Raw genomic sequence first — 288,358 nt, forward strand, 5'->3', positions numbered from 1 at the left:
TCTCCTCCCTGCAGAATTAAGTCTTCTTAACTTATTCTGCTTCTACTGTACTATTTACATACCACTAGTTTCCTTACCTCGGTCAAATTATTAGAGATAATTTTTCTTTATCTTGCTCTAATTCTGGTTTACGTGCTGAAAGAAATCATTTAGTTTCAAACGAATACGACTCGATCGGAGGAGAACTGAAGGCAGTGCAAGAGAAGACGAAGCTCCGTTCGAGGGGTGTCAATAACCTCAGAGGCGGCTAACTGCACGTCAGACAATCATGTGACGCCGCCGCACCGATTTGCTTCCTGTACAGCCGAGATGAAACTTAAAAAATACTTGAAAGTTAACGACTTTATTTCCTACAAGCCTTTTACGCTATCTGCAAAATTTGTCTATCCTATCAGTGCGAATGTCGTGTTGACATAGAGAACAAAATTTTACTGACAAAATTATAGCGCTGGTGGAATATGCAAAAAAAAAAAAATAAATAAATAAATGTTAGAAATAAATTACCATAAATTATGAAGATGGATTTTCTAAATTCATTTTAATGACGTAACATTAGATATAAGCTTCTTTGAGACATCCACTTAAGCGTCGGTGAACATTACTTTCTAACAAATTATTTGTTGTTAGCTTACATTCTGATATTCAACGCCAAGGCGCACTTATCTCGTTCCTCTGGGCCTACTGCGGAATTGCTCTTTGCTGATCTAAGAAAACCGTTGAAAATCAACGTTAGAAACTGAACACACCGCCTGGTCAAGTATAAGTTTTTCAACGTTACTTAGGTGCATATTTTTTATATCTATATCTTCATTCAAATGGTTCAAATGGCTCTAAGCACTATGAGACTTAACATGTGAGGTCATCAGTCCCCTAGAACCTAGAAATACTTAAACCTAACTAACCTATGGACATCACACACATCCATGCCCGAGGCAGGATTCGAACCTGCGACCGCATATCTCTATTAGTTAGGGCGAAAATGATTCACAAGTACGAATTAACGAGACAATTGTGAAGATGAAACAATAAGTTCAGAAAAGTCAACGAAGAGAAGCGAAAACAAGTGGCGGTGAAAATGCATCGGAAATTGGGGGAAGTGTCATGTTTGTCACGTGATGTAAATCTAAACTATGCTTCCGCCAAATAAGTTCAACCACGTAATAAAATCTGAAGGTAGGATAATGTATGACATCCAAAAAGGGACAGATTGTGGAAAATATCTGTATTTAGGTTCCTCTGACTTGTGATTCAGCGAAGAGCTGCGCCCTTCGTCACACGTTTATTAGTCAGTACGGAAGCATTGCAGAAAGGCAGAAGGATGTTCTGGTGAAGGCGCTATTGTAAATACATAATATATCGAACGAAATCTCAGTCTGAAAATTTCAGTGGTTCTATTTTGAGTACGAGAGGTGAAATACATTACTACCCCGCATATTTATTCCCCAGAATGACTACAATAATAAATATAATACTATTTACGTTTAAATATGAATGTATCACAGTAGTTCCTCCGAAACAGCATTGAATGGAACGGGTACTGAATCATGCTGGTATACTGTGTACATCCCGTCACACGTCCTGCAACAGCTTGCAGGGTACAGACGTACAATCAGTACCAAAATCATACCTCAGCAAGATGTAGTAACAACATACATAAGCGTCACTAATATATACGTGTATAGTTCATGGGCGACTAAGACGAATTCAACGTCCAAAGTGTCCGAATCTGCTCCTGTTTGTCACAAACATAAGCTTGCTTTCATAATGGCAAGCAGTGAGTTGTCATTCCCTCATGTTTCTTCACGAGTGGCCTGTTACCTCTTTCCACAAGTTCTTTCCGCTGCAGAGGATACAGTGCAGACAATCAAAGGCCCTGGCTCACAACTATGCTTTTAGTGTACGCCGCAAAACAGCTGATGTGGCGTAGTAGGCTCCGGTTCCAAGAAATAAGAATGTATGCCAAATTTTTGGTTAATTACCTTAGCGAATGTACTAGTTTCTGCAACGTTTATCACACTGACTAAAAAATTTCGTTAGAAGTCCTCTGTTGATAAGGGGGAGGGGTTGGCGTGAGGACGTACGACATCGTGCCTCATTCCAGCCAAAACGACTTGGGGTTTTCGTGTATTCTCCAAATCACGGCAGTCGAATGGGGAGACGGGGTAAGAAGTTACGTAGTGCCGTCCACTTGCGTTTTTCTCTGTTCGTGTACGATACATGAACAAAATACTTGTCGGGGAATTTTTAAATATACATTTTTTTTAATTTACCCAGTTGTTTTAGGTTTTATGACGAATAGTGTGTTAAATCCGTCGTGCGAACATAGACATGATGCTTAGGTGCAGATGAATCTGTTATCACAATGTTAACTTAAGGGGGGTAGGACGTCAAACGGGCCGACTTGGAGCAGGAGAGGCACCACAGGACATTTTAATTTCCACTGTCTATACTTTTACTTTTGGAAGGTAGGAGACGAGATACTGGCAGAAGTACAGCTGTGAGTGCCGGGCGTGAGTCGTGCTTCGGTAGCTCAGATGGTAGAGCACTTGCCCGCGAAAGGCAAAGGTCCCGAGTTCGAGTCTCGGTCGGGCACACAGTTTTAATCTGCCAGGAAGTTTCAAATTCATAAAACTTTAACAGCATGACCAGGAAGGATTCAGGATTCATACTCATAGCAGTGGAAGCTCAAAAACTTTTTTTTACATGCGAAATTTCATCATTTTTTCAGTTACTATTGGCTGCATTTGTTGCTATAGGTACACTTTTCTTCCTAAGTAAGAGAGATTCTTTGATGACTTTTGCAGAACATACAAACCATAGTTATACGTGTATGAAACTCTAGAAGTTATTTAATTTATGAAAAAATGAATGAACTGTTACATTTTAAACTTCATGTTTAGAAAAAACTCAAGTTTTATAGTTAATTATCTCAATTTTTTCCACAGTTTTTTGATAGATTTGAAAAATTCTAGAGTTTCATACACCTGTAACTACTGTTCGTATGCTACGAAAAATTCATCGAAGAATCTCTCTTACTTAGGAAGAAAAGTGTACCTATAGCAACAAATGCAGTCAGTAATGAGTGAAAAAATGATGAAATTTCACATGTAAAAACAAAAAGGTATTTTGCTACGTTTTGAACTTCCACTGCAATGAGTGTGAGTCCTCAATCCTTCCTGGTCATGGTGACAAAGTTTCATGAATTTGTTTGTAAAAGTATAGACAGTAGAAATTAAAATGTGCTGTGTTGACTCTCTTGCTCCAAGTCGGCCCGTTTGACGTCCTACCCCCCTTAACATTCACATTCATTGGTTTCGCCAGCTCTTAATCAAATTGTCACCTTCCAACGTAACCTAAACATCGGACAACGCTAATCAGCCTCTCACCACAATCAAGATTTCAGGGGGACGGAGGAAGAGGGCCTGTCATACAGTAGCCGAGAGTGTACCTACTAAACAGCGGAGAACGAGGTCACGTGCCATCCTTCTGCACGGTAAGCTGATGAGCCATCTACAAACGCAAGCGGCGTTCATTTTCATGTCACTTGAAGTGAATCCGCGATATTATTTTTAAAAGTAAGATGTATTGCCACTTTCACATCCAACTGGGCTGGGCTGGGCTCTAACATCCACGCAGACGGGTCGTTACACACCAAATCCCCAACGACAGCACCAGGTACGTAGAACTCTTTCTTCAGAAAGCAGTAGAGCAGGCACCAACCCTACACCGGTACAATATCAACCTGTTCCACTGGTTGTCAGTCACGCCGAGTTCACGTGACAGTCGTATTGGAGAGAGTCCATCAGCGAAAGTCGTGGCGTCGCTTGAAGGGTGGACGCAGAGGAGGACAATGGGAGGCGCCTTACCTGCGGGAGGCGCCGAGCCAGGCAGTCACATGGCCAGCGGCAGCGTGCAGCGGGCAGCGCGAGGCGTCCGGGCGGCAGGTGCGAGCGGTCTGGTCTCGGCGCAGCGCTCGACCGCGCCCGGTGCACGTCCGTGGCGGACTGGCGCCGCCGCGGGCCTCCCTCGGCCGGCAGCAGGCGCGCGCAGCCCGCAACCCGCACCACAGCCGCAGCCGGCCAGCAGCCTCGCGCGTGACGTCACGCGGTCCACCGCGGCCGTGTCCACCACCGCCGTGCTGTCACCCACCGGTCACTGCTCCCCGGAGTCACCGTTTGCGAGTACCGTTTGGATTGGAGACCAACCGTCATCACTCTTCCTCTTTACACGTGTATACGTTGTCCTCGATGGTGAGTCTTCATCGGAGGTGAGGGTATCATCTGGAGTGGCCCAGGGAAGTGTGGTAGGTCCGCTGTTGTTTTCTATCTACGTAAATGATCTTCTGGATAGGGTGGATAGCAATGTGCGGCTGTTTGCTGATGATGCTGTGGTGTACAGGAAGGTGTCGTCGTTGAGTGACTGTAGGAGGATACAGGATGACTTGGACAGGATTTGTGATTGGTGTAAATAATGGCAGCTAACTCTAAATATAGATAAATGTAAATTAATGCAGATGAACAGGAAAAATAATCCCGTAATGTTTGAATACTCCATTAGTAGTGTAGCGCTTGACACAGTCACGTCCATTAAATATTTGGGCGTAACATTGCAGAGCGATATGAAGTGGGACAAGCAGTTGTGGGGAAGTCGGATAGTCGTCTTCGGTTCATTGGTAGAATTTTGGGTAGATGTGGTTCATCTGTAAAGGAGACCGCTTATAAAACACTAATACGACCTATTCTTGAGTACTGCTCGAGCGTTTGGGATCCCTATCAGGTCGGATTGAGGGAGGACATTGAAGCAATTCAGAGGCGGGCTTCTAGATTTGTTACTGGTCGGTCTGACCATCAAGCGAGTGTTATGGAAATGCTTCAGGAACTCGGGTGGGAGTCTCTAGAGGAAAGGAGGCGTTCTTTTCGTGAATCGCTACTGAGGAAATTTAGAGAACCAGCATTTGAGGCTGATTGCAGTACAGTTTTACTGCTGCCAACTTACATTTCGTGGAAAGACCACAAAGATAAGATAAGAGAGATTAGGGCTCGTACAGAGTCATATAGGCAGTCATTTTTCCCTCGTTCTGTTTGGGAGTGGAACAGGGAGAGAAGATGCTAGTTGTGGTACGAGGTACCCTCCGCCACGCACCGTATAATGGATTGCGGAGTATGTATGTAGATGTAGATATATAAACCCTCGTGTAATGGTGTCCCGTTATTCACATACCGGGTGATCAAAAAGTCAGTATAAATTTGAAAACTTAATAAACCACGGAATAGTGTAGATAGAGACGTAAAAATTGACACGCATGCTTGGAATGACATGGGGTTTTATTAGAACCAAAAAAAGTTCACAAACTGTCCGAGAGATGGCGCAGGACAGCAAAACGTCAGTGACTGCGCGTGACAATCGTGTATAAAAGGAGCTGTAATGAGAGAGAGAATCAGATGCGCCAGCAGTCGCAGCTTGTTGACGTTACCTGAAAAGGCGTTCTCAGTGAAGCTGTATTATCAGAATGGGGAATGTGCTAGTTCAGCGTTACGATCCTATCGCCATAGGAAAGGGATTCGAACGGGTAAAGGTCCGTTGACAAATGCAGCTGTGGCGAGAATGATTTCGAAGTTCGAAGCCACTGATTGTTTAGACGATAGACCCCGTAGTGGCCGACCGAACACAAGGCGTAATGCTGCTGAGACAGTTCAGGAAGAAATGGAGACTGTAGCGGGTTCGTCTATGCACGGGGAAGTCAGCGCTCGTGCGGTCGCACGTCGCACCGGCATTCCATACACTACTGTTTGGTTGGCACTGAGGCGTACCCTCCGATGCTATCCGTACAAAATACATCGGCATCATGAACTGTTACCTGGCGATTTAGTGAAACGGAGGGCATTTGCAGTGTGGGCGTTTCAAAAGATGGCGGAAGATGACGATTGGTTGTGTAACGTGTCTTGGACCTACGATGCTCATTTCACGCACCGATGGTCTGTCAACGCCCACAACTGCAGAATTTGGGCTACCGAATACCCTAGAACTGTCGTGGGAACTCCATCGCACGACGAGAAAGTGACGGTATGGGTTGGATTTACCACATATACCGGTATCGGGCCTTTTTTCTTCGAGGAAATGCGTAATTCTGGTTTTGTAAGTGCTACCCTGACGGGTGAGAGGTACGCCGATATGTTACAGAATCGCGTCGTCCCCAACCTGGCTGATAAACACCTGCTGGAACGTACGATGTTTATGCAGGGCGCCTATCCACCCCATATTGCTAGACGCGTGAAACATCACCCGGTATGGTGTAGATAGAGAGGTCCCAGGTCCCCAGACCTCAGTCCGTGCGATTATTGGCTTGCTTTGAGGTTACCTGAAGTCGCTAGTGTATCGTGATCGACCGACATCCCTAGGGATGATGAAAGACAACATCCGACACCGATGCCTCACCATAGCTCCGGACATGCTTTACAGTGCTGTTCACAACATTTTACCTCGACTACAGCTATTGTTAAGGAATGATGGTGGACCTATTGAGCATTTCCTGTAAAGAAAATCATCTTTGCTTTGTCTTACTTTGTTATGCTAATTATTGCTATTCTGATCACATGAAGCGCCATCTGTCAGACACTTTTTGATGTTTTGTGTTTTTTCGGTTCTAATAAAACCCCATGTCATTCCAAGCATGTGTGCCAATTTGTACCTCTCTATCTACATTATTCCGTGATGTATTCAGTTTTCTAATTTATACTGACTTTTTGATCACCCGGTATACGAGTTGTGCGTTGTGTCCATTAAGCCCTGCTATCATTTTAAAAAATCGTACCTTGGAAAACTCCCCCCGTGAACCATGGACCTTGCCGTTGGTGGGGAGGCTTGCGTGCCTCAACGATACAGATAGCCGTACCGTAGGTGCAACCACAACGGTGGGGTATCTGTTGAGACGCCAGACAAACGTGTGGTTCCTGAAGAGGGCCAGGAGCCTTTTCATTAGCTGCAGGTTGCAGGGGCAACAGTCTGGATGATTGACTGATCTGGCCTTGTAACACTAACCAAAATGGCCTTTGCTGTTCTGGTACTGCGAACGGCTGAAAGCACGGGGAAACTACAGCCGTAATTTTTCCCGAGGGCATGCAGCTTTACTGTGTGATTAAATGATGATGGCGTCCTCTTGGGTAAAATATTCTGGAGATAAAATAGTCCCCCATTCGGATCTCCGTGCGGGGACTACTCAAGAGGACGTCGTTATCAGGAGAAAGAAAACTGGCGTTCCATGGATCGGAGCCTGGAATGTCATATCCCTTAATCGGACAGGTAGGTTAGAAAATTTAAAAAGGGAAATGGACAGGTTAAAGTTAGATATAGTGGGAATTAGTGAAGTTCGGTGGCAGGAGGAACAAGACATTTTGGTCAGGTGAATACAGGGTTATAAATACAAAAGCACATAGGGGTAATGCAGGTGTAGGTTTAATAATGAATAAAAAAATAGGAGTGCGGGTAAGCTACTACAAACAGCATAGGGAACGCATTATTGTGGCCAAGATAGACACAAAGCCCACGCCTACTACAGAAGTACAAGATTATATGCCAACTAGCTCAGCAGATGACGAAGAAATTGATGAAATGTATGTTGAGATAAAAGTAATTATTCAGGTAGTGAAGGGAGACGAAAATTTAATAGTCACGGGTGACTGGAATTCGTCAGTAGGAAAAGAGGGAGAGAAGGAAACATAGTAGGTGAAAATGGATTGGGGCTAAGAAATGAAAGAGGAAGCCGTCTGGTAGAATTTTGCGCAGAGCATAACTTAATCATAGCTAACACTTGGTTCAAGAATCATGAAAGAAGGTTGTGTACATGGAAGAACCCTGAAGATACTAGAAGGTATCAGATAGATTATATAATGGTAAGACAGAGATTTAGGAACCAGGTTTTAAATTGTAAGACATTTCCAGAGGCAGATGTGGACTCTGACCACAATCTGTTGGTTTTGAACTGTAGATTAAAACTGAAGAAACTGCAAAAAGGTGGGAATTTAAGAAGACGGGACCTGGATAAACTGAAAGAACCAGGGGTTGTACATAGTTTCAGGGAGAGCATAAGGGAACAATTGACAGGAATGGGGGAAAGAAATACAGTAGAAGAAGAATGGGTAGCTTTTAGGGATGAAATAGTGAAGGCAGCAGAGGATCAAATAGGTAAAAAGACGAGGGCTAGTAGAAACCCTTGGGTAACAGAAGAAATATTGAATTTCATTGATGAAAGGAGAAAATATAAAAATGCAGTAAATGAAGCAGGCAAAAAGGAATACCAACGTCTCAAAAATGAGATCGACAGGAAGTGCAAAATGGCTAAGCAGGGATGGCTAGAGGACAAATGTAAGGATGTAGAGGCTTATCTCACTAGGGGTAAAATAGATACTGCTTGCAGGAAAATTAAAGAGACCTTTGGAGAAAAGAGAACCACTTGCATGAATATCAAGAGCTCAGATGGAAACCCAGTTCTAAGCAAAGAAGGGAAAGCAGAAAGGTGGAAGGAGTATATAGAGTGTCTATACAAGGGTGACGTACTTGATGACAATATTATGGAAATGGATGAAGATCAAATGGGAGATATGATACTGCGTAAAGAGTTTGACAGAGCACTGAAAGACCTGAGTCGAAACAAGGCCCCTGGAGTAGACAACATTCCATTAGAACTACTTACAGCATTGGGAGAGCCAGTCCTGACAAATCTCTACCATCTGCTGAGCAATATGTATGAGACAGGCGAAATACCCTCAGACTTCAAGAAGAATATAATAATTCTAATCCCAAAGAAAGCAGGTGTTGAGAGATGTGAAAATTACCGAACTATCAGTTTAATAAGTCACAGCTGCAAAATACTAACGCGAATTCTTTACAGACGAATGGAAAAACTGATAGAAGCCGACCTCGGGGAAGATCAGTTGGATTCCGTAGAAATGTTGGAACACATGAGGCAACACTGACCCTACGACTTATCTTAGAAGAAAGATTAAGGAAAGGCAAACCTACGTTTCTAGCATTTGTAGACTTAGAGAAAGCTTTTGACAATGTCGTTTGGAATACTCTATTTCAAATTCTGAAGGTGGCAGGGGTAAAATACAGGGAGCGAAAGGCTATTTACAATTTGTACAGAAAGCAAATGGCAGTTATAAGGGTCGAGGGGCATGAAAGGGAAGCAGTGGTTGGGAAGGGAGTGAGACAGGGTTTAGCCTATCCCCGATGTTATTCAATCTGTATATTGAGCAAGCAGTGAAGGAAACAAAAGAAGAATTCGGAGTAGGTATTAAAATCCATGGAGAAGAAATAAAAACTTTGAGGTTCGCCGATGACATTGTAATTCTGTCAGAGACAGCAAAGGACTTGGAAGAGCAGTTGAACGGAATGGACAGTGTCTTGAAAGGAGGGTATAAGATGAACATCAACAAAAGCAAAACGAGGATAATGGAATGTAGTCGAATTAAGTCAGGTGACGCTCAGGAAATTAGATTAGGAAATGAGACACTTAAAGTAGTAAAGGAGTTTTGCTATTTGGGGAGCAAAATAACTGACGATGGTCGAAGTAGAGAGGATATAAAATGTAGACTAGCAATGGCAAGGAAAGCGTTTCCGAAGAAGAAAAATTTGTTAACATCGAGTATAGATTTAAATGTCAGGAAGTCGTTTCTGAAAGTATTTGTATGGAGTGTAGCCATGTATGGAAGTGAAACGTGGACGATAAATAGTTTAGACAAGAAGAGAATAGAAGCTTTCGAAATGTGGTGCTACAGAAGAATGCTGAAGATTAGATGGGTAGATCACATAACTAATGAGGAGGTATTGAGTAGAATTGGGGAGAAGAGGAGCTTGTGGCCCAACTTGAGTAGAAGAAGGGATCGGTTGGTAGGACATGTTCTGAGACATCGAGGGATCACCAATTTAGTATTGGAGGGCAGTGTGGAGGGTAAAAATCGTAGAGGGAGACCAAGAGATGAATAAGCAGATTCAGAAGGATGTAGGCTGCAGTAGGTTCTGGGAGATGAAGAAGCTTACACGGGATAGAGTAGCATGGAGAGCTGCATCAAACCAGTCTCAGGACTGAAGACCACAACAACAACAACAACAACCACCTTGGAAAATATTACAAACGGAGAATCATGGCTTCTTGTACACTAGGGTGACGAAACGATTACGAGACGCTTACCTGGCGTAATGCGGCAGCTCGACGCAGTATGAACTCAACAAGTCGCTGGAACTCCCTTGCAGGAACACTGAGCCATGCTGTCTCTATAGCCGACCATAACTGCGAAAGTCCAAGATTTTGAGCATGCACTGACATCTCAGTTATGTCCCATAAATATTCGTTGGGATTCGTGTCGGGTGATCAGCATAGCCAAAAAAGTCGCTTGAGAATCTTCATATGAGTTGTGAACATGTGAGGATCAGTGACATGGCGCATTTACTTTACTTTACATGTGGCAATGGCCTTATCGACCAATACGCCTCCTCTATGAGCCTCTTCCACTTCTGCCTGTCCAATTCACTGTTTGTCCAGTTGCTGTTGCAGTTCATCCTACCTGTGTCCTCCCGAATGTTATCCCGCCATCTGATTCTGGGTCTCCCTCTTCCTCTCGTTCCATCTATTGTTCCGCTGAATGCTATTCTAGGTAGTCTATTCTCTGTCATTATTGCTATATGTGAAACGTCCCCTTTGAACAATTATATACGTGACTGGGCTTAACCTGACACACAATATTTTTAGCGCAACGCAATCTGACTTTCAAAAATCCCTACAAAAGAATGGCCCTGACTAACATTAACCTATACCTTTCACAAATCACTTACCTCACCAAAAATCTTCGTTACTCGAACTACTGCAAAACAGCGAGCGCCACTACTGCCAGCTAAATAAAAGAATCAAACTACGGAAGGCACTAACTACTGATAGGCATAGTTAGGAAATGAAAGATTTTAGTAGAGAAGAAACAATGTATTTACCTTAATAGTGTTGAAAAATCATAATATACATAACAGATCATGACATCCAGTCTTACAAATTTCCAAACTCCGCCATCTCTCTCCCCACATCCACCACTGCTGGCGGCTCACCTACAACTGCGCAACCCTACGCGCTGTTTACATCCAGCTGCCGCTGCCCAACACTATAATGGCAGCCAACAATGCAAACTAGCCACAGACTGCACACAGCACAGCCAGTGATTTTCATACAGAGCGCTACGTAACGTTGCCAATAAGAAAACAAAAAACAGCACAGCCAGTGATTTTGATACAGAGCGCTACGTAACGTTGCCAATAAGAAAACATAAACAGCCTACTTTCATAGCCCCCATGCTCCCCACAAAAAATTTTACAAATTGTTTTGGGCAGTGGCCAATAATGATTTGATAAAATTTTCATAATTACAATAACAAAGATATCAAATGCACACACTTATTGATACAATGTTGGTCAAAAGCTAAAATTTTCTCACAGCCCATAAAGACAGTCCTGATCGTTCATCACAGTAAAATAGCAGTGTTTTTCTCAAAGTCTGAGCAGTAAAAGAAAATGCACACAGAGGTAGTGGATTTCCTTGCTGTCTTGAAGAAGTAGTGTTGTCTTGAAGAAGTAGTGTTGTGTGCTGACTCTTGACATGCAGACAGGTAATGGGCCACAACAGAGCAAACCCACAGCAGAGTCAGTCGAAGTTTTGAAGAATATTGGTAGGTAGGTCATCACAGAGTGGACCCACTGTAGTCCTGGTAGAGAGTATGATATTGGTGGGCCACCAGAGGTGCAGACCCACTGTAGTCCTTGTAGAAATAATGGTATTTGTGAGTCATCAAAGTGTAGACCCACTGTAGTCCTTGTAGAAATAATGGTATTGGTGGGTCATCAAAGATGCAGACCCACTGTAGTCCTTGTAGAGATGGCCAGCAGCCATCTGTTGTGACTGTGCAGGTGCACAATCACCATTGAAGAGTCTTGCAGATAATATAGCAAGTCCATAACCACCCCTTGTGCACTCACAAAGTTTTTGGAATTGTCCTTAGAACCAGCAATGCTGTTATCCAGTCCCTTGCTGAGTTATTAACACACGTGCAAACACTAACAGTCCCTACTTCTCACATATTGTCCAAATACTATGACCAACAGAAACGTGTGCAGTGAAATGTAACTTAATTTGAAGAACTGGTGTCGATACAATTATAAATTTACAACATGAAAATACAATTACAAAGGTACAAAATACATCAATAAAGAACATAATAGTACAGATAACATTTGTAGTAATATGGGCTTTACAAAAGAATCGAAATAACATATACATCAGCTTTACAGGAATTATGACATAAGTACATATATAAAAGGACTGAATATCTTTCGAAACATCAACTTCACACGTGAGCATTAAAACAAAACAGAATAAATAATGTCTAAACATCTTTACAAAGTAAATAACATATTATTAGAAAAATTCTACAACATAACTCTTATTAGCTAAACACATAAAGACAGGAAAAAACAGAAATATACAAGAGTACACAAACACATAGGAGGATAACACAATGGAAAGGACAGGGTTCGTTTTCAGTGTAACATTTGGTACTGCAGTCCAACCCAAAACTTCATTCCATATCTTTCGTCTTATTTCAACATTTGTTTTCACCAAATAATCCTATCCAAGCATGGTTTCTGTATTTATATGTTCACATATTTCTTACCTCATTATTTATTTTCCATTAGCTTACATCATTTATTTCCAAGAAAATCCTACCTAAACTTGTGGTCTCTAAACCCTACTTTTTTGTTCATCTCCTCTTTCAAAATACTTTTTTTTGGCCAAACCATATTGTTATAGCTTCTCAATGCATTTCTTCCAATTCATCACAACTCATTCTCTTATATAGTCTACCCCCTCTTAAGCTAACTTAAATCTACTGAGCTCAGATGCTAAACTAAGGGACAAGGCAATCCAGCAGCACAAAACAATTAATACAAATAGCAATGACAAAAAAATACAAATGGGCAAAGTAATTGCAATATTACAACTAATATAAGACACTGTGCAACAAACAAGAAAAATAAATCAGTAGTAAAACTGGCTTAACAGAGTAATGTAAAGTGAAATTTAGTAGTACTATGCCTGACAAACAGCAGAGGCAAATGCAATAAATTATATCTAAACATGACAAAGCTCAACCAGAAAAATATTACAGTAAAGCCAACAATGCAGATAAGGGAAATGTCTATTCACATCTTAATATCTATGTCATTAAAGTGGTGCACCACAACTTATTCTACAAAATAAATTACCAAGTACTTGAAAAGAAAATTATGAATTCAGTTCCTGTGAAGGTAAATTTCTTTTTGTGCTCCCTCATTTTTTGAAAAAAACTATTGTTTACTTGATCAGTAGACAGAAAATATTTATATTAGTACATTTATAAAATTTTATTTTAACCAATGCTGCAGTGCAGCTAGAAACTAGATATTGAACGAAATGAGCAAATATATACATAAAGCAAGCCATATGGCATTTCTCCCAACTAGCAAGACAATAGTCGTGAAATGTTTCTCATCGTTTCATTAGGCATTTTAGTAAATATCATAAATTAAGAGCTCCACAGTATAATCATTTGTTTTCAAGTTCGACCGTGTCGTTTTTGCGATGCTTTCTACAAAGGAACGTCAATAGCGAGGATAATGGCCTCTTTTTTTTTTTTACCTGTGCCTCTGAAAGGCACTCACTAATGACTTCTTTCCAGGCGACTGTCGCCCATCTGGGTGCCCATGACACATTACGTGCAGGTGGTTACTTAACTTTCTTACAGAAATATTTGCGACAGCAGTTTCCGCTACAGTGACAGTCTCATATAAAAATATTTCACAGGTCAAGAATTTGCGTTACAAGTGTGTAGAAACAAAATCCTATTGATATAACAGAGGCCAAAAAATTTTCATCGGCATTGTAATACATTCACGCATTTACATACATTTCATAACTCTTAAAGTACGATTCCTGGTTTCCAACAACCTGTTTCAGAAACCAGAGTCCCTAACCACTACTCATTATTCCTTACCTTATTCGTCGACACTTCTTCAATATTTCATCATAACAGATACGTAGCATACTCAGATAACTCATATAGCATCAGCTTATTGATCATAAACATAACGCAACAGCATAATACACATAGTCATCGTAATAATAACATCATAACACCTCAGTCAACTCTCAAAATCGTTGTAACTTCCTCCAATAATTTCAAAACCTAAAAAAAATTCTCTGCTCATGTCAAAAGTGTAATCTGCCTCAAACGTACTTTAAAAATCGTGATCCCATACCAAATATATCATTCAAAGCTCTCATAGTATCACAATGGTTCCGAAAAAATATGAACAGTTCACAAAGTACAGACAAAATACAATTTCATAAGTGTGTAGTTATCCAACTGTGTAATTACGTAAACATGTGTCACTGATGTAGTAAAAAAAGTTTATCTCTCAGTTAAATGATCAGATAGCTGTGTAATTTGTGTGTTAGAGAAATATGGTACCGATGTGTAAAGAAGTATAAGCAAATACCATATTAGCTAGGGCTCGTTGTGCTTGCCAAACACATGGTACACAAAGTAAGCGTGTACCCCCCTGAGGATTAATGTAATTATACCCTCAGGTGTTACAGATTACAGCAATGGAATGAAATGTATCACGGAAAACCTTTGTATCATTGTACTTCAAATATCTTTAAAAATAAATGATTTAAGTACAAAATTAATCACTCAAATACGTGTCCTGTAGTGCTAAATGTGCGTCTTGCTGTAAGATAATCTCTGTGGAAGTGTCGTAGTTATCGTCCTCCGAAAGCTAAGTTCTGCAGAAGCCAATGTACTTACCTCATGATACACCAAATTTCAAGTAAACCAAAATGTTGCATTAAAATCTCATTAGCTGTACTGGTAAATGTTCTAAGTATGTGAGCCTTATAGTCGTTACGTAATCGTGCAACTAACAAGCAAGAATGTACAAATAACAACATTGTGTTGTCTGTTCACTATAACAATGCATTCATAATTTCTGTTGAAATAAGTTCTCTTGGTTCTTGACTGGATATTTAACTTCAAACATTGTTGCATATTAACAGATTCTAAGTCTGACAAAGCCTACTAGCAATGTAAAGTGAAAAGTTATATGGCAAAGACAAAGTTAAAAAGCAGATTATCTTTCAATAAACGGTTTTACATGTGAAATGTGATGTAAACCTTTACTCTTCCTAGTACGCAGCGTTTCAACCTCAACGCAATTATCATGTGGTATACGTCAGATTCTGTAAGGTCCATTGTAAACTAGAAAGAATTCGTGACTCAAGTGCTTCTTCTTATGTGACAATGAATGAGCTTTAATGAGAACTTTCTGACCAATATATAATTTCTTTGCATTTGCTTTACCGTGTAGTTTTCCCCTTTTGTCTGCTGCAGATTTTATATTTTTAATAGCCAAATCAATTATGTCTTTGTGTCGAAGTTTACGTGTATTCGGGAAAGGTACAAGCTTTCTGATTCTGTTCGGTGGTTCTTCATTCTTCAGTACAAGAGTAGGTGGTAAAGCAGTGGAGTCATGAGGCATTTCATTCAGCACGTTTTGAAATAAGTGTAAATATCTGTCCCAATGCTGATGCTTTCTATGACAATAAAGTCTGCAAAGCTTATTGATTTCTTTCATAATCCGTTCGGAGGGGTTACAATGTGGTGAGTACAATGAAATAAAAACAGGTTTGATTTTATGATTCCGAAGCATGCATGACCAAACAGCAGATCTGAATTGCGGTCCGTTATCTGAAATGACTTTACTAACGTGTCCAACTTCACGTAAGAAATTTTTAACAAAGGCGTTGGATACAGACCGTCCAGTGGCTTTACGTAACGGTGTGAAAGAAACAAATTTTGAAGTAAATTCAACAGCGAATAGAACGTACGAAAATCCATTAGATGTTCTGACAAGCGGTCCCAAGAGATCAACAGCAGCAAATTCTTTTAATTTAGAAGGAATGATAGGAAACAGCGGAGCACGATGGGAGATAGTAGATGGTTTCGCCTTTTGACAAAGTTTACAAATAGACAAGACTCTTCGAATTCTCTTTTCCATATTGTTAAAATAACAAGTCGTTCGAAGAATATGATAACATTTTAGTGGGCCAAAATGTGCATAGCTGAAATGAATGTACCAAATGAGCTTATTAACAAAATCGTCAGGAATGCAAAGTACCCATAGCTTGTCATCAACAGTGCAGCGTTTGAACAGTATGTTGTTTCTAACCAGATAATAATGCCGAATCTGTGTGTGTGTCTTTTCATGCCATTTGCTCTTGATGTCTTTCCAAATCGGATCTTTATCTTGTTCATGAGCAATGTCCTTTAAAGATGTGGTGATGAAGTTTTCAAAGGCGACTTTCTGAATGTAAAGAATACTGAAATTTTTCTCGAGGTTGCCTTCTGTGTTACTTTTCTCAAGCCCAGCCGGTGCGCGTGACAGTGCGTCCGCAACAATGTTCTCCTTGCCGGAAATGTAGACTATTATGAAGTGGAATTCTTGCAGAAACAATGCCCAACGTTTTAACCTGTCATGATTTAATTTTGAAGACATAAGAAATTGTAATGCACGATGATCACTGTATACTTTTACGTGCTTACCAGAAAGAAAGAAACGGAATTTGTTAAATGCCCAAACGATAGCTAAAGCTTCTAATTCAGTAACGGAATAATTTTTTTCAGATTTTGTTAGCACTCGGCTAGCAAAAGCAATGGTTTTCTGAATGGTAGTGTAGTTTTCTATGGCTTCTTGAAATAAATGGGCACCAAGACCGACTTAAGAAGAATCCATGCTAAGGCAGAAAACTTGTGACAGATCTGGATGAGCTAGTATTGGCGCGTTAAGTAGCGATTCTTTCAAAGAATTGAATTCCAACTGTGCTTGTTCGTCCCAGTTCCAAATAGTATTTTTTCCAGTGAGAGAACAAAGTTTTGGTGTAACAAGAATTTGCATATTCAGAAAACGACGATAAAAATTTACGAGACCTAGAAAACTGCGGACTTGTTTTTTTTTTGTCGATGGAACTGGAATGGCTCTGATTGCTTCTAACTTTTCATGATCCGTCTGAATGCCTTCAGAAGAAATAATATGTCCCAAAAACCTCACCTTTGACCTACCGAATTCAGACTTTTCCAAGTTAACTGTAATTCCAGATTCTACAAAAATACTTAACAAACTGTTGAGGATGCGATTATGTTGTTCCCATGAAGCTTCTGCTATTAGAATATCGTCCACATATAAGGTGATGTGAAGTTTTAAGAACTCAGGTAATATGGAATTTAGCCCGCAAATGAATGCTGCCGAAGAAACGTTCAAACCAAAAGTAAGTTTCCGAAACTGATAACAAACGCCGAAACAAAGGAAAGCTGTGTATTTTCTACATTCTGGATGAAGTTCGATCTGATAAAAGCTGGATCTGAGATCAATGGAAGACAACACTTTTACACCATTAAAATTTTGAAGAAGTTCTTCCAACGTTTGCGGCCTGTCTGTTTCAGGAATAATGATAGTATTGATTTGTCTCGAATCTAAGACAAGCCTGATCGATCCATTTTTCTTCTCAACAACATGTAATGGATTGTTGTATGAGCTTACTGCAGGCCCAATAATGCCCTCGTCAAGCATAGATTGTATTTCTGTTCTAACACGGTCCCTATAATGTATTGGAATTACGTATGGTCTAACACAAAATTTAGTATGCTCACGAACACGAAATTGGTATTGAAATCCCTTGAATGTTCCTGTTTTGTGAGTAAAAACTGTGGAATGTGCTTGTAAAATCTCAAAAAGATCCTGCCTATCAGTGTCATTACAATTCTCAATTGTTTGAATTTTATTCTGAATTAACTCATTAATTTCAAATATGCCGTCGATATCAGCCCTGTCAGTACTTGCAGAGTGATTGTTAGTGTCTAGTTCCGTAGAAAATTCCGAACTGTTGTCTAACAGAAGGTAAAGCCGATTAATTTCCTCGTCATGGTTTGAGAGCCAATCTTCAAATTTCAAAGCTATTGACTTACCTTCCTTCTCTAAACTTTTCAGCATCGTGAAAGTTTAAGATTGCTTTGTATTCATTCAAAAAGTCTACTCCCAACATAATTTCCGTCGACAATAATGGAACAATAAGAAAGTTCATAGAGAAGCTGTGGCTTTGGCAAAAGAATTCTAAATTGGTTTGTTGGCGTACATCTACACATTTTCCAAAGATTGCACCTTGTAATTTAATCTTACGTAACGGAAGTGTGGGGCAATCGTTCGATATGTTGCATTTTGTAAAAGCTGTTTCAGTAATTACTGAAATGGGACTGCCAGAGTCAAGTACTGCCGTAAATTTTACGTCATTTACAGTAATGTGAATCACAGGATATGCAATGTTGTTATTTTTTACGTCGTGTTCCTGGAGTAAGATGTCCCTAATGTCTTCCATTTTTGCGTAATTACTAGCTACGGCAGCTGCGTCGTTAGTTTCATACGTACGTTTTGTGGCTGCCCAGCGGTATGAGTCATTGCCTATTGTGTCTTTGTTGGCGCGCGTCGTTTTTGGGATTTGGAGACCTAACTTCTACAAATTCACCTTGTCGAGAGGGCCCTACCCTGTTTGAATCCCACCAGTTCTGATGCAATTCAGCTCTGTCGTTACGATCATATCGTCTGTCGTCATGTCGGTAGATTCCATAGTTTCTCTCTTGTCGGTCACGTGGTGGAGAATTTCTCCCTGGATCGTAACTGCGCGCTGGACCGTTGCATCTGAAGTTATTCTGTCTCCCTTGATAATAATTATTTTGGTTCCCATACTGCCTGTTTCTCTGATTGTCTCTGTGATAGTCATTACCGCGGAGAGGTGATCTTTCCCTGTAATTATTACTACTCTGCCGACGGTTGTCATACGGGTGGTGTCTGTTTCGTTCACGATTTACGTTGAAAGAATAGCCTTGTCGTATATTATTTCTGTCATCGCGGAATTGTGACGGATGTGATCTGTAATTGTTGTGCTCCTGTTTTCACGTTCCCCGATTGTCAGTGTCAATTTCCAGTTCTTGTAACAGTCCCTGAAAAGCTTCAATGTCTTCTTTGCAACGTCCTGCTAAAATAATATGTCGTAAATTTTCAGGCAGTTTGATTAAGCAAATGCGGATGAGTTCTGAGGGGCTGTATCGGTTTGACAGGTACTGATTCTTGTGCAACATGTCTTCAAAATATTTCATAATACTGGAAAATTCAGATTGTTCGAAATGTTTCATCATTATGATGCTATGTTTTACTCGGTCTTGTGTAGCTTGAGACCAATATGCTGAGAGGAAGTCATGATAAAAATCTCCTTCACTGTGACAATCGTGAATGACTGATCGCATTCTTACAGCTGGTTCATTCTCCAAGTAGCCACACATAAATTCTAACCTGTGCTCCAGTGACCAGTTGGGAGGAAAACAATGAGAGAATTGATGGAGCCACGCTTGTGGATGAATGTCGTTGGCAGAATTCTTAAACGTTTTGAATTTACGTGTAGTAATGAACAGCTTATAGTCAAAATCATCGCGTCGGCGAGTAGCATATCGGTCATTGTTACGTCGTGTCGGCGGTTCCATCTCAAAATTCGGTGCACCTTGCCAATTTCTTTCATAATTTCCGAAATGCCCTGTGTTATTATTTTGTGGCTTTTCCGTATTTCTAAGTTCCTCTTCCCGTGTTGGAGCGCAAGTGTCCTCTGAAATACGAAATTTTTGTATTTCTTGTGCCAACTGATCTTGTACTTCCCGGATTCCTCTTTTGTATTGCGTATTAATTTGATTCTGACTTTGTTTGAATTTCTTAATTTGTTCATACTCTTCTGTGTCAGTGATGGCTACAGGTCTTGTGTCATTCAGATCATCATCTACCTTTGCAGATAAGTTAGTGAACTGATTCGAAATTTCGGCTACTTTCTCCGATAGTGTACTTATTTCCTCAGTGTGTTTTTCTGAACCAAGTTCCAGAGTGTCCATTTGTGTTGAAATCGTATCTACTGTGTCCTTTACGTTTTCTTGAGTTTTTGCAAGTTGCGTAACCGAATCAGTAGATGCAACTGAGTCAACTTTAGCTTGCAAGGTGTCGTGATTTTCATGAATAATAGTTTGCAGTTCTTTTATGGCTGCTTCGTGATTCTGTAATGCATTTTCATGACGCGAAAAAATAGGTTGGAAATGCTCACAAATTTGTGTTTTTACGTCATTACAGACTTTTTGACATTTCGATTCGATGTTATGTAATTCAGTAGTTAAATCTTCACGTGTTTGTTCAAGCGTGGTGTCTAACTTTTGAAGATTTTGTTCCATTGTGTCTAACTTTTTAAGATTTTGTTCCACTGTGTCTAACTTGTGAAGATTTTGTTCCATTGTGTCTAACTGTTGCTGTGTTTATCTCTGGTGTTGTTCCATTGTTTCTAACTGTTGCTGTGTTTGTCTCTGGTGTTGTTCCATTGTGTCTAACGTTTGAAGCCTTTGTCCCATTTGTCTCTGATTTTGTTCCATTTGTTGCATTAATTGCAATAATAATGTATTAGTGTCTGGAATCTGTTTCCCTATGCTTTTTGGCAGTGCATTTTCACCGGCGAGATTCACATTTTGACAAGCAGAAAATGTGTCTTGACTGATTTGAGAAAACGGTGAGGACCCAAAACCTAATTCTACAGTATTTGCAATATTGTGTTCTGTCATTTCGGATTACTGAGGCGAGCTGTTGCCGACCGATCGATCGATAATGCTTCCTTGTTCACTACCTGTTTCACTGTCTACACCATTATTTGCCGCCCGCTCCATTTCCCTATGCACAATTACCAAATTACTACTTAGAATGTCTGTTAATTCACTACACAGTGGTGTTGATAAGCTACGCTCGTCGTCACTATTATTTCTCAGTTTACTTTGAAACCTAGTGTTACGTTTTCTCTCTCTCTCTCTCTCTCTCTCTCTCTCTTTTTTTTTTTTTTTTTTTTTTTTTTTTTTTTTTTTTTTTTTTTTGCCCGCATCTCGTGGTCGTGCGGTAGCGTTCTCGCTTCGCACGCCCGGGTTCCCGGGTTCGATTCCCGGCGGGGTCAGGGATTTTCTCTGCCTCGTGATGGCTGGGTGTTGTGTGCTGTCCTTAGGTTAGTTAGGTTTAAGTAGTTCTAAGTTCTAGGGGACTTATGACCACAGCAGTTGAGTCCCATAGTGCTCAGAGCCATTTGAACCATTTGTTACGTTTTTCACACGTCATTATTGTCACAATATTTCACACGATAACACAGAAAAGCACAATTTGAAGAGCAAAAATAAGAGAACACATTAACATAGCACTGAAAATAATATGTAGTTAATTGCAAGCGCAGCTGCGAAATACTTGGTGCAAATCTACATGCATGCCACAACTGTTTTACTGTACAACAATGAAAGACTGCAACTACAAAGGAGATTCTCTCTACAATTACGCGCTAGCAATAAACTATAGCTACACTAATTACACAAACTACAAGAAAAAAATCAGAAGATTCCAGTGAGGTATCCTCGGCTAAGAGTCGACATATGAAACGTCCCCTTTTGAAAAATTATACAGGACTGTGCTTAACCTGACACACAATATTTTTAGCGGAACGCAATCTGACTTTCAAAAATCCCTACAAAAGAATGGCCCTGACTAACATTAACCTATACCTTTCACAAATCACTTACCTCACCAAAAATCTTCGTTACTCGAACTACTGCAAAACAGCGAGCGCCACTACTGCCAGCTAAATAAAAGATTCAAACTACGGAAGGCACTAACTACTGATAGGCATAGTTAGGAAGTGAAAGATTTTAGTAGAGAAGAAACAATGTATTTACCTTAATAGTGTTGAAAAATCATAATATACATAACAGATCATGACATCCAGTCTTACAAATTTCCAAACTCCGCCATCTCTCTCCCCACATCCACCACTGCTGGCGGCTCACCTGCAACTGCGCAACGCTACGCGCTGTTCACATCCAGCTGCCGCTGCCCAACACTACAATGGCAGACAACAATGCAAACTAGCCACAGACTGCACACAGCACAGCCAGTGATTTTCATACAGAGCGCTACGTAACGTTGCCAATAAGAAAACATAAACAGCCTACTTACATATGGCCTGCCCAATTCCAACTTATCCACATGAGCACTTCAACGACGTTACGGTGTTTGTACATCCCTCTTAATTCTGCATTTCTTCTTATTCTCTATTCCATGTTATTTTCGTCGTATACAGGTCCAAAAATTTTCCTTGATACTTTTCTTTCCAAAATTAACAGTTTTTCTTCATCTTTCTTTCTAAATATTAATGTTTCAAATCCATATAGCATCACAGGTGTAATGGTCGATTGATATAAGCGGATTTTGAAGTTACTGCTAAGTGATCTTTTTCTTAGAATTTTGATGAAACTAAGAAGTGTCCTGTTTGCTTTTGATAAACGGTCATCTATTTCTATATCTGTTCTGTTGTTATTATGGCGCATTGTTCAAAAAATGGTTCAAATGGCTCTGAGCACTATGGGACTCAACTGCTGTGGTCATTAGTCCCCTAGAACTTAGAACTACTTAAACCTAACTAACCTAAGGACATCACACACATCCATGCCCGAGGCAGGATTCGAACCTGCGACCGTAGCAGTCGCACGGTTCCGTACTGCGCGCCTAGAACCGCGAGACCACCGCGGCCGGCATGGCGCATTGTCATTCATAAAATTTTCATCAGACAAACACAACCATTCCCAGTCAGTGATCAGCAATTGAACCAGAAGAGCCAGTCCATTCCACGTACACACAGACCACACCATTATGGAGCAACACCAACTTGCACAGTGCCTTGTTGACAATCGAGATACGTGGCTTCGTGGGATCTGAGCCATACCCGAACCCTGCCATCAGCTGTTAGCAACTGAAATCGGGCCCCATCTGACCCGGCTACGGTTTTTCCGTCGTGTGGGGTCCAAACTATACGGTCACGAACCCGGGGGAGACGCTGCTGGTGACGTCGTGCAGTTGGCAAAGGCCACGTTTTGCCGCACTGCCCTAACGGCTACGTTTGTCATACGTCCCACACTGATTTCTGTGGTTATTTCATCCAGTGTTGCTTGTCTGTTAGCAGTGACAATCTACACAAACGTCGCTGTTCTTGGTCGTTAAGTGAAGTTCGTCGACCACTGTGTAGTCTGGGGTAAGAGGTAATGCCTGAAATTGGGTGTGTTGTCGGTACACTCTTAACACTGTGGATTTCTGAATATTAAAATCCCAATCGATTTCGGAAATGGAACGTCGCATGCATCTAGCTCCAATTACCATTCCGCTGTGAAAGAAATACTTGCAGCCATAATAAGTACCTGAGAAGAAATGACAACTCCGCCAATGCACTGCCCATTCATTCCTTGTGTTCACGATATTACCGCCATCTGTATACGTGTTATCACCAAAGTGTAAGACGTTTAGCAGCTCTTCGTTCTGGCTTCAGGAAGAACATTCAGCCATATACTGTTCCCAATGTTACTTCTGCACATCTAACCATGCTGACATCGTAGCCGGCCGCGGTGGCCTAGCAGTTCTAGGCTCTTCAGTCTGGAACCACGCGGCTGCTGCAGTCACAGGTTCGAATCCTGCCTCGGGCATGGATGTGTGTGATGTCCTTAGGTTAGTTAGGTTTAAGTAGTTCTAAGTCTATAGGGGACTGATGACCTCAGATGTTAAGTCCCATAGTTCTTAGAGCCATTTGGTTTTTGACCCCGTAGTCGACTAGCAATGCAGCAAGGATGAAGGAGACGAAGAAGAAAGTTTTTATTTTGTTCTTCGTTGCAGATCAAAATGAAACAGACCAGGATAAGGCGCAATGTGTCAGTTGCTAAGCAGAATCCAAATCTATCGCAACGGTACTGCGAATCTATCGACAGCTGTGTGGAAGGGCCGCAGCGGCAAAAACAAATATAACAAGATACATGAAAAACACTGAAGAGACGGACAGTGTCAAAGAATTTCCTCGAAGTGGACGTTCCCCTGTGTCACTGACACATGTTGACGGAATATAAGCCCCAGCATGATGGTACACCCATCCCCCGCCCCCCGTCACAATGGAGCCTGAGTGTGTGAGATGTGCTGTGTGACACGTTTACTGAGAGGCTGATGGATCATGTTGGTTCCAAAGCATAGCCCACTCTCTTTCCCGATGTTACGCCAGTATCCTGGGTTACGTTGAGGATCGCGGACTTAGTTACAGTTCGTACACGAATCAATGAAGCAGTCATAATTTTTGATGCTACATTGCTTACCTGTACATGGGCTGAACACCAATACCGCGTTAACGTCCTACTTGGGACGAAATTCTAGCAAAGCAGAAAGAGATTTTGAGGGTATCTTAACGTTTTATAACAAACCACAGTGCTCTGTTTCTAACAGTTTCCAAACTACGATTTTTTAAAATAATAGCAGGACTTTATAAACACTCTGGGCAGGGTGAACCTGAACTTCACCGACAAAATTTCGTAGATTATATAGGCATATTTTAAGAGTATTTTGGTATGAGCATTCCATAATCTACCGTGGCTCGTTGCAAGGAAACTGCATTTCTTTTGACTTCTTACTTTTTTCACTGAGAATATCTACGAGATTGAATGCCAGCTGGCGGAGAATCAGACATGTGACGCCGTAAGGAAAGTATATAAGAGGAGCAGCGGTGAATGGCGAATCATTCCACCGACATAAGTGCCGAGAATATGGAATTTCGATGATGCAACTTTGACAGAGGGCAGATAGTTTAGTTTCGGCACAGGGAACGGACATATCGAAAACGGCAAAGATGGTCTGTTGCTCGCGTGGCTACTGTCGTGAGCGTCTGTGGAAAGTGAGTGAAGGTCTGTGAAACCACTAGTAACCGATAAGGTTTTGGTCGTCCACGCCTCAACACCGAACGTGGCGGTCGGAGTCTTGCCCGTTCCGTAAAGAAGCGTAGCGTGCGATCTGTGGTAAACGTGACAAGACAGTACAACACTGACGCAAGAGGTACAAGTGTATCGGGGAACACTGATCAGCACAGAATCAGCACAGACCGTTGAACCTGCGGCTCCGCAGCATACACATTATCAAGTACGACTGCGTTGAGATTCAACTGTGGATAATGCGGTTTGCAAGATGTCTTCGTCGATCGCACACTTCATGTCGCGCACCGGCCACATCTCCGCAGAAGAGACATTTAAATCGGCCATCGCGAACCGCTGTTGTAGAGCGCTCGCCAGACGCCGATAGGTGTCTCTACACACGCCACCAGAGCACGCCGAATTCACATCGCCACATTGCCTGCAAATGTGATTGGCCGCGTTTATTTTTAAGCCGGCACACTCAAAAAATGGTTCAAATGGCTCTGATCACTATGGGACTTAAGATCTGAGGTCATCAGTCCCCTAGAACTTAGAACTACTTAAACCTAACTAACATAAGGACATCACACACATCCATGCCCGAGGCAGGATTCGAACCTGCGACCGTTCCAGACTGTAGCGCCTAGAAGCGTTCGGCCACCTCGGCCAGCAACTACGCTAACGACCAGGGCAGGCCGCGCGGTTCCAGACTGAAGCGCCTAGAACCGCTCGGCCACATCGGCCGGCACGGCACACTCAAGAATTCTGCCTTACATTATCCTTAGATTACTTTCCGATCACGCCGAGCTTACGGTAGAGAGTGCAGGGCGAGTTAACAAACCTACATCGACGCCACTGCCATTCCCACTGGTTGTAGTTCAGCGCCGGCCGGAGTGGCCGTGTGGTTCTAGGCGCTATACTCTGGAACCGCGAGGCCGCTACGGTCGCAGGTTCGAATCCTGCCTCGGGCATGGATGTGTGTGATGTCCTTAGGTTAGTTTGGTTTAAGTAGTTCTAAGTTCTAGGGGACTGTTGACCTCAGAAGTTGAGTCCCATAGTGCTCAGAGCCATTTGAACCACTTTGTAATCCAGCACTAGTGGAACAGAGAAAGACAGACTGTAGTGAGACTCAAGGATAAAACGTTACCTATGATTAATACTGTATATATTGTAAATGAATGCATTCGGTAGTCTTTGATGTGTTCTGGAGTGTTCGTGCACCTCGTTACACCCACGGACATAACACATGGATGCAAACTTTTCGCCTGGTCAGATGAATAAGATTTATTGTTACAGCAGGGTAAAGCTCGTGTGCAGATACACCATCATCCAAGCGAACAGCTACACAAAACATGAGCCGCGTCACCGACACAGGCGGTTGAGGGCAGTATTATGCTACTAGGCTATTCACCTTATTCATGTGGCAATGGGAAGGATTTGAAGGATACCATTACAGGTGGGGACCGTGTGAAAATTATTGCGGGTCACCATCATCCCTTCATGTCTGTCTCCATCTTCCAGGAGGATAACTGTCTTTGTCACGAGGCCAGAATCATGCTACAATTTGAGATGCATAATCGTGAACTCTATCTTGAGAACAAAATTTGCCTAATTTGAACACTCCTGGTTGCTGGGGCGTCTCAAGGTACGTCTTCGTTGGTCATTGGGACTCAGTTCGAAGCAGGACTCATCTCTGAAGACAATTCTACTGCAGCCAATAAGATTCCAGGGAGAAGACGTCTGGGGACGACCTAGACAGAGGTGGCATAACAACCTGACTGTCGCCTGCCTCAAGGCCCGACAACCAGGAATGATGGGCCCCTTTGGTTATCATCCGCGTCAGCCTTACACCCTTAGAGAACAACGCTACGTCGACGTTATTCTACGCCCCGTTTTGTTGCTCTTTATTGCAAGCCATCCTGGGATTACATTTCAGCAAGATAATGCCCGCCCGTTTCTACTGTTTGTCTTCGTGCTTGCCAGGCCTGATCTCTCCCCAGATGATGGCATTTGGAGTACTATTCGCAGGCTTCTCCAACAATCTAGGACTTTAGCGATCCAACGCGCCAACTGGACGGAATTTGGCACGCTATCCCTCAGGAAGACATCCAATAAATCTGTCAGTCAATGCCAAGCCGAACAGCTGTTTGTATAGGGGCCAGAGGTGGACCACTGTTGTACTGAGTTGCTCAGTTTGTCCAACTCTTTCTCTTGAATAAATCATCCAGTTTTTCTGAAACTCTAATCATTTGTTTGCCTTTACATGTACATCACATCTACCGATTCCGTTCCATTCGGATAATTCCTTCGTGGTGCGTTATTTTTTTCTGGCTTAGGTTGTATTTATATTGACAGACCGTCTTACACAACATCCAGAAACAAAAATACAATGCTGCAAAATGTGCTCAGAGACGTCCACAGACGTGTCGGGTGTCTTCTTAGGGTGCAGCTCAAACATTGTTCTAATTGACTCTTCGTGACAGATTAAAGCTGGGAGCTGGACCAGAACATGTATTCGCGCTATGGTTTCTTCCAGAATAACAGGTACTGCAAGGTAAGCTTTTGTGAAGTTTGTAAAGCAGGAAACAGGATTTAACAGAATTTATGTTATGACGCCGGGTTCAGAGTCGCTACTGGTTAACTCAGTCGGTCGGTCTCTAAAGTTTGTTACGTGAGACACATTTCCTCTCAACTCTGTTTGAAATCTGGATTCGCAGACCAGAGCGGATCAGGTTGTGTTTGTGGAAAGGAGCCAAAATCAGTTACTGTTAGTTGCACAAAACACACGAACTCTATTTTCCTAAAGACACTTAATCACACATGCCCTTAAAATGATTCAAAAACAATGCGCCTATTGGCCTGAACACAAGTTATTAAAATTGCCTTAAGGAAAACACACGGCTGAAGGCCTTAGTTTGAAAAAAAAAAAAAAAAAAAAAAAACATTTTACATAAAAGCTCGGCTGAAGGCCACATACCGAACATTGACGAACTAAAGGCTTAAGGCATGAGTAAGAAAGATTTAAAATAGAGCAAAGTAAGTTGTAAACAATTGAATCCTGAAACCTTAATTTAAGTCGGCTGAAGGCCTTATTTTAAAATTGAAACAACTAAATTAATAGACGACTGAAGGCCTGGCACAGTACTTGAGACTAAAAGAAAATCAGAATCTATAAACAACAGAACAGTGGTGCTCAGAAGTGTTCCAAGGGTCGGCCTGGGGAGGAAACTCTAACATAAGTTTAGGTGAGACGGGCAGCCAAGCGTAATACTAAATAATCAGATGGGAACCCGACCTAGGGACGGCTGAAGAACCAACCAACAACCTAATCAATTCCCTTCCACCAGACAAACGACAGTACAACCGAAAGTAACAGCAGGGACGAAGATACCAGCAGCACTACGTCTTGACAATTGTCGTCTAAATACAGTCAAGGCACAATAATCACTCAAAAAATAAGCATAACACCGAGGCTTTCGAACTACACGCCGTGAAGGACAGCATCAACACGGCAAGGAAAACACACTGCCGGAAAACTACACTAATGAAAAAAATGGTTCAAATGGCTCTGAGCACTATGTGACTTAAATTCGGAGGTAATCAGTCCCCTAGAACTTAGAACTACTTAATCCTAACTAACCTAAGGACGTCAGACACATCCATGCCCGAGGCAGGATTCGAACCTGCGACCCTAGCGGTCACGAGGTTCCAGACTGTAGCGCCTAGAAGCGCTCGGCCACCCCGGCCAGCAACTACACTAACGACCAGGGCAGGTAACCGGAACGTTAACGGCCACAAGGCAGAAGATACCGCCAGTGCACTTTACTAGTAAGCTACAATAAATTCAATAGTTAAACACCATGCAAATTTTTGCCGACTCCAGCACACCATACGGTGCTGCTCGCGGGAACGGCCCAGGAAGCAACAACCGGCAATGAACGAAGAGATGTTACAGCAGTTGAGGTAACAGGTTAACTGATTACTCAACTCCAGTATCCAGGTTCGATGGAGACGAACTTTGCAACTCTCGCAGCTAGTGCCTCACAAATCCGACCACGGGTTCACGCCGCCAGCAGTCCCGGCCTGACCTGGCAACACGGAGACTTCCTCGCTGCTCTGCCGCAACCGACCGACAGCATCCAACACGCACACAGCGTTACAATAACGGGTCACTCGAAACCACAACCTAAACACGGTTCTGCGGAAAAACTTCCACTAACAACTCTAACGATGAAATGAAATGAAATGATCGTATGGCATTGTTGGCCGGGAGGTCCCTGCGGGTTCGGCCGCCGTATTGCAGATCCTCTTTAGTTCACGCCACTTCGGCGACTTGCGAGTCAATGAAGATGAAATGATTATGAAAGACACACAACACCCAGTCATCACGAGGCAGAGAAAATCCCTGATCCCGCCGGGAATCGAACCCGGAACTCCTTGCGCAGGAAGCGAGAACCCTACCGCAAGACCACGAGCTGCACCAATCATAATCCCATCCCACACCATCAAACCACGACGTCCATATAGGTCCCTTTCAAGGCCATTAAGAGGTTGATATCTGGTTCCTGATTCACGCCAGATGAAAACCCGGCGCGAATCACTGTTCAGACTTTACTTGGACTCCTCCGTGAACATAACCTGGGACCACTTTTCCAATGACCATGTACTGTATTCTTGACACCAGGCTTTACGGGCTCTCCTGCGGCCAGGGGTCAGTGGAAAGCATTTTGCAGGTCTCCGGGCGAATAAACCATGTCTGTAATCTGGAGACGACTGTTCCAGTTGCTGCAGTAAGGTCCCGAGCAAGGCTATGGTGCACGTACACCCCTGCATGTCTTTGACAGAGGAACTGTAACAGATGAGGTGTAGCGGGACGTCATTTTGAAACAGTATGTCCTCCTCCTTTTCAGGAGTACAAAGGGGGTCATCTTCCTCCTGATGGATGAAAACGCACGGCCCCACCGAGCTGCCATCGTGGCGGAATTCCTTGAAAGAGAAGATATCAGCCGAATGGAGTGGCCTGCCTGTTCTCCAGACCTAACCCCATCGAACACGTCTGGGATGCTCTCGGTCGAGGTATCGTGCACGTCTTCAAATCCCACTGAGGAACAACTAGGACAAATCACAGATCGACACTCACAGAGAACTCAGAAGCGTTCAGTGACCAAATACACGTCGTCCGATGAGACGACCGACCGAACGACGAACCAAGGTCGTCCCCACTCAAGTCATGTGTGCCGACAACGATGGGGAGAGTGATGGCTGTCCGGACCCCAGTGTTGGTCCGTCCCGACTGCCTTCGGACGCACGACGACCCGGAGACACTGGCTCGGACCCAACCATGCAGAGGTAACACTTGCCCATTGGCCACCTGACGTCTCTGCACAAGGAAGGAACCGACCCACGTCCGGCAAGATGACCAACTGACGAGGCCCAGAAACGGTCAAAAGAGCAAATACACGTCGCCCGATAAGACGACCGACCGAACGACCAACCAGCGGTCGTTCCCGCTGCAGTCTCCTTCCGTCGGTCAGTGCATGTGTGTCGCAAGCAGTCCGCGAGTACTGGCTGTCCGGGCTTCACTGGCGCTGCGTCCCGACCGAACTCCCGACACACGACGAACCGGAAATACTAGCGGTCGCTCCAAAGATAATACGACAGTGCTCAATAAACACTGCTGCTGCCACTCACGGGCAAGCAAGCCAGTACCTTAGTGACGCCAGTATATCGAACAAGAAACGAGGCTACAGAACGGTAAGACAAAATGACAAAGACGGCCGCTGTGGCCGAGCGGTTCTAGGCGCTACAGTCTGGAACCGTGCGACCGCTACGGTCGCAGGTTTGAATCCTGCCTCGGGCATGGATGTGAGTGATGTCCTTGGGTTAGTTAGGTTTAAGTAGTTCTAAGTTCTAGCGGACTGATGACCTCAGAAGTTAAGTCCCATAGTGCTCAGAGCCATTTGACTCATATCAGATGGCTACAGTCAACGCCAAATGTACTGTTTGTGGGGGATGGGGGGTGAAAGTGACTGCTAGTTACAGAACCTAGTGTTGATCTTGTACATGCCGAATCCGTTGATGCTGTTAACTTTTCTGCAGAGATTTTTAACTTGTGGACTCTAGAATATAATGAATGAACCTTTACAGATGCCTGAAAATGTAACCTTATGATTTCGAAATTCTCAAATCCAATAACGAAAGGAAAAGAAGGAAAGACTCCAAAATCGAAGTAACATCTAAATAAAAGGAGGTGAGAGGTACTTACATTGGCCATAATGCAAAATATTGTCCTTGTCGTCAAAATAAGTTGCAGGTAATGTAGACCGCGCAGGAAGCCGTTCCACGAGCTCACTGGCGAATAGGCCTGTCAACGTGCTGATCATTGAAGATGCCAAACAATTTGCAGATTGCAGTGGGTTACAAGAGATTGGTGTTCACGATGAAGATCCGAGCGGAAATCTCCTGACTTGGAAAGAATGACAACATTGTGAACTGAATGTTGTTCTGGATGTATTGAGCTCTGTTCACTACTGCTTCGACACACACTACACTTTGTCGGTCACTGTACGCTAGACCTTGATGGTTGCTGCCTGACAGACCCGTTGATTCCCATCTTCCACTCCTTTCTGGCAGGGAAACATCACTGGTTCCTACACGGACTCTGCTCTGATCATTAAACACAACTTTGTGGCAGTCAACCCTCCAGTTCCGAATTTCGCTGATGAGGAGTCATTCTGTTGTTAGTGCAAATTGCAACAAACGGTTCCTTATGATACTGACTGCCACTGTGTGTACATTACCAATAAAAAGTCGTCGGCTATTAACCTGCCGCAAAACCGATCTTAGGTGCTCGTTCCATTTCATGACGTTTCGTAACGCCACGCTTACGATTAGGTATTTAATCGACATTACTGAGTCACGTGACATACCGCATTCGAACGTTACGTACCTGTTGCTCTTACCCATCGTAATTAGCTAACATTTAGATAGATATAAAGCAAGTCAGCATTCACGGCACTGAATATTCATTCCGTACAAGTTATCATAATATCGCCTATAGTCAAGGAGGACAGTTTAGTGTACAGATAAGCGTTATCATTAAACACAGGCTACTGCCCACCTTATTAAGAACAGGAGTGGTCCTATGAGAATTTTCTGGCGAGCTATAAGTCATCTTTGTCTCTTATAAACACTCGCAGTTCAGGACGAAATACTGGATTACATCAATGAAATCATTTTTGTCAGTAGTATACCTGAGGTCCAAAATGTAACGAATTGCAAACCAGTTCCCTGGAGATCAGTCATTGTGTCCAATCTGAACTCGCTCCCTGATAATGTTCTGACGTTACAGGGCAGACTGATACTTGCCAGTTTCGCTGCATTTGACGCCTCATCTTTGACTTTGACGCAGTAGATCAACTCACATAGCGTGTACAAATGTGTTCTATCCTGGATACCATATGGAACAGATTACGTACATATCTGTAAGAACATATCTGCAACAACGAGCATTTCGCTGACTTTCGTATTTTCGTCTTTTCCTTATGCAACAACTTTCATTTGAACATCACAACTTTCATGCGTTCCAATTTTTGTGCACCTCCATCTCATGATTGTGGTAGTGTCTAGATTCCGGGTAAGATGAAATCTATTCGTTCGGAGCTTAAAAATCCGTCATACTAAGCTTTAGTAGCATCTTCACTGTGGAAGGAATTGCGAAGCAGATGTTGGTGGAAGACAGAAGGCACAAGAACAAGTAAAGATAAGTTGCAGAATCTCTTCCCACAGAAATTCCTACGCAGCTTCATTAGTCAATTAAGCGGTGCTAGAACCAGTACTTGTATTGTCATGTTGATGTTGCTCTTGAAGCATCCCTTTCCGTCGTTTTTGTTAAACACCTGTCTCGAGGCGCCTGTGGTGTTGGCAATAAATGCTAGAACGTGTAGTGGTATTCCTAGGAAGGAACTAATATACGACTCCTTTTACAACCAGTGAGGCGCAAACACTGTTTAATGTTCGCGGAGAGAACCGCTTTTCTTCTGTAGCACCACTTTTCATCATCATGACATTGAACAGGAGAGAGAACCGTTAAGTAAAGCCTATCTGGTGACAAACATGGATGCGAAACGATACATTGATTTTTCGGTTACCACTGAAAAGACACACTACCCTTAGACCGGTTTGTATTAATCTTTGGTGTCTGATGAAAAAATCGCTTGATAAGTAACTGATCACAGTTCATCATGCCTACGACTTTCCATTTAACTACCAGGTCACATCACGCATTTTTCGAAAAGAACTATCGCGTACTATACCTTTCTCCGTCTACAGAAACTACACAGAGACTCATACTGGATGACCAGACGGGAATTTGAACAGCTGTCCTGCCAAATACGAGTCCAGTCTCTTACTGCAGCAACCTGTCGCTCGGTCCAGTCCATTTACAATTAATTTGAACTTCTTTGATGCGGAGATTTTCATCGCCAGTCCACGTGGAGGACCTTCAAGGGCTTCAAATTCATCCACCAGGCCATCTCGAAGCGTGCCAGAATTATAGTCCACGAAAAGCAAGATAGGATATGTTGTGCAGTTCGAATCTCGCGGATACTGTTGCAGTATCTCATAAATGTACCTCTGCATGCAAAATTAAATGTTCAATCAGCCGCGAGACCGCTACGATCACAGGTTCGAATCCTGCCTCGGGCATGGATGTGTGTGATGTCCTTAGGTTAGTTAGGTTTAACTAGTTCTAAGTTGTAGGGGACTAATGACCGCAGAAGTTAAGTCCCATAGTGCTCAGAGCCATTTGAACCATTTTCTTGTTCAATCAGTAATCATGAATCACGCAGCGTGGTGCATTCGATTTGATGCCCCCACCCCTTCCTATATCAGAATCTATGTATTATGGCGTCTACACTGACATTCTTCTAATATTTAAGTGAAAGAAGAAACTTAAGAGACAGGATTTAACAGCTGATTGGAGTTAACATCATCACAAAGGAACAGTCTGTTCATTGGCAGCGTTGTAGATATACTGCATACATTGAATAAGTTGTTGTTTGTATTAGCCTATATTTATTATGTCATTGTATGATGGCTTTGTTGAGAATTCACGTTCTACAATGTTCCCTCAGACGTGAATATACACTCCTGGAAATTGAAATAAGAACACCGTGAATTCATTGTCCCAGGAAGGGGAAACTTTATTGACACATTCCTGGGGTCAGATACATCACATGATCACACTGACAGAACCACAGGCACATAGACACAGGCAACAGAGCATGTACAATGTCGGCACTAGTACAGTGTATATCCACCTTTCGCAGCAATGCAGGCTGCTATTGTCCCATGTAGGCGATCGTAGAGATGCTGGATGTAGTCCTGTGGAACGGCTTGCCATGCCATTTCCACCTGGCGCCTCAGTTGGACCAGCGTTCGTGCTGGACGTGCAGACCGCGTGAGACGACGCTTCATCCAGTCCCAAACATGCTCAATGGGGGACAGATCCGGAGATCTTGCTGGCCAGGGTAGTTGACTTACACCTTCTAGAGCACGTTGGGTGGCACGGGATACATGCGGACGTGCATTGTCCTGTTGGAACAGCAAGTTCTCTTGCCGGTCTAGGAATGGTAGAACGATGGGTTCGATGACGGTTTGGATGTACCGTGCACTATTCAGTGTCCCCTCGACGATCACCAGTGGTGTACGGCCAGTGTAGGAGATCGCTCCCCACACCATGATGCCGGGTGTTGGCCCTGTGTGCCTCGGTCGTATGCAGTCCTGATTGTTGCGCTCACCTGCACGGCGCCAAACACGCATACGACCATCATTGGCACCAAGGCAGAAGCGACTCTCATCGCTGAAGACGACACGTCTCCATTCGTCCCTCCATTCACGCCTGTCGCGACACCACTGGAGGCGGGCTGCACGATGTTGGGGCGTGAGCGGAAGACGGCCTAACGGTGTACGGTACCGTAGCCCAGCTTCATGGAGACGGTTGCGAATGGTCCTCGCCGATACCCCAGGAGCAAAAGTGTCCCTAATTTGCTGGGAAGTGGCGGTGCGGTCCCCTACGGCACTGCGTACGATCCTACGGTCTTGGCGTGCATCCGTGCGTCGCTGCGGTCCGGTCCCAGGTCGACGGGCACGTGCACCTTCCGCCGACCACTGGCGACAACATCGATGTACTGTGGAGACCTCACGCCCCACGTGTTGAGCAATTCGGCGGTACGTCCACCCGGCCTCCCGCATGCCCACTACACGCCCTCGCTCAAAGTCCGTCAACTGCACATACGATTCACGTCCATGCTGTCACGGCATGCTACCAGTGTTAAAGACTGCGATGGAGCTCCGTATGCCACGGCAAACTGGCTGACACAGACGGCGGCGGTGCACAAATGCTGCGCAGCTAGCGCCATTCGACGGCCAACACCGCGGTTCCTGGTGTGTCCGCTGTGCCGTGCGTGTGATCATTGCTTGTACAGCCCTCTCGCAGTGTCCAGAGCAAGTATGGTGGGTCTGACACACCGGTGTCAATGTGTTCGTTTTTCCATTTCCAGGAGTGTATGTGTGCAGGATTAAAATGTTCCTTTAGAAACGCATGCACGCAGAAGGAACGGGCAGTGCGTGACGATCCATTACATGCTCATTACATGTTATGAAATTTGATTCACAATGTTCCGAATCAAAATTCGTAATACTTATCGTATACGTATCTGACCAGAAATCCATATCCTCTTTCATTTCACTTCCCTAATCCTTACTGCGTCGAGATTAAGCCTTTGCCTTTCCATTTTTAGATTTTATGATTTTCTTATGAAGTTCAAACTTCTGACGTTCCACACGTCAACTCGTAGAACGTTACCCTTTCGTTGGTTATTCAGTCTCTTTCTCACGGTCATCTTCCACTTGGCAGCCCCCTACTGAATCTTTGGTCAATGGAGAGATCATCATGACACTTCTTCATGGAGACGGCACATCTCCTGTAGATATACATTACGTGTCTTTAATGCAGCGCTTTCCACTGCCGACTACCTTCTGCATCCTCCTGCCGTTGATCACTCATAAGTTTTCCACTTTTTATTGACAGTTTCCCATCCCAAACACAACACAGTGCCCTGAACCTCTGTTCGCTCCGGCGCCCTGTTTGATAAAGCCGTTGGCGAAACGAGGGCGACTTCTTTATGGAAGTCTTCGGCCGCCATTGCTGATTAATTTTATTCAGAATTTACAAAGTAGCTAGTTCGAACACAGGACCCACGACGTTTTGATTACTAGTCAAAGATACTCCCCTAGACCACAGGCACACCATACGTTTTCATATTTCTTTGTGTAGATTTCCAGAATATAACAAAAAATGGTTCCGCTTTTCCTTTGTGAACCAGTTTTTCGGCAAATTTCCCTTGACTGTAAGGAAATAAAGCAACTGCAAGTGCCCTCCCAGATACGCCTCCCAGACAGCTCACCTGGCATTTGATTAACAATTCTCCGACACAAGAAAGAGTGATTAGTCGAACAGCATGGTCTACGTCGTTAATGAAAGCTATTAAAGAGTATCACCACCAAACTTAGATCTTTCATCTATCTCTCAAGAACAGTACCGGTTATCTCCTATTTTAAAGGCGTCAAAAATAGTGCGGAATTAGTGAAGACAAAATTCCTCCATTCGTTCACGGTACCACGTAGCCGTTACCTCTGCCTCCAGCCCGATTAGGTAACTTCCGGCCCATGCATAGGCTGCCGATAAAACCAGTACACAAATGGCTGTGTTTGGACTGGCGTCTTGAATGAGAGGCACTGAATACTGATGAACAGAATCGCAAAATATTGTTTCATTCTTCTAATGTTTGAAGAGGCGCAGTGATGTTACATCTGGCTTCGTGTTGGGGGGAGCCATGGCTTATGACTTCAGGTCAGTGAACGAAGGATCTCTGATGGTTAACTGTATGTCACAGACATATTGCATCCTGGTGTGCTGTCCCTCATGTGATAGGTTGGTAGTGCCGTTTCTTTTCCGCACATGACGTTAGTCTCTGTGAAATGTCTGTATTACCATGGAGTACTCCCATGACAGCATAGAACATTTCTGTGGTACTAACACGGATGTCAACGCCGTCATAGAGCGAGCATCCTGGACATCAAGGACCAGTTACAACACCTGTGGACCAACTTGCTTCAGGAAAGGATGCAGTGGCTTTTTGACACACTTCCCAGGAATCAGTGGCATGCTTTCCGTTCTGAGATGGTCGAACGTCATACCTGTAAGTAGGCTCACCGCCTTCTTTGTAAATCTGACTCGATATTGTAATCACTGAAGTAAGATCACATACACTTTGAAACTCAAGAAGTTTCATTTCATTTCCTCGTCCTCTTATGGATGCCTGTCTTTTTGTGAGGCAAAGTACTCTGACGGAAAAAAATCAAAGAAGAAGTTGAGTGACATAAACGAAAGTTGGTTGGCGTGTATCCACATCTGAAAGACGATATCTATCCAGATTTCGCGCCAGTCTCATAAGACTGACGCTAGTACCGCCACCATGAGGACGCGAATCAGGTTTGCTTTAAAACAAGCTGTAACGGTCGTGATCGTTGGTTACCTTTTAGGTTGGGCGTGCAAAGCTGATGTTAGTCCAGAATTCCTTTAAGGCAACGAAGACGCCATTACAAACATCTCAGCGAGTTCGAACGAGGTCGTGTAATAGGGCTGACGCATGGTTCCTTCCTTTCGACACATCGAAATTAAACACGTAACAATTTTGTAGTTGCCATACACTTCTTTATTACAAACACAGACAGAGACCTTTGTAGGCGCGCAGTCCGGAACCGTGCGACTGCTACGGTCGCAGGTTCGAATCCTGTCTCGGGCATGGATGTGTGTGATGTCCTTAGGTTAGTTAGGTTTAAGTAGTTCTAAGTTTTAGGGGACTGATGACCACAGCAGTTGAGTCCCATAGTGCTCAGAGCCATTTTGAACCAAGAGACCTTTCAAAATTTTCTCAAGCAATTTTCACTAATCAGAACAATGTTCATAAAACGCCATTAATAAAATTTAACTGACATAACTGAATGCTTCAAGACTTACATGGGAACTGGCTTCCATATCAAATTCTAAAACTGCTTCCATGGACTGATTTTAATCAACTGTAACAAATTAAAGTATTATCAGATTAATGTACCCGACTAAGCTTCTATTTAGTATTACTGACATGTACGAGGATCAAATACATAATATTAGGCTATTAAATAGTCTTAGCATGGAGCCGTTACAATTTTTTTTTTACGTTGGAAATTAGTGATGGACGCGAGCAGACCGAAAGGTGCTACCAGATAGAGGAGATTCACGGATGAGAAGTTAAAATGGAGCTATACTCAACTTTAGGCTACAATTAAGCTTCCAGAAAACCACAACGCTCCACTGGAAAGATGGAAATGCAGGACACTAACTATAACACTTCCGTCTGCTACTGCTATACCATAACCTTAAAGTTGGAGGCAGGTTGTGAAATAAAACTATCTTATTAAAGAAATTACGGTATAACGCAACGGAGCAAGGTTATCCTCTGAGAGGAATTTTGTTATGTTGACCGTATTGTACCTAACGGAAGTGGCTCATCGGAAGTGAAAGTCAGAATTACGTAAACATTTAAACAGTAACAAATAATATTTTACTTAGCTATACTATTTAAAGAGTAAATAATTCGGTCGCCAGCGTAATTAGGCAAGAGAATGATTAACATTCTTGTTTAAGAAATTAGGTGTGAGTAACTTTAACGGATAACACAACCTATATTTTACCACACGCAAGTGCAATGAACTCTGACACCTGCATATGTTAACGTTAAGGTTGGAACTAATAGCTACAGCAGCACAAACTATTTGCGTAAATAGTACAAATAACGAAACACACTATTACTTCCAGTGCTTATTCAAACTGAATGGTCTTTATAACGTTATTATTACTATTCACTGCAGAATCATTAGTTGGACATAAGTTCAGTATTATTGTTCAAATGTTGTCCTAGCTGACATAAAATTATAAATGCAGTTCACTGTATTTTTATGAACTGGTTGTTGTGGATTGGCAGGAGAGCCAACCCTTATAGAGGAAGCCGAAAGGCACGCGTTTAAGCTCACGTAGGCTGGCGTGAGGTCTGGAACAGGACAAGGAGATTAGAACATAGAAAAACGGACGAAGATGGTGGAAATACTTAACTTTAATCCATTAATGTTGAACGTAGCTCTTGTCTGTACATTCTTTACAATATCAATAGCAACTGATAATGGCGCCTTGCTAGGTCGTAGCAAATGACGTAGCTGAAGGCTATGCTAACTATCGTCTCGGCAAATAACGTATTTTGTCAGTGAACCATCGCTAGCAAAGTCGGTTGTACAACTGGGGCGAGTGCTAGGAAGTCTCTCTAGACCTGCCGTGTGGCGGCGCTCGGTCTGCAATCACTGTTAGTGGCGACATGCGGGTCCGACGTATACTAATGGTACGCGGCCGATTTAAAGGCTACCACCTAGCAAGTGTGGTGTCTGGCGGTGACACCACATTCCTCCCCCGCAAATCGGCGTACGGTTGTGTTATAAGGCTACCGACCGCCGTGGGGAGGACCCCATGTTGACGTATGTGACGAGGTGGGGAGCCTAACAACAGGCGAGGCTGTGCCACCCGCACCCTGCCATTCGGTCCGAGGGGAGCTAGGAAACGCCTGAAAACCTGCTCCAGGGTGCACGCCAACATGCGATGTATGCGCCCGCAGAGAGACAGGAGGGGCCGAAGGGTCGACCTCCATCGGGACGGGGCACCCGACGGGCGAAGACGACATATGGTCCGGCGCGGGCAATAGTTCCATGTCGGAGGACATCCGGTCACGGGAAGCGATCGGCGGCGCGTGACCCAGGGAGGCGCCCGGCGGTTGCAGCAACGCGTCCACTGCGAGCGTCGCCGGCGGGAGAACAGGCGGCGGCGGCGGCGCGTCGCCATGGGGCAAAATGGAAGGCAGCGTCGGTAACACCTGGGGCTGAGGCGAGCCAGTAGATGGGTCCCCAGGGCGCTGACCGGACGGCACCGTCGCTGAAAGCAGACGGGGAGCGGCAGAACCCGTGCGACGACAGAGGCGCAGCTGATGGAGATGCCGACGCACCTCACCAGAGGCCCCCAAAACCAGATACAGAGCGCGTCCGAGGCAGCAAAGAATGCGCCCTTCAAGCCAACGCCGTGAACCTCGATAGTGACGATAGGAGACAACGTCGCCTGGAGCAGAAGCAGGTGTCTGCCGCTGCACAGGAACCTGATGCGGCGGATGTAGCAAAGACGTCAAGGTTCGATGAGGACGACCGTGGAGCAACTCAGCCGGCGAGCGACCATCTCGGGGCTGAGAGCGATACGAGGACAAAAAGAGCTACAACGCGTCCTCCCGAGAATGCGACTCTTTCAACTTCAACATCTGGGACTCGAAATTCCTGACCAATCGTTCAGCGGCACCGTTTGACTGAGGCGAAAACGGCGCGGCTGTCAGATGTTGAATACCATTGGCCTTGCAGAATGACTGAAATTCTGCGGACATGAATTGTGGGCCATTGTCGGAAACAATAGTCTGTGGAAGACCTTCAATGCAAAAGATAGCAGATAACGCTTGGGTGGTGGTAGATGCCGTCGTGGAAGACATCCGGAGAACAAAAGGAAAATTACTGAAAGCATCGACCACAACCAACCATCGAGCATTCCAGAATGAACCAGCAAAATCGATGTGTAAGCGTTGCCAAGGGGAAGTGGCTTTTGGCCATGCAAAGAATTTCCGCGGCGGAGCGGATTGTTGTTCGGCACACGCCATGCAAGAAGAGCACATATTCGTAATCGCAGCATCGATTCCGAACCAAGTACAGTGCAGACCAGCAAGTTGCTTCGTTCTGACTATACCCCAATGTCCTTGGTGGAGAAGCCGTAAGACAGAGGACTGTAACGAACTTGGGACCACGACCCTGGACTGATCATTATCAGAACGCAACAGCAAAACACCACGTCGTACAAAAAGTTTCTCCTTGTGAGCAAAAAATCGGCGAACCAACGGATCCTCGATCCGTGACTTTGACAAGGGCCATTGCGTGGCAACAAAACGCAGAACGGTAGCAAGGTCAGGGTCAGCAGCTTTGGCTGTAGGTACACGACGAAAATCAATCGGAAACTATTCGACCACGGCATCGGTTTCCGCATCAATGAACATGCAAGCAAGTTCGGAGGAATCGAATGCTCTATCCTCAGCAACAGGCAAACGGGACAACGCATCGGCGTTTCCGTGCTTAGCAGTGGACCGATATAAGATATCGCAGCGGTACTGCGAGAGGAAAATAGACCAGCGAATGAATTTCTGCGCTGTACGTGGAGGTACAGGCTCGTCCGGATGAAAAAGCGATGTCAAAGGTTTGTGGTCTGTGATGATGGTAAATTGACCACCATACAAGAAATCATGAAACTTTGTAGCACCAAAGACGAGAGCCAATGCTTTTTTCTCGATCTGTGAATAATTTCTTCGCGCAGACGAGAGCAATTTGGACGCAAAGGCAATAGGGCGATCATGCGATCCATCTTTGTGCGCAAGCACAGCACCGATCCCGAAATCCGATGCATCCACCATCAACGAAAGGGGTTTCTGGGGATCGAATGGCGTAAGGCAAGTATTGGAAAGCAACGCCGATTTCAACTGGCGAAAGGCGCGTTCGCATTCCGTCATCCAGACGAACGGAACACATTTACGGCGTAAGCGATGAAGCGGAGCTGAAATGGAAGAGGCGTGCGGCACATATTTGTTATGATAATTAATTTTTCCCAGTATACTCTGTAGCTGCTTCAAATTCTGCGGCGAAGGCAAGTCTTGTATGGCACGGAGGTGCTCGGGACTAGGATGTATGCCTTGGGCATTGAGTACATGTCGCTGGTAGCGTAAGTCACGAGCAAAAAACACACATTTGTCCTTCCGCAAGTGAAGATTATTTTGTCGCAAGACCTGAAATTATGTTCTGAGATTGGCTAAATGTTCTTCTTCCGTCTGTCCGGAGATCATAATATCGTCCAGATAGTTTGCTGCAGTAGGGACCGACGCACAAACAGTTTGTAGATATTGCTGAAACAATGCAGGGGCGGATGCACACCCGAATGGCAGTCGTTTGAATCGATACAAACCAAGATGCGTGTTAACCACCAAAACGCGCTGGGATTCGTCGTCCACCGGTATTTGCAAGTATGCATCTGCTAGGTCCAACTTCGAAAAATATTTGCCCGGGCACAGTTTGTCAAAAAGATCTTCCGGGCGGGGTAAAGGAAAAGTTGCAATCACTAGTTGTGGATTCACTGTTGCCTAGAAGTCCACACACTGTCTGAAGGCACAGTCTGTTTCGCTGATAGGACCTGATTGACTATAGACAAGTTAAACAACTGAAATAAATCGAAACCAAACAAGTTCACTGCAGAAGAAGAACGAAGGACGTACAATGACACAAGTTTTGTTTGTCCCTTGTATGTTGCAAGAAGGCTGCACTGTCCTAACACAGGGAGCCCGTGACCTGAATATGTAGTTAGCTTAACATTTGCGGCACGCAACGGAGGTGTGCCCAGCTGTTTGTACGTGTCTTGATTGATCAGTGAAACTACAGCTCCGGTATCGAGCTGGAATGGTATCGCTTTGCCGTTAATGTCCAAGTCTACAAAAAGTTTATTGTCCTGCTGACGACAAGAGTGACTTTCTCGTGCAACGTGAACTGACACTGGTACAAAATCACTTGTGACATGACGGGATTTCCGTCGATGTCGACGCACACTATTTGTGGGACGAACACAGTCACTGTTAGAGAGAGTGGCACTGGGCGGAGTGGAATGAACTACATGAATTTCCATGGGGGAAGTTTCACGAGCTGGAGTATCCTTGGTTAGAATTCGACGTGAAGCAAAGGTCCTGGAATGGTTGTGAGTGTCTGATCTGAGCTTTTTCTGGCAAACACTCAGAACATGTCCTTTATTATTACAGAAAAAGCAAATGGCCTGGCGTGATGGGCAATTCTCATGTGAATGTCTAGTAGCACACTGCGGGCATGATTTTAGCACCGCATTTCCTTGCCTGCATGGCACATGTGGCTGAGAGCCAGGTGGCAGCTGTGCGGACGGGCGCAAGGGCTGCTTACTGTTCCATGCAGCTCGCCCTGGGGGCCGGTTAATGTGACACACGGCTGGTGAAGTTTCAAATGATTCCTGAGCAAAGTGAAGTGTGTCCTGTCGATCCAATATGTCCATCACTTGTTGAAGGGAGGGATTGACTAGTTTCAAAATCTGTTCCCTTATACGAACATCAGAAACGTTCTGTGCAATTGCATCACTTACCATAGTATCTGAATAAGGGAGTCCACATTGACACTCAAAAGCACAATCCCTAGTAAGGCCTTGCAAAGTTGCAACCCACTCCCAATTAGTCTGACCGGCTGTACGTTTTGTACGAAAGAAGGTATACCTTTTTGCAACTACATTGACTGATTCTTTGAAATATGCATCTAATGCAGACAAAATTTCGTCGTAGGACAGAGTTGTGACGTCACGTCGGGGAGATAATTTGACTATCACACGGTACGTTTGGACGCCTACGGAGGAAAGGAGAAAAGGCTGCCGCTCATTACCTTGAATTCTGTAGGCGGCGAGATGGAGTCCAAATTGGTGTGACCACTCCGTCCAGCTTTCCAGTGCAGTATCAAAAGGTCCAAAAGTTGGTGCAACAGCGTGTTGAGGCTGCGTTAGCGGTGGAGCGGCGACTGCCGCATCGTTTTGCATTGCACGTTGACCCTGTATGAGCTGTCCAAGGGCCTGCGTCTGCTGATTCTGTAAGCGATAAAATTCGGACAGTACATGTGGAGATTGTGGCGAAGCCATTACACAAGTAAATCAGGGCAATATCGATACGAACGCGGTATGGCCTCGTCGCCAAAATGTTGTGGATTGGCAGGAGGGCCAACTCACTAATGTAAGAGGAAGCCGAAAGGCACGCGTTTTAGCTCACTCAGGCTGGCATGAGGTCTGGAACAGGACAAGGAAGTTAGACTACAAAAAAGGATGTAGCTGGTGGAATACTTTACTTTAATCCATTAATGTAGAACGTAGCTCTTGTCTGTACATTCTTTACAATATCAATAGCAACTGATAATGGCGCCTTGTAGGTCGTAGCAAATGACGTAGCTGAAGGCTATGCTAACTATCGTCTCAGCAAATGAGAACGTATTTTGTCAGTGAACCATCGCTAGCAAAGTCGGTTGTACAACTGGGGCGAGTGCTAGGAAGTCTCTCTAGACCTGCCGTGTGGCGGCGCTCGGTCTGCAATCACTGTTAGTGGCGACACGCGGGTCCGACGTATACTAATGGACCGCGACTGATTTAAAGGCTACCACCTAACAAGTGTGGTGTCTGGCGGTGACACCACACTGGTCACAGGTTAAATATTTCTGAACTAAATACTATTCTATTTAGAATGAAAGTTAAATGGAAATCACTAACAGGTTACTTCTCACTGTCTTTTGAATAAAGAAATTATGATTTTCATAAATAGTGGTCTTCCCGTTACTTGTTACCTAGCATTAGCACAATAGACAAACTGTGGATCCTGTTATACTATTAATATGCACTTGCAATACACAAGAGAGACAAACACTTAGCAATCATGAACATATAATTTTCTACTATTGCAGTTTTCCACTTTTACTACAGTGAAACACAATGTTGACAAAATTGCAAGAAACTGACTCACCTTTTAGAATTTACTACAGGCAGCAATGCGATCATTTACAAAGCAAAACTTTATAAGCCTCAGTTCTAAGAGCTTTTAATCTTTAAAAGAAACTGCAAAATGTCTTTATTACCACAGTCTTCTACTTGCAAGTAAATAATTAAATAGGAGACTTTGAAACTCCACAAAACTTTAAATTAGACTGTTTCCATCCCTGGTAGGCTTTCACAAGACTACATTTACTACCTCCCACAATTTCACTAAATCCACAGTAAATCTGAATACTCCCTTCTTACTAAAGATCAAACAACATTATTTAATGTTCTGAGGCTTTCATTATTTTTACAAACTAGGACACTTGGTAATCATAGTTCAAATGGAGAGGAACCTGAGAGGTGTTGTGATAGGGAAAAAATCAACGTAGGTACATAAATTCAGTTATAAGTTACCTTATATTTGTGCACACTAAAACATCCTATAAGCTGATCCTTCACTGTACATTATTGTAGCATTCCGATACAGCGATTGCGCAATGTGGTGTCAACTGCATGTTGGTAGGTGGATTTGCAGGCAGAATTGCTGGACTCTGTCCCTTCCTGGTGGCGATGATAGATATCAATTCCAGAATCGTTCTAACTATTTATCCATCCATCCGAGGCATTGGTAAGTGGCAGAAAAAGCCTCTCTCGGAACCAGCACAATATACTACTTTTACATGGCAGTCCACAGTTTGGTAGCTCGTCCCCGACTGACTCATGTTCCACCTTTTCTACCTAGGCCAACTACAACTTGCGCGCGCTACACATTTCCGTTCCCGAGGGGAACCATTACACCTTTTATATACTAAAGAACTAAGAATCCTACGTGAAGGTCAGCAGTTTACATAACAGCAAACAAATACATTAAATAAAACAGAACATTTGCACATATTGAAATTTCTACAAAAAATTATTCACACAGAAATCACAATTATATAGAATAAGTTTTGTTCCCTCCAAATGGGACAAATAATTTAAATGACAGATATACTACATTGCATAGAAGCAAATTATGTCATCAAAGTTTTTACCAAGAAAGGAGTAAACAATTTTCTGTTATGGATTCAATCAAACACATTTACAGAAGCTCAACAATTAAATAAATAATAATAATATTAAATAAAACAAAAGCAAAATAAATCAGTAGGGTATTAGAGATATGGTGTTACATAACAACGTAACCACAGACACCGGTCCAGATCCTTAAATTTCCCTCTTCCACCGTGATACCCCGATTGGAGTTTGCTCGCGTCGACCACTGCCAATTATCTGAAACATAAACACATTAGCGGCAGACAACATTCCGGCGCATCAGATTGACAAACATATCTGCCCAACTGGTTATAAGTAAACCTTTAATTATACACGGCACCAATCAACCCAAGTCTGACTCACCTAGATGAGCACTTGCCTAGCAACGGCTCTTAAAATTTGATTACTCAGTTCTCTAGAACAAAGAAATAAAATAATAACCCAGGAACAGGAAATAGGTAAATTATTTCGGCCCCCTCTTGAACGTCAGCCACAGATTTACATACTATCTGGCATGACCTCTAGCTATGAATTAAGCACAGCTTAATGTCTATTGGTTGTGCGTAGCTAGCACTCCCTTAAATACCATCAACATATCAGGCGCCCCGACCAAGTACAGTGAAAAATAACTGAAACAACCAAGATAGTTTTCAGTGCACTCGGGTATTCAATTAACGCGAACAGAACCCACCAAAGAACAAATCGATGACTCTAGTTCATTCACTTTGAGTAACATGTGACAGACACGAAGGAAATCTGTCACTCAAATCTCCAGGAAATCACAATCACCATCGGCAGCGGATCTGCTTTCAAACGGCGAAACACGCCGCAGCAGCTGCCACGCTCCTTCGTCGTACCGACTCGGTCACACGCCACCGCCACACGTCACTGTAGCTCACACAGCTGACACCCGAACGCGAGCCCCTGCAGAGCGCGCGCGCCGCAGTTAAATAGCCATCCTCCAAAGATGCGAAGAAAACAAGCAATCATCGAAAATCCACTCATAACGATCGGGATGACAATCCATGGAGACTGGCGCCAGCAGCGCACCAGCTCAAGGACTACGAGATGTTGGACGCTCGTTATGCGATATTGCCGAAAGACGTGGCAGCAATATAACCACCGTACGTGATTGTCACGTGAATGAACAGTCACAAGAAGACCGGGCACTGGACAGCCAAATGGTACTATCGAGAGGGAAGACCGTCGTGTTTGGCGTATAGCTCTAGCGCATCGTACTGCATCTTCAGCAGCACTTTTCAACAGCAGTTGGCACCAGACGCACTGTACGTACATAACTGGAGTTACGGTCTGGGGTGCGATTTCGTACAACAGCAGGAGCCAGTAGGAGCACTCTGTGGTTGTCCCACGCACCCTGTAGCTCAGTCTGGTGATTTGACCTGTTGTGGTGCCATTCATGTACAACATTACTGGGAGCGTTTTCGAACAGGATAACACTAGGTAAAATACCGCCGCTGTAATCCAACATACTCTACAGAGCTTTGACACGTTGCCTTGGCCGATCGCTAGATCTGTCTCCACTCGATCACGTGTGGCACATCATCGGACGACCACTCCAGCGTCATCCAGAAACAGTTTTAACCGTTCTTCTATCGATTGACCATGTGCAACGGACACGTAACTCAACTCAACAAACTGACACCCGGCACCTGTACAACACGATGCATGCACGTTTGCATGCTTGCATTCAACGTTCTGGCGGTTATAACGGTTATTATTGTCGCAGCATTTCACACTTGCAGTGGCTTATCTTGCGCTTACATAAATATGTGATCTTTGAATGTTAATCACTTAAGGGGGGACGTTGATGAAATTGACCAAGAATTTCAATTTTCGATTTATTTTTTATTTGTTGGTACAACTCATGGACAATAAATTCGCAAAGTTTCAATGTTGAAATCGCATCCAAAGTGCCTGAAAATTAATTAAGTGTGACGCGGCCTCCCTGCCACGCCCACGTTTTGAAGCAGCACTTCAATACCAGCTCAGTGGACAACGGTTCTGTGTATTACTTTCAACCAAACGTGTGCGGGATACATCTAGAAGGCCGTGATACATACTCTTTGAGTTTATAGATCATCTTTGACTCTGTTCCGTATCTTATAAACAATAAAAAACTAGCTGCATCGTTTATGACGAATCAATTCTTTTTTTGCCTTGTGATACTGACGGAGATTTGTACAAGTGTTCGATTCTTTCTTCATTCAATTATGCCACTATCCCAAAGAGTGTATAAAAAACTAGGTAAACGTCGGGAGGATGAAGGTATTAGAAAGAATGGGCTTCAAGATAGGAAATTTTACTCAAGACATCCTGAGAAAAACAGATTTACAGCGCGTCTCTGCAGCTGAAAAGTCAGTTGAAGGCCTGATAAAGGAAAGAAGACAGACAATAAGGAACCAGAAGAGAAGCCTTGAAGGGAAAGATGACCCAGAGTACAAATGTGTGCCTTCTGAAGAAGTGACAAGAAAAAAGTTTCCTGAAAAGTTTGTTTTTTAAAGTGTATGTACCTTTTCCTCAGATTTTATGAATGCTAGAATTATGCGATTTTGTACACATATTTCTGTAAACCTAATAAACGTTGTCTCAAGAGCAAATTTTGACATTCTGATTGCAAGCTGGGATATGGGGCAAAGTGCTTAGATTTTGCACGAATTTAAAATTTTACTTGTGGAATTACAATAAAAAGGTTATGAAAATTCTTCTATTTGACCTATTCCAAAACCCTCGTGAGAGAAGCTTACAACATATAAAGAGATGAAACAGAGAAATTTTTGTAGAAATCTCTTGAATACTTTCAGAGAAAAAGGAACTTACATTATTGTTTTGAAAATAAAACTTCAAATTTCATCGAAAAAAGTTTAATATATATAATCAAAGGATTTTATATGTAAATGTGTTAGTTTCATGTAAAGCGTGGTACAAAATTTCATTGCCATATTTCCAAAACTGGGGATTTGATGCATTTTTGAAATATTGTTGTTTTTCATCAATGTCCCCGCCCCCCCTTAAATATATTAGATAGACAAATGTATTCTCGAAGTTTCATTACTGTACAATAATTATTTTTTGGTGTTGCGATTTTTTTACCGTCAGTGTATATTAAACTCTCCTCCCCTATGTGGGTCACACTACATCACTACTCTCTTGAAGCCTGTCAGCTGAATATTCACAAATAGACGAGAGGAACCTGTCACTTAGAAATCAGTTTATTTACTGGGTGGAGCTCTCTGTGCTGCATCAGTGAATGTTGTCATGCACCAAGTAGCAACTGCTGTTGCAGCCAATTAGAAGTGAAGCGGACGTCTGACTAGTAGCTGCCTGTACGTCGCTGCTCCCGCACAGGTCCCCAGCGGCGGAGAAAGCGGACTTCTTATTTCCATGCGCAGCATCCACGTCGAGTCGCAAAAAAGGAGAGCTGCGGTCGGGTCCAGTTCAGCCCTCGCGCCTCCTCTCCCGTCGGCGGCACAAGTGTTTGGATTCGTGACGAACTCCAATTAGCCTCCAGCGACGGCGTCACGCATTCGCAAGGTCTGTGTGGAGGCCTCGACAGGCGCCCTGAGCCGCACGAAGCCTTCCTCAGGCGCCCAGCCCAGACCTCAGGAGCCACAAGAAGGCCGCGCGCTCGTTTCCGATGCTGCTTTATTAAAATAAATGACAGTCTGCCACTGGCCTACCATTCTCTCACAGCTTCTCTTTCCGCAACCTGTGATTACCATTAGCATTTCTCATAGTGCCGCTACAGTTTAATAATGAGCCGCTTTGAAATGCGTTCCCTCAATTATTAATTCTGCGTTTCGCATTTTGTACAGAAATACACTACTGGCCATTAAAATTCCTACACCACGAAGATGACGTGCTACAGACGCGAAATTTAACCGACAGGGAGAAGATGCTGTGATATGCAAATGGTTAGCTTTTCAGAGCATTCACACAAGGTTGCCACCGGTGACGATACCTACAACGTGCCGACATGAGGAAAGTTTCCAACCGATTTCTCATACACAAACAGCAGTTGACCGGCGTTGCCTGATGAAACGTTGTTGTGATGCCTCGTGTAAGGAGGAGAAATGCGTACCATCACGTTTCCGACTTTGATAAAGGTCGGATTGTAGCCTATCGCGATTGCGGTTTATCGTATCGCGACACTGTTGCTCGCGTTGGTCGAGATCGAATGACTGTTAGCAGAATGGAATAGGTGGGTTCAGGAGGGTAATACGGAACGCCGTGCTTGATCCCAACGGCCTCGTATCACATGGCTGTAACGGATAGTGCAGCCACGTCTCGATCCTTGAGTCAACAGATGGGGACGTTTGCAAGACAACAACCATCTTCACGAACAGTTCGACGACGTTTGCAGCAGCATGGACTATCATGGCTGCGGTTACCCTTGACGCTGCATCACAGACAGGAGCGTCTGAGCGTCTGCGATGGTGTACTCAACGACGAACCTGGGTGCACGAATGGCAAAACGTCATTTTTTCGGATGAATCCAGGTTCTGTTTACAGCATCATGATGGTCGCATCCGTGTTTGGCGACATCGCGGTGGACGGACATTTGACGCGTGTATTCGCCATCGTCATACTGCCGTATCACCCGGCGTGATAGTATGGAGTGCCATTGGTTACACGTCTCGTTCATCTCTTGTTCGCATTGACGTCACATTGAACAGTGGACGTTCCATTTCGGATGTGTTACGACCCGTGGCTCTACCATTCATTCGATCCCTGCGAAACACTATATTTCAGCAGGATAATGCGCGACCGCATGTTGCAGGTCCTGTACGGTCCTTTCTGGATACAGGAAATGTTCGACTGCTGCCCTGGCCAGCACATTCTCCAGATCTCTCACCAACTGAAAACGTCTGGTCAATGGTGGCCGAGCAACTGGCTCTTCACAATACGCCAGTCACTACTCTCGATGAACTGTGTTATCGTGTTGAAACTGCATGGGCAGCTGTACCTGTACACGCCATCCAAGCTCTGTTTGATTCAATGCCCAGGCGTATCAAGGCCATTATTACGGCCAGAGGTGGTTGTTCCGGGTACTGATTTCTCAGGATCTATACACCCAAATTGCGTGAAAATGTAATCGCACGTCGGTTCTAGTATAATATATTTGTCCAATGAATATCCGTTTAGGGGAAACCGGGGCACGTTGGCCATAGGGGCAGGATGGCCCAGCTGAGTTAGTTTATACAATAGACGCTAGATCGTGCTGGGAATCAATCCGCAGGTTGGTAGCACTGTCCCGCTCCCTCTACAGGAGCAATATGGCCGGCGGAGCAGTTTTGGACAAGTTGTGTTGATTAACTGTTTTTGTGCGAGTGTGAGTAAAATTTTACTCGTCGGTTAAATGTGTGTTATGTAAAGTTTGCTTACTTTAGGCGCAAGAGGTGAGTAGTATAATTAAACGTCGTAGTTTAAGTATTATTTCTATATGTCATACAATCTAAATTGCTTCATTGGGTTTTGTGACGAATAGAATTAATTGTAAAGATGGCGATGGGGCAGGTTGGCTCACAGACGACGGGCACAATGGCCGCCCAGGCCAACCTGCCCCGTCCTATATATTTTCTTAATCTCGATGAAAGATTTGTTATTTTTAATGATAATAATATTTACAATTCGTCGAGTTTATGAAACTATTAACATAATTTTCGAAGTTAGACATATTTTGATACGTATCAGAGGTCTAAAGATCGTCATATTCACGAGATAAAAAGCTTTTTAAAAAGAAAACACCAACCTGTAAATTTTGTTATAATCTTAAATAGCGATCTGAGCAGTCAGAATCTGGTTCATTTCTTTGTTTTTAGAACAGCAGAGTTACGGCGTTAGTTTAAACCATTTGTTTTATCTATAGGGACATAAAAATGGTGCGAAATTATAAAAGAAAAAGTGAAAGAGGAATGATTTCTGAAGATACGATGCTAAAAGCAGTTTTAGAAGTAAAAGAAAAGGGTAGATCTGTGAGGGCTACTAGCGAGGTACTTGGATTTCCAAGAAAAACTTTTTGGGGAGGTACTGTGCGAAGTAGAAACAGACCTCATGTCAGCCTACACAGACAATTGAACTTCAGGAAACTGAAACTGAACCTCAACCCATGCCAATGGACCCAAACCCTCAGCCTGGAGGAGTCCTACGAATACTTAATGACAAAAAGAAGCCTTGAGATAAATTTGGCTGCGATAAAAGATTTCAGGTATGAAATGTTGTTAACTAAAATTATTTTTATTTGCTAAGCTATTTTTCAATTTCTAATTTTTTCTCTATCCCTACCATTGTTATTGTGTCTATCTCTACGTCGTCTTGTGCACTGTGGGCCTACTGATTTCTCTCTCTCTCTCTCTCTCTCTCTCTCTCTCACACACACACACACACACACACACTTCACACACACACACACACAAACAAACACACACACACTCACACTTACACACACACACATGAAAAGAAAAACTGTGCTTCTATGGGTAACTTAACTAGAGTTGTTTATTTTCAGATATTTAATTATAAAGAAGAAGATATGCTTGAACAATACCTCATGTAGGCAAGTGACATATATTATAGTCGTTCCCCGAAAGAAGTCAGGCGGTTTGCGTATAGATATGCTACTGCATGCAACAATAAAATACCGCAAACGTGCACCGAGACCGAAATGGCGGGAAGTGACTGGCTCACAGGATTCTTGAAGAGGCATCCTCTACTCTCCATTCGGACTCCTCAAAAAATGGGTCAAATGGCTTTGAGCACTATGCGACTTAACTTCTGAGGTCATCAGTCGCCTAGAACTTAGAACTAATTAAACCTAACCTAACGACATCACACACATCCATGCCCGAGGCAGGATTCGAAGATGCGTCCGTAACGGTCGCTCGGCTCCAGACTGTAGCGCCTAGAACCGCACGGCCACTCCGGCGGCTCGGACTCCTCAAGCAACAAGTTTAGCCCGGTGCACCAGTTTCAACAAGCGTAATGTAGAACTGTTTTTTAATAATCTCGACATAGTTTTAAAAAGATTAAAAGTGACCCCTGCAGACATCTGGAACATTGACGAAACTGGAGTAACTACCGTCCAGCGTCCTGATCGTCTAGTCGCTCGAAGAGGTTTTCGCCAAATAGGGCGAGTGACATCGGCTGAGAGAGGGTCACTTGTTACGATCGTTTTTCCAGTTAGTGCGTTGGGTACTAGTGTGCCTCCATTCTTCATCTTCCAGAGGGTCAACTTCAAGCTTCATTTTATCCTTGACGGCCCGATTGGGTGTGATGGAGCAGCTCATACTTCGGGATGGATGACGGAGACAGACTTTGCAAAATATATGAAACATTTTGTTCTGCACGCTCGCTGCTCAAAAGAACGCCCTTGCGTAAAGATAATGGAATCACCTTTCTATCTTTTTCGGCGCATTGTAGCCACAAGATACAGCCTTTAGACAGAAGTGTCTATGGGCCTTTTAAAAAGTTCGTAAACTCAGCATGTGATGCATGGGTTACCAATAATAAACGGCCTATGACTATCTACGACATCCTGTCTATAGTGCGAATAGCACTTCCAAATGCTGCAACTCCCAATAACATAACCAGTGGATTCAAGGTAAGTGGGATCAATCCCTTTAACAAAAATATTTTTACTGACAGTGATTTTATGCCTTCCTACATTTCGGATAGGTTAGACCCAAACGCTGAAAACAGTCCATCAACTCGAGCTGGGATAAACGTAACACCGTTTCCAACTCCAGAAGAGGTCAGACCTTTTGAAAAAGCAGAGCCCAGGAAAGTATGGGAGCACGGAAAAGGAAAACAGTTTCTGCCATAGTGACAGACACTCCAGTAAAAAAAGCCCTCGAGGAACAACAAAAAGGTGCAAAAGAAAAGAAGGCGAAGGCATTGGAAAGAAACTTAAATCACAGGCTAAAAAAGCACTTTTTCAAAAATAGAGTAGTAGCAATGGTAGAATGAAATTAACTAAATCAACTGCAGTAGGCCTAAAACGCAAGAAGAAGCCACTGGAAGATGACGATGATAAAGATGATGATGACGATGAGGAAGATGAAGATTCACTGTGCCTAAGGTGTCTCAGGCCTTTTTCAAACAGTCAACCTTTAGCACAATGGATTCAGTGCGCAAACTGCAAGCGTTGGGCTCATCAGACATGCGTGAAAAGTGAAATCCGTGTACTGTTTTATGAGTGTTATAACTGTGCTGATCCTTTGGATGTGGACAGTGATTAAAGTTGATTGGTTTGTTTTAAGACACAATAATTCCTAATAATTATAAGTTTTCCCATTGTGATAATAAAATGTTAAGTTTTAACTCAATATTCAACCTGATTTGATGTAGATTAAAGTATGTTTCTTGATAACTATTAGTTTTATTTTGATACCCTAAAGTTATACTACTTTAACTTATCAACATATTACATGGATCAACGTGCCCCAGCCTCTGGGCCAACTTACCCCGAGGTAGGGGCAGATTGGCCCACTTGACATATTTCCAGTAATAAATGTTTTTAAAACTTTTCAACTCATATATTCAAGGTTAATAATTGTGATACAGATTCAGTAAGACTGCTCTAAATATTTAGCAATAATTTCATAAATTTAAATATGTAAAAAAAAGTTAATATAATTTTTTTTTAAATATGGCCAATGTGCCCCAGTCTCCCCTATCATCTGCATTTCTTCTTGGTGTAGCAATTTCAATGGCCAGTAGTGTATTATTGGCCAAAAGTAACAACAAATACCAGTAAATTTCAGTTATTTCTCTAGTGGGCTGTTAACTGGTGAGAGTGGACTGTAGCTGGGATAGTGCAAGAATGGACTCTAAATAAACTATAATTGAGCTTTATTAACAGTGTGAACCATACATCTACTGGAGCGCATGCACGGACAAGACAAATGAAATCAAGAAATTGTGCCCAATTTTCCAAATGATTTAACATCTGACACAATAATATAAAAATTCTCGAAAATAAGTAATAACAAAAATCTTAATGGGACACAAATTAATATACAATCCGTCAGTAAGACACTACAGTTTGGCCAACGCCTTAAGCAAACACGGACACCATACACAATCTACAACGACAGAATAAGAAACATACAACTATTATCTTGATATATAGAAGACCAACTAGAAGGACTATAAACATTTCCTAAAATTCGCTTCCTTGTACAATTCATTACTTTACGGTACTCAAGTCCCTAACGGCCTCACCGTGTTTCACCAAAATACATACACTTGTACAAGACACTGCTCCTCAAATACAGGCCCAGTAGAAGTTCCGTAATTTCATCAATTCAAAATCTTGGCAAAACCTCAGTGCCACGACAGTCTCAAAGGCCAGCAAAACGGTATGGCACAAGTCACCCTTCTTCACAGCCTTTCATTCTTAGTAACATAAATCTTTCTTCCCAGGTGCCGTATCCTTCGATCATTCAAGCTCCATCTGCTGTTCCAGCCGAATGATGCCCCACGTTAACAGCTGGTCACACCCGAAGTTGATGGTCTGCAGCACAACTGGCTTGGTGCCTTTACGCTATCTGCTTTGACTTCAGCTGATACTGCTGACTTTCCTCCAGGAAAGGTGGATTCCAATTACCACTCCATAGTGAATACGTCATCTGATGGCGGCGCGTCTGCACGACCTATGACCACCTGGAACTGCCGCCCTGGGCCAGTCATGCTGAGACAAGATCGGCTGGTGCGCCGGCATCGCATCGAACATTTTTCTGCTCCACGCCATGGACCATCATCGCTGGCTCCAAGATGTTGTTGATGTGGCCGACTTCAGATTACCTTTCGCTCTGCAGCAAAAACACAGCTAACCTCGATGTGGCGCTGTGTGTGCAAACTCCCTGATACCCGTCCACTCTAAGTGGAATACATGGTCTGTGCAGGCGCAAACTGGAGAATAAATGTATGCCATGAAATACGACTAGCTTATTCATCACAAATTTATCTCGCATTCATATTTTTAGCATCGTATTAATTTCTGTATTCTTCTGTCATTTTTTCTAGAAAAATTTCTTAATTAAGGTCGGAATACAATCAAACCGCGTTTCTGTTCTGCTTCTACACACAGCCAATAAAGGGAAAAATTTAGCCTATTAGCGAAAGGTAGGGAATGATGAGTTGAAAGCGGAATTTTTCAGGTAAAGAAATAAAAAATTTTTCTCCAAAGAACCTCAAGCTTACAATAAAAGACTTGTCATGCCAAAGAGACACCAACATACTATTACAACAGGCTGGATAATACATACAAACACGAGCCAGTCCTAGTCACCAGTACTGCATGTGCACTCTGTCCGTCTCCCTGATTAAATTTCTTGGTAACTGGTCATATTACAACATCCAATAAACAAGTAATTAAATTGTAGACACAAAAATTTTACACAAAATAAGAAAGAAGAACACCTTCATTGTTCTGGCGCCGGAATGAAGATGAAGAACGCAAGAGAAGAGACGGCGGTAAAACGACGTCGGCCAATGGTGCGCTGACTAGGACCGCACCACGACAGGAGAGGCCTCTACAGGAGGAAAATATAAGCGCAGCTCCTGCCAGCCTCTCTCAGTAGATGTTGTTGTGGTCTGCAGTCCAAAGACTGGTTTGATGCAGCTCTCCACGCTACTTTATCATATGCAAGCTTCTTCATCTCCCAGTACCTACTGCAACCTACATCTTTCTGAATCTGCTGAGTGTATTCATCTCTTGGTCTCCCTCTACGATTTTTACCCTCCACGCTGCCCTCCAACACTAAATTCGTGATCACTTGATACCTCAGAACATGTCCTACCAACCGGTCCCTTCTTCTAGTCAAGTTATACCAGAAAATCCTTTTCTCCCCAATTCTATTCAATAGCTACACATTAGTTATGTGGTCTACCTATCTAATCTTCAGCATTCTTCTGTAATATCACATTTCGAAAGCTTCTATTCTCTTCTTGTCCAAACTATTTATCGTCCATGTTTCACTTCCTTACATGGCTACACTCCACACAAATACTTTCAGAAACGACTTCCTGACATTTAAATCTATACTCGATGTTAACCAGTTTCTCTGCTTCAGAAACGCTTTCCTTGTCATAGCCAGTCTACATTTTGTATCCTCTCTACTTCTACCATCATCAGTTATTTCGTTCCGCAAATAGGAAAACTCATTTACTAGTTCAAGTGCCTCATTTCCTAATCTAATTACCTCAGCATCACACGATTTAACTCGACTACATTCCATTATCCTCGTTTTGATTTTTTGATGTTGATCTTATATCCTCCTTTCAGGACACTGGCCATTCCGTTCAACTGCTCTTCCAGGTTCTTTGCTGTTCAAATGGTTCAAATGGCTCTGAGCACTATGCGACTAAACTTCTGAGGTCGTCAGTCCCCTAGACTCAGAACTACTTAAACCTAACTAACCTAAGGACATCACACACATCCATGCCCGAGGCAGGATTCGAACCTTCGACCGTAGCGATCGTGCGGTTCCAGGCTGTAGCACCTAGAACCGCCCGGCCATCCCGGCCGGCTCCTTTGCTGTCTCTGACAGAATTACAATGTCACCACCCTCAGGATCCGACATTCATGTGCTGTTGAGCTCCAGATGTACCTAAAAATTGCTAAAACATCATTAAACATTAATAAAACTGCCTTATCTTAATTAATACACCAAATAGGGTGATTAACTTACGGAGACACCGAGCTAAATTAATTAGATTACAATTTTGAGCCTTAGAAAAAACGCAGATCTTATTGTTCCAGAACACCCAGCAACATTAATTAAATAAAAGTTTTGAACTTAACGAGAAACGCAAATAAAATTTAATCAGTTTGTCAGGCTCCAACAGCCACAATTAATCCAAGTTGACAGGGCCCTACTATAACCAGAAGCTAGGTAATTCCAGGCACTTAGCTCAATATCAGAAACAGTCGTTGCAGTAATTGACGAAGCTTCATAGCGCAAACCGATTAGTTCAAGATGAATATCAATAGGCGTGGTTTTCAGGAAGCAGAAATCTCGGAAGCAAATGTTCAGAAACGTGCTCACCAATTTTAATTCGCGCTGGTGGCCGGCGGTGCGTGTGACGTAGCAGCAGCGAGTTCCTCTTACCGTTCACCCTCTGCGTTCCACTAATCGGTGTCCTCAGAGTGCCACATATATTCGCATAAAAGACTCCAGCCAGCGCGTCTGCTTCCTCTTCCGAGTCTGCACAGGCCTGGTGCTCTGCCCTCGGCCGCCCGTCCCAGTCAGAACACCAAAACAGAATTAACAGCAGCCTGCTGGGCGAGCTCCGTAAAAGTCTCACTGGTGGACAGGTCACGCCCTCTCATGGATCGCGGCCCAGCCCATTGCGGGGCAACTAACACATATAATAGTTCGATGATGATGATGTTTGGTTTGTAGGGTGCTCAACTGCGTGGTCCTCAGTGCCCGTACCGAAGCCCAATTTTTACACAGTCCAACTTTTACACAATCCAATCTAGCCACTGTCACGGATGATGATGAAATGATGACAACAAAAACACCCAGTCCCCGGGCAGAGAAAATCCCCAACCTGGCCAGCTATCGAACCCAGGACCACGGGATCCTGAGACAGCAACGCTAGGCACTAGACCACGAGCTGCTGACACAGGTAATAGTGAACAATCACTATCAATACGGGCTCGCTTGGAATAATTACTTACTTAGGTGTGAACCTGTCTGGTTCTATGAGTGGACAGATTTTTAACCAAGAGGCTAACTGGGGTCAAACCCTAACGACCTTGCCAGGTCCCACGAAACATGGCAAAAAGTTACTGACTTCTGTACCTTACCAGGTCTCACGAAACGTGGCAATAACTCCCCAGAAATATTCTTGTATATTCTTAAACCCCTGGCCTTGCGCTCCAAAATTTCTGATAAAAGCTGCGTCCGTCACACACGCTTCCACTTCCTCCACATAATCTCTGAGCCTGTTCTGGGAGGGGAATATTAACGGACCATTGGCTGGACAGAGGACAGCGAAGAGAGTAAGCAGACATCAGAGTACCTAGGTACCAGTATTAAGAGCCAAATTTAATCACGAAATGAATTTGTGTCACTTAGTGTGAGTGTGAGAATGAAAAATAATGAGGTCAGTAACTGAGGTCCTAGGTAGGCCGAAAACAGAAAAAGAAAACTTTGGCAAAGTGCTGGTTAACCTGGCTGTCACTCTTCTAGGTACCAGCCACAGAAAATGAGAGAATGCATCAACAATCACAAGTAGGCACTCCTTGCCCTTTTAGGTACGAGGAAGAGCCTCCTAATACTCTACAAAAGCCTTATCCACGGCCTTCTCTTCATGGATAGAATGAAGAAGACCATGACGAGCATTCAGAATTGGGTTAGCGACCTTACAGGCCTCCCACTCACAAACATCTTCTTGACATCTTTCTGATATCTTTATTTAATTTAGGCCAGGTGAGTTGCTCTTTGATTTTTATTTTAGTTTTATGAATTCCCAAATGTTCCCAAAGCAACGATTCAAAATCGAAAAACAGCAGGAATAATTTCCTAGGGTAGATAAAATTTTAGCTTGTTATCATAAGAGGTGAGGTAACAAAAGTGCCCAAAGTTGGTAACGCGGCACTTGTTTCCCAGCGAAAAGCATCTGTTTAATTCCCTGTATGATGGGGTTCCGATCCAGTTTCACCTTTTAATCACCGAATAACGTAGGTGTCTCAGCCAGTACTGCCGATAACCAGTCCCCACACTCGGTATTATCAAAAATCTCAGCACCAGTATTATTGCCCTCAAACATGTGGCTGAACGTGAGATCATTATTGTTATGGAGTCGAATTAAATCAGATGACAATGAGGGGATTGGGTTATGAAATGAGACACTGAAAACACTGAATAACGTTTACTGATGATAATTGAAGTAGATAGGACAAAAACTAGAGATTCTCAATAGCGAAAAAGCATTTCTCGAAAGGAGGAATTTGTTAACATCTAACATAAGTTTACGTCTTAGAAGACCATTTTGAAATGTTATCTGGATTGTAGCTCTGTGCAAAGTATAACGATTAGTTCTTCAGACAAGTGGAGAATAACGTCTTTTAAAGTGTGCTACAGAAAAATTATAGATGGCTAGATAGAATAACTAACGAGGAGGTATTGAAATGAATTGGGCATAAAATAAATTTATGGTATATTTTGACCAAACGAAGGAATCAGTTGACAGAGAATAAAAGTAATCAGTTCGTTATTATGAGGGGTGAAAATTGCAGAGGGTCTGGAATGCAATAAGCATGGAAGGAAGAAATGGAGGAAGAGTCAAACTACCCGTCAACAGCACGGTCATTAGAGACTGGCCACAACCTCAGGTTACGAAGGGGTGGGATGGAAACTGGTCTTTCCATTTCAAAAGAACCACCCCGGAATTTTCTGGAGCAGTTTAGAGAAATTATGGAAAAACTAAATGTGAATGATCGTATTGGGATTGAATCGTCTGCTCCCGGATGCAAGTCCTAAATACTAACCACTGCGCCACTTCGCTCGGTGGGTATCGAATTACTCTTCTGATTGAAAACCACAACAACAGCAACAACAAAATAGCTTAGTTTCAGCAGTCATTAAGTGATAAAAAAGTTTTTATCAATTAACTAACTCAAGCCGCGACGACTTACCAGTTTCAAGACAATGGATGTGATAATTAGCACTTTTGGTTCATCTGGCGACCATTTATTTAATATGAAACGCAACTGTGATAGTTTTAGTGTTATTTATTTTGATTTGTGGCAGTCCGTTGTCAGTCGAGTCCTAAACCATAGTAGTAGCTCGTTGTAATACTCTACGTATCCTATGCGCAGGTCACCTCTGCCGAGATTCCTCAATGCTATTCCAATTACTCATATAAGCAGCAACTGATAGACAGTTTTGCTATATGTTCCCGGAGTGCTGGTCGAGCAAGGTATGTAGTAGGACTTCTGTTAAATTGGAAGGTAGGAGAAGTGTCACTGTCAGAAGTGAAGCTGTGAGGTCGGGTCGCGACCTATGCCTGGACATTTTCGTCAGTAAGAACATTGTTCTCCAAAGTTCTAGCTCCGACTTTCTGTCCAGCACACAGTTTTACTCTGCAGGGAAGCTTCATGAAGATTTGTGTTTGTCTTTCCTGAAACCCAAGCTGGCGTCTTTTCCTACTAGCATCTTTAATTATTATTTCTACGAATAAGTTTTTCGTCATGTCCTTGCTTAAGAATGTTTACAGGTGGTGAGGGAGCGGGTAGACTGAAACACTGATGAATCGAACATATGGCTTAGTAGCAAAAGCACAATTCAAAAACCTTCCAGCCAGCGTACTTGATCCTGGAGTATGTTCAAATGGATAGGGCTGCTTATAGTCATTCAGGTATAATATTTTTAGTATTGCGCTTTCTGTCAAGTAATGTCCTTACATGTATTAAACACTTTCGTTGAGACGGGGGAATGAGACAAAGGTATTTGCTGGCTGAAACAATAATTATTCTGGTGCTTAAGTGCTTATCAACGATGGTAAAATCACGTATCTGTTGGGCGCTCTATGAAACAGACTGTGTGATTCTTCTACGAAATGCTTCAGAGTAATTTGTGCTACAGCTGGATCAAAGGACGAAAAGCTAAATTTAGAAACAAAACACACGGTATTATTTGTTTAACGCTTGCTTATTGTTGACTGACAAGGTATCTGTAATAAACATCGTTAAATTACATCTGACAATCGTTTGTCATCAATTCAGTGATTACTTGTGTCCGATCTATATCATTAATCTGTAATCCAGCTTGAGACTTTATTATTAAAATAGCAGCAATTGGCTGTTTGTATAGCATGTTCAACAAACAGAGACTGGTTTGCAGTATTTAGTCTCGTGCACTTACTCAGAATTTTCTCCTTCATTAACATCAGAATTTCTTGCTCAACATTCACACCGCTGCGAGTCATCATGTTGCATCAATACCGCAAAAGCTTGCGATAACGTAAGCGTGGACATTTTGTCCTGACAACATTATCTTTGTTCCGTCTCTATGTCCTCAACTTTTTCTTCAATATCAAAACTTTTGTACATGCTAACATCAAACTGCTAGGTTTTGTTAAGCTGCAAAATGTTCGTCTTTTCATTCGCTACCTTACGTGAGCTTTATTCCTAGTGAGTAAAACGATCCACTCGCTAACGATGCCACAAAAACCGGATCCGTAATGGGCATCGACTTTCACCAACTGATCTGTATCATTTGATCACCCAGAAAGTGTTCCAAATATGGCAAGAAGACTGGAACGTATCTAATATATTCAGCTCGTTATCCCCCGCTGACCTTGGTTTCACGATTTTCGGAGGTCCAGGTGACCAAACTACTTTCCGTGTGATAACCTGTCACAGAATATTCGCGCCCCACTTTCACCGAATAATATTCAGTCCAACTCGGCGTAGTGTCCTCTTGTTCACTACAGAAGACCACATACGGTTTGCCATCTACACATTGCAAAACGAAAATGCAAACACTAGCCGAAATATTTGATGGTTCAAATGGCTCTGAGAAATATGGGACTTAACATCTGAGGTCATCAGTCCCCTAGAATTTAGAACTACTTAAACCTAACTAAGCTAAGGACATCACACAAATCGATGCCCGAGGCAGGATTCGAACTTGCGACCGTAACGGTAGCGCGGTTCCAGACTGAAGCGCCGGCCGAAACATTTGAAAAAATGTCCCTGATGACCCTTAGGAGAAACACCTTTCATTGGAACAGAATGTTGAACATTCTGAAATATTATCTACTACGGTTTCATTCAGTCTTTAACATTCAAAACGAGTAATTTGTGCAAGTAATATTTCTGTGATCATCACAGATCATTGTTCCTTATTCACACCAGTAGTATAAATGACCACACTGCATCGTCGTAATAGTTAATACTTAACGAAAGCTACATACACACCACAGTTAGTGACATAGGCTACGGAAGTCAATAGAGTCTGCTCTCCAAAACGTAAGAATCGCCAGGTTATTTAATGTATCAACATATACTTTCACAACGCAGCTACAGACTGCCTCGGCAGCTTAGAGGATTGCATGACTAACTGGCCCATATTCAATTCCCTACACTGGCAGATACTTTTTCTTCTACATCTACATCTACATGATTACTCTGCAATTCACATTTAAGCGCTTGGTAGAGGGTTCATCGAACCACAATCATACTATCTCCCTCTCATTCCACTCCCGAACAGCGCGCGGGAAAAACGAACGCCTAGACCTTTCTGTTCAAGCTCTGATTTCTCTTATTTTATTTTGATGATCATTCCTACCTATGTAGGTTGGGCTCAACAAAATATTTTCGCATTCGGAAGAGAAAGTTGGTGACTGAAATTTCGTAAATAGATCTCGCCGCGACGAAAAACGTCTTTGCTTTAATGACTTCCATCCCAACTCGCGTATCATATCTGCCACACTCTCTCCCCTATTACTTGATAATACAAAACGAGCTGCCCGTTTTTGCACCCTTTCGATGTCCTCCGTCAATCCCACACCACGCAGCAATATTCTAACAGAGGACGAACGAGTGTAGTGTAAGCTGTCTCTTTAGTGGACTTGTTGCATCTTGTAAGTGTCCTGCCAATGAAACGCAACCTTTGGCTCGCCTTCCCCAGAATATTATCTATGTGGTCTTTCCAAGTGAAGTTGTTCGTAATTTTAACACCCAGGTCCTTAGTTGAATTGACAGCCTTGAGAATTGTACTATTTATCGAGTAATCGAATTCCAACGGATTTCTTTTGGAACTTATGTGGGTCACCTCACACTTTACGTTATTTAGCGTCAACTGCCACCTGCCACACCATATAGCAATCTTTTCTAAATCGCTTTGCAACTGATACTGGTTTTCGGATGACCTTACTAGATGGTAAATTACAGCATCATCTGCGAACAGCCTAAGAGACCTGCTCACATTGTCACCCAGGTCATTTATATAGATCAGGAACAGCAGAGGTCCCAGGACGCTTCCCTGGGGAACACCTGATATCACTTCAGTTTTACTCGATGATTTGCCGTCTATTACTACGAACTGCGACCTTCCTGACAGGAAATCACTAATCCAGTCGCACAACTGAGACGATACCCCATAGGCCCGCAGCTTGATTAGAAGTCGCTTGTGAGGAACGGTGTCAAAAGCTTTCCGGAAATCTAGAAATACGGAATCAACTTGATATCCCCTGTCGATAGCGGCCGTTACTTCGTGCGAATAAAGAGCTAGCTGCGTTGCACAAGAACGATGTTTTCTGAAACTATGCTGATTACGTATCCATAGATCGTTCCCTTCGAGGTGATTTATAATGTTCGAATACAGTATATGCTCAAAAACCCTACTGCAAACGACGTCAATGATATAGGTGTGCAGTTCGGTGGATTACTCCTACTACCCTTCTTAAACACTGGTGCGACCTTCGCAATTTTCCAATCTGTAGGTACAGATCTATCGGTGAGCGAGCGGTTGTATATGATTGCTAAGTAGGGAGCTATTGCATCAGAGTAATCTGAAAGGAACCTAATTGGTATACAATCTGGACCTGAAGACTTGCTCGTATCAAGCGATTTGAGTTGCTTCGCAACCCCTAAGGTATCAACTTCTAAGAAACTCCTTGGTGCGTGCACTGGAACAAGGTGCCCTCAGTCTCATGATGACAGCTGAGGAGCTACTTGAACGAGAAACTGCGGTTCAAACGTCTAGAAAGCCGACAATGGCCGGGAGAGCGGTATACTGACCACACGCCCTTCCTTACCACATGTGAATGACGCTTTTGGCAGAAGATGACACGGTGACGCGTTCTCCTCTGTATCTGATCATGGAGTTTCATATTGAATTACTAGGACAGAACTTCACCACTCGGATTCGTTTTGTAGTAGGATAATCTACTTCATTACCATATTTGTTTCTTTCCCTATATTTTAGTCCCCTTTACTATTTTCTGTATCTTTTCGGGTCACTGCCTATTTTAAAGTGGCTACCCGACTATCTGCTAACTATTGTTTGCAAGTTAATTTCTTTTTTTCTTTTTGTCCTTCGCCGGTAGCTGAGTGGTCAGTGCGACGGAATGTCAATCCTAAAGTCCCGGGTTCGAATGCCGGCTGGGTCGGAGATTTTCTACAGTCAGGGACTGGGTGTTGTGTTTCATCCCCATCGACGCGCAAGTCGCCGAAGTGGCGTCAAATCGAATCACTTGCACAAGGCTAAAGGTCTACCCAACCGGAGGCCCTAGTCACACGATATTTACCTTTATTTTTTCTTCTTCTTCTTCTTCTTCTTCTTCTACCTCTTACTAAGCAAGGCTATTCGCAGCATTCTCCGGTTACTTACTTTCTCCCCCCCCCCTTTCCCCACTCTTCCTTTTTCCATTTAAACTTGGCGATGTTTGTAGGTTTGTGTATGGAAGTACGCTCTATCTGTTAGGACTAAAAAAATAGTGTGTTCATTAATGTTATCACAAATGACGCATACATATCCTGTAAACTGAATGTTACAAATAATTTTGATCAAAGAATCGTTCAAATGAAGAACATGTAGTTAACTATCTAACTAACTAATCTGTCACCCCTCACCACAGCATGAACCCCTATAGGTCGATAATGTCATCAGTCAGTCAAGCAACATCGAATACTAGATTGTACACTAATGTCGTTCGCAACGATTATACTTATATGTCACAAACTGTACTTCCCCCACCTTTTTCGAAGCGTGCTCTGAGTGCCCAAAAATATTCGTCTCAGTAATAAGTCGTGTACGAGTGCGGACTGAGAACGACAGTCTCCTGCCTCCATCGCTAGGGGTTCCATTTCATCTGGGCTATCAACCCTTCAACTGTGAAAACTGTAGATTCGCCACTAATGTACACTCATGTTCATAAATTAAGGATAATTGCAGAATGTGGTGCCACACAACGTGGCACTGCGCAAAAACTGGCGCTAATAGCGTAGGCACATAGGGAACACACACGACACAGATCTGTAAGTCCACGGTATTGGTGATAAGTTGAGAAAACCGTCCAGAAACATATCAGCTACAAAACACTGTTTCCTGCTCATGTACCCCGACATCAATATGGGATATGATGAGCATGCACACGTACACAGGCCGCACAACGGGTTGGCATACTCGGGATCAGGTGGTCGAGCAGCTGTTGGGGTATAGCCTCCCATTCTTGCACCAGTGCCTGTCGGAGCTCCTGAATTGTCGTAGGGGTTTGAAGACGTGCAGCGATACTTCGAGCGAGAGCAGATCAGACGTGCTCTATGGGGTCTAGGTCTGGAGATCAGGCAGGCCACCCCATACGCCTGATATCGTTTGTTTCAAGGTACTCCTCCACGATGGAAGCTCGGTGGTGCCGTGCGTTATCATCCATCAGGAGGAAGGTGAGACCCACTGCATCCCTGAAAAGGTGGACATACTGTGCAAAATGACGTCGCGATACACCTGACCTGTTACAGTTTCTCTGTCAAAGACATGCGGGGGTGTACGAGCAACAATCATAATCCCAACCAACCCATACCATCAAAGCACGACCTCCATACAGGTCCCCTTTAAAGACATTAAGGGGTTCGTATCTGGTTCCTGGTTCACGCCAGATGAAAACCCGGCGAGAATCGCTGTTCAGACTATACCTGGACTCGTCCGTGAACATAATTTGGGACCACTGTTCCAATGACCATGTACTGTATTCTTGACACCAGGCTTTACGGGTTCTCCTGTGACCGGGGGTCAGTGGAATGCATCTTGCGGGTCTCCGGGCCAATAAACCAAGTCTGTTCAGTCGTATGTAGTGTCTGGAGACAACTGTTCCAGTGACTGCGGTAAGGTCCCGAGCAAGGCTACCTGCAGTACTCCGTGGCCGTCTGCGGGTACTGATGGTGAGATATCGGTCTTCTCGTGGAGTTGTACACTGTGGACGTCCCGTACTGTAGCGCCAGGACACGTTTCCTGTCTGCTGGAATCGTTGTCATAATCTTGAGATCACAGTTTGTGGCACACGGAGGGCCCGTGCTACGACCTGCTGTGTTTGACCAGCTCCAGTCGCCCTTGTATTGTGCCCCTCATAACGTCATCAATATGTCTTCTTTGAGCCATTTTCAACCCACAGTCACCATAAGCACGTCTGACTACCTCTGCACACTTGCTCGCTGCACTGTACTGTGACATGTACCAACACAGCTCTGCGTATGTGGCCTGCTGCCAGCACCACCGTGGGACGACCGCAGGTCAAAGGCACCGCATGGCCATACCCCGATGTGATTTAAACCCACAAACCACCCATCAGAGCGTCGTTTCACCATGTATCAGTATTATCCTTAATTTATGAATATGAGTGTAGTTCGTTCGTTGAACACCCTGCTAAGTCTTATTCTAACATTAAAATGCTAGGATTTTCTTAACAAAGTAAGTCATTTATTGAGTTGGATTGCAATTTCGAAACGACCTAAGCCACTGCGTTCTCAATCCTATCCCCACAAATAGTTATGGTAGGGATGTCTTACCACAAGAGTCGTCAGACTCATTTTCTCCGGTGCTGCGGTAGACATTTGCAAAATCACTTTCCGATGCGCAAATGCAGTCACGCCAAAGAAATACTTTTCATGAGCTGATTCATTCGAGGCCCAGGATCTATTTTCATTTGATCGATTTCTTTCCTGCTATAAACAAAAATTATTTAAAGTTGAATTCTAAGCTCGACAGACAAAATATTATTCTCTTAAAACACCTTATTGGTTCCTTCAGAGGGCTGTAATTGGTGTATAGCTGGTACCAGGCGGTCAGCCTTCCACCGATGACGTCAGTCTTGGCCGTGGAATAGTGAATATGTGCCACACGGCTGTATGGAATAAATGCAGTAACATGGATCGACCTGGAGGCGTGAGAGAACGGCTGAAAGAAGTTATAGTATTTGGACGCGGCCACGACCATACCGTGAACAAAGTTGTTCGATATTCTGGTGTATCAACACGGTCCCTCCGGCATGTTTTCAATAACTGTTGTACCACTCGCAGCGCTACAAAGGTAGCAAAAACACAGACTAGGATGAGCGTTTGCAATTTATCCTTGCTTGATACCCGGTTATCAAAGAAAACTGCCCACTACTGTTCCAGCGACTGAGTAGCACTGTTGTGTTTCAGTAACAGATTTTCAGTGTGGACAACGCAGGGAAAAAATACGTGGCTAACAAATGTTTACCCTCTGCCAGACACTAACTGTGAATTGGAAAGTAGTCATGTAGATGTAGATTTGAAAATCTGCATGGCATGTGGCCTTTCTCTTTTCATATTTACTTAATATAATGAGATCGGAAAGCATCTTCATCATCGTCATCATCATTGACATCTCCTTGCAAGATTAGGTATTGTAATCACCTGTTCCGGTCTGCTAGTTCTCTCTTTTCAGCAGACCAATAATTCATTATCTTTTTTTGGCAATCTGTTTTCTGTCAACGTGATCCTTTTCATATATTCTTTTTTCTATATTTTTAATAACTGAAAAGATATTTAAATCTGATGTAATTGTTTCATTCCATTTTATTACAGCTTCTTACATATCTCATTAACTTCATCTCTGCTTAGGAAAACATTTTATTTCCAAGATTTTCCTCAAAAAGGGTTTTTTACCTTATCGATGGCTTTCTGAAAATCAATAAATGCTAATTGCATTTCTAAGCCAAATTACAATCGTTTTTGAGTAATATGTGTTATTATATTATCGTGGCCGAAAGGAGATTAATTAAAGGAAAGCTTTATTGGAATTGCAGTGGCTGGTCAGACTTATTAGCTTTTTTCTAATTAAAAGCGAAATAACTTGGAACTGTAACTTCTTCTGAATCTGGAAGCGACCCATGAGTTTCATGTCCGTGCTATGCACAACAGTTGGGAGGAAAAACCCCCAAGGCAACCCTTATAGAAATTGCAGCCCGGAGAGCACGGCAGTAACTGTTTCCGCCCGGATGCTGTATATTATAACTTGGGGCCATGACATAACTTTCGCTTCGGGGGACGAAATGGTAGTACGCGTGCTGCAAGTCGTCCAAGGTTTGTCAAATTTGCTCCTCTGATAAAATCTCCTGACACTCGGAATCCTTTCGAAAACGGCCAACACAGAGTAAGTGCTTGGGAGGGGCTGCGAGTGTAAAGAACTAGCTTCCCATCCAGCCCCTTCAGCTTTAACGAGGACTGTGTAGCGGTGCTAGCTATTGTATCAGCGGGGAGCAAATGCTGTAATTCTCTGTGGTGTCAGATGGATGTAGGAGATACTTTTAACATTACAACTGGCTCTCGTAACTGTAAGCGGAAAGTAACGGAAATACTGCTTTACAACGAGCTGGAAAGAACACTTGATTGTGGGGCACAACACAGATTTTTGCGAGGTGTCAAACACGACAAGTACATGGCTTCGTGATATGCAGCGCTGTTCAGCTACCAACCGAAGACTACGCTGGAAGGCCATCGTAAGTGCTTTACTGGTTCACAGATACTCAGCTCACGTTTCGGCGAACATTATGGTAAGCTAGAAGGCAGTATTAGAATGTTAGAGGCTGGCCGGTGTGGCCGAGCGGATCTAGGCACTTTAGTCTGGAACCACGCGACCGCTTCGGTCGCTCGTTCGAATCCTGCCTCGGGCATGGATGTGTGTGATGTCCTTAGATTAGTTAGGTTTAAGTAGTTATAAGTTCTAGAGGACTGATGACCTCAGAGCCATTTGAACCATTAGAATGTTAGAAAAGGTCGGTTAATAGAATCACATCAGTGCTTAGGATGCGAGTTGTCAGTCTATTAGCTTACGATAAAATCCATGGCTCTCTTTCTTTCTGACAAACCGTGAGCCACTGTAGTCAACATCTATGCAGGACTCACCTTCAGTATAGTTTCAGGAGCAAACGAGCAGCCAAATTGCTCTTGTAACTTTGCAATTCGTAACTTCTAGAAAGAGTTTATATTAATTATTGTAAGGTAACATTGCGAAAGTTATGAACATTTTTCAATAATTAATGTTAAGCAGTATTTTTAATTATAATAAAACAAGAAGTTAATCTGCATTTGATTCTTATTCAAACACTGAATAATTTCCTCATCATCTGAGATTAATATCGTAGTAAAATTGTGAATCCCGAACTTCGGCTTCAATGCTAGGGCCGCGCGCTTGTTTGCTTTTCAGTTACGTTACGCGTATTTTCGTCAGCATTATATCTTACTAAGGTTGACTGGGTTATGACTAGGTCTGATTCAGTGAACAGTTTGTAACGGAACATATTAAAGGCTTTACTTTACCGAAGTATGCGATACCCTCCAAATTCAACCAGTTTAACGAGTATTTATGATTATAGAAAAGTTATTGTGAATGTTAACAATGATTGCATAACATGTCTCCATAACAAGTCAACCCATTAAATTATACTGAATAACTGACCCACACAAAAGTTAATATCACTTGATCACTGATACAGCAAATGTCATCATGTAAAACAAGAAGTTCATCTTAAATAATTAATATGAAGTACGAAAAATAGTGGCCAACTTAGGTATTTTGGATCTCCTTAAATAAAAATCACCCAGTGAAACCTATTTGTTCACTAGGAGCGTTTTCACTCAGTATTCACGTAATCAATCATATTTTAGACGAAAACCAATGTAATTCTTAATAATTCATGTTATTTACTTATTTATGCAAATTAGAGAAGTCAATTGACAAACTTCTAAAAAACGGCCTTTTTGTACCAAAGAATTATTCTGTCAAGTCAACAAATCTGTCTGTCATTTTAATAACATGTTAAATTATGTCACTCAATGCAAATTAATAACTTATCTGCACAAATTATGATAACAGATGTACATGTGACTTATAAACTATTTCTCTTTTTAGTAGTTCTTTGACAATGTTATAAATACAAGCAGCAAGAACGGTCGAGGAGGCAGTCGGAATGTCACTTTGGTAAAGTGTGTTTCTGTGTTATTGTTTGAGGTGGATAAACAATGCAAAGAACATGTAAAGGAAGTACTACTTTGTGTTGTGTCATGGTCTTTGGTGGACAGTGGAATTAAGATGGCCACCAGAGTAATAAATATTTGATGTTTACATATTTGTTGGTTTCGCTCGTTCTTTATCATCAAAAGCACATAAAAAAACACGGGACCTCATGTTTTTACCCTAGACAACCAGATTTAGAGCCAGCATCAGCATCGAGACACAGCAGCGATCCAGCAAGTAGCAGCGATTACTACAACGCATTTTAACATCAAGTGCTAACAAGCTCCGTAAATTGGAGTGAAATAGTGCGATTATAGCAATTAGCAATATCTACGACTAGGCGACCATTACAAAAGTGGGGGCTCGTCCGGGATCTTTAAGTGCATCGATAATAATAGTGCAGCGATAAACTTCGTAAGTGCTTAGCACTCCAAAAAAGTTTATTTGTGCAGTGTGGCAACAGTGAAAATATGTCAAAGTGAAAAGAAAACAAAAAAAAGTGTGTATGTGCGACTACGAAAAACTATCATCACACCGCTCGGAAGATTAACGTCTGGATTATGTCAATGGAATTCATCAATCAAGACTTCAGCTTCGATAAAACCGAAAAGAAGTGAAGAAAACCAACAAGAACACCGACCACGACATCATAGCATAGCTACATAAAGCAAGGTATTTTGTTGTTGTTGTCATTAACAAAATTAATAGTGAACATGTCTCTACCTGAGAGTGATGAGGTCGTAGGAAATGTAAAGATCAAACCAGGGGATGGTGAACAATTAAACTTAACAGAGTGGCTAGCAGAGTTTGCAACTCAAATAAGCTCGCAACTTAAGCAATCGAGTGAACAAGTAAGCTTGAAACTTAAAGAAAACACAGATAGACTGGATAAGTTAAGTTTGAATTTTGATCTATTAAATACTCATCTCAATGAGAAGTGTGAGGAAATTAAAACTACCCTCAGTAAGGACACTAGAGAACAGTTGATACACTCCAGAAAAGAATTTCAAGTTAAAGTTGAAAGTTTAAATGCAAACATACAAGCTAACACAGACAGCATTGCTGTCATCTACAACAGAGTAGATACTGAAGTTGAAAGATTAGATCAGAGAATAGACAAAACATCAGAAAACCTTAAACAAGAATACAACCTGTATACCACTAATGTAGATACAAAAGTAGAAAATATACACACTAAATATACACAATTGGAAGATGCATTGATGTCAAAACAAATGTTTTACAATCAAAATACAATGTATGGGCACATCCAAGTGAAATGCTTTCCTGGTGAAAATCTGCACCCTATTGATTTTATTCACCAATGTAAGGATATGTTTGTTGTAGGAATGTCAGATAACATAAAAATTAAGTTAGTAAAACGGTTTCTAGAAGGGGAGGCCTTATCCTGGGCAAATGAGAATAATGATTCTTGGAATACTTTTGAAGAGTTTGAAGCTAAATTTATTTGTAAATTTTGGTCACAATCCATAAAAGCCAGATTAAAGTCAGAATTTCTAAATGGACCAGTGTATAGAGGGAAAGTAGGGAGAATGCAAAAATTTTGCAGAGATCAATTGAAAAAACTGGCTCATTTGAATAACTCTTTTGATATTATGACACAAATTGATGTTTTAAAAAGAAGGTTACCAGAGAGACTGCAGTGGGAATTGGTCCATGGACCAGACGATTCAATGGAAGAATTCCTGAAATTTGTAGATAGATTAGATAGGGCCTTGGAAAGGGAAAATAACCAAAGTTTTGGCTCTGGCAACAACCAGTGTGGGGGGTGGAACAGGAATATAAATAGAGATTATTATGGGAGGAGAGACTTTGAAAATTCTGGAAATAATGCTCCAAATAGGGGAGATAGGAGATATGAAAATGATTTCAGAAACAATACACAGGAGGGAGGATGGAGGAGAGATAACAGGAATGATAGAAATAGGTATTGGGGAAGAGAACAAGAGAGAAGGGGGTTTGTTGAAACTAGTGAACAAAACGACAACTACAAACGGACAGACCGAGGAAACCAGCCAGGAAACGGTGGACAGTCCCACTAGATGTCCGTAGTTTTGGGGCTAGACAATATTATGACAGGACAACACATAACCGAAACTGGAAAAGGAGAGGATACAATGCAAAGAGTAAGTACCATGAAAATACTGATGTTGTTAGAATGAATAAATTAGAATTTAATAAAAGGTTTTGGGATACTATGAGTAAAAGTGATACAGTTAATAAAAACAGTGTTCAAGCACAGGTAGTTAGTGAAAGTGCAGAAGTTGAAGGTATTGCAGAGTTCCATAGTTGGGCTGAAAAAGATACTGGTGTTAATAACAAGTCAGACACACCACAAATGGAATCTATTTTGGGGGGTTTATTTGATAAGAAGGGGGATGACGAAGTGTTTAATGGAGCCAAAGACTCAATTGCTGAGATTCAGATACATAGGGGGGAAACTGAAGAGCTGGCCGCAGTGGTCTCGCGGTTCTAGGCGCGCAGTCAGGAACCGTGCGACAGCTACGTTCGCAGGTTTGAATCCTGCCTCGGGCATGGATGTGTGTGATGTCCTTAGGTTAGTTAGGTTTAAGAAGTTCTAAGTTCTAGGGGACTGATGACCACAGCAGTTGAGTCCCATAGTGCTCAGAGCCATTTGAACCATTTTTTGAAACTGAAGATGGGGTTGTTGTGGAGGAGGAGGAAGAAGTAATAGAGGGACATTTAAATGATGATCCTAAATCAAGTGATGTTATTGATGAGAGTGTGGAGGAAGAAATAAAAGTATTTGTAGAATTGAAAAGTGATTATGTGGTAAAGGTATGTGACGTGACAAACATGGGTAATGATGAGGTTAACTTGAGTGAAATGCAGACTAGGGAATGTGTATCTGAGGACAAGCTATTGCCTATTAGGAACTATGAAACACTAATCTATGACAATGGTAATAATAATAATATTAAAGAAAATATAAAGGGATGGAATGTAAGTGTGTGTTTTCAAGAAGAAGGGGAAAAGTTTTTAGAAGTTTTGTGGAACAACTATGGAAACTGTATAAACAAAGATGCCTTTTGGAAAGAATTAGCAAAGGTAAGTGCAACCTTGTATCCTACATGGTGAACAAGAATCCGTAGTGGACTTCATAAAAAATGGGGTGAAAACAGTAATTTGTTAAGTGACAACACCGTGTTAAGAGGAACAGATGAAAACAAAGGTTTATGTTTAAATGTCAATGCTTTGCAAACAGAGAGGGATGTGTCTAAGTGTAGGAAAGAGACATTAGACTTAGAAACTAAAGAAATTTAAAATGATCTATTGTTTGAAAATACTGAAATAGACAAAGACGTTGAGCTAGGTTGTCCATATGTTAAAGTAAACATTGACAAGTGGGAAGGAAGAGTGTTAGTAGACACAGGAAGTCCTGTTTCTGCCATCACTTCTAGACTTAGAGATAAGCTCAGAAATTCTCAACATTTTCCTGAGATGCCAGTTGTTGGATTAAAAGTGAAAGGAGCTACAGGCAGAGCCAGTAAGGTAGTTAAGAAACAAGTGTTACTTACTTTTAAAATTGATAACCTAAATTTTGAACATGGATGCTTAGTAGTAGATGACCTGAATGAAAATTTCATTTTAGGTATGGATTGGATATTAAAAGTGAATGCTGGGTTTAATTTTACAGCAAAACAAATGTGTATTATAGAACTTGTTACGCAACAAAGCTGTGTAGTGAATTTGTTAATTTTAAACTGTGGTGACAGCTGTAACCACATTCAATCAGTGTATCATGAAAATGAGGATGTTTATTACCCGGATGAGAACTCAGAGGATGATGCAGAGCGTCAAGAGTTTGAGAAGTTAGTAGAGAAAAAACTGGGGGAAGCTGAAAGCCTAAATAGTACACAGAAGAAAAAATTAAAAGAGTTATTATGGGAATTCCAGGATGTGTTTGATAATAGACCTGACAGAGTGAAATATTATCAATGTAAATTACGGTTAAAACCTCATGAGCCTTTCTTTATAAAACCGTATGGAATACCATTTGCAAAAAGAGACGCTGTGGAAAAAGAAATACAAAAAATGGAAAATTGGGAAGTTATGGAAAGAAGTTGTAGTGCCTACAACAACTCGCTGGTCATTGTAAAAAAGGGAGACAATAGCGTTAGGATTTTATTAGACTCCAGACATCTCAACAAGTATCTCATCAGAGAAAACGACCAGCCAGAAAGTATAGATGAGCTGTTAGGTAAATTTGAGTGTCAAACATATGACAAGCCTAGATCTCACCGCTGGTTTTCATCAAGTTGAACTTAGTCCTGATTCGAGAAAATATACAGCCTTTTTATATAATGATAAATTTTATCAGTATACAGTCGTACCATTTGGTCTCAATGTATCAGTTGCGGAATTCATCAGAGCTTTAGATTTTGTACTTGGTCATGAAACTAGTTCAAAATTAACCATTTATGTAGATGAAATTTTAATCACTGGGAAAACTTGGGAAGAACACCTTGAACTATTAAGGGAGGTATTTATGAAACTCAGAAAGGGAGGAATGACATTAAAAATAGAAAAATATTAATTTGGGCTAGAGGAGTTAAAATTTTTGGGACACATAATTACAGAACAAGGGATTTTGCCAGACAAAGACAAAATAAAAGCCATAGAAAATTTTCCAACACCTAGAAACAAGAAACAACTTAAATCATTTTGCGGCTTCACAGGATTTTACAGAAAATTCATCAGTAATCAAGCATTAAATGCAGTTTGTTTGTATAACTTAATTAAGAAAAATGTAGTGTGGGATTGGACACCAGAATGTGAAGATACTTTTAACAAAATCAAAACGCAACTACGTAACAGCCAACTTCTGCATAGACCAGACATGTCAAGTCCTTTCTGGCTAGCTACTGACAGCAGCGATGCAGGGTTAGGAGTACATTTATTTCAAGAAAAGGAAGTAAATGGAAAAATGGAACACTGAACAATCGCATTTGCCAGCAGAATTCTTCAAAAACATGAAAAACACTACACAGTGACAGAAAAGGAATTACTAGCTATACATTGGGGTTTTACAAAATTTAGAAATTACCTCTTGGGACATAAAGTAATAGTACAGACAGACCACAAAGCATTAAGCTATCTCCAAGAGTGCAGGTTATACCATAACAGACTCACCAGATGGGCCATGTTTCTCCAGCAGTTTGATTACGAAGTGAAGTACATTCAGGGAAAACAAAATGTGGTAGCAGACGCTTTATCAAGACTACCTTTGGGAAGTGATTTGGAGGGAAGTAGTGGGGAGGATGAGAAACTTTTCAAAATTATGTATCTAAAGGGCATTAAAGAGGAAAAGGAAATACAAAAAATCTGTAACGACATTAGGAGGTTTCAGAACCACGATGAAAACTGGAAACTAGTCAAAAGTTACATAGGAAAAACTGGGGGAGAAAAGGTAGAAGCATACTATAAAGTACACAAGGGGATACTATTCAGAAGACCTAAACCCGATTTAGACTATTGGAAACTGTGTTGGCCTGAGCAACAAATAGATGTGCTCATTACTTATGTACATGAAAGCTTTGGCCACTGTGGCACCACTAAGTGTATTCAGAAAATACAGGAGAATATTTATTTTTACAACATTAGCAGAAGAGTAAAGAAAAAGTTATCAACATGTGACAGATGTCAGAGGGTAAACAACCAGGGGAATAATGCAGAACATATTACCCACAAATAAACTCGATCTCGTTGCAACTGACATCTACGGACCGTTACCCAAGACAAAGGGGGGTTACAGTTATATTTATGTCATGCTAGATATCTTCTCCAAATTTATAAAGCTTTATCCCTTAAGGAAAGCTACCAGCAAACAGATAGTTTCAAAAATTACAAGTAATTATTTCAACACTGTGGGAAAACCAAAGGCAATACTTTCAGACAATGGGTCTCAGTTCACCTCTAACTACTGGAAAGCTTTTATTGAAGACAAGGGAATTAAACATATTTTAATATCTGCTTACCACCCGTCAAGCAACCCGGCTGTGACATGCATGAGAGAGATTGGAAGACTGTGCAGAACCTACTGTAGCCAGAACCACACTAATTGGTTAGAGTACATAAATAGTTTTGAAGAAATAATGAACAGCTTACAGCACTCTTCCACTGGGTTTTCCCCACACGAAATAATGTACAACCAATACCCCGCTAGTTTCTTCACTGAAAACATAGAGTATCCACCTTGCAAAATTATGTCACCCCAAGAAAGAGAAGACTGTGTACGGGAAACCATGAAAAAACAAGGGGAATTGAGAAAAAGACGACATGCAGCCAAAGGAAAAGCTACACAGTTCAAACCAGAGGACCTTGTACTCGTTAAGACACAAGAGAAATCAAAATTATTGTCAGCCGAACTTAAAAAGTTTTTTGATATTTACATTGGTCCATTTGAAATAAAAGAAAGCCCACGTCCTAATGCGTATAGAATTATCTTTCCAAGATCAAGAAGGTTATTTGGATTAAGAAACATCACTGAATTGACACCATATAAACATGATTAAGCACATTTCCCTGTTTGAATACGGTTACTTACCCATTTTCCATAAAGCATGTTATCAGCAAAGATTTTTACTGGGTGTGTCAAATAGCAACTACCACTCATCCTACAGACCCTGGAAAAGTTCCAGATCTCTGAGAGAATGTTTTTATATTTGTGTTGTCACTATTGAATATTAAATATTCAGACATCTTCTTTACTTGCAACGGGCAAGAAGGTGACAAACATTTATAACTTTCTTTTTGTATTGTTGAATATGGGACATACTTGCACCAAATAAAAGACAATGTAAAAATTTTTGTGCAAGACCCATCATTTTGTTACTATTGTTTTCTTAGGCATAAGATTTGTGTACAATTTTCTACAGCTAATCAGATGTTCACCAAGCTTGATGTTTGTGTTATGTTGTGACCAATTTAAGTGTCCAATTTTAGTATTAATATGTTCTTGTACTATCTTGACCATGTGTCTCAATGGGAGACAAGTTTTTTAAATATTTTCTTTTTTTTTAAATGCATACTATATTCATACATGTGACTTCTCTAGTGTTTGTGTTTATATATCATGTCCATACTTATAATTATGTTCTTTGTTTTCATTTCCTTTATGTGGCTCAAAAAGAGCAGACAGTTGCAATATTTTCCTATGGACATATGACCTGTCCATCTATGTAATATATTTATGTTCCTTCTATTATCTTGATTAATCTGTGACTCAATGAGAACTGACTTTGAAATAATTTACATATATTTTTTATATATCTTAAAGTCGCATGTGATATATTTGTGTCTGTTTTTGATCATTTTCCATGTGGCTCACTGGGAGCAAAGATTAACATTTTTTTTTACTTTCATATATTGCTAAATATTTTTATCATGCTGTCATACTGAGAGCCATAACACAAAGTGCATTTGAAACAACACAACTAAAATATTTGCAGGGTAAAGTCATTTTGAAATGGTGTAACGGTCATTGTATACATACACATTATGCATAGTAAAACAAAAAAAATTATTAAAGTAGTACTTTCCCAAATTTTAACCATTTGACACATTTGTCCTAGTCGGCTAATATCATTAACGTTCTGTAAATGATATTAACCCAGGGGGGTATTGTAACGGAACATATTAAAGGCTTTACTTTACCGAAGTATGCGATACCCTCCAAATGGAAAAAAGAACACATTGACACCGGTGTGTCAGACCCACCATACTTGCTCCGGACACTGCGAGAGGGCTGTACAAGCAATGATCACACGCACGGCACAGCGGACACACCAGGAACCGCGGTGTTGGCCGTCGAATGGCGCTAGCTGCGCAGCATTTGTGCACCGCCGCCGTCAGTGTCAGCCAGTTTGCCGTGGCATACGGAGCTCCATCGCAGTCTTTAACACTGGTAGCATGCCGCGACAGCGTGGACGTGAACCGCATGTGCAGTTGACGGACTTTGAGCGAGGGCGTATAGTGGGCATGCGGGAGGCCGGGTGGACGTACCGCCGAATTGCTCAACACGTGGGGCGTGAGGTCTCCACAGTACATCGATGTTGTCGCCAGTGGTCGGCGGAAGGTGCACGTGCCCGTCGACCTGGGACCGGACCGCAGCGACGCACGGATGCACGCCAAGACCGTAGGATCCTACGCAGTGCCGTAGGGGACCGCACCGCCACTTCCCAGCAAATTAGGGACACTGTTGCTCCTGGGGTATCGGCGAGGACCATTCGCAACCGTTTCCATGAAGCTGGGCTAAGGTCCCGCACACCGTTAGGCCGTCTTCCGCTCACGCCCCAACATCGTGCAGCCCGCCTCCAGTGGTGTCGCGACAGGCGTGAATGGAGGGACGAATGGAGGCGTGTCGTCTTCAGCGATGAGAGTCGCTTCTGCCTTGGTGCCAATGATGGTCGTATGCATGTTTGGCGCCGTGCAGGTGAGCGCCACAATCAGGACTGCATACGACCGAGGCACACAGGGCCGACACCCGGCATCATGGTGTGGGGAGCGATCTCCTACACTGGCCGTACACCACTGGTGATCGTCGAGGGGACACTGAATAGTGCACGGTACATCCAAACCGTCATCGAACCCATCGTTCTACCATTCCTAGACCGGCAAGGGAACGTGCTGTTCCAACAGGACAATGCACGTCCGCATGTATCCCGTGCCACCCAACGTGCTCTAGAAGGTGTAAGTCAACTACCCTGGCCAGCAAGATCTCCGGATCTGTCCCCCATTGAGCATGTTTGGGACTGGATGAAGCGTCGTCTCACGCGGTCTGCACGTCCAGCACGAACGCTGGTCCAACTGAGGCGCCAGGTGGAAATGGCATGGCAAGCCGTTCCACAGGACTACATCCAGCATCTCTACGATCGTCTCCATGGGAGAATAGCAGCCTGCATTGCTGCGAAAGGTGGATATACACTGTACTAGTGCCGACATTGTGCATGCTCTGTTGCCTGTGTCTATGTGCCTGTGGTTCTGTCAGTGTGATCATGTGATGTATCTGACCCCAGGAATGTGTCAATAAAGTTTCCCCTGCCTGGGACAATGAATTCACGGTGTTCTTATTTCAATTTCCAGGAGTGTATTATACAATATATTGTTAGGGATGGAAAAATTGGAGAGAAGTCAATCTATCTCTTGGATATTATTAGCGCTCCAAAGCAAACGGTCCGCAGCTCGTAGTCTCGCGGTCGCGTTCTCGCTTCCCGAGCACGGGGTCCCGGGTTCGATTCCCGGTGGGGTCAGGGATTTTCACCTGCCTCGAGATGACTGGGTGTTTGTGCTGTCCTCATCGTTTCATCATCATCCATCAAGGTGGCGAGATTGGACTGAGCCAATACGGTTGGGAATTGGTACGGGCGCTGATAACCGCGCAGTTGAGCGCCCAGCGAACCAAACATCAGCATCATCATCATCAAAGAAAACGGACGCTTGGTGAACGTGTCAAGAGAAGGGTGGACGTTAAGTCTGTCGCTAGTCTTTGAACTGTTAACACCTGGGAGTGGGAAGCGAAGTTAAACCACCAGCAGTTTTACTAGAAATAAACCTCAACTGGACACGTAACAACTTACTGCAGCGCGGAGAGTTTGTGCGCTGCTCTGTAGTGTTTGGGTAGTGGAGCAAAGAAGTATATTAGGGAAATCCCTACATTGAACCATGCTTGCTCTGTGTTAGTCAACGCTGTCACAACCGCAGCTCAACACACCATCGCCTCCAGGCGATGTACTGTTCCATAACATTTATAGACGTGCTTGAATCAGTGTCTCCGTTGCTGTGACGTAATATATCTGTGGAATTTAATCTTCGTGTGTTCCGAAACAATTACTGCGTTGATTCACGTAACTTGTACTACGATCCTGTTCATAATCCTAAAAATTGTCTCAGTATTAGTAATGTTGAATCTAAATCATAAAAGGACTGTTTGGTTTTGTTAAAATCAATTAGAACTGAAGTAAAAATTCGAATAAAATTACTAGTAAATTTAAAGATTACGTAGACTGAATCGAAAATTTGCTTGTTGAAGGAAATAGTTCCATTCTGTTTTGAAGCCACTCTTAAATTAATAACTTATACAAAGTTTCAATACTATGTATAGCATATCTGCTTGAAAAGTGTTCGAAGCAAGAGTTTCCTTATATTATTGTATCGAGAGGGCCTCCATTTTCCTTACTGCTTGAGAGCAGATCGCTAGTTCCTGCTACTACTAAGGCGAGTACACCGTTCGCTTTTTACATAACTTTACGAGCATCAAACAGGAGCGCTTTATTTTCAGTTATCTGTGTAGTTCATAGTTTATTTTTGTAATTTCTTGCGTGTTCGAGTGCTTACTAGGCACAACCTTTTATTTCAATGACAGTGTAGTGTACAGTACCGCCGTTGCTATCGACCGTTGAATGCACTCTCGTATCGTGCAGGCTTTTGTTTGTTTGGTTAGACCAACTCAGTGTCAGTTACACCGTCAGCGAGAGCGCACCGCTAGTTCCTGCTACTACTAAGGCGAGTACACCGTTCGCTTGTTACATATTTTTACGAGCTTCAAACAGGAGGAGTGCAGTAATGGATAGGAACTGTGATTGTTGTGTACAGATGCGAGCTGAGCTGCCGACCCTTCGCTCACAGCTTCAGGCTGCGTTGGCCTCCGTCACACAGCTTGAGGCTGCTGCCAAGGGGCGTCACTGTGGGGATCGGACGCGGGGATGCGAGGGACGTCGAGCACGTCCCACGTGTCCTCCGATCGGTCCACTGCTGTGACCTCCCCAGGTACTGCCTGCACTGAGGTTGACCCCTCACCCGTGGTCGAGTGGGAGATCATTCCAAAGTTTAGCAGGCAGCAAAAAACTTTCCGTGGGGCCGATCGTAGGGCCTCCCTGGTTCGTTTGACGAACAGGTTTCGGGCGTTACCTGTGGCTGACGATGTCTCTGAGCCGGATACAGCCGTCCACCCCGTTCCAGAGGAAACTTCTCGGCCCGCAAGGTCTGGGCATTCACAGAGGGTGGGTTTGCTGGTAGTTGGGAGCTCCAACATTAGGCGCGTAACGGGGCCCCTTAGGAACATGGCTGCAAAGGGGGGGGGGGGGGGGGGAAGGAAGCCAGTGTGCACTATGTGTGCATTCCGGGGGCAGTCATTCCGGATGTGGAAAGGGTGCTTCAGGATGCCATGAAGAGTACAGGTTGCAGCCAACTGCAGGTGGTGGCTCATGTCGGTACCAATGACGTGTGTTGCTTTGGATCGGAGCAGATTCTGTCTAGTTTCGGGCGGCTAGTGGAAATGGTAAAGACTGTCAGTCTTGCTTCCGAGATTAAGGTGGAGCTCACCATCTGAAGCGTCGTCGATAGAACCGACTGTGGTCCTTTGGTGCAGAACCGAGTGGAGGGTCTGAATCAGAGGCTCAGGCGGTTCTGTGACCGTGTAGGCTGCAGATTCCTTGACTTGCGCCTTCGGGTGGTGGGTTTCCGGGTTTCTCTTAATAGGTCAGGAGCCCATTACACGCAGGAGGCGGCTACAGGGGAAGCGGGGGCTGTGTGGAAGGGACTGGGCGGTTTTTTAGGTTAGAGGGTCTTAGGGAACCACAGAAGGACCGTCCGTCAAAAGTGGGCGGGTAAAACACAGTAAGGTAGTTGTAGAAACGATTGGTATTGTAGTTGTAAATTGTCGTAGCTGTGTTGGAAAAGAACCAGAGCTCCAAGCCCTAATAGAAAGAACTGAAGCTCAAATAGTTGTAGGTACAGCCGAAATTTTTTCAAAAGATCTAACAGTGTTCAAAAAGGATAGATTAAATATAGTTGGTGGTGGAGTATTTATTGCTGTCAGAGGTAACATGCCTTTAGCGAAATTGAAGTAGATAGTTCGTGTGAAATAGTATGGGTAGAGGTTATACCTGACAATCGGACTAAACTATTAATAGGATCGTTTTACCGACCCCCGACTGAGAAGATATGGTTGCTGAACAGTTCAAAGAAAACTTGAGTCTCATTTCAAATAAGTACCCCGCTCATGCAATTACAGTCGGTGGTGACTTCAATCTACCCTCGATATGCTGGAAAAATTATACGTTTAAAGCCGGCGGCAGGCATAAAACATCATCCGAAATTATACTGAATGCTTTCCCAGAAAATTATTTTGAACAATTAGTTCATGAGCCCACTCGAAGCGTAAAGGTTTCGAAAGCATACTTGACCTTTTAGCAACAAATAATCCAGGACAAATAGTGAGTGTTGTGACGAATATAGGGATTAGAGACCATAAGGCAGTTGCTGTTAGGCTGAATACCGTAACACCTACAACCATCAAAAAGAAACGCAAAGTATATCTGTTTAAAAAAGCTGATAAAAATGCTCTTAACGCCTTTTTAAGAGACAGTCTTCACTCCTTCCGACCTGATCATGTAAGTGTAGAAAAGTTGTGGAAAGTTCTCAATGAGATAGTAGCAACAACAATTGAGAGATATAGAGCACATAAATTAATAAGCGATGATACTGATCCCCCATGGTACACAAAACGGGTCAGATCGTTTTTGCAGAAGCAACGAAAAAAGCATGCCAAATTTTAAAGAACGCAAAATCCTCAAGATTGGCAAAGTTTTACAGAAGTTCGAAATATGGCGCGTACTTCAATGCGAGACGCTTCTAATAATTTCCACGACGAAATTCTGCCTCGAAATCTAGCAGAAAACCCAAAGAGATTCTGGTCATACATAAAGCACACCAGTGGCAAAACACAATCAATACCTTTACTGCGCGATAACAAGGGTGAAGTCACTGATGACAGTGCCACTAAAGCAGAGTTATTAAACACGGTTTTCCGAAACTTCTTCACCAAAAAGACGAAGTAAATATTCCTGAATTCCAATGAAGAACAACTGCCAAGATGAGAAACATAGAAGTAGATATCCTCGGTGTAACAAAGCAGCTTAAATCACTTAATAAAGGCAAGGCCTCCGGTCCAGATTGTATACCAGTCATGTTCCTCTCAGAGTATGCTGATAAAACAACTCCATAATTAGCAATTATATACAACCACTCGCTCACAGAAAGATACGTACCTAAAGACTGGAAAATGGCTCAAGTTACACTAATACCCAAAAATGGAAGTAGGAGTAATCCACTAAATTACAGGCCTTTATCACCAGTGTCGATTTGCAGTAGGGTTTTAGAACATATACTGTATTCGACATTATGAAGAAGAAAAAGATTTATTGACATATAGTCAGCACGGATTCAGAAAAATATAGTTCTTGTGAAACAGAACTAGCTATTTATATTCATGAAGTAATAACTGTTATCGACAGGGGATGTCAAATTGATTCCATACTTTTAGATTTCCAGAAGACTTTCGACACCGTTCCTCACAAGCGTCTTCTAATCACACTGCGTGCCTACGGAGTATCGTCTCAGTTGTGCGACTGGATTGGTGATTTCCTGTCAGAGAGATCACAGTTCGTAGTAATAGACGGAAAGTCATCGAGTAAAACAGGAGTAATATAGATATCTGTATGGTGCGAAAAGTGGCAATTGACCCTGAATAAAGAAAAGTGCGAAGTTATTCACATGAGTACTAAAAGAAATCAGCTAAATTTCGATTACGCGATAAGTCACACAAATCTAAAGGGTGCAAATTCAACTAAATACTTAGGGATTACAATTACAAATAACCTATATTGGAACGATCACATAGATAATATTGTGGGTAAAGCAAACCAAAGACTGCGATTCATTGGCAGAACACTTAGAAGGTGCAACAGGTCTACCAAGGAGACTGCTTACACCACGTTTGTTCACCCTATTCTGGAGTACTGCTGTGCGATGTGGGATCCGCATCAGGTGGGACTGACGGATGACATCGAAAACGTACAAAGAAGGGCAGCTCGTCTTGTAATATCGCGAAATAGGGAGGATAGTGTCACAGACATGATACGTGAATTGGAGTGGCAATCATTAAAACAAAGACGTTTTTCGTTGCGACAGGATCTTCTCATGAAATTTCAATCATCAGTTTTCTCCTCCGATTGCGAAAACATTCTGCTGGCACCCACCTACATAGGGAGAAATGATCATCACGATAAAATAAGAGAAATCAGGGCTCGCACGGAAAAATTTAAGTGCTCGTTTTTCCCGCGTGCCGTTCGAGAGTGGAACGGTAGAAAGACAGCTTGAAGGTGGTTCATTGAACCCTCTGCCAGGCACTTTATTGTGAATAGCAGAGTAGTCACGTAGGTGTAGACGTAGACGTAGATACATCGTTAGAGGAACGCTAGACAGTTCAATCAGCAAACGCTATGTGAGGGAGAAATTTGTAATCCTGTTTATATCCAATTGTAGTGAGTTACACACTAAAGCGCCTGGTTTAGGCATGCATATTTGAATACAGATATATGTAAACAGGCAGAATATGGCGTTGTATTGGCCACGCCTAGATAAGATAAGAAGGATTTGACGCAGTTATTAGATCGGTTACTGCTGCTAAAATGGCAGATTATCAAGATTTGAATTCGAACGTGGTGTTATAGTCGGCGCACGAGCGATGGGACACGGCATCCCCGTGTTAGCGATGAAGTCGGGAGTTTCCCGTACGACCATTTCACGAGTGTACCGTGAACATCAGTAATCTGGTAAAACATCAAATCTCCGATATCGCTGCGGCCGGAAAAAGATCCTGCAAGAACGGGACCAACGACGACTGAAGAGAATCGTTCAACGTGACAGAAGTGCAACCCTTCCTCAAATTGAAGCAGATTTCAATTCTGGTCCATCAACAAGTGTCAGCGTGCGAACCATTCTACGCAACATCATCTATGTGGGCTTTCGGAGCCGAATTCCCACTTGTGTACCCTTGATGACAGCACGACACAAAGCCTTACGCCTCGCCTGGGCCCGTCAACACCGACATTGGACTATCGATGACTGGAAACATGTTGCCTCGTCGGACGATTCTCATTTCAAATTGTACCGAGCGGAGGAACGTGTACGAGCATGAAGACAACCTCATGAGTCCGTGGACTCGGCACGTCAGCCAGGGAAGCTGGTGGAGGCTCTGTAATGGTGTGAAGCTTGTGCAGTTGGAGTGAAATGGGACCCTGATACATCGAGATTCGACACCCCACAAGTCCATAGTTCCTACACATTGGCTCCAGGAACACCGTTGTGAGTTTAAACACATACGCTGATCGCCAGACTCCCCAGACATGAACATTAGTGAGCATATTTGGGTTGCCTTGCAACATGCTGTTCAGAAAAGATCTCTACCCTCTCGTACTCTTACGGATCTATCGACAGCTCTGCAGAATTTATGGTGTCATTTCCCTGCAGCACTATTTCAGACATTATTCGAGTCCATGCCACGTCGTGTTGTGGCACTTCTTCGTGCTTGCGGGGGCCCTACACGATGTTAGGCAGGTGCATCAGTTTATTTGGCTCTTCAGTGTGTAAGAGCTGTTTAATGTGTCTGATTCTGCTAAGTTCTAGAAGGTTAAATTTTATGTAATGAAACTCTGAAGTTTAAAATTATTAATATTTCAGAATTAAATGTCCGATTTGACCTGGCGACCGTATTTCTCCTAGGTTGGAAATAATGACAACTGGCAAACAAATATCTATTCAAATATTTCTGTCGATTCTATATTCTCCTGTATGTAATAATGTGTTTTGAAGACGAAACCAACAATCCAATTGCTTAAAATCCGTTAGATATACTAACTTGCTTTAATAGTAATACAGTGCTAGGAGTACATATATTCTTGGTGTTTTTGGTCCCCCACTACTACAAATCGTTTAACAAAATGTATCACCAGAGCATTTTTCGTTCGCTTTATTGAGTGGGTGCATAAGACTTCACTTTAAATATTTTGTTTGTATCGGAAACAAACCGACGTTTTCCTTCGACGCTATGCACTGCATTAAAGCTCCCTATCGGCAGTATTTGTTAGGGCCGTCTCCGATGTAGCTCTCTATCGAAACACCAGAGAAAATGCGCTGTATGATTCTTAGTATACCTAGGTACTTCAAAAAGTATGTTAACATTCCATCGAGGCTAAGACAAACGTGCAGCGAGAGTGGAGCATTGTCAAAAAAGAGCACATTTCCCGGGTTTCCGAGGTGGACAATGCTGCGGTAAACCGAGGCCCAAGAGAAGTACAGACGGTGGAGCATACGTCACACCACGTGACGCTGCACGTCTTACGAATGCCATCATTCGTCTTTGGAGGGGATTGAGGAAACTATTTCAGACGGGTTTGATCATTATTAACTGCGCGTTTAAACATTCAAGTTCTCGATAGCACGCTACAGAATCAAGACCTACAGTGGGCACCTTTTCAATGAAATATTGATATTCCGTGGACCATGCACGGAGCAGAGCTGTCACGATAAGGGATCCGCACATTCAGCCCTGTTGGTGTGTGGCTATTGGACAAAAAACGAAATCACTGTGCTGTCTCATCCTCCGTACTCTCCAGACCTGGTCCCTGCTGACTTTTTTTTTTAATTCTCCAAAGTTGAAAACCCCGTTGAAAGGATGAATATTTGCAACGATGGACAGGATAAAAGAAAACTCGCAGACGGCGCTCCCGCTATCCAAGACTGCTTAAGCATGCGGAAACGGTGTTGGAAGCGGTGCATCAATCGCGGAGGAGAGTATTTCGATGGAGACCAGACACAATAAGTAAAAGGGAGCCGTAGAAAATATGGTCAAATTTAGGGAATTTTCCGAGCAGACCTTGTATTTATGATTCAGTACGCAAGTTGTCGACGTGATACGTGAGTCATAGTAAAATAACATAAGGTAAAAGTAAGGATGCGCTAAAATTAATGCTCAGCGATCTAACAAACATTGTGTGGATTGTCAAAATTAACTGCAGAGCAACAATGTGTGAAATGACATCAGGACTCATCAAAATCACGCGTAGAGTTTTTGCAATTGCAGATCAGACCGAATTCCGAAGGCTGGAAAATTCGATCCTCGCCGACCGCAGAGCTAACGGAGACAGTGATACGTTGATGTACTTCACAGTTTTTCAGCAAGAGACTTGAGTATGACGCCAATAGAAATTTGGATGCTTTCCACTCCAATGTATCTGATTGCTTACTTACTACGATGAAGAGGGTCGAAGATTTATGAGTCCCAACGAACCTACATCTCTGCTCATTATGGACAACGATTATCTGAGAGGTTTACGTAACCAATTGCATCCACTGATACAGCCACTTCTTTCTTCACACTTTTCTTCTAGTATTGTAATGGAAAACACTTGAACTCAGTTTCACAAGAGGTTTTATGAAGAATGAATGTACTTATGTGTTTCCTGTTTCTCAGACGAAGAATCTAGTACAGATTTCTTCTCTCACCGTTCGAAAAAAAATGGTTCTTCGCTGCAACAGTATTTGTACAAATTTACGTTGCTAACCATTCATTAGCTGCGAACATTGAAGCTTTGAAGCTTTAGCTTGATCTGAATGTATGAAAGGCCAGTGATGACCAAAACGTGTGTTAATCAAATTCACTCAAGGTTATTATGTGCATAAATATACGCAAATTACATTCCCCACTTACATAATCACATTTAGGACCTAATGACTGTTCTTCACTATTATGAACAATAGCTTTTGTCGTAGTAATGTATGACAGGTTTTCATAAGAATGACAAAAAGAAAAACCTGGCATTTCAATGATAACCAAGTGGTTTTGGTTTGTCATATGGCGAAATTTATTGTACTAGTAGTATATACGGATGCTATCTTTTTATTCTACATCATAATAAAAATGTTGACTAAAATACTTACTTCTACGAGTTATAAGTAACAACATATAAAAAACGTCAACAACAATAATAGTAAAATTGGTTACAGCGAATCTGGTACAAAATTGTTTGCGTGTATGTTGAGATATTCTTTCTGAGTATAACTGTTTCCAGTAACTTAATAGACGATCCGTACGTAATTCGTGAAATAATATTGCAGATGCCACCAATGACCTTCAGTGGCTGGAAAATTAGAATATTGGAAGTTAAAAATTTCAAGAGAATAAGTCGCTAAGGTTGGTTTTTAGTAAGGATATTTTCTACAAATTAGTAAGGAATATTTTCTACAAACGAAATACAACTTTCTTTGCTTGGGCTGCTCATTCTTGAATGAAACAATGATGATGATGATGTAAGAAGCCTTTAACTCATTTTATGTTGCTTTATGATGTCACCAGCTTTCTCCATTTCCGCACTCTTGTACATAAAGACTTCATATTTCGTACATTTAATTCTAACATCCTTTCCCTAGCACTACATTTAAAACGATACCTATTTCTTCTTTTCCGACGGTAAATCTTATAAACTATGTAATCAAAAGTATCCAGACACCCCGAAAAACGTATGTTTTTCATATTAAGTGCATTTTGGTGCCACCTACTGCCAGGTGCTCCATATCAGCGACCTCAGTAGTCATTAAACATTGTGAGAGAGCACAATGGAGAATCGGGCGCTCCGCGAGACTCACGTACTTAGAACGTGGTGAGGTGATTGGGTGTCACTTGTGAGATACGTCTGTACGCGATATTTCCACACTCTTAAACATCCCAAGGTCCACTGTTTCCGATGTGATAGTGAAGTAGAGACGTGAAGGTACACGTACAGCGAAAGAGCGTACAGGCCGACCTCGTCTGTTGACTGACAGAGACCGCCGATAGTTGAAGACGGTCGTAATGTTTAACAGGCAGACATCTATCCAGACTATCACACATGAATTCCAAACTGCATCAGGATCCACTGTACGTACTATGACAATTGGGCGGGACGTGAGAAAACATAGATTTCATGGTCGAGCGGCTGCTCATAATCCACACATCACGCCGGCAAATGCAAAACGACGCCTCGCTTGGTGAAAGGAACGCGAACATTGGACTATTGAACAGTGGAGAAACGTTGTGTGGGGTGACGAATCACGGTACACAATGTGGCGATCCGATGACGGGTGTGGGTCTGGCGAATGCCCAGTGAACGTCATCCGCTAGCATGTGTAGTGCCAACAGTAAAATTCGGAGGCGGTGGTGTTATGGTGTGGTCGTGTTTCTCACGGAGGGGGCTTTCACCCCTTGTTGTTTTGCGTGGCACTATCACAATACAGGCCTACATTGATGATTTAAGCACCTTCTTGCTTCCCACTTTTGAAGAGCAATTCGCGGATGGCGACTGCATCTTTCAACACGATCGAGCACCTGTTCATAATGCGCGGCCTGTGGCGGAGTGGTTGCACAACAATAACATCCCTGTAATGGGCTGACCTTGCACACAATTTTGACCTGAATCCTACAGATCACCTCTGGGATGTTTTTTGAAAGCCGACTTCATGCCAGGCCTCACCGATCGACATCGATACCTGTCCTCAGTGCAGCCCTCCGTGAAGAATGGGCTGTAATTCCCCTAGAAACCTTCCAGCACCTGGTTGAACGTATGCCTGCGAGAGTGGAAGCTGTCATCAAGGCTAAGGCTGTGGCACCACCATACTGAATTCCAGCGTTACCGATGGAGGGCGCTACGAAGTTGTGGGTCATTTTCAGAGAGGTGTCCGGATACCTTTGCTCAAATAGTGTACATTCTGAATTTCGTTCCTCACACACTATCTACCGGTTTCTTCGCCTAAAAAGTCTGCAGTCCACACAGCTTAGGGGAGCGCGTGCGCCCCCCCCCCCCTCTCCCTCCCTGTCTGGCACATAGATAGCTAACACTTACCTATGAGAAAAGTCGCTGCAATTCTAGTGATCTCGATACGTTATTCTAGAAAAGTCGCGAATATTCTGCTGTTTTCTTGTACAGAGAGCCTTAGATACGTAGCGCTATAAATACGGACTATTCGCCGTATAGGAAGCTAGTTTACATTCAGAAGCAGGACTATTAAGACTGAAGAATGAATAAGCAAAAAGTCCTAATTGTAGCAAAGTGCAAGTGTGAAGATAAGTCAAAAGTGAGAATGATCAGTTTATTCTGATGTATTAATAACAGTAATGCCTAGTAACAAGACTCGTAACAATATTTTTACTAATATCGCAACAGTAGCTACCCATACCTAACTCGCAATATGAGTTAGGTATGGGAAACTATTGATGGGTGTATCTCCGGTAATAGTGACTTCGAGAAGATTCTTAAATACGCATTGTTACTAGACAGGCCCTGTATCGAATGCACTAGAAAGGAACGGAATCGACAATAAAACTTCCACGCTCATAAATTGCCTGATGACGTCATCATTGGAAGCTCGCCCTTATATTATACGTCGTAAGCACATATTGTCTTGTCGCTTTCACAGTAGGTATTTTTTCACACTGCATAAAAGTCTGGCCGTGTCACAGACTGCACGGCGCCTCCCGCCGGAGGTTCGAGTCCTTCCTCGGGCAAGGGCGTGTGTGTTGTCCTTAGCATAAGTTAGTTCAAGTTTTGTGTAACTCTAGGGACCGATGACCTCAGCAGTTTGGTTCCTTAGGAACACACACACATTTGAACATAAAAGTCTGGAAGCGAGCATTGTGGCAGTGAATGTTCTCGAAACAACCGACCCACATACATAAGGGAAGCAGGTCGCTGCCAGGTAGTCAGTGAAAGCTTCAATCGTCGCAATAACTTGGAAGTGATAAAAAGTGACCAACTGCGATTATTGGCTATTACCAACGACTTCATTCAGTGTTGTACTTAGTGATATTAGAAATACATGGAGTGTGACCATGTGTGTTTTAGTGCTAAATGTAGTAGTCTTGCATTTTTCAGTGCGAATAAAGCGTTTATTCGAGAACAATTGGCATCTAATTTACCTATGTCGTAACAGTATAATAAAATGGATCGTTATGTAATAAGAAAAAGAAAAGTAGAAACATCTGAAGATTCCGGTCACCATTCAGCGGCAAAAACACCATCAGATGTACTGGCAGAGTCCAGCACTTCATACAAACTTCCACAACAAAGTTCATCGTCGGATTCCTTTAATTCCACGGGTATTATCAATTATTTGGATATATTAGCGTCAGGAAATATTAGTGATGATGTAAAACACAAGCTTCTCCCAGATCCAAGGAAATTTGAAAAAGGCTATACCTTTCCTACTTCCGAGCACAACAAGAGGGGACGGGTTGAACGCAGACAAGTGCACGATAATCACTTTGAACAGCATCCATGGCTGGTGGTCTCACAAGTTGAAAGGAGACTCCTTTGCATTAACTGTTCAATTTTTGTAAATAATAAAATGGTTGGAGGAAAGAAATCCGTTATCGCTATGAAACTTGTGAGTGAACCACTAACAAAGTTTGCCAAGCTTTCTGGTAAAGATGGTGACCTTGAGACCCACTCTCAGCGCAAGTACCACGTTGAAGCGTCAACAGATGCAAAGCTATTTTTGGCAACACGAGACATCGGCGAACTTGAGGTCATAAATCAACTGTCAAGACAGAGAATGTCGCCAGCCGGAGTAGCCGAGCGGTTCTAGGCGCTAGTCAGGAATCGCGCGACCGCTACGGTCGCAGGTTCGTATCCTGCCTCGGCCATGGATGTGTGTGATGTCCGTAGGTTAGTTAGGTTTAAGTAGTTCTAAGTTCTAGGGGACTGATGACCTCAGACTTAAGTCCCATAGTGCCCAGAGCCATTTGAACCATTTGAACAGAGAATGTCAAGCATTAGGAAAAGCAGAGACCGTCTTGTACCTGTAATTAAAACAATCATATTTCATGGAAAGCAAAATATTCCCCTGCGGGGGCATAGAGATTATGGGAGTCTATTAGAAAACGAAAATGATCGTGAAAGTATAGTGAGTAACGAGGGAAACTTTAGAGCTCTTTTAAGATTTAGAATTGACGCTGGAGGCTTGCAACTAAAACATCGCCTTGGGACCACTAAAGCGAACGCCACTTACATAAGTAAAACAACAAGTAACGAACATATTTCATGCTGTGAAGCAGTGATGTTATCGAGAATACTGGAGTAAATCAATCATTCTAGTTATTACAGCATAATCTTCGATGAGACTACGGACATAGAGAACATCGCCCAACTGAGTTTAGCTGCAAGATATGTTGACGGTGACGGCAAATTACACGGAAGATTTTTGGGTTTCGTTGACATCCGTCAAGACAATGACGGTTGTGGAAACATCGACGACGAACCTAAAGAGAGTCAAGGTGTAGAGCGTAGCGTGACTGGTGAAGTATTAGGTACTACGATTCTAAGGAGAATGGAAAGCATTCCTCTGTCACTGGAGAACTGTGCGGGTATAGGCTGTGAAGGATGCTCAGTTAATATGTCAGAATTGAAAGTAGCACCGTGATGAAGTCATCAGCTCAACCTCGCTGTCTCTGGCAGTTGCAAAGTTACGAGTGTGCTGCAGTCGCATTCTCAAACGAGATGGGTTGAGCGACATGATGCTTTTATTCAGTTCGCAGCTGATCTGGGAAGAGTTTGCAAAGTTCTTAAAGAAGTACCGTGTTGTAGGGATAGAACAACAGCCGCCAAAGCCAATATTCTCCTTCAAGCTCTCTCTAATTGCGAGTTTATTATCACTTTGTTTACACTGAACGACATTACAAGCGTAACATATCCAGCCAGCAAAATCATAAAGACACTAGCCTGGACGTCGCAATGGCACAAGCAAAATTAGATTCGACGCTCAAGGTGTGCGATGGCATGAGAACTAATGCTGATAGTCACTTTGCTCGTATTGTTGAAGAGGCGAAGGCAGTTATGGAAGAGTTAGTCGTGGAGATGAGTATTCCTCGTCTTACAGGCAGACAAAGACACAGGGAAAACTGCGATCATCATGATGATGCCATGACATATTGGAAAAGAACTGTTTTTATTCCAACGGTGGACCATGTTACGACTGACATGAGAGAAAGTTTTGCTGAAGAAAATATTTATCATTCAAAATTCAGCATACTTTTGCCCTCACAATTACTGAAATATGACTGCCACATAAATTGAATCAGTGCTTAACTGAACTACCGTTCTTTGAAGGAGAATCACTCTTTTTGATTAAAAAGAGACTAATGGGACAGATTTTTCAATACAAGCAAACGAGTATAAACGCCCTTAATGATCGAACTTCTGTCATGCAAGCGTTATCTGTTCGTCCTAGATCTGACTATCCTACTCTGCACGCGCTGTACAGAATATTTGTTTGTCTACCTGCATCTATTGCTACAGTAGAAAGACGTTTTTCAACACTGTGACGTATAAAGACATGGCTGAGATCGACAATGAAGGAGGATCGACTTAATGGGTTAGTTCTGTGGAACACTCACCCTGACATTGACTGTCCTATTGACGATGTAGTTAACCAATTTGCCAGGAAGAATAGGTGAATAGAATTCATCATTTAAGGAACAGAACCACAATTGTAACATTTATATCATAATATGGCATTGTCTTGTATGTGTATATAACTAGTTTAAATAAAACTTTCTTAAACTTTGCATGTGACCTGATTATTTTTTATTACGGTAAAAGTAAAAGTAGCTGAAGATATCTTTAGCGCCCCCTCCTTCATGTTTTCCTGTATCCGCCACTGTCTCAGGTTCATTTTGAGTCGACTCCCTTTCTTCACAGAAGAGCTTTATCACAGATTCTGCTGTATTTTCGGCAATGTTAATTTTCAGTAACTTGTTTTCACTTCACTGTTATAGTCTGTTTCTACCGCAAAAATTATCGGTAAACAAAATTAATATGTATTGTACGCTACGCAGCCAGTCTGTAAGGTTCGATAACGATTTTTTTAAGCCATTGGACAGCATCATGTAAAAGTTAGTTCCGGCATTTACACTCTCCTTCCACATTTGCTCCCATTTTATCCTACTTTTAATATCAGTCTCTACTGAATTTTCCATTCATAGCTCACAGCTTTTGTAGTTCTTCAATAAATCGCCTCACTTTGCATTACATCTCTTCTTTCGTGAGAAATTCTTAGGTTAAATGAGATGTTGTATTAGATAATATCGCGATATGAGTTAGATTTCGGGTACAGTTTACGTTTGTTAATCTGATGCTGTGAATAGCTACAGTATAGATGTACTCATCGTTCCGGAGAGCGCTGTTGACTGTGATCCGGAAAAATTATTTCAAGCCATTTTGAGCGTTTCCCACTTTCATGTCATTACGTCAAAGGTTACACTTCATTGAAGTATTTGTATTCTCAAAATGAATGATTTTTTGAACTTTCTGAGTTGGTCAAGAGAATTTTCCTTAATGTCATTGGAAACTTTTCTGGTGAGTGTGAACAATGCGTCTTACCAGGAGGCAGAAGCAGGTAAATAACCGTGCTTCTCGGAAAAGAGATCAGTGTCAGTTCGTTATTGAGGGAAGATCCCGTCAATCTGTAACAACAGAACTCATTGAATGAATGCGTTGAAAATGCGTCATTAGCTGCTCTGGACTCGGAAAACCCAATTGTACAGTAAAGAAGCTCGAGTAAGAAATTTGAGAATTTGAATGTCCTGATGGGCGAGGAAGGACGGTTGTGTCTTTTTTGCATATACCAGTTTTCGAAGGTGAGTGCTGTACTCCATAGAAGATCGTGTGAGAAGGTGAGTGTTGTAGTACATAGAAGATCGTGTGAGTAAACTTCAGGTGAATATCTTTACAGTAGACACCCTCATCACAGGAGTTTGCTGTATAAGGGCGGACTGGTGAGTTTTGGTTGTATTTGAGATTGAAGCTGCATCAGTTTCCTGTCGTGCGCTTTGTTAGCAAATCACATAAATGGTAGCAAACTAGTTAAGGTATTGGCCACATTTAAGACTTAGCTCATTATTTGTGTAACTGTGGAACTTCCTCATTTTGCCTAGTGAAGTGGACCGATGGTCGAGGCAGTGAATTCTCTTTCGGATGAAATTCAGTTCAAATCCTCCCACAACTATCAGTTTGGATGATTTCTCTAAATCACTTTAGACGAATTCCAATTATTATTTACGTATAGGGCCGGTGTGGTAAAAACTTAATGCTAAAAACTGTATTATCAAAATTCTTCACTGTAAATACTGATCAGAACTGAATTTAACGTCTAATCGTATAGATCATCTGAATCCCATGGGGTAAGCAACCTGTCGTCTGGGCATGATCGCTGATGAAAACGTCAGAAATTTGGCTTACTTGGCATACTTCCATTAATGAACATAGCTTAGAATGATCTTCTAGGACAATTCCACTCTGTGGCACTTGAACTCATTGAAGAGAAACGTGCTGTAAGGTGTCTACACTTGAAAACTGTTATAGAGAATTCTTTTAAAGATGTGACATACTAAAAGCAGTCACGCAGTTCATTTGTTCTCTTGTGGAGTTTGTTGAGAAGAACCAGTCACGAATAATGATAGCATTCATAATCGTAATCGTGACGTAATAGGAAGTAGTAGATGGGTCAAATGGCTCTGAGCACTATGCGACTTAACATCTATGGTCATCAGTCCCCTAGAACTTAGAACTACTTAAACCTAACTAACCTAAGGACAGCACACAACACCCAGTCATCACGAGGCAGAGAAAATCCCTGACCCCGCCGGGAATCGAACCCGGGAACCCGGGCGTGGGAAGCGAGAATGCTACCGCACGACCACGAGCTGCGGACGAAGTAGTAGAGGTGAGTTGAACTATGAGATCATAGTCCTAAAAACTTTAATTTATTAGGATGAAAAATAGTTAATATTACAGTTAGTGTCCACGATTTAATGCGGAACTGTATCCAATTCCAATACACAGGGATATTACAAAAGAAATATTTCTCTAACACAGTAATAACCTATCACTCAGGCCACAATAACAAAGCGTTACAATAAATATTTAAGAAATCGGAAACATGTAATAGACCGCAAGGGTATCAAACGAAACATTAAAACACTGAAGTAATAAAATCACAGCACGGGTGCCAACCAAAATAAGTTCAATTAAAAAAAGTTTACAATGCATAGCAGACTCAAACTTACTATACCCGGGCCAGAGCACCACACAGAAGTTCGCTACAAGGGTGATAACTCTCACATGGAACAGATGGTTACAATGTCTGTATTTGTGGAGTGCCTGCGTCTCCACAATACAATCACCTTCAGACATGCATGCGCTGTGAAGATACAGTCACCTTATAAACACAGACATTGTAACAATCAGTTTCGTGTAAGAGTTTGCCACCCTGTATGAGAATCACAATTATGTGAGCGTAAGAGTTGCGATTAAGTGACATATGGTACTTTGGTTCGGTCTTGGGCGTGCTCGGATAGCCCAAGGCGACCGCTATTGATTAGTAGAAAATCCGTGTTGGAGTCGCGGTGCGGCAGAAATTTTCATCTGTCGCAAACAGCTGACGTCAATCTATTGTCACAGAATGCGAATCTGTTTCATAGGCTTACATGAAAGTATCGCGGACACAGTCTGGCATATGACAGTTGAAATCGATCGGAGATAAATATTCTCAGGCATAACAAATATTTTGACAATTCGAAATTACAAAAAAACGTCCAAATGCTTTCAAAAACGTCTCAAAACAGTTTCACCCTCGTATTGAAAGCGGATTTCCGGCAACAACTTCATCCAGAAAGCTAGGTTACCACACAATCATTGAGAAAGGAAACCAGACGGGTACCACTAGAACCCTAGAAGACGTACCAAGTGTTTGTTTTATTTATATGAAAAAACAGTTTCACCCTCGTATTGAAAGCGGATTTCCGGCAACAACTTCATCCAGAAAGCTAGGTTACCACACAATCATTGAGAAAGGAAACCAGACGGGTACCACTAGAGCCCTAGAAGACGTACCAAGTGTTTGTTTTATTTATATGTTCTCGCCTCATCTGGCAGCAGGTACAGGGTGGAGCGCTGTAAATTGCTGATTTGGGAATGACATGAAAAAGTAATGAATACTTAGAAACTCACATTTTTATTTTACTCATATTGGACGATAATGGAAGTTTCCGTGTACGAATGAGTCCGCTTGGGGGTGCTGCAAATCGCATTCAAAAAGAACGCTGCTATTGAATACAAAAACCAAAAGAACATACCTCACCCTATCTAGTACCATTACGTAACTCTTATTTACCAAAAACTACATCACAACTGCGAGAAAGAAGCTCTCTGCAACGAGGGGCTTACTGAGACGTTTTCGGGACCAAGAAGTCTGGTGCAGATTATAACTTCTGATTTCAGATTAACGACAAGAATAGACGTCGAGGACTATGTGGAAATTTCCCTCTTGTTAAAGAGCCACCAATGTAATGCATTTTGAAAACAGAAGTTTATTTAAGCGTTAAGGCGTTAACAATCAGCTTAAAAGTAATTAAGTGTTAGTGAGGATACAAGAAGATTAATTACATACAAGTTTGTGAAAAGGTGAACTATTTTTCATGTGCAAGGAACTTTACTGGAATGTGTAAGTGTTCTCACGTACGTGCATAGACAGCCGTCTCCCCTGGTGAACGAGGGGCGGTTCGAGCCTGCGCACGGTCCACCTTCAAGGGAAGAGGTCTCCTTCCATGGAAACAGATTTAATTTTTATCATTAACTCATGCCAGCATTCAAGAACCATCGGAGTGTACTACTGCACATACACTGTAGTCTGTCTGTAGTGGTTCAAATGGCTTTGAGCACCTTGGGACTTAACATCGCCGGCGGGGTGGCCGAGCGGTTCTAGGCGCTACAGTCTGGAATCGCGCGACCGCTACGGTCGTAGGTTCGAATCCTGCCTCGGGCATGGATGTGTGTGATGTCATTAGGTTAGTTAGGTTTAAGTATTTCTAAGTTCTAGGGGACTGATGACCACTGCAGTTAAGTCCCATAGTGCTCAGAGCCATTTGAACTTAACATCTGCGGTCATCAGTCCCCTAGAACTTAGAACTTTTTAAACCTAACTAACCTAAGGACATCACACACATCCATAACCGAGGCAGGATTCGAACCTGCGACCGTAGTGTACGCGTGGTTCCAGACTGAAGCGACTAGAAATGCTCGGCCACAGCGGCCGGCAAATGCACTGAATGAACATGACATATTCCGAAGCAGGTGTGATTTTTTTAACATACTTGACATGCACGCAATTATCCGTAGTAATGCTAGCACTGACCAGAAGCACATTCACACAGAAATAAATCTGCTCTCTCCTACGAGCACACTACCCATCATATCGGGGAGATAGTCAACAACAACTTGCAGTAAAAGTTTAGGGAAGTACTGTATAACAACACACTAACATTGTTCAAGATGCTGCCAAAAGGTATGCCTTCCAGGAAGCGACGGGTCTGGCAAATCTATGGGAAATAGAACGGACAGTGCAGTAATTCCACTACTCGGCCGGGGAGCACACAACGGGTATCCAGGCGTTCCATTATATCAATTCCGTTTGACGGTACTTCCTGCTTCCCTCTAATGTGCAGTCTTCTGCGGTGCTCCACGTTCGGCCTTGCAGCACTTGCCCGGCCTCTCCTCTTGTCAAGGGACGGCGCTGATGCAGCATCGCGCCGTCATTCAGCACCCTCGCGTGGCAGTGTTGGTACCACCACAGCTCAAGTGGCAGGGTCTTTGTACTTCCCGTGGCTGGTGACGTCTACTGACCGTACAATAACTAAAAAACTACGTCCGACAGGCCTCGCATGGCCCAATAGTACTGACAGTCCTACAAGTCATCCTCAGGCTAATAGTGACATCGGATACGGATATGGGGTGGCATGAGATCAACATATCGCTCTCTAGGCCGTTGTCAGGCTTAGTGACCTGGAGCCGCTACTACTCGGTCAACTAGCTGAGTGCACCCCGGCAGGTCAACAGCACATGGCAGCCGGGCTGGAGATCCATCCTAGTGCCAACCCCACCAGGGGGTGCTTAACTTCGGTGATCTGACGGAAATTGTTGTATCCACCGTTGCACTGCCGTTGACTCATAAATACACTCCTGGAAATTGAAATAAGAACACCGTGAATTCATTGTCCCAGGAAGGGGAAACTTTATTGACACATTCCTGGGGTCAGATACATCACATGATCACACTGACAGAACCACAGGCACATAGACACACGCAACAGAGCATGCACAATGTCGGCACTAGTACAGTGTATATCCACCTTTCGCAGCAATGCAGGCTGCTATTCTCCCATGGAGACGATCGTAGAGATGCTGGATGTAGTTCTGTGGAACGGCTTGCCATGCCATTTCCACCTGGCGCCTCAGTTGGACCAGCGTTCGTGCTGGACGTGCAGACCGCGTGAGACGACGCTTCATCCAGTCCCAAACATGCTCAATGGGGGACAGATCCGGAGATCTTGCTGGCCAGGGTAGTTGACTTACACCTTCTAGAGCACGTTGGGTGGCACGGGATACATGCAGACGTGCATTGTCCTGTTGGAACAGCAAGTTCCCTTGCCGGTCTAGGAATGGTAGAACGATGGGTTCGATGACGGTTTGGATGTACCGTGCACTATTCAGTGTCCCCTCGACGATCACCAGTGGTGTACGGCCAGTGTAGGAGATCGCTCCCCACACCATGATGCCGGGTGTTGGCCCTGTGTGCCTCGGTCGTATGCAGTCCTGATTGTGGCGCTCACCTGCACGGCGCCAAACACGCATACGACCATCATTGGCACCAAGGCAGAAGCGACTCTCATCGCTGAAGACGACACGTCTCCATTCGTCCCTCCATTCACGCCTGTCGCGACACCACTGGAGGCGGGCTGCACGATGTTGGGGCGTGAGCGGAAGACGGCCTAACAGTGGGCGGGACCGTAGCCCAGCTTCATGGAGACGGTTGCGAATGGTCCTCGCCGATACCCCAGGAGCAACAGTGTCCCTAATTTGCTGGGAAGTGGCGGTGCGGTCCCCTACGGCACTGCGTAGGATCCTACGGTCTTGGCGTGCATCCGTGCGTCGCTGCGGTCCGGTCCCAGGTCGACGGGCACGTGCACCTTCCGCCGACCACTGGCGACAACATCGATGTACTGTGGAGACCTCACGCCCCACGTGTTGAGCAATTCGGCGGTACGTCCACCCGGACTCCCACATGCCCACTATACGCCCTCGCTCAAAGTCCGTCAACTGCACATACGGTTCACGTCCACGCTGTCGCGGCATGCTACCAGTGTTAAAGACTGCGATGGAGCTCCGTATGCCACGGCAAACTGGCTGACACTGACGGCGGCGGTGCACAAATGCTGCGCAGCTAGCGCCATTCGACGGCCAACACCGCGGTTCCTGGTGTGTCCGCTGTGCCGTGCGTGTGATCATTGCTTGTACAGCCCTCTCGCAGTGTCCGGAGCAAGTATGGTGGGTCTGACACACCGGTGTCAATGTGTTCTTTTTTCCATTTCCAGGAGTGTATACTGAAAAACAAAAATTTGCTCACTACCGAAGACTTCTCTGTTTCAGAGTACATGCAGCCACAAAAGTATTTTTGAAATAAACAGTCTTAAAAGCAAATTACGATCATTCTTGCTTGACGAGTGATTATACTCCGCAGATTAATTTCTGAATAAATAATGTCAGTCTATGATTGGGTCACGCTTATTAAATCTTTTTTTTTTCTTCTAATTTGGGCAACTCCGAACAGTGTGGAATTTAAGGTTTCTTGCTCTTTCTTTTCCTCTCTTCCCTCAACCTCCTCATTCTTTCCTTTCTCTCCTCAAAAATGTAATGTATGGACCTTGATGTATGGTTCTGTTCACATAATTTCATGTTGTTGCTTGTGAAATCTGTTTTAATCATCTTTAATGGAATACCAATTTCTTGGGAATCTCTTCCGACCTACCCACATAGAGGTCGACTTTAGTCGAGTGATGTAATTGAAGGTCTTTCCGTTCAGTCAGTTTTGTTCCATCTTCCTAGATGTTTTAAATTTAATTATAGATTACCACTGCAGGAAAAGTGCAATAGTGTAATTCATCACCACATAGTCGTATTTTCCCTGAGAAAGTCTGTAAGATTTACACATATTGACACGTCTTAAGTCACGGCAAGTTTTCGTAAATATGATATAATCCCTCTTTTCTGAATGTTTAAACTGTTATCATGAAACTTTTCTCCGTAGTATTTCTACAGCGTGGTTGAAGCCACTAGTCAGCGAATTTAAAGTCGCAGGTGGTACGTCGCTTCTGGAGCAGAGTCGGGTCAGGTTTTTCACTGCACTTAAACTGACCATAATGTATTTATACCCCATCAGAGACTATTTGTGAAATGAACTAAATGGACTGCAATGAAATGAATTGGTTAGTGGGGGTGAAATCTTTCAAGATCGCAATGACATGCAATGACATCAGGGAAAACCGCACACTTATGATAGTCCTGAAATTTATTGAACGTGTACTGACAACTGAAAATCTATTTCTGTCCAAGACTTGAACCAGAATTTCTCTATCTGGAAATTATTTAGAAATCATGGGTGCAATCATCAGCGACAATGGAAGTTTGAGTCAGGCCGGACGTCTGCTCGCAGACCTACGGTTAAGGCGACTGTTCCCGAAAAGAACGAAATCTAGGTTTGAGTCACAGTGTGGTAAAAACTTCCAGTTGCCACTGAACATTCGTTGTAGTCTAATTCACCTTCAGTTACGTGAAAGCCACGCTGGAATTCCTTGAAATAAGTTTAATGCTCGACATGCTAAACTCATGAGCACTGCACTACATCTCGAACGAGTCATCGTCTCACTGTACCACACATGCAAACAAATACACAGAACAGACTTTCAGACTTTTGTCCGGGGCGTACTGCCTTAAAGTCTTACTAACGTTCCATGAAATTTACCTCGGTTGTAAACCAAGTGCCGGTACTGCCAAATATTCCCAGTTGACATCCTTCTGTCCCACGTCCAGCTCTGATTTACATGCGACTTGACTATAACATCGGAGCTCCACAAGGGGTCAGATATCAGACATCGACAACTACATCTGTACTCCTCGCGCACCTTGAGCGGTGTGACGGAATCTGAATCTGGTAACACTATCTGTTCCCACCTTCCCTGTTCTATTCGCGGATGGCATGTGGGAGCAAAGAGTGTTGATACCTCCGGAATTGCTCTATCTTCTCAGATTTTCTCGTTATGTACAACTAGCGAGGCGCGTATGGAAGTTTAATTGCCCTACTCTCCCTGTAAAGTACTCTATCAAAATTTAAATAGTATGATTCATGTGATACACAACTCTTCTCTTGTAGCGCCTGCCACCGGGACATGCCGATCATCTTCGTTAAGCTCTCGCACTGACTAAACGATTCTATGACGAAAAGTGCCACTCTTCTTTTGATCTTGTCTGTCTGTTCTATTAATCCAATCTACTAAGTGTTCCAAACTCATGAATATGAGTAAAGTGTTTTGTGCACCACTTCTTTCGTGGATGAATTATATTTCCTAAAGATTCCCCCCCCCCCCCAATGAACCACGGACCTTGCCGTGGGGAGGCTTGCGTGCCTCAGCGATACAGATGGCCGTACCGTAGGTGCAACCACAACGGAGGGGTATCTGTTGACAGGCCAAACAAACGTGTGGTTACTGAAGAGGGGGAGCAGCCTTTTCAGTAGTTGCAGGGGCAACAGTCTGGATGATTGACTGATCTGGCCTTGTAACACTAACCAAAACGGCCTTGCTGTGCTGGTACTGCGAACGACTGAAAGCAAGGGGAAACTACAGCCGTAATTTTCCCCGAGGGCATGGAGCTTTACTGTTTGGTTAAATGTTGATGGCGTCCTCTTGGGTAAAATTTTCCGGAGGTAAAACAGTCCCCCATTCGGATCTCCGGGCGGGGACTACTCAGGAGGATGTCGTTATCAGGAGAAAGAAAACTGGCATTCTACGGATCGGAGCGTGGAATGTCGGATCCCTTAATCGGGGAGGTAGGTTCGAAAATTTAAAATGGGAAATGGATAGGTTAAAGTTAGATATAGTGGGAATTAGTGAAGTTCGGTGGCAGGAGGAACAAGACTTTTGGTCAAGTGAATACAGGGTTATAAATACAAATTCAAATAGGTGTAATGCAGGAGTAGGTTTATTAATGAAAAAAAAATAGGAATGCGGGTAAGCTACTAAAAACAGCATAGTGAAGGCATTATTGTGGCCAAGATAGACACAAAGCCTGTGCCGACTACAGTAGTACAAGTTTATATGCCAATTAGCTCTGCAGATTATGAAGCAATTGATGAAATTTATGATGAGGTAAAAGAAATTATTCAGGAAGTGAAGGGAGACGAAAATTTAATAGTCATGGGTGACTGGGTTTCGAGAGTACAAAAAGGGAGAGAAGGAAACACAGTAGGTGAATATGGGTTGGGGGTAAGAAATGAAAGAGGAAGCCGTCTTGAAAGGTGGCTACACTGAGCCACAGCGCCAGAGATCGCTAGAGAGCATTGTTCCGCCGCCTCCACGGGCAGTCATTATTGAGATGTGCTAGAAGTCAGTGCTTGTCCAGGACTGGTAGTAGTCAGTTCGTGTTCAGATGTGCTAGTAGGGAGTGCTTGCTGAGATGTGATACTGAAAAGTTCTTGTTGAGATGTGGTAATAGCGAGGCGGTGTGGAGCTATATTGTAATTATGAGAGTGATTTTGGTCAATATATGAAGGTAACGAAACTTGATTTATTTTTCATTATTTCCATGTTTTAAATAATGTGTCATTACAGGTTCAGTCAACAAAGCATCTGGCTTGTGTTCTTGGATTAGAGTGTAATTGTGGATCTCTTGAGTAATTATGGTATTTGTATTTTCTTTAATTAATTCAGTATAAATGTTATTTAAAAATTCTTGTGTTGTTGAAGAAGAACCGTGCCAGATGCGTACGTTGAGTCACACTCCCACACACAGAACAGTTACTCTTGTGCTTGTTGTTGCGTTGGTTTTATAGTTGCTGGGGACTTAATTAATTAACTGTGTTAATGAAAATTTCCATTTCATTCTTTGTTATTGTTCTAAGCAGTCAGATTGCGTAATAATAACAGTCAGGGCCAACCGTTACGAGACTTCGTAATCTGTTCTAAGCAGTCAGATTGCGTAATAATAACAGTCAGGGCCAACCGTTACGAGACTTCGTAATCGGACAGACTAATACTAAAGCAGAAATTAAAATTATTTGCATTTCATTTTCAATTAAGCCCCCATGCACGTGGCGACCGCTGCTTCGGATCGTCCCTTGGAATCTTCTGATTGTAGAAATAGTAGACAGTAGGATTGTTGTAGCAATTTGTAGTTTAGTAATTATAGTCTGTTTTGCATGTGTAGATTTGGTAATTGTCATTCTTATAATGGTATTTTTTTTTCAGAATTTAATTTTGTTGTCTTGTATACGGGTTTGACAATTTAGTGCAATTATTTCAATTGTTCGATTAATCGTGTTTGAGGGAAACATTTCGTGTGAATGGTATTGTTGGAGATAAAGTGTCATTGTGTGTAATTTTCATATAGTGACGAGTTTTGTATGTTTTGTAAATGATTACGCGATCGATGATAAAGGCAAAAATGATGGATAGTGAGAATGACGAAATTGTTAACATGGCGAACTCGCCAACAGAGGAAAACAGTATCATGAATAATGGAGTTGAAAACAATGTAATAAGTCGGGAAAATAGTCCGGAACCACTTCAAAATTTTTCTCAATCAGAAAATTCACAGAATCCGAGATTAACGGCAGAAGATTCTGGAATTGTATCGAACACAGATAGCTTTATGGCTATGCAGAAGGAAGTTAGTTTTGCGGGAAATGTTAGGGGCGAAAAGAATTTTGAACCATTTAATACGGAGCAGTTGATGAGTGCAATATTAAATTTTCGATCTGAATTTAAAACACAAATGGGAACAATGGAGCAGTTTCGATCTGAATTTAAAACACAAATGGGAACAATGGAGCAGTTTCGATCTGAATTTAAAACAGAGATAGGAACAATTAAAACAGAGATGGGAACTTTGGGATCTGAATTAAAAACTGATATGGGAACAATGGAAACACGGTTAGACTCACTGGGATCACAGTTAGGATCTGAACTGAAAACAGTGGCAACACGGCTAGAAACAGAGATAGAAACAATGGAAACACGGTTAGATTCACGAATAGGGACATGTTTCAAAAACATGAAAGATGAATTAAAGAAAGAAATTAGAGAGGAAGTACAACCGATTTTGAATTCTCACAATAATAGATTAATTGCAGTAGAGATTAGACAAAGGGAACAGGATAGAGAACAGGAAGAAAGAGATCGCGTGATAGTACAAAAATTTTCAGAGCTAAATTTACAATGTGCACACGATAAGGAAGAGATATTTGAGAGAATCGAGGAATCCGTACCAAATGACAGATTAAATAACCTAACACAACAATATGAACAGTTAACTACCAAATGTGTCAACACTGAAACCCGAGTCGCGACACTTACGGAAGACGTAGGTAAACAGAAAAAAAAAGGTGACTTATCGGAAAGAGTTGAGGAGATTTCAGATAAATTGACAAATCTTAGTTTACATGGGGACAGAGATTCAGATGATACAGCTCCATTACCATTTGCAGAAACCGAAGAGTACCAGAACATAAATAAGCATGTTGAAAATCAGGGAAAATTTAATGAACGCGTTAAAAGGGAAGTTGAGGCATTACGAAAGCAAGTCAAACAAATTGAAGGCGAAATCGTAGGAAAAGACAGCAGAAGAAATTTAGAATCACAGATAGCAGAGGGCTTTGAAGAAGATAATTTGTTTCATTTACGGGACGCAACAAGAGAGCGCCAGGCGCGCGAACTTGACAATAATCGACATTCAAACTGGGACAGACGCGGTAGGTCTTTCTCGCCACGAGGCGAAAACTTTGACTATAAACACTTTTTGACTGTTCGGAAATTTAAGATCTTCCGCAATTCTAAGAATGACATACATCCATGTGCATGGTTAGATCAATTTATGTATGCACTCCCACCAAATTGGCCACTAAGTCACAAACTGGAATTTATGTGTGGATATTTAGAAAACGAACCGGCGACGCGGATGCGCGCACTCATTAGAGATTGTAATAATCTGAATGATTTTTATCATGCATTTCTATCGGCATATTGGTCCGAAAACACACAAGACAGAGTCAAACATAGTCTGATTATGCAGCGTAATTTTAAACAGTCTGAGTTCCGCACGCCGGCAGAATACTTTGAAGACATGATTCGAAAGAATCAGTTCTTGTCCAACCCTTATAGCCCGACTGAATTAATTCGCATTTGTTTAACTAAGATGCCACAATCCATAAGACAAATTGCTTTAGCCGGAAGATGTAAAGACGACATTGAGACTTTTAAGACTTTGCTACAAGAACTTGAGTATGACAACGACGACGGGACTTCTTGTAATTTTTTCAGTAGCAGTAATTACAATACATTTTCAGAGAAAAGGCATAGTGATCGGAACGGACGTTATTTGGGTAACTTTGAGAATGACAGACGTAACAGACAGGACAATAGATACCAGCCTTATGACAATAACAGACGTTCTAACAGAGATTACACAGACAATTATAATAGCGGTAATTCTTACCGGAATGATCAATCATACGGAAACAGTAATCGGTATCATCAAGACAGAAATTATTCATACAATAATAGAAACTCTTACTACAGAAATAACCAGGGTAGTAGGTCTAACAATAATTTCAGAAGTGACAGTCGAAATTATACAAGAAGTAGTTATGCAGACAGACAGGAAAACTGAAATTTTAATAACAGACACAACCAAGAATTTGCATCTAACAGACAGGAAGGACCTAATTGGCATCCTCCGCGTGACAGAAATTCAGAGAGACAAGTGGAAATAGTAGAAATTGATCCGCGAAATGTCGGGAATAATCAAAGACGTGACGCAAACAATCGACAATGACTAGCAGCTTCGGCTTCTGGCAGCAATATAGACGGTTCAGAAAGTAATGACACTACGACTTTACACTACGTACGCCTGGAAGACATGAGAGACATTTTGCTAGATGAAAAGGAAAATAATGTAGACGCATTTTTACATCCTGTTATTGAAGTATGTGTGGGTAAGAATAAGTTCACTGCAGTTTTAGATTCTGGGAGCCCATTGAACGTCATTAGTGAATCAGTTTTTCGTATATGTGAAAGAACTATTGCCTGTCCTGTGTTACCTATTTCTAAAACTACAATTCGAGGAGCGATTTCTGGAAAAGGTGTGGAAGTTAAACAACAGACCAACCTAAATTTCATTTGTCAAGGATACGAATTTTCTGCTAATTTTATTATTGTTCCATTACTCAGTACACAGATTATATTAGGTATGGAGTTTCTTAACACACATAAGGCAATTTTGAACTTTAAAGAAGGAAGTGTGAATTTGACTGTTGCCGGAATGCCGAAATGTTTGAAATTTTTCGAGTGTTTAGCAAGATCTGAATCAGATACAAAATGTTTAAGGTTTCTTACTTCTCATGCTTTCGTTGAGCATTATGACGACAGTGTGTTTATTCATGACAATGACAATAGATACAGAGACGCGATGGAGGATATAATTAGTAGCGAAGAATTAATTAATGAAAAGGTTAAAAAAGCTGAAGTGCCAGATGACGTTGCAAGAGAAGAGCTGCACCATATTTTGACTTCACATGCTACAGTGTTTAGTCATCACACAGGAACTATACAAGGCTTACAATATTTATTTAAAGTAAAAGAACACACACCATTTCGCGGAAAAACGTACGCTATTCCTTTGGCTTACAGAGACAAGGTTAAGAATGAACTTCAATACATGTTAGATCAGGGCATTATTGAGCCAGCAGTCAGCCCTTATACCAGCCCATTACACGTTGTTCTTAAAAAGGATGGGTCAATTCGTTTGGTTCTGGATTCCAGACAGATAAATAATATTATTATTCCTGAAACCGTCCACAAAATTTAGATGAACTTCTTCAACATTTCCATGGAATTAAAGTTTTATCCACGATTGATATGCGCGCAAGTTTTTGGCAAATAGAACTCCACCCTGATTGTAGAAAATATACTGCCTTTTTAGCCTTTGGTAACTGTTACCAGTTTCGGAAATTACCGTTTGGACTTACTGTATCTTCTGCAGCATTCATTCGTAGTTTAAATGAAATTTTACCTGTTTATCTTCGTGACAATATTACTTTATATGTTGACGATATTCTTATTGCTAAACGTTCTTGGAGTGAGCACAACAAAATTTTGGATTCATTATTACGTATTTTTGCACGAGTTGGCATGACAGTGAACTTGGAAAAATCTGAATTTGGTCGATCTCAGGTGAAATTTCTCGGTCACATTATTTCTACAGAAGGTATTCATCCTGATCCAGAAAAATTAGACGCTATTCGTAATTATGCTGTTCCTACCACAAAACGTGATGTACGTAGTTTCCTTGGTGTCTGTAATTTTCTTAGACGCTTTGTTAGGTTGGACAATTTGGCCACACCTCGTTTATGTGAATTATCTGGAAAAAATTCTAATTGGTGTTGGGATGAGGAAGCTCAGTCAGAATTTGAACAACTTCGTGATGCTTTAGTTGCTGCCCCACTTCTTTCACATCCGGATTTATCTAAAGATTTTTGTTTGGCGACGGACTCATCATACAAAGGCCTAGGTGCACATTTATTTCAAGAGATAGAAGAAAACGGCGTTGTAGTACAGAAGACTATTGCATTTGGAAGTCGTGTTCTCTCTAAATCCGAAAAGAATTATTCGATTACGGAACTTGAAGCTTTGGCTGTTGTTTGGGCTTTCACAAAATTTCGCACATTTTTGTTTGGCAGACATACTAAGGTTTACACCGATCATCGAGCTCTGGAATTTCTTATGTCGACAAAATTAACTCATGGCAGATTGTCACGATGGGCGTTGTACCTACAGGAATTTGATTTTCGTATTGTTTACATACAGGGATCTTCAAATATTGTTGCTGATGCTTTATCACGTGCACCTATGGGTTTGAAACAATGTGCTGAAGAGGACTGCAAAGAAAACCATTATTGTTTGATGTACATTCAAGGTGTTGCGTTTGAGAACTTTATTTCGTCTTCGCTCCAGGACATCGCTAAGGAGCAAAATAAGGATCCAATCTGGAAGGACATTAAGGAGAAGTGGAGGAGAAAGGAAAGCGTAGCGATTAGACAGCATTATTTAGTTCGCAATGACATTCTTTTCAAACGAAAATCGGTCGACAACTCTGTTTGGTTAGTTTGTATTCCTGATGAGTGGGTCAATAAATTGATTTGGTACATACATTTCAGTTATGCGCATTTTGGTCCCAGAAAATGCTTTCATAATTTACGAGAAAATTGCTACTTCAGTAATATGGAAAAACGTATTCGATCCGTTCTTGCCAAATGCAAATTATGTCAAAAGGCTAAGCCGCCAACTGTTTCTCACAGAGCACCGTTGTTTCCTATCATTCCAGCGAAATTAAAGGAGATGGCTGCAGTCGATTTGTTCGGTCCAGTGGTTCGTTCTACTAATGGTTTTGCGTACATTTTCGTAGCAGTGGAGTTGACATCAAAATATGTGTGTTTTACACCTTTACGCAAAGCAACAGCTCGTTCAGTATCTAACGCTTTCATCAAACATTTTCTTAAAGAAGTTGGTCATATTGATAAGGTTATATCAGATAATGGATCACAGTTTCGCTCTAAAATTTGGCTTCGTACTCTACGGCGTCGGAAGATTAAACCAATTTTCATTTCACTTTGTCACCCTCAATCTAATGCTTCAGAGAGATGGATGAAGGAAATCAATAAATTGTGCCGTCTTTATTGTCATCAGAATCACAGAACTTGGGATCAGTATCTTCATATTTTTCAAAACATTCTGAATGAACTTCCTAATGATTCAACTTCTTTACCGCCTATACTGATATTAAAAAATAAAGTACCAACAAATCGCATTTCTGAAATCGTTCCTTTTCCGCCTTCACGGAAACTGCGGCATTCAGAAGTTGTCAACCTGGCTCTACAAAATATTGCATCGGCGGCTGCTAGAAGAGAGAAATCAGCTAAGCGTCCTGGTCGTTTAAAAATCTTGTCAGTTGGCCAGAAGGTGTTAATTAAGTCCCACCGTTTATCTCATAAAGGAAAAGGCTTATGTCGCAAATTTTTTCTGCTTTATAACGGTCCGTATAGAGTTCGCAAAATTATTCATGATAACACTGTTGAAGTAGAAACTCTTAAATCTCGGCGCTCTAAGGGAATACATCATATATCCAACGTAAAAATTTTTGTGGAATGACATACTTTTGAGAAACCAACAGCTACATGTAAACACGAAGAGAGTACAAGGATACCGCGCTGTGTTTTTGCGGCGGCACATACTCAAAGCAACAGTCAAGTCGGCGCGCCGCACAAGGCAGTCGTTGACCGCAAACAATCACTTCTTACGTCACGCGCCTACAGCTGATCGAGCGCCCAGTGTGAATGCAATGACAGCCGTAAACAAATACACAGTCTAATTTCTCGGATTAAATTCAGTATAAAACTATAGTGATTTGGTAAATTATGTTATTAACGTTCAGTATTTTTCAGGATACGGTTGTGTAAAATATTTAAGACCTTCAGGTAAATTCTGTGCATGTCCGACGTTAAGACGACTTACTATGGAGAAAATTTCAGGAAGAATGTAATTTTGAAGAAAAAAAAAGTAATAAACTAAAAAAGGGTAACTATTAATTGAGTTTATTTTTCAGGTAACATAATTCCACTTAGGTACGTATTTTAGATGTAATTTGCTGCTCGCGATTACGTGATTCATACTTTGTGCTAATTTCATGTTCTATGAATTTACTTGTGAAGCGACGTGCTTGTGTACATTTGCTGATTTTGACAATTATTGATTAATGAACAGTGTTATTACTTATGTATATTATGCATCGCTTGGCTGCACTGCTTTTTTATTATGTGCCTGCTGTGCTTATTTATTTAAATTATAATTGCCACCTGATTAGTTGTGCTGTTATGTATGTAGGTTACACTTTGTGATTTATCTGCTTGCGCCTTCATGTTTACGTATTAAGATTACATATAAACATTTATTTGCTTATGCTGATATGATGCTAATGACTTGTTTATCACGTAAGATATATGTTTGCTGCTTTTTGTATGGATTGCATATTTACACATTTCTGTTTTGTTGTCATAACTACTCTTCAATTTAGAATATAGCAATGCTGATGTACAGTGTACGAACATAGAGTTTAGGTTACACTGTGGTATTAATTATAGATTGTTCGCTTGGCAGAGCCTCGTTATACGGATTGTGCTGCATCCACTTGTTGACATTCTGTTCTCTACTGGTATATTTACTCGCTATTGCTTGTTTTGCCTACGCTCAGTGCCTTATATTTTTAAGATAAGAAAATGAACTGCTATAATTCGACGAACGACATTAGTACAAGAAAGTCATAGAAGTCACATGACCTGAGGTTTTATGGAATCTGTATAAATTTATGCTAATAGGAAGGAAGCTAACGACATGACAGACCAAAACTAGGTTTAGACCATTGGCAGTATTACACTGCATTTTCGTGAGCAATTGAAATAGGAAGTGACACTTGACACAAAAAATACTCCACATGTTTGCTTCTGCTATGATTCTTGAAGTGGTGTACACACTGTGAAATATTATGATCATTCACACTCCGTAATCGTACTTAATTACTGAGAGTTATTCGAACTAAAGTCTGTATGCATTTCTTTTATTTAATGATGGACAAGGAACCAAAATGTATCTTATAATTTATAATGAGTAGAAGATTTGGGTCAGATGGATTATACAGAGGTTGTGTGTGGACACTGTGTCTTCGGATTGTATGGGATGATGAACTGAAGTTTGCACTAGGATTTTATCTGTACTTGTTCGAGGAGACTGACTAGAGGAAAGAGTTGTTATGGAAGTGAAATGATATTGGTGCTGAGGTTTATATGTATCGACGTATTATTGAGGTATTGAGATTATGTGAAGTTGATGATTATTGGAGTTTCGTGGACAAGAGGTAAGGTAAATGAGGTATTAGTGAAGTATTGAGATTAGTGATGATTATTGGAGTTTTGGTGGATAAGAGGTAAAGTAAATGAGGAGCATATTGTTTTTGTTGGTTTATATGGAACAAGGAGGATGAAGATGGCAGACTAGAACACTAAAGTGGAAGGAAGATTGTCTATACACACACTTTGTTAAATCACTAAGCAGTATACACTTTTCTTTGAAGAGAGGAAGTATTTGCATATCTTGGCTTCCTGACAGTTGTTCAGCAACAGTACAATTTGATCTGGCTTGGCAAACATTGGTCTTGACATGATAACTATGACGTTGACTAACTATTATTGACTGTTATACATTGCTGCCACTACTACTTGATACACATGATGAACATAAAATTTTGACAGAATTGCATTTACACAGTTAACACTATTCAATTACACAGTAGTACTTAATGTGGATGAAAGATGAGTGGATGTGTTTTGTGTGTTTTCCTTTTATAATCCCAGAGAAGTGATCCCAACCTATCTCCTAAATATTATTTCACTTGTTTGTTGTGGCTTGCACTGACACCCATAAATATTATAGGTTAACTGTTATTGTGTACTGTAATAGTTAATGTGACAATTAACTGATATCATTTGTGTGTTTATTATGATTTGTATGTTTAGTGTAAGAGCATTGATTATATTTTGTTAAAGAAATTGTATGTGCATTCAAACTATTGTTCATGACTGAACTGTCTCAGTAGTTATGGTGAATAGTATGGACTGTTACTTGCACCTTTTCTACATGATTGGTGCTACAAGGATATGTTTAATTTCTGCTGATGAACTGTGTGATCAGTGATTGTAAAAAAATTATGGACTGTTACTTGTACCTTTTCTACAATATTGGTGCCACTAGGACATGTTTAATTTCTGCTTATAAACTCTGATGAACAGTGTGATCAGTGACAGTGTATTTTATGGAACTGCTTCTGCTGAGAAATGTGACTTGTTGCTGTGTGTACCTGCTCAACATTGCTGGGTACCACTGATGGACTGCTTCTACCGAAATGATGTCAATTGTTGCTGTGTGCACCTGCTCAACATTGCTGGGTGCCACTGATGGACTGCTTCTACTGAAATGAAGTCACCTGTTGCTGTGTGCACCTGCTCAACATTGCTGGGTGCCACTGATGGACTGCTTCTACTGAAAAGATGTCACCTGTTGATGTCTGCACCTGCTCAATATTGCTGGGTGCCACTGATGGACTGCTTCTACTGAAAAAATGTCACCTGTTGATGTCTGCACCTGCTCAACATTGCTGGTGCCACTAATGGACTGCTTCTACTGAAATGGTATTACTTGTTGATGTCTGCACCTGCTCAACATTGCTGGGTGCCACTGATGGATTGCTTCTACTGAAATGAAGTCACCTGTTGCTGTGTGCACCTGATCAACATTGCTGGTGCCACTAATGGACTGCTTCTACTGAAATGGTGTTACTTGTTGGTGTCTGCACCTACTCAACATTGCTGGGTGCACTGATGGATTGCTTCTACTGAAATGAAGTCACCTGTTGCTGTGTGCACCTGATCAACATTGCGGGTGCCACTGATGGACTGCTTCTATTGAAAAAATGTTACTTATTGGTTTTTGCACCTGTTGACCATTGCTGGGTGCTACTGCTGGAACTGTCAACTACTTATTCTTGAGCTATGGAAAGCGTTTATGTGAATATTTGTATAAACTGATTTTTGTGTATTACTGTTTGTGAAAAGTTAAGAGACTCTTACCTGCACATATTCGTCATTGCTGACGCTATTGATTGAACTGTTTAACCACATAATACTTGTGTAAACTGTTATGTTAAGTCACATGTATGACAGAATTTGTATTGCTTACTGTATTCTATATAATAGGTTATTAAAAGGTCAGTGCAAAGCCAAAATTTTATTTAGTTATATGATGTTTACGTATTAATATTATCTTTTATTTTTGTCTGTATTTTTTTGACGAATTTGGTGGTATTTTCACCACCAATGCTGGCAAAAATACCATCAAATTCTAGCCGTGGAGGAAGGGCATATGAAAGGTGGCTACACTGAGCCACAGCGCCAGAGATCGCTAGAGAGCATTGTTCCGCCGCCTCCACGGGCAGTCATTATTGAGATGTGCTAGAAGTCAGTGCTTGTCCAGGACTGGTAGTAGTCAGTTCGTGTTCAGATGTGCTAGTAGGGAGTGCTTGCTGAGATGTGATACTGAAAAGTTCTTGTTGAGATGTGGTAATAGCGAGGCGGTGTGGAGCTATATTGTAATTATGAGAGTGATTTTGGTCAATATATGAAGGTAACGAAACTTGATTTATTTTTCATTATTTCCATGTTTTAAATAATGTGTCATTACAGGTTCAGTCAACAAAGCATCTGGCTTGTGTTCTTGGATTAGAGTGTAATTGTGGATCTCTTGAGTAATTATGGTATTTGTATTTTCTTTAATTAATTCAGTATAAATGTTATTTAAAAATTCTTGTGTTGTTGAAGAAGAACCGTGCCAGATGCGTACGTTGAGTCACACTCCCACACACAGAACAGTTACTCTTGTGCTTGTTGTTGCGTTGGTTTTATAGTTGCTGGGGACTTAATTAATTAACTGTGTTAATGAAAATTTCCATTTCATTCTTTGTTATTGTTCTAAGCAGTCAGATTGCGTAATAATAACAGTCAGGGCCAACCGTTACGAGACTTCGTAATCTGTTCTAAGCAGTCAGATTGCGTAATAATAACAGTCAGGGCCAACCGTTACGAGACTTCGTAATCGGACAGACTAATACTAAAGCAGAAATTAAAATTATTTTCATTGCATTCAATTAAGCCCCCATGCAGTCTGGTAGAATTTTCACATAGCATAACTTAATCATAGCTAACACTTGGTTCAAGAATCATAAAAGAGGGTTGTATACATGGAAGAATCCTGGAGGTACTAGAAGGTATCAGATAGATTATACAATGGTAAGACAGAGATTTAGGAACCGGGTTTTAAATTGTAAGACATTTCCAGGGGCAGATGTGAACTCTGACCACAATCTATTGGTTATGAACCGTAGATTAAAACTGACCTGGATCAACTGACTAAACCAGAGCTTGTACAGAGTTTCAGTGAGAGCATAAGGGAACAATTGACGCGAATGGGGGAAAGAAATACAGTAGAAGAAGAATAGGTATCTCTGAGGGATGAAGCACAGGATCAAATAGGTAAAAAGACGAGGGCTAGTAGAAATCCTTGGGTAACAGAAGAAATATCGTATTTAATTGATGAAAGGAGAACATATAAAAACGCAGTAAATGAAGCAGGCAAACAGGAATACAAACGTCTCAAAAAGGAGATCGACAAAAAGTGCAAAATTCAGGGATGGCCAGAGGACAAATGTAAGGATGTAGAGGCTTACTACGGGTAAGATAGATACTGCCTACAGGAAAATTAAAGAGACCTTTGGAGAAAAGAGAACCACGTGTATGAATATCAAGAGCTCAGATGGAAACCCAGTTCTAATCAAAGAAGGAAAAGCACAAAGGTGGAAGGAATAAACAGAGGGTCTATACAAGGGCGATGTACTGGAGGACAATATTATCGAAATGAAAGAGGATGTAGATGAAGATGAAATGGGAGATAAGATACTGCGTGAAGAGTATGACAGAGCACTGAAAGACCGGAGTCGAAACAAGACGCCAGGAGTAGACAACATTCCATTGGAACTTCTGACGGCCTTGGTAGAGCCAGGCCTAACAAACTCTACCATCTAGTGAGCACGATGTATGAGACAGGCGAAATACCCTCAGACTTCAAGAAGAATAGAATAATTCCAATCCCAAAGAAAAGAGGTTTTGACAGATCTGAAAAGTACCGAACTATCAGTTTAATAAGTCACAGCTGCAAAATACAAACGTGAATTCTTTACAAACGAATGGAAAAACTGTTAGAAGCCGACCTCGGGGACGATCAGTTTGGATTCCGCAGAAATGTTGGAACACGTGAGGTAATACTGACCCTACGACTTATCTTAGAAAATAGATTAAGGTAAGGCAAACCTACAATTCTAGCATTTCTAGACTTAGAGAAAGCTTTTGACAATGTTGACTGGAATACTCTCTTTCAAATTCTAAAGGTGGCAGGGGTAAAATTCAGGGAGCGAAAGGCTATTTACAATTTGTACAGAAAGTAGATGGCAGTTACAAGAGTCGAGGGGTATGGAAGGGAAGCAGCGGTTGGGAAAGGAGTGAGGCAGGGTTGTAGCCTCTCCCCGATGTTATTCAATCTGTATATTGAGCAAGCAGTAAAGGAAACAAAAGAAAAATTCGGAGTAGGTATTAAAATCCATGGAGAAGAAATAAAAACTTTGAGGTTCGCCGATGACATTGTAATTCTGTCAGAGACAGCAAAGGACTTGGAAGAGCAGTTGAACGGATTGGACAGTGTCTTGAAAGGAGGATATAAGATGAACATCAACAAAAGCAAAATTATGATAATGGAATGTAGTCGAATTAAGTAGGGTGATGCTGAGGGTATTAGATTAGGAAATGAGACACATAAAGTAGTAAAGGAGTTTTCCTATTTGGGGAGAAAAATAACTGATGATGGTCGAAATAAAGAGGGTATAAAATGTAGATTGACAATGGCAAGGAAAGCGTTTCTGAAGAAGAGAAATTTTTTAACATCGAGTATAGATTTAAGTGTCAGGAAGTCGTTTCTGAAAGTATTTGTATGGAGTGTAGCCATGTATCGAAGTGAAACATGGACAATAAATAGTTTGGACAAGAAGAGAATAAAAGATTTCGAAATGTGGTGCTACAGAAGAATGCTGAAGATTAGATGGGTAGGTCACATAACTATTGAGGAGGTGCTGAATAGAACTGGGGGAAGAGGAGTTTGTGGCACAACTTGACAAGAAGAAGGGACCGGTTGGTAGGACATGTTCTGAGGCATCAAGGGATCACAAATTTAGCACTGGAGGGGTGCGTGGAGGGTAAAAATCGTAGAGGGAGACCAAGAGATGAGTACACTAAGCAGATTCAGAAGGATGTAGGTTGCAGTAAGTACTGGTAGATGAAGAAGCTTGCACAGGATAGAGTAGCATGGGGAGCTGCATCAAACCAGTCTCAGGACTGAAGACCACAACAACAAGATTCTTGATATGGGTTTCAGCCTGGCATCCGCTTTTCCTACAGTTTGTTGTAAGTGGTTATTCTACTTTAGATCACTCGGTATGTTTACTCCTAACTATTATAGGGTACTCACTGTTTTCTGCTTCTGTCACCAATACCATAATCGTACAGTAGTCGATTTCTTCGCTTACTTATGCGCACAATGTCACATTTAATTACGTTCATGGCCAACTGCCAATCGTCAACCTCCTTCAGGATTTCCTACAGTATTTCTTCTGGCTTTGTTATCTTTTTACAGAAAACCGCATAATAAGCGGATAGTCTATGGAGCTTCCCACATAATCCACCAGGTAACGTATAAATATTGTAAACAGTAACGGTCCTAACATTCTTGTTTGGGCTTATCCAGAAAATGTTTTTCACCTCTTGATTTTATTCCGTTAACAATGAGGTGTTGAGCTCTATCTGGAGAAAAGTCCAGAATCCATTCATAAATCTGGTCCGATACTAGTAGGTAAGCGGATAATTTGTACACTAATGTCAGTGCGGAACTGTTCCAAGTGATTTACTGCGGTCAAGCAACACTTCGTTAAAATGGACACGGTATCTACGGCCCTCTGGATGCCTTGGACCAACAGAAAGAAATGAGATCTCTTTTAATGGAATCCATGTTGATTTACGTAAAGGAAATTTTACTTTTCCTAATAAGTAGTAATACGTCTGTATTAAAGATGTTCCATGATCTTACGGCAGACTGTCCTCAGCTATATTGGCCTGTCGATATGAGAATCTGTTGTAGGACCGTCCTTGAAAATGGAGATGACCTGTGCTTTTTTCCAGACGCTGAGCATCCTTCGTTGTTGTAGCGATCTACGATCAACTGTTGCTAGAAGTCGAGCCAGTTCCTTGGCAAAAGAGACTGTAGTTGCTTTCTCACTCCCTATTCATTAATATCAGTATCTTCCGTTTTGGGATTCGTGGGATGGTTGAAAGGAGGCAACATTTAACGATCTTCAACGGCGAAACAATTTAGGAAGTCTGCATTCACTACTTCAGCCTTCTCTCTATCGTCTTCCGATTCGTTACCAGGATGATCACTGAGTGACAGGTCAGATGATTTCGATCCCAAAACTTCTTTTCATTTTCGTTTCGTTAGCCTTTACTGGTGGACTCTGACTTTTGTATAATAGGTATCAGATTATATAATGGTAAGACAGAGATGTAGGAACCAGGTTTTAAAGTGTAAGACATTTCCAGGGGCAGATGTGGATTCTGACCACAATCTATTGGTTATGAACTGCAGATTGAAAGTGAAGAAACTGCAAAAAGGTGGGAATTTAAGGAGATGGGACCTGGATAAACTGAAAGAACCAGAGGTTGTAGAGAGTTTCAGGGAGAGCATAAGGGAACAATTGACAGGAATGGGGGAAAGAAATACAGTAGAAGAAGAATGGGTAGCTCTGAGGGATGAAGTAGTGAAGGCAGCAGACGATCAAGTAGGTAAAAAGACGAGGGCTAATAGAAATCCTTGGGTAACAGAAGAAATATTGAATTTAATTGATGAAAGGAGAAAATATAAAAATGCAGTAAATGAAGCAGGCAAAAGGGAAAACAAAAGTCTCAAAAATGAGATCGACAGAAAGTGCAAAATGGCTAAGCAGGGATGGCTAGAGGACAAATGTAAGGATGTAGAGGCTTGTCTCACTAGGGGTAAGATAGGTACTGCCTACAGGAAAATTAAAGAGACCTTTGGAGAGAAGAGAACCACTTGTATGAATATCAAGAGCTCAGATGGCAACCCAGTTCTAAGCAAAGAAGGGAAGGCAGAAAGGTGGAAGGAGTATATAGAGGGTTTATACAAGGGCGATGTACTTGAGGACAGTATTATGGAAATGGAAGAGGATGTAGATGAAGATGAAATGGGAGATAAGATACTGCGTCAAGAGTTTGACAGAGCACTGAAAGACCTGAGTCGAAACAAGGCCCCGGGAGTAGACAACATTCCATTAGAACTACTGATGGCCTTGGGAGAGGCAGGCGAAATACCCACAGACTTCAAGAAGAATATAATAATTCCAATCCCAAAGAAAGCAGGTGTTGACAGATGTGAAAATTACCGAGCTATCAGTTTAATAAGTCACAGCTGCAAAATACTAACGCGAATTCTTTACAGACGAATGGAAAAACTGGTAGAAGCCGACCTCGGGGAAGATCAGTTTGGATTCCGTAGAAATGTTGGAACACGTGAGGCAATACTTACCTTACGACTTATCTTAGAAGATAGATTAAGAAAAGGCAAACCTACGTTTCTAGCATTTGTAGACTTAGAGAAAGCTTTTGACAACGTTAACTGGAATACTCTCTTTCAAATTCTGAAGGTGGCAGGGGTAAAATACAGGGAGCGAAAGGCTATTTACAATTTGTACAGAAACCAGATGGCAGTTACAAGAGTCGAGGAACATGAAACGGAAGCAGTGGTTGGGAAAGGAGTGAGGCAGGGTTGTAGCCTCTCCCCGATGTTATTCAATCTGTATATTGAGCAAGCGGTAAAGGAAACAAAAGAAAAATTCGGAGTAGGTATTAAAATTCATGGAGAAGAAGTAAAAACTTTGAGGTTCGCCGATGACATTGTAATTCTGTCAGACAGCAAAGGACTTGGAAGAGCAGTTGAACGGAATGGACAGTGTCTTGAAAGGAGGATATAAGATGAACATCAACAAAAGCAAAACGAGGATAATGGAATGTAGTCAAATTAAATCGGGTGATGCTGAGGGGATTAGATTAGGAAATGACAAAGTAGTAAAGGAGTTTTCCTATTTAGGGAGTAAAATAACTGATGATGGTCGAAGTAGAGAGGATATAAAATGTAGACTGGCAATGGCAAGGAAATCGTTTCTGAAGAAGAGAAATTTGTTAACATCGAGTATAGATTTAAGTGTGAGGAAGTATTTGTATGGAGTGTAGCCATGTATGGAAGTGAAACATGGACGATAACCAGTTTGGACAAGAAGAGAATAGAAGCTTTCGAAATGTGGTGCTACAGAAGAATGCTGAAGATAAGGTGGGTAGATCACGTAACTAATGTGGAGGTATTGAATAGGATTGGGGAGAAGAGAAGTTTGTGGCACAACTTGACTAGAAGAAGGGATCGGTTGGTAGGACATGTTTTGAGGCATCAAGGGATCACAAATTAAGCATTGGAGGGCAGCGTGGAGGGTAAAAATCGTAGAGGGAGACCAAGAGATCAATACACTAAGCAGATTCAGAAGGATGTAGGTTGCATTAGGTACTGGGAGATGAAGAATCTTGCACAGGATAGAGTAGCATGGAGTGCTGCATCAAACCAGTCTCAGGACGGAAGACAACAACAACAACAACAACATATATTCTATCACTGTTGCTAAGCAAAAATAGCTTCTGGTAAACCTTTCGGGATGTGAGGTCGTGGTCTAAGAAACTCTTCCGTTCATGTCGTTTCGCCCAGGACTGCGCTGGACATCTTCAGAGGCGCTCTTCCGCTGAATCTTAAGACTGACTGGTCGGACGTCCGAGAGCGACATACATGCTGTAGGAAAGGGGTCGTGGTCGAAGTAACAAGTGATGGGCAGAGATAATCCTTGTACAAGATAAAACTTAACTATCGATTTCCATCATGTCAAAGATAAAATTGTCTAGCGATTCTGCAGAGCTACTGTGCATATGTCGCTAAGTTTCATTGCCTCCTCTTTTCTATTAAAATTATCCTGATGCTCATAAATTTCAGCGGCTTCTCTACGTAGTCGTGGATAATAATCTGACGTTGTAGATAAAATTTCTGTTTCAGAAAACTTCACTTCGTGGTTTCCTGACTGAAGTGCATGCTCTGATTCAGTTGATTTCTCTATTTTTCCTAGTCGGCAAAGACTTTTGTGCTCTTTCAGCCGTGTATTTACTCTTCTCTTGGTAGTTCCAATATAAACCTTACCACACGTACACGGAATTTTGTATCACGACCACGACCTCACAACCCGAAATGTTTACCAGCAGCTAAGTCATCCGGTCGTGAAAGCCTTCATTCTATGATATTGAAAAATATGTTCCTACATTTATCAACACCCATAGTCACTGATGGTATACGGATGTATCAACAAAAGGGATGTGAACTGGCTCCAAATGTTCAGGTATGCTGGTCTATATTAGACCTAAGAAGTCCCTCTCGCGACTTCGTTCTCTATATGCGGGAAGTAATTTTCCGATGAGAAATTCAGAATACCGTTGCTCGAGTACCTCTTTCTGCCCACTCTGCTCTTCATGGTAAATAACAGAACTTAAAAATCCTTTGTGTCTAAGCCTGCCTATTACACATTATTTATGATACCTTTTCATTCCGTCTATGAATCACAAAATCCTTGAGTACGATGGTTTTGATTAAGTTAACGTTTTATTACGAAGGAAAAATTTCGAATTGTTGTCAATATATATTTCCATCCGATATATTCGCGCCTGTTTTCGTAGCTCCCGTCATGTACTTGTCCTCTGACGCAGTCCCTTATATGTAAACTTCTCATTAGATAAAAACATAAGAAACTCGATTTACAATGCAAGTAATATTTTACCGTAATATAGGCCGTGCCCTGAGGTGCTGCACCTTCCAAGTGGGACGGGATTTAAATTCGATGAGCTACGAGTGGGATGGCCGCCCCTAGGGTGCACCTCCGTTGTAGGCCGCCGTGACCAGAGAAAATGATTCTGCATTCCAAGTCCCGCGCGCCTCCTACGTGCCCGTTCCGCCATATTAAAACAGCGTTTCATTACGGCGCGCAGAATTTACAATCTCACTGGGGGCGACACACTTTCTACGTAGCTATGTTATTTTCGCTGCACTGATCTGTGCCCTCTGTGGGAAATATGTTTCTCTTCTTACTAAACCCTGAAAATCTCTAGCTTTGCAGGAGTCCAAGGAAAACCTTATCCCTTTTTTTCAGTCCTCATGTTAATAAGCGACGATGACTTATTATCCACACACTGCTGACAAAAATCGGAACATCCATAAGGGAGGGAGTAAAAGAAATGAAGCACCATAGATTAGATTACATTAGATTAGATTTACTTTCATTCCAGTTGATCAGTTGTGAGGAGGTCCTCCAGGATGTATAACATCTCAGAAAAACAACAATACATGACAAATAATTACAACTCAAACAAATAATCTAATGTAACATTCCACAGGTCACAAGTGCTATGATCGACATTTTTTAATGAACACTATATGAAAGGATCATTTTACAAATACAAATGCACTGAATTTAAAATAAAAAGGTTTTTTTTTATTTGCTTATAAGGTAATAAACGTGTAATACGACTACAATAATACTTATTTACAATGAACACATTACTGCACTAAAATTGTGCAGAAGTTATATTACACAAATCAGTTGGTTCTACTGAGAAATTCATCAATGGAGTAGAAGGAGTTGGCCACCAATAAATCCTTTAGGCTTCTCTTAAACTGAATTTCATTGGTTGTTAAGCTTTTTATGGCTGCTGTCAAGTTATTGAAAATGTGTGTTCCTGAATAACGCACACCTTTTTGTACAAGACTAAGTGACTTTAAATCCTTGTGAAGATTATTCTTATTTCTAGTATTGATTCCATGAATTGAGATTTTGGTTTGAAAAAGTGATAAACTTTTAATGACAAATTTCATTAAGGAATAAATATATTGGGAAGCAGTAGTTAGTTTCCCTAGTTCCCTAAACAGGCTTCTGCAGGATGTTCTTGAGTTCACACCACATATTAGTCTTACTGCACGTTTTTTGTGCCCGGAAAACTTTAGCTTGGCTTGACGAAGCTTGATGAATCACAACAAAAAATAATCCAATATGACATTATGGAATGAAAGTAAGCATAGTATGCCAGCTTTTTCATTTTTATACCCCCTATGTCTGACACAATTCGCATTGCAAATAGACATTTGTTAAGACGCTTCAGCAGTTCTGTGGTGTGCTTTTCCCAGTTGAATTTATTATCAAGCTGTAATCCCACGTATTTAACACTGTCCACTTCTTCTATCTGCTTGTCATCGTATGTGAGGCATATACTCGTGGGATACCCCTTACAAGTTCTGAACTGCATGTAGTGTGTTTTTTTTTTAAAGTTTAGTGACAAAGAATTGGCTAGGAACCAGTGATTAATGTCCACAAATATTTTATTAGCTGATCTTTCTAAGACTACACTTGATTTGCCATTTACTACAATGTTTGTATCATCGGCAAACAAAACGAACTTGGCATCTGGTAATGTTACTGATGAAAGGTCATTGATATACACAAGAAAAAGTAAGGGCCCTAAAATGGAACTTTGTGGGACCCCACATGTAATTAGTTCCTATAGTCTGAAAGGGTTTGTTATGTTCTTTCAGTTATTTGAAAATCGAGTCAGATGTACAAAGAAGTTGCGATATGATTCTACTTATCATTATGGCAACGATGCATGCACATTCGGTTTAGAAGGTGTCAGAAAGCCGTTCTATCCTCATTGAGGCAAGCTTGCCCGGTCTGTTGTAAATTGTCCTTGATATCCTGGATAGTACCACTGGGATGGAGTTGATGCTCGAGCTGGTTCCGCGCATGTCTTATCGTGGACAGGTCACGGATTTTCATAGCCACGAGGGTACCTCAGCATCACACATACAGTTATTGGCGTATGAGGATTGTTCTGTTGAAAAATGGCAGAATACGTTACGTGAGAGGTAACACATGTGGACGCTGAATGTCCTTGACATACCGCTGCACCGTCAGCGTTCTCTCAGTCTCTACCAACCGTGACATGAAATCATACCTGATGGTTCCCTACATCATGACGCCAGGTGTAACAGCACTGCCCCACTCCGAAACACTGGAAGAATAGTATCTCCCACAAGTCGCTGCCATACTGGCCGACGATGGCTACCAGGGGTAGTGGAGAGCCACGATTCATTGCTGAACACAATGCGATGCTATTACTCATCAGTCTATGTTGCTGGTCACGCCACCTCCCCAAGGCAGCCGTTTGGCTTGTGGCAGCCTGCGCATGGACGGCAATACCCTAGTCCAACTGCTGCTATTCTCCGACCAATGGCGCGTGGTGAAACGGAGTATTGCGAAGACCCCATCACTTATTTTCGAATGGAAGGTGCAGCAGTGCTTGGTGCACAATACAGAGATCCTCCCTCGCGTACGCATGCTATCCAACATTGGTCACTGTCCCAACCGCATTCCCCGCAAATCTGGATTCTGCATGATTCGACAAGCCGGCCAAATGGAGAACCACAACGAGGCCACTTTCACACTGTCAGGTGCTGATAATGCGGTCTCATACGAGCACGCGGCATCTCAGAGTGCTTCTCACTGATCACTCGAATTCTGGTGCTTTTCACACATCTACCAGGCCTAGTAACGACATAAAAACGAACAACACTAATGCTCTCTTGTGTCCGTTCCATCTGTTACAAGGAATAGCAACTCTTAACCACTTACATACTGACCGAAACTGTGCACATTTTTTTTTTTTCGTGCATTGTAGCTGTGTGCGTGGAAGGTCATAACATAATCTCGTAGTGCTGTTCGCCTACCATACAAATCAGCCTTCTACATCTACATCTACATCGATACTCTGCAAATCACTTTTAAGTGCCTGGCAGACGGTTCATCGAACCACCTTCGCAATTCTCAAATATTCCAATCTTGTACAGCGCGTGGAAAGAATGAACACCTGTATCTTTCCGTACGAGCTCTGATTTCTTTATTTTATCTTGGTCATCGTTCCTCCCTATTTAGGTCGGTGTCAACAAAATATTTTCGCATTCGGAGTAGAAAGTTAGTGATTGGAATTTCGTGAGAAGATTCCTTTGCAACGAAAAACTCCTTTCTTTTAATGATGTCCAGCCCAAACCTTATATCATTTCTGTGACACTCTCCCACATATTTCGCGATAATACAAAACGTGCTGCCTTTCTTTGAACTTTTTCGATGTACTTCGTCAGTCCTATCTGGTAAGGATCCCACACCGCGCAGCAGTATTCTAAAAGAGGACGGACAAGTGTAGTGTAGGCAGCCTCCTTAGTAGATCTGCTACATTTTCTAAGTGCCCTACCTTCAACGAATAAGTATTATTAGACAAAAACAGTTGAAAGATTGCTTCAGTCGCTAATGACATATTGTGGTCGATAGAGAAAATCATACACAACAGAGTAAAACCGCACAAGTTACACTCAGGATGTGTGGAATTTAGGTGATCTTCGATACGAATGAAAAAGGGGTTAATTTGCATGTAACAGTGTGTGGGCTGCGGAGCTCGATACACTGCCATTTTATTTGTTTATATTTAGCAGAGTAGCACACTGTATTAATCGTAGGAAAGGCGACACGAAGCAGGAGCACTGATTAACAGTCAGCCGCATTTTGTGTGAGCTGGACTGGGAGCAAAATGCTGCTCATACTGTTTCACCGCCGTGGGTAAATTTCTAGGAACGAGGAAATTAGCAATAATGGAACGGGCAAGATCGGCCCTGCGCTACAAACTACAACCCATCTCCTGGCACATTTATTACCAGTCATTCGTGACTGAAAACCCTCACCCACTGCAACACCTACCCTGGCTTCTTCCACACGTTAACTCTCGGATTCTGTAACTACCTGTCAGTTTCAAAGTATGTGCCACACCGGGATTCAATACTGGAAACTTTGCCTTCAGGAAGAAAGTGCTCCACCGACTGAGCTATCTATGCACGACTGGCGACGCGCCTCCACAGTTTTACTGCCGCCACTACCTCATTTCCTATGTCCCTAACTGAAGTTCTCCTACATACCTTACGGGACTAGGGCTTTTGCAAGATTCTGTGTTGTCGAATTTTAGAGATTTTTGGATGTGTTCAGGATATTCCCGTCACGCGTTGGCACCACGTGCGCGACAGATTTTGCGTCCTGCTCTTCATTAGTGGGTCTAACAACATTGGGTAGTTTCTTGTTCACGATTTATTCAACGGAGTGGTTTTCGCCGTCTCTTCAGCTGGCACAACTCAAATACACACTACAACCCTACCACTATCGTGGTAAGGGATCGGAATTTCTCTAATGGTGAAGAGGAAAACTAAGAGTTATGTTACACACGAGGAGCTTTCCTTCCGCAATAACCACGCTAGCTAATTCTTTCATACCTCTGATGTGCATGGCTATAACATAGCCATAGTCACACAATATCGCATTCTCTTGATTCATTCGTTCACCAAGAGAGCTCAGCATGTCACTAAGAGAAAATATTCCTTCGGTAGTTCTTTCTATTATCGTACGTGATTTCACGACAAAATACACTGAAGCGCCAAGGAAACTGGTATAGGCATGCGTATTCAAATACAGAGATACGTAAACAGGCAGAATACGGCGCTGTGACCGGCAACGCCTGTATAAAACAACAAGTGTCTGGCACTCTTGTTAGATCGGTTACTGTTGCTGTAACCTCCCCACAGAAAAATTAATAACTGAAAATGGACCATGAACCAAGCGCAAACTCCCCACAAAAATAATAACTAAATGAATTTGTTAATATTGTAACTTCAGAACAAAATTGGTTTTAATGTAACCTCTGAACAAAATTGGCTCCCATTTGTAATCTGTGTGCAGAAATGCATTCACATTTAATGTAACCTCAAAATTCAATTCGTAAATCCGGAAATAATAATAAAAAAATTAGTAACCTGGTAAATTTTATGAGGACAGCAGCGTTGCCCTTCGGCCCTGTATTCTAAAAAAAAAGCAAAAATTCTTACCCCCCAAAAAAACTGCAAATATATCTGCTCTTATGTAGAAATTTTTTGACACAGCTTCGTGCAATGCTCGCGTATATTTTTTTTTTTTTTTTGATTCTTGGAAGGAATGATTATGCATTGGAAATATTCTTTAAATTGAAATGAATGCTTTTCTTTAAAAAAGTTACTTTATATTATAAAAATTATTATTGGGGCTTTTTTTTGGAACAAATTAAATGACAATTAACATACATTATTAGATATGCGCAAGGCTGCTTCTTTACCTTCTACAATAATACCCATCCTGTAGAGTCCTGACCAGAGTCCCGAGCAGAGCAGACAGCCGACACGCGCCGACTCCCGCCGACTCACGCAGACTACTCAAGACTACTGTCGACTCGCGCAGACAAGCGCAGACTAGCGACAAGCAACAACTAACGACATACTACTCTTTGGTCAGAGACTCTGCCATGCCTCGCCCATCGCCGGCAACGCATACGTCTTACACTGCTACAATGGCGCGTTATCCAGATTTAAGTTAGTTTAAACGTGGTGTTATAGTCGGCAGATGAGCGATGCGACACAGCATCTCCAAAATAGCGATGAAGTAGGGATTTTCCCGTAAGGCCATTTCACGAAGCTATCGCGAATATAAGATATCTGGCAAAATATCGAATCACTGATATCGCTGCGCCCGGAAAAAGATCCTGCAATAACGGGACCAACTACGACCGAAGAGAATCGTTCAGCTTGACAGAAGCGCAGGCCTTACGCAAATTGTTGCAGATTTCAATGTTGGGCCACCAAAAAGTGTCAGCCTGCAAACCAATACACGAAACATCATCTATATGCGATTTCCGAGAGGAAGGTCCACTCTTATATCCTTGATAACTGCATGACACAAAGCTTTACGCCTCGCCTGGACCCTTCAACACCGATAGTGGACTGTTCATGTTGCATGGTCGGACGAGTCTCGTTTCAAATTGTCTCGAGCGGATGGACGTGTACGGGTATGGAGAGAACCTCACGATTCCATGGAGCCTGCATGTCAGCAGGGGACTGTTCAAGCTGGTGGGACGTGTGCAATTGGAGTGATATGGGGCCCCTGATACGTCTAGATACGACTCTGACAGGTGACACTTACGTAAGCATCCTATCTGATCAACTGCATCCATTCACGTCCATTGTGCATTCCAATGCATATAGGAATCCCAGCAGGACAATGCGACACCCCACACGTCAATAATTGCTACAAATTGGCTCCTGGAACAATGAGTTGATACACTTCCGCTGGCCACCAAACTCACCAGATATGAAAGTTACTGAGCTTATCTGGGACACCTTGCAACGCGCTGTTCAGAAGAGATCTCCAGCACTCGTACAGTTATAGATTTATGGGCAGCCCTGCATGATTCATGGTGTCAGTTCCCTCCAGCACTACTTCAGACATTAGTCGAGTTCTTACCATGTCGTGTTGCTGCACTTCTGCGTGCTCGCGGGGGCCCTACACGATATTATTCAGGTGTACCTGTTTGTTTGGTTCTGTAGTGTATAATCCCCTTATGTGCTGAACTGGTCAGAATCTTGAATCCACTGAAAATTTTTGGAGCGGTTGAGGGCTGCGGAACTGAAGCTGGGTGATAGTAAGGCATGTTGACATCTAATATCATCGTTACTCTGTGTTCTGCTGCATAAGGAAACATAGATCCAAACCCCTGTTCCATGTATTCATTTCAAATGTGCTAAGAACTACATTTTTGACGTCAAGCTGTTGTCCTTCTGCATTTCCTTTCCCCATTACTTAGAAGGACGATCAGTTCCTTTTTTAAAAGCTATCTGTTAGCCTCTATTTTTCATTTCATTCATTCTATTTTCCATACTTAAATCAGGAGCAGAGACTTCTAACTGCACATTAATCTTACAGTCCATTTAGTTTGCATCGTCCATTCTCGTTTCTTGGCAGATATGTGATTGGTTTGGTCGATTCACCTCATTCCCTTTTGCAGTGTTGAGAGCCTTCTGTAGCACCTATTAATAATGAAATAATTATTGATTTATTGATTTCTTGGTTAATTGAAACTGTTATATGTCAGTTACAAGGTATCCCAGCAATTCAAGCCGCAGTAAGACTGAGAAATGGCCACCAAGCGCTGTTCTAGCGCCCAGAAAACCAGATGTGTTTATGCTCCTTGTTTTCGCCTGTAACGACTGATATATGTGCAAAATGGAAGACCTGAAAGTACGGTGTTATGTAGATATCAGCAAACGTTTCTGAAGCGCACCCGAGAAGCTTTTAGAGGGAATGTTTTTGGCGAGTTAATTATTGTGTTGGAAATGCAGGCGTCATGTCACAGAAACGAAGGTTATTAACAAATAATTATGTTGTTCAGATAATTAATCCTAGCTATTCAATGTGAAGAATAGACACGCAACAATAAATTTTGTAGAACACTAGGGGACAGATCCTCCTGCGGTGGAACACTGCTGCTAGGCCAGATGCAGCGCACACCTGCTACTGAAGTTTGCTTCTGAGCACAACGACGATCAGTTGCAGACAGAGCTCGTAGACCCTGCATAGGTCGATCCACAATACTCTGGCCACAACTACAAAGGCTACACTGGTCACTGCCTTCAGCTTTCCCCCTTCCTACCCCACCCCACTTCCCCCCACCCCCACTACGCTCCACCAGCACCTTGACTTGATAACCCCTGTACGCAGCCACTTGGCATGCCTGCATGTCTGTGTCCATCCCTAGCCTAAAATTATCAGTGCAGTTCACGTTTCTGTTCCTTTGTTAAATGAAATCAGTAAACTTCTCAACGTAAACACAATAAATTCGTTTGTATTATACAGCTACTACTTGGTGAGCTTTCTAAAGAACGTGGTACTTTTGACCATCAAAACTATGATCAATGTTACTAAACATGTAGCCCGGTTCATAGCTGATGGCTCATTGTTCAAGGTTCATGGTTGATAGTTCGTAGTTCACGGTTCACACTGCATCATTCCGTTGCGCGTCACCTATCTAATGGCTTCCACGGGCAAGAAATATTTTATTTTCAGTTTTTCATTTAATTATTGACCGAATTTCAGAATTAAAGATTCTGCCATAATCTACTCATTAAGAGGTATAATCGTATGCTGAAGGTTTACTCCAGGAAGACAACTACCGCAGTTGGAAACCTTGTATATGTGGGGTAGCGTAAATCACCACAAGCAAATACCCATGCTACATCTATCCAGTATTTGACAATGAGACCACTTAGTGACTTGCAACAAACCCCACACGTAACTTCAAACCATTTTCAAACTTTTTCTCGTTTAATGCTTAACGTCAAATACACTAACGGAAAAAAGTCACAGCACCAAAAAATAATTAACATAGATTATTGAAACTTCGAGAATACATACGTCTAGGTAACATATTTGAGCAATTAACAATATAAGATCGCAGGTTAATGTAAGCATATTTGAAATGTTGGTACAGTACATTAATAACCGGTGTAAAAGTCAGAATTTTGGATGCAAGCATTGAAACGCGTGTGCATTGTGTTCTACAGGTGCCGGATATCAGTTCGTGAGATGGAATTACAGGCCAGGGCAATATGTGGAGAGGACGTTGGGTTACAAGAACAGGAACGTCGCATAGCATCATCCTGTTGGAAAACACCACCTAGAATGCTGTTCATGAATGGCAGCACAGCAGACGGAACCACCAGACTGACGTACAAATTTGCACTCAGAAAGCGTGGGATAGCCACGGGAGTGCTCCTGCAGTCATACCAAATCCCACCGTACACCTTAACTCCAGGTGTCGGTCCACTGTGCCTAGCATGCAGACAGGTTGGTTGCAAGCCCTCAAATGGCCTCTGTGATGACCTCAACCCACAGGAAAAATAATTATCAAAATCTGATCTGTGAAGTCATCCAGAATTCTAGTTGGAAAACCACACTCTCTGTTATACTTCTCAATTGGTCACGATCCCACTTTGTTTATGAACTGAAAACTCTAGTACTCACGAGAAACTGCTCTGGAATTAACGTGAACCGACAAAATTGTGTATATATTCTCTGAAACTTCAAAGACATCTAAGACAATATCTGAGAGGAATTAGAAAAAGTGACAAAATTTCGTGAATCACACACAATACTGTTAACAATCGAATTAACACTGGGGCATTTCACCATACATCCACCCACTTTTGAGTATAACCAGTCTCTCTTAATACTACGACTCGTAGCAATACAATATCAAAAACTTTTATTACTGGGTAAACAGTCACTACGTGATTTGACAGCTGACATTTATAATTCCCGCTCACGTCAGGAAAAGCACCAATACGGGAATAGCAGCTTTTACGTTATTGGTCAGAACGCAAGCAATTATGGCGGTCGCCGTAATTTTCGCGCGAAGCCATATTTCGCGACAAAATTCTCTTATTAGTTACTGTCATATATCTAGTCTCATAACAATACATAGTTGTTGTTGTTGTGGTCTTCAGTCCTGAGACTGGTTTGATGCAGCTCTCCATGCTACTCTATCCTGTGCAAGCTTCTTCATCTCCCAGTACCTACTGCAACCTACATCCTTCTGAATCTGCTTAGTGTATTGATCTCTTGGTATCCCTCTACGATTTTTACCCGCCACGCTGCCCTCCAATGCTAAATTTGTGATCCCTTGACGCCTCAAAACATGTCCTACCAACCGATCCCTTCTTCTAGTCAAGTTGTGCCACTAAATTCTCTTCTCCCCAATCCTATTCAATACCTCCTCATTAGTTACGTGATCTACCCACCTTATCTTCAGCATTCTTCTGTAGCACCACATTTCGAAAGCTTCTATTCTCTTCTTGTCCAAACTGGTTATCGTCCATGTTTCACTTCCATACATGGCTACACTCCATACAAATACTTTCAGAAACGACTTCCTGACACTTAAATCTATACTCGATGTTAAAAAATTTCTCTTCTTCAGAAACGCTTTCCTTGCCATTGTCAATCTACGTTTTATACCCTCTTTATTTCGACCGTCATCAGTTATTTTGCTACCCAAATAGGAAAACTCATTTACTACTTTGTGTCTCATTTCCTAATCTAATCCCCTCAGCATCACCCTACTTAATTCGACTACATTCCATTATCCTCGTTTTGCTTTTGTTGATGTTCATCTTATATCCTCCTTTCAAGACACTGTCCATTCCGTTCAACTGCTTTTCCAAGTCCTTTGCTGTCTCTGACAGAATTACAATGTCATTGGCGAACCTCAAAGTTTTTATTTCTTCTCCATGGATTTTAATATCTAATCCGAATTTTTCTTTTGTTTCCTTTACTGCTTGCTCAATATACAGATTGAATAACATCGGGGAGAAGCTACAACCCTGCCTCACTCCTTTCCCAACCGCTGCTTCCCTTCCATACCCCTCGACTCTTGTAACTGCCATCTGCTTTCTGTACAAATTGTAAATAGCCTTTCGCTCCCTGTATTTTACCCCTGCCACCTTTAGAATTTGAAAGAGAGTATTCCAGTCAACATTGTCAAAAGCTTTCTCTAAGTGTAGAAATGCGAGAATTGTAGGTTTGCCTTTCCTTAATCTATTTTCTAAGATAAGTCGTAGGGTCAATATTACCTCACGTGTTCCAACATTTCTACGGAATCCAAACTGATCTTCCCCGAGGTCGGCTTCTACCAGTTTTTCCATTCGTCTGTAAAGAATTCGCGTTAGTATTTTGCAGCTGTGACTTATTAAACTGATAGTTCGGTAATTTTCACATCTGTCAACACCTGCTTTCTTTGGAATTGGAATTATTATATTCTTCTTGAAGTCTGTGGGTATTTCGCCTGTCTCATACATCTTGCTCACCAGATGGTAGAGTTTTGTCATGACCTCTCCCAAGGCCATCAGTAGTTCTAATGGAATGTTGTCTACTCCCGGGGCCTTGTTTCGAATCAGGTCTTTCAGTGCTCTGTCAAACTCTTGACGCAGTATCTTATCTCCCATTTCATCTTCATCTACATCCTCTTCCATTTCGATAATATTGTCCTCCAGTACATCGCCCTTGTATAAACCCTCTATATACTCCTTCCACCTTTCTGCCTACCCTTCTTTGCTTAGAACTGGGTTGCCATCTGAGCTCTTGATATTGATAGAAGTGGTTCTCTTCTCTCCAAAGGTCTCTTTAATTTTCCTGTAGGCAGTATCTATCTTACCCCTAGTGAGACAAGCCTCTATATCCTTACATTTGTCCTCTAGCCATCCCTGTTTAGCCATTTTGCACTTCCTGTCGATCTCATTTTTGAGACGTTGGTATTCCTTTTTGCCTGCTTCATTTACTGCATTTTAATATTTTCTCCTTTCATCAATTAAATTCAATATTTCTTCTGTTACCCAAGGATTTCTATTAGCCCTCGTCTTTTTACCTACTTGATCGTCTGCTGCCTTCACTACTTCATCCCTCAGAGCTACCCATTCTTCTTCTACTGTATTTATTTCCCCCATTCCTGTCAGTTGTTCCCTTATGCTCTCCCTGAAACTCTCTACAACCTCTGGTTCTTTCAGTTTATCCAGGTCCCATCTCCTTAAATTCCCACCTTTTTGCAGTTTCTTCAGTTTCAATCTGCAGTTCATAACCAATAGATTGTGGTCAGAATCCACATCGGCCCCTGGAAATGTCTTACAATTTAAAACCTGGTTCCTAAATCTCTGTCTTACCATTATATAATCTATCTGATACCTTTTAGTATCTCCAGGATTCTTTCAGGTATACAACCTTCTTTTATGATTCTTGAACCAAGTGTTAGCTATGATTAAGTTATGCTCTGTGCAAAATTCTACAAGGCGGCTTCCTCTTTCATTTCTTCCCCCCAATCCATATTCACCTACTATGTTTCCTTCTCTCCCTCTTCCTACTGACGAATTCCAGTCACCCATGAGTATTAAATTTTCGTCTCCCTTCACTACCTGAATAATTTCTTTTATCTCGTCGTACATTTCATCAATTTCTTCATCATCTGCAGAGCTAGTTGGCATATAAACTTGTACTACTGTAGTAGGCATGGGCTTTGTGTCTATCTTGGCCACAATAATGCGTTCACTATGCTGTTTGTAGTAGCTAACCCGCACTCCTATTTTTTTATTCATTATTAAACCTACTCCTGCATTACCCCTATTTGATTTTGTATTTCTAACCCTGTAATCACCTGACCAAAAGTCTTGTTCCTCCTGCCACCGAACTTCACTAATTCCCACTATATCTAACTTTAACCTATCCATTTCCCTTCTTAAATTTTCTAACCTACCTGCCCGATTAAGGGATGTGACATTCCACGCTCCGATCCGTAGAATGCCAGTTTTTTTTTCTCCTGATAACGACGTCCTCTTGAGTAGTCCCCGCCCGGAGATCCGAATGGGGGACTATTTTACCTCCGGAATATTTTACCCAAGAGGACGCCATCATTATTTAATCATACAGTAAAGCTGCATGTCCTCGGGAAAAATTACGGCTGTAGTTTCTCCTTGCTTTCAGCCGTTCGCGGTACCAGCACAGCAAGGCCGTTTTGGTTAATGTTACAATGCCAAATCAGTCAATCATCCAGACTGTTGCCCCTGCAACTACTGAAAAGGCTGCTGCCCCTCTTCAGGAACCACATGTTTGTCTGGCCTCTCAACAGATACCCCTCCGTTGTGGTTGCACCTACGGTACGGCCATCTGTATCGCTGAGGCACGCAAGCCTCCCCACCAACGGCAAGGTCCATGGTACATACATAGAACTACATAAAATAACTACAATAATTTTGACATGCAAGGAGAATTAGTCCTAATGAGAGGAAGAAGTTTGTGTTTACTGGTGTTTCAACAATGCCTACCAGGCAACTTTTAATTCACTGATTGTAATTTTATTTTCGTTAGCAGAAAGCAAACAAACTAAACAAAGAATTTAATTAAACAAAGTCTGTAATTGTTATACTTTTAATAGAGAAAGAAAGTTTCTAGGTCAGGGGATAGCGTTCAGCGAAATCCCTTAACTTTTTGCTGCATACGAAGCGTTGCGTTAGGCAGCACGATGTCGGCGGGTTACGATGATGAGAGCAGGATACAGGTAGTTCCACTGGTTAATCTTCTCCGGCGAAACGCAAATAAAGTTCCGGCACAGCTGTATCATTAACCCCGTGGTGATTAACAAACCGCAAGACGCCAGTATACGAACGTTGTTGACATGTCCTCTCTGTCAAAGTACATGACGCAGACATCGCTCGTTTTTACACTCTATGTACTGTCCGTGACGCTATGGTCCATAATTACACGATTCGTCACATTCATATAGTCTTAGCCACAAATACACAGTTCATAGAATTGTTGTTGTGGGTGAAGCACACCGTAAACAATGTCCACTCTGTTCTCGCATTTCAAACTGCGACAACGTCACTGAAAGCCATTTATGTTGCACAGTTAATTAGTCTTCACTTTCACGGCTTGATATAATGTGATATACAACAGTTCCACCACCCAAGACCAATACCAGCAAAGTTCATTCGCATAAAAGCACAGTTCGTGTCGGCCACAACAAAGTAATGTTAGCGGCACTTTCACAGTCCGGTTTATTTGCTCTTAAAGTTCGCTGGCGATGGCATTACATACCGCAGTGGTAAAGAGAATTAACAATCTGATAGTTCGGTATCACTGTCCATACAATTACGTATGCTTTTCATGAAACACAGTACTATTTTTCCCGCGCACGCTTCACAGACACGCCATCCACGATCCCCTCTACTACGCAACAACCTTTCAGCTCTCGATATCATTACCGCTGTCCCCTGTCTATAGATGTTATATCGTTATCGTAAATTACATAAACCTTTATAAATGTTATTGACTACATTTTTCACAATTAATAATATTCCAAAAGAGAACTTTAGAAACTTTACCACAGGTACAAAGCAAGAAACATATTTATCCATTGGCAAACGAAATAATCACAATTACATTTAAAAACCACAGTAGAATGTTACATAATCACAATTAGAAATGCCCATATGAACAAAAGAAAAAGAATAGAAGTCTAAAGAAAATCACGAAAAAAAATTTTATATGAGTAATTAGCAATGCCTTCACACCTCCTTCTAACCAACACACAATCATCGCTGCTGCCGAGGCAGAACCAGCTTTGATTAGAAATCACAACAGACCTCCACCCTGTCGTCCGGAGCCCGGTCTTCCTGCGATCGTACATTTTCGTGTACAGCAATCAGTGGCTCTACTTCTGCCAGGTTCTTCTGCAAGGTCACAAAAGGATCATACAGATTTTCGTAACCCTATTACACAACCACGTTGAAACACAGTGAGATGTTGGTAAGCGTCTTTGTCGCCTGAAAGGAATTCTTGACTACCACGTCCAATCTCACTACTAACTAACGCTCGCCACCGTTACAGAGCGTATTTAAGCAAACCTGATTCGCATCCTCATACTGGCGTTATTCGACTGGCATGAAATTTAAACAGACATCGTCTTGTAGAAATACGCCTATCTACGCATAACTCCATTTCGCTGTTACGATATTGTATTTAACACATTAACTCATTTGTAAAGAAATTACAAATTGGAAACTGTTTTATTAATCGGATTTCGGTTATGTAAAGAGTCGGGGTTTACTGCTTAGACTGAAACTGGACGTTAAAGCTTTTGTCTTGTTCATTTACTTACTCAATAATAAGTCTGGCAAAAACAACGTCACATCTGGTACCAAGCGAATGACTAAAGAGTGTAACGCATCAGCTAGGACGGCATTACGACCATGCAGGATTATGTTTTTTATTATTCCCCTTAAAGAATTAAAGTAAATTCGCGTTGGTGGTTTTGAAAAGACATGGACAATTTCCTTCGGTAAGAAGAGATTGTACTCCATAACCGCATCATTAAAAGAACATTAAGCTCTGAAATTCCTTCTCTCAGCAACATCTGGGTTTAGTTTTAGGACTATGGAAATGACGACTAATGGCAAAATGTTTGAAAAAGAGTGTGAGTAGCTATTTATTGTTCATAGATCTGTGCAGGTCATATGACACTCTACCGCTGAAGAAACTGAAGTTCTAATGGGTAGTGTGCTTGAAAAGACGTACGTTACTAGTGCAAATATGAAAATGACAAATGATGGATGGACATAGAAGGTACTGATGTAACACCCCCAGGAAAGAAGGACAATAGAAAGATGGGGTAAACGGGGCCATGGAAAAAAGAAAAATAGAAGACGAGGAAGTATGGTAAGATAAAAACCGGTGGCGACAGAAGTACAGAAGTACAGGGAGGAATGATGTTTTGGAGAGACATTCACAGAAAATGTAATAAACGCCGGATTATCTGTGAGAAACGAAGTGTCGGTGTTGCTAATATACTGGTACGATGTCCACCATATCACTGTGGAATTCTATAGACATATTTAGGGTGGAAACATTCTGAGCCATATTTAACAGAGCTTGATCGATTGACAGAGATAGCTGAGAAAGTAAATTTGCAGGTCTCCTTTGACAAAATTCGTGCCAAAAATCGGTGATAGCCCATACTGAAGGATTTTAAATCAAGGCAATATTTTGTGAAGTAATTTACGTACTTATGTGAGGTAATCCAAAAGTGGCTTAAGTTATAAATATCAGGTTCTGGAAATTGGGCCAAGCATATCACCTGGCGAGAAAACTCCGTAATAAGAAGTTTCTGAGCATTTGAGCCAGCTTAAGACGCTATGGTACCAGAAGAATTATATGATTCGGATGGATAGTTGTGAACTAGTCGATATATTAGTCAAAAGACAACGCAGGATAGTAAGGAAGATTGTAAAAAACAGACGGATTAAGGGACACATGTGTTTGAGATGAAATGAGAAACTATACAGAAAAATAGAACCAGTAACAGCGTAGATTGATAAGAAAAAAAATTTGTTTCATGGGCACAAATTCAGAATATCCGAAATCGCCTAACTAAAAAATTCTAGGATTTATTAAGACCAAAGGCAAAAATATTGGGATGGTTGCAAGACTATGATGAAAATTTTAAAGAAATCGTTATCCCAGAGGACAAAATCACGGATAAATGGTGAAAAACTGCCTGGGTTGTAAGCTGGGGGAAAAACTCAAAAGATAAGAGGGCCTCCGATAGAAGACAGGAAGAAGGCCCTAACCAATAAGCTCAAGAGATACCGGCAGGACATCAAAGGTGATAGACAAGCAAGAGCTAAAAATGGAAAATAATACCTCGTTGTCCATAGTGTATCATATCTAATGTAAAGAATATGGTTTCAGATTGTGCAAGTGTCTAGTTGTTTGCACAGCGCAGTAACTTGCAGTACAGTTAGACTTGTCGTTAACCTAACTGCCTGTATCTTAATCGGAGCTTTAGATGCAAACACAGAGGCTGTGTTACGCTAATGAATGCACCTCTCATCTGGAGCACTGAATTACAAAGAGATGGCCGTAATTCCCCGCTGCCGCGCGCAGATGTAAACGCTCGACAAATCCGAGCAACTGACCGCTATTGGCTGCCGGGTGGACAGTATTTCAGCCGCTAGCAGGCCGATGTAGGAGCAGCAGCTTGCAACCATCTGTCTACCTCGTTCACAGTACTTCCGCGTCTGTAGTTTCCTTGTCAATTTCAAAACCACCTGCTGGGACAAAACCGTTGCTTCTACATCCACTCTCATGTACAATTTCACATTATGTTAATGAGTCGTGTGGAATTCGTTGGCACCTACTAATAAATTATATTTCTCTATTTTTGTGGAGCATCCCAGCCTTTTCATTATTACTAAAGGAATTGTGATAGAATTTTTGTTGGAAGTCGTAAGATGCTAAAGAAAGTGATTGTATGGAAAATAATGACCAGAAGAAGGGCCAGAATGACACGACACTTATTCAGAGAACCTTCCATGGTACTACAAAAACTGTAGACTGTAACAACTGCGGGGAAAGAGAGAGACTGGAACATCCCGCAAACAATGGACGAACGCAACAAATTCGTATACTTCCGGAAAGCTTTGGACACGGTGCCTCACTTATTCTTTTAACGAAGGCCAGAACATGCGGTACAGTTTCTTAAAAGTGTGTTATGTTACTGAACAAAGTGTGTTGACCTGGACGGGGAATGTTTATCTGAGAGAGGGTATTCTCAGGAATGGTCTAGGGAAGCGTGACAGGACCACTGTTGTCTCTATACAAATAAAGGATCCGGGATAGTGTGTGCAAAAAATGGTTGAAATGGCTGTGAGCACTATGGGACTTAGCTGCTGAGGTCATCAGTCCTCTAGAACTTACAACTACTTAAACCTAATTAACCTAAGGACATCACACACATCCATGCCCGAGGCAGGATTCGAACCTGAGCCGTAGCGGTCGCACGGTTCCAGATTGTAGCGCCTAGAACCGCTCGGCCACATCGGCCGGCGATAGTGTGTGCAGGAATCTGCGATTGTTTACTGATGTCTCTGAAGTGAACGGGAAGTACTATTTTTTAACGATTGTAGGAGCATAAGAGTATTACTTTGATAGAATTCCTGTTTGATGTGACTAATGGCAGATTGCACTAAATGTGGAGGAAACGTAAGTTAATGAAAATGGGTAGGAAAAAGAATCCTTTAAAATCCTAAGGCAGTGTTAGTAGTATGCAGTTTGAAACTCATGTTGATTAAATATTTAGGTTCAAAATGGTTCAAATGGCTCTGAGCACTATGGGACTTAACATCTTAGGTCATCAGTCCCCTAGAACTTAGAACTACTTAAACCTAAGTAACCTAAGGACATCACACACATCCATGCCCGAGGCAGGATTCGAACCTGCGACCGTAGCAGTCCCGCAGTTCCGGACTGCAGCGCCTAGAACCGCATGACCACCGCGGCCGGCTAAAATATTTAGGAGTAACGTTGTAAAGCGACATGGAAAGGAACGAGCACGTAAGGACTGTTGTAGGGAAGGGGAATTGTCGTCTTCGATGTACTGAAGGAATTCTAGGAATCTGTAGCTGTTTTATAAAGGAGGTCACGCACAGAAGGCTTGTATGACCCGTTCTTGAGTACAGATAGAGTGTTTATAAGATCCTCACCACGTCGGATTAAAGGAAGACGTCGAATCAATTCAGAGACGTGCTGCTTAGAAATAGCTGAGGACGTAAGAGCCGTTCTGGAACAGCTGCTAAGACTGTCTCAACAGTCCGTGGAGTATGAAACGCAGCGAAGTGCAGTAGCCTCACTTGATCGGCCGTCATTCCTAGGAATAGTAGGTCTTACTTTCTTTAAATTTGCAAATTTATTTTGGTTTACAATTACCCAGTAAATGTTAAAGCTAAGTTTCCAAAATTCTTAATTTACCTTTTGTTGGTTCCCTCTTTTAATTACTTTCGCTGACAGTTTTTTATTTTCCATAAGAACCAGATACTTAGAATTTAAGTTGCGGTGTGCTCTAAAAATTTTAACCACGTTAGTAAACTTATATTCGAACACTGATCTTTACCGATTTACCTTTTGAACAATTTTTGATATTGCTGAGTAACAGTCATATAAAAATTTTCAAACGAACACACCGCCATTTGACTGTATTGTTATTTAATTACGACCCATATTTCAGCCTTTTGTGCCATTTTCAAGTGATTGAGTTTATGACATTAACATATATTGAGCTTGATGTCCTGCAGTAAATGTTAATAACACAAACTCAGTCACTTAAAAATGGCATAAAAGGCCGAAGCATGAGTCGCAATTAAATAAACAACAATACGGCGAAACCACGGTGTGTTCATTTAAAAATTACGTTTTGAAGTTTCCCGGTTACAGATGTGTGTTTAATTTTACGCTATAATTGGTAAAAAGCAAATTAGTCATCTACCCGAAGCAACGTACCCATGCTGTGCTGTGGGGCGACCGGCGTGGATGAAAATGAACACCGATTGTACGCCGTGATCGTAGTGGAGACACTTGTACTGTTCCAAGGCAGTCTATGCTGTCATCATCTGATCTTATGTAACTTGTTATAAAATTGCCATGTTACATTACATTACATTACACTGCGCAGAACAGGGAATCAGTGATTATAAGGCCGTTGCAGCATCCCTGAATATGGAAGTAAATAGGATTATAAAAAAAGAGGAAGGTTTATCTAAAATGGCTCTGAGCACTATGGGACTCAACTGCTGAGGTCATTAGTCCCCTAGAACTTAGAACTAGTTAAACCTAACTAACCTAAGGACATCACAAACATCCATGCCCGAGACAGGATTCGAACCTGCGACCGTAGCGGTTCCAGACTGCAGCGCCTTTAACCGCACGGCCACTTCGGCCGGCTGAAGGTTTATCTCTTCAGCAAGAGTAATAGGAAGCAGATTTCAGAATACCTAACAGATCAAAACGAAAATTTCTGTTCCGACACTGACAATGTTGAGTGTTTATGGAAAAAGTTCAAGGCAATCGTAAAATGCGTTTTAGACAGGTACGTGCCGAGTAAAATTGTGAGGGACGGGGAAAACCCACCGTGGTTCAACAACAAAGTTAGCAAACTACTGCGAAAGCAAAGAGAGTTTCACTGCAAATTTAAACGCAGCCAAAACCTCTCAGACAAACAGAAGCTAAACGATGTCAAAGTTAGCGTAAGGAGGGCTACTCGCGAAGCGTTCAGTGAATTCGAAAGTAAAATTCTATGTACCGACTTGACAGAAAATCCTAGGAAGTTCTGGTCTTACGTTAAATCAGTAAGTCGATCGAAGCAGCATATCCAAACACTCTGGGCTTTGAAACAGAGGATGACACGCCTAAAGCTGAATTACTAAACACCTTTTTTCAAAGCTGTTTCATAGAGGGAGACCGCACTGCAGTTCCTTCTCTAAATCCTCGCCCGAACGAAAAAAATGGCTGACATCGAAATAAGTGTCCAGGGAATAGAAAAGCAACTGGAATCACTCAACAGAGGAAAGTCCACTGGACCCGACGGGATACCAGTTCGATTCTACACAGAGTACGCGAAAGAACTTGCCCCTCTTCTAACAGCCGTGCACCGCAAGTCTCTAGAGGAATGGAAGGTTCCAAATGATTGAAAAAGAGCACAGGTAGTTCCAGTTTTGAAGAAGGGGCGTCGAGCAGATGCGCAAAACTAGAGGCCTATATCTCTGACATCGATCTGTTGTAGAATTTTAGAACATGATTTTTGCTTGTGTATCATGTCATTTCTGGAAGCCCAGAATCTACTCTGTAGGAATTAACATGGATTCCGCAAACAGCGATCGCGTGAGACCCAACTCGCTTTATTTGTTCATGACACCCAGAAAATATTAGATACAGGCTCCAAGGTAGATGCCAATTTTCCTTGACTTCCGGAAGGCGTTCGATACAGTTCCGCACTGTCGCCTGATAAACAAAGTAAGAGCCTACGGAGTATCAGACCAGCTGTGTGGCTGGATTGAAGAGTTTTTAGCAAACAGAACACAGCATGTTGTTCTCAATGGAGAGACGTCTACAGCCGTTAAAGTAACCTCTGGCGTGCCACAGGGGAGTGTTATTGGAACATTGCTTTTCACAATATATATAAATGACCTAGTAGATAGTATCGGAAGTTCCATGCGGCTTTTCGCGGATGATGCTGTAGTATACAGAGAAGTTGCAGCATTAGAAAACTGCAGCGAAATGCAGGAAGATCTGCAGCGGATAGGCACTTGGTGCAGGGAGTGGCAACTGACCCCTAACATAGACAAATGTAATTGTATTGGGAATACATAGAAAGAAGCATCCCTTATTGTATGATTATATGATAGCGGAACAAACACTGGTAGCAGTTACTTCTGTAAAATATCTGGGAGTATGCGTACGGGACGATTTGAAGTGGAATGATCATATAAAATTAGTTGTTGGTAAGGCGGGTGCCAGGTTGAGATTCATTTGGGGAGTCCTTAGAAAATGTAGTCCATCTACAAAGGAGGTGGCTTACAAGACACTCGTTCGACCTATACTTGAATATTACTCATCAGTGTGAGATCCGTACCAGGTCGGGTTGACAGAGGAGATAGAGAAGGTCCAAAGAAGAGCGGCGCGTTTCGTCACAGGGTTATTTGGTAAGCGTGATAGCGTTACGGAGATGTTTAGCAAACTCAAGTGGCAGGCTCTGCAAGAGAGGCGCTCTGCATCGCGGTGTAGCTTGCTGTCCAGGTTTCGAGAGGGTGCGTTTCTGGATGAGGTATCGAATATATTGCTTCCCCCTACTTATACCTCCCGAGGAGATTACGAATGTAAAATTAGAGAGGTTCGAGCGCTCACGGAGGCTTTCAGACAGTCGTTCTTCCCGCGAACCATACGCGACTGGAACAGGAAAGGGAGGTAATGACAGTGGCACGTAAAGTGCCCTCCGCCACACACCGTTGGGTGGCTTGCGGGGTATAAATGTAGATGTAGATGTAGATGAAATCACGTATTCATATATTGATAAAAGTCCAACTGATACAGTGCTCACAGTTAATACAATACACACATCCGTGTGCATATTATCAAGACATATATCCGTAGGAAGTGCCTTTTATTCTTTGGCTACATGTAATGTAACATAACAATTTTATAACAAATTCCATAAGATCAGATGATGGTAGCATGAGACTGTTGAGATCAGTTATCTTCATAGACTAAAAGTGTCTACACTGCTATCGCAGCATACGAAGTGTGTGCATTTTCATCTACCCAAAGATCTGAGCACCACTATGGTTTACTAGGCGCTGTCCTGTTGGAGGTGGTACGCCGTTGCCATCCTCCGACTTCTGAACTGACTCACCCAGTCAGTTGTAGGGGGACCTGCAATTTAACGCTGATACCAAATCACGGTATACCTCGGCATTTTTGACATCAACAGACATTGCCTGAGGTGAAACAAGTGGTAGGTGGCAGGTACAAATCCTAGCACTGACCAGCAACCGAAACCTAAAATTTTGGATTTGTAGTTTTCACCGTTTTGTTTCTTTTCTTTTTTTCTGTTAATGAGTCACCGTGGAAGATTATTGTGTTGATTTAAATATTTCATCGTTTATATAAAAACATACTAGCCAAAGCAGCAATGCTTCATAATTGCTAAATATGTACATAAATTCGTTATACATACTAATCTGCTTCTCCTTCCTTTTCCGTCAATCTCCCCCCCCCCCCCCCGTCTCTTTGTCATCTCCTCTTCCTCCCTCTCTCTCTCTCTCTCTCTCTCTCTCTCTCTCTGTCATTCAATTCCTTCCCCCTCTCTCTCTCCAACTCCTCCTCCCCGACCCTCCCTCCATGTCATCTTCTCTCTGTACATCTCGTCCTACCCCCTTTCTATGTCCATTTCCTGCTCCCCCCGTCTCTCCATGTCCTCCTCCCTCTTCTCTCTGTCTCCTCCTTCAGCCTCTGTACGCTCATTTCCTTCCCCCCCCCCCCCCCCCAGTCAATCTATGGCTTCCCCCTCCTCTCTCTCTCCATGTCCTCCTCCCATATTCTCTTTTTATATCCTGCTTCCCCCTCCTTATGTGAATTCCGTTCCCTCCCTCAGGCTATCTCCTGCGCTCCCTCTCTTTCCATGTCCTCTCTCTCCTCATGTCCTGCTTATCCACCTCTATCCCCACTTCCTCTCACCACCCCATCTGTCCGTCTCCTCCACCCTACCTCTCTCATCTTGAGCCCTTTTCATCGTTGTTCCTGTAGTACTAATCCAATCATAAGCCAATGAGATACAAATACGACTTACTGTTTTCTGCGAAAACAGACTGCGAGGAAGGAAACAATACGGAAATTATTGTGCATATAATTTATGTTTAAAAGTATGTATAATGAGACAGAGCATGTGTAAGAGAAACATTTATGTCTAATTGCTTAAATGCCCTGCTAAGGTACTTAAAACTGGCTGCTGAAAAGAAACCAAAACCCTACATTTTCACGGCAGAGCACAGCACAGATTTTCTCTCTCACAGTATGGATTAACACAAACTCGACATTATTGTTTAAAAAAATATGTAAGCTATGTCCGTCTGAATGTTTACCAGAGTAGCGCATTAAAATTTTAAGTAAATTGGGCAAGAAATTTTCGTCATGTTTGCTAACACCTTTTCTCTTTATACACTCCTGGAAATGGAAAAAAGAACACATTGACACCGGTGTGTCAGACCCACCATACTTGCTCCGGACACTGCGAGAGGGCTGTACAAGCAATGATCACACGCACGGCACAGCGGACACACCAGGAACCGCGGTGTTGGCCGTCGAATGGCGCTAGCTGCGCACCATTTGTGCACCGCCGCCGTCAGTGTCAGCCAGTTTGCCGTGGCATACGGAGCTCCATCGCAGTCTTTAACACTGGTAGCATGTCGCGACAGCGTGGACGTGAACCGTATGTGCAGTTGACGGACTTTGAGCGAGGGCGTATAGTGGGCATGCGGGAGGCCGGGTGGACGTACCGCCGAATTGCTCAACACGTGGGGCGTGAGGTCTCCACAGTACATCGATGTTGTCACCAGTGGTCGGCGGAAGGTGCACGTGCCCGTCGACCTGGGACCGGACCGCAGCGACGCACGGATGCACGCCAAGACCGTAGGATCCTACGCAGTGCCGTAGGGGACCGCACCGCCACTTCCCAGCAAATTAGGGACACTGTTGCTCCTGGGGTATCGGCGAGGACCATTCGCAACCGTCTCCATGAAGCTGGGCTACGGTCCCGCACACCGTTAGGCCGTCTTCCGCTCACGCCCCAACATCGTGCAGCCCGCCTCCAGTGGTGTCGCGACAGGCGTGAATGGAGGGACGAAAGGAGACGTGTCGTCTTCAGCGATGAGAGTCGCTTCTGCCTTGGTGCCAATGATGGTCGTATGCGTGTTTGGCGCCGTGCAGGTGAGCGCTACAATCAGGACTGTATACGACCGAGGCACACAGGGCCAACACCCGGCATCATGGTGTGGGGAGCGATATCCTACACTGGCCGTACACCACTGGTGATCGTCGAGGGGACACTGAATAGTGCACGGTACATCCAAACCGTCATCGAACCCATCGTTCTACCATTCCTAGACCGGCAAGGGAACTTGCTGTTCCAACAGGACAATGCACGTCCGCATGTATCCCGTGCCACCCAACGTGCTCTAGAAGGTGTAAGTCAACTACCCCGGCCAGCAAGATCTCCGGATATGTCCCCCATTGAGCATGTTTGGGACTGGATGAAGCGTCGTCTCAAGCGGTCTGCACGTCCAGCACGAACGCTGGTCCAACTGAGGCGCCAGGTGGAAATGGCATCCCAAGCCGTTCCACAGGACTACATCCAGCATCTCTACGATCGTCTCCATGGGAGAATAGCAGCCTGCATTGCTGCGAAAGGTGGATATACACTGTACTAATGCCGACATTGTGCATGCTCTGTTGCCTGTGTCTATGAGCCTGTGGTTCTGTCAGTGTGATCATGTGATGTATCTGACCCCAGGAATGTGTCAATAAAGTTTCCCCTTCCTGGGACAATGAATTCACGGTGTTCTTATTTCAATTTCCAGGAGTGTATATGTAAGAAGTTTAAATAAATCGACCAAGATTTTTTCGAGATTTTTGCTAATTACGTTATGTGTAACCTGTATTCGTCCTAATGTTTATTAGAGTATTTTTCCGAACGTTCACTAGAGTATCGCGTGTAAATTTTAAGTAAAGGAGTCAGGAACTTTCGGAGATTTTTAGTAACAATATTTTCCTACTATATGTTGCATATACATATATTTATTCATAACATATATTAAAAATATATAGCCTATGTCCATCAAATGTTGATTTGGTTATGGTGTACAAACTGAAGTGAATGTGTCAGGTACTTAAATGTTGGTAAGAACGTTTAACAACATGTTGTCTTTGTTTATAGTACAAAGGAACACAGCTTGAATTCAGCGCCAAATAGGATTCTGAAAATAGCGTTACGAAGACGTTCCATTTGCTAAGAGATATAGGGAATATGTCTTTATTATATGTTACAAACTGAAATTATGTTGGCACAAGCAATATGAAATAAGAATATTCAAATGATTTTTGAAGTATTGCTGTAAATATGATTCAGCTTATATACAGAAAAATGAAACAAATCGTACTACAGAGAAGGCTGCAGATTATTGCTGGTGAGTTTCAGGGAGTATGATACAATATTCCGTTGTTATTGGTTCATTTTTCAAATGTAGTTACACAAGTTTGTGCGTTTTTGGTTATTTTATATTATAAACGGTATTTTGTTTATAAAGTTGGCCTAAGTAAACTGCACTGCACAGACTAATGTATTGTAGATGACTACAGAAGATGCTCTGTAAATAAAAGTACGCCTGCTGTAAGATACTCTTTCATTAATTGCAGGAAACTTAAGACGGATAAACCGATAATAAACGATTTTAAAGGCTGCAGCAGAAGATGACCACGCAAACAAATATATTATGATTCAGTATCATTTGCAGTTCTGGGTGACGTTAGATATGTAATCGATGCATCACTTTTCGGATCATGAATAGCACTTTGAGATGTTTCCTGCCAGAATGCTGTGTAAGATTCGTGTGGCAGCAAATTAATATTTTTGTTTGGACTATCAAAATTTTAATGTGCTATAATTCGCATGCTCATCCAACGATGTGCTCTTACTTGAATAAATGCCTTTACGAGTAGCCAGAGTTGGTAGTAAAAAGTGAAGCCAATCTGTCAATTTCCAGTCAGTGTGTTGATCATTACAAACAGGGTGATGTGCTCATGCTGATCATTCTGTGGTACATTGCACAATAGGCAACTTTTACGAGGGTCGTTCATTAGGTAATGCCCCACATTTTTTTCTCAAAACATATTTATTCTTAAGAGTCAAAATTTGGTGACAATATACATCAACACGTTTTCTCCACGTCTTATTTTTCTACATAGTCTCCATCACGTTCTATGGCCGTACACCAACGTTGTGAAAGAGCATGAATTCCCTGCTGGTAAAAGCTCTTGTCTTATAGGCATAGCCATGTTTTCACAGCGTGATTGACATTGTCAATGTGATTCGCCGGTCGGCACCAGTAATGGCATCCACACGAGTCAGCATGTCTGCAGCAGTGGCTGTGACAGGACATCCCGAGCGTGCCTGATCATGGAGCTATGTTTCTGCATTTCCTGAGGCTGTATCTTTCTTTAACCATCACCTAGCTGTACTCCTATCAACTGCAGCATCGCCATACACACACAAAAACATTTATGGATGTTCACTATGGTTTCTTTTCCTGCTCACATGAGTAAATACGACACTGCCATTTGCCAGAAGGGTTCGAAACGCCGCACAGAACGAACACCAATGTGAAGCATGAACAAGGACGTTTCTCTGTGCGTATTAATGGCTTTTAAAAAATGTGGGGCTTTACTTATTGAACGACCCTCTTAGGTTGATGAACTTTGTATGAGTCACCGTAAACGACAGAAGGTTTGGATATTTTACTGCAGATTAACTGAGAGCAAGAACTGAGATCCTTTAACACAGCAGGACGTGCTACCCATGTCATGTACACCTGTTTCTGGATGATATTTTTGGGGCTGAGACTTTCTGTCTCATATTTATACAGTGTATATTATGTGTACAGGTAGCCAGTGAAAGGAGGTCTTAACAGATTTCGGTTTGGATGTTGAAAATGACGGACAAAGTTACACTATCCTGGGTGAGAGCAGGATGGGAAGGGGAAAGGGGGGGGGGCGAGGGTGGGAAGAGGAAGGAAGTGAGTGGATGGAGATGATTTTTTCCCTGCTTTTTGTTGTCCTCGAAGTCGACAAAGATTCAATGACTCTGCAGAAATGTTTAATTGGTGTGTTACTGTAATCTTTTGTGATGCACAGTTTGATTTGATGTGCACTCTATCGTACGATGTTGTAGGGTCCACACATCCAACCCCATTAGTCTTCCAATCTTCGAAACAGCAGTGCGAAACAGTAGTCTCTTTACTGGTGAGGCTGTGTACGTATGATGTGCAGTTTCTTCCACACCTTTCTGTTCCGAGGCGAGATGTTCTACTTTTGGTGATCGACGCTCAAGGCAAACCTCATAAAATAAATTACAGACTAGCTGAGACATCCGACTTCATTTACAGCTGTGCGCGAGGCTTCTTAAGCGTGGAACGACACTGTAGAGCTAAAGAAACTATACACCTGCCTAATATCGTGTAGGGCCCCCGAGAGCACGCAGAAGTGCCGCAACACGACTAGGTATCGACTCGACTAATGTCTGAGGTAGTGGAGGACGGTACTGACACCATGAATCCCGCAGGTCTGTGCACAAATCGGTAAGAGTACGAGGGGTGGAGATCTCTTCTGCACAGCACGCTGCAAGGCATGCCAGATGTGCTCAATAATGTTCACGTCTGGGGAGTTTGGTGGCCAGCGGACGTGTTTAAACTAAGAAAAGAGTTCCTGGAGACACTCTACAGCAATTCTGGATGTGTCGGGTGTCAAATTTTCCTGCTGGAATTGCCCAAGTCCGTCGGAAAGCACGATGGAAATGATTGCATTCAGGTGATCAGACGGGATGCTTACGTACGAGTCACCTGTCAGAGTCGTATCTAGTGGTCGTGCGGTAGCGTTCTCGCTTCCTACGCCCGGGTTCCCGGGTTCGATTCCCGGCGGGGTCAGCGATTTTCTCTGCCTCGTGATGGCTGGGTGTTGTGTGATGTCCTTAGGTTAGTTAGGTTTACGTAGTTCTAAGTTCTAGGGGACTGATGACCATAGTGCTCAGAGCAATTTGAATTTTGAGAGTCGTATCTAGACGTATCAGGGGTCCCATATCACTCCAACTACACATGCCATTCACCTCCACCAGCTTGAACAGTACCCCTGCGGACATGCAGAGTCCATGGATTCGTGAGGTTGTCTCCATACGCGTATACATCCATCCGCTCGATACAATTCGAAACGAGACTCGTCCGACCAGGCAACATATTTCCAGTCATCAAAAGTCCAATGTCGATGCTGAAAGGCGCAGGCAAGGTGTAAAGCTTTTAAAGCTTTATGTCCTTCAGTCATTCCGAAAGGCCATATCGATGATGTTTCTTCGAATGGTTCGCACGTTGACACTTGTTGATGGCCCAGCACAGAAATCTGCAGCAACTTGCGGAAGGTTTGTACTTCTGTCACGCTGAACGATTCTCTTCACTCGTCTCTGGCCCCGTTCTTGCAGAATCTTTTTCCGGCCGAAGCGATGTCGGAGATTTGATGTTTTACCGGATTCCTGATATTCACGGAACACTCTTAAAACGATTAGACGGTAAAATCAGCACTTCATCGCTAACTTGGAGATGCTGTGTCCCATCGATCGTGCGCCAACTATAACACCACGTTCAAACTCACTTAAATCTCAATAACCTGCCATTTTAGTAACAGTAACCAATCTAGCAACTGCTGCAGACATTTGTTGCCTTATATAGGCGTTGCCTACCGCAGCGCCATATTCTGCCAGTTTATATATGTCGTTATTTGAATACGCATGCCCATACCAGTTTCTGTGGAGCTTCAGTGTATTTATCGCTTCTAGAGCCTCTTTGTATACAACGTTACAAATAGTATGATTGGGGACATTAGCAAGAGCCTTTTTCCTTCAGTAACACAGGAGAGAGCTGGTCTTGTGAAATACCCGTAATAAGTTGTCTGCCGTGTGCTATGTTTATGGCCACGGAATAACATAAGGTCACCGGCTATTGTACACTTCTAAAATAAAATGGTAAACTGTTAGAAATAAGTGGGATTCTGGGTAGGAAAACCTCCTCGCCTGCACCACTTCCCTCACAATATCCGCTTCTATGATGATACGTTGGAGAGAAGAAACTTTAAGCCTCTGTCAGTGAAGGGTTGACATGGGCGAGATAATGTATGTTGCTCTCGATCGTCGCATCTCACTTTCGAAATGAGTTTCCAAAAAGTGAGTTAAGGCCTGGTGTTCTCGATCTGCATCAAGTGTCACCTCACGATCTTTGTTGGATTCTCGAGATAGCATAGTCCACAGTCTTTCTTCCGCGGTCTTGACCAAAAGCATGGTCATAGGCCTAAAGAAAAGAAAAGTGAAAATTAAGTTGGGGTCAGAAACCAACAACAGCTAAGAGTATTCAAGTAGTTGGGAAGTTGGATTAAAGAAGACATGGATTTGCAACAGGATATTAAACTGAGAATGGCTCTGGCGAAAGAGGCATTCCCAAAGCAGAGAAGACTCCTAACTAGTTGTTTAAACAAGTAATTAAGGAAGCGACTGGGTAAGTGCTTAATATGGAGCGTGGCCTTGTATGGAGCAGAAACGTGTCCTTTGAAAAAGCAGAATGAGAAGAGAATTGAAGCTTGTGAACTGTGGATGTGGCATAGAATGGGGAAGATCAACTGGACTGGAGAAAAACGGAGGATGCTGCTGACGGTGAAGAACAAGAAACTAAACTGGATAGGCCGCAATCTAAGAAGAGATTACCTTCTAGTAGAGGAAATTGGAGGTTTCGTTGTAAGAAGATACGGAAGGGCAGACAAATGTTCCAGATGCTGGATGATGTCAGCAGGCCACAGGGAGGGTGCCAAAGAATGAAGAGGAACGCAGAAGACAGAGAAGCATGGACGGCTATACAGTCAAAACCTGCCGCAAGGCAGTCAACCCAATGATGATGATGATTCCTTCAGAAAGACTTGACCGTTTATTAGGAACTGTTATTAATAAACAAAATCAAAATTTAAGTACTAGCATCCAAATCACAATGCCAACTTATAAATTCGGTTTTCTTAGCAAAGAATATAAATAAAATTTATCGAAAGAAGCAAAGGAATGTCTTTAAGGTCTTTATACAAAAACAGAAGTCGGTAAATCCATGTATCCGAGCCAAATAAATTCGCTTTTAGTATGTATTCGTAAAAATGAGATGTCGGCGCCTAATTCTGAGGTAAACTCCCAAAAGTACTTCCGTCAGTGAGTTAACAAGCAGTCGCTTTATTGGTTCTTGGTGTACTACGAAACTAACTGCATCATTTATTGATTCTTTGACGCACTAGCCGTTATGATTAAACATCCGAACTACTAAGCTGAGCATACATTAGATAAAATCTTTTTTTCCATGTTATGATTCTGATGAAGCAAGGCCTATATTGTGCCCAAAGCTTCTCTCAAGTAATCCGCAAAAACCCCATGAAAATTCGTCTAGTAGGTTTGGAGATAAGCGTGTTCTAGCAAACAAACAGCCAGACACGACGGTTTTACAGTTTTTTCATTAATTTAGATGTGGCAAGATAGTGATGTCAGTTTGTAGTTCTTACCATCAGATAGGGCCGTAAATGCATTCAGAAGAATAATCGTTCTAGATTTTCTCCTCACCGGACGTTTGTTTACTCTCGAAGCAGTTATTTAGAAATTCCACAATCCACTTTCTAGCTTTGGTGTCCGTGTTGTATCTCTTCCACTCTCACGTCATGTAGGTCGCCGTTCTGCATTTCCCTAGCTTCTTAACGGTTCTTTCTAGTTCTTCAAGATAAAGTCAACTGTGAGGCCGGCAATCTCTCTAACCATTTATGGTTCTAATTTTTTCTATTTGCACTACCCCAACTTTTCCATTAGACAAACATTTATGGGCAAACGTCTGTGGGAGCGATGCGAGGTGTCAAATAACTTGTTGAAGATATAATTATAAGCATTTAAAAACCTAAACCCTTCCTGACTGCTTGTAGATATTTCGAGCTAAGTTAATGTAAAGATTCGAAGATTTTCCCGTAAATGAGGGGGGGGGGGGGGGAGAATGAGCCTTGACGCCACGTTCAATCGAATCCCAAATCCTAGATATCTTCGATTGGGTTCAGATCTGACGAGTTGGAAGACCAGCACATCAATTGAAACTAGCCACTATGATCCTCGAACCACTCCATCATACTCCTGGCCTTGCGACATGGCGCATTACCTTGTCGAAAAATGCCACTGCCATCGGGAAACATGATGATCATGGAGCGGTGTACGTAGTCTACAACCAATGTATAGGGCTCCTTGGCCGTCATGGTGCCTTGCACGAGCTCCACTGGATCTATGGATGCCCACCTGAATGTTCCTCGTGCGTAATGCAGACGCCGCCAGCTTGTCTGGGTACCATGTTACAAGTCTGAAGGAGCTGTTCCCCTGGAAGACGACGGATTCATGCCCTCCCATCGACATGATGAAAACAGTATCGGGATTCGGTAGACCATGCAACGCTCTGCCATTGTGCTACGTCCAATGCCGATGGTCATGGTTCAAATGGCTCTGAGCACTATGGGACTCAACTGCTGTGGTCATAAGTCCCCTAGAACTTAGAACTACTTAAACCTAACTAACCTAAGGACATCACACACATCCATGCCCGAGGCAGGATTCGAACCTGCGGCCGTAGCAGTCGTGCGGTTCCAGACTGTAGCGCCTTTAACCGCTCGGCCACTCCGGCCGGCCCGATGGTCATGTACCCACTTCAGTCGTAGTTGCCGATGTTACGCTGTTAACATTGGAGCATGCATGGATCGTCGTCTGAGGTGGCTCTTCGTCAGTAGTGTTCGGTGCACTGTGTGTTCAGACGTGACTGTAGTCTGCCCAGTAGAGTTTTCCCACAGTTCACCGCCAGTCCTGTTTTACCAGTCTGCCCAACCTAAGACGTTCGGAACCTGCAATGAGGGGTGGCCACCCCACTCCACGTGTTGAATACATTCACCATAGCACCAGACAAGTCGTGCAGTTTCCGAAATGCCGTTTATTGCTCGTCATTTTGTTTTTATGGTTCTGTCGCCTCGTTTTTTCTTTTAATTCGATTTACTGGCGTCACTACGTTGCTGGTTTGTTTGCCCGTGAGTGGCAGCAGCAGCGCTTATCGATAAGTGCTGGAGCGACCGCTAGTATTGCCGGGTCGTCGTGTGTCTGGAGTTCAGTTGGGAGCTCAGTCGGGACGCAGCAGCAATGAAGTCGGGGACGGTGCTGCAGTCGGGGACGGAGCGCCCGTGAGGTGCGGACAGCCAGTGCTCGCCGACCGCTGGCGACACGCATGAACTGTCCGACGAAAGGAGACTGGAGCAGGACGACCGTTGGTCGGTCGTCTCATGGGACGGCGTGTATTTGGTCGCCGACCGCTTGTGGGAACTCTGTGTGCCGCATGATTCGTCCTTGTGTTCCACAGTGATTGCTTTTACGATTGTTCGAGTTCGTGTTCAAGTGTGCAGCGTCAGTGATTTCCACTGAGCACTGGAGCACTGCGTACTGGAGTAGGGAGTTGGTACGTTGCGACAGAGGTTGGTTGGTTGGCTCTTGAGCTGTCCCTAGCTCGTGTCGCAACTCGATTGTTTAGTGTTACGCTATGTTTGTTGTTTGTGATTATCATTTTATTTGGTCGCAGGTACTGTGCCAGGCCTTCAGCCATGTATTAATATTGTATGTTTTATGTTTACTATATGGCCTTCAGCCGAACTTCATAACAACTATTTTAAAATTGGGCCTTCAGCCGTGTTTCTTTTAAAATTCTAGTTGCTCTGTATTTAGGCCTTCAGCTGTGTTCGTTTCAGAAGCTGTGGCTTTAATATGTAAATCCTTGTCCGTAAGGCTGCCCTTTAATTATCTTGAATTCTTGAAATGGCCTTCGGCCGTGTTCTGTAAATGTTTATCTTAAGGTGGTCTTTAATTATTGCTGAGTAATTGTTTAGGCCTTCAGCCGCCATGTTTTATTAAGATGTTTTGCTGTTGTACTGTGTAAAGGCTTATCTTAAAAGCCTCTCTTTTATTATGTAAAAAAAAAAAAAAAAATTATTGGGATTTCAGCCGAAGAATTAATTTGAATTTTCCTTAATATGGTCTTTAGCAGAAATTTGTAAATGCTTGGCTTTTAAAGAATTTCCTTAGCTGATCTGAAATATTATTTCGGCCTTTAACCGAGAAGATATTGCAATTTTACTTAAGTAAGGCCTTCAGCCGTTACTCTAAATCCTGGTGTTTTAAAAGGAATCACTTAAACTTATTGATCTTTGTTGTCTTAAAGAGAAAACTGTGCATTTGTTTGAGGAATAAAGTTTTGTGTGTTCTTGTATAACTAACAGTTATTGACCTTGGCCCCTTTCCACAACCTGATCCGCTCTGTCTTGTGAACCCAGATTTCAGGCTTAAGGATGTGAACACATGTTACAGCAGTGTGTTCTACGTGTAGTAGAGGAACAGTTCGGAGATCGTGATTGTTTGCAGCAGCTTAACAGAGGTCGTTCCGAGAGGTCCTCCATCTGCGCTGTTCGATCGGTCGCGCGTTGTCATCCATAAAAATGAAAACGTGGCCGAATTACCCCTGAAAAGCCACTTATGGGGAAGGAGTACAGTTTCACAGTAATTTTGACCAGAGAGTTACCGTTTTCAAGTATTTCGTGGTCATTACGACCATACAACATTATACCTCACCACATCATAACACCTAGACCACCATAATGATCACACACGACAGTGTTCCTGGGTGAATGACGTAAGCTCACATGGCGAGAGGTGGGAACGCGCAGCGCACACAGGAACATTGAAAACACTCATTTCCGTTCGTCTCATTGCTCGTATCTTCAAGTTAGCTTCTGTAGTATTTGTAGTTCTTTCTATGCATGATGCAAGCTTCATTCAGCTATGATAGATCTTGCGAAAGCTACTTTCGTCTGAAATTCTGCACAGCAGGATTTATAAAAAGTTCCAGAGAGAGTAGTAGTTGCTAACTAGTAGCTTTCCCGGCCGCACCGTCGCTTTAGCGGGATCCTCGTGGCGTGTCCTCGGGCATTGTCAGAGGTCACGGCGTGCCTGACCTGACTCTGCAGCGTGCAGGCCCCTCCGGAGCTTATCGCAGGACTCCTGGCTGCGCGCTGTACCTACTTCACGGCGCCAGATGCATAGATTAGCCAACGGCACGTACATCTCCTACACAGCTGCGTCTCGGGAAACTTGGGGGACTATCACATCTACATTGGCCGAGTTCCTCAGTTGACGCTAGACTGCTAGAGCTTTTCCTCTGCGTCGGTGTATAGAGAAACTCCATCCTGGTGGCTTCTCGTAGACTGTACCTAATATCGCTAGTATAATTTCCATGTGCCTGTCTAGTTACTATCACTATGACGTTCGTCTTCAACGTACAAAGATACACTTTTGAACAAAGTAATCATGATCGCTGTCCACAGGGAGATTACATGACACCTGGGGCGTTAAGGCAGGTGTATGCGGACTTGCTAGTAGCGCAGGACGTAAACCACTCACTTTGATTAGGTAAGGGTCACAAGCAAAGATTAGTTCACAACAGTTTTTCACACATATTCGTATTATTACCAAATACAATTACAACAATATATTTTTCCGGAAACATTTTTTCCTAAATTTAATTTGAAACATGACACTCCATTGAGTTCAAAATTTGTTTCATATGTGGCTCAGTTTTAGTCGTAGAGAAACACAAAAACTACTCTAAATTATCATTAAACAGGTTCCATTAGGTCGCTGGTACAGCGACCCTATGTGCGAGGGTTGACTGAAAAGCAATGCCTCCAACTTCGTAACTCTTCAGCAGTTGGCAGCATTGGTATGTGGCAGGTACTCGCTTGTTCTGTAGCCTCTTCTCTGCAGCTCCAGTTGGCGGGAAGCCGTAACATTGAACGGTTGTCTTGTTAGAGTGTGAAGTATGGAACCTTGCGAGTCCGCAGCTCGTGGTCGTGCGGTAGCGTACTCGCTTCCCGTGCCCCGGTTCCCGGGTTCGATTCCCGGTGGGGTCAGGGATTTTCTCTGCCTCGTGATGACTGGGTGTTGTCTGCTGTCCTTAGGTTAGTTAGGTTTAAGTAGTTCTAAGTTCTAGGGGACTGATGACCATAGCTGTTGAGTCCCATAGTGCTCAGAGCCATTCGAACCATTTGAACCTTGCGAAAACGGTCGGTCAATGCGATTTAAGCAACGTGCAGTCATTGAATTCTGACAGCAGAAGGTGTCACCCCACAGGAGATTCATCAGAGAATGAAAGCAGCTTATGGTGATTGTGTTGATGTGCATCTTCATTCTCGTAACGCGAGAGTGGTTCCTGACAAATTTCAAGTCTGTGCGATTTCATTTCAGGAGTCAGCATCCGCAGAAGCCAACATGCGAAAATCTTTCCATAGCCAAGCAAAGGAATAACGTGACCCACACGTTCTTGTGAAACGCCGACTGTGCTTGCAATTTCTCTCTGAGTGATACGACTATCGTCTTGACTCTTTCGGTCAACATTTTGCTTGTGAAACTCGGTTGCTGCAGTCACAGGACGTCCAACTCTTTGTCACGCAGGTCAGATGCTCCCACCTCAAAATCGTTAAAGTTACTCGCCCAACTACGCACAGTAGTCACATCAACACAGTCACCATAAACGGCTTTTATTCTCTGATGAATATCCTTTGGGGTGACACCTTCTGCTGTCAAGAATTCAATCATTACACGTTGCTTAAATCGCATTGACCGACCGTTTGCGCAGCGTTCCATACTTCACGCTGTAACAACACAACTGTTCAATGCTAAGGCTTCCCGCCAACTGGAGCTGTAGAGAAGAAGCTACGGAACAGGCGAGTACCTGCCGCATACCAATGTTGCCAACTGTTGAGGAGTTACGAAGGTGGAGGCATTACTGTTCAGTCAACCCTCGTAGAATATTTGAATTAAAGAAGTCTTGGTTGCAATTTATTCGTTTATTAACAACGCCGTTCGCCTTCTTGGGCCATCTTCAGATCGTCTATAGTGATATCAAAATAAGCAAAAATTAGGACATGGTCCTAGCAGTCACAGCTGTAAGTGTGAATAAGGAATTGTTACTAACTTAAAATTTTACTTTTACGACATATTAAATATCACAAAACGGCTCTGTGGTAGATTGAAGCGCATGCCAAATCGGATAAACCGGCAGAAGCCTACTCAAAAGCGACTGAAATCGTGTAACGGCCGGATGGAATCTCAAATAAATAATCAAAGTGAACGAAACGTACCGTAATAAAGGTCAATGATTAACTCACTAGTATGACCCAAAGATATTTTGATTCTAAGATGTCAAATTCAAAATTCTTACATTAAACTGATTATGGTCTGCTAATAGCAACGGCCTTGCCGCAGTAGATACACCGGTTCCCGTGAGATCACCGACGTCAAGCGCTGTTGGGCTTTGTCGGCACTTGGATGGGTGACCATCCACGCCGCCATGCGCTGTTGCCATTTTTCGGGGTGCACTCCGCCTCGTGATGCCAATTGGGGAGCTACTCGACCGAATAGTAGCGGCTTCGGTCAAGAACACCATCATGACGACCGGGAGAGCGGTGTGCTGAACCGACGCCGCTCCTGTCCGCATCCTCCTCTGAGGATGACACGGCGGTCGGATGGTTCCGATGGGTCACTTGTGGCCCGTAGATGGAATGGTTTTTTATGCTCTGCTAATGGTTCTGCATTTCGGTTTTATTAAGTGCCACCCAGAGTAATTCGTTCTTAGACATTATAGTTTTCAAACCGAGTCGGGACTTGCTGTTTTAAGAATTGGCTTTGTACCCATCTCCCGTGGTTATTTTACGATTTTATTTTCGTACGGCTGGTATTATTATATCTGTTTGGAGTACTTAAAAGTTTCCCTTCATCTGCGACTACGTTATGATTAATTGTGACCTCTTACATTCATTACAGTGATTCCACAATTTTCGAGTGTTTTTTTGTAAGCATTAAATATGCTGACTGTCATATAACTGCTTTGAGCGTCTTCTTTGTGTCCTCTGCAGACACTGTATACAAGCCTCTTTCCACTGCTCGCTTGTGTGCCCGCTTCACGATCCTCCTATGAAATTACAGTGGCACCATTGCGTATATTGTGTAATATGTTTGAGTGTGTACACCGCTTTGTGAGTGTGTTTCCATCATTCTGGCCTGCTGGAACATCATTAAGGTATTCCCGTTGAGTTTATTTATTTTAGGAGGTTCCTACCCCATTCTGTGCCACCTAGTAGTCAGGCCTACTAGATGAGTGGCCTGCCAAGCGAGTGCTTTTATTATTCGTACATCAGAAATATTTTAATGATTATCATACCCACTGCAGCTATGCTTGAAATATGAGCCCAAGTGCCTGTCAGTGAAGCTGTAATTCATTCTCGTCCTTACTTTGTAATGCGACGGAATGGATAACGCATCTGACTTATAGCTAGTGCACATTTCTGATGGACTCACTCCACCCTGGCAAGGCCACATTTCCTTCCTGTCGTACATATTTTATCCAAAGCGTACACATGCCAGCAAGAAAATGGAGGTTATGGTAAATTACTTCAACAAAATGGATACCCACAACTCAATAATCAAGACCGCTATTTGTCTCACATATCTCCACTTTTATTACAATAAATTCTCTCACGCTAATGTTGCAAAATTTCTTGCATGACACTGGAACACAATAGTTAAACAAGGGATTCTCCACCCAATGGGCATGACATAACATAAGCATTTTACTATTCTATGGTCTCGTAATGTTTCTGTCTATTGCTACAGTGCACTGTCTGGTTTCATAAGGAATCTTTGGGTACTACATTCTCTCCCGCACTATCTTAACCTCATTCATTACCAACAGAAGAGTTTCTGTAAAGTTTGGAAGGTAGCAGACCGAGGTACTAGTAGAACTAAAGCTGTGAGGAGGGAGCGTGAGTTGTGCTTGGGTAGCTCAGTTGGTAGAGCACTTACCCGCGAAAGGCAAAGGTCCCGAGTTCGAGTCTCGGTCCGGCACACGGTTTTAATCCGCCAGGAAGTTGTAATAGTCATCCCAGATTCACACGTCACTAACCCACGTTATAATTTTCCTACCACAAACTCTGGAGGATTTGTGCACATCTCCCTGTGCAATGCAACACACATGGAGTTGCCGGGTAGGTGGCTGACTCACCTTAATTCACTCTCAGAGTGTCTGAATATCAAGCTGGCGTCACACGAATGAATCTCATAATGGAAGTTTTGGTATCTTATCTATCTCACACACGGATCCTCAACTGAATGCTAGCACAAGCACTTCTAATTCTTTTTGTCTCATAGTCGGGTTTAGACTCACACTATACTCAAATGGCTCTGAGTACTATGGGACTTAACTTCTGAGGTCATCAGTCCCCTAGAACTTAGAAGTAATTAAACCCAACTAACCTAAGGACATCACACACATCCAAACCCGAGGCAGGATTCGAACCTGCGATCGTAGCTGTCGCTCGGTTACACTGAACTCTCCACGTGGAAGTGCTTGTCTCTAATTCAAGTTCTGCAAACGGAAATCGTAATTATTTTCAGCTTAGATCTACACACGCGAGTATTTCATCGTAATACTACCACACGCTAGTATTTCGTCTTATAATTAAAACACGTGGTTTCTTAGTCACTTCTGAAGAATCGTGTGTCCCCCATGAATTTTTTTACCTGCCTATATTTTTCCGAACAATTTATATGAGCCTCCCACCAAAATGTTTCTGAAAAGAAAAATTATTAGTGCGTCAACTCTTAAGTGCCGGCCGCGGTGGCCGTGAGGTTCTAGGCGCTACAGTCCGGAACCGCGGGACTGCTACGGTCGCAGGTTCGAATCCTGCCTCGGGCATGAATGTGTGTGATGTCCTTAGGTTAGTTAGGTTTAAGTAGTTCTAAGTTCTAGGGGACTGATGACCTCAGATGTTTAAGTCCCATAGTGCTGAGAGCCATTTGAACCATTTCACTCTTAAGTATTCCACATTCATACCATTTTTATTTAAATCCGTTTTTCTGGAGCACACATAAAGCACGTCTTCCGACCTCAGGAACCAGTGACAGAGTGCTGAAACACGGTCGTTCATCCGGCCATCCTGCGCTTTCACAAAAGTGGATGAGGACCTTGCCACCGAATTGGTCAGCCACATCCCAGGCCCTCTAATGCTCTGGTATACTTCCTCTCTTTGGTTCGGCCAAAGGTGACCAGAGAACTTTCTCAAAGATGATTACATAATCTACCTTCACTATCTGTGGTCAGCAGACGACCAGCCATTCATTCAATTCACAAACATTACCAAACTTGATTCAGGGGTCTATTTTAAGGAAGTACAAATCTGAATAATTAAACATACAAATTGCCCTTCTTTCCTACGCTGGTATTCGGCTTCGGTGTATTAAATAAAATGGTGTTATTCTACAAAAAACGCTGTTCTGACAAGGACAACGAAGTATTTTGTACATCTTTTCTATGTCGGGCAGTGCTTTACCCTTTCAATTTAACATTCTATCCCGCTGTTACACGATATTATGTTAGTTGTTTTTGACTAGGCCTCTGCGTACTTATCTGATTTCATGTGTGCTCCAAACTACCACAGAGCTATTTTATGGTTATTAATATGTTGTAAAAGGGAAATTTTAAGGTATCTTTCACATTTAGAATCTTGCATGCTAGGACCATACCCTAATTTGTTTTTATTTTGCTACCCCTCCCCCCCCCTCCCCAGAAAATCTGAAGATGCCACACGAAGGCGAAAGCATTGTTAATAAAATAATAAACTGCAACCAAGATTGTTTTTGATTCAGATAATTAATCTGAATTATCATTCGTCAAAAGGTTCCTATTTTTGATTTGTTAACGTTCATTATGGAAACATTGTGTTCACATACCCAAACCAACTCAAAGATATTAGCGCGTTATTTACTAATAACTTACGTTTCTGTCGACACAACGACCAAAATGAAACAGATTTGGTTCATCGAACTTAATTCGCAGTGCCTCAACATTTTGCACATCAGTGAGTTCCAGCTGCACCGCTTCTGGTACGTTTTCAGGCAGAATGGCAAACGTTTGCTAAACAAATCTAGCATTCGCTTTACCTAGTGACGAATGAACTGTGAGTGGGCGGGTCATCACTGGACCAATGGCACGCGACATGTAGCCCATGGGCTGCGGTTCGTGCATCCCTGTGCTATGGGCACATAATGCGTTAAGGAGCGTATACAGATATAAAGGTGTAAAAGGTGATATTTTTATTAGTGACCGAGGACTGCGTACTGAACAACATTACATCAGCATTTACTTCATGTACAGACTGATAATTATGGCTATTAGGAGTAGTATGTTTTTAGATTGGTTAGTACCTCCAAATACGTTTGGCAAGAGCTAGCCATTAATACTTATTTCCACTGCACAGCACATCGGGTGTTGAAGTGTGGACGCGCGGACGCATAGCTCTAAGTCTATACTTCACGTGTAGTGTACTTAGTGGTGCAGTTACGACAATGGAGAAAACATCAGACACTAAATTATATGATGTGTCTGCGGGAAATCCGCGCTGGATTAGCCGGCCGGTCTCAGGCGCTGCAGTCACTGACTGGGCGGCTGGTCCCGGCGGAGGTTCGAGTCCTCCCTCGGGCATGGGTGTGTGTGTTTGTCCTTAGGATAATTTAGGTTAAGTAGTGTGTAACCTTAGGAACTGATGACCTTAGCAGTTAAGTCCCATAATATTTCACACACAATTGAACCTTTTTTTTTTCTGCGGGAAGACTGACGCAGAGAGAAAAACAACAACACACTGATATGAGTACATATTAAGGTACCACATATAAAAATGTCTGCTCTTACATCCCTTACACTCTGTGTAAGAGGAGAAGACACTAACAGAGAATCCTTCTAGCGAAGGTATGGGTCGTATACGGGGAAATTCTCTGACATACGCGCCTTTAACAAAGGGAACATTGTTATGGTCCGACTGTTGGCGTGCTACTCTCATGCGTGCTACGCAAAGTAGGTGAAGCACGGCGAAACCACGAGTTGGTGACAATGTTTTGGATGTTCATTTTTCATCAAAGGATGTGGAGATCGGGGTCTAGCCCTTTTCGTAAAGCAGGATAGACGGTGATCTGTGGAAGATGAATACAGAGTAAAATGCAAGTGCTGGCACAAGTGTTTCAGGGTACGCCGTTTAGTGCACGAGGTCGAACACGAGGTTGCGTAACAAATGACCACGGCGTGTTCAAAATTTTACCCAATGACATCATCAATTAGGATTGCAATGCGCTCAGAATCACAGAAATTGTAAACGTTTCACCTGATCGTGTTTGTTGTTACTCGATTCGAGTCCGAAAACGTAACCGTTCAGGTTAACGGCTGCTCGTGACATACACCATGCCACTGACCCAGGCCTGAATTTTTCGTGTGGGTGACATTCATCTGGCTTTTCATGAGACTCGTGGTAGTAATGGAAGGCACAGTGACAGCTGTGAACATCGTTTTGGAACACTTACATCCTTTCATGCTCGATGTCTTCGCTGATGGCGTTGGCACCTCCGAGACGGATGACTATCCGTGTCGCAAGGCCGGAGCAGTTTCAAGTGCATGATAACTTATTCTGATGTCTTGGCCACCAAATTCGACAATCTGAAACCGGTGGACACGTCTAGGATGGTAGTGGGCACCAGCTCCCTACCCACGAACGATCACTCCATAATTTACAGAACTGCGTAGTATTTTAGTGCACATGTGCTGCCACATACTCGTACCTGAGGAAACCTACATGCGCGTATCGAATAGATGCCACACAGAACTGTTGCCGTATTGTGTTGCAAAATGTAGGGGTCCTGTCCTGTCTAACGGTAGTAACTTTGAACTGTTTCAAACTATTTAGAGAGCCAGGGGCGGTAGGCATAATAAATAAAATCCTCTTCTTTGACAAAGAACCCCAACACTCTCTCTCAGAAATTAGTAGTTAACGGTGATTGTAGTGTACGTTTCTTCAACTCAAGAGAGGAAAATCTGGTTGGATCAATGCAGGGATAAGACAGTAATTAACTTCTACCAAATACGCTGCCTAATAATCGTCAGGCATATTTACGCTGGTTTTTCGGCATATATTCGAAATTCCAATTTTTGCGTTGTGTAGCTACAATCGGCCCAATAAAATACTGCTCATTATACGTTTAATACTACCCTCAGTGTCAACGGAAAGTGTCGTTTTGTTTCCTGTTACAAACGAAATGGTTGTTAAAGCAGTGTTTTATATGCCCATCGTTAATTCCATATTTATAGAGGTGGTACTATGGATCAAAATAAGAAATCTGGAGCCGGCCGCGGTGGCCGTGCGGTTCTAGCGCTGCAGTCCGGAACCGCGGGGCTGCTGCGGTCGCAGGTTCGAATCCTGCCTCGGGCATGGATGTGTGTGATGTCCTTAGGTTAGTTAGGTTTAAGTAGTTCTACGTTCTAGGGGACTGATGACCTAAGATGTTAAGTCCCATAGTGCTCAGAGCCATTTGAACCATTTTTAAGAAATCTGGTATGATAAACATGAGCTCTAAAATCCATACCTTGAGAGCTATGAGCACTTGTTTATTTTCGTTACTGTGAAACACATCTCACAAGTGCTCATAGCTCTTAAGGTATGCATTTTAGAGCTCACGATTAGTGCACATTTTTTTATTGTTTTGGTCCCTACTACCATCTCCCAAAATATGGAAGACAAAAAGCCTGTAGAAGAAGAGATGTTTTTTCACAATGATGGAAATGAATACGTGCTCAGAGCTCTTCAGGTATTCGTTTTATTTGAAAGTTTTTATCCTTTTTTATTATTCATACTAAAACTTCTCAAAACATGGAACAGATCTTTTGACACCCTCTATATCTCTCTCACACTTTCCTCTCGTAAAATTATGGTAATCGCCAGTAACATGAAAAAAATAACAGAATTTGGTAGTTACAAAAAAGAACGAAACTTCTATTTTAAAACACAATAAATAATTAGAAAATGCTTATCACAAACTGGGTGGCAGTGATTGAATCGACCGTGATACAAGTATCGCAATTTGGGGTGTATAGATCGCTGGATGCTGAAACATCATAGGCATTTTCATTAATCGGAGCACTGGTGGAGAATGCTGAAAAAAATAGTTCCCCTTTTTACCACCAGGTGAAAATATGTCGCTGTAAGCAATGTAGCGTTCGTTCTGACACGTTTTTTAGGAGATAATCACAAGTTGCAACATGAGTTCAGTATGGTTTCCCGACACAGCAACATGCTAGATCCGTAACAGAGATGGTCGACAGTTTCTCGCAGCATATCCGATGTAATCATAGCAATATGTAGTCGTATGCTATCATCCAAGTCAAGGGTTCTACAGATATCCTGGCAACCACAAATCACTTGGCGATGAAGCGATCACTACCGAAGGTTTCTGCAAGCAAATCCTTCATCCAGCAAGCGACGTGCTGCGTCGCCCCATCTTACATGAAAGTAGTGGTGGTGACACAACCGCACTGGCAACCACAAATCACTTAGCGATGAAGCGATCACTACCGAAGGCTTCTGCAAGCAAATCCTTCATCCAGCAAGCGACTTGCTGCGTCGGCCATTATCATGTGCGCAATTTCAGTAATATATAGTTTATTTAATTTTCTTGTTAACATGAAAAGCTGCATCTGTTTCTTCTTCCTGATCTCTTAGTCTGAAATAAAATATAAGACCATCCTTTATTTATATTTGATCTTCGTTTCTTCGTAGTACTTACGATAAGCCGCATTTTCCACTCTCTCCAGATCCTAAATGTGTGTAGTTAATTCTGTCAAATAAATCGTAGAAGCAATGGCAGTGGCATTTCTAAGAGAGATGGCATTATCTAAACTGTTGGTCATTAAACTGCCAAACCATAAAGGGGACACTACAGAAATGACAAATTGAGTGAAGTGTACTATATGGTTCAATTGGCTCTGAGCACTATGGGACTCAACTGCTGTGGTTATCAGTCCCCTAGAACTTAGAACTACTTAAACCTAACTAACCTAAGGACATCACACACATCCATGCCCGAGGCAGGATTCGAACCTGCGACCGTAGCAGTCCCACGGTTCCGGACTGCACGCCTAGAACCCCGAGACCACCGCGGCCGGCGAAGTGTACTATATGCCTGAGTATGCAAATAATTGGCATTTCGGCGCTATCACACGAAGTAGGTAGCGGTCAGTGAGACACATTTTCTCGATGTTTCTGTAAGTATATTGGTGTCAGTGTGTAGCTGGACTCAGTAGAAACAAATATTGCTCATCACGTTCAAAATGGCTCTGAGCACTATGGGACTTAATATATGACGTCATCAGTCCCCTAGAACTTAGAACTACTTAAACCTAACCTAAGGACATCACACACATCCATGCCCGAGGCAGGATTCGAACCTGCGACCGTAGCAGTCGTGCGGTTCCGAACTACAGCGCCTAGAACCGCTCGGACACCGCGGCCGGCCTGCTCATCACTTGTTTCATGCGGCGCCCAGAGTCGACGCAGACCGTCAATTTGTTATGTGTTATGAACACAATCATATTTAAAGCCGAATGTTACGTCCACATTCGATAGAGCGGTCGTATATTAGTCTAGTGCTGTATTCAGTTTATCGATATGTATTAAAAGTGGCAGTAGTCCACATGCTTAGCTGAGTGGTCAGCGTGTCTAATTGCCATGCAGCAGATCCGGCTTCGATTCTGGTCCGGCACCGAGATTTTCTCCGCTGGGGACTGGTTGCTGTGTTGTGTTCATCATCATCATCATCATCATCATCATCATGTCGCCCAGTGTGGCGTCAACTGAAAAGACTTGCAAATCGGCGGCCGAGCTTTACCAGGTGGGAACTCCCGGCTATTAGTACCATAAGAGCATCTCAATTCAGCATGGGTAATAAAAGACGAAGAATACGCAGTACTTCAGCAGCAAGGGCACAACCCTGGTCTTCGCTGACTGTTACTGCCATGAAGCAGAGTTGCTCAGTCGCTGCTCTGCAGTACTCTTTTTTTTGTTTTTGTTTTGTTTTTACTGACCCTGTCAACATAAATCGATAAAAATAACATCACACTTGACTAATTCGGAACCCCACTATCCAATGGGTGCATGAAATTCCGTTTTAAAAAGCATTTTGTTTGTAACTGGAAACACACCGACGCATTCAGCGACACTGGCCGGCACGTGAAAGATGTGATGAGCAGTATTTTTTGCGATTTGCTCTAGGTACACACTGCAGATATCTACCGAAGCACCAGAGCAAATGTGTCTAACGTCTCTTGGGAGGGACACACGGAGTAAAGAAAGATTACACAGTGGGTTTCTCATGCAGAAATCTTATTTTAACGTTGGTTATTTGTGATAAAACGTGCTTGATTGCTCCAAGACAAGTATCCACACATAGCAGTATGAGGGACATCTGGAATATCACAGACCGCCAACAAGTTGTCCTCTGTAGTGGCGTACCTTGACAAGGGGCAAAGACAAGCGTCCCGATACCCAACGATACCGCTGGACATACGGCACGGAGTTTTTATTGTGTTTCCCCTTGTAGTTTCCGTTTTGTATTCGCTTATGATATTGTGACGTTATGTGGCACCAGAACTGCTCTTTATTTCTACTTTCTTCTGTTAATATGTAATAGGTTGAGTGACGTTTATCTACACACATCAAAAAAAGTTTTGCATCACCTCCTTTCCCAAAACTCATGAAGATGGACGTTGACTGTAGATATTATATCACAGACACAGCCCCTTAGACTGTTCAGAGATGTCACTAAACCTGTCCAAAGATGTAAACAACCAAACATGAACAACGCCTGTTAGACGGAGGGGGCCCGGCAGCCGATCAGTCCCAGTTATTCCACCAGGAGGAGGTACACGGCTCGTGTTGTCTGTAGTTCAACCACACCTATACGGTGAATAGTGCGGTTGTTTCTTTGTGCCAGGAAGGGCTCTCAACAAGGATCGAAGTGAACCAAAGCGATGTTGTTCGGACATGGAGGAGATACAGGGAGACAGGAGCTGTAGATGACATGCCTCGCTCAGGCCGCCCAAGGGCTGCTGCTGCAGTGGATGACCGATACATACGGATTATGGCTCAGAGGAACCCTGACAGCAACGCCATCATGTTGAATAATGCTTTTCGTGCAGCTACAGGACGTCGTGTTACGATTCAAACCATGCGCAATACGCTGCATGATGCGCAACTTCACTCACTGGCGAGGTCCATCTTTGCAACCACGACACCATGAAGTGCGGTACAGATGGACCCAACAATATGCCGATAGGACCGCTCAGAATTGGCATCACGCTCTCTTCACCGATGAGTTTCGCATATGCCTTCAACCAGACAATCGTCGGAGACGTGTTTGGAGGCAATCCGGTCAGGCTGGACGCCTTATACACACTCTTCAGCGAGTGAAGCAAGGTGGAGGTTCCCTGCTGTTTTGGGATAACATTTTGTGGGGCCGACGTACGCCGCTGGGGTCATGGAAGGCGCCGTAACGGCTGTACGATACCTGAATGCCATCCTCCGACGGATAGTGCAACCATATTGGCAGCATTTTGGCGAGGCATTCGTCTTCATGGACGACAATTCGCGCCACCATCGTGCATATCTTGTGAAAGGCTTGCTTCAGGATAACGACATCGATAGTGGGCTGCACGTTTTCCAGTCATGAACCCTATCGGACATGCCTGGGATAGATTGAAAAGGTCTTTTTATGGACGACGTTACCCGCCAACTATTCTGAGGGATCTAAGCCGAATCGTGGTTGAGGAGTGGACAATCTGGCCCAATAGTGCCTTGATGAACTTGTGGATAGTATGCCACGATGAAAACAGGCATGCGTCAATGCAAGAGCACGTGCTGCTGGGTATTATATGTACAGGTGTGTACAGCAATCTGGGGCACTACCTCTGAAGGTCTCGTTGTATGATGATACAATGTGTGGTTTTTATGAGCAATAAAAAGGGTGGAAATGATGTTTATGTTGACATCCAGCCTAATTTTCTGTACAGGTTCCGGAACTCTCGGAACGGAGGTGATGCAAAACTTTTTTTGATGTGTGTAGTTCACACTGTTCTTTTCTACGTTGTGACAGGGTTAAATGCCCAGTGCTAAGCCCTTTGCTGACTTGGTAGCATTGGGCGTATTTCTGTTTGTTATTGGTAATATTTTTCGTCCGTTGTCCTACATCCCTTTGAGACTGTTGCAATCGAATCTGCTTTCCTCAGTCTTCATCCGATAGTACATACTTTTCACATTTGGCATTGTCTGCAGGGAATGTACCACTTGGCTTCAAATTAATTTACATTTTTCTTTTCACAAAACGATACCACGAAGCTATGGCTTGGGTTGGATGGTTTAGATTTTGTATGTTCTCCCACACTGCCTACCAGTTATCGTTTTCATATTTCTGATCAATGTTCTTTCTTTCTATCCTTTACATTAGTTTTCCACATACTCCTCTCACCTTCCGTCTGCACTTTTCCGGAATTTATGAGTGCATGTAAGTACGTTCCATAAAAAGAAAATGTTTGGGTGTCGAAATCCGTTCGATGGTGTGGCGCACGTCTAATGTTGGGCAAAGACAGGGCGCAGTTGCATGGGACAAGCAAAGTAATGTGAACACCTGTACTTACTTGGGAATGGTTTATTAATAAGGGTTTGGACCCCCACTCTCCCTTAATACAGCTGCGATTCTTCTTGGGATACTGGCATATAATGATTGTATAGCCTCCAGTGAAATGTTACGTCACTCTTCGATAAGTATCTCTTCTAACTCCTGTAGTGACGAGGGAGGAGGAAATCTGCTCAGGAATCTGCACTCTTATGCCGACCACAAGGGTTCGGTAATGTTCAAGTCCGGGGACGGCGCTGGCCAGGCAAGACACTGCAGTTCTGTTGCATGCTCCTCATACCACGATTGTACTGTCCTGGCTGTGTGAATGGTTACATTATCGTCCTAAAATATGGCATCGATGCATCGTTTCTGGGGAACAACAATTGAATTATGAGGTGCAGCTGATTACATAAAATCTTCACTTAATCGTTGGCTGTAACACGGCCTTTGAGAGTAATGATGAGACCAGCAGAATACCATGATATGGCCGCCTACACCATCACACTTGCACCTCCATGCAAGCAATCAGGATCATAGGCTTCTTTTGGCATCCTTCAGATGTAAACCCAGCCCGATGTTGGAAATAACGAAAACGTTGACTCGTCGGACCATATGACGCGTTTCTACTGATCATCCGTCCAGGATTTATGCTCCTGACACCATGTTTTACGCTTCTTTGCGTTGATTGCCGTCACTGACGGTTTCGGTATAGCAGCCCGTCCGTGAATATTCGATTTATGGTGTTCTCGGCGGACAGTGTCGACAGATACGGGGTCTCGAAGAGGGCTATTGAGTTCTGCAGTCACTTTAGCCGCCGTAGTTTTATGTTGTTGTGACACAATTCGTGTTAGCATACGACGATCTCTGTCATTAAGTTTTGATTTGCGCCCGCTATTACATTTACATGATGATGTCTTTCCATGTTTTGTGTAGGCTGTCATGATTGTTGAAACAGTTGCTCTTGAAACATTCAATAAATTGGCTGTCTTGGTTACTGATGCTCTAGTTAATCGGGTCCCCACAGCCTGCCCCCTTTGGAACTGTTAAGTCTTTCATTGCACATATATCTCGGCCTCTGAATGCAAGTACGAAATGTACACTACTGGTAAACAACCTGCACTGATGCCTAGTCGTACTGAACACGCACAGTCCAGCGCCACACTTGCTTTACCTGTGTTGTCGACTGTGAAACATTGCCACCCCATTACTTCCACTGTTCACATCATTTTGCCTGCCCCCTGTATTTCTTTTACTAGATGATCTTTGAGGCTGGCGGGTCGTCGTTTCCATATCCTACAACAGTTGCTTTTATTTAATGCTCTCCCTTTATTTATGACATCGCTGAGAGTCAGCCCGTCCTCTTGTGGTTAACAGTGATAGTGTGTCGTACTTCACTTAGAATACATGTCCTCGGCTATGTAATTGGTCCGTTGCTGCTCTTACCATATTTGCTGTTTCTTGCCGCATTCGTGAAATTAGTGCAATATTGCTACGTTACATAGCATACATATACACTCCTGGAAATTGAAATAAGAACACCATGAATTCATTGTCCCAGGAAGGGGAAACTTTATTGACACATTCCTGGGGTCAGATACATCACATGATCACACTGACAGAACCACAGACTCATAGACACAGGCAACAGAGCATGCACAATGTCGGCACTAGTACAGTGTATATCCACCTTTCGCAGCAATGCAGGCTGCTATTCTCCCATGGAGACGATCGTAGAGATGCTGGATGTAGTCCTGTGGAACGGCTTGCCATGCCATTTCCACCTGGCGCCTCAGTTGGACCAGCGTTCGTGCTGGACGTGCAGACCGCGTGAGACGACGCTTCATCCAGTCCCAAACATGCTCAATGGGGGACAGATCAGGAGATCTTGCTGGCCAGGGTAGTTGACTTACACCTTCTAGAGCACGTTGGGTGGCACGGGGTACATGCGGACGTGCATTGTCCTGTTGGAACAGCAAGTTCCCTTGCCGGTCTAGGAATGGTAGAACGATGGGTTCGATGACGGTTTGGATGTACCGTGCACTATTCAGTGTCCCCTCGACGATCACCAGTGGTGTACGGCCAGTGTAGGAGATCGCTCCCCACACCATGATGCCGGGTGTTGGCCCTGTGTGCCTCGGTCGTATGCAGTCCTGATTGTGGCGCTCACCTGCACGGCGCCAAACACGCATACGACCATCATTGGCACCAAGGCAGAAGCGACTCTCATCGCTGAAGACGACACGTCTCCATTCGTCCCTCCATTCACGCCTGTCGCGACACCACTGGAGGCGGGCTGCACGATGTTGGGGCGTGAGCGGAAGACGGCCTAACGGTGTGCGGGACCGTAGCCCAGCTTCATGGAGACGGTTGCGAATGGTCCTCGCCGATACCCCAGGAGCAACAGTGTCCCTAATTTGCTGGGAAGTGGCGGTGCGGTCCCCTACGGCACTGCGTAGGATCCTACGGTCTTGTCGTGCATCCGTGCGTCGCTGCGGTCCGGTCCCAGGTCGACGGGCACGTGCACCTTCCGCCGACCACTGGCGACAACATCGATGTACTGTGGAGACCTCACGCCCCACGTGTTGAGCAATTCGGCGGTACGTCCACCCGGCCTCCCGCATGCCCACTATACGCCCTCGCTCAAAGTTCGTGAACTGCACATACGGTTCACGTCCACGCTGTCGCGGCATGCTACCAGTGTTAAAGACTGCGATGGAGCTCCGTATGCCACGGCAAACTGGCTGACACTGACGGCGGCGGTGCACAAATGCTGCGCAGCTAGCGCCATTCGACAGCCAACACCGCGGGTCCTGGTGTGTCTGCTGTGCCGTGCGTGTGATCATTGCTTGTACAGCCCTCTCGCAGTGTCCGGAGCAAGTATGGTGGGTCTGACACACCGGTGTCAATGTGTTCTTTTTTCCATTTCCAGGAGTGTATTTGCTAATCTTATTTTTCTGCATTTCATTCAAGTTTCTTGTGCTGTGATCCCGGACGAACCCGTGTCTTTGTAAGGACACTTACATTATCTTCTATCATTGAAGGCTCATTAATTTGAGATAAAGCTCGCTCGCTGTCGTATCGAACTCGTCAATTTCTCCACTGTAGAATGAATTCCTGAAATCTAGAAAGAATTGATTAGAAGTAACGAAGATGCGTAAGGATTCTTGTTAAGGCTCAGCCTGCTCTCGGAGTGAGATTTGTTAATCAGTCTTCTGTCATGAAATTCAACAACGTGTTGTGTAATGAGCAATGGCATTGACAACGCTAAATCCAATTTCACATCAGTCTCCAGTACAGTTCGAGAATCAAAGATAGTATGGAGATCAAGCTTACAAGACGCAACAGACTGCCTCCGTACAAACAATGTTAACTCTGTCACTAAACTGGAGTGTTGCTGAACTTTACTCCGTTTGTGAGTTGATATTTTACTTTTATTCGGACGGCTTCCTCTACATCCATTTCATATGAGGCTATGAAGCTCATGTCACCCGCATATGTCCTGAATGTGACTTTTACCTATTCACATAAAATCCACGTAATATTTTAATTATTGGTAGCAACAAGTGATGTTACTGTAATGGCAAAAAAGCGCGATTGACAAAGAAGAGCGTTATCCTTTTTAGATTTGGACCTCTGTTTCCCCACTTTATGAGCCATTGCTGAGCATTTCGGACACTTCGAAACCTGTTACTTATTACACCCGTAAAAGAGTTGGGGCATCCCAAACTTGCATAGTAAATAACAGAAAACATTGTACTCTATCAAATGCCTTGCCCAGATCTAGTGACACGATGACACCTATTATTCAGCCTACCCCTGCTGTGGATTTGACGTCTGCAACCGCATGCAGTGTATAGTATTGACCTATTTTTTGCCGACATTCGTTTGGAGTTGGCCTTTTAGTGTTTTCATTGTTTCGGGCGAATATTTTATAAACACTATTTCATAATGTGATTGACGTAAAGTCTGCAACGGTTTCAGTATTCTGGATTTCTGGTACTAACACCAGCATTCCTTCCACAAAATCCTTAGGAATATTAGTATTCAAATTCAATAATTCGTTGTGCACAGGGAACAGATTTGCACCTTGGAATACTTTGCAGATTTTCGCCTCTAGCCAGCCCTGTAATACAAGTCTGATACATGCTCTTAGTCTGTTTTGAAATGATAGCACTCACTTTGTTTGTGGAGCAGTCTTTTCTTGGCATTATAAAAATTATTCCAGAAAAGTAAGGTTTGCTCCAAGATAGAACTTTGTCATGTGCCTAGAACAAATTTTCTACTTAACATCGAGAAAAGCTTGTCAGTATGAACATTGCGAGATAGAATCTGTTGGCAGCCAACACAAATTTTTGTTTTCAATGCATTGAAAACATTAAAGAAACTCAGTACATTTACAAGTGTAGCGTGTTCCATGGTAGAAGACCCATCAGTTTCAAGGCACAAGACTGTGCACGATCGACGAAATATGGCTTTACCGTCTATGCGTCACGCAAGTAATTTTAAAAACATACAAAATTTTACTTATCATAAACCTCCGTAACTGAAAACAATATCTCCAAAACAGCTTTATTATATTCTTAAATTTGTAGAACTGCACAAGACAATCCGCATCTCGTGGTCGTGCGGTAGCGTTCTCGCTTCCCACGCCCGGGTTCCCGGGTTCGATTACCGGCGGGGTCAGGGATTTTCTCTGCCTCGTGATGACTGGGTGTTGTGTGCTGTCCTTAGGTTAGTTAGGTTTAAGTAGTTCTAAGTTCTAGGGGACTGATGACCATAAATGTTAAGTCCCATAGTGCTCAGAGCCTTTTGAGCCATTTTTTGCACAAAACACAACTTCATGTCTCACAACAACAAAAACAGTAGAAAATGCCGGAAGCTGCATATAATAATTTCTAGTACGCACTCTTTCATGTGATTCTGAAACATGTCACTAGATTGAAACATTGACCAAGATATATCATGTACTCCTACGCACATTCTACTCCACGTACAACACTCTCCCACACGATGGAGACGTTGTAGCTGGGTTTTCATTTTGCCACCGAATATTTGGTAGCGTTCTGCAGGTACTCCGTCTGGGCCTGGCGGCTTGGTCTTAGGGCTTTGCTCATTCGCGCAGGTCATGTCGCCTTCGTCGAGTGAGGTTTTCATGCTGTTCGCTTCGATATTGTACAGTTTTCCTCTAAATTTTCTAGGGATCTTACTCCATGTGTTCGGGTCGCGTCCTTTTCTACCATTAACGCCGCATAATAATGTCTGTAGATTTCTTCTTTAATGTCATTTCGTTCTTTAATGTCGTTTTGCTCGCTTAATTTCTCTTACTATTTTTCTGCGTCCTGTATTGTATTCTATGTCATTGTGGAATACTGATGTTCCTTTTTTGTCGATGATACTTTCTGGTCTTGCCTTTATTTGGTTTTTCACATTTGACAGTCGGCAACAGAAACCAAAATATTGCTTTAAAACAAGCGTTCAGTGCATAGTGTTGTGGAATGGGAAAAAAACCGCAAATTGGCGTTCATAAGAAGAAGAACAACACCAGAAATGCAACCGGAGCGTAATATGTAGGGAATTGTCCACGCAACCTGCCACTGATGATGCCTTGCAGAAAATAAAGGCGAAACGCGTATGGCACTAAAATTGTGTTTTATTCAGTTGCTGTCAGACGGTCCATAAGTAAAAATTATTAATATACCGTAATACTATGCCCATAATTTCTGTAAATAATATTTTTGTTATACTCTATAAATGCTATGCCAATAATGGACTCTCATTTTGAATGATAACTTCTGAATAATACTGAATGAGGTTTTATAAAAATATAAGAATACTTTGTAACTGGCCAATGAGTGCCAATAGTTATTTTAAATATGTCGTATGTCACTTGAATGATGAAAAATGTTTTGTACTGGCCAATGAGTGCCAATGGTTACTATAACTAAGTGAATTATGTTAATACTATGCCATTCATTTGCTCCTGTTTTGAATGATGACTTTTGATGGTTTGTGACTGGTCAATGAGTGCCAATAATTATTTTAAATATGTCGCATGTCACTTGAATGATGAAAAATGTTTTGTACTATTCAATACTTGCTATATGTTTTGTAACTGGCCAATGAGTGCCAATGATTACTATAACTACGTGAATTATGTTAACACTATGCCATTCATTATCTCCTGTTTTGAATGATGACTTCTGATGGTTTGTAACTCGCCAATGAGTGCCAATAATTATTTTAAATATGTCGTATGTCACTTGAATGATGAAAAATGTTTTGTACTATTCAATACTTGCTATACGTTTTGTAACTGGACAATGAGTGCCAATGATTACTATAACTAAGTGAATTATGTTAATACTATGCCATTCATTAGCTCCCGTTTTGAATGATGACTTCTGATGGTTTGTAACTGGCCAATGAGTGCCAATGTTCTCTGTACACAGATTACTTATGAACATTATTCTGTAATACTTCATACATGGTACAGAAATGTTCAGTAACTGGGCGATGAGTGCCACCAATTACTCAAATCAGTTGTTGGACTAGTGTAATTCTCAATGAAGACTAGTATGTGACTTAATGTCCTTCACCTTGTGACCTAATTACCAGAAATTACTGCAATATCCGTTTGTCCTGTCTATCCTCATGATCATGGAGCACTATATTTGGTTTTTGCACTAATTCTACGTTGGTGTACCTTACAAGAACATGGTGTTGACACGATATGCCGTCCACCACCTTGAGCGATGGAGATGATATTATGGTCCCACTGTTTGGTGTACCTAATGTACTACCAAAATGATAACATGGAATATTACTACGACATTTCAGTGTCTTGGCTACACTGATTAATACTTCAAGGAAAAGAACTTCAGATTGTCTCACTTGGTGTTGTGCTTCTGTAGAAAGATATGGACTTTCAGTGCAGCTGCGTGCAACCTAAAGTGCTACAACCATGATGCAGTCCTTCCCATTCCTTTCCTAGTTCTTGTAAAATGGTAAACACTTATACAATGCGTTTAAATTCTTGAAAAATGATAAAGTCATATACAGTGCGTGTGCACTTCATTTCATTTGTTAACGAGATCAGTTGTCCTAAATATGCTAAAGACTTATACAGTGCGTGTGCACTTTATTTCACTCCATGATATGTTACGTAAAAAGATGTTAAAGACTTATACAGTGCGTGTGCACTTTATTTCACTCCATGATATGTTATGTAAAAATGCTAAAGACTTTTACAGTGCGTGTGCACTTTATTTCACTCCTTGATATGTTTATTTGTTGTAAAAATGCTAAAGAGTTTTACAGTGGGCGTCCACTTTATGTCATTTGTTAATATGATTTGTACTCATTCCGTAAACATTTTGTAATTTCCTGATATGTTCTGTACTACAGTGCGTGTGCACTTTTTGTCATTTGTTAATATGTTTTGTACTCATTGTGTATACATTTTATCTTTGCTTGATATGTTCTGTACTCAGTGCATGTGCACTATATTTTATTTCATGTTCTGCACTTTTATATGTATATATTTTGTGATTGTAAACTTAGTTAATTAAGAAAAATTTGTTGCTCATGGCAAGTCCAATTGACTCACCATCGCTGCCAAATTTTTACCCTCCCAATGGAGTGTTATGAAAGACGTATGCGTCGCTGGCGATGGGTGAGGCATGGCAGAGTCTCTGACCAGAGTTGTTGCTTGTCGCGAGTCGGCGTCAGTCGGCTTTATTCTTCTGTCCGTGGTAGTAGTCTCTAGTCAGCAGTAGTCGACAGTAGTCTGCGTGAGTCGGAGGTAGTCGGCGCGTGTCGGCAGTCTGCTCGGGACTCTGGTCAGAACTCTGGAAGATGAGTATTGTTGTAGAAGGTAAAGAAGCAGCCATGCGCATATCTAGTAATGTATATTAATTGTCTTTTAATTTCTTTCAAAAAAAAATGCCCCAATAATAATTTTGATAATATAAAGTAACTTTTTTAAAGAAAAGCATTCATTTTAATTTAAAGAATATTTCCAATGCATGATCATTCCTTCCAAGAATAAAAAAAAATATATACGCCAGCATTGCACGAAGCTGTGTCAAAAAATATCTACATAAGAGCAGATATATTTGCAGTTTTTATTGAGGTAAGAATTTTTGCTTTTTTTTTTATTCAGAATACAGGGCCGAAGGGCAGCGCTGCTGTCCTCATAAAATTTACCAGGTTACTAATTTTTTTACTATTTTGGTGTTTAGGAATTTTTCTGTTTCGAACTTAACATTAAATGAGAAAGGAATTTTGTGGGAATATTAAATGTGAATGCATTTCTGCACACAGATTATATATGGGAGCCAATTTTGTTCTGAGGTTACAATATTAAAAAAATTCATTATATTATTATTTTTGTGGGGAGTTTACGCTTGGTCCATTTTCATTAATATTTTTCTGTGGGGAGGTTACACAGTCTGGAACCGCACGACCGCTATGGTCGCAGGTTCGAATCCTGCCTCGGGCATGGATGTGTGTGGTGTCCTTAGGTTAGTTAGGTTTAAGGGGACTGATGACCGCAGAAGTTAAGTCCCATAGTGCTCAGAGCCATTTGAACCATTTGACACGCTTGATGTATCCCTCTCTGTGAGTGTTGGACTAATCAGCAGACTATTACTACTCACTGACGATGCACTCGGCGTCAACAGATCCACTCGTAACACTCATTTGTATGTACAAGGGCCGTTCAGAAAGTAACCTCCGGTTGATTTAAAAAAATACACCAAGCTAAATAAAAATATTTTAATATATACATCTTACAACTACATCTTTGCACTATTTTTCTACATAGTCTCCATAGCGATTGAGGCACTTATCGTATCTCTTCACAAGCTTTGAAATTCCTTCTGCATAAAAATCACCCGCTTGTGCCTGGAGCCAGCCTGTGACCGCATCTTTGAGCTCTTCGTCGTCATCAAACCGCTGTGACCCGAGCCATTTCTTCAAATGCATGAAGAGGTGATAATCACTTGGCGCCAGGTCTGGGCTGTAAGGTGGATGGTTGATAACGTCCCACTTGAAGGACTCAAGAAGGGCCGTTGTTCTGCGAGCAGAGTGAGGACGGGCGTTATCGTGCAAAAAAACGATACCGGAAGTCAGCATACCACGGCGTTTGTTCTGTATAGCCCGTCGTAACTTCTTTATTGTTTCACAGTACACGTCTTGATTAATGGTCGTACCACGTTCCATGAATTCAACCAACAACACCCCTTTGGCATCCCAAAACACCGTTGCCATCAGTTTTCCGGCAGAAAAATCTTGCGAGGCTTTTCTTGGTTTGGTAGGCGAATTTGAATGTGCCCACATCTTTGATTGTTCTTTTGTCTCAGGGTTCACGTACTTAATCCAGGTTTCGTCACCGGTCACGATTCTGTTTAACAATGGTTCTCCTTTGTCCTCATAACGTGACAGAAAGTCTAATGCAGAGGCCATTCTTTGAGTTTTGTGGTGGTCGGTAAGAATTTTGGGCACCCATCGTGCACAGAACTTACGGTAACCCAATCTTGCTGTCACTATCTCGTACAAGAGAGTCTTAGAAATCTGTGGAAAACCAGTAGACAACTCCGACATTGAGAAACGTCGATTTTCACGAACTTTTGCATCAACTGTCTGAACGAGTTCGTCAGTCACCAATGATGGTCTACCACTCCTCTCTTCATCATGAACGTTTTCTCGTCCACTTTTAAATAAACGTACCCATTCACGGACAACTCCTTCACTCATAACTCTTGGTCCGTACACGGCACAAAGCTCACGATGAATAGCTGCTGCAGAATATCCTTTGGCTGTAAAAAACCTTATGACAGCACGCACTTCACATTTGGCGGGGTTTTCTATTGCAGCACACATTTCAAACTGCCACAAAAACTAAACTAGCGCAGGTACGACGTTCACTCGACCACGGCTTGATGCCGACTGACCTGTTGAGTGCGTGAACGCACAGATGGCGTCGCTACTCCCCCCACAACCCGCACTGTGACCAATCGGAGGTTACTTTCTGAACCGCCCTCGTATGTCTGAGGTGCGGGTACATTGCGCGTTATTCTTCGAATTCTAACAACTCACATATCAAGTCCTTCCGAAATGTTGCCGCCAGTACGAGTACGGCAAAGTTAAATACAGCAACGTGTCTCTCAGCACTCAGAGATTGAAATTGAAATTGTATCTGACACACCGTACAATGCTGTTTCCTTCTTCGTTTCATCCTCTGAACTGGCGCATCAAGTGTCTAACCAACTGACAAAGCTAATTTCGTAGCAGGACACTGTGGATAAGCACGGCTTCCAGTGTTAGATGAACGTATTATCTATCCCATCATAGGCAATATAGATTTGACAGAAAAATTTGAAATAAACTTTCATTTGTGAAGTCAACATTTCAGTAATCCCATGAAACCTCACTTGAACCGTATAAACTCACTACAAAACGCGTTTTCACTATATTTCAGAATACTGTACTTCATTTCGTGGGAACTACATGGAACATAAGAAACAGCAGTTGAAACGTCCCCTTAGAAAAATTAATGAATTACTGTGCTGATAAACTTCTTACATTATTTGATTTTAAAACAGCTGAGCAGAACTGAACGTACTCAGACATTTCGCTCTTTACCTATTCTGATCAACACTAAACTGACACACAATATTTTTAGCGCAACGCAATCTTTCAATAATCCCTACAAAAGAATGGCCCTGACTAACACTAACCTATACCTTTCACAAATCACTTACCTCACAAAAAACTTCGTTACTCGAACTACTGCAATACAGCGAGCGCCACTACTGCCAGCTAAATAAAAGATTCAAACTACTGAAGGCACTAACTATGATAGGCATAGTTAGCAAATGAAAGATTTTGATAGAGAACAAACAATATATTTACCTTAATAGTGTTCAAAATAATATAAATAGCAAGCAGTTCATGACATCCAGTCTTACAAATTTACTGTCTCTGATGAACACACGTCCAGATCATTCGCTGTCAAAACTCCGCCATTTCTCTCCCCACATCCACCACTGCTGGCGGCTCACCTCCAACTGCGCAACGCTACGCGCTGTTAACAGCCAACTGCCCAACACTACAATCGCGAATATTTCAACAATGCCAACCAGCCACAGACTTCACACAGCACAGTCAGTGATTTTCATATAGAGCGCTACGTGGCGTTGTTAGCAACATAAAAACCTAAACAGCCTACTTTCACAGTTACCAAGGAATGAACATGCGATTAGGAACGATCGTAGGAGCAATCTATGCTCAAAATGTAGATGAGATCATATCCAATTGAAACACATAGTACATTTTCTTTAGGTAGGGGCAGATTTTGGACACCACTAACTTAAATGGAATCAGCTTTATACCGTTAATGCGTTCTGCACTTTATACGTCCTCCTGTGATGAAAGCTGCAAGGAGAAGACTGCATGTCGTGTAGCAACTTTATGTAAGACGTAGCTACGAAGCCGTGTCTGTTGGTCTATACATTTACTTATCCCACGCAATGGCTAATAAATGCTGGCAAGTTTTGAGCTGGAGGCTGTCCAAGACGGGTGTAGACGCCACGGGGTTCCTCTAAAGTCACGGTTCCGGGTGCACTGATTGCATTCCGGTTTGCCGGACAGGGTCCAGATGCTCGTCTCAGAGAGTTTATATTCTTCAAACTGGTAGTAAAGAAGGTCAAACACGTGTCGACATTTTAGGTTACAGTTACTTTCGGTAAGCCGACTTTTATCAAAAACACAACCACTGTCACACAAAACATAGTTTTGTCTACCATAGTCGTCGTTATTGTAAAACGTTAATAAAAATCAAGGTTTAGCCAGGCCATGCTCCTTAACGAGAATTTCGAACGTCATTATGAAAAGCGTACTTAAAATGTCTCCAGTTAAAACGTTGATGTTCAGGTGAAAATACCTTTTCATGCAGATTACGGCTGTCACGTGTAAGAAGAGAAAAATGAAAAATGTAATAAAAATTACATTTCAGTAAGAAATACATACGTATATACCTTGAAGTCCCTTGCCGTGTATATCTGGGCTAATCTCAGGGACTACAGTAGGAGTTTGGATACCGTTTTCATTAACAGATTGATGGAGGAGGAACCTCTTACATAGAATGTATAACTACAAGGGTTGTTTTTAAGTAAGGGCCATTTACATTTTTTTAAAAAAGATACAAATACTTTTGTAAAAAAACTTTTATTTTCTGATTCTACACACTTTTACCTATTTTTCTACATAGTTGCCTTTATATTTAAGCACTTGTCATACCGTACAACTACGTTTTTAATTCCCTCTTCAAAGAATTCGGCCGCCTGCTCCGACAGCCAAGAGTTCACGGCCGCTTTCACTTCATCGTCGTCATTGAAGCGCTTCCCGCCAAGATGGTGTTTCAGGTACCGGAAAAGGTGAAAATCGCTAGGAGCAAGGTCGGGGCTGTATGGTGCATGGCCCTAAACTTCCCAGCCAAAGAATCAATCAAATCCCGAGTCTTTTGAGAGGTGTGAGGCCTAGCGTTATCGTGCAGGAGCAAAACTCCTTTTGTCAGCATGCCGCGCCTTTTGTTTTGAATTGCTCTGCGGAGCTTCTTTAGAGTTGCACAGTAGGCATCTGAGTTGATTGTCGTTCCTCGTGGCATAAAGTCCACCAGCAAAACACCGCGCCGGTCCCAGAACACAGTTGCCATGATCTTGCGCTTTGACAGCGTCTGTTTGGATTTGACCTTGACGGGTGAGGTTGTGTGTCGCCATTCCATCGATTGTCGCTTGCTTTGGGGAGTGATATGGGATACCCATGTTTCATCTCCAGTGACAATTTGACTCAACATGTCATCCCCTTCTTCCTCGTAACGAATCAAAAAGTCCAATGAAGTGGCAAATCTCTTCCCTTTATGGTTCTCTGTGAGGAGTCCGGGTACCCACCGAGAACACAGTTTCTTAAAGTTTAGGTTTTCAGACACAATTTTGTACAAAACCGATCTTGAAACTTGTGGAAATTCCATTGAAAGAGTGGAAATTGTGAATCTTCTGTCCTCACGAATCTTTGTTTCGACTGCTGCCACAGAGGGCCGGCCTGAGCGTTCTTCGTCATGGACGTTTTGACGGCCATTTTTAAACTCTCTAACCCATTGACGCACTTTACCTTCACTCATTGCATTCAAGCCATAAACTTCTGTTAACTGACGATGAATTTCTGCAGCTGATGGGCTTCTCGCGGTCAAAAAACCTATCACTGACCGTATCTCACACGCGGCGGGCGATTCAATAATCGTAAACATTATAAAGTAGCACAGCGATGCGTACACGTCAGCTACAGAGGTGCAACGTGCATCAGTGTGAACGGGAAGGATGCCGGCAAGTGGCGCGGTGGCTTGTTGCGGCGTCCGCGCGAACTACGGGACTATACGGGCGAACGGTCCTTACTTAAAAAACAACCCTCGTATTTTATGCAAATTGGCTGACTTAGGAACTGAAGGCCACCGCTATTGTACAAACTGTGGTGGGTGGCAAAACCGCTTGCAAACTACATGGTATCAATAGCTCGCTCCGCCCTAGTGATGGAGCCGGGTAGCCTTTCGGCAGTAGTAGCTTGCCCTGGTCTAGCATCACCATGTCCTGGCCGTACACAGCGCCCTCGCTACCGTCGGCATAAATCTGTTTTCGATATGCGATGCAGAAGTAGTCTGTCGGCCACTACTGTCGTACCATCTCGCTCATTTAGCCTCCCCTATTTCTGATGCGTTTGATGGTATCGATTTGCCTTCTCATTTCATATCGTCTTGTATCGCTCTCAAACAACGAGTGCAAATGTTATGTGCATGTAGAACCTACCATTTGCCACATGAAGTGCCGCCGCCAAGGAATGAAGAGCACGTAAAAAGCCTTATTCGAGTCAATGCGTGTCAGAAGCTCTAACTAACGTGGTAGGGAAGCTAGAAAATCTGAGAAGTCCAAAGGATCAATCTAGTTATAGTGGGCGTCAGTTAAAGGTAATGGAAAGAGCAAAGAATTATGGTCAGACAAGTAGTGCGTAATATCAACAGCAGCAGAAAATAGAATAACTGGAAAAGGATTCGTTATGAATAGGAAGGTACGACAGAGAGTGAGTTACTGTGAGTAGTTCAGTGATAGGGTTGTTCTCATCAGAATCGACAGCAAACCAACGCCGACAACAGTACAGTTATGCAAGCAGACATCGCAAGCAGTTAATGAAAAGATAAAGTATGTAAGGATATTGAACAGATAATTCAGTATGTAAAGGGAGATGAAAATCTAATGGTCATGGGGAATTTCATTTCGGTTTGAGGGTAAGGAGTAGAAGAAAGGTTTACGGGTTCAAAAGGTTCAAATGGCTCTGAGCACTATGGGACTTAACATCTATGGTCATCAGTCCCCTAGAACTTAGAACTACTTAAACCTAACTAACCTAAGGACATCACACAACACCCAGTCATCACGAGGCAGAGAAAAGGGTTTGCGGGAAAATATGGAATGAGAGAAGAGGAAGACTAACTGAGCTCTGCAATAAATGATGGTGATAGCGAATACTCTGTTCAAGGATTACTGAAGGAGGAGTCTGTAAGAGGTCCATGATTAAGAAATTTGTTGCTAGCGCACTCGAACAGATGTAATTTCGATGGATTGCTCACGCGCTGCCTGCGATATGTAAGGTATAAGAGAATCTGAGACCAAAGAGTAGTGTTGACTGCAGTAGGAACTGTGTAGCAGTAGGAGTAAGTTGTTGCTAGCGAGCAGTCTCGTGTATCGTGTTGGCTGGGCCGGTCGTGTGGAGCGATGGCGGAGCCTGAGCGTTGTAGTATAAGGTAAAAGCAGCGTCGCGCGTATGTAGTATTGTTATATCAAGTCCCAAGTAAATGTTTAAAAAAAATCTGTTAATAATAATCTTTCTCATAAAAAGTAACTTTTGACATTCATCTCAATTTAAAGAATTCACTAATTTTTCCAATCCATGGTCATCCCGATTATTGTAAAGAAAAATCAGTTGTTTCTTTTTATACATGACAAATCTATCGGGCAGCATTGCGCAGAGCTGCGACAGAAAAATTTCTTATAGGAGCAGATATATACGCGTTATCCGGCGACCTAATTTATTCAGAATGAATTTTCAGGGCCATGACGCAGCACTGCTGACGTTCTAAATTTACCAGTTTAAATTCACAGTCATTATTGAAAGGTTATAAGTGAGCGACAGTTTTATTGAGAGATTAGTCAGATGATATTATTAGTAGGTTACGGAATTTATCTGTTGGGAGGTTACACTGAATGTGAATGATATAACTAATTATATTTTTTACTGTTGAGAAGTTTAGGAATTTTTCTGTTTTAACGTTACACTAAATGAGAATATTATTCGTATTACTTATTACTTTTTTTTGGGGGGGGGGTTACAAGTTATATTTGGAAAAGGCCTGGAGATAGAGGAAGAGCTCATTTAGACCACATCATGGTCAGTCAGAGATTCTCAAATCAGATACTAGATTACAGGCCGTACCCAGGAGCAGATATAGACTCAGATCACAATTTGGTAGTGATTAAGAGCAGGCCGAAGTTTAAGAGAGTAGTCAGGAAGAATCCGTGCGCAAAGAAGTGGGATTCAGGAGCTACTAAGAACGAAGAGATATACTAGAAATTGTATGGGGATATAGATACTGCGATAATGAATCTCGAAGTAGGCAGTTCAAATGCAGACGAGTGGACATCTCTAAATAGCGCAGTTACAGAAGTTGGAGAGAAAAACATAGGTACAAGGAAGGTAAGTGCGATGAAAGCATGGGTAGCAGAAGAAATACTTCATTAGATTGACGAAAAAGAAAGTACAAAAATGTTCAGGAACATTCAGGAAGACAAAAATACAAGTCACCTAGGAATGAAATAAATAGGAAGTGCAGGGAACTAAGACGAAATGGTTGCATGAAAAATATGAAGAAATCGAAAAAGAAATGATTGTTGGGAGGACTGACTCAGCATATAGGAAAGTCGAAACACCTTCGTGGAAATTAAAAGTAAAGGTGATAACATGAAGATTGCAATGAGAATACCACTGTTAAATTCAAATGGCTCAGGTGAAAAAGAGTACACTGAAGGCCTCTATGAGGAGCAAGACTTATCTGATGACACGATAGAATAAGAAACAGGAGACGATAAGGAAGAGATAGGGGATCCAGTATTAGAATCAGAACGTGGGAGAGTTTTGGAAGACTTAAAATCGAATAAGGAAGCAGGGATAGGTAACACTCCATTACAAATTCTAAAATCTTTGACGGAAATGGCAACAAAACAAATCTTCACATTGGTGTGTAGATTGTACGAGTGTGGCGATATACCATCTGACGTTCGGAGAAACATCATCCACGCAGGTCTGAAGATAAAAAGAACTGACAAGTGCGAGAATTATCGCACAATTAGGTTAACAGCTATTGTATCCAAGTTGCTAACCAGAATAATATACGGAATAATGGCTAGTAAACTTCAGTATCTGCTAGATGACAATCAGTTTGGCTTTAGAAAAGGTAAAGGCAAGAAGAGTGAAAGACCAAGAACGAAGTACACTGATGGAAAAGAGTTTAAGACAGGAATGTAGTCATTTTGTCCATGTTGTTCAATCTATACTTTGAAGAAGCAATGATAGAAATAAATGAAAGGTTCAGGAGAGAGATAAAAAGTCAAGATGAAAGGATACCCTGAGCGATTCTAGACACTTCACTCCAGAACCACGCTGCTGCTACGGTCGCAGGTTCCAATCCTGCCTGAGACACGGATGCGTATGATGTCCTTAGGTTAGTTAAATTTAAGTGGTTCTAAGTATAGAGGGCTGATGACCTCAAATGTGAAGTCCCACAATGCTTAGAGCCATTTGAACCATTTTTTGAATGGGTATCGATGTTAAGATTCACTGATGACATTGCCATCCTCAGTGAACGTGAAGAAGAATTACAGGATCTGCTGAATGGAATGAAGTCTGATGAGTACAATGCATGGACTGAGAGTAAATCGAAAAAAGACGAAAGTAACGAGAAGTAGCAGAAATGAGAGCAGGAAGAATCTTATCAGAATTGGCGATCACGAAGTAGATGAAGGAATTCTGCTACCTAGCCAGCAAAATAAACTATTATGGACAGAGCAAGGAGGACATAAAATACGGACCATCACTGGCAAAAAGGGCATTCCTGGTCAAGAGAAATCTAGTAGTACCAAACAAAGGCCTTAATTTGAGGAAGAAATTTCTGAGAATGTACGTTTGGAGCACAGGATTGTATTTTAGTTAGAAGAACTGTAGTTGAAGAGGATAGAAGCGTTTGAGATGTGGTGCTATAGAAGATTGTTGAAAACTAGGTAGAATGTCAAGATAAGAAATGCGGTGGTTCTCCACAGAATCGACGAGGGTCGGAATATATGGACTATCAAGAAGAAGGGACAGGATGATATTAACTTTATTAAGACCTCAGCGAATAACTTCAGTGGTGCTAGAGGGACGTGCAGAGTGTAGAGGGTACAAACCGTAGGGGAAGACCGGTATTGGAATACATCCAGCAATTAATTGAGGTTGTGGGTTGCAAGTTTTGCTCTGAGACGAGGAGGTTGGCACAGGAGAGGAATTGGCGGTGGTCCCCTCAAACCAGTCAGAAGACAGCAGAAAAACCTTGGCCACCCCAGTGCAGTGTCATGGTGGTGTGAGCTATCGCTGACTTCCTAAACAATCTGTAATGCCAGACATTTCAGATACTGAGAAGATAAAAACAAATTTTTTGGTACAGAGCTAATGTTTATAGGGTGTGAAGGGAAATTCAGGAAAAAGGTCTAAAGGGGAATCTAGCTATAGACTGATGCTTGAGTCGAGCGTCTAGCAAGTGGCCGAAGCTCGCGCTGAACTCTGTTGCGGTTGAGCAGAACACTCTGTAGTGGCCCTGCAGTTGGGTGGGCAGGACCGGAGAGTGCAGTGACTCTCAGTTCTCATCATGGCTATGTGATGTCACGCCAAAGATACGTTTCTGCAAGGGTTATGAAGTCGCGGTATTCACTTGAAGCTGAGTGGATATTGCTTCACACCCATAGGCAGCCTGACCAGGATAGACAGTCAACATCAGCAGTTTAAGACAAGGCGCTAGTGCAGAGATTTTGTTGAGCATGATGAACGGCCGATATTGATTAGTACTGCGACTTTCCTCCGATTTTGGAGTGGGAAGAATAAAATCCACCATAAATCCCGGTGGCACCCCGATGTCAGGAGGCATCAACTCACTGTACTTCGACGCCCATTGTGGTATCATAATTCCTGATACGTGGCGCCAGTCACTTCTCATTTAAGATCTCTGCGATCGTCTCTATATCACATGGCCGCGATTTTCGTCTTTGGTCGCTTTTCGGCCTGCGGGGAGTCTGGTTGTCGGCGGTCCCTCTTTGCGCATGCTCTGCCTCTTTCTGTTATGACAGCAGTGGGGCTGCGACGGAGACATGCGTGGGTCGACGAGTATTTTCTGAGTCTAGTAAGAGGGCGACGGTCTCGTCTGTGCTCTGTGAACCTTCAAAAATGGCTTTGTAATGTATCAGCCTACAACCGATTCCGCTACAGAATCAAACGGTGGGAAATATTCAGGTTCTTAAAGTCCTGCTGCGTATATGTATATTGAATTTCGTGCTGTTTCCAGTTAACGGCTCTCCCAGTGTTTTGGCGCCCATGTTATCTGTTTCGTATTGACCACTGGTACACAACTTATTGAACAGTGGTTACCTGTGTGCATGAGGTTTGCCTGTTTTGAAGGCACTTGAAATACGGGCAAGGAATGTACCTCTAAGTGCGTGTCTGCGCACTCCGAAATAACAGGTTCAGTTTTCTGTCTGGTTGTTGGTATTTAGGTAAAGTGTCCAAACATAAACAAGCAGGGGCTTAATCATGAAAAATTTATTGTTTGCTAGAGTCCTGTCGTATTGTAATTATTGAATATGTGTTTATGGGATATATATGTTACCGGCCAAACCCGATTTTAGGATAAACTAGTTTCGCATAGGTCAAACTCGTTCATTCTGTTACCGACATGATAAAATAACTTAGCCTAGGTCCAATCTGTTTACCCTAGTTAGAATTTACATGCTTTAGGACAAACTGATACGTCCTAGTTTGAACTAATTTTGCCTAGTCGGAACGCATGTCGCTGTCTGTACGAACGGGGAATCCCCGAATCATCTCTGGGTCGCCCCTCACGCCTCTCAACCGCTCTTCGCTCGCACTGTTCTTTGTTTTGAACGGTATTTTGCATCGAAGTGTGTCCGTGTTAAGTTGCTGATTGCGCTTAAAAGATTTTATTATAATCCTAGTATAATTATTGTAAGGCGTTTTATCATGGATGAGTTTTATTGTAGTAGACAAGTCAATCAAAAGTTGTGGAGAGAAAAGTTTCTGGAGGAAATTTTGCAGAGTGAAAACAAAAAGTCTTATCATTGTAATGTGTTATCAGTAGACGAATATGCGGATTTGGTTAAACAAGTGGAAGACGCGGAAAAGTTGGAAAAAAGAACATCATTACGAAAAGGAAGACTGAAGCGATCAGCTGTTTTGAAAATTGGTGATGTGAAAAAACTCACTGCACGGTGTGAAGGGAATATAAAATGCTTTGTTCCAGCTTAAGAACTATATGATTTGATTGGCGCAGCTCGTCTAGCTGTGGATCATGGTGGTCGCGATAGGATCTTAGCCAAGAAATCCAAAAAAATATGCCAGTATCACAAAGGAAATGATATCCATTTATCAGTGTGTGATGTTTGTTAACAAAAGAAGACAAAAAAGAAAAGAGAGCTAGTTTCAAAGCCAATTCTCCATTCGGAAATGAATAGCAGATGCCAAGTCGAATTGATTGATTTCCAAACGCAAACAGACGGGAATTTAAAATTCATTCTAGTTTACTAAGACCATTTCACAAAATTTGTTCTCCTTCGTGCGTTAACATCAAAGAGGGTTGAATATGTGACTTATAATGTTAATGATATATTCCTAACTGTGAGGGCATCGTGCATTCTTCAATCTGATAATGGCAGAGAATTTGCCAATAATGTGATAAGTGAAGTCGGAAAGCTTTGGTCAGAACTGAAAATTGTTCATGGAAAACCAAGGCACAGCCAAAGTGAGGGTTCTGTTGAACGTGCCAACCAAGACATTGAAAATACGGAGCTCTTGGCTGAAGGACAACAATTCGACGAAGTGACCCGAAGGATTAAGGTATGTCCAATTCATGAAAAATCAAGCTTACCGCTCTGGCATAAAACAATCACCTTACAAGGCATTATTCGGAATCGAACCTAGAGTAGGACTTTCCACTTCCTCATTGCCTCGACAAATCATATATGATATTCATAATGAAGATGACTTGAAGAAGGCAATCGAAGATGACAGCAGTACTGAACATTACGAAGACAGTGATGATAACATTGTGAAAATTGACACAAACGACATTCAAATTGCTAGAAATATTGCGAAAGAAAATTAAAAAAAAAGAAACAAGCTAAAGGACTGAAAGCATCCTCTGATAAATCCCATCCACCAGTTGACATTAGAGACAACGTAACCATACTTATTCCAGAGGTGACCTTCGAAACGTAATTGGAGTAATATGTCAAAACACGGAAGAGGGTCTCTACAAAGCGGGCACCAAACATGGCGTACTTCCAAAACATTATTGCACGTATAATTTTATTAAAATTTTCCATAATTTTGTGTAATAAAATGTTAAAAACTATTTGTTTTAACTTCTTTATTTTTTAGAACTGATTGCGATGTCTGCATTCAGAAGTTATAAGATTTGCGAGATATTAACCAGGATACTGAAATATCTTTAAGGACTGCAGCCACAAAACATGCTGTTGGATCAGAGCAAGGCTTCGTGAAATGCAGTTCCATGAAAAACTCTACAACAAAGACATGAAATTGTAAGAAAAACAAAGTACTCTGCAATTCTAAGTGCCGTCAATGTAAACATTGCAAAAATAAGTAAATAAGCAAATTGCAGATAAGGTGATTTCTGTGGATGGATGGATGGAAGTTGAGCTAGTGATGGATGTGAAATTACTGATTAGTTAATAAAGAACTTTAATGAATCAGACTGACTATTTTATTTCTATTTCTTTATTCAGTTTACTTTGAAAAGCTTAAAGAAAAGGCAAACTAGGTAAATTAGTTCGGACTAGGACGTACCAGTTTATCCTAAAGAATGTGAATTCTAACTAGGATAAACCGATTCTACCTAGGCTAAACTGTTTTATCCTATAGGTAACAGGATGAACGTGTTTGACCTAAGCGAAACTAGTTCATCCTAAAATTGGGTTTGGTCGGTAATATATATAACTAATCGGCTCTTGGGTTATGTTATGACTTAAGTTATGAGTGCACTATGACCAGCTGCTTATACATTTGAGTGTATTAGCACTTCATGCTCTGGCAGTAATAAGCCTGCCTGCACATATTATTAAGGAAAAAGTAGTGCAGATATTTAAGGTGATTGATTGTGAATGTGAATGGCTTGTGGGTCACTTGTGGCCGTATTCCTGTCTTAAAATTGTTCTAATGTTTTAAGTATTGTGTTACTCTGGATACTGCCCGTTTCTGTGTGGTTTTGTTGTTGTTTCAGTGGTATAATAAGCGGTATGTGCCATCCGTTGTAGTTGGTCGTTTAAATGGGGGACGACGCCTTGGCGGGGGCCAGTTGGAATTCTAAGCTATAGCGCGGTCATTGTGTTTATCAGTAGACTCCAGTTCTTCGGCGAATTTAAGTTGAGTATTTTAATATTCAGCTTTCATTGAATCTCTATCTGAGTTTGTTTCCGTGCACCGCTGATGTGTCATTACTTGTCACTAAAATTTTGTAATATCTGAAAGATACTTTCATGGTACTGGGTTTTTCATATCTATTGAGAAAGAGAAATTGTAACTTGCTTCTGCTGTTATATCCCAAAATGTGTCCTGCTTCTTAGGGAGTTTTTCTCAGTAAACTATTTATTATTTGTGTGGTTCTTAAGATTTGTGTAAAGTGGGTTTTAAAATTATTTATTGTAATCTTCTGCTGCCAGTCACGATTTTTCTTTATTTTACTTTTCACATAACGCGTTTCGGGAAATGTCTCCCCTTTTTCTAGTGCGTTTTGTGTGGTAATATGCTATTTCTATTGATGTTGTCAATGTGTGAGTCACGGGGCATTGCGACTAACAGTCGTCGGTAATGTTTCTGTACTCGCGACACATGATGCATCGAGGTGCGTACCCCAGCGAAGTTGTCTAGACACCTTGCCCGGATTGGTATTCCTCCCAGTCGATGTCGCATGATCGATAGAATGCATAACTTGACACGTTGAACTTCTGCACGATGTTCTGGAGACCGATCTCGAAATGACATCTCACGAAGCACCGCTCAGTAATAATCAGGAGTGTCCCTTAACCATCTGGTCTTATCATGACCATATTGTATAAGAGCTCCTTGTATAATCGGTTTAGCACATACTAACCACCAGTTAAGCACCGAGGCGTAAGCTGGAATGCGGAGTTGACATCAGGCCCATACATGTTCCACTCGCTGACGACATTCGGGGTCCACCACCTGTGACGGGTCAGCTTCGATGTCCCGTGGCTTCTCCACACATTTCTGACGAAGGGATGTGGTACAAAGATAAGCTCGATGGTCGGCAGAGGCAGTGGGCCATCGTTCGGCATCGACAGTCTTATCTCGTAGGCCAACACAAACATGTATCCAATCAAGTCAGCTTGGCGAGTGACTATGTTGTTGTTGTTGTGGTCTTCAGTTCTGAGACTGGTTTGATGCAGCTCTCCATGCTACTCTATCCTGTGCAAGCTTCTTCATCTCCCAGTACCTACTGCAACCTACATCCTTCTGAATCTGCTTAGTGTACTCGTCTCTTGGTCTCCCTCTACGATTTTTACCCTCCACGCTGCCCTCCAATGCTAAATTTGTGATCCCTTGATGCCTTAAAACATGTCCTACCAACCGATCCCTTCTTCTAGTTAAGTTGTGCCACAAACTTCTCTTCTCCCCAATCCTATTCAATACCTCCACATTAGTTACGTGATCTACCCACCTTATCTTCAGCATTCTTCTGTAGCTTCTATTCTCTTCTTGTCCAAACTGGTTATCGTCCATGTTTCACTTCCATACATGGCTACACTCCATACAAATACTTCAGAAACGACTTCCTGACACTTAAATCTATACTCGATGTTAACAAATTTCTCTTCTTCAGAAACGATTTCCTTGCCATTGCCAGTCTACATTTTATATTCTCTCTACTTCGACCATCATCAGTTATTTTGCTCCCTAAATAGCAAAACTCCTTTACTACTTTAAGTGACTCATTTCCTAATCTAATCCCCTCAGCATCACCCGATTTAAATTGACTACATTCCATTATCCTCGTTATGCTTTTGTTGATGTTCATCTTATATCCTCCTTTCAAGACACTGTCCATTCCGTTCAACTGCTCTTCCAAGTCCTTTGCTGTCTCTGACAGAATTACAATGTCATCGGCGAACCTCAAAGTTTTTACTTCTTCTCCATGAATTTTAATACCTACTCCGAATTTTTCTTTTGTTTCCTTTACTGCTTGCTCAATATACAGATTGAATAACATCGGGGAGAGGCTACAACCCTGTCTCACTTCTTTCCCAACCACTGCTTCCCTTTCATGCCCCTCGACTCTTATAACTGCCCTCTGGTTTCTGTACAAATTGTAAATAGCCTTTCACTCCCTGTATTTTAGCCCTGCCACCTTCCGAATTTGAAAGAGAGTATTCCAGTTAACGTTGTCAAAAGCTTTCTCTAAGTCTACAAATGCTAGAAACGTAGGTTTGCCTTTTCTTAATCTTTCTTCTAAGATAAGTCGTAAGGTTAGTATTGCCTCACGTGTTCCAACATTTCTACGGAATCCAAACTGATCTTCCCCCAGGTCCGCTTCTAACAGTTTTTCCATTCGTCTGTAAAGAATTCGCGTTAGTATTTTGCAGCTGTGAGTTATTAAACTGATAGTTCGGTAATTTTCACATCTGTCAACACCTGCTTTCTTTGGGATTGGAATTATTATATTCTTCTTGAAGTCTGTGGGTATTTCGCCTGTCTCATACATCTTGCTCACCAGATGGTAAAGTTTTGTCATGACTGGCTCTCCCAAGGCCATCGGTAGTTCTAATGGAATGTTGTCTACTCCCGGGGCCTTGTTTCGACTCAGGTCTTTCAGTGCTCTGTCAAACTCTTCACACAGTATCTTATCTCCCATTTCATCTTCATCTACATCCTCTTCCATTTCCATAATATTGTCCTCAAGTACATCGCCCTTGTATAAACCCTCTATATACTCCTTCCACCTTTCTGCCTTCCCTTCTTTGCTTAGAACTGGGTTGCCATCTGAGCTCTTGATATTCATACAAGTGGTTCTCTTCTCTCCAAAGGTCTCTTTAATTTTCCTGTAGGCAGTATCTATCTTACCCTTAGTGATATGTGCATCTACATCCTTACATATGTCCTCTAGCCATCCCTGCTTAGCCATTTTGCACTTCCTGTCGATCTCATTTTTGAGACGTTTGTATTCCTTTTTGCCTGCTTTCCTGCGAGTGACTATATCCCTCGCGATTCCCATCGATTGTGTCCCAAGTGTCCAGTAAGTCCATTTCCCCGCATATCACTTGTAGTTCACAACAGATACTGCGAAATCTGCACCCACAGGTAAATGTCCAATCCGCAGGTAAATAAGGGCACGATTTCTTCCGAATAATATTTTGTACTTATTCGTCTGTTTTGTGTGCCGGCTTTGGCGTAAATGTTGAAAATACGGATTCTATGAACTGTTACCGCCCGTGTCGAAGGTATATAAGCCAGGTCGAGAACTGGGATCCACTCTCTGACCGATAACGCTATTCCACTGACGTTGTCCGAGTTCAGCGAGATGTGAGAGATGTAACCGTGTACCTCCTGGAGCGCCATAGCACAAATTTCCTGCACCGTCAGTATATCCACTTCTGAGTCATACAGCATGTCCCGAAACAGCTGTTGTTGCACAAGAAATCTATTTAGCATTAACGTTAACTGTCCATGTTCTATATGCCTGTGTCCGAGTACGCGACATCTTCGCACAATACTGAATTGGAGAAAATCTACAAAGTCAGTGGTCTCATAACAGGTACACAGAGAGCTACCCATCCGACGTGTTCCCCGGCATTAGTTCAAAAATGGTTCAAATGGCTCTGAGCACTATGGGACTTAATTTCTGAGGTCATCAGTCCCCTAGAACTTCCAGCATTAGTTGCCTTCAGTTGTACTGAGCAAGGTGGCGCAACAGTTTACAGAATGGACTCGCATTCGCTATGAACACGGTTCATAGCCGCGTCCCGCCATCCTGAGTCAGGTTTCCCGTGATTTACCTAAATCGCTTCAGGATAATGCCGGAATGGTTCCTTTGAAAATGCACGGCCGATTTCCTTCCCCATCCGTCCATAGCCCGAGCCTTTGCTCCGTCTCTAATAACCACGTTTTCGACGGGACGTTAAACACTAATCTTCTCGTCGTCCCCCTCCTCACTCAGTTGCAGAAGGAGGATGCGAGTCTCCATCAACTGAAGGAGTCACATCGATGATATCGTCGTCCTGCTCAGCCAATTCGGTACTAGCGAGGGTCTCTACCACGCCGAGGGCTAATGTCCGAGAACTTTCCGCAACGCCATCCTCCGCTGCTGAAGGGTTCAATGGACAACTGAGGAGATGGTTCAAATGGCTCTGAGCACTATGGGACTCAACATCTTAGGTCATAAGTCCCCTAGAACTTAGAACTACTTAAACCTAACTAACCTAAGGACATCACACACACCCATGTCCGAGGCAGGATTCGAACCTGCGACCGTTGCAGTCCCGCGGTTCCGGACTGCAGCGCCAGAACCGCTAGACCACCGCGGCCGGCGAACTGAGGAGATGGATTGTCGGAACGACACGACATCCTTTCACAGTCCGAGTGCACCTGTTCAGGTCACCCGATGGTTGCTGGTCCATGTCAGAGGGGTCCATATTGCCAGAATCATCAGGCGTCTCAGAAGGGGGCGAATCTACAAAGTCGAAGCGCCCTTCTTGCGATGCTTCGGGGACCGTTGTTTACGCGCACTGATCTCCACTTCCGGTGTTTATAAATCCGCAGCTCGTGTTGCATCATCGTTGTCACAGTGTCCGTGGGCGGCTACAAGTTAGTCCCCGTGCCTTTTGTTGTGTCGTCGTCCTCGTGATCTGTCACCTGCAACGTCTGGGACGGAAGTGGAGTAGGAGCCACCTCTGTATCAACTTGCACAACAGTCGGCTGTATGGCTGAAGTGATTCAGTTACAGTGATTCACGTAACTATAATGGCATCTGGAAGATTCTAATCGTGCGCACGCCGAGGCCCGCATGAGCCACTAACACGTCGCTAATATGACCATCATACACTCCTGGAAATGGAAAAAAGAACACATTGACACCGGTGTGTCACACCCACCATACTTGCTCCGGACACTGCGAGAGGGCTGTACAAGCAATGATCACACGCACGGCACAGCGGACACACCAGGAACCGCGGTGTTGGCCGTCGAATGGCGCTAGCTGCGCAGCATTTGTGCACCGTCGCCGTCAGTGTCAGCCAGTTTGCCGTGGCATACGGAGCTCCATCGCCGTCTTTAACACTGGTAGCATGCCGCGACAGCGTGGACGTGAACCGTATGTGCAGTTGATGGACTTTGAGCGAGGGCGTATAGTGGGCATGCGGGAGGCCGGGTGGACGTACCGCCGAATTGCTCAACACGTGGGGCGTGAGGTCTCCACAGTACATCGATGTTGTCGCCAGTGGTCGGCGGAAGGTGCACGTGCCCGTCGACCTGGGGCCGGACCGCAGCGACGCACGGATGCACGCCAAGACCGTAGGATCCTACGCAGTGCCGTAGGGGACCGCACCGCCACTTCCCAGCAAATTAGGGACACTGTTGCTCCTGGGGTATCGGCGAGGACCATTCGCAACCGTCTCCATGAAGCTGGGCTACGGTCCCGCACACCGTTAGGCCGTCTTCCGCTCACGCCCCAACATCGTGCAGCCCGCCTCCAGTGGTGTCGCGACAGGCGTGAATGGAGGGACGAATGGAGACGTGTCGTCTTCAGCGATGAGAGTCGCTTCTGCCTTGGTGCCAATGATGGTCGTATGCGTGTTTGGCGCCGTGCAGGTGAGCGCCACAATCAGGACTGCATACGACCGAGGCACACAGGGCCAACACCCGGCATCATGGTGTGGGGAGCGATCTCCTACACTGGCCGTACACCACTGGTGATCGTCGAGGGGACACTGAATAGTGCACGGTACATCCAAACCGTCATCGAACCCATCGTTCTACCATTCCTAGACCGGCAAGGGAACTTGCTGTTCCAACAGGACAATGCACGTCCGCATGTATCCCGTGCCACCCAACGTGCTCTAGAAGGTGTAAGTCAACTACCCTGGCCAGCAAGATCTCCGGATCTGTCCCCCATTGAGCATGTTTGGGACTGGATGAAGCGTCGTCTCACGCGGTCTGCACGTCCAGCACGAACGCTGGTCCAACTGAGGCGCCAGGTGGAAATGGCATGGCAAGCCGTTCCACAGGACTACATCCAGCATCTCTACGATCGTCTCCATGGGAGAATAGCAGCCTGCATTGCTGCGAAAGGTGGATATACACTGTACTAGTGCCGACATTGTGCATGCTCTGTTGCCTGTGTCTATGTGCCTGTGGTTCTGTTGGTGTGATCATGTGATGTATCTGACCCCAGGAATGTGTCAATAAATTTTCCCCTTCCTGGGACAATGAATTCACGGTGTTCTTATTTCAATTTCCAGGAGTGTAGTATCGAAACTGAAATCCTCGTTTGGCGGCTTCTATAATCGTATCACATGCTGCGTCGTTGTCGTTCTTGACATAAACAGTGCTGCTCATGATTGATAAATGAATTCCGATGAGCTCCGAGTAATTAATATGCACATGAACGTTCGATTTCGAATGGTTTTAGTCTTTCGTATTCATTAGTGAACGTAAACTTTAAAGTTATTTCCCCAAACCTGTGCGCCATTGCTATCGATTCAACAAGAACATGTGGAAGTACCACTGGTGTAACCACCGCCTCTTCCTCGAGCGCTTCGCAGCCGAGAACTTAAACAGGTCCGAGCTGTTCCGCTGCTGAAGGCATACTGTCCCTAGACAAAGAGTACCCAAACTTTTCCTTTGACGGAACACTTTGAGAACCTGAGACTTTGATGGAACACCTTATTTATTTTGAAGTCTAATGAAATTTTTAAAAATCGAGAAGTTTGTTTTATTTAGTGATTACTTCAATTTTAAATCATAACACACAAATGATAATAAAATAAAAAAATAATTAGCATCGTCAAAATATAGGAAAAAAAACGTCGTGTTATTAATAGTTTATCGCGGAGCATCTATTCCCTTTCCGCAGAACACAGTTTGGGAATTCCTGCCCAAGACTACTTGTGCGAATCGCAACAGCAACCTCTTCAAGAAGCCACTGTAAGAGTTACTTGAAAATTAAAAAGAACTTCGCAATTGAAAATGTAAAGGTTATCTGATTGGAATTAACCTCATCAATGATGCGCTTTTTCCTTCAAATAAGACGGTGAGTACATATGCTATTTATAAAATAAAGGACGCTCTCCAGTTAAACTGTCTCATCAGTAATCCAGAAGTTATTCTTCTAAAACTTGGGATGATTTTGTGCGTCTACTACAAGTACTGGATACAAACGAGACCTCTTGCAATATTGCTATGCATAAACTGATAGCCCAGGACGCAAACACGTTACAGCTATACAAATCATTATTCAAAATGTGTAGCTGGTGGCCTAAGTCCTCAGTGACATTTACTAAAATAGCTGGGATGTTCCAAAACGTCATAGATTATTCAGCTCATAATCGACAGCAAACTAACGCCAGCAGTAGTTGCTCAAGCAGGCATCCCAATTTAAAAGGCAGGAGATACACAGAGAAAGTATGTGAGGGTACTGAACTGCAGAGAAAATAAAGGAGGATACTGAACGAATGGCTGGCTCTGAGCACTATGGTACTTAACATCTGAGGTCATCAGTCCCCTAGAACTTAAAAATACTTAAACCTAACTAACCTAAGGACATCACACACATCCATGCCCGAGGCAGGATTCGAACCTGCGACCGTAGCGGTCGCGCGGTTCCCGACTGAAGCGCCTAGAACTACTCGGCCACACCGGCCGGCACTGAACGAATATTTCAGTATGTAAAATGAGATGGCAATCTAATAATAATGGGTGATTGGAACGATAATGGAAGAAGATAAGGAATAGAAGAAATATCTGTGGACGAATATGGGGAGGAGATGCTGCTTGAGTTATGCAATAAGTTCCAATCAGTAACAGCGAATGCCTTGATTAAGAATCACGAGTCGAGGTATATTTGAAAAAGCAATGAGAACACGAGTTATATCATGGTGAGGTACATCTTCTGGATTCAGGTGTTGGTTTTTAAGGTGAACCCAGAAGCAGATGTAGACTCAGATGACAATTTTGTAATTATGGAGAGCAGTCCGTAGTAAGAGAATTACCAAGACTAATCAAACTGGAAAATAGAAGGGTACTGAGCTATTGAAGGATGAAGATGCACGTTTGAAGTTCTCAGAATTGTGATTCCACATGCTGTCTTATGTCCTTTCTTTCCAATCGTTGGAACGTAAGGTTATTAAAAGGAAGAGAAGAAGGACGATCAGGGTTTAACATTCCGTTGACATGGAAGTCATTTGGGGCGGAGCACAAGCTCGAACTGTTTAAAGGATGAGGAAGGAGATAAGCCGTGGCCTTTCAAAGAAAACATCCCAATATTTTCCTGGCGTGATGTAGGGAAATCGCGGGATACAGACCTGAAAGAACAGATTTGAACCGTCGTCCTACCAAATGCTAGTCCATTGTGCTAATCGCTGCGCCACCTCGCTCGCTACAGGGCTTCGACGAAGGTATCCAGCATACTTCATTTTGTGCCATTGCCTTCATCTCTCCCACGTTCTTCCTGCTTCTCTCTCCACTGTCCTCCTCCATGTTATCATCAATCTTCATTTTCTGTGATCCACAAGATTTCAAGTAGGGCATGTCTTCTATTGCCGTCTGATTTTTACGCTTCATGTGTCCACCCACATTCTTTATCTTGCCTTTATATGTACATCCAAAGGCATCTGTTTCGTACAATTATTGTTGCAGCATTATGCATCTCTTTCTGAGCTAAAGACAACCTTCATGTAGAATAATGAATGTATCTTTTTCTTCTGGTATTGCAATTTTGTAAGCCAACGGCCTCGCCGCGGTGGTACCACAAGTTCCCGTCATATCACCGAAGTTAAGCGTTGTCGAGCCTGGCTAGCACTTGGATGGGTCACCGTCTGTCTGTCGATTGCTGCTGGCAACTGGGATGCACTCAGCCCGTGTGAGGCCAATTCAGGAGATACTTGGCTGAGAAATAGTGGCACCGGTTACAAAAATTGTCAACGACCGGTAGAGCGGTGTAATGACCACATGCGCCTCCGTATCCACTTCGGATGACGCCTCAGGACTGAGTATGACACGGCGGCCGGTCGCTACCATTGGGCCTTCAAGGCCTGTTCTGACAGTGTTTTGTTTGTATTGTAATTATGTTCATAATTGATCGTTTTGAACTGTAGCAAATTATTAACGAACTTCATGAGGGAATATACTATATACTGTGAAGCAGTAATCAGAATGTCCCACTCCTTAAGCATATCTCTATAGGATGATGGTGAGCAACACGTATTATTCTTACAGCACGTTTTTGCACACTGAAGACTTTCTTTCTTAATGATGAGTACCCCAGAACATTAGGCATTATCGAATGAAAATATGCAAAATATGTCAACTTACTGATTTCTCTCTGCCCAACATTTGCAAGAATTCTAAGCGCAAATATGGCTTAACAAAGTTGATTTAGGAGTTCAAAAATGTGTTTTTCCAGTTTAAATTCTCATCAATATGGACCCGAATAATTTTGAAATTTCCACCCTATTTATTATTTCCTCACCATGTGTTACACTGGTCATTGGTGTAGTATCTAAAGATGTGCAGAACTGAATATTTGTGTCTTTTTAAAACCGAGGGTGAGACCCTTTGCAAAAAAACTACTCTATGACACTTTTCAGAACTTTGTTTACCACTTTTTCTAATTCTGTGCCTTCGCTTGAATTAATTTCAATGCTAGTGTCATCTGCAAAAATAATTAATTCTGCTTGTTGTATACTAGATGGAAGATCGCTTAGATATATGAGGCACAGTAGTGGACCTAAGATTGAACCTTGGGGAACTGCATACGTGATTCTTCCACAGGCAGAATTATGTTCCTGGACTTTGTTGCTTGAATTACTAAGTACAACTTTTAGCATTCTTTTGTCTTGATAGAAAAGAAAAAAAAGACACCAAAGTGATATTTCTGACGTTGGGCTCAGTGTCTAGATCTACATTAATACTCTGCAAGCCACTTGACGGTGTATAACGGAGTATACTTATAATCAGTCCTTCCTGTTCCACTCGTGAATGGTGGTTGCGAAGAATGATTGTCGACAAGCGTCTGTAGTAACTCTAACATCTCGAATTTTCTCATCGTGGTCGTTTAGAGAGACGTGTGTGGGAGATGGTAATATGCTGTCCGACTCTTCGTGGTCAGTAATCTCTCCAAATTTCAATAGAAAACCTCTCCGTGCTTACAGTTTCTCTTTTAATAGCGTCTGCCACTGGAGCTGGTTGAGACTGACTGTTACTCTCTCGCGCCGACTACATAATTTCGTGACGAAGCGCGCAGCTCTTCTTTGGATCTTGTCTAGCGCTTTTGTCAGCCCTACCTGGTAAGAATGGGATTCTTACCAGGTAGGGCTGACAAAAGCTGATGAAGAATCCGAAATTGATGAATAATGCTCAAGAACTGGTCGAACAAGCGCCTTGTAAGCCATTTCTTTTGTGGACGAGTTACTTTATAGGATTTGTCGAACTAGGGAAAGCGTATGACAGCATAAAATGTTTAACATTCTCAGAAAAATGGGTATGAACTATAAAAATGGCAGCTAATTTACTGCACATGTTTGTAAAAGAGCCAAGAGGGTCCTGGAATATCCCCTAGTTTTCAAGCCGAATATCGAAGAAGAAATGAGGGATATAAACGAAAAGTGCAGGTGGTAGAGTTTCATGGTGACAATAATGAACTGTTGAATGGAATGGTCTAATAACTGCAAAATATAGATTGAGGGAAAAGAGAAGTAGCAAAAATGAGTTTAGAGATAAACGTGACATCGAAGTTGACGACCATGAAGCAGACGAAAAGGAGAAACTTTATTACCTTGGAAGGAAAATAACACATCATAGAAGCAAAGAGAATTTAGACGAGCATGGCCAATGAGAGAATTTGTCGGTAAAAGAAGTTTGCTAGTATCAAGCTTCGGTTTTAAGACGAGAATGAAATGTATGATAACGTACGTTTGATGTACAGAATTGTGTGGAAGCCACTCATGGAATGTCGGGAAACTGTAAGAGATGAGAATCTAAGCTTTTGGCATGTGGTACTTATGAAGACAACGTTACAAAACGATGTATATTTTTTTCCTTTTTCCTGCGTTTTTCTTCTGTTTTATTTTCGTGATATATTGAAAGATCTGTTTCGGGATGAGCGTTGTAAACTTACTTTTTTGTACAAATATGTTTTTGTTTTATGCCATGCAGTGGGCATGAATGTAACCGTCATTTTAACTTGTTTCTGATGGTGTATGTTCTAGCTCCTGTTAGCTTGTTTTAATTCATTTCCATTAACTGATTAGTGTGATGTTGAAATTTTATAAGAAACTGTAATTCGATGTACGCGAAATTTTGAAAGTCTAATGTGAAGCGAGATGCGTTGAGCGGTGACCACCATATCGATGGGTCGGCAGATAAAGCAACAATGAAGTCGGGAGCGAGAACGAGACGGTATTGTCGTGCCGTGTTAGCGCTTGTGCGTACTGTGGCCATGGCCGATGTAAAGTAACTGTTTGGACGATGATACGTTTTGTGATTTTGGTGTGTACCTCGCACAAGAGATTAATAACCACACGTATCGCGTTTCCTATTAGTCAAAACAGCTACTCGCACATTGATCTTAAAAACTGACCGCTAAGCTGTGCGACCGCTGTATGTGTTCTGTTTTGATTGTAGACAAAACGAACTGTGTAGTGCATACCACGAACTGTGAAATTAAACAGAATTATCGTAACGCATCTCTTTGTCGTGTATTGGTATCAAGAACTTTAATCTTGAATTTGCGATGTGCGCAACTGATGTGAGTTTACGGTGACTGTTGTGCACACTACTGATTGTTTGACACATACCGCTGACCCCAAATTCAAATTACCAATATCTTTATGTTCTTTCTGTTGTGGATTGGCAGGAGGGCCAACCCACTAATGTAAGAGAAAGCCGAAAGGCACGCGTTTTAGCTCACGCAGGCTGGCGTGAGGTCTGGAACAGGACAAGGAAGTTAGACTAGAAAAAAAGGATGTAGCTGGTGGAATACTTTACTTTAATACATTAATGTTGAACGTAGCTCTTGTCTGTACATTCATTACAATATCAATAGCAATTGATAATGGCGCCTTGCTAGGTCATAGAATATGACGTAGCTGAAGGCTATGCTAACTATCGTCTCGGCAAATGAGAGCGTATTTTGTCAGTGAACCATCGCTAGCAAAGTCGGCTGTACAACTGGGGAGAGTGCTAGAAAGTCTCTCTAGACCTGCCATGTGGCGGCGCTCGGTCTGCAATCACTGATAGTGGCGACACGCGGGTCCGACGTATACTAACGGACCGCGGCCGATTTAAAGGCTACCCCCTAGCAAGTGTGGTGTCTGGCGGTGACACCACATTCCTCCCCCGCAAATCGGCGTACGGTGGTGTTATAAGGCTTCCGCCCGTCGTGGGGAGGACCCCATGTTGACGTATGCGACGAGGTGGGGAGCCTAACAACAGGCGAGGCTGTGCCACCCGCACCCTGCCATTCGGTCCGAGGGGAGCTAGGAAACGCCTGAAAACCTGCTCCAGGGTGCACGCCAACATGCGGTGTATGCGCCCGCAGTGAGACAGGAGGGTCCGAAGGGTCGACCTCCATCGGGCGGGGGCACCCGACGGACGAAGACGCCATATGGTCCGGAGCGGGCAAGAGTTCCATGGCGGAGGACAACCGGTCACGGGAAGCGAGCGGCGGCGCGTGACCCAGGGAGGCGCCCGGCGGTTGCAGCGACGCGTCCACTGCGGGCGTCGCCGGCGGGAGAACAGGCGGCGGCGGAGGCGCGTCGCCATGGGGCAAAATGGAAGGCAGCGTCGGTAACACCTGGGGCTGAGGCGAGCCAGTAGATGGGTCCCCAGGGCGCTGACCAGACGGCACCGTCGCTGAAAGCAGACGGGGAGCGGCAGAACCCGTGCGACGACAGAGGCGCAGCTGATGGAGATGCCGACGCACCCCACCAGAGGCCCCCAAAACCAGATACATAGCGCGGCCGAGACAGCGAAGAATGCGCCCTTCGAGCCAACGCCGTGAACCTCGATAGTTACGATAGTAGACAACGTCGCCTGGAACAAAAGCAGGTGTCTGCCGCTGCACAGGAACCTGATGCGGCGGATGTAGCAAAGACATCCGGGTTCGATGAGGACGACCGTGGAGCAACTCAGCCGGCGAGGACCATCTCGGGGCTGAGAGCGATACGAGGACAAAAAGAGCAACAACGCGTCCTCCCGAGAATGCGACTTTCAACTTCAACATCTGGGACTTTAAAGTCCCGACCAATCGTTCAGCGGCACCGTCTGACTGAGGCGAAAGCGGCGCGGCTGTCAGATGTTGAATACCATTGGCCTTGCAGAATGACTGAAATTCTGCGGACATGAATTGTGGGCCATTGTTGGAAACAATAGTCTGTGGAAGACCTTCAATGCAAAAGATAGCAGATAACGCTTGGGTGGTGGCAGATGCCGTCGTGGAAGACATCCGGACAACAAAAGGAAAATTACTGAATGAATCGACCAGAACCAACCATCGAGCATTCCAGAATGGACCAGCAAAATCGATGTGTAAGCGTTGCCAAGGGGAAGTGGCGTTTGGCCATGCAAAGAATTTCCGCGGTGGTGCGGATTGTTGTTCGGCACACGCCATGCAAGAAGAGCACATATTCGTAATCGCAGCATCGATTCCGAACCAAGTACAGTGCTGACGAGCAAGTTGTTTCGTTCTGACTATACCCCAATGTCCTTGGTGGAGAAGCCGTAAGACAGAGGACTGTAACGAACGTGGGCCCACGACCCTGCACTGATCATTATCAGAACGCAACAGCAAAGCACCACGTCGTACAAAAAGTCTCTCCTTGTGAGCAAAAAATCGGCCAACCAACGGATCCTCGATCCGTGACTTTGACAAGGGCCATTGTGTGGCAACAAAACGCACAACGGTAGCAAGGACAGGGTCAGCAGCTGTGGCTGTAGCTACACGACGAAAATCAATCGGAAACGATTCGACCACGTCACCGGTTTCCGCATCAATGAACATGCAAGCAAGTTCGGAGGAATCGAATGCTCTATCCTCAGCAACAGGCAAACGGGACAACGCATCGGCGTTTCCGTGCTTAGCAGTGGACCGATACAAGATATCGCAGCGGTACTGCGAGAGGAAAATAGACCAGCGAATGAATTTCTGCGCTGTACGTGGAGGTACAGGTTCGTTCGGATGAAAAAGCGATGTCAAAGGTTTGTGGTCTGTGATGATGGTAAAGTGACGACCACACGAGAAATCATGAAACTTTGTAACACCAAAGACGAGAGCCAATGCTTGTTTCTCGATCTGTGAATAATTTCTTCGCGCAGACGAGAGCAATTTGGACGCAAAGGCAATAGGGCGATCAAGCGATCCATCTTTGTGCGCTAGCACAGCACCGATCCCGAAATCCGATGCATCCATCATCAACGAAAGGGGTTTCTGGGGATCGAATGGCGTAAGGCAAGTATTGGAAAGCAACGCCGATTTCAACTGGCGAAAGGCGCGTTCGCATTCCGTCGTCCAGACGAACGGAACACCTTTACGGCGTAAGCGATGAAGCGGAGCTGAAATGGAAGAGGCGTGCGGCACATATTTGTTATAATAATTAATTTTTCCCAGTATACTCTGTAGCTGCTTCAAATTCCGCGGCGAAGGCAAGTCTTGTATGGCACAGAGGTGCTCGGGACTAGGATGTATGCCTTGGGCATTGAGTACATGTCCCAGGTAGGGGACGTCACGAGCAAAAAACACACATTTGTCCTTCCGCAATCGAAGACCATTTTGTCGCAAGACCTGAAATAATGTTCTGAGATTGGCTAAATGTTCTTCTTCCGTCTGTCCGGAGATCACAATATCGTCCAGATAGTTTGCTGCAGTAGGAACCGACGCACAAACGGTTTGCAGATATTCCTGAAACAATGCAGGGGCGGATGCACACCCGAATGGCAGTCGTTTGAATCGATACAAACCAAGATGCGTGTTAACCACCAAAACGCGCTGGGATTCTTCGTCCACCGGTATTTGCAAGTACGAATCTGCTAGGTCCAACTTCGAAAAATATTTGCCCAGGCACAGTTTGTCAAAAAGATCTTCCGGGCGGGGTAAAGGAAAAGTTGCAATCACTGGTTGTGGATTCACTGTTGCCTTGAAGTCCACACAAAGTCTCAATTTTCTGGAAGGTTTTGACAAAATTACTAACGGTGATGCCCAGAGAGAAGCCTGCACACGTTCAATCACACCTTGTGATTCCAAATCGTTTAATGTTCTTGCGACCTCATCACGCAATGCGTGGGGAACATTGCGCGCTCTGAAAAATTTCGGTTGCGCGTTGACTTTTAGTTTCAAATGTGCGTTATAGTTCTTAGTGCAACCAAGGCCCGGTGAAAAAATGTCTGCAAATTCTTCACATAGACGAGAAACACTGTCTGAATGCACAGTCTGGTTCACTGATAGGACCTGATTGACTATAGACAAGTTAAAAAACTGAAATAAATCGAAACCAAACAAGTTCACTGCAGAAGAAGAACGACGGACGTAAAATGACACAAGTTTTGTGCGTCCTTTGTATGTTGCAAGAAGGTTACACTGTCCTAACACAGGGATCTTTTGACCTGAATATGTAGTTAGCTTAACATTTGCGGCACGCAACGGAGGTGTGCCCAGCTGTTTGTACGTGTCTTGATTGATCAGTGAAACTGCAGCTCCGGTATCGAGCTGGAATGGTATCGCTTTGCCGTTAATGTCCAAGTCTACAAAAAGTTTATTGTCCTGCTGACGACAAGAGCGACTGTCTCGTGCAACGTGAACTGACACTGGTACAAAATCACTTGTGACATGACGGGATTTCCGTCGATGTCGACGCACACTATTTGTAGGACGAACACAGTCACTGTTAGAGAGAGTGGCACTGGGCGGAGTGGAATGAACTACATGAATTTCCATGGGCGAAGTTTCACGAGCTGGAGTATCCTTGGTTCGAATTCGACGCGAAGCAAAGGTCCTGGAATGGTTGTGAGTGTCCGATCTGAGCTTTTTCTGGCAAACACTCAGAACATGTCCTTTTTTATTACAGAAAAAGCAAATAGTCTGGCGTGACGGGCAATTCTTACGCGAATGTCTAGTAGCACACCGCAGGCATGATTTTAGCACCGCATTTGCTTGCCTGCATGGCACACGTGGCTGAGAGCCAGGTGGCAGCTGCGCGGACGGGCGAGAGGTCTGTTTACTGTTCCGTGCAGCTCGCCCTGGGGGCCGGTTAATGTGACACACAGCTGGTGAAGTTTCAAATGATTCCTGAGCAAAGTGAAGTGTGTCCTGTCGATCCAATATGTCCATCACTTGTTGAAGGGAGGGATTGACTAGTTTCAAAATCTGTTCCCTTATACGAACATCAGAAACGTTCTGTGCAATTGCATCACTTACCATAGTATCTGAATAAGGGAGTCCACATTGACACTCAAAAGCACAATCCCTAGTAAGGCCTTGCAAAGTTGCAACCCACTCCCGATTAGTCTGACCGGCTGTACGTTTTGTACGAAAGAAGGTATACCTTTTTGCAACTACACTGACTGATTCTTTGAAATATGCATCTAATGCAGACAAAATTTCGTCGTAGGACAGAGTTGCGACGTCGCGTCGGGGAGATAATTTGACTATCACACGGTACATTTGGACGCCTACGGAGGAAAGGAGAAAAGGCTGCCGCCCATTACCTTGAATTCTGTAGGCGGCGAGATGGAATCCAAATTGGTGTGACCACTCCGTCCAGTTTTCCAGTGCAGTATCAAAAGGTCGAAAAGTTGGTGCAACAGCGTGTTGAGGCTGCGTTTGCGGTGGAGCGGCGGCTGCCGCATCGTTTTGCATTGCACGTTGACCCTGTACGAGCTGTCCAAGGGCATTCAGTAAGGCCTGCGTCTGCTGATTCTGTAAGCGATAAAATTCGGACAGTACATCTGGAGATTGTGGCGAAGCCATTACACAAGTAAATCAGGGCAATATCGATACGAACGCGGTATGGCCTCGTCGCCAAAATGTTGTGGATTGGCAGGAGGGCCAACCCACTAATGTAAGAGGAAGCCGAAAGGCACACGTTTTAGCTCACGCAGGCTGGCATGAGGTCTGGAGCAGGACAAGGAAGTTAGACTAAAAAAAAAGGATGTAGCTGGTGGAATACTTTACTTTAATACATTAATGTTGAACGTAGCTCTTGTCTGTACATTCTTTACAATATCAATAGCAACTGATAATGGCGCCTTGCTAGGTCATAGCATATGACGTAGCTGAAGGCTATGCTAACTATCGTCTCGGCAAATGAGAGCGTATTTTGTCAGTGAACCATCGCTAGCAAAGTCGGCTGTACAACTGGGGAGAGTGCTAGGAAGTCTCTCTAGACCTGCCGTGTGGCGGCGCTCGGTCTGCAATCACTGATAGTGGCGACACGCGGGTCCGACGTATACTAACGGACCGCGGCCGATTTAAAGGCTACCACCTAGCAAGTGTGGTGCCTGGCGGTGACACCACACTTTCATATTGCGGGCGGTTGTACTGTGAAATGTGTCGAGCCGCGATCGCACGGAAAACTACAAATCTTAAAGTGTGACTAGTAATGGTAGGCAAACTTTTCAACTTCGGGATACGTCACACGTTAACTGAAAGAGGCGTGTGTGACTTTCGTCGCTCCATGCATATGCGCCAGATGAGATAATTCTACAAACATCGTGCGTGTCATCTGCGTTCACAATGAACGGCTATCATCAAGAGCAACAGCAAGACAACGGTGATTACTGGACTGCACGCTCTAGAATTATGAATCGAAGACGCAGACGTAGACGACTGGCCAATAGCACCAGAAACTGATTTCGGAAAAGCTGGTAACACCCTCAGCTCTCTAGAACTATTTCTCTAGGTAATGATGTGAGAACTGTTTGTAAAGGAAATGGTAGTTTCTCATGGTCACTGATTCTACGTAACTGCAACAGCGTTTTTCTTTTCGGTAACATTCAGAATTATAATGAGAACTTGTTTCATTCATTAAACCATATTTATCTACAGACGTTAGAGTTCAGCAAACCATTAACTTCCGATACTATCCTTATTACTGCAAATAATTTCCATTATTACTAATGAGACCAAAGTTATATGAATGCGTGGTGTCTGTACTTTCGAATGGAACAGGTACCATGCAGTCATATAGGGTCTCCAAAAAAAGGTGACGAATGCTTTGAGAAGTGGTAGTACTCATAGAAACAACAAAAATAAGTCCATTAAACACGTGTTTACAGGAAGGGCTGAGGGACAATGGGTTACTGATATTAGCACAGTCGTTGCATTGGAGCTCCGTCGAATGTGTCGGCAAGATATTGTGGTATATGAAGCTGGTATCTGTACATATACCGTTGGTGATCTTGCAGCTCTCGAAGAATGAAATTATAATCAAATCCAGACCTTTAGCTGCTTACAGGTGTTGATAAATATCAACGGGGACAGTTGAAAAATGTATTCACCGACTGGGACTCGAACCCGGGACTCCTGCTTACATGGCAGATGCTCTATCCGACATTTTTATCTCATTTTGTTCTATACTGTTCGTGGAATTTGTTCTGGGCGGATGTCCGATGACACCCATTTACGTTTTCGTTGATCCGTTCACTCAGTTTTTTTATTACAGAGGGTAGCTAACCCTCTGACCGGACACAGGGTTTCGTCACTGGGTTATTTGGTAAGCGTGATAGCGTTACGGAGATGTTAAGCAAACTCAAGTGGCAGACTCTGCAAGAGAGGCGCTCTGCATCGCGGTGTAGCTTGATGTCCAAGTTTCGAGAGGGTGCGTTTCTGAATGAGGTATCGAATACATTGCTTCCCCCTACTTATACCTCTCGAGGAGGTCACGAATATAAAATTAGAGAGATTCGAGCGCACACGGAGGCTTTTCGGCAGTCGTTCATCCCGCGAACCATACGCAACTGGAACAGAAAAGGGAGGTAATGACAGTGGAACTTAAAGTGCCCTCCGCCAAACACCGTTGGGTGGCTTCCGGAGTATAAATGAAGATGTAGATGTAGAACACGCTGATCCGACTGAACCACCGAGGACACAGAGGATAGTGCGACTGCAGGGACTTATCTCTGGCACGCTCCCCTCGAGAACCACGCTTTTCCAACTTCCTGTCCACTACATCTGTAGTGCCCCTGCCCACCATACTCATTACTCGCGGCAGTCAATCTACCGATTCCCGTAAGAGTTCGGGCGAATTGAGTGCGTGCTCACAGAAGAAGATCACTGGCCGGTAAGCCTTATCTGTATGAAGCTGGTATCTGCACAGATACCACTGGCGATCTTGCAGCTCTCGAAGAATGAAATTACAATGAAATCAGACCTTCAGCTACTTACAGGCGATGATATCTTAGCCACAGTATTCTGCCTACCATTAGGTGGTCTGCAGTCAGTTATGTGATTCGATTCGTGTTGTATTCTACGTTAGGTTTCGTCGTGTTCGAGTGGCTTATTGTACAATGATGTCAACCCAGGGTACGTATCCTGGTGTTTTACCTTCTTCCAACGCGTATTCGCTTACCTGTTTACTTTTATTGCGCTGTTTCTAAATACAAATGGTGTAGTACATTTACATATTTTATTGTTCTCAATGGAAACCTATTACTCGACAAGTGAAATGGCGGATATGATACTGTACTGGAACCTACAGTTATGGATAAAGGGATGCAAGGTGAAAGGTCAGGGCCCATGTACCATCATGTGTCATTTCCTGTTACTCCCTTGTTGACATAATACCTTTGAAACAGGTAGGCTTTTGGCAACCACAATGTCAGTTAATGACAACACAAATTGAGTAAGGTATCACATCTAAATAAAAAGACAACAAAAACACGTTGGCTTTGATTAATAGGAGTTTCAGCTAATCCAAATTATGAAAAAGTTATTAAATAAATTAAAAGGGAACAGACAGACCTTCAATAATAATGGCTTCAGTTAAGTAAAATTACCAAACAGAAAACAGGCAGGACTCCTTAATAACAACTTCAGTTAAGTAAAATTACCGAATAGAAAACAGGCAGGCCTTCAATGATAAGAGCTTGAGTTAAGCAAAATCAACAAATGCAAGACAGGCAGGCCTTCAATAAGAAAATAACGGTTAATACCTCAAAATCCAAAACTTTAATGAAGTTCTCGAGTCGAAGCTGAAGATTGCCAGTTCCAAGGGGGGCCCAGAACCCAGCACAGCTAAACTGCTTTGACTCTCTCATCGGTGTACCACCTCCCAGAGCTGGCTGACCAGGTTTCGCACGAAGACGGTACTCGAAGTTAGTCACGGATTCAAATCGACCCACAAATATGCCTAGCAACCACTCGCGGACTCCGTTCCCAAGATACTTGCGCAAGCGCTCACTTTAGGCGCCGGTTCGACATCTCACCGCCCTCCTCGGTCCGTTACCACTCCCCCAACTCACCACGCCACAACACGCCCCGTCCCCATCAACAAACTCGAACAAAGATCTTAGTGTTCTCAAGCCAGAGAGACATCACCCAACAGCTCGAGCTGGTGGCGCCAGAAATTCGAAACGCGACGCCAGCAACCTTGCCACAGCTTTCTCTGCAATGGTTTAGCAAATAGACGTAGTCTGCGAGCCCACGCCATCTACACTGAAAAATGCCCACACCGCAGAGTGCCCTCTGCTAATGAGGCAGGATTCACAAGAAATATGGTTGTGAGTTTCCATAACCAGCATGTATGGGCTGATGTAAATCCCCAAGCAATTCAGGAGAAAGGGCATCGACACCGATTCTCAATCAATGTATGGGCAGGCGTACTTGGCGATACATTAATAGGGCCATATGTGTTACCGCAAAGGTTATGTGGAGCACATTATGTGGAATTTCTCATTAATGTATTACTGACCTTGTTGGAGGCTATACCACTGCAGCACCGAATACAAATGTGGTACGTACGTGATGGCGCACCAGCACACTTTCGTCAGAATGTGCACGAACGTCTGACGCAGACATTGCAGGACCACTGGAACACTGGATTACTCACGGGGCCCCCACACATTGTCCTGGTCGTTCGCCAGACTTTTGGTTATGGGGACACTTGAAGGAATTGGTCTATGCCACACCAATCAACAATGTGCAGACACTACAGGCTCACATCTTTAATGCGTATCAGCAGGTATAACAACAACCGGGTACACTTCAAAGGGTGCGTTATCCCTTACGCCGGAGGACAAAGGGATGCATGGATGAGCAGCTGAATGCCTCTTGTACCGCAGAAAGTATGCATTTCCGGACCCATGTTTCTCTCAGAAAGTCCTGATCTGTGTTTATTGGACATACGTTTCTTGTTTCGATGAGTGCCGCCACCTCTCAAAGCATTCAACACTTTTTTTGAACTCCCTGTATAACTGATTCGCCTCGATGGGAACGAATCCAGCTTCTCCATTGCAGGTGCAAAAATAACGCCCGACCTCCTGCGATAATCTCTGAGTATCGAGCATGGAGAACATGAACAGGGACTGCAGGTAGGTGGCGCTAAATGAGAGTGTGAGTCTCCCAAGATGGGGGCCGAAATAGTCCACGCAGTTGCGCTAAACACTGGGTCCGTGTGGTGCAGCGGTTGACGCAACTGCTTGGCAGCCAGGAGATCCTGTTTTAGAATCACTATCAGGCACACATTTTCATTCGTCTCCGCTGATTCTGCATAATGTCCCGATGCAGCTAACATCGCTAATCCCTTTCCTTTCTTTTCTCCGTCCTCCACTATCAATTTATACATAAGACACTAAAGTTATTCAGCCTTTAATTATCATTCGCCTTTAATCGCTTCTCCATATTTGTTTGTGTTATTTGTGAGTGTTCATCTGACTTTGCTTGTTTTCTTGTTATTGTTTTAATTCTAGTGGGGAATACTTTCCAGTGCTGATGGGATACGTTCGTTATGCGGTATCCAGAATTTCGTTAGCGGACATCAGCGCACCCCAATTTGCCCAGTGTGTTTGGTGAAATATTTTGCCAATGGGGAAACTTTTTCATTTTGGCAGATGCATGAATAAGCATTATGTTACAATTTTATCAGTCTTTCTTGTGTGTATGAGAGTAATATTGAAACGCGTATGTACTCGGTAGCAGCGATGGCGAGGCATGACAGAATCTCTGACCAGAGAGTTATTTATCGTTGCTAGTCTGCGCTTGACCGCGCGAGTGTTCTGTTGCATGTAGGGAGTCGGTAGTTGTTGTTGTACGTAGCGAGTCACGAGAGCATGTAGTTCGTCTGTGCTAGTAGCGCGCGAGAGACAGTCGGAGTTGTGTGTGAGGAGTCGGCGGGCGTCGACATGGGTCTCTGGTCAAGGTTCGGAACGAGGTGTATTTTTAAACAAGGTAATGAAGCAGCATTTCGCTCATCTGATAATGTAATGTATCTTAACAGTAATTAATTTGTTCAAGAATCGCCCCAATAATAATTTTGTTCTGAAAGCAATTTTTTAAGAAAATAATCATTACAATTGAAACAATACTTCCTATGCTTTTCCTGCCAGAATCAATTTATCAGATTTGCACAGGGCCTAAGGTCAGCGCAGATGACCTTATAAAATTTATCAGGTTGATCATAACGTTAATTTTGTGGGGACTTAATATTTTTGCACATTGTTATTATCATTGAGTTTTACTACTGTGGGAAGCTAACATTTGGCTCTATTTGCATTTTCATTCAATTCATATTATTTAAAAATAATTACAGGGAGGTTACACTTAGCACGATGTCTATTCACATTTAAAATAATATCTTTCATTTTTGCGGGGAGGTTACACTTGGCGACCCTGCCAGGATCGTATTTCTTTGAGAATCTTCTGAAACGTAGCCAGATATCTGCTGTTATTTACTAAAATATAATTAGCTTTTGGCGCAACGCTTTTACTAATTTTGTGACTTTCTTTCCTCAGATCATCGACAATTCGTTGCTCTGTTGTATTTGTGTTTGTTGCTTTTTGCATTGTGCTTATTTGTTTTGTGAATAATTGCGACTATTGTAAAAATGCCGCGAAAGACTGTGAATAGTGTATCGCGAGGTATTATGAACGAAATAACCGACTTAAACAACTTCACCGATAGTACTTGTGACACGCAGTGTAATGATGACAATCCTGCGTTCACTAACAATCAATGCGTTCCAACCACTAATGATGAGTTTTATCTTAATGATGAACAAATGAACTCAATTGTCTCCTCTGTTCATTTGACGACAATTGATGACGCGGGGCGCCCTATTGTAATGAGCGCTGCCCAGCTTAACACACCCGGTTTGGAAAATTCAAATAATGTACAGACAAATTTTTCTAATGAAAATGGACAGTGTACTGAAAGTACGACGGATCCATTTAATTCCGAAATAGTGACTGACAATGTAAATTCGGTTGGCAAACCTTTGTGTAAATCTCAGAATAACCAAATGGTTACAGAAAGCGAGACAATTCCAGATCCACCATTAAACAGCACAGAGAATAGAAATGCTAATCTTGTGTCGGATCCAATTATGGCATTGTTGCTACAAATGAGCAAACAACTTAAGGAAAATAGCGAAGATAACAAACAATTTAAAGAAAATTTCAGACAACAGAGTGAAGATAACAAACAACTTAACGAAAAACTAGACAATAATAATGAAGATCTCAAACAACTTAGTAAACAGAACAAAAAGCTTAATGAAAAATTAAACAACAATTCCAGGCAGCTTAGTGAACAAATTAGAGCCGTTGCCGCGCAGTGTCATGACACTAAGGAACAGTTACGCGAGGAAATTGAGGCTTGTTCAAAGAAAAGTAGCGAAGAAATTAGATCTGTTGCTCAAGAATTAAGGGATATGCAAACAGCTGCTACAGAAACACTTAGAGACGAAATTAGCGGAGTCGCTAAACAATGCTCTGAAAAAGCTACACAATTACGCGACGAATTTAAATTAATGACAGCAGAACTTTCGCGCACAATGGATGAAAAGATTGACGCGAAATTCGACCCACAGAACACTCAAACTGACGAACGTTTTAGTCTTCACATACAAAACAGTGATACGCGTTTCCGCAGATTCATACAGGATCAAAATAAAGTAAAACGACAAGTAATGCAAACAATCACAGCACAGAGACAGGAAGACAAACGTAAATTGTTCACGAAAGCAAAGACATACGTAGACAACAATATTGCTATAGTGTCCGACGAAATTAATACCATCAAACAGTCGAACACAGAATTACGTGACGAAATTTCCGATCTTAAATCGAAAACAGACACATACACAACAGACTTTCAAACAGTGACCGACAGACTTGAACAATTAGAACTAACATAGGATTCCGATGTCGTCAAAGCTGACGTTAAAAAACTGAACGAAACTACACGTAAATTGCAAAAACAGATTAATGCCTCTGACACTAAAACCGATGATCAGGTAAAAATACTGACTGAAAAATATGATGAATTGGTCAGTCGTATTGATGTTATCGAAAGTACTAATGACAATAAATCAGACGATACTGCACTGGTTTCATTTAATCAAACATCTGAATTTCAAAACCTACAACAGACAATCAATGAGATCGATTCATCTAATAACACATTACGTAGAAAATTGTCAAGTTTACAGCAAGAGGTAACAGAGATAAAAAATATTTCAGTTAATAACACATCACAGCAGACGCCACTTTGCGAACATTTGTCAGACTCACGCAGCGCGTATAATTTGGGTAATCTACAGAGAGTACGGGACTTAGATTCCGAACAACCACAGTTCAACAGATTCTCTTACAATCCTGAAACTGTTCCATCATACAGAGATGATAATTTCGATTACAAACATTTTCTATCAGTGAGAAAATTTAAAGTGTTTAAAAATGACAGAACACAGATTCACCCACTGGATTGGATACAACAGTTTAGCTTTGCTTTTCCACCGACTTGGCCTGTAACGCACAAACTTCAATTTATTTGCAGTTTTTTGGAAGGCGAACCGGCAACTCGTATGAGACCGATCGCGAGACAATGTTATTCAGTAGAAGAATTTCACAATGCTTTTCTGTCAGCGTATTGGTCGAAGACGACACAGCGCGGAGTTAAAGATCAGTTAATTAGCTTACCAAATTATGAGAACTCAAATTTTCCCAGAGTGACGCAATTTTTTGAGCACATGGTGCAACAAAACCAGTATTTAAGTGAACCTTATAGTGAATCTGCACTTATTCAATTATGTATCTCTAAATTACCACGATCATTAAGAGTGTCACTTCTAACGGGTCAGCAAAAAGAAAATATTTCGGCATTCAGAGATCTGTTACAGCTTTTGGAAGTACAGCAATCTGATTATTCCTTAGTAAACAAAAATTTTTCACATAATAACCAAGGCCAACAAACTTACAGTAATTACGATCAGTCACGTAATTTCTATAGTAAAGGTAATATACGTTTTAGGAATGACAACCAACAGAACTTTAATAACAGACAAAATTTTAATTATCAATATCGTCAAAATTTTCAGCAACAGGAACCACATTTTGGTAACAATAGACGTTTTCTACCGCAACAGCATGAAAGTCAGCCGGTTATCATACCTAACCAACAATGGAATGCACAAAGTCAACCAAGCTTTAATGTTTCGCCGCGTGCACGTATAGTCCCAGGTACAACAAATAGTAACGCACAGCAGCAAAGGAACAACTACGTACAGAAAACGCAGTATTTCAATTCCTATCGCAATGCACCATATAGGAATGACTATTACGACAGACGTAAAAATAATGAGGACAATTTTCAGCGTACATCCAACAACAGTCGGTCTTACCAACAGCAAAATTGTCCACAAGAACATATTCTCATGAATGAACCCGACAGTAGGTATCATCCAGAGCGTAATACGTCTGGAAGAAGTAATAGAACAGTTCAAATAGTGGAAATGCCACAGCATCCTCCTGAAAATAGTAACACGTCAGATAGAATTTCACTAGATACAGTAAAGATCGCATCTTCCAGTAACACAAGCACTACTTTTGACACGCAAAATGTTGTTCACGAAAATGTTATTACTTTTGACGACATACGAAACACTCTTTTGCAGGAAAGACCAGTTGTTCAGAAATCCATTTCACACCCTGTCATCGAAATTAAAATTGGTTCATCGAAATTTTCAGCAGTAATCGATTCCAGATCACCTATGTCAGTTATAAATGAGGAGACTTTCAACGAGTGCAACAAAGAGAATACATATCCTACATTACCATTAGGCAAAACGAAAGTAAAAGGAGCAGTATTCGAGTAAAGGTGTAGACGTTAAATTACAGACGCATTTATCATTTTGTATTGCAGGTCATACTTTTCACTCAAATTTTTGATTGTTCCTTTATTGACAACAGACGTTATTTTAGGTACTAATTTTCTCGTACAACACGACGCAGTGGTTGATTTTCAGAATTCCTATTTAATGTTGAAGGATGAAAATGTGCAATTGGCTTTAGAATTTCAGCGCTCTTTATCGGCAGAAGAAGAAACAATTAATTGTACAGAGGTCATTTCCGTATCACGTAACATAGACTGTAATTCCACATTGTTCACTGATACGTACATACATAACTATAACACTCCAGACGAAGCTGACTACGACGTAATGCAGATGATTTCTGATAGTTAAACAAAGCAGTGCTAATACAGACGACGAACGCACGCAACTACACAAAATTCTTTTACAGCAAGCTCCAGTTTTCTACAACATTCCTGGTACTATGTCCGGTTTTATGTATGAATTTCAAGTCAAACAGCACGACACATTTAAAGCCAAGCATTATCCCATTCCTTATATCCATTGAGAACAGGTTAAAAAAGAGTTGCAGGATATGCTTGACCAAGGAATTATTGAACCAGCAGTTAGTCCGTACATAAACCCGCTACATATTGTTAAGAAAAAAGATGGCTCACTTCGCCTCGTACTTGATTCACGTCACATTAATGACATTATTATTAATGAAACAGATCGACCACAGACTTTAGAGGAACTTCTACAAAAATTTCATGGTACTGCTATTTATTCTACATTAGATTTGAAATCGGGATTTTGGCAAATTCAACTTCATTCGAATTGCAGAAAGTATACAGCTTTTCTCTGTTTTGGCGACTGTTATCAATTTTGTAAATTACCGTTCGGCTTAACTATTTCTTCAGCAGCTTTTATTCGCGGTTTGAACACAATACTTCCGACAGAACTTAAGGACAGAATTACGACGTACGTAGACGACATTCTAATCGCAGAAGCTAACTGGTCTGAACACAATATGATTCTAGAACAACTGTTGCAAACTTTTCATGCACAAGGACTCACAGTTAATATCAGTAAATCGCATTTTGGTAAAACTTCTATAAAATTTCTTGGACACGTAATTTCAGCAGAAGGCATTGCGCCTGATCCGGAAAAACTTCAAGCTCTACGTGACATTACTGTTCCTACGACGAAGAAACAACTACGCAGTTTTTTGGGCTTAATTAACTTTTTTCGTAAATTTATTCATCATTCTGCTTTAGACACACCTAGATTATGCCAATTGACAGGTAAAAACACTATTTGGTCTTCGGATAAGCAAGCACACTCTGAATTTGTGAACCTGAAAGAAGCCTTGTTGAATGCTCCACTTTTATCGCACCCAGATCTTACCAGAAATTTTTCAAAAATGGTTCAAATGGCTCTGAGCACTATGGGACTCAACATCTTAGGTCATAAGTCCCCTAGAACTTAGAACTACTTAAACCTAACTAACCTAAGGACATCACACACACCCATGCCCGAGGCAGGATTCGAACCTGCGACCGTAGCACAGAAATTTTTCCATTGCCACCGACAGTTCCAACACAGCTTTAGGCGGACATATTTTTCAGGAAATTGAAGAAGATGGCTCTACAGTAATTAAAAACATCGCATTTGCAAGCTGCATTCTGTCACCTGCTGAACGAAATTATTCCGTTACAGAACTGGAAACATTATGTGTTGTTTGGGCTTTTACGAGATTTCGGCACTTTCTTTATGGCAGACATACCACCGTCTACACAGACCACAGAGCGATACAGTTCTTACTTTCGGCTAAATTCACTCACGACAGATTAAGCAGATGGAAGCTTTATTTACAGGAATTTAATTTTACAATAGTTCACATTCCCGGCACACAAAATGTTATAGCAGACGCACTATCTCGTTCTCTCTGCAACCAACTTCTGCAAAGCAAATTTCAGCGTCATGTACATTCAGCAAGTTGCATTTGAAAATTTTATTTCGTCGTCATTACAGGACATAGCAAAAGAGCAAAGTAAAGACAATGTGTGGAAAGAAATTAAACACCTTTGGCAAAATAAGAATAATGTTACGATTAGAAACCATTACACTGTACGCAATGACATTCTGTTTCGCCGCTCTCATCCTGACAGCAACAATTGATTATTATGCATTCCTGACGAACTGGTTAACAAATTAATATGGTATACTCATTTAAGTTACGCACATTACGGAACCAGAAAATGTTTTCTTATACTGAGACAGAACTGTTATTTTACCAACATGGAGAAACGTATACGACGAGTTTTAGCGTCATGTAAAATTTGCCAGAAAGCTAAGTCAGACACCACTTCACATATTCCTCCATTATATCCCATTGTAACTGTTAAACTAAGACATATGGCCGCAGCAGACATTTTTGGTCCAATTCCGAGAACTAACAGAGGTTTTTGCTACATCTTTGTCGCTGTCGAACTCACTTCAAAATTTGTTACTTTCACTCCGTTACGCAAAGCTACTGCTAAAACTGTTTCGAAAGCATTTGTAAAACATTTTCTATTTCATGTAGGGCATGTGATGAAAGTAATTTCTGACAATGGATCACAATTTCGTTCTGCTATATGGACACGCATGTTACGAGCTAGAAACATTTCTCCGATCTATATATCCAAGTACCATGCTTCTTCGAACCCCTGTGAACGATTAATGAAAGAAATTTGTAACCTGTGTAGAATATACTGCCACAAAAGACATATTGATTGGGACACACACATATTCTCATTCCAAGATGTAATTAATTCCATTCCAAATGAATCCACTATGCTATCTCCGTCTGTTATACTGAAAAATATTGAACCACCTAACAAAATTAAAGAATTAGTAACATTTCCTACATCTCGTCGATTACGACACCACGAAATAATTGACATTGCACTGAACAACATCAAACGTGCCGCAGAGCGCCGGAGAAGACAGCAAAAACAGGTTTGTACACGCCGAGACTTTCACGTTGGACAGAAGATATTAGTACGTACACACTATTTATCCAGCAGAATAGAAGGTAAGTGCAGTAAATTTGAACTTCTATACGCAGGTCCATATCGGATTCGCAGCATTCCTTATCCCAATGTTGTACACGTCGAAACTCTGAGAACCAGGAAAAGTAACCCTTTATTGAATGAATACACTTTATGATTTAACATGCTATGATGCCATTTACACACTTTATGACTATTTCTGCAATTATATTCACATGACTACATATTGATGATTATCGTATTTTTTCTTGGCAAGTGCCCGGCAAGGTAAGGTTAGCAGGTCGCTCTTCTTGTCGTTACACATCAGACCGTGCACAATTTTCCAGATGTACTTACACATTTTATGACTACTTATGCAATTATATTCACATGACTACTTATTGATGATTATCGCATATTTTCTTGGCAAGTTGTCATCATTTTTTTATGTATGTACGATTGTTTTCATGTTTTGTTTGTATGCACTATGAAATGGTTAAGATATAGCAAACACCAGTTGACTTTGACATTTTTTGCCCTATGATATCTCAACATCGTGACTGTTTTACATTTTTTTTTTTTGCTGCTGCATTGTGATATTCTGTGTACACTTTTTGCATCTGAACACTGTCAATGTCTTTGACATATTACGTTTTCTGTTATGTTATGCTGTATGCTTAATTATGTTACCATAAACCAGTCATTATTTAGTGAGTATATGATGTAAATGCACGACATTAATCTTTGTTCATCATTTTCAGAAAGAAATAACGTGTAAAGGAAATAAATTAAACAGAAATGGGAATTTCACATAAGGAATAAACGAAAGAAGATGCAAAAACCCTATGAGGAAGAGTAAATGGATCAGAATTAACAAGCATTAACAAGAATATACTATACACATCGCAGAATAGCAGTCTTAACTAATTTTTTTCTTTCAGAATACGAAGCGATTGATGCAGGCTGTCAGACAGAACTACACATCTTAGTTTTAGTGATGAAATATGCTAGAGATAAGGAATAGTTATGTAATGAGTAATGAAGTGATTTTTTTTTCAGATGATAATGAATGCTGATGAATAATGATGAAGAATATGCTACTATGAATAATGAAGTTTTTCTTTACAGATGATAATAATGGAGTTATGATAATATGAATAATGAAGTGATGGATAATGAAATTTTTTCTTTACAGATGAGGATAATGTTGAAGTTATGTATTTATGCTATGTAGTTATTTAAGTATTTGTTGCTGTTTCGTTTTGACAGTATGCTTTATATCGTATAGTATAATGACTGAAGGTTTTAAAAGGACAGCTATGGAACACATTTTTATACACATTTCACTACCTGTTAATTCGAAGTTCACTACTTTTCAGCATAAAATACGTTTCTTCTTTCAGCTTAATAATCCATTTTTTTATTTTTTTGCAGGAGAAATTATTTATGAAATTAATGTGCTATAAGCAGTTGTTCATTAAATCTATGTCATTTATGAATGTGATTAAATATACTCTACTTGTTTCATAACCTTGCTACAGCTGACTCATGACGAATGACGTTACACATTTTTATTTACAGGAACAACCCAGAAGCAAATTTTTTCTTTTTCTCTTCTTGCTTTCCCCTATAATTACCCAAAGCAATGCACTGCTAACAAAAAAATGTATTACCAGTCCCAAATAATGCTACCCGTTTAAGAGAGTTCTGAATAATACTGATCAGCTTTGAATAGTATGTCATTTGAATACATAAATACTATGCGCATAATTTCAGTGAATAATACTTTTATTCTACTGTTCTCTGTAAAATGTTCTCTGTAAAACGAATGACTTCTGATGATTTGTAATTAGACAACGAACTCCAATGTAAAACGAATGACTTCTGATGGTTTGTAATTAAGGAACGAATTTCAATGTTATCTGTACAACGAATGACTTCTATGATTTATAATTAGGCAATGAGTGCCAATGTTGTCAGTAAAACGCCAATCAATGAACATTATTCTGTAATACTACATACATGGTACAGAAATGTTCAATAACTGGGCTATGAATGCCGCAAACTACTAATGTACTTTTCAGTGAAGACTAGTATGTGACTTAATGTCCTTCACCTTCTGGCCTAACTACCCTTAATTACTGCAATATCCATTTGTCCTGTATATCCTCATGATCATGGAGCACTATATTTGGTTTTTGCACTAATTCCACGTTGGTGTGCCTTGTACGAGCGTGGTGTTGACACGACATGCCGTCCACCACCGTGAGCGATGGAGACGTTATTATGGTCCCACTGTTTGGTGTACCTGATGTACTGCCAAAATGATAACATGGAATATTACTACGACATTTCAGTGTCTTGGCTACGCTGATAAACACTTCTGGGAAAAGAACTTCAGAATGTCTCACTTGGTGTTGTACTTCTGTGGAAAGATATGGACTTTCAGTGCAGCTGCGTGCAACCTAAGTGCTACAACCATGACGCAATCTTTCCTATTCCTTTCCTAATTCTTGTAAAATGAAAAAGTCATATACAGTGCGTGTGCATTTCGTTTCATTTGTTAATCAGTTGTCCTGAAATTACTAAAGACTTCTATAGTGCATGTGGACTTTATTACACTCCTTGATTTGTTTGTTTGTTTGTTGTAGAAAAATACTAGAGAGTATTACAGTGTGTGTGCACTTTTGCCATTTGTTAATATGTTTTGTACTTAACTTCAGTGAGTGTACACTTCATGCCATTTGTACTCATTACATATACATTTGTGATTTCCTCATATGTTCACTACTTCAGTGCGTGTGCACTTTTGTCATTTGTCAATATGATTTGTACTCATTAGGTTTATTTGTCGTAAAAATATTAGATAGTTTTACAGTGCGTGTGCACTTTATGCCATTTGTACTCATTACGTATACATTTTGATTTGCTGATATGTTCTGAACTGCAGTGCATGTGCACTTATGTCACTTGTCAACATGATTTTTTTTTGTTGTGAAGATGCTAAAGAGTTTTTCAGTGTGTGCACTTATGTCATATGTTCTGTACTCATTGTCATTGTCTGAAATGTTTTGTACTTGGTGCATGTGCACCACATTTAATTCATGTTCTACATCTGAATATTCTGTGAATCGTAAAAGTTAATTAGTTACAAAAAATTTGTTGCTCATGGCAAGTCCAAATGACTCACCATCGCTGCCAAATTTTTGTCCCCCCAGTGGAGGGCTATGAAACGCGTATGTACTCGGTAGCAGCGATGGCGAGGCATGACAGAATCTCTGACCAGAGAGTTATTTATCGTTGCTAGTCTGCGCTTGACCGCGCGAGTGTTCTGTTGCATGTAGGGAGTCGGTAGTTGTTGTTGTTGTACGTAGCGAGTCGCGAGAGCATGTAGTTCGTCTGTGCTAGTAGCGCGCGAGAGACAGTCGGAGTTGTGTGTGAGGAGTCGGCGGGCGTCGACATGGGGCTCTGGTCAAGGTTCAGGACGAGGTGTATTTTTAAACAAGGTAATGAAGCAGCATTTCGCTCATCTGATAATGTAATGTATCTTAACAGTAATTAATTTGTTCAAGAATCGCCCCAATAATAATTTTGTTCTGAAAGCAATTTTTTAAGAAAATAATCATTACAATTGAAACAATACTTCCTATGCTTTTCCTGCCAGAATCAATTTATCAGATTTGCACAGGGCCTAAGGTCAGCGCAGATGACCTTATAAAATTTATCAGGTTGATCATAACGTTAATTTTGTGGGGACTTAATATTTTTGCACATTGTTATTATCATTGAGTTTTACTACTGTGGGAAGCTAACATTTGGCACTGTTTGCAATTCTTATTCAATTCATATCATTTAAAATTAATTGCGGGAAGATTACACTTAGCTCTATGTCCATTTAGATTTGAATAAAATTATCAAACATTTCTGTGAGGAGGTTACAATATAGAGCTAATCCTGGGAAAAGTTAAATGTTCTTATTTTCAGTTACCTCAAAATGTACGTACGTGAGAAATCGGGGGAGGCATGTCAGGTTTGTCCCATTTTTATTAGATAAACACGGCGTGCTTTCTTTCTTTTTTTTTTCAGCAGTTTCCCGTCTGGTTTGATGCGGCCCGCCACGAATTCCTATCCTGTGCCAACCTCTTAACCTCCGATTAGCACTTGCAACCTACGTCCTCAGTTATCTGCTAGACGTATTCCAATCGCTATCTTCATCTACCGTTTTTGCTCTCTACAGCTCCTCTAGTACCATGGAAGACAGACCCTTATGTCTAACGAGATGTACTATCATCCTGTCCCTTCTCCTTGTCAGTATTTTCCACATAATCCTTTCTCTACGATTCTGCGCAGGACCTCCTCACTCCTTACCTTACAGTCGACCTAATTTTCAACATTTGCCTGTAGCACCACATCTCAAATGCTTCTACTCTCGTCTGTTCCAGTTTTTCCACAGTCGATGTTTTGTAAGTAGCCTGTGCGCACTCAGTAAGAGACTCTGTGGCTGGTCGGACTAGCAGTTGGAAGTTAACAGTCAGCGGGGATAGAAGTTGGAGGTGAACAGCCAGCAGTGATGGAAGTTCGGAGTGAGTAGTCAGCAGTGATGGAGGTTAGAGGTTAAATATTAGCAGCGTTGGAGGTTTGCAGTATTAGCATGAACAGACGGTCTGAATGTATACCCGTCATTGAAATTTATTACTGATGATTATGTAATTTTTGAACTGGTTGTCACATTCTTAAGGGAAATACATTATTTGCTCTGCAAAAAAAATCTTTCCTTTGCTAACCACATGCCTATTAGTAGTTAGAGACTTCAGTAGTTTGAATCTTTTATTTAGCTGGCAGTACTGGTGCTTGTGGCATTTCTGTAGTTCGTGTAATGAAGATTTTTGTGACTTATGAAATGTTTAGGTTATTGTTAGGATTTCTTCTTATTCAGGGCCATTCTCTTGCATTAATTATTTGCAGTCAGGTTATCAATTTTAAAGCAGTCAGATCACCTTAACCTAGAATATTGTGAGTAATTAATGAATAGGAAAAGTTTGAGTTCTGTTAGTCAGGACAGACTCTGTAGGTCAGATATGAAATGATAAAGACAAAAAAAGAGACAGTAGGTTCAGTATATTCAATTTCACTCAGCAATATAAGCAGAAAATTTAAATAAAGAAGTTTAATTTCCAAACGTATACTCTCAGAAATTTCTTCCTCGTTCGTACCCAGTTAGATTAATAAGATCCTGTTTCGTCAATATTATAGAACGATTTAGAAAATTACATGGGCTGATAAGACAAGAAATTTGGGACTTCCCTGGAGAACAGGCTAGGAATGAATATGTGGAAAACACTTGCATGAACAAGGTATAGGATGAAGAACATACGCTGATACATCGTGGAACAGCTTCTGCGGTACTGGAGTGAAATCTAAAGGGCAGTAGCTGAAGGGGCTGACAGATGTTAGAATGTATCCATCACGTAACTGCTACTCTCAGATTATGAAGCTTGCGTAGGAGAGGAAACCGTAGCAGGCGTTATCAAACCAGTCAGAGAACTGACGATCTCGACTAAAACAACAAGAAAAAATTTAAGTTCTTCTGACATAACGAAAGGTTGATGCTGCACTATACGTGGAGTTCCATGCAGGTCGATGTTCTTACAACTGTGGGGATCCTGTTATTCACACCTGTCGTACCCGTGTTTTACTGTCACATAATTACTGCCAGGTACATCATCGACTTCAAAGCACTGAACGAGACAAGCGACACAGCACTGTCTGACAGCTGACAGCTGAAGCGGGACAAAATTTTCGTCTCCATTTTCCACGCTTGTGAAACGGAACGCGCTCCTGTGTGATCTGCCACGCTGGAGCACTTTTTGTTTCGTCGTTAACCACAGAATTGTGCCCGCGGGAACAGAACACGACGCCAAATCTCTCTCTCGCGACCCAGACAAAAACAGAGGAGTCTGGAAAGGAGAATGTTTGCGATTACTACACTACGCAGTACTTTCTCGACGCCCCAAATCTGGGTTCTCGTTTAGTCGTTTACTATACCACTTTTTACGCTTATTTCGTTACTGTTGCAGAACTCTGCGGTATTGGTCTAAGATTTTTATTTCTTAGACAACTTTCTCCAAAAGAAATATTCACATATATGATGCACAGCTCTGTATGAGTGGGAAAATCAATTATTTTTCCCCTCATATTTAAATTAATTTGTACATTTGTCATATTTTAATTAGCATCTACTGAGAATATTATTTCGCTATTATCAGTGCGTATCTGTTGTCCAATGTACAGACTTACCAAGTCTCGTGTTATCACTCCCTTAATCTTCGTGTAAATTACAGCTCTGATAGTGATAACTTATTATTAATACAAGTTTTAAGAACGTAGTGAAAACGTTGCTCTTCTTCGTCAGAAGGCAGATGACAAAATTTACTGCTAAAAACTGCAAGGTAGCGTTTTCATCAATAAATACTTCGAATCCAAAAGAATGCTGAAGTTACAATAACTTGTGAAAACAAAGTGGAACACCGTTATTTATAACTGTCCAGGCTCAATGTACACATTCGCCTCCGCGTAACTGCCCAACTTGAGCATAGCTCTGGATTGACGAGTCATGTGATTTCCTTGGATTGCTTACACGGAATGCATTTCTGTTTACGTCAATAAAGGTGAAACCCAACGTCACATAAGAAATTTCGTAACTAACAACTCGTTAAGGAAACTATGAAATATTTACATTTTTTTCCTTAGAGAGTGAGATTGGTTCGAAAGTTATATTTACATTCTATTTATTTCATCAGTGCTATCTGATTTCCTTAGTAGATCAGTTATGGATTAAATTATGACTAAGTAAGTTGTGAGTAAACAAATATATGTAAGTAACAAAATAATCTCTAGGCGGATAGGCCGAACAATGTACTATTGACCAATGAAGTACTTTTCTCTATAGGTAATACATTACGGGGAAGACAATGTAACAGAAAGTATTGGAAATCGGGAGACATGTAGGAGCAGTAAGTGTGGAGGATATTTTTATCAATTGGGGTTCTGATGATGACGTACAAAATAATTAAATACATGTTTATAAAACATATTTATCCTTTGTAGAGGCAATGCAAAATTAGTTTTTTCTCTGTTCTTGTAGCTCGTTTAAGGGATGAAGTTATCCTTTGTCACCGTCATTGTGACATTAAAAGCTCAATCGTTCAGAATATGAAAGAACTGGTTCACGCCGTTTTTTTAACTGACCTCTCGTGATGTGAAAAGTTATTCTTTCAAATATAATTTCTTCTGGTGCGTGACTGCGTTTTGTTGGTTTAACAGTGTTACAACACAGGCTCATTAAAGCCGCCTGCCACAGTGGTATTGAGGTTAGTCAATATTTCGAGGAATCGTCGCAGGCACATACGCGGAAGATGATCAACGTGCTCTGAAAACCAGGGCAAAGCCGTTCTTTGCATCACCACTTCGTTGTATCCATAAGATCTCAAAGAAGATTTGATGGATAACGTTGTCAGTAGGTTATTGCAGCCTCACAACCTCGACATTATTTCTTCACAGCTGTATGTATATATTCAGGTGTAAGTCAAATTCGACAATGAAAAAGTAATCGCTTTAACCTTTCGTCATTGTTGTCGTCAAAGGTGAACTGTAATCGTGGTTTTTTTTGGTGTTACATGAAAAGTTACAAAAGATAAAAAAGATATTATCAATAAAGCTATGACGTCCAAGAAATTAATATATTTCTATATTTTTCTTTCGTTTGCGAAACTAAACCATGGACCACTTACTCCTTTTGTATTGCTCATGTTGAATTATTCACTTACTGGAATAGGATTTCAACTAATAATGCAGACGTATATTGTGAAAACTACTGAATTATTTTGTATCAGTCAACGGATTAAATAAACTCCGAGGACAACGGCTGTACAGAAGTTGGGAAGATCTGCAAGTCGGTTAATGATGAAAATGACGTAGGTAGTAGTTTAAAATATCATCGCGTTGATAGAACGTCATTGGCACATCATGGAACTGCTGAATTTCATCAGAAACCAAATCTGCTCACAGTAGGTGGAACTATTTTATCGTCTGTGCTTTCCATAACAAGTGAATCAAAAAATGTCACAGAAGTCGCGATCACCAGCGCAACAACTTCCTAATCTACAGGTTTGAGACATTTGAAAGTCAGCTTTGGAGAGCCACGTCATGTAGCAGCCCTCCGCTTCTGTAACAGCCGTTAAGTGTCGACAGCACCACGATGGCGTACTAGTCCTGACATAATTTCCATAATCGTTGTTGTAATGCCGTCCGCGGTGACAGAGCGGTTCTAGGCGCTTCAATCCGGAACCGCGCGACTGCTACGGTCGCAGGTTCGAATTCTGCCTCGGACATGGCTGTGTGTGATGTTCTTAGGTTAGTTAGGTTTAAGTAGTTCTAAGTTCTAGGGGACCGATGACCTCAGATGTTAAGTCCCATAGTGCTCAGAGCCATTTGAGCCATTTTTTCGTTATTCTAATTAACTTCGTTACCGCCTCCTTGTCATTGACTGATTCTGTTCCAAGTTCTACCCATTACTGTAGCTGTCTTCCGTGTTAACTAACCTTCGAGTCGAATGAGTCGAATCATATTTCTTCATTGTATTCGCTGCCATAGTTAATGTCCACAGAAACATTAGCTAATTGTTGACTCGTCCACAGATAAATTTACGGTGATATTTGACATCTCATCTTAAACAACAACAAAAAGTGTTTCAGAAACATTTAGCTGTAGGTAATTGTGAAACTAATATTATACAATTTATTGGCATCTTTTGTGGGTTAAACTGTCTAGGTCGCTTAATACACACCGGGAAAAAATGCAGCACCCTCAGTGACTGTAAGCACTGACATCAGGGTACGATACGAGGGTAGCTAGGAAAGTAAGATCCATTTTGTAACAGGAATCGAATACAGATAAAGAAAGCAATTTGTTTCACATAAATCTACTACACTTACACTACTTTTCAGCATAGCCCCCGTAATTTTCCAGGCATTTCTTTTAGCGTGAAATAAGTTTATGTATGTCTTCGTCATAGAATGTTGTCGCCTGTTGTCCTAAGAAGCTTAGGCACCCACATCTTCTCACGATTGAAACACTCACTGCTTTTTCTCCTTAAACCTTGCAGATTTGTCGATAAATGTCACTTTGTTTAACGTCCTTACCATTCAGAAAACGAATCGTGGGTCTCAGTTCAAACGCGTCGTGATTTTCGATCAACGATGCCACTATAAACAATCACTACGAACGACACACTACACAGAGCGCGCTCGAACTGGCGTTATTTCGTTCTGCTTGAACCAGACAAATGAAATGAAATGATCGTATCGCATTGTTGGCCGGGAGGCCCCATGCGGGGAAGTGCTTAGAGCGGAACTGCGATAGTGGCAGTGCCGTGGAGAAAATCAACACGGAACTACCTCGTATGTGCATACTGAGGGGTTGTGGTGTTGGTGGTTCACTTTCGTTCAGATGGCGCTAAGGAGACCTGTTGGTGTATCGTTTTGATCCTGCATCCAGTAACTGTGCTGAATTTAGAAATTTACAGCGTATGCAACATTCGTTCTAGTATACAACCAAACCCTACCGACAAGTACAGATGTGTGAAGTGTAGACGTATGTTGTGAAGATATCTGCAGGAACCTGTCTGATATAGCGGTTCCTTTAACAAGCACAAACGACTGTATGGCTTTTCTCGTTCCGTATATCAAGGAGATGCCAATGGGTCACCGGAACTGGTAGCGTAATAAAATCATTCTATAAATTTAGGGGTGTACGATATCTGTTTCCTGCAGATACGTCTTCTGTTGAACAGTTCATACATTTGAACGGGATGGCAGTTTTCTGCTGCTGGAAGCTGGAAGAACGTAACAAAGGATTGCTGGACAATGTATCGGTGTAGCCCGCGGACCAATCTCACACCTGTAGTTGAGATTCTGGACGTCTGCGTAGAACAGGCGCACGTCAAGATCGACCCGTTGTGCGAGCAGCGGTGGCCGACCGAAAATCATCCAGGGTTGATATCTTCGCACCGTTGCACCTGCCGTCCCATATGGGACCATCGGGAGCTGTCATCTTGCAGCAGGATTAAGATCACGTGTGCCTCTGACCAGGCAACCACTCACATCAGGACAACGGCAAGCACGGCTAAATCGGTGTCGTGAACGAATTGACAGCAGAGTGGATTTATACTTCGTTGTTTTCAGTGATAAGAGTATATAATGTCTTTACGTGAGTAATGTACGTACACGTGGATAGAGTAAGCCTTGTGAGCTGTCTATTCCAGAAGCATCCACCCACGACACATAAGCCCTGTCGTTTCTTTCATGGTATGGGGGGGAGGGGGTTCATCGGTTACAACATGCGATTACATTTGGTAACCAATGCCCTATAGATTGAAATGGCTATTATCCCAATACTACTGCCATTTCTCGACAGGAAGGTGATGTGATTTTTTAGGAAGAAAATGCACGTTCACACACGGCTGGCCAGCAAGATCACCATATCTCTCTAGCGCCTGCGAGTAACATTGCCAAATCGCAACAACAAGCGCGAGGTGCTTGGGACAATCAACCGCAGGATAACATTCAGCTCCTTTACATGCCTGCGTTGCCAACCAGAAGGGGTAGGGCAGTGTGGGGTTGGTGATTGTACACTGTGTATTGATGCGGCTGCTTGAGCATCCTTAGCTGTGAGATTTCTTTTCCCATTTAGTCTGAATTTGTTGTCATATACTACTACAATGATGAAACTTCCTGGCAGATTAAAACTGTGTGCCGGGCCGAGACTCGAACTCGGGACCTTTGCCTTTCGCGGGCAGGTGCTCTACCTAACAAGACACACAACCAGTCCTCACAGCTTCAATTCTGCCAATACCTCGTCTCCTACCTTCCAAACTTCACAGAAGCTCTTCTGCGAACCTTGCAGAACTAGCAATCCTGGAAGAAAGGATAATGCGGAGACATAGTTTACCCAAACAGTTTTAATCTACCAGGAAGTTTCATGTCAGCGCACACTATGCTGCAGAGTGAAAATCTCAATGTGGAAGCATCCCCCAGGCTGCGGCGAATCCATGTCTCCACATTATCCTTTCTTCAAGGAGTGCTAGTTTTGCAAGGTTCGCAGAAGGGCTTCTGTGAAGTTTGGAAGGTAGGAGACGAGGTACTGGCAGAATTGAAGCTGTGAGGACAGGTCGTGTGTCGTGCTTGCCCACGAAAGGCAAAGGTCCCGAGTTGGAGTCTCGGCCCGGCACACAGTTTTAATCTTCCAGAAGTTTCATATCAGCACACAATCCGCTGCAGAGTAAAAATCTCATTCTACTACAATGATGACCTACCTGTCACCTCACTAGTCAATAAAATTACATTGTTCTTGAGGGTGTTGAATTTTGTCCAGCAGTGTATATCAATCTATTCTTCTTGTTCTTCGTCGTCGTAACTGTATGGACCCTCTGAGGACCACAGGGCTCCTACCTATTCCGAAGGTTGTTTTATAAGTTCTAACTTTATTATTGCGAATACGTAGAAAGAAGGATCCTTTATTGTATGATTATATGATAGCGGAACAAACACTGGTAGCAGTTACTTCTGTAAAATATCTGGGAGTATGCGTACGGAACCGTTTGAAGTGGAATGATCTTATAAAATTAATTGTTGGTAAGGCGGGTGCCAGGTTGAGATTCATTGGGAGACTCCTTAGAAAATGTAGTCCATCCACAAAGGAGGTGGCTTACAAAACACTCGTTCGACCTATACTTGAGTATTGCTCATCAGTGTGGGATCCGTACCAGGTCGGGTTGACAGAGGAGATAAGATCCAAAGAAGAGCGGCGCGTTTCGTCATAGGGTTATTTGGTAAGCGTAATAGCGTTACGGAGATGTTTAGCAAACTCAAGTGGCAGACTCTACAAGAGAGGCACTCTGCATCGCGGTGTAGCTTGCTGTCCAGGTTTCGAGAGGGTGCGTTTCTGGATGAGGTATCATATATTTTGCTTCCTCCTACTTACACCTCCCGAGAAGATCACGAATGTAAAATTAGAGAGATTCGAGCGCGCACAGAGGCTTTCCGGCAGTCGTTCTTCCCGCGAACCATACGCGACTGGAACAGGAAAGGGAGGTAACGACAGTGGCACGTAAAGTGCTCTCCGCCTCACACCGTTGGGTGGCTGGCGGAGTATAAATGTAGATGTAGATGTACTCTCCGGTCTAGAATTTATTCTATTCTGCTTCCAGTACTCCTTCATTACCTGCCTGTGAGCCAGCTTTCTCTCCTGCGTCCAGTTGATCCCTGTGCTCGTGTTGCTGGCAAGGTACACTAGAAAATTCCCTGTCACATAGCTTACCGAAACACGAGCCATCACTTGTTTTCTCCTGTGGGATCTCCAGTTGTTCCAGACTTGATTTTACTGATACTATCCCCTTCGTTAATTTATATTAGTTAACTTATGACGTCGTTTCGGCCACTGTCATCATCATATCAAAACTTGCAAACAACTTTCATTGCCAATCGATAGCTTTTATTAACAGTCTCCGAAGGTTGTTTTGTAAGTTCTAACTTTTGATCAGATGGTGGAAGAGGCCAAAATAAGAAAATATATTAAGTGATATAGACGATATTATTCACAAAGTATTACGATGATCGAAGACTCGTTCCGGTAGTTCACATCCTTCATTAATTATTCACATCTTATCACCACTAACTGTACACACAACTCGCATACTTTCGGCAAACAGCACGACAATTACATTCATTTGACTGTCTGAACAATTGAGTCACAAACTCTCGAAAATGAAAGAGATTTTGAACTCAGAAGGATGAAAAGAGATTAGATTTTTTCAATCTACAATTGCAGGTATATCATTTTCCGGTAACATTCAGTGATGTGCAGAAATATTATGTCTACCTCCTCAATACTATGTTGATTCGACTTTAAAACGCAGTGTCGCAGCCGTCGCAGCGATTCTGCGTGAGAAGGATTCAGCAGGTCGTTGGTAAGTTTCCAGAGGTACGTGGCACCAAATGTCCATGCACATGTCACACAGTTCCTGTAAATCACATCCAGTGGTATGTTGACGTGGAGATACCGCCCGATAGCGTACCAGGGGTGTTCCATCGAGTTCGGATTAGGCAAATTGTGACATAAGACATAAAGGTGAGCTGAGTATGATGCTCCTAAAATTACAGTAGCAAGATTATGCCTTTGTGACACGAGGAGTTATCCTACTGGAAGATGTAATGCCGATAGGACACACAGTGAACGACATAATTTGCGTTAAGTCGAAGCTTCCCGCTGCGCTATTTAGTTATTTGCTCGTTGTGATACAAGGTATGTGATGAGCTCGTCTTAGCGTTTTGCCATTATCAGGTGTACCTGTGAAGATGGTACAATAGGTGCAACAGGGTTTCTTACGTCTATCTTAGTGTATGTCCACATATGGCACCTTACGCTTACCTTTTAACTGGTGAGATGTGGTCCATATGGTATAATGGAGCATAAATGTCGATTGCCTTTCTGTTATGATATGTTATTAGTTTGTTCATTGTTTGTTTGCGTGATCTTGTAAAGTTATTTATGATGTCTTTTTTGACAGATTCGTTGACAGCGATGCCCCATGTTTACAACCGAACTTCAGTTCCGCAGAAAGTCAGTGATTACGTTTTATTTTTTAGAGATAGTATTTTTGTGATTTACATTGTTATGACACGTGGTCTCTTGTTTTGTGTTTATCAAGATAACTTATCCTTTTTCTTTTGTTGTTGTTGTTGTTGTGGTCTTCAGTCCTGAGACTGGTTTCATGCAGCTCTCCATGCTACTATATCCTATGCAAGCTTCTTCATCTCACAGTACCTACTGCAACCTACATCCTTCTGAATCTGCTTAGTCTATTGATCTCTTGGTCTCCCTCTACGATTTTTACCCTCCACGCTGCAATCCAATGCTAAATTTGTGATCCCTTGATGCCTCAAAACATGTCCTACCAACCGATCCCTTCTTCTAGTCAAGTTGTGCCACAAACTTCTCTTCTCCCCAATCCTATTCAATACCTCCTCATTAGTTACGTGATCTACCCACCTTATCTTCAGCATTCTTCTGTAGCACCACATTTCGAAAGCTTCTATTCTCTTCTTGTCCAAACTGGTTATCGTCCATGTTTCACTTCCATACATGGCTACACTCCATACAAATACTTTCAGAAACGACTTCCTGACACTTAAATCTATACTCGATGTTAACAAATTTCTCTTCTTCAGAAACGATTTCCTTGCCATTGCCAGTCTACATTTTATATCCTCTCTACTTCGACCATCATCAGTTATTTTGCTCCCTAAATAGCAAAACTCCTTTACTACTTTAAGTGTCTCATTTCCTAATCTAATCTCCTCAGCATCACCCGATTTAATTTGACTACATTCCATTATCCTCGTTTTGCTTTTGTTGATGTTCATCTTATATCCTCCTTTCAAGACACTGTCCATTCCGTTCAACTGCTCTTCCAAGTCCTTTGCTGTCTCTGACAGAATTACAATGTCATCGGCGAACCTCAAAGTTTTTATTTCTTTTCCATGAATTTTTACCTACTCCGAATTTTTCTTTTGTTTCCTTTACTGCTTGCTCAATATACAGATTGAATAACATCGGGGAGAGGCTGCAACCCTGTCTCACTCCTTTCCCAACCACTGCTTCCCTTTCATGCCCCTCGACTCTTATAACTGCCTTCTGGTTTCTGTACAAATTGTAAATAGCCTTTCGCTCCTTGTATTTTACCCCTGCCACCTTCAGAATTTGAAAGAGAGTATTCCAGTCAACGTTGTCAAAAGCTTTCTCTAAGTCTACAAATGCTAGAAACGTAGGTTTGCCTTTTCTTAATCTTTCTTCTAAGATAAGTCGTAAGGTTAGTATTGCCTCACGTGTTCCAACATTTCTACGGAATCCAAACTGATCTTCCCCGAGGTCCGCTTCTACCAGTTTTTCCATTCGTCTGTAAAGAATTCGCGTCAGTATTTTGCAGCTGTGACTTATTGTATTCCTTTTTGCCTGCTTCATTTACTGCATTTTTATATTTTCTCCTTTCATCAATTAAATTCAATATTTCTTCTGTTACCCAAGGATTTCTATTAGCCCTCGTCTTTTTACCTACTTGATCCTCTGCTGCCTTCACTACTTCATCTCTCAGAGCTACCCATTCTTCTTCTACTGTATTTCTTTCCCCCATTCCTGTCAATTGTTCCCTTATTCTCTCCCTGAAACTCTCTACAACCTCTGGTTCTTTCAGTTTATCCAGGTCCCATCTCCTTAAATTCCCACCTTTTTGCAGTTTCTTCAGTTTCAATCTGCAGTTCATAACCAATAGATTGTGGTCAGAATCCACATCTGCCCCTGGAAATGTCTTACAATTTAAAACCTGGTTCCTAAATCTCTGTCTTACCATTATATAATCTATCTGATACCTTTTAGTATCTCCAGGATTCTTCCAGGTATACAACCTTCTTTTATGATTCTTGAACCAAGTGTTATCTATGATTAAGTTATGCTCTGTGCAAAATTCTACAAGGCGGCTTCCTCTTTCATTTCTTCCTCCCAATCCATATTCACCTATTATGTTTCCTTCTCTCCCTTTTCCTACTGACGAATTCCAGTCACCCATGACTATTAAATTTTCGTCTCCCTTCACTACCTGAATAATTTCTTTTATCTCGTCATACATTTCATCAATTTCTTCATCATCTGCAGAGCTAGTTGGCATATAAACTTGTACTACTGTAGTAGGCATGGGCTTTGTGTCTATCTTGGCCACAATAATGCGTTCACTATGCTGTTTGTAGTAGCTAACCCGCACTCCTATTTTTTTATTCATTATTAAACCTACTCCTGCATTACCCCTATTTGATTTTGTATTTATAACCCTGTAATCACCTGACCAAAAGTCTTGTTCCTCCTGCCACCGAACTTCGCTAATTCCCACTATGTCTACCTTCAACCTATCCATTTCCCTTTTTAAATTTTCTAACCTACCTGCCCGATTAAGGGATCTGACATTCCACGCTCCGATCCGTAGAATGCCAGTTTTCTTTCTCCTGATAACGACGTCCTCTTGAGTAGTCCCCGCCCGGAGATCCGAATGGGGGACTATTTTACCTCCGGAATATTTTACCCAAGAGGACGCCATCATCATTTAATCATACAGTAAAGCTGCATGTCCTCGGGAAAAATTACGGCTGTAGTTTCCCCTTGCTTTCAGCCGTTCGCAGTACCAGCACAGCAAGGCCGTTTTGGTTAATGTTACAAGGCCAGATCAGTCAATCATCCAGACTGTTGCCCCTGCAACTACTGAAAAGGCTGCTGCCCCTCTTCAGGAACCACATGTTTGTCTGGCCTCTCAACAGATACCCCTCCGTTGTGGTTGCACCTACGGTACGGCCATCTGTATCGCTGAGGCACGCAAGCCTCCCCACCAACGGCAAGGTCCATGGTTCATGGGGGGCTTTTTCTTTTATTCGAGGTATTTTTGTGGATAGTATTTGAGGGCCCATTGGGAAAGGCACCCAGTAATATTAACGGAAAGAACTGGTGTCAGGGGAACGTGCAGGTCATGGAACTCGTTCTACTCTATTTAGTCATCATAACAGCCAGTGCACATCGAAAACTAAGACGAAATGAGCCTGGGGCTACATAAACCACCTGTTTGTACTTATTTGCTCGGGTACATCTTTTAGTAGGTCTTGGAGAATCTTCTGAATTATGGCCCTCCAGACAGCGCCTGTAAGACATGCTGGGAGAACATATGGCACTATCATAGCTACCTACAATTTTAGCCGACACTTTAATCTTACACTGATGCTGACGTCTAACAGTGCCATAGTATGACGACTACGGTCGGTCCATATGTTCTTGCCGTGGGAATCTGTTATTCCATCACTTCCGTACCTTGCTTCGTCTGTAAATGATACTGAAAGGACAAAGAAGGGATTGGCAGTTTGTGCTACAAACCATGAGCAAAGGTTGTCCCATGGTGGCTCATCAGTAAGCGAAGGACGCACAAACGTTGAAGATGACACGAGTAGGTTGCTTGCGAAGTATTCTCTGTGCTGAACTAGGAGATTCAATAGAAGTATAAACCTAGCTGACAAACAAAAGCTGAACGAGGGGAAAATGAGCGTAAGGATAGCAATGAGAGAAGCGTTCAATGATTTCGAAAGTAAGACGTTGTCAACCGACCTGAGTAAACATCCTAAGAGATTTTGGTCGTATGTAAAATCAGTAAGTTTGTCAAAATCATCTATTCATCTTCCAGCGACCACACCGTCACGGAAGATAACAGAGACAAGGCCGAAATACTGAATTCGGTCTGCCGAAGTTGTTTCACCGCAGAAGATCGTAACACCGTTCCTCCTTTGAATCGTCGTGCGAACTTCGAAATGGCAGCTGTTGAGATAACCGATCGCAGAATTGAAAAGCAGCTTCATTCGCTTAGTACTGGAAATGCTTCAGGACCAGGTGATATAACTATAAATTTTATAAAGATTATGCGAAAGAACTTACTCCCCTTCTAGCATTACTTTAGCGTAGATCGCTTGAGTAACGAAAGGTACCTAATGACTGGAAAAAAGTGCAGGTCTTTCCAGTTTTTAAGAAAGGCCGTAAGACAGAGCCACACAGTTACAGACCTATATCGTTGACGTCAATCTGTTGCAGAATTATGGAACATGTTATAGGCTCATGAATGATGACGTTCTTGAAAAATGAACAGCTCCTCTATAAAAATGAACGTGGATGCCGCAAACAGAGATCCTGCGAAACTCAGCTCGCTCTGTTCCTCCATGAGATCCACAGCGCACTGGACAACGGCGCTCAGGGTGACCTAGTGTTCCTTGACTTCAGTGAGGCCTTTGATACCGTCCCGCGCTGCCGTTTAATGAAAAAGATACAAGCTTACGGAGTATCGGAGCAGACCTGCGATTGGATTCAAGACTTTCTTGCAGATAGAACTCAACACGTCGCTCTTAATGGAACTAAATCGACAGATGTAAAGGTAATATACGGAGGTCCACAGGCAAGTGTGATAAGGCCCGTTACTGTTCACTATATACAGCGTGTTACAAAAAGGTACGGCCAAACTTTCAGGAAACATTCCTCACACACAAAGAAAGAAAATATGTTATGTGGATATGTGTCCGGAAACGCTTAATTTCCATGTTAGAGCTCATTTTAGTTTCCTTCTTCCACCTACGCTCAATGGAGCACGTTCATACGGATACTCTACCTGTGCTGCTAGAACATGTGCCTTTACAAGTACGACACAACATGTAGTTCATGCACGATGGAGCTCCTGCACATTTCAGTCGAAGTGTTCGTACGCTTCTCAACAACAGGTTCGGTGACCGATGGATTGGTAGAGGCGGACCAATACCATGCCTCCACGCTCTCCTGACCTCAACCCTCTTGACTTTCATTTATGGGGGCATTTGAAAGCGCTTGTCTACGCAACCCCGGTACCAAATGTAGAGACTCTTCGTGCTTGTATTGTGGACGGCTGTGATACAATACGCCATTCTCCAGGGCTGCATCAGCGCATCAGGGATCCCATGCGACGAAGGGTGGATGCATGTATCCTCGCTAACGGCGGACATTTTGAACATTTACTGTAACAAAGTGTTTGAAGTCACGCTGGTACGTTCTATTGCTGTGTGTTTCCATTCCATGATTAATGTGATTTGAAGAAAGTAATAAAATGAGCTCAAACATGGAAAGTAAGCGTTTCCGGACACATGTCCACAAAATATATTTTCTTTCTTTGTGTCTGAGGAATGTTTCCTGAAAGTTTGGCCGTACCTTTTTGTAACACCCTGTACATAAATGATCTAGTAGAAACCGTCGGATGCTCTTTAAGGTTATTAGCAGATTATGCAGTTGTTTATACCAAAGTAGCAACGCTAGAGGATAATAAGGATTTGCACAACGACCTGCAGAGAATTGATGAATGGTGCAGACCCTGTTAGTTGACCCTGAACGTAAATAAATGTAACATATTGCGCATACATAGGAAAAGAAATGCACTACTGTACAGTTACACTATTGATGACCGACAGCTGGAGAAAGCGTCAGCCGTAAAATATGTAGGCGTAACTATCCAGAGCGACGTTAAGTGGAATGAAAGCAGACACAATACTTAGATTCATCGGAAGAATCTTAAGGAAATGTAACTCATCCACGAAGGAAGTGGCTTATAAGGCGCTTGTTCGCCCGATTCTTGAGTACTGTTTGTCTATCTGGGATCACTGTCAGGTAGGGCTGATAGAGAAGATCCAAAGAAGAGCGGCGCGTTTCATCACGGGATCTGGTGAGGGAGCGTTACGGAGATGCTAAACAAACTCCACTGGCAGACGTTGCAACAGAGACGCTGTGCATCACGGAGAGGTTTACTATTGGAATTTCGGGACAGCACTTTTCAGGACGAGTCAAACAACATATTACTTCCCCCCACACACATTCCGCGTATTGACCATGAGGAGAAAATTCGAGAAATTAGATCCAATACAGAGGCTTACTGACAAACATTCTTCCTACCCACTATTCGCGAGTGGAGCAGGCTTGGAGGGATCAGGTAGTGGTACAGAAAGAACCCTACACCATACACCATTATGTGGCTTGGGAAGTATTATGTAGATGTATGCGAGGACCACCTGTCTAGCACTCCTACCTCGCTCTTCTTCGACTGCACGTCGTAAAAGCAACACGCGATTTTCCTCGGTCATTACTCTGTGGCGCTACGGATCATCTCTCAGCAACACCTATGGTGTATAGCACTGAAGGCAGGATGACAGCTGCCTTCTGTCTGGAAACGCCGTCTGATATAGCCGTGCAGCCTCGAGTCCATCTTCATTCCCGTGGCTGTACATAAAAATCATATCTCTCTGCTTAAGAAAAGAATAGCCTGCCATGTTATAACGGTCTACTTACAGTTAACTCACTATCTATAGTAGAGGTAGATGAAGGCCATGTTAGAGGCGAATGATGACTGTAACAGTTCTCCCTGACAACAAAACGACATCTAGGATACCCTGAGTCAAACGGGTGCACAGATAATTGCAGTTGCTGGGTTGTTTCTAGAAAGCTGTTGAACGTCAGCTGTCATTAATACGACCTCGAAAACGAATGAGTTTTTGAACTAGGTTTATTTTAACTGTTTATCTTCTTTTGGTGTGATGAATCTACCCCAAAGATTGTAAAAGTATTTTTGAAACATCATGTACAGTATGTGTTATTTAAGAGGTATGCCTTAACTGCCTTTTCAAGCTTATTTTTTATCGCTTTTTTAACACCTAGTTTACCTTATTCACTGGGCAAGGCAAGTTCGATGTTTTCACAGCTTCGTGTGTAATCGACAACCTATTGTGAACTGCATGGCAGAGAATACATCCCTACGTGTCACGATTAGGTTTTTTCCAGTTCCATACGCGTATGCATCCCGGGAAAATGTTTGCTTGAACGCCTTTAGGCGTGCTGCAATTAGTCTAATCTTGTCTTTGCGGTCCTTATTGCAGTCATAGGTAGGGTTTGCTATTTATTCCTCCTTGACTCACTTAATGCTAGCTCTTGAAAATCTGTAAGTAAACTTCCGCTGAATCGTTAGTCTCTTTTTCAAGATTCAGCCAGTTTACGTTTTACAGCATCTCCGTGATACTTTTCAGTGGGTCAAACATACCTGTGACCATCCGTGCTACCTTTCTTTGTATTCCTTCAGTAACCCTGTCAGTTCCATTTGGCATCGGTTCCACAAACTCTCGCAGTATTCTAGGACGGGTGGTTGAGCACTTTCTGAGCAATCTCGTTTGTAGAATAGTTGCATTGTCCCAGTATTTTACCAATGAACCGAGGGCTACCACCTGCTTTACCTACGACTGAGACTGTGCAATCATTCTATTCCATATTCCTACAATGTGTTACACCCTAGTTATTTGTTTGACTATAGACGAGATATTCGTCCCGAGAGAATCAGCAGTTGTGTTGACAATTTAAAGAGTTATGATTTATTCTTTAATTACATGACATGTTTAGAAACCTTTGGATCAACTTCAGATATAAGTAGCTGCGTCAGAACCAGTCTTGTTTGTCTCAGAACCTTATATGAGATTTTTGTGTCTTAGAAAACACAGTAATTAGATCTAAAAATGATCCAGAGAGACCTAAACATATCATTTAATTAAAAATATGAAAAGACGGAAGAATGAATCAGAATTGTTCTACTTATTTTTACGAGTTGAATTCTGAGTCATTGACAGTATAGTCATAGGGTACTACGTTTTAACGCTTTCTGAAGTGTAAACTGTTTTATTTGGGAACACTTATAAGTTGTCAGACTCCGCATCTCTTTGAAATTTATAACGAACTGACTGACTATTTCTGCTGTATTTTTATACAGTACTTCGTAATAAACTTCGTTGCAAAAAGCTGAATCTGATATTGATATTATCTTGTGGTCACACAAGTATACAACACGAACAGCGAAGATCCCAACAAGGTCACCTAGAGCACAAGTTGTGTCCAAATACTTACGGAACTCAAGAAATACCGCATCTGCCTGACTGCCTTATCCGTGGCTTAATTTGCGAAAAGCTAGAGCTCTTTTTTACGTGGTCGACTAGAGAGCAAAGGCGATGTGAATGAGGATGTGGAAGCAAGAATGAAAGCTACCTGCATGCCACTTAGAGACGCCACTAGTATTCTTTATCATAAGAAGATGTCTATCCACCTACAATGAAACATATGCAGAACAGTATTGAGGCCAGTTGCATTATATGGTAACGAATGTTGGCCCACAACTCGAAGTGAGAGCACTCACTACAGGTCATGGAAATGAGGATACTGAGAAATCATTTGGCAGAAATCAGCAGTACAACGACCCGACAACTAGCTGGAGTGGGTCCAGTCAATCAAAAGATGCAAGAACAGAGATTTCGGTGGAATGGACGCACCATACAGCTACAACCTACTTCAGTCGTCAGATCTGTCATCTGACTGTCAAAGGGCAGAGACAACGTGGAAGACCTAAATTACAATGGCTGGACACTATAAAAGCAGACCACAAAACATGCAGCCTAAATTCACAGGAAGCTTTAGACCGTAAGGATCGGCATGCATTGACCCAAAGAGGGCTCCCCATTCCAAAGAGAGCAGGAGGTGTTTGCAGAGTACGCCCAGACTGGCATCGAGGTCTTTCGGTTATTCTATTCGGCATACATCATTATGTTTCAGATCAGACAGATTCCGAAATTTTATTTGTTCCATCGCAATACTGAGAGCTTACGGTATAAATAAAAATATTCTCTCTTCCATGAAAAATTCAAATCTGGAAAGGCTAAAGAGAGGATTGCGGGTTTTTGTGTGGTACACGATCTGGAATAAGACATTTAAATTCGTAAAACTGAAATTATTTAGATACTCAGGGGATAAGATTAAATTATGGACGAACCTAAGGATCTTGTTTGCAGCTCGTGGTCTCGCGGTAGCGTTCTCGCTTGCCGAGAATGGGGTCCCGGGTTCGATTCCCGGCGGGGTCAGGGATTTTCACGTACCTCGAGATGACTGGGTGTTGTGTCATCATCATCATCATTCATCCCCATTACGGTCGGAGGAAGGCAATGGCAAACCACCTCCGCTAGGACCTTGCCTAGTACAGCGGTGCGTATCTCCCGCATCGTCCCCTACGCTCTGTCAAGGAGTATAGGACTTCATCATCATAAGGAACTTACCAGCAAGGGCACCTACGCCCTTCCAAGCGTGTGTAATTGGCTCTTAGGGATAATCATGCCTGTCACTAAAGTACAATAAACCTAATGTTGTCAGATTAATGTGAACATCATTTAACCGGGTGATGTTAATGATGCATAACCTTTTTCCTGAAAACAGGTTGGTTTTATTCTGGATACCAACAAACCGTATTATTCCCAATTCTTTTGGTTACAAAACCTTATTTTGGAAGTTTAATGCAACAGACTTACGCCACCTTAGTGAAAGGGCCTGTACGAGTAGACCAGCATGGTACCACTCTACTAGTCGACACCAGAGCCAATGTCTGGCTGGGTCAATAACCTCCCCATTATCCACGTAATGCTTTCCGTGGAGTAGTTCCTTCTTTGGGCCAAACAGGTACATGTCGGAAGGTACGCGGTCCGGGCTGTAAGGCGACATTCAGTGAGCTCATCTTCGGGTGCATAGACCTCTGTGAGACCATGTGTTATCACGAATAAGGAGAAGTTCATTTGCTTTAATTTAGGGATGTCAATCCTATTGCATGGACGAGGGACTTCAGCTGATATATATGAGAAAAATACCACTACACCTGTATCTTGAGAGCATCTTTATTGTCTCGCACGACTAGTTTCGGCAGCACATTACAGCCGTCCTAAGGCTCTACCGTTGCCAAAAGACTGTAGAATTCCTTGGCGCATTTATTGTGGCGTCCTTGGTACTAGTAACATCCCTCAACGCCTTGATGTCTCCAACTGCTCCAAGAAATTCTATATTTTGACCGTGGCGAGGCCTGAGGATGGCGTTAATGTGCCGCCGAAACTAGTCGTGTGATACGATAAAGACATTCTCAAGGTACAACTGTGGTGGTACTTTTTCTCATATATAAGTTCGTTTGCATTTTTGTGACAACGAACACACTGATGTTGTTTCTTCTACTAGGTGAGGCTAGCCAAATATCCTTCAGAGTTGACTGTCGTTGAGTGAGGGAAGACATCAAACAGAACTTCAGAGTCCCAGAAAGCTATCGCCAAAACTTTACCGGCTCAGGGTGTGGCTATGAACTTTACCTCCATGAGAGAGGTGGTGCGGCCCCACTCCATGGAGTGCCGTTTTGTTTCTGACTCGAAGTGATGAACTCATGTATCATCGCTTATGAGGATATTCGACATAAATTATCGCAACCAGCCTTGTAGTGGCAAGCAGTTTCGAACAGATAGTCCTCTGTTGCTCTCCATTGTCTTCTGTTAGACGGCGAGGAGCCCAGCGGGAACTCAGTTTTGTGATCCTAACTGGTACTAATTTGTCAGCACTATCAACAGAGGCGTCCAGCTGAGTAGGGAGGTATGTGATTGTGATCCATCGATCACCTCGAATGAAAAGGTGCGGACGATCCAACATAGTAGGAGTCAATGCGGTGTGCAGTCGGTCGTCACGCGGGAGAGCGTCCGCAGCTCGTGGTCTAGTGCCTAGCGTTGCCGCCTCTGGATCAAACACGGGGTCCCGAGTTCGATTCCCGGCCGGGTTGCGGATTTTATCTGACCGGAGACTGGGTGTTAGTGTTGTCCTTATCATTTCATCACCACCACCACCATCATCATCATCCGTGACAGTGGCTAGAATGGACTGTGTACAAAACTTGGACAGTCTAAAAATTGGGACTCCGTAAGGACGCTGATGACCGCGCAGTTGAGCGCTCCCCAAACCAAACATCATCATCATCATCGTTATCATCACGCGGGAGAGCGGACAGGTTTCCGTGACCTTGCTGCGATGATGAAACACGCTTGGCCCAACAACTTACCGTGCTTTTGTTAACTGCGAGGTCTCCGTAGACATTTTGCAGGTGCCTGTGAATATCTGCGACGCTCTGCTTTTCCACCAAAAGAAAGTCAATGACAGCTCTCTGCTTCGAACGCATCTCCGTAACAGACACCGTTTTGAAGGCTATGTATAGCGCCGCCACTGGTGGGAAGTTCAGGAAACAATACGGCTGAAGTAGGAATATTCCACAACATTCCACAACAAATTATGCTGTTTTTAAACAGATATCGCTCGAGAAAAAAATGCCTCCAGTAAAATTATGACAACTGTAGATAGTACACGCGTCAGCAGACATATGCTCAAGAACTGTCTCGAACTGGTTATCCATCAAGTCCGATTGGCTACTAGAATTCAGACAGAGAAAATACGCTAGTTCACTCAGAGAAAAGGAGGACCATCTTACAAGTGCAGCGCAGCTTGTGATGGGGCGTGAGCCACGGGCTGCCATCCACTGTGCCTCAAGGGACGCCACCTCCGCCCACTCCGTCTTTCCGCTCCACATTAGCGCTGGAGCACTGGAGCACTGGACGATGAGCGAAGTGCTGGCCGCAGGCTGTGGGTTAGTGCGGGCATGCGGCGCGCCAGCCCGCTGCGGTCCGAGACGCTGCTGATTATACACCTACGGAGAATTTGCTTTCCAGGTCAGTCAGTCAGTTGCCCACAGTAAAGATCGACGCACGAGCGGCTGCAGCGCCTCCATCGTCGAACGGAAGGCCACAAAGTGTCCTCCCACTAAAGACTCAACCGTGGCCACTGACCCCATCAGGCTATTGGGATCGCCGTCTCTCTGGATGGTCTGGCGTTACGAGGAATTTTTGGGACAATATCGTCCCCGACAAGTGCTTCGACAGGATCTTTTGAACCACAAGATAAAGGTAAAGAAAACGATTTATTTTATGTTGTCACGTTAACGGAACGTCAGCATCGCATACGGATCCGGGTGGTATATAATCTACGAGCCTTATTCACAAATAGTGTTCAGATTAGCAGCACTGAGGGTTGGATATCTTCATATTTGTGAAAATTACGGAAACCGCGCTATCATGCTATGGAGCTTGATACGATGTAGATTGCAGTAACTGAAACTGATCAAAGGATGTACACTTTAGACTGAACATTTAACGTGGCAAAAAATTACTTTTCTTGAAGCCTGTTAAAAGGGAACTGTAGTACAATTTATTTGGTAATTTTGATTATGATCAAGTGAAACTTGTGACATAAGGTCTTCAAAAAAATCGTCGTTCGAATTCCGACGAGCATAGCGAAAAGACACGCATTCCGCCACCAACACTACTCCGAATTCTGACAAATGATTTACATATTAGTTTTTCTAACAAATGTATAATGGTTTAACTTGATGCACAGAGAAAATGGAGGATATCCTTTTTGAATGGAAGTGCGTCAGCTGCTTGTATTTTGTCTTTTTATTTACGTATTCGTATTTCAGAACGACAGCTCAGTCTTCAGGGTTTTAAATTTTCAGTTAAGGCTTTTCAAAATAACCTGGTGAAACAGTTGCAATGGGAGGAGGGAATATTGCAAAATAAATGGGAAAGAAATATGAGCGAAAGTGCAAAATGAAGCAAAGTATTAAAAATACCCGAATTTTCGAACATCTACTTGATGGTACACACAAACTCTCCCATGTTGTTTGGGCTTTATCTGACACAAATTATCATTTCAAACCGATGTACGAAAACACTGTTCACGTCGGCTAACCAATTTAACAGAAGTTCAGCTACAGTTGTTTAACTCGACAAATATGCTGCATCGGTGAAAAAAATTGCTGTCACGAACTTTACATTTTCCTCGAAACTACGAGTTATGAAGCAGGCCTAAGTCATAATGCGACAAAAGCGTGAATCTTCGTCACGTGTTTCTAAAAAAAAATGGGGTAAAGTTAACTTCAGAAGAAACTTGAAACAATTTACAAGAGTCGGAGTATTTAAATGAAAGTTTGCTAAAGGTATTGGGAAATTCAGCGTTTTCTCTGCCCGCCTTTTTATTAAGCGTGTAGTACTGTAATTATGTGTTTGAACATTTTTGTCTATTCTAGAATCTGTTGTTGTACATGTAGGATCTCTAAATCGTTCTGTATGTTGTCGTTTCCGCCAAAAGATGATACAGCTTACTTTGTGCTTTATACAAAAGTTGCAATGTGTTGGTCGTACCTTTGTCTTAGGTATTTGTCTTTGGCCAATATAACAGTGACTGCACTTTTGACCGTTTGTTGTTGTGACGTGTATATGATAAAGTTTAATCTACGAATATCAGTTTCACCAGATTTTCTTTCAAAAATTAAGGTATTTCATAGCGCTGCAGTTTGTTTCGCAAAAACGCTTCGATGTTTTTTACATTTATATATTAGAATCATCATTGGGTGCAACAGCGACACCAGGGTGCAATGAAAAGCCTTGATTGAAAGTCGTAAACCCTGATCGTGATGTTTCCGATTTGAAATACTTATAAACAAATAATAAGAACTCGAATACAAGAATTTTCCGGACTCTTCTTCTTAATACACATCAAGCAGAAAAGGCTTGAGACGGTAGCCATGATTAAACGTCACTGCTTATGAAACACGAGTGGATATTTTGAGGGTAAGTAAAATTATAGCCTATCGAGGAGAGAGGTCTAGCTTTTCCTTGGCCAAAAAATCTGTTCGATATCTGTAAAAGGTCAAAGAAGCAGCCATCTTTGCTTGCAAACTACATCATGCAGTTATCGTGACAGACATTATGACTGTAATCTAAAACGCGACAGTCACTCACTAGTAAACAACGTAACTTGGGAAGCTGACTAAAGAGTATAAAATGAAAGAGATTATCATTTCTTACGTTCTGTTCATTACCCCTGACTTCGGTGTAAAAAGGATCGGTCTTGACGTCATTTATCACATTCGTTATGGAATGTCCGCCACGGGGAGGCATGTTATATTTGGGTACCTTTCGAACAGCTATAGAATAAGATAAAGCCTACAACAACGGAAGGTGCAATAAAAGGGTCTGTTCAACGAAAGTACGTTTTAAGAAAGATGTAAGGCAGGACTGCTGAACTTTACCTTCAAAGAAGCAATGAAGGAAGAAAAAGAACTGTTGGTCGAAGAACGAAAGTGCAAGGTAAAAACTTCCAATGCTAAGTTACGCAGATGACACAGCTCTTGTGGCCGTATGCAGGAAGATTTAGAACTATTTACCGGAGCCCAGTTACTTCGCTAGTTTCATGTTCCATGGATAATCTACACGATAAACAGTAAAGCTGTGGAAGGAGTACTTATATTCGCATCACAAATTATTAGTTTGTAAATATGGCTACATGCTGAGATCAGTTTTTTTGTGTACAGAAGTGAGTTCGTATTTCTTACCTTCACCTTGTATACATTCCAAGAACAGAAATTCGTCTACTGAACATAAGAAGTTCTGAATGGGAAACTTTTCAGTTTGTTTACAGTTTTTACTTCGTTGACTGTAAGACATTTTCAGTCAGTGGATAAATGATCAGAAATTTTGGTTGAAGAATTGTGCTGAAAACAACTTTAACATGGGTTAATAAAAGTCATTCTGTCTTCTGGTACTACAGTTACTTACATCATTGTTCCTTTTGAAATGAAGTGGATTGTTTACAACTTCATGTGTGAATAGACGTACCGTGAAACAGTAGTCAGATTGCCTCACTCCTTGAATAGATGATCTCAGGAAGACCGTGCGTGAGCACCACGTATTATTTGTACAGCACATGTTTGAGCTATGAAGACTTCCTTAAAGGTGAGCTCCTGCAGAACATTATTTCCTATGACATTACTGAACGAAAATATGTACAATCTGCCAACGTACTGATTTCTCTCTCTCCGAGATCTGCACATATTTTAAGTGAAAACGTGACAGTTCATATTTGTCTTTTATCTTTTTCTCATCAATGTGGACACCAAATTCGTTACACTTATCACTGATGCAGTGCTTATAGATGAGCAGAACTGGATGTGGTGTGTCTTTCTACAATTGAGAGTGAGACCATTCTCAGAAAAGCAGTCAATTATAAGGTACATAACGCTGTTTACCATTACTGCGTACGCTTGAGTTGATTACTCTGCTAGTAATCTTCCGCGAAAGCTAATTCCGCTTGTTATGTATTAGAAGGAATATCGTTTACATATTGCACCCCGGCAACTCAAAAATGCACTACTTGAGAAATATCAACTTAAAGGCTTCTATGAAACTTATATTGGAACAGTATAAACTTCCTTTAAATTTCAAGAAAGTATTGTTGGCAGTAAATTTCGTTATATTCTGTACAACAGTAATACGTGTATATCATGTAGTTCAGTTCCCCTCGAACGTGAGAAGATGTCGTTTGATTATTAACTCATTGAGTTGTGTACTGTTCTTCCTTCACTAAAATATTCTTGTTTTTGTTGTGACCATTCATGTAATACTGTGCCACTTTTCACCCCAAATAACCATTTCTTTTACTACTGTAATATAATACGACATTCGAACATTCATTAGGAAAAAATAGTTCTTAAGTAAGAACAAAAAAGGAGAAAAGTTGAAATTGTTTTGTTAAAAAATACAAAGTGCAAAACTATAATTTGTGAAAGTTAATTCAATTTGATATGAAACATCGGTTAAGTACTATTCAGGCAACACAGTTTACGCAAACTGAAATTAGCCAACTGCGAGATAGAGATGTTACGTCTTTCGTACTTTGGGGCGTTTCGAAGTATTTTTCTATGACAAACCAAAAGTTGCCGTTTTTTCTCCTGCGTTAATTTCTCGTTGGGGGGAGATTTAGCTGCCCCTACTTATGGTTCATATGCAACCTGCAACGCATTCAAAAACAATATGTGGAAACTAGTAGCCTTACATAAAAAAAAACGAGCAGGACCTTTTTGTAGCAGATTTAACATGTTGCATTTTGCACTGGCATACGTTTTCGCTTAAGACAATCGTTGTTGAGTTATTCAAGAAAAACGCCTTTTAAGGTGTGTTTTGTACGTTTTTCTTGAATAATTCGGGAACTGCAGCCTCTAGCGAAAACGTATCCCAGTAGAAAATTTAACTTCAACAAATTTACTACAGAAGGCATTGTTAATTTTTTCGGTAGGATAAAAGCTTGCGCGCAGCGAACGTCATAATATGAGAACCCTACATGTGGTATTTGAAGGCATTACGGGTTCCATAAATCCCATAGGCACAAGCAGCTGAATCACCCCATACGAGGAACTGAGAACGAATATCTTAATGTTGGAGGTAATAACAACTAATAATAATGACAATAATAAAAATAGCAGAAATTTACACTATAGTAATAGGAACAGACACTGCACCTAGTAATAAAATATAGCTTAACAATGAACAAATCAAAGACAGAGATACTGAAAATAGTAGAAAGAAGACTGATGACTTCTTTAGCGTCAAGACTGATGAACTGTTTAGCGTCAAGATTGGGAACGATGGAGCAGCTGGGGCAGTTGACTATCGAGGCAGCCGCGCCGCGCGCCTGCTCAATGGTAAGGGGCCTGTGCTAAGCTGGACACTCGCAGCACCAGCGCGGCTCATGGGCCGACGGCGGCGGTAGATTGGACAGGTGGCTGGGCCGGTTATGCCGCTGGAAAGAGAGAGCAACGGCGATACCTCAGGCGTCAGGCGTCGAAGTCTTGCCGAGTGTGGTGGGCGCACCCTACACGGCCACGTCAACAAGAGTCCTGGGGGAATTTTCAGCAAATCACTAGGAAGTTTGAGAAGAGTTGTGGTTAATCAGATGCCAAAGAAAATGACTGATCAAGCTGTTCTACTGTAAGTTTAAAAATTTCAGGTGATGTGTCTGCACAGTAACATTGTGATATTAAAATGTCCTAATTTGGGACAAACCTTTCGATCGTTGTATTGCTTAAGGTGGCCGCTGGGCCTGGCAACCAAAGTTTGTTTTTTTATTTGTGTCCGTTGGAGGCAAACATTATGAAGACTGAACCGCTGTGCATAAAAATGACTGTACTTTTTTTGTTGTAGTAGAGATTATAATGAACAACCCAGTCTCCTGTCGTTCCCTTACAAATCAGAAAGGTTTCTCAGCAAGGAAGATAAAATCAGAAGTAGACTGGTACAGGGGAAGAAATGGCACTGAGGAAGAAATTCCTGAAAGTGTAGTGCAGGAGCACAGTGACACGTAGGCTGTCGTCAATGGGTGGCTCTACCTGAATATTATTCCGTCAGTCTTTCTTCTGGTATTCTGATCACATGCCCTTTCCACCAGTTTCTGCATTTCTCTATTGTGTTATTTACCCGTCGAGCATTCAGTTCTTCTGTAATTTGTTCATTCCTGACCTGGTCTTGACGTGTGCAACCTTCAATTTTCTTAGAAATCTGAAGCGTCAATTGAAAGAACACTGCTGTGAATGGCAGCGATTATGATGTGAGACTGACACGATGGCATTTTTTTTTAAATTATCGGGCATTTGATATGACTAATTTTGTTTGGGTTAGGCTTACTACTATGATCTGGTTAGACAGAGTGGAAAAATTATTAACTTCATATAACTAGGGAAAGCAGTAAAAGAAGCCTGCTTGCTGTCTGCCCCTACTCCTTTCAGTCTACATTAAGAAAAGATGATTAACTGTTGCCCACTAGCCAGCAAGGAGGTAAAAATTGGAAGAAGATGAAAATTCTGTTTTAGATTCGTAGCCGATGTTGTCTCTCTGCGAAGAGATGAAAAAGAATTACGGGAAACAGCGTATAGATTTATGAAGAATTTAGGAAATATTTATGGAATGAAAATCAATTGAAGGAAAGCAAAGGTAATAGCACTAGAAGAGCTTAAACGAGTGAAGATACAGAGAAATAGCTTTAAATATCTCAGAAGCAAGTTAGAAACCGACAGCAAGATTAGCGCAGAAAATAAAACCAAAACGACAGTAGCAAAGGCGAAAGAGCTGTCTGATAAGAAAAGATGTGATTTATGCAGCAGTATGGGGAAAGATTTGAGGAAAAGAGTAACAAAATGGATCGTATCGAGTGTCCTCCTGTATGTTACTAGAATATGTTCACTGGGGAAGAAAGACACAGCAAGGCTGCGCGCTTTTGAGATGTGGAAGTGGCTGGTGGTAGAAAGAATAAGTTGGAAGGACAGCATGAAGCATGACCACGTAGTGAGAAGAGTGGGAGAGCAATGGCCCAAAAGCGTACAGAGTATGTATGTGGACGCAGGTTTAACGGCGCTACAGTAATCAAAGTATTATTTTATTAGTTTTCAGAATATTCATCAAAGGTTTGTTGCTTGATGTATATAAGACAATGTTAAGTAAGACGTATAATGAAATGCATGGAATAAGCGTCTATATCTACTTTAATAATGTATCTACAGAGCTGTAGCACAAACGATGTGAGAGTGTTCTGTAGAGCATGAAATGTACGACTTTTTTTTAGTTAATAAGACATAAATGAAACTACTGTGGACCTAATGATGTAGTGTGAATTGAATGCTAAGAAAACTATTCAGTTCTTAGTTAAAATTGAACATAATTGTGCCTTCTGATAGTCTACAGAAAACCTTACTCCAAAATCGCGGTTTTTAAAGTTTTCAGCTGTGTAAAACGTTTCCGTTAGGACAGATATGTGGTAACAGTATCTGGTTTGTACATTTCAAATTTTTACCACACGTAAATGTACAACACGCTTATGTGTGGCCAGTCATTAAAAAAAGAAGATTCGGCAACATTTTTCAACTTTATGTAACTTTAAAAATAGTGTGATAGCCAATAAAGCGTTTAGCTGCGTTTTTCATTAGCCACCAGTCTTAAATAAATTCTGAATCATATACAGATTCCACCCCTGGCCGGAATATAATTTTTAAGCGAAAATTAGCGAAAAGACAGTTTTTCAGAATTTCTAGTTTCACTGTTCCTGTCAGCAATAGGCATATTATCGCTGACAGCCAGCGACTACCTACTAAAGGCAGTTTCACTGAGCTTTATGTATACATGAAGGAAAAGTAAATATTTAATACTTCACCCTCACTTAAATCAAGTAAGTCTTAACTTTAAACATATTTGCAAATACTTTGATTAAGAGCATTGAAGATAGTTAAATTGGAGTGACAAAGTGGCGACCATGACAGGACTTTTTAAGAAGAGTAGTACATAAGGAAACTGCAATTGCAAAACTGGTATGTCCATCAGTTACATTTGTATGTTTACGTGTGCACAAAATGTTCCTTTGTTGCATGTGAATCTCACTGAGAGAGAGAACCACTTGAGAGTTAAAGGCCACTGTGGTACAATTACTAGAACCACAATAAAACAATCTCAAAAGTCACTCCTCAGATGCACAGCCGAAGGCCATCCTAGGAAACGGCCTCACAGGTAGTGAGGTCTCCTGATCAGGGTAGAAAAAAATATAGGCTTGTACACAAGTAAAGTTTGAAACTGTGGAAAGACGAAAATTTGACACAAGCGAAACTGTACACGCAACTGTGGATACTATTTTTCTTGTGTAAGGTAAGAACATGAACAGTCCTTTCCTTGTTGTTGCATATTGTGAGTATTAATAAGTGAAAGGCTTCTTCACATTCAGGTGGTGTTAAATTTTAATTGCTGAAATAAGGTCAGGGTATCTACAATGATAGCCAAGTGTAATTTTTAGTGTATTGTGCAAGTCAGGAATGCAATGTTTACCGACTAAATGAATTTTAGAGAGGTGTCAGTACATTCCTTTACGATATTTAGTAGTAACTGTAGATTTAGTGGATTATTGTGTGCAGTGATCAGTGACTACATTTTGTCTTAAGATTATTTTCCATGAACCAAGCATTAAAACTTCGATGAATATTGGCTCTAAGCACTATGGGACTCAACTGCTGCGGTCATAAGTCCCCTAGAACTTAGTACTACTTAAACCTAACTAACCTGAGGACATCACACACATCCATGCCCGAGGCAGGACTCGAACCTGCGACCGTAGCGGTCGTGCGGTTCCAGACTGTAGCGCCTTTAACCGCTCGGCCTCCATGAATATTCTTAAAACTAATAAAATAATGTTCTCACCATAGTAAAGTGGTTATAAGATGCAATGCAAGGCTGCTCATAAGGCAATATTAAGATGGATGCAAAGGATCGCAGGAAACAAAGACGCAAAGGAGCTGCTACTACGGAGGAAATTGATGATGATGACCTTAGGTGCCTCTTTTTGTATGTAATTGTACATGTAAGTGATTAGAGAGTGATAGAATTGCAGCCTGAGAAGCTGACGATGAAATTTGCTGCCAGACTTTGTCCGGTCGAATGCACCTGTTCGTGTGTGGCAGAGGCGTGTTGAAGGAGGCAGTGAGGGCATTGGCGGTCAGCTCCGCTTCGGCAGGCGTGCAGGTGGCTGGACTGGAGGCGGCTGGACCGACCCGCGGTCCCTTTTACTCATTTGGCGCTGAGCAGGGGGAGGCCCTGTACGGCCAACAACGGCTTCATTAGCCAGAGCGCTGCGTGAAGGCTGGCCCTAATGGCGGCCGCCAGACCGCAGCCGCGGCGTGGCGCTGGGCGGAGCGGCCGTCCGCAGCAAAAAGCAGATCCGCTCTCACTGCGGTTTCGGCTGCCACTGCTCCCCTCATCACGCCTGCAAATATTAGAAGACACTCTGCGTCAGCATCGTTGCGCGACGGGAACATGTGACGCAGATGCTCTGCACAAAACGTTACAGGAACAATGAGACTTTAACAGTCTTCCATTTTGTTCTTTCCGGCTCCCATTAACTTCTTTATTTGTTCAGAGTCTTCTGCGTGTTCTGATACGGCTCGTCACAACTTCGACTCTCACTCTCGCTCTCGCTCTCTCTCTCTCTCTCTCTCCTGTAACGTTCATCTCAGAGCAGCATTTGTGCCTAATTTCCTTGCCGTATACGGGGTTATTCAGCTGTCCGTGTCCATGGGTTATGTGGTGCACGTAACGGCTTTAAATACCACGTGAAATCGTTTCCTAGTCTCTGACTCCATACACTCACTACGTGTAAACTGTTAGAAATTAGCCGGCCGGTGTGGCCGTGCGTTTCTAGGCGCTTCAGTCTGGAACCGCGTGACCGCTACGGTCGCAGGTTCGAATCCTGCCTCGGGCATGGATGTGTATGATGTCCTTAGGTTAGTTAGGTTTAAGTAGTTCTAAGTTCTAGGGGACTGATGACCACTGATGTTAAGTCCCATAGTGCTCAGAGCCATTTGAACAGGTACTTCTTTTAGGAAACAAAGTAGTTAAATTTTATACTGGCATACCTTCTCGCTAGAGACTGTACTTTTCGAATGATTCAAGAAAAACGTACAGAAGTGACCTTCAACAGCGTTGTTCTTGAATAAACCGACAACCGTTGTCTCCAACGAAAACGTATCACAGCGCAAAACGTAGCTACACTACTGGTCATTAAAACTGCTACACCAAGAACAAATGCAGATGATAAACAGGTATTCATTGGACAAATATATTATACTAGAACTGACATGTGATTACATTTTCACGCAGTTTGGGTGCATAGATCCTGAGAAATCAATACCCAGAACAACCACCTCTGGCGGTGATAACGGCCTTGATACGCCTGGGCATTGAGTCAAACAGAGCTTGGATGGCGTGTACAGGTACAGCGGCCCATGCAGCTTCAACACGATACCAAAGTTCATCAAGAATAGTGACTGGCGTATTGTGACGAGCCAGTTGCTCGGCCACCATTGACCAGACGTTTACAATTGATGAGAGATCAGGGCAATGTGCTGGCCAGGGCAGCAGTCGAATATTTTCTGTATCCAGAAAGGCCCGTACAGAACCTGCAACATGAGGTCGTGCATTATCCTGTTGAAATGTAGTGTTTCGCAGGGATCTAATGAAGGGTAGAGCGACGGGTCGTAACACATCTGAAATGTAACGTCCACTGTTCAAAGTGCTGTCAATGCGAACAAGAGGTGACCGAGACGTGTAACCAATGGCACCCCAAACCATCACGACGGGTGTTACGCGAGTATGGCGATGACGAATACACACTTCCAATGGGCCTTCACCGCGATGTCGCCAAACACGGATGCGACCATCATGATGCTGTAAACAGGACCTGGATTCATCCGAAAAAATTACGTTTTGCCATTCGTGCACCCAGGTTCGTCGTTGAGTTCACAAACGCAGGCGCTCCTGTCTGTGATGCAGCGTCAACGGTAACCGCAGCCATGGTCTCCGAGCTAACACTCCATGCTACTGCAAACGTCGTCGAACTGTTCGTGCAAATGGTTGTTGCCTTGCAAACGTCCCCATCTGTTCCCTGAGCGATCGAGACGTGGCTGCACGATCCGTTACATACCTGTCATCTCGACTGCTAGTGATACGAGGCCGTTGGGATCCAGCACGGCGTTCCGTATTACCCTCCTGAACCCACCGATTCCATATTGTGCTAGTCATTGGATCTCGACCAAAGCGAGCAGCAGTGTCGCGATACGATAAAACACAATCGCGATAGACTACAATCCGACCTTTATGAAAGTCGGAAACGTGATGGTACGCATTTCTCCTCCTTTCACAAGGCATCACAAAAACGTTTCACCAGGATACGTCGGTCAACTGCTATTTGTGTATGAGAAATCGGTTTACAATTAACTCAAGACTTATTGTTGCAAAAGTCCATTTGGAGCACATGAAATGATGACATCTACAGACAGAACACAAGCGGTTCTGAGGTACCATGTATCGACCAGCACTGAAACACACATATTAGTACATGGTGTAGCCCCCACGGGCGGTAGTGCAGGTGCTGACTCTCGCCCCCAGTCGATCGTACAGATGGCGAACACTGTCCTGGGATACGTTATGCCACGCCTGGTCGACCTGTTCACGTACTCCTGTAAGAGTTGTTACTTGACGCGCGCACGAGTCACTTCTCGTCCCATCACATCCCGCAGGTGCTCGGTTGGAGACAAGTCGTAAGATCCTGCTGGCCAGGGAAGTTGCTGCACGTCTTGCAGAGCATGTAGAGTTTGACTGTCAGTGCTTGGGCGAACATTGTCCTATTGGTGCCACACATTACCTTCCTTTTGTAAGTACGGCAAAAGTACTTGTCTAACAACATTCTGTATGTACCGAGCGCTGGCTAACGTCCCCTCCAGAAGCACCAAAGGTGAACGACAGTTATAGCTCATTGCTCATCAGTTTGTCTCGGACATAAGCGCTCTACGAGACAGCGCACAACAGGTCTGTGCTATACTCGCAAACGATCATCACTTGCGTCCAGCCAGACGCAGACTTCGCCGCTGAAGAGCACGGCGCGTCATTCCAACAGATCTCCTGGCGGCACCAGTCGAGCCGTGTACGTCGACAAATGGTTCAAATGGCTCTGAGCACTATAGGACTTAACAGCTGAGGTCATCAGTCCCCTAGAACTTAGAACTACTTAAACCTAACTAACCTAAGGACGTCACACACATCCGGCAAGAAAGTCTGGAATCCAATCGCAGGTCTGCTCCGATACTCCGTAAGCTGTTATTTTTTTTCTCATTAAACGACAATGCGGGACGGTGTCAAACGCCTTACTGAAGTCAAGGAACACGGCATAATCCTGAACGCCGTTGTCCACTGCGCTGTGGATCTTATGGAGGAACAGAGCGAGCTGAGTTTCGCAGGATCTCTGTTTGCGGATTCCATGTTCATTTTTTTAGAGAAGCCGTTCATTTTCCAAGAAAGTCATAATTTTTGAGCATAAAACATGTGCCTTAATTCTGCAACAGATTGACATCAGCGATATAGGTCTATAATTGGGAGGATCTGTCTTGCGTTCTTTCTTAAAAACGGGAATGACCTGTGATTTCTTCCAGTCGTTAGGTGTCTATCGTTGCTCAGGCGATCTACGATAAATTAATGCTAAAAGGGAAGCAAGTTCTTTCGAATAATCTTTATAGAATCTTACAGGTATCTCATATGGTCCTGAAGCCTTTCCACTACTAAGCGATTGTAGCTGCTTTTCAGTTCCGCAATCGGTTATCTCATTTCGAGTTTCGCACGACGATTGAAAGGAGGGACAGTGTTAAGACCTTCCGCGGTGAAACAAATTCGGAAGACCGAATTCATTATTTCGGCCTTCTCTCTGTTATCTTCCATTTCTGTCCCGGTGTGGTCGCTGAGAGAATGAATAAATGATTTTGACCCACTTACTGATTTTAATGGTTCAAATGGCTCTGAGCACTATGGGACTCAACATCTTAGGTCATAAGTCCCCTAGAACTTAGAACTACTTAAACCTAACTAACCTAAGGACATCACACACACACATGCCCGAGGCAGGATTCGAACCTGCGACCGTAGCAGCCCCGCGGTTCCGGACTGCAGCGCCAGAACCGCACGGCCACCGCGGCCGGCTTACTGATTTTACATGGGACTAAATTCTCTTAGGGCTTTTATTCAGGTCGGTTGACAACGTCTTACTTTCGAAATCATTGAACGCTTCTTTCATTGCTCTCCTTAAGCTCATTTTTCCTTCGTTCAGCTTTTGTTTGTCAGATAGGTTTTTACTTCTCTTGAATCTGAGATGAAGTGCTGTTTGTTTACGTAGCGCTTTTATAACATGTCTACTAAACGATGGTGGATCATTCCCATCCCTTAAAACCTTACTCGGAACATACTTGTCTAGGGCATATTGAACGATGTCTTTGAATTTTTTTTCCATTTGTTCTCCACATTTTCGCCCTCATCACAGAATATTTGATGCCAACTGCTGAGATATTCTGAAACTTATATCCTGTCACCCTTGTTGAGCAAATATGTCTTCCTACCATTCTTAGCATTTCTTCCAGGATCCGTCGTCATGGATGCTGTCACTACAGCCCTACGATCGCTGATACCTTCCTCCACGTTAATTGACTCGATAAGTTCAGCTCTGTTTGTCGTCAGGAGGTCTAAGACGCTACCCTCACGAGTTGGTTCTCTAACTATCTGCCATCCAGAACAATGTCACTCGATTTCCTGTCTCTGGCCCCTTTTTTATGGCATAACACTCCCAATCTATACCTGGCAAGCTGAAGTCACCCCCTATTACAACGGCAAGATCAGAAAACCTACTAATGACGTTCTGCAAGCTCTGTCTCAAGCGTTCAAATCCTGCCCCAGGTGGTCTACAAAAGCACCCGATCACAATTTTTTACCGTTCTTTGATACTCAGTTTCACCTAGATTAATTCACATTCAGAATCCGTAATAACCTCGCTATATTTTATCGAATTTTTTACTGCAATAAACACGTTACCACCATTGGAGACTAACCTATGCTTACGATAAATATTCCAGCCTGAGCTTAGGATATCGGGTTCATTGACATCTGGCTTCAACCAGCTTTCTGTTCCCAATACTATCTGTGCATTGTAACCTTCAACAAGCGATACTAATTCTGGGACCTTTCCTTGGATGCTCCTGCAGTTTACTAAAATCATATTAATCTTCTCTAGCTCTGGTCTGCGAGGATACAGATTCTCTGAGGTCGCTGTGGCTGATTTAATAGGCAAATCGTGTTTGCTCCCATGGGAGAGGTCCTCTAACCTAAAAAAGCCCCATGTGCACACCACTCTTACTCCGCTGTCCTAGTAGCCGCTTCCTGCGTGTAGTGCACGCCTGACCTATTGAGGGGTACCCTACAGTTCTGCACCCGATAGCGGAGAAAGAACCGTCTGAGCCTCTGGTTTAGACCTTCCACTCTGCTCCAAACCAGAGGGCCGCGACTCTGTGTATGATGCTACAAATAGACAGCTTAGCCTGCACCCCGCGTGCTTTGCTAGTAGCGTTCACAAATTCAGCCAGCCGCCGAAAGGAGCCGGGGATCGCCTCAGAACCCAAGCGGCAGGCGTCATTCGTGCCGGTATGTGCCACTACATGCAGCCAGTTGCACCCTGTGCGCTCGACAGCCGCCGGCAGCCCCTACTTCATATCACGGATGAGACCTCCCGACAAACATACCGAGTGCCCACTGGGATTCTTTCTCGACTAGCCTGCTATCTTCCTGAGGGGCTCCATCACCCGCCTAACATTGGAGCTCCCAATGACTATCAATGACTGTACTTTACCCGATTCGGCAGGAAAATCGAACGCTGTCCCAATTGGAGAAGCATCCCGTGCTAGCTCAGAGTTATCATCAACACTGGGAAGCACCTCGTACCTGTTGCTAAGACGTAGGGAGCCAGCCGCACGGCCTGCTCCCTCTTTCGCCTTCCGCCCAGTGACACGCGAACCCACCACTGTCTGCCACACACTATGGAGTGAGGACGGACCGGTCAGATGTTGCGCATCGGAAGCCGCAGTGACGTCAGGGCCACCAGGGGATTCTAGTGACACCAAAGGTGTCGCAGGTCTCGTCACTCGCGCCCCGACGTCGCCGAAACTTCGAACATTAGCTAGAAGCTTGCCGACGGTAGCCAGTGCAAAAAATGGTTCAAATGGCTCTGAGCACTATGGGACTTAACATCTATGGTCATCAGTCCCCTAGAACTTAGAACTACTTAAACCTAACTAACCTAAGGACATCACACATCACCCAGTCATCACGAGGCAGAGAAAATCCCTGACCCCGCCGGGAATCGAACCCGGGAACCCGGGAAGCCAGTGCAGCTTCATGCTCATTTCACGGTGTCACTCTTCCCTCTATGATGGGACGCCACTGTGGACAGGTTATTTTCACTCGTTGCCGCTGATTACGCCATCGATAGTCCCTTCCCCTTACCTTTCATTTATCCTCCCTCCAACTTCAATTTACACATAATGTATTGCAGTTGCGGATTCCGCGTTGTGTCTTTTCTTTCGCACATGTGACGAATTGAGAACCAGAGAGCTGCACTGACTCAAACGTCTTATCGGGAAAGGGGTTATTTGAGACCAAGACCGGAAAGGAGAAGGTTGGAAACGGAAATAGATTTGCTTTAAGCTACTTAGATAATTGACGGAAGACCTAAATCTGGATGGACGGACCAGGATTCGAAGCAGCTCTTTCCTCATGCGTTCGTGTCCAGAGCCTTAAAACAGCGCCGACTCGCTTCATAAAATTTCCTAGACACACACGGCAACTTTAATGTGTAGCTATAGGAGGTGTATCAAAGTTTATTCGTACAGTTTTATACACATTCAAAAAACAAGGCAGTTGCTCTTCTGTATCATATCCATGGACAATAATAAGTGTTCGTAAGCTGTTGCCATCCAGCATCACTCAATGTCATTGCACAGCACACACGGTCATCTGAAGTTCCTAATAATCGTAATTTCGACACGTCACGTTACCAGATTTTCGTCCACGGCGCTTAAACGTAGTACATATTTGACCAAAGGTTCGGGACGATGACTTTGATCATGAAGGACAAATTGTCATAGACCATAAGAGAAATCATTTGACAGACTATGTAGGCGAAGAGAAGATGGTGCAGGAATTATAACACTTACATTGTATCTCTGGACTTCCTCTTTTTGCGCAAGCAGCCACTGGACCATTCCACGAACAATAAATAGCTCTGACACCACGATTACGCTGGACTGAAGAGAGATGTGCCGACCGAAAAATGTTACACCGCAATACTGAATGAAACGTCGCGTTGTGCCGGGTAGATTCGAGGAGGACCCTGGCCCGCTCACCATGCACACGTGAATTCTGGTACACCATGGTCGGTCCAGTCTTACGACGAAAAAACTGATGCTGCAATACTATCTTCGACCGCCTCTACACCAATAAAAAAATTTACGATCTCGTTAACGGCGTACCTCCAAATGTGAATATCGGTAAACATTAAATTGAAGCTCAGTTTGTGTAAGCTCTGCAATGGTAGATCACCATTTGACAGTTGATGACACACTGAAAGCCTCAGCAGTCATAGAACAATGATGAGTTAGAAGTGTGACATCCTATTAGAGTAAAAATCGGTTACGGTAGTCTACAATACACGCCATTCCTAGTTATTTTTTCAGAAGGTGAAAATTTATATTAATTCACACATGCATGTAAAATGTGCGAATGGCCCATACTGTCAGTTAGCTTTTGTTTGTTTAAACGTAACTGTGCACACAAAAGTCGGTTGCTTGAAATATTAGTCTCTCATTATCATAGTCCTGTAGAATAAAATGACAGTTCCATAGACTACAGTATCTATTTAACGCGATTCATAGTCACTCAGACTGGCAACACGAATGTGCATTTCGTGGAACTGTTTCAGCGTCACGATCGGCCTCATCTTAATACAGCCGTCAGGCGTAATAACATGAGACTTGGGGGTGCGCTGATGACAGAAGGCATGAGTCACATTTCAGTGGTGTCGGTGGAGTCTATCGGCAGGACGGGTTTCACTAGACATGGCCTACACCTCAACAGGTATGGGAAGGGGAGGTTGGCAAAACTTATAGGTGACAGCATAGGTGGGGGTGGTGGGATCACTCATGGGAAAATTCCGGTAGTTGTGGGTGTTAGAGCTGTACCTTTTTTAGATTGAAGTCAGCTGATAGGTATTCCTGCGTAAGGGAAGTCTCTCTAACAAAGAAACCACTTTCTACAAAGCTTGGGTATCCGATTAATCAGGGAATTAGTATATTTCATCAAAATATACAAGGTATTAGAGATAAAGTTAGTGAACTGCTTATAGATGTAGACTCTGAAATTATTGGTATATCTGAACACTTCTTAAATAAGGAGATAATTCAGAGGTTTCCCTTACCAGGATACAGGTTGGCTGGCAGCTTTTCTAGGAGCTCTTTGCGGTGTGGGGGAGTAGCCATGTATGTGAAAAACGGTATCCCATTTGAGTCAATTGATGTTTCAAAGTACTGCACTGAAAAGGTGTTTGAATGTTGTGCAGGTGTGGTTAAATTTAGTGGAGCTAAACTTCTTACTGTTGTTATTTATAGATCCCCAGACTCCGATTTCACAACATTTTTGCTAAAGCTAGAGGAGGTTCTTGGTTCACTTTATAGGAAATACAAAAAGTTAGTTATATGTGGTGACTTCAATATTAATTGTATGAGTGATTGTGCAAGGAAAAGGATGCTGGTAGACCTCCTTAATTCATATAATCTTATGCAAACCGTATTCTTTCCAACGAGAGTGCAAGGGAACAGTAGAACAACCATAGACAATATTTTTGTTCATTCGTCATTATTAGAAGGGCATTCTGTTAGCAAAAAGGTGAATGGCCTTTCAGATCATGATGCACAAATTTTAAGTCTAAAAGATTTTTGTGCTGCAACACATGTTAAATATAGTTACCAACTTTTTAGGAAAGCTGATCCAGTTGCTGTACAGACTTTTGTAAACCTTATCAAGGAACAAGAGTGGCAAGATGTTTATAGTGCTGATACAGTAGACGATAAATATAATGCTTTCCTCAAGACTTTTCTCGTGCTCTTTGAAAGTTGCTTTCCGTTAGAACGTTCAAAACAGGGTACTAGCACAAACAGGCAGCCTGGGTGGCTGACTAAAGGGATAAGAATATCTTGTAGAACAAAGTGGCAATTATATCAAAACGTTAGAAACAGTCACAATCTAAATGCAGCAGCCCATTACAAACAGTATTGTAAGGTGCTTAAAAAAGTTATTAGGAAGGCAAAAAGTATGTGGTATGCAGATAGAATAGCTAAGTCTCAGGATAAAATTAAAACCATATGGTCAGTCGTAAAGGAAGTGGCTGGTCTGCAGAGACAGGTCGAGAATATAGAATCAGTGCGTAGTGGGGATGTCCGTGTTACTGATAAGTCGCATATATGTACAGTACTTAATAATCACTTTCTGAATATAGCAGGTGAACTAAATAGAAACCTAGTCCCAACAGGGAATCATATAGCGCTCTTAGAAAAAAGTGTTCCGAGACTGTTACCTGAAATGCTCCTCCATGATACTGACAAGAGGGAGATTGAGTTAATAATTAAATCACTAAAGACCAAGAACTCTCATGGATATGACGGGGTATCTAGCAGAATACTGAAGTATTGTTCCACGTATGTTAGCTCAGTACTTAGCCATATCTGTAACTTTTCCTTTAGGAGTGGTCGGTTTCCTGACCGATTAAAGTACTCGGTAGTGAAGCCACTTTATAAAAAGGGAGACAGGGATAATGTTGACAACTATAGACCTATTTCTATGCCATCGGTGTTTGCTAAAGTTATCGAGAAGGTTGTATATACAAGGTTACTGCAGCATTTAAATTCACATAATTTGCTGTCAAATGTACAGTTTGGTTTTAGAAATGGCTAAACAACTGAAAATGCTATAGTCTCTTTTCTCTGTGAGGTTTTGGACGGATTAAATAAAAGGTTGCGAACGTTAGGTGTTTTCTTTGATTTAACGAAGGCTTTTGACTGTGTTGACCACAAAATATTACTGCAGAAGTTGGAACATTATGGAGTAAGGGGAGTAGCTTACAATTGGTTCGCCTCCTACTTTAAGAACAGAAAGCAGAAGGTAATCCTCCGCAATATTGAGAGTGGTAATGATGTTCAGTCCCAATGGGGCACTGTTAAATGGGGCGTTCCCCAAGGGTCGGTGCTGGGGCCACTGCTGTTTCTTATTTATATAAATGATATGCCTTCTAGTATTACAGGTGATTCAAAAATATTTGTTTGCTGATGACACCACCTTGGTAGTGAAGGATCTTGTGTGTAATATTGAAACATTATCAAATAATGTAGTTCATGATATAAGTTCGTGGCTTGTGGAAAATAATTTGATGCTAAATCACAGTAAGACTCAGTTTTTACAGTTTCTAACTCACAATTTAACAAGAACTGACATTTTAATCAGACAGAATGGGCATGTTATAAGCGAGACGGAACAGTTCAAGTTCCTAGGCGTATGGATAGATAGTAAGTTGTTGTGGAAAGCCCATGTTCAGGATCTTGTTCAGAAACTAAATGCCGCTTTATTTACCATTAGAACAGTATCTGAAATAAGTGACATTTCAACACGAAAAGTAGTATACTTCGCGTATTTTCATACGCTTATGTCATATGGTATTATTTTTTGGGGTAATTCTTCTGATTCAAAAAGGGTATTTTTGGCTCAAAAACGGGCTGTTCGAGCTATGTATGGTGTAAGTTCTAAAACCTCTTGTCGACCCTTATTCAATAGTCTGGGAATTTTGACATTGCCCTCACAGTATGTATTTTCTTTAATGTCGTTTGTTGTTAGCAATATTAGCTTATTCCCAAGAGTTAGCAGCTTTCACTCAGTTAATACTAGGCAGAAATCAAATCTGCATGTGGAATGCACTTCCTTGACGCTTGTGCAGAAAGGAGTGCAGTATTCTGCTGCATCCATTTTCAATAAGCTACCACAAGAACTCAAAAACCTTAGCAGTAGCCCAAACACTTTTAAGTCTAAACTGAAGAGTTTCCTCATGGCTCACTCCTTCTATTCTGTCGAGGAGCTCCTGGAAGAGCTAAAAAATTAAGCAAATTCCAGTGTTACATTCTTGATTTTCTTTATTTAAACTAACGACTTGTCGCCTGAATATGTTTCTTATATTTCATTTCATTCTGTTTCTACAATCGTGTTATAATTTCATCTATTGACTCGTTCCATGACCATGGAGACTTCTCCTAAATGTGGTCCCACGGAACAATAAATAAATAAATAAATAAATATCAGGAAATCCCACTTATTAGATGTCCACATTCCACGCAGTTTAAGTCCTCAGTTAACTTCAGGTTTAATACAGCAGTAACAACAGCAACAATGCTCCTAATATGGACACGATGGGAACGTCGAGTAAATGATCAAAGGAACACGATAGAACGAGCTAAATGAAAGAAAATCGTTCCGAAAAAGACATATATTTCCAACAACGCCAGTTATTTGAGGGCACCTGCGAACTAATAGGGCACTAATGTCCTCACTCGTCTAAATACAATTCATATGAAACTTCATTAGAGATATAAACTGTGTAGTGGACTGGTACTCGAACTCAAGACCTTTGTCTTCTACAGGCTAGTGCTCTACCACCTGACCTTCCCAAACTCGACTCACGACCTATCCTCACAGCTTTACTTCCGCCAGTACCTCATCTTCTACCTTAAGCAGTTATTCTCCTGCGAAACGTGCACGGCTGACACTCCTGGAGGAAAGGATATTGCGGAGATACGACTTGGCCTCAGCGTGGAGGATTTTTCGAAAATAAATTTTTGGCTCTGAAGTGGAGTGTGCGCTGACTGTGTGACGGACCGAGACTCGAACTAGGGAACTTTACCTACTCTGCTCCACCAACTGAGCTACCACAGTACGACTCACGCTCTCTCCTCACATTTTGGAGGAAGTAAAGCTGCGATGGTGGATGGTGAGTCTTGCTTGGTTAGCTCAGTTGGTGAATTTAAATTTTAGTTCACGTCTTTGTTTGCCCGCGATGCTGCGGACCAACCTACGGCTCTCCACTCAACCCTCCCCCTCCCCCCCCCCTCCAACCGCACCACACCTACTAGGAAGAGTCTGATACGCTGATCCACTCTCTAAAAACAAAAACAAAAAAACCGTTATTGTCAGTTACCCGTATCTAATTCCTTTCTCGTCACATACGGCGATAGGGGGAACGGTGGTTAGGAAAGTCGATGCGATGCCAGGCCTGCGGTTGCGATCCCCATCCACTTCGCCCTCCTACCCTCCTCGCCACGGCTCAGTTTTTGTGATCAGATAAATGCAATAAAAAATAAATAGTAGGTAAAGGTCCCGAGGTCGAGAGTCGGTCCGACACGCAGTTTTAATCAATTAGGAAATTTCATATCAGCGCACACACTGCTGCTGACGGGAAGTTTATTCCGCAGTTTATATGTCTGAAGGATTCGAAAGGTCTTAGTCGGGGCGGAGTAGTTTCCACAAAAACAGCCAGATTTAATCAACAGTGTCTCGAAAACCTCTCCTCTAGGATCTCTTCTTCTATTTGTCGACGCTCCTGAAAAAATATACAGAAAATTCATGGCAAAAATAATTCACCAGGAAGTATTTTTCTATTGTAAACTTTATTCTAACACAAAAAGTAAACGTCCAGTATGCAACTATAATTATCCCCTTCGTAGCCACTTCTCCCAGTTCATTCCTACATGATGCAAATGTAGTATCGTTAGCATTGCGCCAGCGTTCACATTAATCAAAAATGTGGAAGGGATTGGAGAAGGGTGAAACGGGGAGAGAGAAAGATATTTGCATGCAACCATCACAAAATATTATTTTACGTATGTAACTTCGCAGTTGTAAAATGTAAACTTCCTGGGCCGGTACTGTCGCAGTTATTAAAATATTCCGAGCTATTATGCCGTGGTCGGAGGGATTTCACTTTAAAACCAGACGTTTCGTCCCCTTTGCGGAGGACATTTTCAAGGGGGATCGTAGCTTTGTTGAATGTCGGATTCAAACCCTGGCTCGTTGCTGACATTCAATAAAGCTACGATCCGCCTTCAAAACATCCTTCGCAGATGGGGACGAAGCGTCGAGTTTTAAAGTGAAATCCCTTCGACGACGGCATAATAGCCCGGAATATTTTAATAATTGTAAATTCTCAGTTTCCGTCATGAACGGCATAACAGCCCGGAATATTTTATTAATTGTAGCTTTGCAGTTTCCATCATGAACTTTTTTCCCATGTGTACAGCTTATCTCAAAGAGTAGAATAATCTAACGAAAGTATTCTACGTTTGTTGGTCAAAGGTCTGCCTGAATTACGTTCACGGCCGCGAATGAGATTTCCTGCAATTCGACTATCGCTCCGAGACAAGGACGAGAAGGACGCTTCACATCACTTTCTAATAAAATACAAAGATCGCATACTAAATGACGCCATTGGCGCATGTAGAATCTCTTTAACGAAATAAAAAATCCAGGACCCTTCATTCCAGTATATAGCCGACCTAAATATGCCCTATTGTCTGGTCAAAATTCCCGGGGCACCTTGAATTCTGCTGCAGAGACTTTCAATGAAGTCTCATTCATCCTCAAGAGATGTAACCAGAGACGATAATGATATTGCACGTTGGGGTCTGAAACGACGTCGACGATGTAACTCATCCAAAAGGTTTTCCACTATGGTTCAAATGGCTCTAAGCACTATAGGACTTAACGTCTGAAGTCATCAGTCCCATAGAACTTAGAACTACTTAAAACTAATTAACGTAAGGACATCACACACGAGGCAGGATTCGAACCTGCAACCGTAGCAACCGCGTGGTTCCTGACTGACGCGCCTAGAACCACTCGGCCACCGCGGCCGGCTTCCATTATGGTCAGATAGGGACTCTGGGCAGCGCAGTCCATTTCATGAATATTATCTATAAATCATTGGTCACAGATGCTGCTTTACGACAGGGTGCGTTGTCATGCTGATCTTTGTCTTCCAGCTGTTCCTCTGCTGTATGCACCACACAACGCTGTAAAATGTGTCCGCGTGCTTCCGCATTCAGCATTTTGTGAAGCGCAACAATGGGAGCACACATTAACCACGAAAAGAAGTCCCATACCGTAACACTACCTCCCCTGTAATCCAATGTTGGCACTACACATGATGGCAGGTAACGTTCTCCAGCCATTCGCCAGCCCAAGTCCATCCATCGAAATGCTGCAGGTTGTACCGTGATTCAGCGCTCTTAATCACTCGTTTCCAGCCATCCTCTGTCCAGTGGCCTCGATCAAAAGTCACTTATGACTGACTACAAAAATGTTTGTCTTATGCGTAGCTGCTCGACCATTCTATACTACCGAGCGTGGTAGGGCAGTGGTTAAAATAATGGACTCGCATTCGGGAGGACGATGGTTCAAACCCTCGTCCATCCATTCAGATTTAGGTTTTCCATGATATCCCTATTTCCAGGATAATCCCTTTAGAAGTGCACAGTCGATTTCCTTTACCATTCTTGACACAATCCGAGCTTGTGCACCGTCTCTAATGACCCGATATCGACGGGATTCTCACCCCAAATCTTCCGTCCTTCGACCATTATACTACCTTCGTTTTAACTCACTAAGCCTAATCATTATTCTGCCTGGACTCTGAAACTCACTTTCCGCTGATTTCACACAATGCTTTACAACCAGCCACAACAATGTTCGACAGTCACTGTCGTTCAGTACTTGAGGCCTGCCTGGTCATGGTTTTGGTGTGGTTGTCCATCCGCATTTGTACTTTTCAGTCGCATCACCAACAGTTGACCGTTGGAAGAGGTAAAATTTCCTGATGGATTTGTTACTCAGGTGATATACAATGGCTACCCCGTGTTCGAAGTCACTGCGATCTCCTGATCAGCCCATACTCCCGTTACTGCCTCTCAACACAATAATAAAGAAAAATGGTTCAAATGGCTCTGAGCACTATGGGGCTTAACATCTGTGGTCATCAGTCCGCTAGAACTTAGAACTACTTAAACCTAACTGACCTAAGGACATCACACACATCCATGCCCGAGGCAGGATTCGAACCTGCGACCGTAGCGGTCACGCGGTTCCGCACTGAAGCGCCTAGAACCGCACGGCCACACAGGCCGGCAACACAATAATCCCCACTCCTTCTACATTGGCAGGTCCGCCCCTCGTGACAGCATTTGATGGAGACATCAGGTTACTTATGATCAGCTAGTGCATTCTATTCGGTAGGATTATAAACTATTTACACTTCTGGCCATTAAAGTTGCTACACCACGAAGATGACGTGCTACAGACGCGTAATTTAACCGACAGGAAGAAAATGCTGTTACATGCAAATGATAAGCTTTTCAGAGCATTCACACAACGTTGGCGCCGGTGGCGACATCTGCAACGTGCTGACATGGGGTAAGTTTCTAGCCGATTTCTCATATGCAAAGCCGGCCGCGGTGGTCTAGCGGTTCTGGCGCTGCAGTCCGGAACCGCGGGACTGCTACGGTCGCAGGTTCGAATCCTGCCTCGGGCATGGGTGTGTGTGATGTCCTTAGGTTAGTTAGCTTTAAGTAGTTCTAGGTTCTAGGGGACTTATGACCTAAGATGTTGAGTCCCATAGTGCTCAGAGCCATTTGAACCATTTCTCATATACAAACAGCAGTTGAACGGCGTTGCCTCGTGAAACGCTGCTGTGATGCCTCGTGTAAGGAGGAGATACGCGTACCATCACGTTTCCGACTTTGATGAAGGTCGGATTGTAGCCTATCGCGATTGCAGTTTATCGTATCGCGACATTGCTGCTCGCGTTGGTCGAGATCCAATGACTGTTAGCAGAATATGGAATCGGTGGGTTCAGGAGGGTAATACGGAATGCCGTGCTGGATCCCCGCGGCCTCGTGATGGTTTGGGGTGCCATTGGTTACACGACTCGGTCACCTCTTGTTCGCATTGACTGCACTTTGAACAGTGGACGTTTCATTTCAGATGTGTTGCGACCCGTGGCTCTACCCTTCATTCGATTCTTGCGAAACCCTAAATTTCAGTAGGATAATGCACGACCGCATGTTGCAGGTCCTGTACGGGCCTTTCTGGATACAGAAAATGTTCGACATCTGTCCTGGCCAGCATAATCTCCATATCTCTCACCAAGGTGGTTGTTCTGGGTATTGATTTCTCAGGATCTATGCACCCAAATTGCGTGAAAATGTAATCACATGTCAGTTCTAGTATAATATATTTGTCCAATGAATACCAGTTTATCATCTGCAGCCGCACGGGATTAGCCGAGCGCTCCCGGCTGGTCCCGGCTGGTCCCGGCGGAGGTTCGAGTCCTCCCTCGGGCATGGGTGTATGTGTTGGTCCTTAGGTTAAGGAGTGTGTAAGCTTTGGGACTGATGACCTTAGCAGTTAGGTCCCATAAGGCTTCACACACATTATCATCTGCATTTCTTCTAGGTGTTGCAATTTTAATGGCCAGTAATGTAGGTCCTTCCTTTTATCCTTGAGCAATCTAACCTAAGGATTAATTTCGAACAGGTTTATTACCAATTTCAAGAAAAAATCATCTTCCTCTTCAAAACTGAACTTGTTTCGAAATCTTTATTACTAAAGAGTTATCACATTAGCAACCTGGGCTCCTTTCCCTGCATCACACGTCCTACTGTCGTCGGTGGTCCTTTTTTCTATTCCTTCAGGCGTCTGAACTGTAATTACGTTGGCACTGATCCAAGAATGTTGAAAGCCAACCTTTAACGTAACGCGAACAAACACTCTTTATTGCAGTACTAAAGACTGCAATCATTTTCAGCAGTAGCGTGGTATGCACATTACGGCTATTCATTTACCCTCTGTACACTCGACGAGAAGTATCTCGTAAATGATGGCCGTGCCCGCTTACACGAGCTGGTAACTACGCACGCACTGGCCTTCTACAATAGAGCATTGTTCCGCTTTCTAATCGCCGCTGGCACGCGCCTCGCATTCTTATGGCTCTGCTGACTTTGAGTGTTAAGTAATAAACCGTGTACACGGCGCAGTCTTCTAGATGGAAAGGAACGGCCTGTCCCAGCACTGAAAAGCTATAACTTACCTGTTGGCCGTGATGATTTAGAGCAGACAACAGTGGTAAACTTCAAGTTGCAACGACCAGATTATATTGTGGAAGATAATGATGTATGTACTAAAGGCTCGTTATTAAAACACGTAAATAATCACACTTTAAGACATTGTAACGGAACAGTGTTACATTTACATCTACATTGAGGTGAAAAAAGTGATGGGATGCCGATATTCACATATACAGATGGCAGTACTATTGTGTACGTTAGATATAAAAGGGCAGTGCATTGGCAGAGGTTCATTCGCACTCAGATGATTCACGTCACACGGTTTGCGACGTGATTATGGCCCTACGATGGCCATTAACGGACTTTGAAGGCGGAATGATAGTCGGAGCTAGACGTATGGGACATTCCATTCCGGAAATGGTTAGGTAGTTCAGTATTCAGAGATCCACAGCGTCAAGAGTGCACCGAGAATGCCAAATGTCAGGAACTACCTCTCATCAGGGACAACGCACTGGCCGACGGCCTTCACTTAACGACCGAGGGTAGCAGCATTTGTATAGAGTTGGCAGTGGTGACATACAAGCAAATCTGCTTGAAATAGCAGCAGAAAAATTTATCGGTTAGGACAGTGCTGCGAAATTTGGCGTTAATGGGTTATGGCAGCCAAGACCGCTGAGAGCTAGGACTGGACCAGGGGCAAGGTCTGCTCCAAATACAATTTAAACATGGAACAATTCAGGTATGTTGGAGATGCACAAAAAATACTCACTGGGATGAAATTCAGAAACGTACCAATACGTTTCATAAAGCCACGCAGTAGTATCTCGGGTGCTACTGAACACAGAGATAAGGGGTCAACAGTTTTGGATATCCCTCGCCCAGCGACCACTTGTATGCTTATCAAAAGAATTGGCATACTGTAGCTGCAGTGCAGGCTCAAAATATAAACATTACACACTTTCTCTAAGCCAGGAAAATTAAGAAAATCGGATGGCCCCTGTACGTTAGGAGTGCTTCAGTGTGGACCTTAGGTCGCTTATAAAATCGCCATTTGTTAATGGGCGATTCCTTAGAAAACCGCAAAAAATTACGAATTTTGGGTACGAAAAGTACCAGTTATAGGGTTGGCTACTTGTATATTCTCTATTCATGGCAGATCGTCGAAAATTTTACCATATTTTCTTAAGATGATGTTCTTGGGAAATTTCGAAACTTCTTTCGATATCTTTATCCGTTACCAAGATCCAGAAGTTCAAATATGTCGCAGTTATCCACTAAAATATGCACGTAAGGTTTGAGGCTTTAATGTAGTTTTAATTGATCACGTGGCAAGGGTTGTAGGGTCTTCGACAGAGTTCTGATGTCACGAAACTATGTTTTTTGTCAGAATATTTTCACCAATCAAACTTTATGACGCACTGTCTCTGTATAATTGGCACTTGACGTCTACACAAATATGGCCAAAGTGGTACTGCAGTAACAAAAAATGCGCTAATTTCTTCAAGAAATGACTTGAAAAAAGTATATATAACGAGAAAGACTCCAAATACAGTAAAATGTTGCTAATAATATTTTTAGTCTTTTATGATACAAATAATAAGCTGGGTATTTTTGACCAATTGCGATCGATGAGCAAAGTGTTGAGAGAAATGCAAAGAAAATGATTTTGTGCTTATGCGTGCTTCTTTATTATTTATATGTTTCAAAGTATATAAATTGGTCGAAGTGTATAAACTGTCAAAACTTTCCTGATCGATATAATTCGTTTTATATAAGCTGTATACACCGCTGTAGCAGGCAAAAGATGGGAACAAGCTTAAAAATGGTCCTGCCAAAGCATAAAAGGGTGAACATGTTCCTCTTGAACAATGTCTGACAGAAAAGTGGGAACCCCTGTGCCAACCATCATTGCGCCTTTTACACCAAAATTTCTGGCATACGAAAACATTAGCTGCTGACAGACAGTAGCGGAGAAACAGTTGTGGTGGAAGAAAGAGGAGACAGCGCCATAGTGAGAGAAAGAGAACGGAGGCAGTATATTGGGAGAGAGAAAGTGGGGGCAGTGAAAGAGAAAAAGAGATCAATGAAGACAACAGTAGTAGCAGATAAAGACAGAGGACACATTGATGGGCAGTGAAAGACAATGGCACAAAAGTGAAACTGAGATGCATGGAGATAAAAGAACTGGGTGAAAAAGAGAGAGAAGGCAGTGTAAATGAAGAAGACAGATGAGTCGATACCATACGTAGGTTTTGTGGGGTCAGGTGGCGGAGGGGCGGGGGGAGGTAAACTTTAACACGGGATGGGGCATTTTGCACCGAAATTTTAAACACGTGGGTAGAGGGGAAAAGATTAGTAGGGCAACCCCGCGCCCACAGAATTTTTGTGCTGCTGAGATGTGGTGGAGACAGTGGCAGTGGCAAGTAAAGACCAAAAGGAGCACTTTAAGTGAGAGAGGGCACAGTGGCAGTGGGATATACTGTGCATCAGTGGGAGGAAGATGAGACAGTGGGAGAGAAACAGACAGCGGCAGTGAAATGGATACGCTGAGTCTGAAGGCTTCACTACGATGAGTTACAACATTTAGAATGCTGTGTTTTTAAAGAGAGGGAATTTGTTTGTGTTCTGAATGTTTGGTGAGGAAAGCAGAATGAGGACTGAGGCAGCTGGTTCCATGCTTCTCCGTCAGGCTTTTCAAGAGGAATATATTGGCCTTTTTGTGCTCCGACAAGAGCACTTTTTCGCTGGTTTGTAGTATGGTATTATATTTTATAGGAGATACCGCTGGCAGAATTCGAGTGAAATAACAGTTGTTCACGGTGCAATAGGTTGCATCAGAACGCGCGGTAGTAAACACATGTGTATCACCGAGGCACTACTAACAGTATTAACTTCGGTTGCATGTTGGATGAACTGTTATCCTGTAATACAGAACATATCAACATTCGAAGAAATTATACAGTGACATGTCATTGCATTGGTTGTAGAAAGCGGATGTCCCAGAAGAAACAGCGCGAAGTCTTCCGGCAGAGAGTAGAAAGTTTATATACAGATGTATCAGAGTAACTGTTCCAGATTTTCTGATGTCGAGGAAGAGAGCATAAACATTACTTATCAGTAATACAGTGTCCGCAAATAGTTCGTTTTCTATACAAAAGCCAGGGCTCCCCACTCCGAGTTTAGACACTTTTGCTTCAGCTGCTATTCTTACCATGGAAACAATGAATTACTGAAGTTAGTTTGTTGCTGTTGGTCACAGAATTTCTTTTACGAAATTTTTGTACTTAGTTTCAGATATTAAAATACTTTAGTTGTTTTTCTATGAAAAAGGGGAATCACTAGCTTCCTAATTATACAACTGACACTGAAAGCTAAATTTGCTGCATCCAGTACGTAATTTTTTTCCGAGCACATCCTCTGCATTCACAGCTATGATGTCCACACATATTTTCAACCAAAATTAGAATAGACTGCATTAGCTACAAATTTAAATAAGGTTTATAAATTTATTTACATTTTTCGCTGTATTTAATTATAATAATTTCTTGAAAGGTGTATATAAGATGAACTTCAACAATAGCAAAACGAGGAAAATGGAATGTAGTCGAATTAAGTCGGGTGATGCTGAAGGAATTAGATTAGGAAATGAGACACTTAAAGCAGTAAAGGAGTTTTGCTATTTGGGGAGCAAAATAACTGATGATGGTCGAAGTAGAGAGGATATAAAATGTAGACTGGCAATGGCAAGGAAAGCGTCTCTGAAGAAGAGAAATTTGTTAACATCGAGTATTGATTTAAGTGTCAGGAAGTCGTTTCTGAAAGTATTTGTACGTAGTGTAGCCATGTATGGAAGTGAAACATGGACAATAACTAGTTTGGACAAGAAGAGAATAGAAGCTTTCGAAATGTGGTGCTACAGAAGAATGCTGAAGGTTAGATGGATAGATAACATAACTAATGAGGAGGTATTGAATAGAATTGGGGAGAAGAGGAGTTTGTGGCACAACTTGATTAGAAGAAGGGATCGGTTGGTAGGACATGTTCTGAGGCATCAAGGGATCACCAATTTAGTATTGGTGGGCAGCGTGGAGGGTAAAAATCGTAGAGGGAGACCAAGAGATCAATACATTAAGCAGATTCAGAAGGATGTAGGTTGCAGTAGGTACTGGGAGATGAAGAAGCTTGCACAGGATAGAGTAGCATGGAGAGCTGCATCAAACCAGCCTCCGGACTGAAGACCACAACAACAACAACAATTGTATAATGTTCTTTTACAATCGAAAATATTTGGAATATAGTAAAATAGAAAATAGTCGAAAACTATGTCTCCAGGTTCCCACTGCGGCTTTGAAAAAATTAACACACCTGTCAGTTGAATGAGTGTGCAATGGTTAAACGTATCGAGAAAGAATACTAGTTTCATCACACTTTCATGGAGTAGAAACCTGAAAGAAGCATAATATTAATACGTGAACACGAAAATTGAAGTACCGATTTTTAATATTAATTACACAAGGAGGCCAGTGAAACTTATATAATTCGTCACTGATGACACAAAGAAAAAATATCATGTGTGTTCGTAGCCGTTAAGAGTGGTAAAAATAAGATTGCTTTGATATTCATAGCTGTGATAATGACTTCTTAGCCACGCGTTAAAATCTCCAGTCGGTGAACATCGAAACCTGAAGTACTACGAACTTCTGCATTGCGGACCGGTCAGGTGCTATGGTAGAAATGACCACGAAAGTAACAACCCCGCATTTCAGGGACATTCAGGCCCACATACACACCGTGAAATGCGACTACTGCTCGGTCGATAATGTTGTTAATCGCGAAAAGCAAAATACGATATCGCAGTAAAGAAGTCTGTAAATAACACTGTATATTTTCGTCGTTATTTCGCTTACTTTTCTGTAAGAGTAGCTTTGTGGTCATTTGCTGCAGTTATCAGAAAATTTGAAGTAAGTTCCTAATTTTTAATTTCTTCATTTAGAATAACTACGATTTCCGACTTCCCTTGTTACTCGGGAACTATATTTGTTTTAGAATATGCGTAGAGGGAGAACGCTAACGAATCGGAGTGAAAGATCCAGCGCTAGACAGGCAAAACTTATGCGACGAGGAATTCAAATAGTTCAAATGGCTCTGAGCACTTTGGGAATTAACATCTGTTGTCATCAGTCCCCTAAAACTTGGAACTACTTAAACCTAACTAACCTAAGGACATCACACACATCCATGCCCGAGGCAGGATTCGAACCTGCGACCGTAGCAGTCGCACGGTTCCGGACTGAGCGCCTAGAACCGCGAGACCACCGCGGCCGGCTACTGTACATGATTCGACAGCGCTGGCACTGTGATATCATAAGGGAAAGGTTAATTTGCCGATTTACTTTTCAACGCACTTTATCAAGGACTCACTTCAGATGATCCAAGAATTCACGAGAAATCAAGGAATTATTTCAATAATGTTTGTAACTGCAATCAGCATCTGCTATAGTCAGATTTGATGCTAAAATTTCAGACACAGATTTACGTGGAGTGTATTGCAGACGACATTTATTATCGTAGGTCATGTCCAATGACTTCCACGTACGGTCGTTCACCATGGTATGCGAAATTATATTTTTATGACATCCACACTGCTGTTTGCTATACACTAAAAGAAGAATCAAATCAGTCGTGTGATAATAATAACAACAATGTAATGTACGAAATTACTATTGAATTGGCACGCGCTAATCGTTCTGTGCTGCAGTGAAAGATTACTGTGCAAGAGTCGAAAATGAAATTAAAGAAATTTTAATGGTTACACAGGCAATAAAAATTTAGATCTCTGGCGTTACACTGACGCAATTCAAAATTATGTGGCCTCAATTTTTACCACAGTTGATGGTGAGTCAGCATTCGAAAGAAATACGGTGTCTTTTTTAATAAACTCTGGTACCGTCAAAAACAACTAGGTGTTAGTTTCGTCACTGGATCCATTAGAATTTCCGTTATTATTTCCTGATGCAGATAGAGGATGGTGATTTGTTTCATAATGCATCAGATACGTGAATTGCGAGACAGCCAACAAACCAAGTTACTATGTCACTGCATTTTTCTAAATTTGTGGTAACATCTTATGGGACCAAACTGCTAAGTTTACGCTCTACTTAATCCAACTTAAACTGACTGACGCTAAGGACAACACACACACGAATGCCCGAGGGAGGACTCGAACCTCCGACGGGGCGAGCCGCGCGGACCGTGACAAAACGCCCTAGACTGAAGACTTACAGTTAGAGCATAGTGTTCAGTTAAGAACTAAGAACTTCCATACGATTAAATTCCAGTTATTTGTACAGGAAAGTTTGACTTGCGCTCCTTTATAAACACAGTTGGTCAAATTTCGAGCACTGGCGATACTAGTAGTAATAATTTGGTACGAAAGGTAGTGACGAAGATAGTTATCAGTAGCCCAAGACCACCGCAGATAGGGATCTGGACGACAGCTCAGTCATGACCTAAACAGCAAGACAAAAACTTATTTACCATACGACTTTCAAATCTGTATGTTCTACTTTGGATGCTACTCAATAATGAATTATTGTTAAATGTATAATATGATCCATTTATTTTTACTTTCGAAATTGGTTTGGTTTACTAGAGCTTCACTTTAAATCAAATGGATAAGTACAGGGTGATTCAAAAAGAATACCACAGCTTTAAAAATGTGTATTTAATGAAAGAAACATAATATAACCTTCTGTTATACATCATTACAAAGAGTATTTAAAAAGGTTTTTTTTCACTCAAAAACAAGTTCAGAGATGTTCAATATGGCCCCCTCCAGACACACGAGCAATATCAACCCGATACTCCAACTCGTTCCACACTCTCTGTAGCATATCAGGCGTAACAGTTTGGATAGCTGCTGTTATTTCTCGTTTCAAATCATCAATGGTGGCTGGGAGAGGTGGCCGAAACACCATATCCTTAACATACCCCCATAAGAAAAAATCGCAGGGGGTAAGATCAGGGCTTCTTGGAGGCCAGTGATGAAGTGCTCTGTCACGGGCTGCCTGGCGGCCGATCCATCGCCTCGGGTAGTTGACGTTCAGGTTTCATAACTAACCTTTTTCGTAGGACTCTCCATACAGTTGATTGTGGAATTTGCAGCTCTCTGCTAGCTCTGCGAGTCTATTTTCCTGGGCTGCGAACAAATGCTTGCTGGATGCGTGCTACATTTTCATCACTCGTTCTCGGCCGTCCAGAACTTTTCCTTTTGCACAAACACCCATTCTCTGTAAACTGTTTATACCAACGTTTAATACACCACCTATCAGGAGGTTTAACACCATACTTCGTTCGAAATGCACGCTGAACAACTGTCATCGATTCACTTCTGCCGTACTCAATAACACAAAAAGCTTTCTGTTGAGCGGTCGCCATCTTAGCATCAACTGACGCTAACGCCTAGTCAACAGCGCCTCAAGCGAACAAATGTACAACTAAATGAAACTTTATAGCTCCCTTAATTCGCCGACAGATAGTGCTTAGCTCTGCCTTTTGTCGTTGCAGAGTTTTAAATTCCTAAAGTTGTGGTATTCTTTTTGAATCACCCTGTATTATACTGAATCGTGCATTGACGAAAAGACTGGGCCAGTGGCGTTGCTATATGGTGTGTTCCATCGCCACACGTTCCCTGTCTTGCCCACACACCTCAGTAAATAGACATCAATGCGCTCATATGTAAACCGCCACGAGTCGTAGAATGTGTAGCATGTTACAGTATACTTGCCTGTAACACTGTCAATGGGGCTTTGCGAGTCTTTTGTTTGAATCATAACATCGAAGTCTAGTTGCTTTGCAAAATTATATTCAGTTACCAAAGTTCCCTAATCTGTGAGATGTTGATGATACGTGTTGAGCTGAGACAACTACTAACATGAGCCACAGTGCCCAATGCCGAACTTCGTAATCCTCAGAAGAAACACCTCACAACTCCAACTGCGCGTGCACGCCGCCAGCGGCTCCGGCCCGACTGCGCGCGACACGGACCTCCTCGCTGCTCTGCCTCACACACGGAAACCGTCAAAAGACCAATGAGAAGACCGACCGTACGACCAACCAATGGTCGTTCCCGCTCCAGTCTCCTTCCGTCAGACAGTGCATGTGTGTCCCCAGCGGTCAGCAAGCACTGCCTGTCAGCACCTCACTTGTGCTCCGTCCTTTAATGAGAAAAAAAATAATTTATTATGTAAAAAAATGGATGTAAATGGGGAAGAAATGGCTTTAAATATTATTGTTATTTCCTCTTTCAGTACGAACTTTGTTGTAGAACCCTTTTTTTTACGTGTGGTAATATAAATTCATTTAGACAGAATTAAGCAGATTTAAAATTACGTGAAATTTAGCAACCCTCTCATGCTGATAAATTCAAACTAACTGATTAATAACATTTATGACTTTGAAAATTATTTAAATTAAATTTTTTACGTATTTCGGCCTTGGCACACATTTTCTAGACGCAGTGGTTTTTTAAAGTATTTATTGAATTCTTTCCCGGCGTTAGCTATGGAACAGAAGACTGTATCTGTTAGCATAAAATTGGTTAAATATTGCCAAGCAGACTTGAACGTTTAATCATCATTGACAAAACACACTTCACTATACGTTTAAGTTATTTGCTTCGAAATTGAAACAACCAACAGATTAACAACTTCAACTTTAATTATCCGCCTACGAATGCACAAATCAAAAACCAGTAATAAATTCAGTCAGCTTCAGGATCGCTGTAAAAGAAAAATATTTCGTAATTCACTGCTAATTTTACCTGCTCCCGATTTACGGGTTTGGTTAATTTTATAGCGGAACATTTTTTTTTAAATGTGCCGCCGCTGCAAATCGTTCGGTCGCGGCACAGCCCAGCAACACCAACGATAATCGCTAAAAATGCTGAAAATTCTTTAAAGAAATATTATAGATGACATGGGCAAGCTAATTTACATTAGTAATACAAATTTTTGATAAATTATAATGGATTTAGACCGTAATGATAATTAAAATTACACACCTTTATAATTTCTCCTCTAATGGCGGCTAAAGATAGATACAGACAAAAGAAGTCTACTCATTCATATAATGCTACGTCACAGGTTCCTCTCTCTCTCTCAGCTCTCGAGGAAGACGACAAAGAATGCACATTATATATTACTATTTATACTATTGCTGATAGTGAATGTCTCTTTGCAATCTTACAACATTATTTTCCTCTGTGGCTATATTTTACATTTTTTCATCGCAGATATTAACATATTTCGTAATTACATTGTGAGTATAGAAATATTACAACCATAAATACTTCGAGAATATTATTACAGAAATATATTACAATAATAACCAACGTCCTTTACACAAAATTAAATAATATCTTTTGTTACACAATTAAAGTAAATACGAATTGCTTTTTGTTGGTATGAACTGTACGTAGTGTTCTCTTTACCGTACACGTTCCTAACAGGCGTGCCACAGTTGTTGTTAAGCATTTGCAAATGTGCACGCTCGAGTTCAGCAATTCTGTGTTTCACTTCATTTTATTAATAGTGTGTGCGCTGCCAGGGAACGTTACAGTCCCCAACGCTGCTGCAGCCCCGAGTGCACTCCTGGTCCGTCTCCAACTCCCTTGACTTCCTTCGGACAGAAGGCGTCCCGGAGACATTGGCCCGGAGCCAACCACGCAGAGGGAACACAACCGACATCTCTGCACAGGAAGGAACCGAACCAAACACACGTCGTCGATGAGACGACCGACCGAACGACCAACCAACGGTCGTCCCCGCTGGTACTGGCTGTGAGAACCTCCCCGACTGCACTGCTGCTGCGTCCGACCGCCCTCGTGGTCCGTCCCCGACTTCACTGCTGGTCCGTCTCCAACTCACTTCCAGACACACGACGACCTCGAAATACTATCGGTCGCTCCAGAGATGGTAGTACAGTGTACTTATCGATAAGCGCTGCTGCTGCCACTCATGGACAAGTAAGGCAGAAGTTAGTGACGCCAGTATATGGGATAAGAAAGCGAGGCGGCAGTACCGTAAAAGAAGATGACAAACAATAAATGGCATGAACACCAGCCGCGAACAGCTCAGTTATGTCCCAGCACCTGGGAACGGGTATCTGGGAAACAATGATGTTGGCGGTCTGTCTATACGCTACTGTCGTACACATCTATCGAAAACTGTTAAAGAACGGTGAAATCACGATTTGGTGACAACGCGTTGGACTTCCATGCCTCATTACAGAATCTGCCGGTTGGAAGCTAGCCGGCTTAAGAAACAGGAGAGGCATTAATCTGAAGCAGATCTGATATTGCAATGTTCATAGAGTCACAAGTGTGGTGGAACACACCCTCCAACGCATGTTGATAATCATGATGTCATGATGACGCATGATAGGGCAGCACAGCGGTTGATCTTGACATGTTCCTATGTTGACACAACGATATCATCAATCATGAGATTATCATAACTGGACCGTGGTTCGATGGAATCGCGTCATTTGTCGACAGGCTTCTCAAAACATGCTCCGCACCACCGATTTAGCCAGGTGAGGGAAGTATTCTGCTGTGAGTCACATTCCACTTTGCTCCCAAGGCCATGGCCATACCTCTATAGTTGTAATCTAGGGCACAATGATAGCTGTGAATTAAGTGAACGTTATTCCAGATCGCTTTGTGACGACACAGTTCAGTCAATACAGTAATGTACATTTCAGGACACTCACTTTCGAAACGTAAAGGCGCAGTATAATTTTCATTCATATATTTGTTAATTTCAGTCGATAATCCAGTTGAAGCATTTTGCAGTGTGCGTCAATGTTTTGTAAATGTAGCCAATTACGTCGTCTGTTAGAAGCGAACGGATTTATTGTTGTAAATGTTGTCATAAATCTGCCTGAGCAAACCAGGAACTGTACACATTTATGTGATACATTCTTTAAATGGAAACAACGCAGGAACAGTAAGACGAATAATAATAAGGAACAAAATTTCTAGTACATTTTGTCGTGCCCGTGAGAGGACTGCTTTAGTTAGGCAGATACTTTAAGTAAAAGCATTCAGAGTAGTAGTTTGTGGCAGAGTGTCGTTGTTGTGGCGTGTGAGTTTGTGATGTCTGCATTTACAGAAAGGCCTGTAATGTGGCTATATAAGAGATGCCAGAAATAGAGGTTCAAATGGCTCTGAGCAGTATGGGACTCAACTGCTGAGGTCATAAGTCCCCTAGAACTTAGAACTACTTAAACCTAACTAACCTAAAGACATCACACACATCCATGCCCGAGGCAGGATTCGAACCTGTGACCGCAGCGGCCGCGCGGTTCCAGACTGTAACGCCTAGAACCGCTCGGCCACACCGGCCGGCCCAGAAATAGAGGCTGGGCACTGTGAAATAATTAACATAACACTGCAGGTTGAAGAGACGATGGAGAATATCGAGGCCGGCCGCTGTGGACGAGCAGCTCTAGGCGGTTCAGTCTTCATCCGCGCTGCTGCTACAGTTGCAGGTTCGAATCCTCCCTCGCGCGTGGATGTGTGTGATGTCCTTAGGTTAGTTAGGTTTAAGTATTTCTAAGTCTAGGGGACTGATGACCTCAGATGTTAAGTCCCATAGTGCTCAGAGCCATTTTGGAGAATGTCGAAATTGTTTATCTGCCACTGTACAACGACGTCTACAGCAACCACTCAGTCGTAGTTTTTTGTAAAGCACAGTTTCTCTAAAACTCTTTACGTTCACGTTTTACAGTTCAAGAATTAAATACGGTGCAGATAATTTGATTCCTTATTGACTACTTTTTACAACCAATCATCAAAAAAATATTTTGATTGGTAAGAGAAATCTGGCACTATGAAACTTGCTTACGAACGTACTGTTCCGTCCTTGCAGTAAATTAATAGATTTATGTACAGCACAGTACCATCTGTACAAATATGTATGTTGATCAGTCGATGATTGGAAGTCCATTTAGATGGATGGTTATGTGAGTGACTAGGATGTTCATTACGACGCTAAGCATTTATCTGATTCAGTGATATAGTATATTACATTATTAGCAAACATACATCAAAACTCCAACTATTGCATATGTTTAATTTCTAATTATCCGTACGTGCACGCAAAGTGGAATAGCATTTCCACCTGTATTACAAAAATTGTTATACACGACATCTGGTAACCCAATGCATTCACGGTGATTATGTTAATAATTCAAGGTAATTAAACAGGAAATCGCTACGGCTGCGTTGAAACCCCTATCGCTTCATCATCGATGTCCTCCCAGATGGCGATGGCGTGTCACGACGTCAGAATCGTGCTACACTGATTTAAGGATAATGACAGGGACGTTGTTGCGTTGGCTATCTGACTGGCCTCATCTGAACCACGTGGTATACTATTGGGCCTCAGCTTCTTCCCCCACAGCTGCCCGTCCCTTATTGCGTGCTCTGCGTTAAAACGTCTGGTACTGCATAACTCCGAAAACCTACCAAGGACTTGTTAAATCCATGCCACGCAAAATCGCTGCTATGTTGATTTCCAATGGTGAACCAACTCGCTATTAAGAAAATGGCCATCATATTTTGCCTCATTAGAGGATAAAACTATTCCCTCAAGTTACGTCTCGGATTGCGGAAGACATCTTCGGAAGTAAAACCGCAGTTGCCGAAGATGTCTTCCGCTGCCGGGGAGGAGACACCAGCGAAAACTTTGATAAATTAACCGTAACCTCTCAGCTCTTAAGAGTGGTGGAAGTCGGAGGCAGAGTTTGCTTTTGTATTCTGAGGCAGTGAGGTCGACAGTCCGCGGTATACACTGCCGAAGACTTCATCTGCGGCCGGTAAGAGGCAGCCGCGAGCAACATTATGGACTTTGCCTCTGACGTCATACTCGAAATAAAATTAGCTGCCTTGCCAGTATTAATCCGCATCGTGCTGTGTTCTAGTATCTGCCTCGCTTGCGATTGTTATACGTGATCTGACTACTTTTTAGATCTCATTTGGATGTATCTTCGGAATGCAAATACACAAATGATGATAAACTTGCGTGACTACGGGATATATGCATTCTACAATTTTACGAGGCTCGGCATGGACTCGTTTTGTGAACCAACAATAGATGGTCGTGTACCGATTCTTATTGTGTAACAAAGAGTGTTTGTTGCATTTTAACATGTGCGATAGAGTAGTTCTTCATTCATCGTGAAATCATACCCGGCAGTGCGGCTTATGTCTCTAGCCCTGTGATGCTGTTGACAGACGAAGCTAATCCGTACAGGGAGGATACGTCCTTAGAAACTTATTATGAAAGGCAGACGAACTTGTCGATGATGAGCCTCTGCTGCAAAGGAGTTGACATTTAACTTAAGTAAATACTATGTAATTCCGGTAAATATTCAGCAAGATCCGATATCTTTTGTCTACGCGATTGGATATATGTCACTGTACTCTGTCTCAATCCTCAACCATCTGAATATATCTGTTCGGAGCGATTTAGTATGGGATGATCGCATAAGTCTAGTCACGAGGAACGCATATCCTGAATTCTCATTTATTGGCAGAATCTTGACGAAATATAAATTACTTACATTCTTTAGTACTGTAGAACGGGGTGAATTGAAACAGTTTTCACACAAAAAGAAAAGAAATTGATATTTAAAAAAATGAAATCCAAAATTACATGGGATTATAGGTCCCGAATCTGACTTAAAACCTATAATTACATTTTGGTCATATTTCGTGCTATTATAACATAAAATATAATATCTTGGGTGTATCTGTTCAGCCCGCATGGAGGGGTGAAGGAGTGAATAGAAACAACAGTCTTAATCTCCATCTGACAATATTGTTGTTTTCCATTATGTTTTCCCAAGAACTCTGTAATGACTGTGTTGTAACGTTAAATTGATGAACTTGGTGTGTTTCTTACTACACTCAGTCACTGATGTCACGTTAAAAACAAAATCTTTGAACCTGCTAGTCGTACCCTCTGAAATAAAGATCTTTCGGAAATCTTCTTCACTAAAAAGTAGCTCGTCATCTGTTAAATGAGTTTAATCGGTCTTGTTTTTTTTTCTGTTCTATCTAAATAATAAATTTTATATGGAAACAATACTGTTGTTGAAATTGCTCGTCAAAATTTTATAAAGTTTTAGTCTTCAGTTATTTATTTTAATGTTTATTTGTGTTAATATTCGCTGTAAAAGTAACTTATTAGTGGATTTTCATTAATCTTAGTCTTTCTTTCTGTGTTATTGACTCGAGTGGTCTTTTATTCGTGATTGTGCTTACGACGTTCGTCCAAGCATCAAGCCTCAGTAGTGTGTTTACATTTCGCGGCCTGCGGTTGCAGATGTAGCGGTTAAAGAGCTAAATTCTTACGGAGTTGTTTGTGTACTGTTATGCAGTTATTAAATTTAATAGTTTTAAACGGGGTTTCGTGCTGTTTGTAGTGAAATAACGATTTAATAAACTTTTGAAAATGTTCTCTCTCTGTTATCTTCCCTTTTTTTTAGTTTTCTCTGCGCTGAAGTCGTTTACAAAATTCGTGCTTCAGTGTTCAGCTGACGTTTCTTATTGTTTCTAGTAAAATAATTTAGTAAAATTTTCATTCATTGTTTTGACTTTGTTGAGTGTTCCAGTAGCCGCTTAAATTTTTGGTTTTTGCTAATACATTTTGCGAAGTTTTGTTGGTATTGGTATTAGTTGTGGTTTAATATTTTAATATAAGTTGTTGCTTTCTTAGTACACAGAGAATTTAGTGACGTTATCGTCAGTTCTATAACAGCTGAACTTAGGTGACGTAGACGTTTAGTTTTTTTCAGTAAATGTAAAATTTTACCATGAGTCAGAAGTGTGGGCTCTGTCATATGTTTGTGAGTAGCGGGTTACGGGATTTGTTCAAAGTATTTTCATTGGAGGGAAATGTATTGGGGAAGCCAGTGGTCATTCTAGTAAGATCCTATCCTGGGAGCAGGAGCTTAAGATCTGTGCCCTTTAGGTGCAGTTACAATATGAAAAGGAGGAACTAGACAGGTTGAAGAGGGTGAAGGGTGATGGGGAATGGGAACTGGCAGTTGGCAAGAAGGCAGCTAGGAAGAGAAGGTATTCAGACAGTTATACTTTACGTATATGCGATAGATTTGACCAGATATCAGTGTTGATTGGAGAGGAGCCTCCTGTAGCTTTAGGTGTAGGAAACATGCAGCAGTCCTCAGCAGTTATGAAGCCTAAGCCAGTTGCGAAGTATAACAGAAAGAAGAAGGTTCTGCTGCTAGGTAGTTCACACGGTAGAGGTGTGGGCCAGCAGTTGTAGGAAGTGTTGGGGAGTGAGTTCCAGGTCACCGGCATTATGAAGCTTAGTGCAGGGTTGGCTCAGGTGACTGACAGGATAGGGGGTTATGTAGGAATTTTACGGAGGAGGATCAGATAGTGTTAGTGGGTGGAGCAGGGAATAGTCTTGACTGGGACTGGAATATGATGTAGGGGGTGACCTGGTAAAGGTAGCTACTCAAACTGGTGGCACTAATGTGCATTTCGTGCAACTGTTTCAGCGTCATGACTGGCCTCATCTTGATGCGGCTGTTAGGAGCGTTAACGAGGGGCTGGGGAAGGCACTGATGGCGGAGGACATGGGGCAAATTGCAGTGGTGTCATCTGAGCATCAGTAGATCGGGTTTCTCTAGGCATGGCTTGCACCTCAATAAGTATGGGAAGGGGAGGCTGGCAAAGCTTATAAGTGACAGTATAGACGGGTGGTGGGATGATTCCTGTAGTAGTCGGTGTTAGAGCTGCACCTTTTTTAGACTGAAATCGGCTGATAGGTATACTGCTTAAAGGAAGTCCCTCTGAGGTATCAACTTCAAAGGACGTCATGTTTCCAAGTAGAGAAAGAATTAGCATATTTCATCAAAATACGAGGGCCGTTCAGAAAGTAACCTCCGGTTGATTTAAAAAAATACACCAAGTTAAATAAAAATATTTTAATATATACATCTTACAACTACATCTTTGCACTATTTTTCTAGATAGTCTCTATAGCGATTGAGGCACTTATCGTATCTCTTCACAAGCTTTGAAATTCCTTCTGCATAAAAATCACCCGCTTGTGCCTGGAGCCAGCCTGTGACCGCATCTTTGAGCTCTTCGTCGTCATCAAACCGCTGTGACCCGAGCCATTTCTTCAAATGCATGAAGAGGTGATAATCACTTGGCGCCAGGTCTGGGCTGTAAGGTAGATGGTTGATAACGTCCCACTTGAAGGACTCAAGAAGGGCCGTTG

This window comes from Schistocerca nitens, chromosome 6 (genome assembly GCF_023898315.1).
Source record: "Schistocerca nitens isolate TAMUIC-IGC-003100 chromosome 6, iqSchNite1.1, whole genome shotgun sequence".
In the NCBI taxonomy this organism is placed as follows: Eukaryota; Metazoa; Arthropoda; class Insecta; order Orthoptera; family Acrididae; genus Schistocerca; species Schistocerca nitens.